Source organism: Lagopus muta, chromosome 25 (assembly GCF_023343835.1).
Source record: "Lagopus muta isolate bLagMut1 chromosome 25, bLagMut1 primary, whole genome shotgun sequence".
Classification (NCBI taxonomy): Eukaryota; Metazoa; Chordata; class Aves; order Galliformes; family Phasianidae; genus Lagopus; species Lagopus muta.
This window is the reverse complement of record NC_064457.1, coordinates 1,016,322-1,277,082: the sequence shown is the minus strand read 5'-3', so window position 1 is coordinate 1,277,082 and position 260,761 is coordinate 1,016,322. Positions and strand designations below refer to the sequence as shown.

Genomic DNA, 260,761 nt, shown 5'->3' with positions numbered 1-260,761 from the left:
CTGGGTGCAATGGGGTCTGGGTGCAAAGGGGGCTGGGTCATGGCTCCCTGTGCTCCCCCTCCTGTTCCCTGCCATCTTTCTGCTCTGCAGACCCACGCCTGCTCCTCACAATGCCCATGCACAGCCCTGGCACAATGAAGCCCTGCTCTGCTCTGGCACTGCTGGCCGTGGCACAAACAGCACAGCCCTCCTCGGGCACTGCAGCCCCTTTCACCCCGTGCTGGGAGTGAGACAGCACAGCTTTGTGTCTGCTGACACGCAGCACAACGGCGGCACTGAGCTCGCAGTCTATCCAGCAATATTCGTGCATGCGGTGCCCTAACACACCCAGCACAGTGGGCCTATTGTATGCCGTGCAGTGACCAGAGATGGGGTGCTGAGCGAGTGCTCCAGTGCTAGAGGAGAAGTGGGACTTGCCCCCATCCATCAGCAAAGAAGGGTTAACCAGCAGGGAGCCACGCTGAAAGCCTTGCAAAAAACAAAGAGAAAAGCTGCAGGCAGTTTGATGCCTGTGCCTGGCCTTTGCTCAGCACGGCCTGCGCTCTGTGCTGGGCTGCGGAGCGACATTTCTGCCCATGGGAGAGGATGTGACCCATTGCTGGGGTGAATGAGAGGCTCAAGCTTTTCCCTGGAGCGAACAGGCTGCATGGGCAGACAGACAGATGGATGGATGGGGGGGTGGAGGTGGACAGCCCTCATCTGCTCATTCCTCAGCACAACAGAATGGCTCAGCGGGGCGAGGGACGCGGTGGGCGATGAGAAGCTCCGCATCCCACTGGGAATCCCTTTCCCGTGTCTGAATTCCCTTCCTGGTGCACAGACAGAATTGAAGCTCAGCACACAGCAATGCCCCAAAACTGCCAGAAAAGCCCCTGTGAAGGCAGAGCTCTGCCCAAACCACAGAGGCAAACATTCCCAGCTGTGGGGACTGAGGACACGTCCAGAATTCACCCAGCCCATGGGGCAGGCTGGCGCCCGTGGGGCAGAAATGCCTTTTTCTTTTTTGGAGGCATGGTATCAGCAGATGTGTCATGTCTGCCGCTCCGAGAAACGGGGAGGAAGCCAGATGAAGGAGAAGAGAAAACGAATAAAGATAAAAATCCATCGGAGACCTCTTGACATCACATGGCTAAACGCGTTCTCGCAGCTGAAGGGCCGGGGAGCGTCATTTCTTATTAAACTCAGCCAGCTGATCGCTGATAAGCCCTCGAGAAATAAATACTCCTCCAACCCCACTGAGAACAGGGGGCTCTGCATCCCCAAGGGAGCGGATCCGTGGGGCTGCATTGCTGATAACATCTGTGGGGCTGGCACTGCGCTGCCACGGGCGCAGCGATGGGCGCCGCGATCTGCCAAGCGCTGCCAGGTGGGGCTCAGGGAGGATTTGGCACCAGGAGGGTGCAACCTCCCACGGGCCCCGTTGTGCACAGCTCTGCTGGCAGAGCCCAAGCTGTTCTCAGCAGTCAGAGCCACCTGGGGAAGCGGCGAGCCGGAGCTCGGCCCCGTCCTGCTGCCTCCTGCGGCGCAGCTCCCAGCCGGCGCGGTGGCTCGGCACCAAACCCTGCGGCGCGGCTCCTTTGCTCAATTCGCTGAGCGCAGATGCTGCCAAACCCTGCTCTGCGAGACGGGAGCTGAGCCCCAGCTCTGGTGGGGATGAAGATGGGGATACGGGGCACAGGAGAGGCGCCCTTTGCCGCCTCCACCTCCGTCGTTTTTCAGTCCCCATCCGAGCGCAGCCCCGGGGCTGTGGCACATCCCCGCTCCCAGGGACACTCGGACACATGTCACACACCACGTGCTCGGTGGCGCTCAGTGCCTGCAGCCCCCGGTGGCCACGCGGTGGTGGTGACACGGGATGTGACACGCTGCCAGCACGGCAGGAGCGATCTTATCGCCGCAACAGGAGAGCGTTTGTCCTTCCCTGGGAAAGAAGGGGCCCAGCAGAGGGACCGGAGTGACAGAGCTGTGGCAGAGCAGCACACGGAGGCTTGGCAGCTCTGTGTCCCGTATCCTCAGTGCCTGGGGGCCCCTCGGGGTCCTGCTCACCTCCCCCTGCCCCGTCCCTACAGAGTGCCATCGTTGGCTCTGATTTAAGCCGGAGTGCTGTTAGTTACAGTGCTGTTACCACCGCCGAAAACGAGAACTAAATGGCATCTCCCCACTGCTCCGCTTCTATTTCTGCTCTCTTTCCCCATTTGTAAACTGCAGGAGGGAACAATTTAAGGCATCTGAGTGAAAAGTTTAAATTAACAATTTACAAATAGCTTAATTGAGGTCCTGGTCTCTCTCTTCCCAAGCAGAAGCCGCTAAATGATTCTGAATCATTCCCATTTGTTGGTTCTTGGCAGCATCGTGCTCTGCCCTACGGCAAGTCTCAGCCAAGGCAATGGGGCCTGGGTTTGTGCCCCAGCCCTGGGAGTTTCCCCAGGATCCAAGCCCAGGGGATGGGATGCAGCCCCCCCTGCAGCCCCAGCCCCTGGGTGGGCTCTGCCCACAGCCTTGCGTTTCTCCATCTGCCCGCTGGCAGCCAAGGACACTCACATCTGCATCAAACTGCTCGGCTCCTGGTCTAATTCTGGCACATCAGACAGTAATTATAGGTGCATCACCGGCACTGACAAGTCTGCAGCTCGTCAGCACGGCACCCATCAGTGCTGAGCTGCAGGCAGTGCACAGGGAGCGGGGCCACGGTGCTCCCAGCTCAGCTGTAGGGGCAGCTCCAGGACCCCCATCCCACCAGCGTCCCCCATCAGCCAGGCTGTGCTCTGGGGCTGCTCCTGGGGGCTCAGCAATGGGTGGGGAAGGGGCGCTGCCCACGATTGCTCCATCCCAGGCTGGCAGCAATGGCTTGCATCCAAACAGCTGCAAGTTCCAAACTCCGCCAGCCCAAGCTAAGCAGGGCTGGAGGGGAAGCACCCAGCTCTGCACGGCCTGCTCCTGCTCCTGCTACCCCTGTGCTTTGCTCATGCAGAAGGCAGAGCATCCCCTCTGCCTGCAGTGAGCAGGGGCAGCGGAGCAGCACCAGCCCAGAAGCAGCCAACAGTTGGAAAGAGCATCCAGCGCTGGGGAAAGCTGCAGGTTGGAGAAGCAGGAGGGAAACGCATGCGAGGGAGAAGCAATAATTTTAATTAAAAGGCAAACGAGTGCACTGAAAATTGACTTAAAGCACGGAGATATTAAAAAGCCGTTGACTGTGTGAATGATTCCTCTTTGGGGGGAGCTGAGATGGGGGAGCGAGCACTCAGTGTGGGCTGCTCCAGCATCCTATGCAAGGAGCAGTGGGATGGAGGGAGCAGCACGGGGAGGGGTGACCCCACAGAGGGTGGCCCTGTGCCACACCGGACACAACGTGGGACAAAAGGACCATCTGCTTTCTGCTGTTTCTTTTGGGCATCTCCCAGTCAGAGCTCGCAGCTTTTGGGAAGGGGTGAAGCTGCCTTTCTTCCCGTGAGACGTGCTCATTAGTGGGCATCGTTACACAGCCACGGGGTGACCTCAGTGCTGCCTGTGTGCTCGCTCCTGTGAGGATGCAGCTTGTGGGAGCGGGGGGCCCTTTAATCTTATTCAGACAAAGGCAGAACAAGATCTGATAGCTGGAAGCTGGAGCGTCAGAAACGCAGACAGGAGACGGCAGATGTGCTAACGGGGCCGGAACAGCCTGCACCAAAGGGCAGCCATCGCTTCCCACCTTTACATCCAGGCAGGGAGGTGGGAAAGGCAACCCCCAGCTCAGCCACAGGTGGTGGTGCCACTGCAAGAGTCACTGCTGGGACTGCACAGCACAGGTGGGGTCAAACTGGGTGTGGGAAGGGTCGTCTGCGGTCATGGAAAGAGCCCTCAGACCCTATAGAATCCTCAAAGCCTATAGAGTCCTCAGTCCCTATAGAATCCTCAGAGCCTATAGAGTCCTCAGTCCCTATAGAGCCCTCAGTCCCTATAGAGCCCTCAGTCCCTATAGAATCCTCAGAACTTATAGAGGCCTCAGTCCCTATTGAGCTCTCAGACCCTATTGAGCCCTCAGTCACTGTAGAATCCTCAGTCCCTATAGAATCCTCAGACCCTATAGAGCCCTCAGACCCTATAGAGTCCTCAGACCTTACAGAGCCCTCAATGTCTATAGAATCCTCAGACCTTATAGAGCCCTCAGACCCTATAGAATCCTCAGACCCTATAGAGCCCTCAGTCCCTATTGAACTCTCAGTCCCTATAGAGCCCTCAGTCCCTATAGAATCCTCAGACACTATAGAGCCCTCAGTCTCTATTGAGCTCTCAGTCCCTATAGAGCCCTTAGTCCCTATAGAATCCTCAGACCCTATAGAGCCCTCAGTCCCTATTGAGCTCTCAGTCCTTATAGAGCCCTCAGACCCTACAGAGCCTACGGACTCTACTTATCCATCAGACCCCACAGACCCCACAGACCATGCTGAACCCACAGACCACAGCACTTCCCTTCACCCCTCGATGTTGAAGCACCTCCAGGCGCTGCCCAGCCCCGCTCACAGCGCGCATCCCAACACAGTGGGAGCAGCGGTGACAGGACGGTCAGACCTCTGTGTTCTTTCCCAGCCTTAAGGACCACAAGGTGCTCACTGAGCTGGGCATCCTCCAGCTTTGGGCTCCTCCCTGCTCACACAGCACGTCCCTCATTTGTGCAGCTCCCCTTCCTTTCAAACCAGCACCAGAAACCCACCAGGTCCAGGGGATGGGGTTGGCCATAGGTGTGGGAAAGCAAAGCAGGGGGAGGCGCAGGGATGGGACGGTGCACCCACATGGCAGAGGGGAAAGGGCTCTCAGCTCAGGAGCTCCCTGCAGTTCCCCCATCCCCTGGGCTGGGTCTGATGGGTGCTGCTGCTTTAGGAGCTTAGCAGCAGCTCTTTGGTGCGCCCTCAGCCCCCTCAGCTGCAGAAATCTCTCTACCAAGACACCGGAACCGATGCAAACACCACCCAGCCCATCAGAGGCCAACAGATGCCACAGAAAGAAAATCTATTATTAGGACAGACCCAGCAGGGGTTGCTGCTGAACAGATTCCACCACGTTTCACTCTCACAGTTCCTCCTAAGCCATCCACACTTGCACAGCTGGCTCCCAACGAAGGCACCTGGCTCCTCACATCACCCCCACAGAGCCGGCGCTTCTCCCTGCAGAAACCTCCCCTCCCATCCCAGCAAGGAAAGCCCAAACCCTGCAGGCTGTGGGCTGTGCTGGGGGGGGGGGGGAACCTTTGCCTAGAGTTGTGGTCCCAGCACAAAGCCCCCCAACCCTCGCTGAGAGGGTGGGAGTCGATCTCTCCATCAGATTCCATGTGGGCAGCGGGGCAGCGATGCCTTCCTGCTTGGGGAGGGTTGGGGGGAGCAGACATGGAACACGAGACAAGGAGGGTGGGCAGGAGCCCCCGTCCCCGGTACTAACCTGGTGACTTTAAACAAAGGGAACAGAGTCCTGGCTTCTTCCCTCCTGCAATGCGATCGAGCCCTGGTTAGGGACAGGAAAGGAGGAGATTCATGAATGAAGGCGATCCGGGTGGAAAAGTTTGCCAGGGATGGAGGGGGAATAAATAAATACATCAGAGCAAGCAAGCACACAATGAGTCTGAAACAAAAGAACAGCAGCAGGAAGTATCTGAGGATGGCAGCGTGGGGCGCAGCGGGGAGCTGGGCTGCACCCCATGGAAAGGGAGCCCAGCGTTGCCCCCCACATATGGGAGAGCTGAGATGGGCACAGGGAGGGGCTGTGAGCATCCAAAACCTCGTGGTCTGTGAATGGATTTCACACCCAGAGTGAGTAAATCATCTGAAAGGCGTAATGGGAGGGAAACGAGAAAGGAGAAAGTGGAAAATCCTCCCGAAACGTTGCTTCGTTCATTTGTTGTGATAACAGAGCTTTGGGTTTTAATTATTGATGCTGCCGTTTTGGAATGAGCCTGGAAATGCTCATTGGTGGTGGTGGATTTGTGGTGGTTGGAGGCCGCGGGAGGGAGCAGCCCCTGTGAGGATGGGGTGAGGGGAACCCAGAGGGGGGAAAAAGGAGGGGATCTGGCCCAGCTGTGAAGCCTCCCAAGCCGAGACGCCGCTGCAGGTCTGCCCTGTGGGTTTGGCCACTGCTTTGCCCCTCGCCTCATGCTGAGGATTCGCCCCCTGAGCCCCTCAGTGTGGAAGGGAGATGATGGATTGCTTTCTTGGGAAGCAGATGGGAAGAGCTGAGCATCACCTGTGGAGCACCTCAACCTTGCCAGGGATGCTTTGTCTGGGATGCTGCACTGTCAGGAAGTCCCCACAAGATCCCCAAATCCTGGGGACAGAGCTGAGCAGCACCCAAACCGCAGTGCCGATGTCCCAACCCGTTCTGGTTTTCTTTGCATCCCAAAGACGTGGCAACAGGAACACATTAGAGAGAGCAACCTGAGAACGTTCAAGGGGGGGAGCACAGGTCCCTGTCACCCATCTGGGGTGTCACCGTCACCCAGTGTGGGGAGAAGGCGCTGCTCTGCACCCATGGCTGGGGCAGGAGGAGGAGAAGAGCGGTGGGAGTGCCATGCAGTGCCCTTGAGTGTCCTTCAGAGGCTTTGCCTCTCACGCAGCACAGCAGATGAGGAAGGATTGAAAATCCCAAACTGCTCTCCTCTTTGATTTCTTCCCCCGCCCCCCCTCATGAAGAGAATTGAAAGGAAGCGGCGAAAAGGGAGGAGGAAGCGTGTGGGAAGGGAGGAGGCAGAAGGGAGATGGGGACACACTGCTCCCCTCCATCCCACCCCAGGATCGGGGCCTCAGGGGGGAATAGGGCTCCCCAGGAGCTCCCACCTGCCAAGGGAGCGCAGTCAGAGCCAACATGCACACCCCTGGCTGTTCCCAAAGTGCATCCACACCTCAGCACCATCACAAACACCCAAAGGGACGCACAGCCTGAGTTGGTTCCCTGCAGGAGCAGCTGGAGGGGGGGGAGAAGGGCAAAGGCTGCCTCTGTGCGCCCTGCAAGCACGGTCTGAGCACAGCCTTTGGCATCACCATCGATCTTGCTAGCCCAGTGGGTGCAGGGCGATGGCACAGACTGGCACCGGGAGGTGGCTGGCAGTGTGGGAACACTCACCCGCTCTGTTTGGTCTGGGCAATGTGTTTTTAATGAGCCATATAATGTTTTTCAAACGATGTCGGAATCATTAATCCTCCCAAAATGAGACAGATTCCACATCCTCAGGCAGCGCCGGGGTAACACCTGTTGCACGGCTCAGCTGCCAGCTCTGCCTCTGCTCTGCCACTTCCTGGTGGCATCGGGGACGTTTAGGAGTGACCCGCAGTGCCACGTCCCCACATCCAGAGGGGGACCCCCATAGGGCTGGCAGGATCCTGTGCTGCAGGCACCACGATGCAGCCATGGGTGAAAAGGAGCAATGAAAAGGAGCACGGACTGCTGGATGACCCCCATGGGGGAATGGAACATTGCTGGGGGTGGGATGGGGAAGGCAGGAGAGGGCAGGGTGGGCAAAGAGGGGTGGGGGGCTGGAAAAGAGAGTTGGGGGGCCGGCAGTGCCTCTGCAGGTTGGCTGTCCGTGCCTGCAGCGCTCTTTCCCCGAGATCCAGCTCTAATTGCAGGAGGGAGGTGCTGTATTTTTCCATGCATGAAGATCCAAAGTGACACTTTTTCCCCTTCTCTTTTCGGAGCTCGTTCATTACCATAAAACCACCGAGCCAAATAGGAGCCCTGAGTGCCGTGACAGCATCCCTCCAAATAACACGGGAGAGGAGCGCATCCGTCTCCAGCTCTTGCCCTTGCCAAGCGCTCCGGCAGCCGCAGCAGGAGCTGCTGACAGGTGGTGCTTCACACCCGCACCGCCTCGGCTCCACGGGCGCTGAGCCCCGGCTGAGCCCCTGCAGATGGCAGCGAGAGATGGCGCTGCAGGAGGAGGAGAGCAGATCTGCCCTTTGGCGAGGCTGGCTCACACCGCCCTGTGCCACAGCCCAGCTCCCGCTGCGCGGCCCTGGATGTTCCTCTCTTTCCATCCCTTCTGCCCTCCACCAGCAGAAGGGGGGACGGTGAACAGGGGGGGATCCCACACGGGGCAAAGCATTGCTCTGAATCCCCATCCCACTGCCCCCCACACCACGCTGCCGGGTCCACGTGAGCCGCCACCATGCTGCCCTCCAGCCCCATTTCAGCCCCAGCTAAAAACCAAACCACAAAACCCAACGCAGGCGCCGCAACCACTATTCAACACCGTCTCCCTGAGTCTCACTGCTGGCTTGGGGGGTTACAGCCTCCCCTCTGCACCTCGAGCATCCCTGCCTCCTTGGTAACGAGGCCAACAAATGAGAGTCACCAGCCCGAAGCTTTGCATGTCTCTGACTCCAAGGTGCTCTCGAGGAAAACGCCGCCAGCACAGCCCTGAGCCAGAGCTGCACCGCAGGGCACAGCCAGAGCCCTGAGCTACGAGATGGCAGCCGTAAATCTGGGCAGCTCCTGAGATGTGGAAGCTTTTAATGGGCTGTAATTGAAACGTGCCAACCCGAGCAGGAACAGATCCTGCACCAGCAGCCAAAGCGGCCGCTTGCAGACTCTGCTGCAGCCCAGGACGAGCGGGATGGGGACGTGAGCTCTGCTCACAGCTCCTCTGTCCATCCCAGCCCAAGGGCTGAGCAGGATGGGACCATCCCAGCAAAAGGCTGCAGGGCAGGGCTGCCACAAGAAGCACCTTCTATCCATGTCACCTCCCCTATCCGGGCTGTAACACCCGTTCCCTCTTTGGGGATGGAGAGCAGACGCTCCCTTTCCCAACGCAGCGCTGTGAGCTGTGCAAGGAGCTCAAACCCATCCTCTTCCCTCATCCCCCCCCCCCCTCCCCAATCCTCCAAACCCCCCCCCTTTGCAATCAGAACATTTCAGCACAGGGAAAAGAGACAAACAAACAAACCAGAAGTGTTTGTCCCTCCGCCTTCCTCTTCCTCCCGCCCCCACCCGCTCCCTCTCCATCAGTCCTTCTGTTGGAGATGAATTTAAAATAAATAAATAAATTGAATTCAAATCCTTCATTTGCATTTATTATTATTTTTTTTTTTTTTTTCCCCTGAAAGTGGAAAACCGTGCAGGGGGAGGGCAAGAAAAAAATAAAATAACATAACATAAAATAAAAACAGCTGACGGCAAAGTTTTATTTATCCCCATTGGGCGGCGAGGAGCAAATCAGTAACATTTTAACAAGCATTTAAGCTCCTTTGCTGAGCGCCTCTTTGAGGCTCGGTGCACCTGCAGCCCAGCACAACCAGGAGGGGGGGTTAACGAGGGCTCTGATGGGAGCAGGCACAGCTGAGGGGTGGCAGCGCGCTCTCAGAGCTGCAGCTCTCCAAGCAGTGCCAGCAGCATTGCTGGCTGCTCTGTGGGCCCAGTCGTTCTGCAAAGCTGTGCTGGGTGGCCTCTGCTGTGTGCAGTGGGGATCTCCAAGCAGGCACAGCTCAGCTCCCCCAGCAGAACTGCCCCAGGGTGTGAGTGCAGCCACTGGGAAAGAGCCCACGGGGGTACAAGGGCTTCACAGCCACAAAGCTTGCCTCCCCACAGCTCTCCCTGCCCAGCACTGGGTTTGTGCTGCCCCTTCCTGTGTGCAGACCCCAGGGCAGGAGGTGCCAGCCTGCAGCCCGTTGCTTTGCCAGAGGTCTTGGCTGGGACCAGCAGCTCATCCCCAGCTGGGATGGTCTGAGGACACGTCCCCAGCACGGGGCAGAGCAAGTGGATTGCTACAGAGCATCCATCCACATCCACGCCCAGCAGCCTCTCCAAACCTGCCTGCAGCCTCCCTCTGCTTCTCCCCAGCAAAGCTTGAAATAACACCCCGACAGCAGGAGCCTCAGCGGGCTTGTCTGTGCACAGAGCACCCTGGGGGCACCTCTATGTTCTTACCACCTCCCAGAACCCCGAGATCCCCTCCCTGGCTGCGTGGGGAGCTGTGTCCCACAGCCCCATCCCTGGCACAGTGCGTGCCAGGCAGCATCCCTGGGGCACGGGGAGCTGCTGTGCACCCTGGCTGGGATCGATGCGTGGCAAAGAGGAGAATCAATTTCTATAATTAAAGCCTGCACCGCTGGGCTGAATCTTCCCTCCCCGCTCCCTGTGGTAGAGGGCTGGTCCAGCCTCATGGCAACAACCCGTGGGGACCAGAGCTTGTGGTCGATGCCAAAGCAGCTCTCAATCAGGGCAGCCCTGCTCCCATGGCAAGGCATCAGCACGGAGAATTTCTTAGAGGAAAAAGAAAGCAAAGGCATGGGTGGGTGTTTCCTGCCAGCTGGGCCTTGGCTGTGAGGCTGATGCTTGCATGGGAGAAAGGAGGAGGAGGATTTGGGGGAGGGGGCACAGCCAAATCCCCACCTCTGATACACTATGAGGCAGAAGAGAGCTTTTATCCACGTTCCCAAAAAGGGCAAAAATAACCATCAGGGAAGCCAAGCAGCGTGCCCAAGGTCACACAGGGATCTTCGACACCAACCCAACCAGCAGCACCAGCAGCACCAGCCTGGGGTGACGGCCACCCTGGGTCTCAGCATCACCCCTGCAGCTGGAGTCCACCACACTGCCCACCCCAGCCCAGTGCACAGAGGCATTTCCTCTGCAAAGAGCAGGGCAGGTGGACTGGCTGCTAGCAAATAAAGGCCCTTTGGCACAAAGGCAGCCCTGCCATGGCCGGGGGGTCTGCAGCTCACCCGCTGTCCCCAGGTGCCCATCAGGAGCGCGTGGAGCCATTTCCACGGGCATGGAAATGCTGGCGGCTACGGGGGCAGTCTGGTGGGAAATAATTAGCACATTGGAAATGCGTTCCTCATTAAAATGAGGGAAGAGCCACCGCTGGGGTGGGAGTGATCAGGCGGCTTCGGGCAGCTCGGATCTTGCACGGCAGCCCCCACACCAGCGCGAAAGTCGCGGAGGGGCTGAGAAACATCGGTGTCCCCAGATCAGGGCAGGGAGATGGTGAGGAAGCTCGGGGTCCCTGAGTGTGAATTCCCCTTGGTGCCAGGGGAGGGGGCACGCAGATATCGCAGGTATCAGCCCAGCCCGGAGTCCCCTCCCTCCCATCCCCAGATAGGAGCCGGCTGGCTGCAGCCCCCTGCCCCCCCCCCCGGGGCTCTGCTCCCAGCGCAGGGCGCGATCCTACGGCCACGCATAACCCAACCCAACTTCCCCACGAGTTGGGCGCACGCGAAGGAAGGGGGAGGAAGGGGGGCACAGCATCGCCCTCCCCACCCGCTTCACCGCAGCCAGAGCAAAATCGCAGAGAACAAAGAGGGGAGAGGCTGCGGGGCGAGGGCTGAGCGCTGCCCGCGGCGAGGGCAGACAAAGGGACCCCCACCCACGGGCACCGCAGCCCCACGCCGCGACCCCGACCCCCTCCCCAGCCCCCTTCAGCCCCGAACGCGGGGGACGGACCCGCTGCACGGCGCGGTGGGGGGAGGGGGGAGGCAGGCAGCCTTTGGAGTTATTTTAAGTTTCCCTCCCCGCCACCTCCCCCCACGCCCGAGCCCAGCCCGGGATGCGCCAGATTTTTCCTCCTCCTGAAAGGATGCTGAAAATAGCTGCGAGGGGCGACCCGCAGCGGCTCGTCCTGCCATTGTGGCCATCGGGCAGCGGCCGAGGGGCGAGGAGCAGGTGGGGGGGGTGGGGGGGAAGGAAGGGGAGGAGGGCTGCCGGGGAACGGAACCCAAAGCCCGGTCCGGGTTCAGCACAACGCTGCGGAACCGTCGGCACGAAACGCATCGTTGCGAGCATCCCATCCAACCCCGCAACGCCCGGCCCCGAGCTTCGCCCACACTCCGAACCCCGCAGCACCGAGCCCCGCAACCGGCAACAGCCCCGCAACCCCGCGAGCATCGGCAGCGCTGCACCGGGGAAACGTCGGAGGGAGGAGGAGGAAAAAAAACCACACAAATAAAAAAAAAATACCTGCTACTTAAGAATGGATGCACATAGTGAGAGTGACATGCCTTGAGAGGGTGTATTCCCCATCCTGCTCCGCCGTTCGCTCCCTCCGATCGCTCCTTGCCGTCCGCCGCCGGCTCAGGCCCGGCCACGCATGGGAGACGGAGACGGAGCGCGAGCGAACGGGAGCGCGCCGGGTGTGTGCGCGTGGGAGCGCGCAGCCCGGCGCTGTACAAAGGAACAAATGGGAAAAACACATTAGCTCATGATAGATTAATGTGCGGGGAGACGCTCCCCCTCTCCGCTCCCTCTTAAAGGTCCCCGCCGTTGGTATTTGGAGATGGGAGATCAGAATGGCCGGTGGGCGAGAGGGTGCCGGGACCGGGGGAGGGGATCGGAGCCGCGGTGATGCGCTGGGGACGCGGCCATGGGTGAGGTGAGGGAGGAAAAGCCACGGCGGAACAGCAGCTGCTCACCGACTGGGAGAGGGGCGGGGTGGGCAGCGAGCTGCCCGGCTGCACGGTGTTGATTCTGTTGTGAAGGGAGGGCCGGGGGGGGCGAGAAAAAACGGGGCGGGTGGGGGGCTGCCTGCAGGACCAGCAGCTCCCAGATAATGCATCCAGCGTGACCTCCCCATTGCATGGCAGCTGCCAGTTCCCCACGAGCATCCAAAGACCCCCTGCAGCAAAGCGCTGCGATTGCAAGGGGGGATCCGTGCAGAGGCTCAGCCCGTGTCCGGCAGCGCTGCAGAGCAGAGGGGAGCAGCCCCTGCCCAGTCACAGCGCCCTGGGTGCACGGAGGGGCTCCCGCGGCACACGGCCGTGATCGGCACCTCGTAGTCAAAACAAAACCCCAAACCCCACCCTGCGGTCCAGAAGGCGACGGCAGGGACGGAGCGGGAACAATAAAGGCGAGCACTGCTTTGATTCGCACAGCTTCCAGGGTGGGCTCACAGATTTCCTCCCTCACCCCCAGCGTGGTTCCCATCCCTGCGGGCTGTGGGACCACCAGTCCCTCCCATCCCAAGGACATCAATGGGGAGACCCCAGTTCACCCCAGCAACCCCTTCCCCTGTAGCACTGCATTAAGGGAGAGCCACTGCCCGGTGGCACAGGGAGAGCTGATCCATTAGAGCACATCCGAGGGGCAAAAGCCTTTTTGCAGCAGCAGCAAAGTGCATCTTGATGGGGCTGACGTGGTGCTGGCAGCAGGATGGTCCGGCACGCAGAGCCCAGAGGGGGCAATGCACGGCCTGTCCCTGCTTGGTGATGCGCTCCGTGGCAATTTGCAGCCCTGAAACAGCGTCCTGTCATGAGGGGAGAAAGGAGAGAGGGAGCTCTGTGTGCTGGCTGGGGAAAGAAGGAGAAAAATCATGAATGAAAATCCGGATAGAAAGAGACCCCGAGCTGCCGTTAGACCTGCAGTGCTTCAGAGATGGAATAGGAGGTGAAGTGCTTATAATGCAGAGTGAAATGGTCCAGTTTTGTGTCACACTGGCAGTCAGACAAGAGGAGCTCGTGTTCCCCCTGGCATTAAATGTCACAGTGAGGACCTGGCCCTGATTTGCTGCGTGCAGAGATGCTGCCAGGAAGGCCTGAAGCTCCCTGCATTTTGGAGAGCAGTTATCCTGCAGGGAACAGACCCCCCCCCCCTTTACCCACTGTTCCCCACTGCAGACCCCACACTGCTGCTGGATGGGTCACCATGGGGTGGGAGATACAGAACATCAGGGCAAAAACATAGGAAGCAAAGTGGAAAATGCTCCCTTGCAACGCAGGAGCAAACCATGCAGGGCCACCAAGAGCCACTGAGATCCAGAACAGACATCACAGAGAGCAGCTGGAAACAGCGAGGACAACCTGCACAGCCTCAGCAATGCCCAAAGCTGCCCCCCAGGACCCCCACAGTGATGCCAACCCCCCCCCCAGGGCAGCTCTGACAGCTGCTGGCTCACAGGGAAGCAGCAGTTTTGATCACAGCAGATCCAAGGGAGGTGCTGAGACATCTCTAAACGTGCTGAAATGCAGCCTAATCGGCACATCTACTCTCTAACAAGTTGCTTCTTCCCTTCAGAGCTGCAGTCGTTTCAAAAACGCATTAAGGAGAAATATCTGAAAGCTAAAATGTATTAAACGTGCACTTTGTCCTCATCAGCAGGGGGGTTATGGACCTTTGCTGGCCTCCTTCCTGCCAACTTGGACTCTGGATAGCACAAAGCCACCTCCAAAGCTGTTAAGGCATCTAGGGACAGGCAGAGTGGGACACAGCAGCACCAGGAGCCAACAGCACTGTGGGAGCAGCCCATGGAAGGAAACATGATAGAGCACAAGTTTATTTCTTTCTGTTATCCCAGGCTTTGCAGAGGGAAAGTCCCACAGCCAACAGAGACGGGGATTTAATTGAGAGAGGGAAGCAGAGGTTGTGGGTAAGGCTGTGGCAGTAGGCACATTCACATGGAGCTGCAGGGCTGGGATCCCATCAGGAGCAGCTCTGCCCCCCAGCACCAAACCCTGCAGAGCTGCAGCTCTTCTGCTCCCAGATGAAAGAGAAGAGCCCTAAGCCCCCTGCCCACCCTCTGCACAGCTCCCCCAATGGAAGGGGCAGAGAAGGGGCTGCAGTGGTAGACAGAAGGCTGTTCTGTGTCTGGGGAGGGACTGGAGGATCCAAAGGACTTTTTAGGACAAATCGGACAGAAAAAGAAATGTGCCATAAATAATTGAGGGCTGAGGCTCAGCCTTCACGTTCCTCCCATCCATCCCAGCAGCAAAGAGACCCTGAGCCGCTCTGTGGGGCCAGGATCGAGGCCCCAGGCTGAAATTTGGGCACGCTTTGCCTTCAGTTAGCAGCCCTAGCCTCTCTCACAAGCACCCACCTCCTGCTGCAGTGCATCAGGAAGGTTTTGGGGGAGCAGAAGCCCCACAGGTGCCCCCCAACAGGTGGGTGTCAGTGCCACAGCCCCCACGTTGTCCCAAGGGGTTTCACGCCTCGATGCTGATAGAGTGTTCCTATCTGCCCTACAAAAGCCCTCTTGGTCACTGCAAGCTCCCCCAGCACCAAACCCCCATTTCTTATGGATATCAAATGTTTTCCTCTGCACCCACCCCACTGTCGCTTCATCTGGGGGAGCGGGACGGACGCACACCCCTATGAAACAAGAAGCCTCAGGGAAGGCAATACCAAACCCACCCTAGGAAGCAGCTCCGTGTGTCTGTGCCCCCATCTTTCAAGCTCACCATCTCCTCTGTAGGTGACGAAAGCAGCACTGATGAGCACCAGCTGGGGGAGAAAGAAGGGCAGAAAAGCCTCCAGCTGTGCCCCAGGTTGGGGGGATTTTAAAGCCAACTCTGAGCATCCCAAGCACCGGCGTCTGCCTTGCTTGTATTTTTAACATTGCTTTGCAGAGCCATCCCACACACATCTGTCCCCCCACTGCACGTGATCTCAGCCTCCTGCTTCCCGGCGCTGCCCACGCTGGCTGTGCTGCCCCACGTTTCCATTTATAATGCACCCCATCCTGCCCATCAAACGTAAAGATGCTCTGTGTGATCCCCCTCCAGCTCAAGGGCGTAGGGCTGGGCCAGGTCTCTCTGTGATGGGGCCTTGCAGTGTCCCAGCAGTGACCCTCTGGGAGCACAGGGAGAGGCTGGAGAGCTGCAGGGAGGTGGGCAGCAGAAGTGGCTTCGTGGAGGGGGAAACACTGCAGAACCTGAAGGATCTCCCCAAGCCGCTCCACGTGGGATGCAAAAAGGAGGAGCTGGCTGCCCAGCTTCGCAGTGATGGATGAGGGCTTAATAACAGCTAAATAATACATGTATTTGGCAGACGTGTGAGCAAAGCAAATAGATTGTGGTGTCTCAGAACGGGGCCCTTTGCAGCCTCCACGTCCCTTCCCATCTGGAGCATGCAGGGAAGTGGCAGTGCTGCTCAGAGCCTGTCTGCACCCGATTTCTGTTGGGAACTGTGCTGCAAAGCAGGTGTGTGCTCAGCCCCCCCCCCCAGTCCTGCAGCCCTGTGGGTGCAGCAAACAGAGGGCAAGGAGGGGACCGCCTCATCCTGCACCCCAGCATCCCACCTCAATGGGGCTGAAGCTGCACAAGTGCAAAACCCAAAGGAGAAGAGCAGCCTGGGGCAACACACCGGGATCCCTTTTGCTATTGGGGAAGCAAAGAATTCTGCTCCAGCATAGAAACCCCTCAGAAAGCAGAGCTGGGCCCAGGCCCTGCCTCCAGGTGCTGCCCACCCCATAGGACCCAGCAGCAGCCCCCATCCAGCCCCCATCACTGCGTGTGCACTGCTTTCCTCTGGGCATTGGGATGAGGAAAAGTCTCCATAGCAACTGAGGACAGCTGTGACCGTGAGTTGTAATTGTGCTCCACCAGGCTTGTTTTGGGGCTGAGCATTTTGGGGCTGAGCATGGCACCACGTAGCAGCCACGCTGCAAAGGTGGGGGATCCAGAGCTGCCCAGGTTTTATAGAAGGGAACTTAAACAAAGGAGAGCTGGGTCCAGATCTTGTGTCCTCAGCCCCGGTCCCACGTGGGGCTGCGCTCTGCTCCGTGTGCTGTGCACACTGGGTCTCTGCAGGCAGCTGTGTGGGGCAATGCCACACAGGAGGCACCACCAGCGTTGTGTGGGCTTTGTCGATGCATAACGCATGGACATGTGAGCAGGAGGGGAGGAAACAGCAGAGAAAAGGAAAGGGGAGGAATAGAGGTTGAGACGGGCAGGTGTCCCCCCTCTGTACCCTGGGTTCGGTATCTTTCTGTGCTCTCTGGGGGTCCACTGCTCCCCAGAACTCCCTGCCCTACTTGGTGCTCCTCTGTTGCCCCAGTCCCTCCCTGCAGCCCCTCCAGGTCTCTCACTCCCAATGTCAGCCTTCCTGCAGTGCGACCCCCCACCCCCCCCCAAAACCCCCAGTGCCACCAGCAGCCAGGAGGCACCCAGCTCAGCATCCTCACAGGATGACATCCTCACCCATCCCGCTGAGCCCAGCCGCCATCCAATGCTGGGGAGAAACCCCAAGGCTTCATTTCTTCGTGCAGCTTTAAGATTTTTCTTGTTAGAAGCAGCACCTCTATGGATGTTGGAGATGACCAATATTTGCACCGACCAGACAAGAAATTACGCATGGATCCTGGGGGAGGACAGCCAGAGGTCTCCCGGCACCTGGATGCTTTCCTACAGATGATGGAGGTGACCTCAACTCCCCAGTATTGCATTGCTGTGTCTGGGAGGGCTGTGAGCAGTGGAGGACCCTCTGCTGCCCTCCACACAGTGCTGGGACTCCCCAAAGCCCCACCAGCTCAGCAGAAGGCTGAGGAAGGTTCAGCCATCAGCCAACAGAGACGCATTATCAGGGGTTGATCTGAGGCAGCAGCTGACAGTTAAAAGAGGAGAAGAACCGGGGTGAGCGGGGGGAGGTCACAGAAAGCCACGAGAAGCAGCTGATCTATTTGGTGTGCGTGTGTTCTGGGAGGAGGAACAACAGCAGAGAGGCACAAAGGGAAGAGCAATGCAGCAAAATTGCTGGGCCAGAAGAGCCAGCTTGGCGCAGCATTCAGCATGGATGCAACGGGGGCAAAATGATGTGCGTTGAGGTCAGGGACGGCTTCGTGCTGCTGGGGACAAGTTGGGCAGGACCCCGAGGTGGGCTCCAGAGGGGTGGGAAAGAGAAGAACTGTGGCATATTGAGAGCAAAGGAAAAAAAGGGGTTGTTAAGATCGAGGCTCTGTGGATGGGGAAGCGCAAGGAGCAGGCTGAGTCACGGCTATCACCTTGCTGATGGGTAAATGCCACAGCTCTGCTCAGAGCAGCAGAACGGGGCTGTCTGCAGCAACAGAAGAAGAAAAGGAAAGGAGAGGGGCAGAGGACTCGGAGGGGAGGATTAAACGTTACTGAGCTTGGCTGGGTTTGAGCTGACGGCCAGGAGGCAGCACACAGGCAGCCCTCATCCATCAGTGGAGGTGTGGTGAGAGCTCAGCCCCTCTGCTCCCAGCAATGGAGGGGGGTGGCAGTGGGGCAGACAGGTTCCCCAGGCCCTCCCACCCCAGGGTGGGGGTCTGTGCTGCCCAGGGCTCCCACCAGGGCTCCCTCAGTGGGCTGGGTGGGCTGTAGCTGTGAACCACGCACTGCATGGGGCAGCTCGGGGGGTGGGGATGTCTGAAAAGAGTGAGTTTGAAGGCTATTTCTGCAGCAGAATGAACCAGGAATCTGGGTCAGAAAGGATAGGGGAAGCATCAGCAGCTTGCGGGGTAAGAACACAGCACTGCTCCAAAAGGAAGAGTGGGGCCGAGGTCCCCAACAGCAGCAGCTCTGCCATCCCCAAGCAGAGCACAGCTCCCCAGGAGGGGTCACAGGCACAGGGCCACTTCCATTGCACCCAGGAGCTGAGCATGGGGAAAACTGAAGGGCTTTATTGGGCTGTGCCTTCCGCCCAGGCTGAGGGATGTTTGCACTGGTCAGCACCTTGTGGTCCCCAAATCCTTGTCCTCAAACCCTTTGTCCCCATCCTCTTTCCCTGCACCCTTGTCCCCACACCCTTCACCTCCAGCCTTGTCCCCAGCCCCTTTCCTCCACCCTTGTCCCCAAGCCCTTGTTCCTATACCCTTGTTCCTATACCCTTGTCCCCACACCCCTTGTCCCCAAGCCCTTGTCCCCAGGAGGACGAGGCAGCAGCAGCTGGGGATGATGAGCTCTGCAGCACTCCATGAGGAGCAGGAGCAGCGCATGTGGCTTTCTGCTGCTTCCCACTGACTCCCTGATCCAGACTTGGCAATCCAAACGCTGTTGATTATCTCTCCTGCCATACAAAAGAAGGTTCTTGGCAAAGATTTCCAGAAAACTTGGGTTCATCCCAGTACAGACGAGGAAAACTTTTGAAAAGTCCAAAATGTACAGAGATGGAGGGGGGGGGGGGGGCGAACCCAAATGTCTGTTCCTGAAAAGCTGAAGTTTGATGACTGCATCGCTCCTCTCCCCAGGGAGGTGGCAGTCCTTCCTGTGCTGATGGCACATCCTCCGTTTCTTTTGCAGGGTGCCAATGGTGCCGTGCCCCTGCCTGGCCGCCCTCCTCGTGCTGCAGATGATTCCCTTTGCTTTGTAAGGGGACAGCAGGCAAAAGGTGCGAGCGCTTCTCTGGGAGGGGTTCAGATGGAGCTGGTGGGGGAAAATGTCCCCCAAAAACCCTTTCTCTCCTTTGTTCCCATGCAGCGCAGCAGCTCTGGTGGGCTGTGCCTTTCAGCCAAGCAGGCTGATTCCCAGGACAGCAGCTGGAAGGGGCAGATGCAGAGCTCTGCAGGGATGAGAGCAGGGAATTGGCAGACGTGGCCGCAGGGAGGGATGCCCAGAGCCTGCAGGTCCTTCAGCTCAGTGCAGAAGAGCTGAGCTGGAAGCCAAACTGCAAAGAACCCCAAAATGAGTGCAGGAATGCAGCAGGGCAGGAGGACGGGTGCTCACAGTGCTCCTGACCCCTCTGCTCCCTGCACACACCTGAGCCATAAAGACCTTCCCAATAAGATGCTGTTCAGGGCAGCAATGCCAGTCACACCTCCCATTTGCGTGCTCTCATCAGCCAGAGCTAATTAAACCCTGCATGCAATCAGTGCTAAACTGAAAGTTGGTTTCCTGCAATGACAGAGCCAAGGATGCAGGCAGCCCGTGGTCTCCTGTATCCAACAGGAACACCCACCATGCTGCTCCTACTGCTGCACAGCCGCATGCAGCTCCACAGCCCCTTCCCCAGCGCAGGGACTGCAGATCTAACTGGGAACCCAAAAGCATTGGCTGTGGCAGGAGATTGCAGCCTGGCTGCAGCGCAGGGCTCTTGGTTCCCATGCAGACCTTGGGCTGTGCTTGCAGCCCTGCAGGAGAAACTTCCTCCCTCCGGCTTCAGGGGGGGGGGGATGCAGCCAGGACAGCACTTCCAGCCCACAGCCCACTGCTTTTCAGTAGGAGGCGAGGCAGGGAAATGGAAGAAATGCAAAGGGGAGATGGGGGCTCCAGCTGAGCTGTGGGAGCCACCGCGGCCCCACCGCCCCACTCTCAGGACCTGCTGTGCTGTGTTGACTCTTGACCACAGAACGGGGATTTATCAAAGCTGAAACCCAGCCATGCTCTGGAGCAGAGCTGCAGTTCTCCCCTCCTGGTTTCCTCCTGCTGTTCCCACCTGCTTCTCCTGCGGAGCTGCTTTCAGACAGCAACCACAGCTTCAAACCATTGGGGAAACCTTCCCAATCCGCCTTCCACGTTGCAATGCCCTCATCATCTCACAGAACCCAACACGAACCCATCTCGGTTCAGGCTGTATGGCTGAGGCAGCAGCACGACTGCACGGCTACAGAGCCAACAGAGAACCCGATAGCCGGGCTCTGCTCCCAGCCACCATCTGCTTCCTGCGGGACTCTCTGCCTCTATTTCTGGGCAGCTCGTGCCTGCCTGCCTCGGAGGGAAGGTGGGTGGTGAGGAGGATACCTCAAGCTGTTGTGCTCCATGGGGCCTTTTTTAGCATCCTTAGAAAAGAAGGATGCTGGGGAAGTTGGTTGGGGCGACCTCGCCGTGCTGAGGCAGTGCAGTGGGGTCTGTGTGGAGACAAGGGGAATTGGGAGGGGGGGGTGAAGGTGGGAGAGGGGAAACTTCACCTGAGTCATGCACAGCTCAGGGCAGGTAGGGGGGAAGCAGGGCATTGATAAGAGGGGAAGGGGGGAGGCAAAGAGCTCCTGGGGCAGCAGGGATGGAAGGAGGAGGCAGGGGAGGAATGCCAGGATGCTGCGCTGCCGGGCTCACGCTGAGGAGAATTGCTGGCAATTTTGCTATAGAAAAAAGAGAAGAAGAACAAAAATGAACAATTTGTGTGAATCCTGAAGAAACAGAGCCTGGGTGGTGGGGGGAAAGGAGGGAGAGGCAGGGCTGGGGGCTGCCACCCATCACAGTGCATTTGTCCTGCAGCTGTAACACATGATTAGCCCAAAGCAGACACCAGTGCACCCTGCAGAGCTCAGGGTGTGCAGCAATGGGGCGAGCGGGGATGGCAGATTGAGGGCACCGTGCACACAAACCTGTTGGATGGCGGATGTTGCCCTGGAGACACCAATGGGTCTCACTGTTATTTATGCCTTTCCAATGACCAAAACAGCGCTGGGATGATACGGCTCATCGATTTCCCTAATGAAAACCTTGGTGAACTGTCACGCCGGCCCTCAGCGCTGCGGTGAATCACAGGAGCCAAGGAGGAGCTGCTGGGTGGCTCGGAGGGATGGAGAGCATCTGCCCACCTGCACACAGAGCCAGGGCACGGCTGGGGTTCATCCCTGCTGCTGGGACACACGGCATCCCTACGCTGCGGGGCTTTAAGGGGTTTTTTCCCCCCCCTTGGTGCAGACTGCAGGAGAACCAGGCATTGCCACCCCTCCACCTGATGCGCCGATCAAAACACCCGAAACCTGGCAAAGCAAAGGGATCCCCACCAGGATGTAGGGAGAAGGGGCGGGGATGGCATCCCCCTTCAATAGCAATAATTAGGCGCCTGCAAAATACACCCTGCGTACACAGGCTTAGAATAGAGGGCTGGGGGTGGAAAAACTCCAAATTCCTTCTCCTGGATTATCAGCAAACTGCCTCCTGCAGGGCTGACAGCCTGAAACAAAACAATCATTACACCACCGACTGCTGACGGGAGGAAGAGATCTGTCAGGAAGCTTTGCCATTAAATATTGAACATGCAAATGGGAGCTGCAGCCTAACGAAGGGCAGAGCCGGGACCGGGGAGGGGGGGGGGGGATGCAATGGGCAGAGAGGGGATGGAGCTCAGAAAACGGGCAGGTGGGTGGGAAATGGACAAGCCTGGGTTCACAGCTTCCAGCAGGATGCTGGTGCAGCTCTGCTCATGGGTCTGGAGAGCTGCTGTTGCCCCGTGCCTGCAGGCAGAGCACGGCTGGACCGAGGGAGCAAGAGGGAAAGGAAGGAGCAACACAAACCCCCCGACACAGACAGAGCAGCGGCGGAGGGAAGGAATCGTCTGTTCTTCGTGTCTGCTGCAGAAAAGACAAGGAATAATGGGCTCAGACTGCAGCGAGGGAGATTTTGTCTGGATGGCGAAAGGAACTTTCTAATAATAAGGACTATTAGAGCAGGGCGATAGACAGCCTGGGGACACGGTGGGATCTCCATCACTGGAGGCTTTTAAGAACAAGGCAGACAAATATCTGCCACAAGTTACATAGGAATACTTGATCCTGCCTTGGGGCGAGGGATGAATTAAATTAGCTCTCATGCAATCCCTCCCAGCTCTCCCTTCCTGCAGTTCCACGCTCGCTGTCACCCAAGGCTGTATGCCTTTAAGGGAGAGCCATCTCCCCTGGAAAACAAGCACATCTGTCATCAGAAAAGTGCCAGTCATTAGCAGGGCTAACGAGGGCAGTGCTGGAGCTGTGCAGAGGTGAAGCCCCATGAAGCCAGGTGCCGGGGGATGGGGTGGATGGGCTCAGCAGGGCTGGGCTGCAGCTCCCTGCAAAGGTGGTGGAAGGAGAAAGTGGGGTGAGAGCAAGCTGCTGGTGCAGCTCCTGTTGGGTTGGCTGAGTGTTTCAGATGGGGATAACACAAAAGCAAGATTTCTTTTCACATGACCACTCTTGAAGGGCCCACTTGGCTCTCAGTGCCTTCAGTAATGCCAGTTCCAGAGCATCCCAGTGTTATGGATGAGCTCTGAGAGGGACACAGAGGTGGGATGGAGCCACTCGGAAGTTGGCTGCCAGTTCTGAGCTCAAACCACGGGCCAACAGCATCAGGGTCTCCCCTTTCCAAGAGGAGCTCTCCTCACATCCCCCACTCAGCACAGACCAAACCGATGAGTTGTGACCCACAGGGTGAGGGGGGTGATGCCTCTGCAGGGTGATGGGAATCAGGTGCAAATGCCTGGTTGCCATGGAAACCGGATGCGGGGAGGATGGAGATGGGCTGCAGGACCCCCCCCCCCCCTACTGCCACAACTTCCACAGGTGGGGACCCAGGAACCTCAGCACTTCATGAGCCCTCAAAGGCAAAGCTGGGAGCAGGGAGATGGTGATTTCCCCTTATAAGAGAGGGAAGGGGGCAAGGGAAGCTCATGGCTCAGGTGCCCCCCCACCCCATCGCCCCCTCCCCTCAGCAGCCCCACACCAGCACTCCAATCAGCACAACCTACAGATCAGCTTCGAGACCCTGCTAAATAGTGTCGGAATACAACAGACCCTGGCAAGGCTTCAAATTAAGGCTGCCAATTAACGGTTCTCTTGGGGCTAATTAAATATTACATCCCATCGTATTTCTCCCCTCCACAGTTTGCCAACCTCTCCCAGCCCCGACGCAGTGCAGCTGCATGGGAGCAGGCAGCAGCATGGGGGGCACACAGGGACCCCCACCCCTCTGCACCTTTCCCTGTTCCCCCTCCACACCTTTCCACGTTCCAACGTGTGCTGAAATCATTTGATTTCACAGCAAATCGGCCTTGAGAGGATTTCAGTCCCCACCTCCCTGAAGGGAAAGGCGTGAGATTCCCGCTGCTCTTCACCAGGTGAGAGTTGGTGGAGCCCAGAAATGATGGGGGAAGGCTGGGTGATGGGTTACCCTCCCCTGCCTGCAGCAGCAGCAGCTGGCAAAGCTGGTGGCAATGCTGGAGTCCCTAAGCCACGCATCCCATGATGGCACTGCGCTCTGCAACCCAGCTGTGGGGCCAAGCACCAACCATGCAGCAACACAGGGGAACCCAGGGGTGTTGCTCTGTGACAGCAGCAACCAAACCCCTTCCCACCAACCTGCCAGCAAGGACCATGGGAGATGAGAGGGCACAGCAAGGTGCCAGCACTCCCCAAGAGCAGCACCTCAGGGTCCCTTTGCAAATAAAATGGAAGCCAAGGGAGGAAAGGCTGCATGGCAATGCTCTCAGCTCCCCGCACTGCTGAAAGTGGGGTTTGCAAAGATGCTTTAAAAAAAGAAAAAGGTATTTTTTTTAATGAAAAAGCACATTTTGGTCTCAAAAGCTGCAACAGGGCTGGACAGTGCAGTCCTTATGTGGTGGAGAGCCAGGAGAAATGGGCTGGGGGGCTGCTTCCTCAAGCTCCTGCCTTCTCCCCGTTCACCTCTGGGGACCAAAGCCACCCCAGCACCTCCAGATGGGCGCTGGCAGAAAGCAGTGGGTGCAGAGAGCTGCAAAGTCACAGAGACAATATCAAAACTGGGGGTGGGGAAGGGGGGGAAAGCAGGGAGACTGATAGATGAGAAAACATCTCGGCTGGTACAGCCGGCCCCAAAGCCCCAGGAGAGCATCAGCTACTGGGCTTCTCCTCCCGTTTCCATGGCAACACAATTTGGTGCTCTTTAGAAGAGCGTGCCTCCCCCCCCCCCCCCCCCCCCCCCTTTCCTTTTCCCCCAGTTAATTTTATTTCATGTTGTGAAATAAAAGTGTTTGATATGGCTTCCGTCTCGAGAGCCTCGTGGGGGAGAAAAGAGGGCGTCAGCCCACCTGGAGGGGCTGCAGAGGGGAAGGGAATCCCTGGCTCCCTGATGCCACCCCTGGGAGTGTGACGTTGGGGAGTGACCCCCATAGGGGGGGTGGTGAGACACGGCGTGGGCTCATCCTGCTGAGGTGATGGGATGGAGGTGGGTCCCCCCTCTGTGCTTTCCACTCTGGGAGCCCCCCAGGACCTGGAATGCACAAATGTGAGCCCCCAGCCATCAGGAGGGGATACACACACAGACCCTGATGCAAGGAGCCAATATGAGGCCTGCAGGCCTGTGTCTGCACCACACTCCTCCAGCAGAAGCCATACAGGGATTGGGCTGGGAGCTGCAGAGCCCAAAATGCAGCCAGCACAGCCAGGTGGACCAGAACAGAGCGTTCCTTCGCCTTCACAATGCATTCCTGGGCTTTGTCTACCTGGGTTTGTGCAGGGATTTTGGCACAGTCCTGCACCGCGTCCTTATCTCTAAATTGCAAAGATAGAGATTTGAAGGGGAGGGGGACAAAGAATTGGTTGGGTTGTGGTCAGCAGCTCCATGCCTGGGTGGGGGCTGGTGATCAGTGGTGTCCCCCAGGAATCATTCTTGGGACGGATGCTCTTTGACATCCTTATCCATGACACAGCAGTAAGAAAGAGGGCACCCTCAGCAGGTTTGATGGTGGAAGGAGCAGAAGGAAGGGGTGGCATCTGGAGGGATGTGGACAGGATCCAAAAGTGGGCCTATGTGAACCAAACGAGGTTCAACGAAGCCAAGTGCTTTGGGTGGGTGTTGGGCTGGGACAGGGTTTAAGGTTCCTTCCAACCCAAATCAGTTGGCAATCCTACGATCTTTCAGGTCCCTTCCAGCCCAAACCACTCATTGATCCTATGATCTTCCAGGTCCCTTCCAGCCCAAGTCATTCCATGGTTGTATGATCTTTCAGATCCCTTCCAACCCAAACATTCTGGCAGTTCCATGGTCTTTAAGGTCCCTTCCTCACCACAGAATCGTAGGATCTTCCTTCCAATCCATTCTGTGGATTCTATGATCTTTCAGATCCTTTCCAACTCAAACCATTCGGGGATCTTTGAGGTTCCTTCCAACAAAGTCATTCTGTGGTTCTATGATCTTTCAGGTCCCTTCCAACCCAAACCATTTAGCAATCCTCTCATCTTTGAGGTTCCTTCCACTTCAAACCATTCTACAGTTCCATGATCTTTCAGGGCCTTTCCAACCCAAGCCATTCAATGATCCCATGCTCTTTAAGACCCCTTCCAACCAAAGTCATTCCACGGCCCTGTGACCTTCAGGGTCCTTTCCAACCCAAACCATTCAGTGATCCTCTAAGATCCCTTCCATTCCATGGCCCTATGACCTTTGAGGTCCCTTCCAAGCCCAACCATCCCATAATTCCACCATTCCCCACCCCAGGAGCTGCCAAACCCACGCACAGCACAGGGCTGTGCGCTCAGCTCTGAGCATTCGGGCTAATGAACGAGCACACATCTGTTGGTTGCTAACAGTTGGGCCGTTTGGGAATGTTTTGATTAAACATTTTTATTGTGATTATTACTGTATTTTATTTTTTTTTTCCCCATAGAAAATTCCAACTGCCTGAGATCGAACCCATTTGCCTGAAATAATTGGTCTGGATACGTTTTCCAGTGGAAGGAGAAGGGCTGAAGATAAACGTGTTGGAATTCGACTTCCTGTGAACGACAGGATTTTTTATTCCATGGTTTCAAGGGGGAAAAAAAAACGATGAGGGAGATCGAGGGGAGGTCTTGAAAGCTGGGAATAGAAATGATTCGCGGCCCTGCAGGCTTTTCCCCTGCTGCAGGAGAGAAGGAAATCGAGTTTTGCCCTGACCAGGAACAGGAAAGCGCTTCAGAACCTCAGAATGGATGGGCAGCACCAAACCTACGGCCCCTACGGGCACCCAGAGGGACAGCGGGAGGGAAAAATGAAGACGATCACGATAACGATGCTAATAATGACGGAGATGATGATATGAATAATCCCCTCAGCCCCCCCCCCCAGCTCAGCGCAGCCCCCGCTGCGGGCGGACATTGCCACCGTGTGGGCACGGCCCGCAAGAACCGCAGCGAAAATCGCATCCCTTCACCCCCCCCCCCCCTCGTTCCTTCGGGGTCTTTCAGGGGCAGAAAACGGCCCCCCGGGGCTGAAAAGCACCGGGAATTCCCTCCTCTTCCCACGAAGTGCCATGGAAACACGCGTGGATGTGGGTGTGGGGCAGCATAAGGGGCTCCCCCCAGCAAGGCAATGAGGAAACCCATCCCTGCCAAGGACAAGGAACGACCCAGGGGCACCGAGGGATGCTCTAGAGGGGCGCTGGAATCACTGCCCCCAGCACAGCATTGGGGGACCGGGGGGGGAGGGGGGGTTGCTGGTGGCTCCAAGCACTGCACAGGTGGGAGCTGTGCATGAGGATGCGTGCAGGGTAAAGGTTGTGATGTGCTCTCGTAATTCAGGGCTTCGGGGCCTCGTGGAAGCGGAGCAGGGAATTGCCCTGACTCCATCTGCATCCCAACAACGCCTGGGATGGAGCAGGAAAAAAAACCCTCCCTTGGGTCAACCAGCGGGGTCAGCCCAGAGCCTGGCAGAGGGTGAGGATGGGGGGCAGCACCGGGGGCATTCAGAGCTGCTGTGTTCAGGCTGTGCCCCCCCCCTCCCCCAGGTTGGGCTGAGAGAGGAGGGAGCAACCTGCAAACCATCGCTGCGTGGCTGCAACCCATGGGTGACACCATGCAGAGTTTCTGCTGTGACCCCCCCCCCCCAATCTCGCTGCCCCACAACTGAGGCACCGTCCCAGCAAATTCAAAGGGAATCGGTAAAGGACGCGATGCAAAGTAGTGCTGTGCCAAGAGCGCAGCCCCGCGGCGATGCTGTTGCGCTAAATGCCACGGCAGCAATTCCTTGCAGCCCTTTTGCCAGCATCTGACCCCGACTCCAGTCAACCCGACGTCGTTAGGCTGCACTTAACGTCAGTTTGAAAGCGCTTTTATGGCCGAAACATCACCGCACCGAAACGTAAACACGGAGCTGTGAGTATTCCTGCGTTGATTAGCTTCAATCACTGTCATGTGGCGTCGGTTGCAAGGATGGAAAGGGCCGTTTCTGCACAGCTGGGGATGGAGGAGCACCCCTTGCATCAGCCCCTCTAGGAAGCTGCGTGGCATTGGGGTGCAATGGGACGCATGATGGTCAGGGGTTCCTTCCCCTGAGCCCCCCACCACCACAACCACCCCCTTGATGCAACCCCAGCCCCACCTTCCCCTCCTCCCAGTGGGAAAACGCTGCTGCTCCTTCCCCTTCCGCGGCGCTGGGGTTTGGAGAACCTTTATAAAGATCTCATTGTTGAAAAGCAAAATGGGATCTCCTTTCCTTTTACCTTCCAGGGCAGCCCTAACCCCGCTCCCCTCGTAGGAAAACACACAGGAAAGGGGTTTCTTTTCTGCTTGATTAGATTCAAAGGGATCTTTGTCTGGGGGTAGGTAGGGAGAGGCCCTCCCCCTCCTCCCTTTTGACCCTCAGGACTCAGTCTGGTTTTGGTTTAAACTGAGAGAGACAGCGTTGTGCCCGTGGGATGTTATCAATACAGATCCTGAGGGATGGGGGGGGCCCTCTGTGCTTCCCCCAGAGCAGAGCTGCAGTTGGCCCCCGGATGCAGAGGGGACCCCTGAAAGATCCCCCCCCCCCCCAATCTTACAGCCACCCCCGTGCCCCCATCACCACCCTGCAGAAGCTTCCCCCCCCCCTCCAAGCAGAGCCCCCAGCCCCAGGCTGCAGGCACACAAGGCACAGCAGCCCCCCATGCACGCAGCTGCGCATCCCCAGGCACCCACACCAGCTTTGCAGTGCGTGCAACAGGTTTGTGGTGCAGGAAATGCATCGCACGCTTTGCGTGTCCTTTTTCTTCTTCTTCTTCTTCTTTTTTTCCTCCTTTTCCTGCCTGCATTTTCTTTCATTCAAAAACAAATCGATGCGTTTTGTTGCTCCCCTCCTTATCTTTACCGGCAATTAATTCCAAGGAGCCGCGTTCCCTTCCCACAAAGATCCCAATATTTGAATAAAAGGAGGGGGGGGGGGGGGAGAGAGAAATAAAAGGACAGCATTCATTATTCAGGTATTAACAGAACCCGAACGATTTTCTGTCCCAAACTCCCGTGAACGGATTTGCAGCTCTGCTCCACCGAAGGATTTCCCTCCGGGTGCCGGCGCTGCTCCTGATGGAGCGGGAAGATCCGGCTACGAAACGCACGATTACAAAACACAAATGCAAACTGCTGAACCCCGCACCGCCCCCCGCAAACCCCCCCCCAACTCAGTTTGGGTCCCGAACTGCGCCATGCACGAGGATGGGGGGCGGGGGGGGGGAATGGAGGGGGTGCAGCGGGAGGACTTTGTTCGCAGCCCCATTACCAACTGAAAGGGGCTCCTCCCTCCAACCCCCCTCCCTCCCTCTTCCCCCCCCCCCCCCCCCGGGCGGCACAGCTGGACGAGCACAGCTGGACGAGCACAGCTGCTCCGTGCTGGGTTCACAGAGTTCAAACCGCGCCGAGATTGGGAGAGATAGAGGGGGGGAAAGCTGACACCCGAGGAGCTCCAAGGGCAGAGCCTGAGCACCCCAGGGGTAGCAGCAAACCCCCAACCCCCCCTTCAAGCCCCGGTTCAGTTACTCAGAACCACCCGGTTGTCCCAGGGTGGGATTTTGGGGTGCTGTGCTCTGCCAGGATTCCCACCTGGGTGAAGTTGGGGGGGTGGATCAGCAGAGAAAGACACAACCGTGCAAAGGAGGAGAGGGGTTCACACGTGGGGTGGAAGGGAGGGAGAGGAGCAGCCCCACGTCTGGGTCCCGCAGCGTTCCCATAGGGGTGTTTGTGCCCTCGGGCTTTTCTGTGCTCCTGCTGCTGGGATGCAGAGCTCAGCCCCATAACAGCCGGGAAGGGGCAGCCCTATGTGGGGGTGAAGGGGCAGATGGGTTCCACATCCTCTGTGCTCCCAAATGAGGCCTTTGTCAAACCTCTCCTCGTTGCTGATGGTTCTGCATACGAAGCCAGGATGGAAACCACCCCAAAGCTGCAGCTGAGGCAGTGGGGAAACTACAAAACCCATCAGAGCTGAGGATACAGCATAGCAAACCTTTCTTTTTTTTTCCTCCACCCAAAATCAACGCTGATGGGGAAGCAGAGGAACCGCAACCTCAGATCCTGGCATCGGGATTCACCCATTTCAGGGGCCGGGCTGGATTGAAATCCCATCGCTCGGCGCTGCCCTTTTTTGTGCCGGATCCCAAATATCCTACAGTTATGCAGGGGGGGGTGATTAACAGCTGTAACGAATGGCTAATTGCCAGCGGTCGTCCGGGCGGTCGTCGGTATTTCCAGCTGAGATGGATCCCAATGTGCCAAACTGGAGGGAAAAAAATGGCACTGGGGGGGCTGGGGGGGGGGAATGGGGACCCCAACCCTGCAGCTCCTCTGCCCGGCCCCAGCGGTTCCTTAATGACAAAGGGCAGGAGGAGCAGCCCCCCAACCCCCCCGCCCCAAATCCACCCCCCAGGGTTGGGGAGGGGGGGAGGATGAGCACGGTTTCCCATATGGCCTCACGGAGGGTCATTTTCTTTCAATCGCTCGGAGCATCGTGCCGACCTCCGGAGCTCCGTGGGTTGATCTGGAGAGAGGCTGAAGGACCCCGCGAAGTGTGGGGTGGGGAAGGGGAGGAGCTGCCACCTTCCGGACGGGTTTGCAGTTCATTATCTTCGTTCCGTTTGTAAAAATAGATCTATTTTTTTTCATTTCTTTGCGGATTTTTTTGTTGTTTTTTTTTTAAAGGGAGATATTGGTAACACGGCGGTTCGCCGGAGCCCCATAACTCACAATCAACCCTTGTCCATTCTCCCCTATTGACTGCGTGTAAACACGGTAAATGAAAGGCCTTTAGTGACACTTAATCCCTCACCTCCTCCCCCCCTCCGCCCGCCCGGAATGGGGCTTCGCTGCTTCTTTCTCACAGCCCTCGGTGTCACCGAGCCCCCCCCCCCAAATTCATCATTAACGCCCTGACACGAAGCTAAATAAAAGCAGCCCCCCCCGCACCTTGCTCTGTGCCCTTTCCTGCTTTGGGGCACCAAAGAACCCCGAAAATGGGGGCTCAGAGCTCTCTCCCACGCCGATCCCTGCAGATAATTAACGTAATTATTAAATTACCTTCTTTAAAAGATAATCGTGATAATAGCGGGGTCATTTGGCTGCAATCAGAGCTCTCTCTCCCCCCCCTTCCTTCATAGCAGCCCGTCCTGCCCTGAATCTTCCTGCTCTCTGCTGGGAGGGGGGGGTGCTGTTAGATTTAGGCTGAATTTCCTTTAGCAATGTGAAATGTTGGGAAGTGAAAAGCGCTGCAGCTCGGATTCCTTTCCTCCAAGCCAGATCAGGAGCAGGAAAGAGAAAAGAAAAAGAAAAAAAAAAAGGCATAAAACGCTGCGAATCCATTTGCAGCACAAACCTCCTCCTGCAACGCCGGGTTTACCTGGCCGCCCATCGGGGGATGCTTCCGTGGCAGCGAAATAATGCGCGGCTCTTAATTAGCACTAATGAGGCTCTGAGCGCGGGTCCCTTTTGCTACTCCCGTTTTCCTCAGTGTGGGTCAGATCTCAGCCCGCCCGGCCCCCAAATCGCTTTTTTCCCTCCCTTCCCAACGCGTTGCGGGTGGGAGCTGCCCCTCGGCTCCGGGTCGGGTTTGTTTGGCTCCGAATCTCTCGAAGCTCTCCAATAAGAACAGCAAAAACACCCCAAATTCTCCTTCCACGTGAGGCACCGAATCCCGAGGCCCTCAGAACCAAACCACGGGGTTCCGAAGCGGAATGGAAGCAGCGATTGATTTCCTATTAAACACGGAAGAAAAAAACATTTCATCGGGGGTTAGAAATCGGTCCGGAAACCTACGGTGAAGTCAAATCTACGTGTGTGCACTGGGGGCTGCGTGTTTGCACACACACCAACCCAACCCCACGGCCACAAAGCCCGTGAATATGGAGTGCGTGCAGCCAGATGTGGAGCTGAGAAAAGCAGCGTGGATCAACAGCGTTGGGATGGGTGCAAACCCCCCCCTTTTCCTCCCCCCCAGCCCCAGGACGGCAGCATCCCAGCGTCCCCACACAGCCGACACACAACAGAACAGCATTTCTTTATTTCTCAGCCTAGATTCCATATTGCACGCGGGAATGAACACTTTCATCGTCAAGACACAAACAGCTTCAAATAAATAAAGGTACAGTCAACCTCAAGAGAACAAAACGATGCGCGCCTGGCAAAGCTCCGTTTCTCCCCTCCTCTCCCAACCCCCCCACGGCTGCCCCCACCCCCCACAGCCATTCCCTGCACCAAAACGTGCCGTTTTTCAGCCCATTGATGGGGTCAGAATGATGGGGATTTTCCACCCAGCGACGCACATTGAGAGCAAAGGTCCCTGAAAACCCCGGCCCGACAAAAACCCTCCCGAACTGCAATTCCACATCGGATCCAAGCTGAGATTTTCCTGAGTCTCGCTGCGTTTTTGGATGCAGCAACGCCCTTTTCTTAAAGTTTTCTTTATTATTATTATTTTTCCTCACAAGAAGAGCTCTGCTTTTTTCTCCTCCCCGGATGAAAACGTGAAAACGGAACGACGACGACCGAAAAAATAAATCAGTTTTGCTTCTTCTGCACCCGTTTGGAACTCAAGTGACGGTGGCACCACCGGGAAGGCGCCTTCCTGTCCATGATGCCATCCTGGCCACTCGTATAAAATCTCTGCTCCCGACCACAGGGGGTTGGTTGCACCCAGAGCTTCCCCTCCTCCCCGCTCTGTGCTCCCAAAGCACCTCTCTGAGTTCTGAGCTCCGGAAAAAGCCGTTTTGGAGAACGCTTTGGGTTCCCATCTCCCATCAGGGGGGCTGAAGGTGGGGGTTATTTTGCTGCGTCGCCAATTTCTTCGCAACGTCGAAACGAGCACGAATGGAAGGGGCTGTTCCTGTCTGTCCCATTATTTTTGTGCCGTCAAACGGGGGTTATTTCCGCGGCTGGAAGAACGGAAAGTTCTGAGGTATCTTCGTACTGAATTCCCAGCCCTGCTGCCACCCACCTGCACCGCGCACCCACAAACCCCCCCAAAAACCCCGAGTTGTGACCCGAACAGCCGCTGGATGAGGTGATCACATCCCGGAGAGAAAACGTTCCTGAGTTATTTCTTGTCGAACCCCCCCCCCCCCCCCCAGGCACGCGGAGCGGCGCGCTCTGTTCGCTGCTGCCGCTGCTGCTTTTTTCCCCGTTTGCTTTTTTTTTCCCCCGGCTCCTTTGTCCTCCCGCTCCCGGCTCCCCATCCTCAACTCGGCCGCTTTTTTTAAATTCCTATTAACTGTTTTCCTTTCCGAAATAAAATTGAAGTTTTAATCCGAATCCGGGGGGAGGGAGGGAGGGGGGGTGGAGATGTGAACGGCCACAACCCGGCCGCGTCGGAGCGCGGAGCCGATCGAGGGAATCCGAAAGAAATCCCTCCCTGCTCTGCGAGAGAGAAACGATGGGGAAAGGGGGGGGAAAGGGGGTGTAAACAAACCAAAAAAACCCGCTCCAAACCCAAGTAAAACAAACACCGCTTTTAGCAACAATTCGCCGTCTCCAATATAAACAGCGCTTAACAGAGACAAAATACGTTGGACGTTAAAAACGCCTTTTTCTTTCTTTCTTTCTTTCCTTTTTCTTTTTTTTTTTTTTTCTTTTTCTTTTAACTCGCGGATAAAGTTTAACTCCCCCCTCCTCACCCCCCCCCAAAAAAAAAGAAATATAGGAAGAAAGAAAGAAAGAAAGAAGCGGGCCGTGCCGTGCCGGCTCCGGGGGGTTCCGTGCTTTTCTCCCTTCCTCTTCCCTTCCCCTTCCCCTTCCCCGGGCTCAGCTCTGCGATGGGCTCCCAGCCGGGGGTCGCAGAAAAGCTCCCACCCCGACCCGCAGCTGCGAATGGAAAAGAAGGGGAAACCAACCCCCCCCCCCCCCCCCCCCCCCCCTTCCCCCCGCTCCGTAAAGCCGCATCTCTGGGCTTCGAGTTCCCGAAACGAGACGGAGGGCTTCGCAGAGCAGCGGGTCCGAAGGGCCGGCACAAAGACGCTGCTTTGCGAGGAAAGTTAAAGCGGGGTTGATTTCCTCTGCACAGGGCGACGCATTCCCTCCGCATTCTTCCCCGCATTCCACCCCGGAGCTCGGGAAGGATCAAATTGTCCATCTGTGCGCTATTTGCTAATGCTCCTGGATCCGATTTCTCGTGCCCGTAAAGCTTTTACAGGCCTGCTACCTTCGGGCTGTCGGAGCGGGTTGTTATCCAGCAAACAACCCCCGGCTCTGCCTTTCCTTTTCCTGTTAATACACACGCAGCAGTCTCAAATAACTTCCCCTCAAAGCCTCCTGTTTTCTTTTAGCAAACAGCATTTCCTGCTCTTTTTAAAGTCGGTGTTTTCATCCCGTCCCTGAAGCAGACAGAAAACATTTGGGGATCGCGATTAAAGCAGCGATTTGGGATCGCCGGCCGTCGGTTTCGTTGGGACGGAGCGGGGCCGAAACGCGAGTTTCTGCTGCGTGACATCATTCGTTCTCTCTGCGTGTGATTATTATGGGTTTAATCCAATGCATTTATGGAGGAAAAGGGAGAAATTGGATCTATTCTTTCCTCGTGTCGGCTTTTTTTTTTTCTCTTTTTTTTTTTTCCTTTTTCTTTTTGGCATCCAGAGGTGGGGCTGGCGGTTGAGGGGGGGGGGAATTGATGGGGCGATGCTGAGGGCCCGGACCCCCCCCTCTCACCCCCCCCTCCTCCCCGTTCTGCCCCAAAGCCCCGTGGTGCAGCAGAGGAGGGGGGAGGGGGGCGGCTCCGAGCGCGTTAAACCTCCGCTAAAACCAACTCCGGATCCCGACACAACCGGGACAACGGAACCGACCCCAACCCCAGCGGGGAGCTCTTCTCCTCCTCCTCCTCTTCCTTCTCCTCCTCTTCTTCCTCCTCACCCCCCCCCCCCCTCCCCATTCAGCCCCGCTCCGCGCCCCCCCTTCCCTCGCCCCCTCCCTCCCCCCCCCCCGCATCTGCTGCGCGCAACCTTTCGTGCGGGGCCGTCCGCTGTCCTTAGAGATCCTCCAAGCTATAGCCCCGGAATTTGAGGCTGGGGGGCACCGGAATGGCGTTGCCTCCCACGTGCCATCTCCACAGCGGGTGGGTTTTGGAGAGGGGCCCAGGAGTTTTTTGCCCCCCAGGGAGGAGGCAGGGCACAGATCCCCGTCTTTCCTCCCCCACGACCAAGGAGGGAATACACGGGAAGTTGCCCATGAGGCTGAAGGAATTCCGAGGCGGGGTTGGCCCGGCGCTGCCGAGGCGTTTGCAATGAGTGTTTCCCTTTTTGGCATTCCTCCTTTGAGTCTTTGTGCCTCCCTTTGGAGGAGCTCTGTTGCCTTTCTGCCTCAGCGCCTCTGGCAAGGCGTCTGCGCTTGGCATTCTTTCCGAGCCATTGCCTCTCAAAGCTTTGTTTGACAAGGTGCCGGGGCTCTCTGCTCTTTTGGAGCCGGGGGAATTTGAGCTCTGCAGCTTTGCAGGGCTCCGTCCTCCCTCCGTGCCGCAAACTTTTCCCGTCCACGTTGAACCCTTTGGCGTAGCACCACAGCTTGGACTGCCGGATCAGGCGGTCGAAGTGCTCCCGCCGGGGCTCCGCCGCTTCCCCGGGGGGGTCCGGACCGAGGCCCCCAGCCAGCGCCGGAGATGGGGCCGGGGGGCTCCGGGGGCGGCCCTTGGGAAGCCGCCGGCCCGGCTGCGGCACCGCTCTGCCTCTCCGCTCGGTCGCCGGGGCCTAACGAGGCTCTATTGTTCGAGGCATCTTTGTGCAAATCCTTTCCTTTGGCGCAGGGCTCCGCGCCCCCAAAGCCGCCCTCCTTTTGTGGCGGGTCCCCCCCGGGGGTGCCGCTCGGGGAGGGGGGGGGAGAGGAGGAGGAGGAAGAAGAGGAGGAGGAAGAAGTGGAGGCCTCCTGCTTCGCGTACGGCTCCGTCTGTGCCCCCAGAGCCCAGGGTCGGAGCCGAGCTCAAACTTTCCGAAGTTGACGCTCGCAAAGTCCTGGCCCAGAGCTGCTGAGAGAGGAAGAGGAGGTCGGGCTCTGCCCGCAGCGCTTTGCCCGCACCCGGGGGGGGTTCCGACGGGCCGCTCGTCGCCGAGGGGCTCCCGGGGGGGCTGCGGCTGGAAGCGGGGCAGAGCCGCCTGCCTGTACCGGGTGCTTTGCACCGAGTCCCCGCTGCACAGCGAGCTGCTCTCCGACTCCGAGGAGCTGCCCTCCTCGCTGCTGCACGACGTGTCCCCTTCCTCCTCCTCCTCCTCCTCCGACGAGTCGCTGGAGGTGGCGGGGCTGGACCCCCCGAAGTCCAGGCTGGAGTCCGAGTCGCTGGAATACCCGGCAGAGGTGCCCTGCCGCTTGCAACCGGGAAAGGCGGACGAGCGGCTTTTCCTCCCCCCCGAGGGGCCCTTCTCGGCCTGGAAGAGCCCTTTGGCGCAGCGGGGGCCGAGGCCGGGGTGGGGGGCGGGGGCTGCGGGGTGAAGCAGCGCCAGGTCCCGGGGATACGCGCCCAGCGCCCCGGCCAGCAGCCCCCCGCTCTCGGGCAGAGCGCAGCCCTGCGACCCCGCGGGGCCCTGTCGAGGCCGGGGGCAGTCCCGAGGGAAGGGCTGCGGGAGGAGAGCCGCGGCGGCGGGCGCGGCTTGAGGCCGGGGGGCAGCTTGGGGCGGGCGGGGGTCGGGGACGAGCAGCAGCCGCCGGCTCTGCAGGACGGCAGCAATGGGGGCCGGGGGCAGGAGAAAAAGCTCCCCGGGGTCCGGCAGCAGCAGCTGCTCCCTCCTCTTGCTTTTCCCTCTTCCTCTTCCTCCGCCGGGGGCTGAGGCTCTTGCAGGAGGTGCAGAGAGCCTCCAGGTCCGCTTTGGAGATGAGCGAGCACTTCACGGCGCGGGTGGCACCGAGTTGATGGCTTTGAGGGTGCGGAGCTCGTGGAGATCGCAGCGGCGGCTCTTGATCTTTAAGGTTTCCATCTTCTTGCTGATGGTGGTCCTGGGGATATCCTTGAACAGGTCGCTGAGGACCTGGGCCAGAGCAAACATCTGAGTGCCATTGATCTGTAAGTATCCCAAGTTTATCCCTTCGATTTCTTGATAGCCGGCGTGGAAATGCCCCGGCCCGGCGTCCCCATTGTAATCCATGGTGGCTGGAACAATCCCGAAGGTCCCTTCGCAGGTCAGGAACATTTTGCAAAGAGCGTTTACTTTGTCTCTTTCAAAGGGGGCATTGAAAGTAAGGACATATTTGTTTCCACTCCGTGATCACACATCGCTGCCCCCTCCGGAGAGGTGGGGGAGGGAGCGGGGGAAAAAAAAAATAGGAAAAAAAAAAGGGGGGGGGAGGAAGGGGGGGAAGCCCAAAGCAGTTCGATCGCCCCTTCAAACGTTCCAGTCAACGGTGTGCAGCATCTTCCCAACACCCCGCTCCTCCCGCACTGGAGCCGCACTTCTCTTCTTCCCCCTCCCCAGCATGAAAAAAAGAAGGAAAAAAAAAAGAAGTCAAACATTTCGAGTCCTGCAGCTCCCCCAGCCAGGTCCCAGCCCACCTTCCACTCCCAAAATAATCCCTCTGGGGGGCGGGAGGGGGGCGGGAGAAGGGGTGTGTGTGTGTGTATGGGGGGGGGGGGGGAAATCAACAAGCACAGAGCCCTCCGCCGCTCACAGCCTCTGAGGTATCGGAGCGCACAAAGCTCCTCGGAGGGCCGGGGGTCGGGCAGGGGGTTGGGTTGGGTCGGGGGGGGATCCGTTCCGATCGCTGCAGCCTCTCCGGGCTCCGCGCTTCGCGTTCGGTTCGTCCCGGAGCTGTCGGACCCCCCGCGGCCCGAAGGCTGATTGGGTCCCGGCGCGCCGTGATGTCACCAACCCCAACATTTCACACGCACAGCCCCGCGCACACAATGGGCACCGCGCTTTTTCTCTATTAAAAATAAAATAAAATAATAATAATAATAAAAAAATCTAAAAAAATTTAAAATTAAATTAATTAAAAAAAAAAAATTCTCATCAGGAGTCGCGTACCCGAGCTCAGCTCTCCGGGCGTTTTGTTTCAGCCCTTTTTGGGGGGAAGGAAAGGGGGGAATTTCGGCCCTTCCGTATAACGCAGCCCTTCCCAAAACGTCCCCCTGGAACGCACCGCGGAGGCTCCGGGCTGCCGGCGAGCTGCTCGCAGCGACTGACTCCGCTCCCATTCATCCCTCAGCACGGAGAGGAGCCCTTATTAATTGCCAATTACTGCATTTATGGTCTGGAAGGAGCACGGGCTGGAGGTACGGGTGTAACTCCAGCAGCAGAGCGGAGCAAAGCCGCGCAAAGACCCTTCAAAACCCCTTTCTGCTCACGCGGCCCTTATTCACATCTCACCTTTATCTCGCAAAACCCCTTTAAAAAAAGGGGGGGAAAAAAAAAGAAAGAAAAAAAAAAGACAAAAAAAAAAACCAAAAAAAAAGGAATAATAACAATTAAAACAAAAATAAAGAAATCCTTTCGCGCGCCGTTGCGCTGCTGGAACTTCGGCGCAAAGTTGGGCGCTCGCTCCCCGCCCCACAAACCAAAGAGGGGATGGCAGAATTCTGTCTCCAAGAGGAAAACAAACCCCAAACCCACGGCCCTTCCCCGGCCCGGAGCTCCGCTCTCCCATCCCCTCTATTCCTCCCCAAATCCTGAGGAGGTCCCTGCAAGGAGCTGCAATGCGGGGCTGATTTGGGGGCTGCAGTTACCTCGGAAACCTTTTTGGGGGAAGGGAGGCTGCAGCTCTGCATTGCACGCCGCTCCCTCTCGAGCTTCGTCTGTCTCCCACATGAAAAGTCCCTGTCGGTCCTCCGCGGCTTTTTTTTTTGTGGTTCGAATGGCGAAATCGGAGTAATTTGATAATAATGATTTGTTAAACTCCGCGTACGATCGACCGCAAACGATCCCGATTTAGAAACAATCCCAGAGGAGGAGGAGGAGGAGGAGGAAGCGCATTCCTGAGGACGTGTGTAAAAAAATTTAAAATAACTCCGCCGTCGGCCGCGATTTGGGAGCGGGGATCACCTGATTGCATTCACCTTCTGGCTGCTGGGAGAGATGGGTTCCTCTGCGGCACAAACCGATGGCCGGATTTCTCCCTTCCCCAGCACACGTGTGCGCGCAGCCCGCGGCCTCACCGGGCGGAGAAAATGCCCCGTTCTGCAGCTGTGCTTGTAAGAGCGCGGTACGTTTCGCCTTCGTTTTTCCACAGGCAGAGAGTTTCCTGTGAGTAAAGGGTCCGTTTCCAACACAAACACGAAATTCTCTCTTTGTTTGGGGAGAGGGGAGGGGAAGTTTTGCATCGCGATGGTCGGAGCTGTGCGGCCGTTGAGGGTCCGGCTCGTCGCCTGGCTGCAGCCGCCCCGTGCACAGAGCAAAGGAGATCCCGGTTATTTTTGTTTCCAGCCCAAATCAAAGCCTTTTTTCTTTCTTTTTTTTTTTTTACCTATAGCTGAGCTTTGCTGCGTGCCAGACTGGAGGAGGGGAGCTGGCATTCGCAGCCCCGTCCGATGCGGCCGTGGGTTTGATGAGGGGCTCTGGTAAAGAAAACACAAATTGGGGCGGTGCAATAAACGGCTCCTTAGGGTGCTTGGGGTTGCAGAGGGGGGCACCGGGACCCGCGAGCACAAAGCAGGGGGAAACGGCCTCGGAAAGCTGCGGCGTTTCCCTGCAAATCTCTGGCAGTGGGAACCCGAACCAGCAGTGATTTGATCGTGAATGAAGTTCAGTGTGGAATCTGGTGGTGGGGGTGTAAAGGGGAGGGGGGAAGGATTCGTGCAGATGCAGCTTGGTGTGAGGTGCACGGGTGCTTTGCAAACCCCGTGGGTGCATGGAGGTGTGCTGGGCGCTCACAGAGGGGAGCTGCTTGCTGAGTGTTTCACCAGCAGCACGACTGCTCTGTGCTGCTCCTGCTGGGGGTCGTGAACTGTGTGCATAGCAGGGGCTGCACCAGGCTGCATGGGTTGCAAAAGCTTCAAGGGTTGCATGGGCTTCATGGGTTGCAAGAGCTGCACAGGTTGCATGGGTTGCATGAGCTTCAAGGGTTGCATGGGCTGCATGAGCTTCAAGGGTTGCATGGGCTGCAAGAGCTTCAAGGGTTGCATGGGTTGCAAGAGCTTCAAAGGTTTCATGGGTTGCACGGGCTGCACCAAGCCCTGGGAATTGGGCACACATTTGGAGTCACAGCCCGTTCCTGCTCCCAGGGATGGAGGATGAGAACCTGGGGTTCCTGCCGTGGTTCTTCCCTTTCAGATGGATTTCTCCTCCGTATCCACTGGGCTGCAGTTCCTGCAGGAAGCAGTGATGGGCTGCTGGGATTCTCCTTTTCCTTGGGGTCCCCAAGATGCAGAAGGACCCCCCCCCAAACACACACCTCCCACCCCTACACTGCTGGACTCTGCCACGGCTCTGGGGACAATCACAGACTGGGGGGAGGCAAAAGCAGAGCAGGAAATCCAGAATGCTGCAGATGCGTTTGGGCTGACCCTGCTGGGAAGGAGCTGCACGTGAGGGAAACAGGAAAGGGAAAGGAAGAGGGAAAGTGCAGCCCTTCCTTGCGCTCCATTCGCCATCCTGAGGTCACTCCTTGCGCTCTCTGCATTACTTCTCTCCCAACAAACCACTCTGCAGCATCCCCTGACAGCGGGACTTTTGGGTTCTTTGCTTCCCCAAAAACGACTGGACGACGAGGAGATCATCCAAGGATAAACGTGGGACATTTTCCCTCCAGCGAATTTCAGGGCAAGAAATCTGCCCCCTTTGTTTGCCCCTCTGTTTGTTTTCCCTTTCATTTCAGCCTGGAGAAGGCAGGGGAAGCCTCTGGTTGCGCACTGCACCCTGATTTCCTGTGAATTTGTCTTAAAAGCTCTTAAAAGAGTGCTGGAAAAAATATATTGTTGTGGCTGAGATGAGCTTAAACCAAAGGATTCCTCACCATCCCATAGCGCCGCTGTTGGGAGGAGCGTGGCTGGACAGCCATAGCCTTCCCCTTTTCCCCGCAGCAGGGAAGGGCCCAGGGGTCCATCCCATCACTGCATGAGCTCATCCTTTCACTCCAAGAGCATTTCTACATCTATTCCAAACACAGACAAAATCATTTTGCAGTTCTGGCATAGGCAGCACAGCACACCTGCCTGCCTGCCTTCACCTGGAGGTTTGCTCTGAATGCACACCGTTCTGATTTGCAGCTTCCCCCCTCCAACCCCAAAAGACAAACAGCGTTTTTTAAGCCTCCCAACGTTTCGTGTTGTCAAACTTGAAAAGGAAAAACCTCCTCTCTTTCTTTTTTTCCTTTTTTTTTTTACCTTTTACAAAGTATTTCTCCTGCCCGCCATTGATTGACAAGTTTATTATTATTATGAATGGATTCTCCCATTTCCCAGTCCTCTTCAAGGCCTGATGTGGATTGAGAGCCTGACCAGTTGCTTATTGACCCATGATGGCTATACAATGACCCCGCTGCCCCCAGCGTGACCCTGGGACCCCCGCAGGACCCAGCCCTGCAGAACAGCACTCTGATATGCAAAGCTGGAGCTTTATGAGCTTTGGGGAGGGGGAGGCTGGGAGTGGGCGAGGGTTTCCTTGCCAGAGACGTGTTTATTGTAAATAAAAAGGCAAAGGGGCTGCTTAGGATGTGTCCTAAAGGAGCGCAGCCATCTCTGCTACGGGAAGCCCTGCAGCCCTCCTTGCTGGTGGCGATGGCAGGGAGGGCTGATGCTCTGCCAGCTCTTCTCCCTGCTTGGGGAGCAGCTTTGGGCTGAGGATGAAGCCCCTCTGAAGGAGGAGGGCAGAGAAAAGCAGCGATTCTCCCTTCATGCTCTCACCTATGCTCACAGTACAGCACAGGGAAGGGAGGCCTCGGGAAGTGCAATGGTGGATGGATGAAACAACAAAGGTCGGGGCAGATAGCAGCGCCCACGTTGCCCTTTTGTCTTCCTCAGGGAGGGAACGAAGGGGAAATCATCCCCTCCTCCCCCCCCCCGAAACGAGGCTTTTTTCAGCAGGCACTGAGAGCTGATAGCTGGGCTCGGGGGTGGGAGCGCAGGGAGCAGATGTTTTGTGAAGCAGCACTTCTCTCCATTTCAGAAAGCCAAAGGGGTCCGCTCCCCACCCTCACTTAATGGAGATGCAGTTGTTTAAATGATTTCCCTCTTCCCAAAACAAATGCAGGAGAAGGGGAGCTCATTTTTTATCCTAATGGATGGACGGCTGAGGACAAGCCTTTGAAGAAAGCGGCTGTCAGCAGTGGGAGATACCCACAGCATCTGGCTTAGATAGGTAGAAAGCAAAGAGCAACCTGCATTCTTGGCGAGGATGGATGCCCTCAGATTATAAACCCCTGCAATCGTGTCGGGTCTCACCATAAACACAGCAGCAGCGCTGCTCTGATCCCCCCCCCTCCCAACACATCTGGGTTGTAAAGTTTGCTGCTTTCTGGCAACAGCAAACATCATTGTAAAATCTTGCTCTGGGTGAGAGGTTTTTGGCTGAGGTGTTTGTTTGGTGTGATAGAAAGCATGAGTGTGAGTGTGAGTGTGAGTGTGAGTGTGAGTGTGAGTGTGCACCCCCAGTGCCTCCAGGTGGGTGCAGGGTGAGAGCACAGAGCTCCAAAGAGCAAATCTGCAGCAGTTCCTGATCGAAGCCCCACGCGTTTCCATGCTGAGGAGAGCTGGATAAGAGGATCAGGCACCGTGTGTGTGTTCAAATACCCCAAATTAAGATGCAGCTCTCGGTCTGCAGAGCACAAACTCGGTACACAGGAGCACAGAGACACGACAAACCCTCATGGAGCCCTGGAGCAAAGCGTCTGTGTGTCCTTTCACAGCTCTGTGCACACACAGGACTCACAGAGGTAGGGGTTCAATCTGCCCTGGCGCCCCCCATCCTCTCGAGCTCCTCCATTCAGAGCTGCTCTTTCTGCTGCCAAACGGGCTCAAACCCAGCAATGTGAGGTGCAGGCTGAATTACAGAGAGGCTGAGGATCGTCCTCAGGTCCTTGTCACGAATGATTGTTGTGCTTTGGGTGTAGGGGAGGGAATCGCATCTGTTGGCCCAGCTCTCTCAGGTCCTGGAGCTCTGCAGAGCTGACAGCTCTCACCTTTACCTGCAGAGATGAGCTTTGGCCGTCCTGGAAAAATAAAAAAAATGAAAGAAAAACTCAAAAAGTGGAGGAGGGGGGTTGGAAGGGATTGCACTGAACCCTGTGCACCCTCAGCCCCGAAATGCCTACTGAGCAGGAACAGGTTTCCAGTGGGGTATTTCTCTGCTCAACCCAAAGGGGAGGCAGAAAAGAAATGCTTGGCTTTGGCTGGGAAGGGGGGGAGAGGACGGGGTGGGGGGGGGGGATGTGGGGGTCACAGGAGGGGTTGGGTGCATGGGGGGGGTCTGAGCTGAGAGAAAGGGATGGATGGGCTGTTGGATGGATGGATGGATGGATGGACGGACGGACGGACGGACGGACGGACGGATGGATGGATGGATGGATGGATGGATGGATGGTGTGAAGAAACTGCCCTACAAAAGTCCTTTAATTCGGTCTGTGACGGTCATTCCCGCGTGTGAAAGCTCTCACGTCCTCGGAAAAGCCGACATCCGCCCAAGAGCGGACCCGGCCCCCTCCAGCCCCTCTCCCCCTTTCTCTGCCCCCCAGCCCCCGGCTCTGCCCCCTCGTACCCCGGGGCGGGGGAACGCGCGTTGCGGGCGCCCTCCGGAGGCTCCATCGCGAGCGGCCCTCGGGGAGCGCATTTGGGGGGAAAAAAGGGAAATTTTCGGCTCGCCCAGCAGAGGTCCCCGCTGCTTTCCCTCTGCGGGGCCGGGGTTCCTCCTGCACGGAGCCGGAGCTGAGCTCTCAGGTGGAGCAGAAGAACATTGGATGGACGGACAGACGTCGGTAACGAGTCCTTAGCATCGCTCACGTGTGAGGCCGCGATCCCCAAACAACGGCCGGATTTCCATCCCTCCGCCCACCGAGGAGCGGCGCTCGGTGGCAGCGCTGTGATTTTAACCCCTCTGGGAGCCAACCTCGGATGTCGGATGTCAGAATTTGGCCGTCGGTTCTTTCCCGAGGAACGGCCGTGACTCACCGGTGACTGCAACGAGTCACAGCCTCGACATTTCTGATGAGTAATCGGGTGTGTGAGGAGGTCTGACCCCTCTGTAAGTGTTACTGAGCAGGCAGATGACTGAAGGGATGATCTGAACGCAGCGCGCATCGGCCGTGATAAATAACCAGAATTATCAGTAAAGGAAACAGTTGCTTCCTCTGACAAGTAATTAGGACATTTATAGTAAGCAGGCAGCTCAGAACAGCGCATGCAAATCTCTCCAGCTCAGTGACGAAGCTTTGGTTACAGCTTCCTTTCCATCCTTGCAGCTTTTACTGAAACCCAGAGCTGCTTTCTGCCTCCTAAAGGTGTGAAGTGCTGCTGGAAGATGCCCTGCCCCACATCAGGCCCCAATTGTTTTGTGTCCTACAAGGGTTGTGGGGGGCAGAAAGTGCTCAAAGGATCCACTGTCTTGTTTTGAGCAGAGAGATGATGGGTAGATGTGGAGGGAGGGATGGGGGTGGAGAAGAGGGGATGGAGAATGAAGGGATGGGAGATGGAGGAATGGGGATGGAAGGCTATAGGTGGAGAATGGAGGGATGGAGAATGGAGGGGAGAGGGATGGGGGATGGGGAGATGGGGATGGAGAACAGAGGATGGAGAATGAAGGGATGGAGGGTGGAGAAAGGAGGGACGGAGGATGGAGGGATGGGGGATAGAGGATGGAGGGATGGGGGATAGAGGATGGAGAACAGAAGGATGGAGGATGGAAGGGCGAGGGATGGGGGTTGAGGGACGAGGGATGGAGAAATGGGGGTAGGGGATGGAGAACAGAGGATGGAGAATAAAAGGATGGGGGATGGAGAGTTGGGGGACAGATGATAGAGAACAGTGTCTGGAGGACAGGGGATGGAGAACATAGGGACACCCACCCCACTTCCCATCCCCAGGCTGCTCCCCTGTTCCGTGCCCCCATTTCCTGCCCTCCCCCCCCCCCCCCCACAAGCAGCCCCACAGCCCCAGCACTGCATGGGGACAGGATGTCATCGCCTGAACCTCAGCGCTGCTGCTCACAACCAGAAAAGCCACCGATCATTTCCTGTCAATATTTGTGGGGCTCTCTCAGCCCTGGCATTTCCCAGCCTTTGCAGCCCCTCAAAACAGCCCCCAGCACCCACATGGGGGGGGGGGGGGGTCCCTGCAGCACCCAGTGCTCTCCAGAATGCCAGCAGAGAGAAGTCAGAGGGATTTGGGGCACACAGAGAGGTGTGCAGAGCAGCTTTGTGCAGCACTTTTGCTGCAGAGCTTTGCAATGTGTTCTTTTGCATGCTGGAAAACAGCTTGAGAAGTCATTATAGACACACAGATTTATATATATATATATATATATATAGGCAAAGGGGGAGGAAGGGAGGAGAAAGGCTGAGCCTGGGCAGGGTGAGCTGCCATTTGTGGTTCCAGACCCTCCCTCCCACATCAGGATGGGGTTCAATGCTGTGCTTTTGGAGCTCCAATCCTTGGCACTGCTCAGAACCAGCGGAGCTTTGGCTGCCCAGCAAATGAGAGCAGCTCCAAAGCTTGGGCAAAAAAACGATGAAGAAAGTTTGGGTTTGAAAGCCAGATGATATGGAAGCCCCTAAGAATTGATGTAAAAGCCAAACTGAGGCTGCTGAGTGGAGTCTTGGTTTCCAGACGTCGACCCCATCCCTTATTCCTCTGCTAATTGTTGTGTGCTTTCACTGCCTAATGTAAATAATAATAAGTAATATGGCATTAATCAGTCCTCAGTTCTGCCTTGCTGTAGGGAATTAAGCTAATTGGTCTCTTGAAGTTCCATCCAACGCAGTGTTTATGTGATTAGGACTCCATACTTTGTTCTGGAGGTGCTCCTCACCTCATCCTCTCTTGGGCAGGAAGAAGTGAACCAACCCCAAAAGCACCTTTATAGGAACCCCAAAGACCTTTATAGGAACCCCAAAGACCTTTATAGGAACCCCCAGCTCCCCGTTGAGGCCAGGGGCTGGAATTACACACCTGTATGGCACAGCATGGAGGGGGTTTTGGCTTTTTGGGCAGAGAGGCAGAGGGATTCTAACAAGCTCTTCACACTCATAGAAGTGTAATTTAATACCAACTGTGAATTTATCGTCTTCCTGCCCAGTGACCAATGATATTAATCAGTTTTACAGCTCTAATTGCATCACAACCATCAAGATGAATCTGATGGAGCCTCTCATGCGATTTGAGATGCTGGAGGAAAAAAAAGGTCAGCGTGGAAGTTGTTCCGATTGCTGCTTTTTTCCTTTGTCAGTCATTAATGGCACCGTTTCCTCTCAAAGCTGTTCATGACATCATGGTTTCCTTTCAAGGTCCTTAATGATGCTGTTTAATGGAGAATAACTTGCACCTCTGTGGTGCTTTTCGGCCTAAGAGGGCACTGAGGTGGGAGTGGGGTGCATGGGGTGCATGGGGGGAGCAGTGGGGCTGAGGCAGGAAGGCAGTGGGAGCGGAGCTGGGCTCTGTGCATGTAGGAAATGCAGCACCTCGCCCACAGCACAGCAAGTACAAAGTCATGAGCTGTATGATCCTAACAAAGAGCTGCTCCAGCCCTGCCTTCCCACAGCTCAGGGCTCCTTTGGCTTTCCTGAGCATCCAGCCTGAGCTGAGCTGCTCCTTTGGGGAGGGAGGACCCCAGCCATGCGTTCCTGTTAGGATGTGAGCGGGGTGAGAAGCGGAGTTTGGGGCACAGAGGGAGACTTTTGGCCCTCTGCCTTCAGCTCATGCTTAAACAGAGATTCGCCTCTACTTCCAAACCCACAGCTCGCAGCCCTGGGGGGTGGAGAAGCTCTGTTGGAATTATTTTCTGGTAATGGGAAAGGAGTTAAAGGCCTCTGTATCACCAAGGAGCACAGTGCTGGTGCAGCGAGGTTTCGTTGCGTTCAGTCAGTCATAAGTCAGCAGTTTCTTTCTGCACCGCTGATGGCGCAGAGGAACGTCAGGATTTTGACCCCTCGTCCTTTGGGCAGAGAGCATTTGTGTGCTGCGATGGGTGATGCCATCAGCTGCTGGTGGAGAGAAAGGGGAAGGGGAGAAAGAAAGCTGGGAAGGGTCACTTCTGGTTCCTTGCCATCACTGTAATCGTTATCAGGCTCGTTGGTGGCGTGACACGCAGAGATTGGATGCCACCAAGATGCTGCTGGTCCTGAAACAGAGCAGGAGGTGGAAAGGCCGCATCTCTTCCTCTGGAACAACAGCTGGAGAAGGGAAAAGCCATCTCCCTCCAGGCCTAAATGGGCCCAGGGCAGAGCTGGAGCTCTGGGGCTGCAGCTGAAGGGCTGAGTGGGGTGGCCAGGGTTATTGCCCTGCACCTCTCCCTCCTTCCTTCAACCTGCCCCAAGGAACAAGACGAAATCACATAGAACCGCATTCACTGAACAGGGGCAAGGAGCTGCCTGCCCACAAATAGGCAAGTTTTAGCCCTACATGGAACCATCCCTGCTCACCGTAACCTCAAGTGACAGTTTCCCCATAAATGGAAGCAAGGAAGAGACTTTATTCCCAAGAGAAGCTGCTGGGAAGGACCAGGATCTTGTGCAGAGAGGCAATCCATCACTGTGAGCCATTCAGTGTGTGCATCCCAGTGCAAGCCCTGCTGTGAGCTCTGCTCCATCTTCACATTTCCAAAGAGCATCCAGAGCCACCAAAGGACACAGAGCTGCCCGTGTCTCAGCACCTCTCACATGGGACCATGCTGAACCCACCAATAAACGAAGCAGAAATGGCAAATCCTCCCCGTTTCCTACAGACGTGGTATAAATCAGACCTGAAAAGTCACTCCTGGTGCCCTGTCTTTACATTTCCAAAGAGCACAAGGAGGACAGGTTTTCCTGCACGCGTTTTGTCGCTCTTTTCTTTGCAGTGCATTTTATAGATAACGCAGCCAAAGTGGGGAACGTCTGAAAGAGGCGCCTCAAATCAGGCCTCAAAGCCTGGTAAGAACGTTTTCTTCACTGCTGTCTGAAGGATTTCCAGGTCAGCCACTCAGATCACAACCAAGGGGACCTTAAAGCTGCCATCCTCTTCCAAAAGGAAAGCTGCTCTGCTCTGCTCCTCAGGCAGAAGCGAAGCTCACAGCTCCGTTTGTGCGGTGGGGCAGCCAGCTCCATCACGGACAGCACTCTGCACACAGCAATTAGCCGCTCAGCTCAGTAATGAGCTCTGCCATCGCCTTCTGTGGCCACGGCCACGAGGACAGCGCTGCCCAGGGCTCAGTGCACATCCCTTCCACGTCACCCACCCCCTGCTACGACCGCATTTGGGACGCAAGGGCTGATAAGACGACAAATGAGCAGCAATCGCTGCCTCCGCGTCTCAGCGTCCCCCAGCCCTAACTTTTCCTCACCCAGAAGAGCCCTTTCCTCACCGCAGGAATTAGTGATGGAAAGCTGAACGTAATCCCCCCGAAGGCAAATGCGCAGTTCAAGTCCAAGTGCCCACAGCACGGCCGGCGGGTTTTGTCCTGGGGGCTGAGACGGCCTTCAAGCCCACCAGCCCCTCCAGGTTACAAAGGCAACCAACCAAACCCCCCCCCCCCCTCCTTTTCCCTTCCCTTTCAACAAGTCCATAACACAATAGATAAAAGAAAAACATAAAGGGGGGGAGGGAAGGGGGGGGGGGGGGGGAAAGGAGGGGAAACCCTCCCAGAACACTGAGCTAAGGCTGAGTGCATTTCCAGCAATGTGGTGAACGGATTGTCTGCCCCTGTGACTCTCAAAGGAATGCAATAAAGGGAAGACAGCAGCCCAGCAGGCAGCGGCTCGGGGAGCCGTCTGCCTTCCAGCCCCTTGATGTGATGCTTGAACAGGTGCAGCATAAAGGAGCTCAAGTGGTGATTATTGGGGCTGCTGGAACGGGTTTCCTCTCTGCTCTCTGATGAGATTTTTTTCTGTATAAAGAAACCACACCATTGCTGACCCCTGCGAGCCTACCGAGAAGGAGAGGAGCGAGAAGAGAAAGGCTGCTGGTGCCTGGGAGATGCTGGCACTGCTCCTGGGCTCATTGAAGCTCCTGGAAACCAGGAACGGTTCCCATGGAGCTGTGCTTGCAGCAGAACCACTGATGATGTGCTCCAGGTGTTCCAGCAGAAGCACTGGTTGTTGGGGATGAGCCATGTTTGTGTGAGCAAAGGGCCTCTGGCTGCCCCAGGGACAGCATCTGAGGGCACTGCTGGGCCCCAGGAATGACTTTTCAGGTCTGATTTATACCACGTCTGTAGGAAACGGGGAGGATTTGCCATTTCTGCTTCATTTATTGGTGGGTACAGCATGGTCCCATGTGAGAGGTGCTGAGACACGGGCAGCTCTGTGTCCTTTGGTGGCTCTGGGTGCAGCTGCCCCTGCTGGAGCAGTGGGAGTCACTCGCTGCGATCCTTCAGGCTCCTGTTGGGCCTCTTCCCTAAGGGTCAGTTTGGGTTTTTCCTCATTTCCCCCCCCTTGCTCGGGTTGATGTGCCCAGGCTAAGGGCTGTTTGCCCCTCACAGCACACCCTGCGGGGACCTGCAGGTTCCATCTCACAGAGCATCCCTGGCTTTGCTTTGGGATCCTTTTTACTGGTTTCCATCTGATTTCTGACATTCTTCCTGCGGGTCATAAACCTCCAGAAAGGCTTTTTTTGTTTTTTTCTTCTCCTCCTACGGCAAAAAATCACAACCAAACAGGTGCCAACGGGTTAAACTCCTCCGGGAGGAGCCTCGGGAGCAGGACAGGCGGTGGCGCTCGCGGAGCCCCAATCTGTCAAAGAGGAATTGCGGAGATAATAGGATTTGGGGAACGGTCGCAACGGAGCGATCCATGGTGACCGGGGAACCCAACGGGCTGCACGGACTGAGCTCGGATTCCTTCTCGGTTTGCTCTAAAGGAGGAAGGGTGTAAAAACAGGAAGAAAGAAGCGTAAAGCAGCCGGAGAAGGATTAAATAAACACCCAAACAAAACAATAAAAAAGCAAAACGCACAAATCCACCCGAACCCAACAGAACGGCACCACGCGGACGCGCGCACCGGGGGTGGGGAGGGGGGAGAGGAGGGGGGGGGGGGGAAATCCACGCAGAAACCCGCCCGACCCACTCAGCCTGCGATCCGTGAACCTCAGATTTTACCGGAGCGTCCGGGCGGCGCAGCCATGATTGCTGGATGGGGGGGGGGGAGTTGGGGGGGCCCCGTGTGTGTATGTGTGTGTGTGTACGTGTGTATGTCTGTACGTGCGTGTGTATGTGTGTGTACGTGTGTACGTGTGTCCCTACGTTGTTGCATGGGCGCGGGGCGAACGTGCGGGGTGCGGGCGGGCGCGGGGCGGGGGCACGCCGCCGCCCCCGGGTTCCCCCCCCCCCCGCCCCCCCCATCACCTCCTCCCGGGCCAGCCCGGAGCACCGCCCGGCTCCGCACCGCCGCGCCGCCGCCACGGGGGGCCGGGCACCCCTCGCCCCCGGTGGGGCGGCCGTGTGAAAGGAGGCGGCGGGCGGGGAGGGGAGCGGGGAGGAGGAGTGTGTGCGTAAAGGGAGGAGAAGGGGGGGGGGGGGGGGGGAAAGGAAACCCTCATGGAAGTATGAAGGAGATGGTGGGAGGCTGCTGTGTCTGTTCTGATGAGCGGGGCTGGGCGGAGAACCCGCTGGTGTACTGCGATGGACACGGCTGCAATGTGGCGGTGCACCAAGGTAGGAGCGCGGCCCCGCATCGCGCCCGCGGGGCAGAGAGGGGCGGAGGGGTGAGGGGGGGGGGGGGGGGGAAGCGGGGGCCGCCGCCTCCCCTGCCGGGAGCCCCGAAGGCCGGGGGAGCGGGGGCGAGGGGGGGGGGGGAACGAGGGGGGGGGCTTTGTTTTCTCCCCATTGTTCCAAATAACGGTGTTGCCGACGGGCCGCCTCCGCCGCGGAGCCGTGCGGGGGGAGCGGAACCGACCGTCAGCTGCGCCCCGGGGTTGGGTGCGGGGATGGGGGGGGCCCGCAGCGTGCGGGGCTCTGCGCGGGTACCGGGAGCCGACAGCCGCCGCCGGCCGCTTCCTGCCGCGGGGTGCGGGGGGGGGGGGGAAAGGGGGATCCGCACGGCCGGGAGGGGCGGAGTGGGATGGGGGGGGGTTTGGGTCGGGCACCGCGGCGCGGAGGGGGGGGGGTTCAGACCCTCCGCCCCTCCGTGCCCCGCGGCCGCGCATGGCCCCGTGTAACCCCGCGGGGGCGGCCGCGGGCCCGGCAGCCGCCGCCTCCTCCGAGGGCAGGGAGGAAGCGGCCCTTCTCCTCCCCGAGATAAGCGCGATTTGCATTTTAAATGACTCGGAGCACGCCCCTAACACACGCGATGGGACCGGAAAGTTTGTCCTCCGCGCATCTCCCAGGAAATAGAGACGTGCGCGCGTTTGTGCGTCTTTAAATCCGACAGAGAGGAGCGGCGATCGGCCCGGCTGGTTTGTTTTGAACAGCATCGAGGTTTCTGGTCTCATCTGGCGTGTCCGTGTTGCCGTCTATTATTATCCCATCCATCTCCCCCCGTGTCCCGACCCCTGCGCCGCTCTCCCCGCTGTCCGGCCGCACGAAATGCCTCCCGCGTCAGGCGCGGCTCCGGGGGTCCGCAGGTGGAGCTTTCTCCTCCTTTTTCCCGTGCTTGTGCTGAGAGCAGGTGATGGGAGAGGGGATGAAAGAGGAAGCGAAGCCGGTCAGGGTTGCTCTGCAATCCGTCGGTGCTCGGCATCTCCTGGTTGCCTCCGTGTGGGGTCTCTCTGGAAGGACGTTTGGCTTCTGAATGTCGGTGGTGCAGCTCTTCCATTCCTCCCATCTCTCATCGAACTGCATGCGAGGGAGTGGTTTCATTCACCGCTGTTTTTGGAGGGAGGTAAAGGATGCTGACATCCACGTGCTGCTGCCGAGGTTCATCTGGACGCTTCGATTTGGTGGCAGGAATGGTTTCAAATTGTGGCACGTGAGGCTGCGTGCTTCTGGGCCCCACGGCCACGGAGATGGATGTGTTGGCTGCTAACAGCAGGCAGGTCGTGTTGATTTGGTAGAGCTGGAGCGTGTTGGAAGAGCCCCTGGGAGAGCACTGCTGGTGTGGTTGGAAAGCACAGCCGTGTAGTTAGGATGTAGCAGCTCCTGGGGAGCAGAGCAGTGCGCTGTGGCTGCTCACAACACCTCCAGTCTGCGCCCCAAGCACAGCGGCACTGCGGTGTTTTGCTGGGCTTCGGGTTCCTAAAGAGAAGCAAACCATTGTGGGAGTTCATCTCATCTCCTTCCCCATGGCCACACGCTGTGTTTGATGCCTGAATAGCTGCAGAACCAAAGCAGGGCTCAGTGAGGAACCCCCTCTCAGCACAGAGCTGAATTAAAAACCACCAGTACCGCTTGTGTGACAACGCCACCACATCCCTCCAGCCAAAAAAAAAGGAGAAATAATTCAAGACCTTAACAAAAATTGGAAACGAAATCTCCAAGAAGAACATTTGCAGATGACGTTTTCAGCTCTGCCTTATTGACAGCCTGCTTTTCTCCTTGTTTTCTTCCCCGTTTTCCTTTTGGAAGCAGCGGGCACAGAAGCTCACGCTGGCTCCAGCTGAGTGCTTGCTGTTGGCCCTGAGCCTGTTGCTAAAGATGGACCCTCGGCAGGCTCCTCTGTCATTGCTTTCATGTAGTTTCTATTTCCTTGTGTCTGTGCCTTGGCTCATCTTGCAGTCGGCTCTCAGTTTAACTCCAGCGTTGCGTTCGTTTTCCTGGCTGAAGTAGAATAAAAGACATTGGAGAGATGGAGAGAAGCTGCTGCGGGTCGTGGCTGCTCCTTTCCCCAGGGACAGCACCGGATTGCTTCCAGCAGGATATTTTCAGATGCTTTGTCCAACCTAGTTTCAAATGTCTCGAGTGGCCGGGATTCCATTCCAACTGCCAGCTCGCATCTGAAAGTGGAATACAGGAGATAGAATTTGCTCTTTCCTGGGAGAATTCCCCCACCTGGACACACACAGCTTTGTTTCTTACCCCTATCTCTACCAGCTCTGTTGCTATAAACCCACCTGTGCAGTGCTCAGGTTCCCTCAAGGCCTCAACAGAGAGCATCCATGGGCAGACAGAGGGAGAAGGTGAAGGGCTTCAAGCAGCACGGCCCTGTGGGACGAGGAGATGAATGTTAGAGGTGTGGGAGCTGCAGCTTGCAGGGGGAAACCTCTGAGACGATCCATAGTGTGCAAAGCAAGAGGGGCGCCTGATGCAGCAGGGTGAGGAAGCAGTTTTGTTGGGAGATGGAGTTAGCACAGCCTGTTCCTGGGGTGCTCCTGAATACCCGAATTTGGTGCTCTTCCCTTCACCGTGCTGAGATCGTATCTTACTGTTAATTATGGTGAGGGTGCTTAGCAGCCATCTATGGGGCAGCGTTAGAGTCAGTGTTAGATCCAGATCGCAGGCGATGCTTGCAAAGTTAAGGGGTAAGAATTGACCCCATTTGTGTTCATTGGGCAGAACTGGTCCCGGTCTCTGAAGTGCTGCATTCCCACTCAGGGCAGATTCTCACTGGAATGCTTCACTCTGGGTGTGAGCTCGTTGCATCACTGTGTCATGCTGGACCTCTCACTGTGGGCTGCCTGCTGTTGTTGGGTGTGGAAACGAGGAAGGGGAGGAGAATGCTGCTCGAGTGTAATTCTTGGTTCTGTTACCCACTTCTGACTGATGAGACCCGATTTGGTCCATTCAAAGGTGGTCAGATGAATGTTTCTGCTTCCCTTGCAGCTTGCTATGGGATTGTCCAGGTTCCTACTGGACCGTGGTTCTGTCGGAAATGTGAATCTCAAGAGAGAGCCGCCAGGGTGGTGAGTACAGAACCCACGTGTTCCTATAGGGAGCAGATTGGGGCCCTTCACGCCGCTGCCCTGCCCGAGGGATCCCAGCTCTGCCCATACCCTACAGCGTGACCTTAAGCACAGAATTCACCCCTCGCCTTCCCGAGAGCCCAATTCTCTTTCCAAATCTTTCCCTTCGTTTCTTGTTTGTGCAATAGGAGGAATCCTCTCGGAGGGTTCTCTAAACCGTTTCAGCGGGAGCGCTGCCAAAGGAGCTCGTAAGCAAACTGACAGCAGGAAAATCTGGAGACCTCGAGCTTAACAGTGTGCTTGTGAAAGGCTGTGGGTCTTGTGTGCAGAAAGTTTTGCAGTGGTGGAGAGTTGTCATCACCTGAGACACTGCTGCGAGGGCAATGGTCTCCTGCATGAAGGGTTTGTTGCATAGAGGAAGGAAATGCCAGGATGCTGGACCAGGGCTTCATTTCTGCCTAAGCAGCAATTTAGCTGCATGGAACGCTTTGCAAATGTTCTTAATTAATCCTGATGGGGCAGAGAAGTGGAACCCATCGGGCCAGGAGTGCCCCTGAGGTCTGTCTGTGGGGTGGTTATTTGTGTGGGCTGTGAGGTTATAGCACAGCAGCTCCTTGCAGTGCCTGTCTGTGTGAGCCCTCATCAGATGGGGCTGCAGCAGCTGCTGCTGGGGGCCTGGATGCAGATCTGTCAGCTGCACTGGAGCCATTGCCTCTGCTCTGCCCTAAGTGTGAGACAGTTCCCTGCTTCACTTCCTTCAGAGTGGGTTTAGATTAAAGCCTGGCCTTTCTCAGACACAGAAGAGCTCAGCTGGGATGGTCAGCACCATCAGATGGTGGATGCTCACGCTGCCTTCTGAGCTGGTTCAGCTCATTTGTGGGTGAAGCCAGCGGAGGGGATCTCTACAGATGTGTGCTCCATCCTCGCTGGGCTCTGCTCACTGCAGGACAGCAGTGTGATCTGCCCCACGGATGGGCAAAGAACTTGGCAAGGATGGCTGGATGGGGAACAAAGGCACCTGTGCCCTGCGTCCTGTATCACAGTAACTCATTCCTCATTGGAAACGGGAGTGTAAACAAGACCAGACTTTCAGACCTGAGCTCTCCTCCCTTTGTGAGACGCCGCTTTTATGTGTGGCAGTAAAGAGGATCAAATGTGTCTCTGAGCAGCTTTACATCCTGCAGATCGTTTGAGAGCACAGAAAGGAATTTGGGTTTCGTGAGCCTCCTTCCTCCTCCCTCTCCCAGGTAAAGAGAAGCCCAGTGGAGCAGCAATGCGACCCATAGTAGTGCACACTGCTCCTCCTCACCTGCGCTCATCGCAAGGGTTCCCACTTTCCACTTGTGCTTCAGGCACTTCCAACTGCCTCCAAGGTGTCAAACAAACATCACCCCCACGGGTGGCTGCTCATTTAGCTCACCCTCACTGAAATCTGTTGGACACTGGTGGGCTTCAGTCATGCCCTTCCATCCTGCAGCCTTCAGCCCTGCTGCTCCAATCACCGAGCGGTGATCATCTTCCTTCCCAAAGCAGAGCTGGGGGCAACTTCCAATCCAAATCCTTCACCTTTCTGGTCGTAGCAACAGATGTGCAGATGGGTAAATGCATGAAAAGAATCTTCTTTGATGCAGTGTGATCAGAGTGAGGGAAATGAGTCGGGTCCCGGGCGATGCTCACAGTGCTGCTGCGGTGCCATGGTGCAGCGCTGCCCTGGGTATCGCTGCATCTCTGCTGCAGTGCTGCCTGCCTGCACACACTGCTCTCAGAGGGACGCTGCTTTCTGAGAGCAAAACCCGCTCCCGGCAGCGGGACGAATTGAGATTTGTGTTTCTTTCGTTGCAAACTCCTTTGCAAAACAGCAGCGTCTTTCTTCTCTGTCTGCCTCCGTAGATACAGCTTGTAAGCAGCTTTGAGGTTCCACCACAAGCGTGTGCGTTGGCTAAATATTGACGTTTCTGCTTTGAAAGCAAGATAGGAAGGTGCAAAGGATGCTGCCCTCCTTGAGAACTTTGCGGTGTCTGCGTCTGTGCTTTAGGGGAGGTCCGTCTCTTTGGTTTTGGAAGGAGCTCCGTGCCCTGACCGCAGTGGGATGCTCCCATGGCGCCGTCCCTGAGTCCACAGCCCTGGGGGAAGGAGGGGGGGGGGGGGGGTCAGGAGCTCCAACCTTGCTTTTAATCAACCAACTCCGCTCTTTTCCCAAAGAATTGAAGTAAAAACCCCGGAGGCTGCACAGGTTGAGCGAAAGGAGGAGGTACCGTTAATCCCTGCCCGCATCCCGGCTCAGATGTGCGGGTCCCTAAAGGATGCAGCCGATGCTTTGTGCTTACCGTAAGCAGCTCAAGGCCCATCCACTTTGTAATCAAATTGTCTGGCGAGCCCGGTGAGCTGCGATGGCCAGAGGGCACTCATGTGAGGGATCATGTGAAGGCTTTAGCTGTCATTTAGAGGCAGGGCTATTAAAAGTCCTGTGTGGGGCCGATGGAGCTGTTAACCCCTCTTGTTACAATCAGAGCTTTGCTAATCGCGTGGTGGGAGAGCCGCTTTGATCCGAGGGGTGGAGGGGAGAGCGGAGGGCCCTTTTCAAGTGCAAATTTCTTATTACAGTGTCTCAGTTCACCCGGTTGTTTTTTCTGTCTTGGCTTTCCATGCTAATTGTGAGAGCCTCTCCGTCAGTCTGGACCCAAGCAGCAGCAATGCGAACCGTGTATTCCAAGCAAAGTTGCAGGGAAAGCGAGGTGGGCAGTGGTTTTCGTCCCTTCATCACTTATTTGTGCCGTTGTTGTGGGGAGTTGAGAGCTGGGATGAGCCTCCCTGCTGCCCACAGCACTGCAGGCCCACTGGTTTGTGTCTGAATGTCAGCAGGAGGAGCACTGAGCTCCATGAAGATGCCCACCTCTATGGAAGGAATCTGGGGGTGTGTGAGGATGCCCACCTCTATGGAAGGTCTTCAAGGATATATGAGGATGCCCACCCTTGTGGAGGGTCCTTGGGGGTGTGTGAGGATGCCCACATTTGTGGGACGTGCTATTATTCTTCTTTTTCCCACAAATCTGGTATTTCTGCTAGGGAAGGAGAAGGGCTGGGAGAGGGACCCCTGTGTGTGCCAGCGTGTCCCCAAACCTCCCCAGCGCACACCTGCATATGGAAACTGAGGATCCAGAGCAGACAGCAGTGAGCAGTGCTGGGCAATCCATGGCTCCCAGTGCCCAGCTGTTGGAAATGGTACAACAGCCCCAGTCATCAGACTGGCTGGAACAAAAAAAATAAAGCAAAACAAGAGAGAAAGGAAGAAAGGAAAGAGGCAAAGATAGATCATGGCTCCTGCTTATTTGCCTTCTGCTCTCTGAGTCACGGTTTTCAGTTTTACTTCACGACCGCAAGGACCAAAACTTCTTTTTAAAAAGCCCCATGAAAGTCAAGAGCTGCCTGTGGCCCCCGGGTTGGGGCTTAAACGTGTCCATATCACACAGTCTGACCCAGCTCAGTGTCTTTTTGTACCCACACCGCTCTCAACCCTTCTTCCACTTCCTCTCCTTGAAAGCAGCCCCCGTCTTTCAGAAGCACATTCTAAACCAAGCACCCTTCTCCCAGCCCCGTGCCCTGGGCGGGGGGCTCAGATTAAACTCGTTGTTTCTGCTTCATTTCAAGAGATGTGAGCTGTGTCCCCACAAAGATGGAGCCCTGAAACGGACTGACAACGGAGGTGAGTAGCTCTGTGCAGGGCACTGGGGTCCCAGCAGCTCTCCTGGCTGCAGAGCAGCTCTCCTTTGAGCCGCATCACCAGCAAGATGAAGCTGGAGGCCCAAAGGATGAGAGCATTCTGCCCTGAGAAATCAGTTTTCAGAAAGGCTTCCATACCTGCCTGCCGTGCACCTTGATAGGGCTGAGGGAGGTCTTTATTCTGATGGAGAATAATATGCAGAGAGGAAGCCCTGAGCCCTGCGTGTGTTTTGCAGTAGTGTCTGCTAGAAGAACCTTAAAGCAATGGCATCCCCACGTCGGGGGATTGCTTTGTAATAGCATAGCATCTTCCTACTGTCATTTGGGCAGCTCTGTGCAGGCAGGCACAGCAGGTGTTACACACGTGTCACTGTACGCACACAGCCTGAGTGCTTTGAGTGCTGTGTGGTTCTGTAACCATAGAGCCCAGCTCTGCCCATCCGAGTGAGTCCACCCTCATTCTAACCAATTTCTGTCAGTGCAGTCAGCATACCAGCATGGATCAGCCCCCAAAGGCTCCTGACCTTCAAGCTTTCTCAGTTCTGTCCCGACCAGATGGAATTTCAGCTTACACATCTGATTTGGGAAGTGTCTTGGTGGCTTCAGATTGTAATCTCGCTTGGCTTGGTGAAAAAGAGCCTTCTTCAGCCACTGATAGCAGCCAATAAAGGGAGCTTTGTTCCTGCTGGCGTGGGACTGCATGTCAGACTCCCCCCATCAGCATCACTTTCTGCTGGGATGCTGTCCACGGCTCTGGTTAGATCTGCAGCACTGGGTTATGAGTCCTCAGGGTGCTTTGAAGGGCACTGAGTGCTGCACAGTGCTTTTCCCTGAAGAAACCTCTGCGTTCTCCTTTGTGCCTGCCTATCTTTCTCCCACAAAGGCTCTGATTCCTAACCAAGTTACAACAAGCACCGTTTCAAATCTAACATCTAACTCAAGTTGGCTTCCTTCCTAATGCTCTCTTCCTTCTTTCCCTGCCGTGCCTGACTGCAGCCCTATGTGAGCAGAGGGCTCTTCTGGGCTGCAGCACGTTTACCACAGCTCTGCCTTTGCTTCCCCAGGCTGGGCCCACGTTGTGTGTGCTCTGTACATCCCCGAGGTGCAGTTTGCCAACGTGCTGACCATGGAGCCCATCGTCCTGCAATACGTTCCGCACGACCGCTTCAACAAGGTGAGCCCTCCTTGCTCCCTCCCTGCCCCAAGCATGCTCACCCTGCCTTGCTTCGTGGCTTCTTTTAGTCCTCCGTGTCTCCTGTTGAACCTCTGGGTACTGAGATCTCTTTAAAAAGAACTCCCAAAGCAAATCCTTCTTGCAAGCAAGGTTTGATCCCCTCTTTCCCTCTCCCCCAACGCGGCCACCTGCACAACCTCCCAGCTCCTTCAAGCTGTGTGCTTATTTTGATCAAATAACCTGTTCTGATCAAATGCATTCATTACTGGGGGCTGAAGAAGGGGATGCGTGAGTTGCGTGCGTGGCGCGGAGAAACAACCGCAGCTGCCATCACAGGAGGGAGATGATATGAGATCTGAGCTCCTGAAAGCTTTGCCTCCTGGAGAACAGCGGGAGCAAAGCAGCCTGCCTCTCTGAGAGCTTCCTTTTCCTTTTATTGCAGACCTGCTACATCTGTGAGGAGCAGGGCAGGGAGAGCAAGGCAGCTTCTGGAGCCTGCATGGCGTGCAACCGGCACGGCTGTCGGCAAGCTTTCCATGTCACCTGGTGAGCTCCATCCACTCTGCATCAATCCCTGCTGCTGGTTTTGCTGCTGTGGCTTTGGGGCTGCAGCACACAGTGGTGTAAGGCGTGGGGCAAATCCCCCCCATGTTCTGTGTTCTGTGTGAGGGATATCTCATCCGTGCTCTGTTTGCAAGGGGAACTTCCCCAGGAAGGCTGAGGTTTCAGCAAAGCCTTCCCCGGTGAGAATGAGGGCTGGGGATTTCCCTAGGACTGTGTGGAATCCAAGGAGAGAAGGGATGAGTCACGAGCCAGGAATGTTCCTTTTCCAGCACAGTATCATCTAGATGATGTGATATTAAGGGCTGATATCCTCGTGTACCCCTGCAGCCTGGAAGCAGCATTGCCCATCAGCACAACGAGGGGATTCCCAGCTCTGTGCAGATTCCTTCCTCCTCGTGTGTCTTCTGCTGGAACTGCTGCTGCTGCCTTAAGGAAAGCCAAAATTGCTCAGCAGTTTGGTAGAAAAGCAGTGGCAATTTTAACAGTCTTAATATGGATTTTAAACAGCCTGAACTCTGCTTCCCCAAAAACTATTAGCCAAACAGCATGGGAGGATTCACGACCTTCCCTGGGTATCCTGAGGTGTTGTTTGCCCATTTATGAGATACGACATCAAGCTGTGTGCAATTGTTGCTATCCTCCTCCTGATTGCATGTATTCCAGTGCCCAGATGGCCGGCCTCTTGTGTGAGGAAGAAGTCCTGGAAGTTGACAATGTCAAGTATTGTGGCTACTGCAAGTACCACTTCAATAAGATGGTGAGTTTCCTCATCCTTCCAGTGGGGATTATCTTCATCCTGCTTTTGGCTTCCCTGATCCCACCTGTGTGGCTGTAAAAACGATCCCAAGATGTCCAAGGGATGTTTTCTCTTAGGAGAGTGCTGAAGTGCTGTGCTTGGTGCAAGGGATGGCAGGAGATGGGACAGGAGAGCAGGGAGTTTGCATGCAGCCTGAGCAGGAGGTGTGACAGAACAGCCCGAGCTTCTGCCATAGGACAGGGAGAATCCAGAAGGGATGTGGAGTCATTTGAGGGGTATTTGAGGCAAAGGATTTCCCCTATTAATTACAGGAGTGAGAGGCATCGTTTGCAGACACCTGCTCTCCCCCTCCAGCAAAAAGGAAACCTGACCTCTCCATAGTGTCTCTGTGGCTCTTTGTTGCCTGCTTTGCCCACTTCCCTCCCTTCTTATCAGTGCTATCACACACTGACTGCTGTCTCGAGCTTCCTCTCCAAGCTGGAGAACCCCCTCCCCTGCCCTGCAGGTACCCTCAGTATTTGATGTGATGCAGCTCAAATCTGGGATGAACAGCAATATTCCAGAGCCTGGGCAGCCTTCCCCACAGCCCCACACAAGACCAAGGACTGCATGCTGTGTCTCAGGGGGGTTGATTTGTCCAAGCAGCGCTGCTGCTTCCATTTCTCTGATCTGCAGGATGGTGGTTTCCATGTTAGGAGCAGGGGTATCTGATGCAGATGGAATTCAGTCCCGCGTGTTGTGAACCATTCACTCATTGCTCAATGAAAGCTGGGCTCTATAAAACTGTTCCCTCTCTCTGTTCCTGACCCCCACCCCTGCTTTCCGTGACTCCCCTTCCCCGCTGACCCCAGAAGACCTCACGGCACTCTGCAGGCAGCTCCTTCATTGCTGGGAGGAGGAGCAGATCCACGTCCCCCACCCAGGAGAAGCACGTGTCCCACCACGAAAGGCCAAAGAAGGTGAGATGTGTGTGCAGAGCTCTCAGTCCTGAGGCAGAGCCATGGAGGTGAGGAGGGGAAGAGAGCGCAGGGAGCAGGGATGGATCCTCAGGGAGGCTCTGCAAAGAGATCTGAACCGTGGCTGTGTTTTATGATGGGAAGATGTGCATGCAAGTAGAGCATGGGGAATGGATGCCTACCTGTGCGACCTGCTGTAGGGAACCTGCTTTGGCAGGGGGGTTGGACACGATGATCTCTGGAGGTCCCTTCCAACCCCTACAATTCTGTGATTCTGTGATGGAGACCTATGTTGTGTGTTTGGATTATAGAGGTGTCCTGGCAGAGCACACCCATGAAATGCACAGCTTTCCCATCTCTGTGTTACAGCACACTGACGCCGTGCTGTGGGTTCCATCTGCAGAGCCGATCCCTGCGAGTACTTTGAGCTGTGATGTTAAACACAAGAGCTTGATAAACTGGGGGTCATTATCCTGATCCCAACTTTTAGGGCACTGATGAGTAAACTACGCTTTGGCCAGCAGCTTAATTGCCAGCAGCAGCACCGCTTCCTATGACATAGGCAGTGCTTTGTGCCACCTGCTTCAAGTCCACCCCTGAAAAGAACTTACATTTGCTAAACAAGTATTTAGAAGAGCACTGTGTGCCAGATCTGATGAGTGCCAGCGTTGTTTGTTTAACTGTGCTGGTTAAGGTGTACTCATCAAAACTGCTGCAAGGTTACAGGCCGTGTTAACAGCACGCCAGGGTTCATAATTAACCAACTGAGCCACGTGATGAAGGTTTGTATTTCAAGGAGAAACAGCAGTGAGCACAGAGGGCAGAATCCCAGCAGAGCTCTGGTTTTCCCCCTTTGCACCCCAAAACAGGGGTGTAGAACCTGCAGTGGAAATAACACAGGAGGGAATGCATTCCGTACTGTCAGTTTTTAATCCTGCATGGGCCAGGCTGTGGCTTTTGTTTGGAAGAACCCAGAATTATTGCAACAAATGACCTCTGCGTGTTTTTTTTGCTGTGGTCAAAAGCCAAATTACGCCGTTGTGATGTGGTGACCCGATGGAAATGGCAGCGTGGGTTTTCTGAGCCCTGCCCTCAGCGTGGGGCTGCCTGCTTGTTTTCATGTGCGTGCTCTCCCCTTGTTGCAGTAGGCATCCTCAGCATGAATAAATGATGCTGAGTGGGTAATCACAGTGACCCACATCCAGCAGCAGCCCTTGGGTTGTGTGGCCGGAGCCTGGTGGATCCCAGCCCAGTTTCCAGGCTTTCAGAAGCCATGTGGCCATGGTGAATCCCTGCTGGCACCCTGCTGGCAGGCTCAGCTGAGAGCCCATAAGCTGTGTGGGCAGGAAAGCCGTCTCCCTCTTTATTTACAGAGGTTATCCTTCAATATCCAGCTTGAAACGCTGCCCACCGTGCCCATGAGGTGCTTGGGAAGCTTGCCCAAACCTACCTGATATGTGTGCAAACAAGGCAAGCCTCGCTTCCCAGGTCTGCACGTACCCAGTGACACCGAGTCAGTAAATTTCCCACTGGTGACAAGGCTCAAACATATTGGGAGTGTTTACTCCTCGTGTGTGTGCTCAGCTGCTGGGAGGGGAGGAGGAAGGAGAAAGAGCATCTGTGCATGGGCCGGGAGGTTGGCACAGGGCGAAGCGCTGCTCTGGAACGCACTATTTTTAGGCAGGAGCAGTTGGGGGGGGGGGGGAGGAGGGGGGTGGAAGGGCAGGGCTGGGTGATGGGCTGGGATGGTAGCTGGCAGTGCAAAGCTGGGGGCTGGCAGAGCTTTGGTGTGCTTGCACAGCTCTGGCTGGGTGCAGGCTGGTGGGTCGGGCGGGCGGCGCTGCTCGCCGGCTTGGAAAGCAGGCCAGCGCCAGGGGGAAGCAAAAGCAGGAGGGCTGGGGTTTTATTTATAGCTTCCTGGCGTTGCTTGGCACTATTGTTGGCCTCCGGGCTCCTTCCGAAGCGTGCAGAGTCCTTCTTGTTGCTGTGGGTGCAGTGAGGCCCCGGTGGGGCTGGGAGTGCTTTGTGCAGCTGCAGTGCCAGGGCTGAATCGTCTGCGTCCCCATGGGGAGGGCAGGCAGCAGAGCAGGGCTGCAGGGGCAGAGCAGCAGGGCTGGGGGTTGTAAGGGTGCTTGGAAGGGAGGATGGGGGTGCCCAAATTGGGGCTGAACCCAAAAAGGAGCTGAGCTCAGATTGGGGTTGAGCCCAAATTGAGGCTTCCCACAGAGTTTTGGAGTACATGACATGCAGAGTGTGATTTAACCGCACGCGTTGCAGGGCAGCTGCTGCACTGAGCTGCTGCAGAACAGCTTTATCCCGAGTCCTTCCACCTGATGGCTGTCAGGTCGCATCCTGCACCGGTGCTGAATGCTCACTGCACAGCACAGTGTGTGAGCTCTGAGCTGCAAGTGCTCTGCATGGCATTCAGTGCCCCCACCCAGAGCAGAGCAGCGCTGCTCGCTTGGGCTTTAGATGAGCACAAAGTGAGGAGCACCACACTGAGCCCCTCGGCTTCAGCTTGACAACAGAGCTGGGCTTTGGGCTCCTGAGCCCTGCTGGGAGGCAGCCTGGTGTTTGTGAAGCATCTTATTCTCTGCAGGACAAGGGAAGATTGTGCTGTGGGACTGCAGGCCAGCACCAAGATCCCCCGCCCCTCTAATGATACCAACTCCAGCATTTCCTTCTGTCCTGAAAATGAGAGATTTCCAAGCTTTGGATATGCCAGACGTTAGAAAAAAGATCCCCATTTGTTTCCTTGGGGTTGGTGGTGCCGTGTGTGTGCTCTGCTCTGTGGGAGCCTTTGCAGGGTTTGGTTAAAAAGAGATAGAAAGAAGGGAAGAAAGGAACAAAACAATAGCTAAACACCAAGAAAATGCTGGAGTTGAATGAAGTGCAGATGTTCTGTCACCTATATTGTCTGCTGGAAATGCACAGAAAAATAAATGACTATGCTCCATGGAATGTAATTTGTCCCACCAGGAGTGAATGGGAGCACAGAAACATTGCAAGATATTAAGGCATAAACTCCTGGAGCAGAGACACTCATCCAGTGCTGCTCTTAATGAGCAGAGATGCTCCTCCAGTGCTGTTCTTACCAAACTCCTGGAACCCATGAGCAAAATTAAGGGACTGAACGTGGGAGGTGGTTATGAGTGGGGAAAATCCCTGTCCTGGAGACTTGCAGTGATGCAGGAAGCAGAGGCAGAGATGGGAGCAAAGGAACTCAACCTGCAGCTGTGCCCCAGGGCTGGGGATGGAGCAGTTCTGCACAATCCTGACACACAGAGAGCTCCCAAACTGCTTCCCTCACTGCAGGGTGGGAGCCAGGACCGCGGCTGTGTTGCCTCCTCCTCTCTGCAGCCCCCAGACCCATTGGATTTTTGTGTTTGCCTTTGGGTTCGTGATGGAGGCCCATCTGAAGCGCTTGGAGCTTTGCTTCCATGCAGGCAGTGAAATGCAAAGCCGATGCTTTTTTCCACTTGGGAAGGTGTGCTGAACCTCAGTTTGCTCTAATTTAGCAGAGGGGCCTTGTTTGATAGCATCCTTGACTGCTTCCTGGGGCTGTTTGCAGTGCAGGTGGGGGATATAGGAGGGGGTTTGGTGCCCCTCTGCCCAGTGCCTTCCTCCTCACTGCTGCTGCCATGGCTGTGGCCCAGAACCTGGTCTCCTCCTCCTCTTCCTCTGGGCAGGGAGTTCAGAGAGCCTGGGAGAGAGGAAGGGAACAGCAGAACCCACTTGGCTCTTCCCAGCTCCTGGCTCTGCCCACCCTCCTTCCCTGCCTCATCTACTTTTAATGATCCCATTGCCAGTGTCCAGCAGATTAGAAGAGGGGGCTCTGGGAAGGGGAGCCGGCAATGGGGGGAGCAGGAGGAACAGTGCACAACCCTTGTTGGCAGCAAGAGCTCCTGTTTCATTCCTTCTCCGCTGGTTGAGCTCGAAGGGAGATTGTGTGGCTGGCATTGCCTTGGCTTGGCTGTGCTCCCCCCCCCTACTATGGCCTGCCCTGCACCATGCCCACATACCAAGCTCCAGCTGCTCAGCCCTGCATGGGGAGAGCTTATATTCCACAAAGTTTGTTGCTGGGTACAGGTTTGTGCTCTCTGCATGCCCACCTACTGCAGGGAGCACCCAGCAGCTGCAAGGTAGGGCTCAGCTTTAGCTTGCAAAGATGGGCTGTGGGCAGTGAGAGGTTTCCTGCACACGGTGCATCCTCTTTTTCTCCTCCTCCTCCTCCTCCCCCTATGGGTTCTGCTTCATAGCATAGCCATGCAGGTCTGGAAAGTTTCCTGGAAAGGTTTCCAGAGGAGCTCTGGGGAGCGCAGGGCACAGCAGAGCTGGGTGCAGAGCAGGCGCTCGAGAGGCAGGGGATGGTGCTGCTGCCCTCTGCTCCTCCTGCCCTCCCTTCTTTGCACCCTGTGGTTCTGGCAGGAAGTATTTGGAGCCTTCCAGTTCCTGGAGGGAACCCACAGCTGCTGGGGGAGGCCTGGGTTGCCTTAGTGCATATGAGCATGCAGCCAGGAGGAACCGAGATTGTTCCTGTCCCGGTGCCTTTGTGGGCATCACCATCCCACCAGCACCTCGCTCTGCCCACCTGCCGAGCCATGGCACTAATTACCAGGCCCATTTAACACGAGGCACTGCATTGCTCTGCTCCTCATAGGGCTGCAGTGGCGGAGCACGAAGGCTGCTCTCTGCAGGGCAGATCTGCAGTTTGTGTGCAGTTGCTCAGCACATGGAGAGAGGACCAGATCTTCAAAAGAGCTCCGTGCCCAGCGTTTATTATTTTGGAGAACGTGATGGTTTATTCAAGCATCTGAATGGGAACTGAGGCGTTCCAGAAATCTGGTCCCTATTGTGCAGGCAGGGCTCTTGCTGAATATGTACATATGTATGCACTCCTACAGAGAAGCAGAGCGCTGCTCAGTTGGCTGTTGCAGACTTTACCAGCAGTGAGGGGAGGCTGTTCAGCCAGGAGACAGGCAGCATTTTGGAGCTGGAGGATGTGAATTTGGCTGTTACCATCACTGTGATACTGTGGGAGGTTTCATGGCTCGCAGGCAGGACGTTCCTCTCCTTCCCCACGTGGCTGTGTGTAGGTGTGTAGGCTCAGTGCTTTGGCTCTCTCTTGTCCCATCCTGACTGTGAATGTGAAGTTAAATGATTCCAGCACTGGCTGGCTGGTACTGACAGCATCATGCTGTATTCCCCCCTCTTGCACCTTCAAGGCTGAAATGCATTTGGGGGTCTGAAAGTGAGGGGATGAGTTCTGTGTTGTAAGGAGGTGTGCGGCTCCTGCCTTCATTTCCACGGCTCTTGCAGTGTGTCCTGGTTTGAGAGCACTCATCCGGGTGGGATTGGGGTCCCCAGCTCCTCTTTCTGAATGTTGCTGTGACTTCCTGTGAAGTCACTGGGAGTTCTCTCATCCCGTGCACCCTCACTTCCCAAGTTGTAGAATGAGATACAGATATTGAAAAACTTTCTTGAGCTCATCAGCACTCTGCTGTGTGCTGTCAAGTGAATGCAAATGGTTGCTGCTGCATCCCATCCCTGCCATAGTGTGCTGGCAATGGTAGCCCCAAGGCTCTGAGTGCAGGAGGAAGCAATCTCCATCTTCTGGAAAGTCCCTCCCATGTGATTGCTGTGTTCTGAACACATTCTTGAGGTGAGGATTCGGCTCCTGGGGTAAAACAGGCATGTGGGGGAGTGGGACCCTGCTTAGAGCCCATTCTCCAGATGATAGAAGCAGGGTGGGCAGGACTCGGTGTTTCTCAGCCCGTGATTTTTCCTTGGTTTGTGATTTGAAGAGTCCCATCTTTCAGGGATTTTAATGAGACAAAGAAGCGGGATGGAGGAATGAATCTGAATAGTCTGCCTGCAGTTCGATGGGCCCAGAGCAGCTGTTCTCTGCTGGGAGGGGAGGTGGGGAGGTGGGGAGGGTCTCTGGGTTGGCATCTCCGCTGTGTGAGCTCTTAACCTGTGCAACGTGTGCTGAGGTCAGGATCCTCCCAATGGCTGCACAGGGTGGATCTGAGAAACCTTCCAAGAAGGTAAGAGAGTGAGGTTAAGGGGCACAGAGCCCCAGTTGGGGAAATAGCAAAAAGGAAAGCTCAGGTTTCTTGAAATCAGGCAGAGCTTGTTAAATCCTTCCCTATCTTCTTGAGAGCATGAACTGATTCGGGGGCTTCTGTTGATATTCTGCGCTCCAGATGTTGGCTGCAGCTGGAGCAGGGATGGTGGGACACTCCCAAGCTGGGATGTGGGGGAAGGGACTTTGGGCTCTTGTGGATGGGTGGGGAAGGAAAGAGGAATATGAATGTATGGTTGTAAATCCACCCCTACACACCCTCCTTTCTTTTCCCTTACAACCGCTATTCTCAGCAGAGGAAAAATAAGCCTTCCAGTGCTCTCTGATTTCTTTTGCAGAGTCGTAAGGACAAAGAAAGACCCAAACAGAAGCACAAAAAACGTCCAGAATCTCCCACCAGCCTTCCAACACCCACGGTGCCCATCGCTGCAGAAAAGGTACTGAGCCCAGAAAGGGGTGAGAGAGGGAGGGAGGGGGAACCCGCGCTCCTATAGGAGGTGGGATGGAGGATGCAGAGGGGCAGAGAAAGAGCTTTTTGTCCGTTGTTTGTGATTCCTGATTCGTTCTCACTCTGCTCCCACCTCGGGGATTTGGCACAGCAGCTGCCTGGGTGTCTGTCAGCACTGACAGTGCAGTGATGGAGCTGCAAGCGCCCGCCTGTTCTGCAGCAGATGTTCAGATTTAAAGCTCTCGCAGAACAGATAAATATCCATGATTTGGCCTTTCCTGTAAACAGCTGAGGCAGGTAGGTAAGCGAGGCAAGGCTTAGGGGAGGAGCTGCTCTCCTTTGTTAGTCTGGGTCCTTCTGGGGTAGGATTGAAGAGGATTTGCTGTGTGGGGCCAAGCCTGGAGCAGGGAGGAGATGCAGGAGAGAGCTGAGATGGCACAGCCAGTCTGAAGGGGCCTCAGGCTGGGAGACACAGCTGGATGGAAGGAAGAAACAGCTTCTGAGCTTCAGTCACTCCTGGTTTCTCTGTACTCGTATCAAGGAGCTCAGCTCTGGCTTTGGGGGAGCAGCAGATTCACCCAGTTAACAGAGCTGTTGGGAACTGACGGCCTAAGAAGATTATTTTCAAGCTAAACTGGAATCCAAAACCTGACTTCTGGGCAGCTGAAGTGGTGGCACACGATTACCCACTGTCTCCTCAAAGCCCTGCCAGACTTTACAAACAAGGATGGGAAGGTGAACTCAGTTTGACAGGCAGCTTGCAACTCTGGAAGCTAAAATGCAGCTTGATCCTGATGACTGTAGCCGTGCTTGAGTGACAGCATTTTGGTGTTACTGTAATTCCTCATAACAGAGTGCATTTCCCTTGCTTTTTTATTTCTTTTGTGTGTGTGCAAAGTTTCTCAAAGCATTGTTCAAATTCTGCTACCCAAAGCACCCAGTCTGGATCCAATGCTGCAAAGCCTGTGTGAGGCGTTCTGGATGCTTGCACCAATGCAGCATGGCAGTCCTTATGTAAGACCTTGAGACACGCTGATGCAATACATCCAAACAGGTTTTCTCTTTGGAGCCCACGCCATCTTTGTCCTTCTTTAAGTCTTGGATAGCACTGCTCACCCCAGCAGAGTGCATTGGGGTACATGCAGCAAGCAAGAAGCTGGCACTGCTGGTGTCACAGTGCAGAAGAGCACAGTGGGGATTCCCACTTCCCCATTTCCTCAGGCAGCCTGGCCTCTGCTGCCCATCTTTCTTCAATTTTGCAGTGCAGATTTATTCCTCCGTTCCAATTCTCACCTGCTGCGTTGTCCACCCCGTGTTCCCCTCTTGAACCACTTAGCTGTGAAGATGCTTTGATGTGGTTTCAGTCTTCCTCTTGAAATCAGTCGTGTTACACCTCTGGCTTCTGCCAGAGTTCTGAACCTCTCACTGAAGTGCTTCCCTGTGTCATTTAGGAGTCTGAATACCATTCATATCTGTTGCTTGGGCCCAGCCAAGCTCCTGTGCTGTCACTGCCTCTCTCTGCTTCGGGCTGTGAGCACACTGAAGCACAGAAGTGACCTCAGCTCTCGTGTACACTGGAAACTGAGAGTGTGAACTTCCAGCGTGGAAATGATTCTTCATGACACCTCTGAGCCCTTCCCCTGCCTCCAGCATATGTCCTTGTGCAGTGTGGATGGCATTGCCCTCAGAGAGGGGCAGATCCTGGGGCGTGAGAGCATCCTTATGAGAGCATGAAACCCCCCCCCGAGGTGCTCGTGGAGGGGCTTGGGGATGCTTTTGCAGTGGGATGGGTTGTAAGGAATGGATCTATGGGGTGCAGTCACTCATGGTCATGCTGGTTGCTTGCAGCTCCTGCAGACTTTTGGGGGAGCACGAGACAGGCAGGAACCACCCCTCCCTTCTGTGTAATGCTCTGTGGCTGTGTTAGTTTCTAGCTGTTTCATGTGGCCCATCCAAACCTTCGAAAACACTGCCAGCTCGTTATGCTTTGGAAAAGCCTCTTGGAAAGATGGTATCCGCAGAGTGAGCTCAGGGCAGAGGACGGTTTCTTGCCAGCACAGTGGCTCACCAGCAAACCTTTGCTCTGCCAAGCAGCAGTCTCGGCTCTCAGGGTCGGTCTGTGTAGCTGGGGCTCCGTGCTGGCTGCATGGGTTAGCAGGCACAGCAAGCAGCACGCTGCAAGCCCTCACCTTCCCCCTGCAAACCCCCCTGGGGAGCCGTCCTGCCGCTCTCTGTTGCACTTGCAGTAAATCTGCAGGCTTGCAAGCCACCCCAGCTGCCTCCTTCTGCCAGCTGCAGCCATCACGATCACTTGTTGACACACACACACATGCTACGTGTTTGGAGCTGCAACATCTGGCTTTCTCTGGGGTTTGTAATGGAAGTGGCGGATGCTGGGGGCTCCCCGCACCCACGCGGCCATCAGGTGCTGGAGGAGGTTGAGGGGGTGGTCCTGAGGTTTTGCAGTGTGATTTAAGCTCTGGGGGTCTGCCAGCAGGCCTGGAGCTGACAGATGTTGGGAACCTCCGCACCGTGCCTTGCTCAGGCAGATCCAGTAGCTGGGATGGGGCAGGGGTTGTTCTGGTTCCCCTCTGCTCGTCAAAGTGCATCTCAGCATTAGATGTTTGCAGAGAGCCTTTCAGCATCCCTCATCCTGACACGGGTATGAATTTCCCAGAGGCATCAGGGAGCAAAAAATACAGCCTTCAGCCCATCTCCATCGTGCCTATAAGGAGCACAGCACGGTGCTGGCTGTGAGCAGCTCGGGCACTGATGCTGCAGCTCATCCAGGCGCCGCAGCCCAGAGCTCCCAATAGAGATGTGTTTGACCTCTGCTGAGCAATCTGGTTTGGAAGGGCAGCTGATGCACGCAGCCTGCTCCAACACGTCGCATCTCCTGCTCTCAGTGCATTGTTCCTTGTTTGCATCCTCCCTGCTTCTCCTCGCCAGTAGTTTAATCCAGGGCAAAGCAGCTCTGCGTTTTCCACGCTGCACAGCCTCCCCCCACCCCCTTCTGCCTTCCGTCAGTGGTTCCCTCTAGGAGCTCGTCCCTCCAATCAGAAAGCAAAGAGATGCTCTTCTGATTTCCCATCAATAAATTAATGAATGAAGAGCGCTCGGGTGCTGCACAGTGTCACAGAGAGGCCAGCAAACAGGTACAGCCCCACGGGGGGCAGCGAGCGCCGGGGGGAGGAGGTGAATGCATGCCTGTGCAGTGTGGCTGGAGCAGGGGTTCCCCTCCTGTCACCTCCAGCTGGGGCAGCAGGTTTGTCCTGCTGATGTTTTTCCCTCTCGGATGCTTAAAACAGCTCCTCAAAATGGAACTGCTGCCTCATTTTGAAAGGGTGCTCTCGCTTCCTCCGTGCTTCTCTGTTGGTTTTTGGTGTTGTTCCCCCCCCCCCCTCTGCTGCATGCTCTCCCCCGTGTGCACCTGTTTGCAAAGCACACAAACCAGTGGTGTGTCTACACGTAAATGCTGGAGGAAAGGCGATGGTGCAGAGGTTGGGGCTTCTGTTTCTATGCAATGCAAGCAGCTGGCATGCAGGCTTTTCTCCAGCCCTGCTTCCTCCAGCTGGAGGATCTCCTTCATTAGGGATGCGGTGGGATGGCAGCCCTCGTTACTGTTATTAATATTGGCACTCCCCATTGGGTCACGGCTGTGTTGCACTTGGCAATCCATGTGTGTGTCCTGGAAGGCTGCAGTGCCACACAGAGCTCCTTGGGGCAAAGCAGAGAGGAAACAGAGGCGCAGAGGGGGGGAAGGGATTGAATTTGGGGGCTCAGGCCCTTGCCCTGTGCGCAGGCTCTGTGTGGTGAGGGGTTCCTGGTGACGCCATGCAGATCCGTTTGGCAAATGCTGTGCAGGACATGTGATAAAATCCTGCTCCCCAAATGTGGGGGGGGGTCCATCAGAGCAGCCTATGGGTCCAAGCAACCCTGCAGGTGGGTTTCTGCCCTCACCGCTGCCCCCTCAGCCTCTCTCCCCTTCCTTTTTCTTTTCTTTCTTTTTTTTTTTTTGCCTTTAATTTTGCAATTAAGATTTATTTCCCAGCTCAGATTTCCCCCCTCCCACCCTGCAGTAATTCACTGCTTGCCCTGCACTCCCTTCCTGACGCTCCCCATTTAGAACATGTCCTCTCATGCGGTTTCCCTCTGCCCTTCTGTGGCCTCGTGCACCTTGTGTGAAGCTCCACAGAGGTAAATTTATGGGGCTGGGGGGGGGGGGGGGATGCGGGGCTTTGCATTTGTGCTGAGGCATGAGCCATCTCGTTGCTGTGACTTCCCATAGCCCCCAGACACCTCTCTCCTTTCCCCCCCCCTCGAGGCAGATGTGGAAAGTCAGAAAGATTTTCGTGCTCCCTCTGAGGTCGTAAATCAGGAAGGCTTAATCTCCTACATCCAGGAGTCTGTGATGAGAAAATACAGATCCCCCCCTTCTCCCCCCCACCCTAATTTCCACCACTCCCTTCCTCCTGTCTTTCATATTCCCGGCACATCTGGTGCGCGTTAGGCAGCCAGCTGTTGCATTGTGCAGAGTGATGAAACCATGTGGGAGGAATGGGGAAAGGTTTCTATCTGGGCACTGAAGGAGCATCGCCAGCCCTTTTTGCTTTAGCTCTCCCTGGGAAGAGGTCACCTGGAATCAATGCCAGGAAGGTATTGTGCTTCTCTGTGTCTTCCTTCTATCTGCTGCCATTACAAAATAAAGGGCGTTTGCACTGATGTGCAGCTGTTGCGTTTGGGGCTGTGGCCATCAGGTTGGAGCAACATCTAATATCCATTTGCTTGCAGAAATACCTTGCAAGAAGTGATCTTTGCTGCTGTTTTGGCTTTGAAGTGATGTGAAGGTGAAGCTGTCACCTCCCAGTGTGGCTGCCCAGAGGGATCTGGTTTTCCATCCATTCCACCCCCCCTTGCTCAGCTCCCACACTTCTCTCTCTCTCACTCCAAGCTCCTGGATTTCCCAGCATCTGCCCGGCCTCTTCACCCCCTGCTTCCCTGTCTCCTGCAGGCTTACAGGGGGTTTGGGCAGCATCTGTTGTTAGATGGTCAGATGTTGTGCAAACTATGTGCTGCAGTAGAGGTGGAGCTCCCTGGAACGGCAGCAAGAGGTGGTGTGAAACTCATTGCAACTCCCATTGCAGCAGCAGGACGGCCAGGTTCTTGCAGGTGAAGTGACCTCGTGCAGAGAGCAGCACACCTGAGGGATGCAGCTGAGATGTGCATTTGAATTGCAGCCAGTTTCAGGTTGTGTTTGGACTGAATAACCCTCTGAGTGTGGGTGCTTCGCTGCGGTGCCTGTGCTGTCGGTGCCCTGTTTCCTTTCCTGCAGTTAGATGGGATGAGCGTAATCCCCGAGTTACAAAGACTGGTGCCACCAAGGAGCAGCAGAGAGGGATGCTGTTGTTCTCCTGGGGGTAACGTGAGCTGGCCTTGGCTCTGCGGGCAGAGAGAGCAATTACTTCTCTTAAGGGGAAATTGGTAAAAAGAGCCCCTGCTGTGGCCACATCTGGTTCAAGTGAGTCACCTCCGTGTTTGCTGCTTGCCAGGGCTCCACCAGCCACCATGAGGGGAGCAAAGAGACCTCAGAGGTCGGGAGATCAGAGGTGAAAGGCAAGAAGTCCTCGAGTCATGGCAGCAGCCACAAGGGGAAGAAGACGGGGAGCGGGAAGAACTCGGCTGGGTTCAGCTCTGCATCTTCCAGCAGCACCTTCCAGCCTGCAGGTAAGGGGTGAAGGAGGAGTGAGGGTGAAGGGGGGACTGGCGGTGATGGTTTGCTTTGATTCTCGTTGGTATCTCTGTATCAGTTCAGCAGGGCATCAGTTCAGAGCCCGTGCTTTGTGACTGATTGCACTTGAACCCCTTGGAGCAGAAGGGGGAAGGTGTCGTTGCCCCTTGCTCTGTGCATGAGGGGAATAACTGTGTCTGATGCTGCAGCCCTGCTCCTGCGTGCGCCTTCTGCACCGCAAGGGAAAGCAGATCCAGATGTCTGAGCAGAGGGAGGAGGAAAGGGATGCTTGCTCAGGCAATGTGGGCAGCACCTGCCTCCGCCTCCATAGGTGGGACTGTCTGCAGCAGTGCTGTAAGGAGTGCTGGGGGAGAGGCCTGAGCCACGACCTGATAGCTCCATACCCCAGAGCTTTGAGTTGATACCTAACAGGGCTCCCATCTGCTCAAATTTTTTATTATTATTATTATTTTTTTGAGCTGTTGCCAGAACTGCTTGCAGGTTTCATCCCCTGGGACTCTGGTTGGGGCTGGAAGAAAGGTGATGGCACAGGGGAGCAAACACATGTGGGTTTGGGTGGGGTGAAGCCACTGCTGTGCACCTCTGGTGCTTTCTAGAGAGCATCAGAGCAGCTGGGCTGGGCTGGAAGGTGGCAGAGATGTCTGTCAGCTCGGTGAGCAGCCTGTGACCAAGGAGCTGCCCTCTGACCGTGCTCTCATTGCACCGTGGGCTGTGTTATTGCCACCACAAGCCTTCCTATGTCTGCTTCCCTTCTTCCTCCCCCAGGCACCTCCTGCAGCTCCTTGCAATGCTCCCAGGATTTCATGGCGTTCCCCAAGCTAGAGCAGGACGACGAGAAGTACCGCAAGCCCGTCTCCTCCTCTTCGTCTTCCCACTGCTCCCCGCTGTATGAAGGCCAGAAGGGGGACATCTTTGAGCAGAAGGTGATCTTCTCAGGCTTCGGGTCCATCATGCGCTTTTCCACCTCTGCTGTGAGCCAGCCGAGGGGCCGCGATGCTTCCCCTGTGGATTACAAAGCCTCAAACCCCATCGGTGGCCCTTCAGCAACGGGCAGCGCTGCCACAAGCAGCAGCCACAAGCGTATGCCATCCCTCAGCATGGAAGAGGGAGAGGTGCTGAAGGAAAAGAAGCACAAAGGCAGCAAGAAAAACAAGCACGGGCCTGGCAGGCCAAAAGGGGGCAAAAGCAAAGAGATGTTGGGTGCCCAGCTGGCTGGGTCCACGTCGACATCCTCATCGCCGTTCTCTGGAGGTTCTCTCGTCAGCTCCAGCATCAGCAACTCTTCGCGGCCCTTCAGCCACACGGGGAACCTGCCCAGCCTCAGCTTGGAGTCCCCGCTGCTGAGTTCAGGTATGTTTCCCCCCCGAGGGCTCCAGGTGTGCTCCTCCCAGCCCTGCTCCTTTCAGCATCACATCTGTCTGGTGCCTGAACCTGCCTCTGCACACTGTCCGGTCCCCATCCATCACTCCCAGGAGCTCTAAGAACCCACCTCCAGTCTTCTGTTCCCATCCTGGTCCCCATGGTTCCCATCTTCATCTGCATGCTTGTTGGAACTGGGCTCATTTCAAGCCTGTCTTGCTCAAGTGCTGGAAAACCTCAGCGAGTCAAAGCTTCCTTTCTAAAGCGATGCAGACAGGGATATTCCCAGGCCAAATTGGAGCAACCGCCATCTGACCCCAAATGAGGGATTCTCAGGAGTGGTTCAAGCTTAACCCTTCTTTAAAAAGCAAAACCTTTCATCCTGCTGTGGCCACATCCACATAGGGTTGGAGGATGGGCACACCGTTAATGCTGCAGAGAGGCTGTCAGCTGCCCCTGGCCTGGGAAGCCAAATCCTGAGCCCTGATCTGGCTTGGGAGGGGTGAGAGCAGCGGGATGTGCGGCAGGAAGGGGTTAAGGCAGCATGCAGGGGAGGAGCCTGCAGCTCCAGGCTGAGGTTTGACACTGTTCTGGCAGCAGAACTTGTCATCGGTCTATTGTGGGTTGTTTGCAGATGCTCCAATTTAGGTCAGATTGCAAAGGGGGGGGGGGGGTTTAATTCTGCTGCATGCACCCGGGAGCTGCGGCCCATTTGTTTGCATTGCCTGAGAGCCGAGAGGAACTGCAAGAATCATTGCAGCCTCCTCCACCATTACAACCTGAGGCCAATCTTTTTCTTTTTTTTTTCCCCTCTCCCCCTGGAACAACAAAGGAACGTTTCAGAGAGGAAGAGGCTGCCAGGGCCTGCCCTCTCCCTGCTCATTCTCCCATTCTTCTGCAGAGGGATGTTGGCAGAACCAGCGCTGGGCTGTGTGCCTGTGCAGCAGCTCCTTCCTCGTCCCTCCTCGTCCCCCCTAACCCATTCCTCTGTCCCTCTCCCTCCTCAGTCCCTGAGGGTGGAAGGGATCAGGTTAACTCAGCAGCAGTGCTGTCCCTTGGCTGTGGGTCTCCCTTCTGTCACCCACATGTGGCTTTGGTGAGTCACTCAGCGCTGCTGTTCCTCAGTCCGACTGTATTGGGGTGCAGCAGGCAAATGAGGAGGGAAGGCTGGAAAACTTTGACACCTTTTGACAGGGCTGTCATTGCTCTGGGCCACGAGATGCTGAGGTGTTCATCCCACGTGGTCCTCCTGCAGTGCCACCCTCCCTTGCAGCGATGCGCCCTGCAGCGCACCAGCAGCCCCCAGGCCTTGCTTCTGCTGGGAGCCTGCCTCTCCAACACGTTTCCTCCCCTCGCAGGGATCTACACCAGTAACAAGGACCCTATTTCCCACGGGGGTGGAGTGCTCAGGGCTGTTTGCAGCACACCCCTCTCCTCCAGCCTTCTGGCACACCAGGGCACCGCTTCCATCCCGCCGCTCAACCGCTCTCCTTTCGCGAGCACCATCCCCACCTCCTCCTCTTCCTCCGTCTCCACCACGCAGGTAAGAGCCCTGGGAGCAGGGTGGGCTGTTGTTCAGGTGGGCACTGCACTGAGCAGGGCTGGTTTGTGGGCACAGAGGAGCTGCTTTTTCCCTTCCTTTGCTTTGGAAGGGAGCTGCCAGCTGCACCTTCCTTTGGCATCACTTAAAAGATGCAGACGGAGAAAGTTGCAGGCAGTTTGGCATCACAGCAACAAAGTTCCCTTGTCTGATTTACTTTAGTCTGGAGACTACGCTGTTCTGTTGGGTTTTTATACCTGAAAGATTGCAGAAGCTGCATAACCCTGAATCTGTTGTTGCTACAGCTCAGGATATCACTCAATGCACACAACAAACCGTGTGTCCAGGGCCCCCTGAGGATGCTTACAGCCACCTTGGGGTGAGAGGAATTGCAGCCCGATGGCTCATTACCTCCACTGCCAGTACAAGGAGCACAGCTCAGGTGGCAGAGGTGTGTGCTGTGCCCCTGCTGCTCACCACCAGTGCCAGCCCTCCGGCACGGGGAGCTCAGTGGGAGGCATCTCAGCTGGGTGGGCTGCACGTGTGCCAGCGCACAGAGCCCCGTCCTTTGTTGGGAGCTGGTGCTGAGAGGTGTTTTACAGGGAGGAGAGAGTTAGTTTTACAGCTGCAGTGTTACTCAGCCTGTTCAGACCTCTTGGCACGGAGATGGGGCTGGGAAGATTTTCAGCTGTCTGCTGGGACTTCCAGGGAGATATTTTTAACACTCTCTCTCATGACCGAGCCGAGTTCAAGAAGTAATCTCTCCCTTTCCCTCCCTCCTTTCTCTCCCTCCCCACCCTCCCACCTCCCATTGCCATGCAGGTGTTCTCTCTGGCAGGTTCCACGTTCAGCCTCCCCTCCTCACATATTTTTGGAAGCCCCCTCACATCTGGGCTGTCCATCAACCCGCTCTTAAATCAGTCGGAAAGCAGCCGGGCAGGTACGTGAATCAGAAGGTATGTGAGCCTGGGCTCCTGGAGGGATCTCCCTGGAGGAGTCAAGAGAACAGCATCCATAGTTGTCCATCTGCCCCCCCCCCCGCTTGCTCCCACCCCACAGATGTGGCATACAGAGCCAGCAAAGAGGCACGGTGGCTTTTCCCCCTGTTTGCCCCCATCCAGCCCTGTAGGAACAACATTTGCTGCTCTGTGATGCGCGTCCCTGGAATTGCAAGAATGGAAATCTTTCCCTCCTTCCACACCCCAAAGATTTCCTTCTCCCAAAGATTTGGTGCCTTTTCACCAACTGAAGCTGGGCAAACCCGCTGAAGAACTGTTCTGAGCTTTTGCATATTCAAAATCCTCTGAAGGGCCTTTTTGTTGTTGTTTAAAACACTCTTAATTTTCATCTTCCAGTCCTGTTTTGAGTTACTTTCTGCTCTTCCCCTTTGGCTTTCTCATGAAATGCAGCAGAATCTGCTGTTTTCCACTTCCAAACACGAACGTGCCAAGCACCGAATTGCTTACAACTGCTCATTTTTTCCCACCAAGGCAAATCCATTTTTCTTGGAAAGCTGCCTGGTTCATAAGCAGGAAACTTGAAGCATCGTAAGGCTTTTTTTTCCTTCTTTTTTCCGAGCAGAACCAGCCTGCCTTTCAGTTTGCTCTGTAGTTCAGCAAAAGCAGTTAGCAGCGCTCGTGCTTAGCCCAGAAATGCTGGCAGCTCAGCATGTTGGATGCTGAACCCGTGGAGGTAAAGCTCTGCCCAGCATCACGTGGAACAACGAGAGCTCAGAATGGCACAGAGCTCAGTAGGGATCACCCTGAGCTCTCTGGTTAATCCACGGTGCCCTTATTTGCCTTAACCAGCGTGCATGCCTGCATGTAAAGCAGGAGGGAACACGTGTGTTCACGTGTGAGCCTCTGGAAGTTGCCTGTGTGTTGTCTGCGTGTCTCTGTGTGTTGCTGGCAGTGTTGTGTCTGCATGAGTGCAATGGGAAGGGAAGCGCACTGCTGACACCAGTGGGGTCAGGGCTGCAGGAGCTGCGAGCCAGGAGTGCTCACCTGGAATGGAGGAGGGAAGGGGATGATTCCAAGAGTTATTCCTCCCCCGTGGCCATCAGCGAGAGAGAGGAGAGCACCCCGCTGCCACTTCTCTGGGCCGTTATTGTGGTGAGGTGCTGACAGCAGGAGGAAGCAAATGGGCTTTCAGGAGCAGCCTTGTGGTTCAGGCGCGATGCAGAGGCTGAGCAGCCCGGCTTCAGCTCCAGCCCTGCGGCCGATGATGGATGAAGCAGGCAGGCAGAGCCGTCCCTGCTCAGTTTCCATCTCCAAAATTGCTCTTTTGGGTTGAGTGGGATCCTTCTGATTCCAGCCAGCCTTCAGAACAGCTCCTGTTGTTTGTCACCTTTAAAGGTTCTCTATCACCATCTCCTCTCTGCAGCAGCAGAGAGTCGGAGGCTCCGGGTCGGAGGCCATTAAGCCAAATTCCTTTCTTTTTTTTTTCCAGTGGGATTAATTAACATGCATTAAACCTCCGTTGCAGCCATTTTCACTTAAAACTGTGACGACTGCTTTAATCCCAAGTCGTTAACAAGGTGGCTGTGACGTTTTAAGTGTTCCTGCCTTGTCTTTCATACAGATTACCTTTCCTGGGAGTGTCTGTGTAGACAGATCCCCTGCAGACATAGCTTTCATTGCCCTGATATTCGAGTCCTTCACAACTTTAATGTGATGTAGGAAAACGGTGTTATCCTGTCTTACAGATGGAGGAACCGAAAAAACTGTTATCCCTGATGCAGGTTGATACCAGAGTGCCTTTGGCAATGCAAAAAGTCTGATTCCTATCTTCCCACTCCCTCAGCTCCTGTCTGGTTCATCCACCCACTGCTTGTCCTGGATCCTGCCTCACCACGATGACAGCCCAAATGCATTTATCTCCTGTGGCTGTTTTACAGCCTCTTTTTCATCCTTGTTGCCCTGCAAGGGGCTGCCTCTGTTTGATAACTCAGTTATCTCCCAGACTTGCAGCCAACAGAATGGTGTTGGCCAGGAGATAGCTGAGCGTGGAGCTTCAGAATCACATGTATGGACACGGCTGCAAGAAAACAAGACAGCAACAAGCAGACAGAGCTTGGCTGAGTGTTGGTCTGCTTGCATGTTAAACCTGTTGTGGCACAGCTGCATGCCATGGGATGTGGATGTGTTCTGAAGGGTTTAGGGGTGAAAATGATACTGAGATGAACTGCTGTGGTGGGACTGCTCCCAGGAGCTGAGGAAGGCTCCGTGCCTTCTGGCATCCCCCTAAATCCAGCCTTGTTGGCCTTGTTTCCACGTGTCCTTACACCAGCACATCGCTGCTGGCTGGGAGCAGTGGCTTCTCCCCATGTGGGCTGACCAGGTGTAGTTGATGGCTGAGAAAGCACCACCATATGGGCGAGGAGCTGAGGGCTGCTCTCATTCCTACAAGCCTTGCTCTTGTATTGCTGGTAACCAATGCCCTGCTCGGGGCATGGTGGTGTAAATCACAGTGCTTTGCAGTGCTCCCTGCGGGAGACTTCCTGGATTCCTGCACATGAGAAACGTCTCTTCTTGTGTGAGGAAGAGGAGGGGCAGCCAGATGTCGGGGTGGGCTGCCCTCACTACACCTGGGTTGCCCAGAGCAAGACTAGCATGTGCTGAGGGGCTGCAAACAGCAGATAAATCCTCCTCGTTCTCGGTGACTGTTTGGATAGGAGATGTCTCACACACGAGCACAGCAGCATCATAGGGGAGTGGGGCACTGGAACAGACTGCCAGAGAGCTGTGGGTGCCCCATCACTGAGGGGGGGGGCGCTAGGCAGCCTGAGCTGGGGAGGGTTGGGGGGAGCCCGATTAGGGCAGGGGTTGGAACTAAATGATCTTTAAGGCCACTTCCAACGGGAGCCGTCCTGTATGATGTGGAAAGGCTGGAGGACCGCAGCTGGCTTGGGGAAGGGATGCTGGAGGCTCAGAGAGCCGAGCGTGTCCGTGCCCGCGAATCATCCTCAGCAAAGCGAGCATCCTCAGCTCGGTGATCACAGCCTTCCTTCTACCCGGACAGCCGGGCAGCACCCAGCCGTGACCTTCCTTGGGTGACACTCGGGGACACGCAGCCCCTCCTCCGTCGCCTCCCCCCGGGGGCGGGGGCTTTGCGGGCGCTGCGTGACGCAAAGGTTCGGCCGGGCTGCTCGGTGCTCCCATCTAGCGGGGACAGCCCGGCTGCGGGCACCTGCAGCACCGAGCGCTTATGAACGGGGTGCCTCTCTGTGCTTCTCCCCATCCAGAGCCCGACCTGGAGGACTGCAGTTTCGGCTGCCGAGGGACTTCGCCCCAGGAGAGTCTCTCTTCCATGTGAGTGAGCTTCGGGTGCTCCGGGAGCCGTGGAGGAGATGGGGGCGGGGGGGGGGGGTGGGTGAGACGGGGTGGGGAAGGAAGGCTCGTGTCCTCCTCCTGGGGAAGGCGTGGGGCCGCTCCGGCAGCTGGGCAGGTAGAAACGAGGGATCTGCTCCTGAAGAAGGGATGAGAAGAGCAGAGCTGGGAGGGATGTGGAAGAGCTGCGGGGAGAAGGGAGGGGAGGAGCGCGGTGCAGATGAGGGGTTCTGACTGCATCCCCCCCCCCCCCTTCCCCGCAGGTCCCCCATCAGCAGCCTGCCGACCCTCTTTGACCAGACGGTGTCCTGCAGCAGCAGCGGGCAGCTGGAAAATGTCCCCCAGGCCACCCCCAACATCGAGCAGCTGCTGGAGAAGCAGGGCAATGGGGAAGCTGGCGTTAACAGTGAGTCACTGTGGGGGGGGGGGGGAAGGGGCTGCGGGAGGAGCGATCCTTGGGTGTGTTTTGGGGGGGTTTTGCCCTTAAAAAACGGAGCCAGGCTGGGGATGAAGCACTGACCTGTGGTGTGGGGAGGAGCTGGCAGTGGGGCTGCGTTCTGGGGGCCGACCTTCCCTTGCAGTGCTCTAATTGCAGCACCCCTGTGTGCTCCCCCTTCTCCTCTCCCCTCTGTCCCCCCATCTCCTCCCCGGATTCCATCCCTCCTCCCCCTATTCCGTTCCATTGCAGTTGTAGAGATGCTCAAAGCTCTGCACTCGCTGCAGAAGGAGAACCAGCGGCTCCAGGAGCAGATCATGACGCTGACAGCCAAGAAGGAACGTTTGCAGCTCCTCAACGTCCAGCTCTCTGTCCCTTTCCCGGTGGTGACCAGCAGCAACGGGCCTGGCAGCCAAACCCATTACATCCTGCCCAGCAACGGTGAGGGGCGGTGGGAAGCATCGCTCTGTGCCCCCTTATAGGAAATCCTGGGGTGGGTCGAGGCAGGGAGGATCTGACCCATTTATGTGGCTGCAGCCACTGGTGGCAGAGCCATTGCTGTGGCAACGTCAGGCTCCACCCCTGACTCTCTGTTCTCACTTCTTTCCTCCTTATAGTGTGCAACAATGATTCCCTGAGCATCAGCAAGAGCCCCCCCTGCAAGAACAGCTTTGGGATTGAGAACTCGCTCTCCACTTCCTCTGAGGTACATGGGGGTCACACGTCCCCCAGTCAGCTGGGAAGGGACTGGGGAGGGAGCAGAGCAGTGCAGTGCCAGTGCTCTGACTTGGTGTCCAGCTCACAAAGCCTCGTAGCCGAGGCCCAGAAACCAGGCTTCTTTCTCTGGAGTTGCTCATTCTCAGTGCTGAGGGTTGCTGAGCCTGCAGGCGAGAGGTGAGAGTGCTTCCAGGCTATTCCAACCACGCTGTTAGAGATCCTGCAAAGCACATCTGAGTTCTGGGACCTCTCTGAGCATACGCCTGCACTTGCACTCACAGCCCCCTTCCCACCTCCAGCTCCATCCCCCCCAGAGCTGAGCCAACCTTTCACAAGCTGCCCCAGTCCGATGCTCTTATGTCCGTTTCTCCCCCAGGACCCTCATTCAGGTTGCCCCAGCAGGAGCAGCTCTTCCCTGTCCTTCCACAGCACTCCTCCACCCCTGCCCATGCTGCAGCAGAGTCCTGCCTCGCTACCCCTTCCCGGGGTGCAGCAGGTGAATGGCCTGGCCAGGGTGGCAGGCAGCGGGCTGGGGGGTGGCACCACTGCCAGCCACAGCCTCTCCACGGTGCCCATGGTGGACGGCCTGATGGGGACCGTGGCAGGAGGTCAGCAGATGCCCATCAACGGGATCCTGGGGAATCTGAACGGAGCTCAGGCCGCCCAGCCTCCAAGCGCGCTGACGCAGGCGAGCGGCCCTCCGACCTTGCAGCTCTCCACCAGCCTGAGCAGGTGAGGACGGGGAGCTCGCGGGGACAGCCGGGCCCTTTCCAGCAGAGGTTTAGCACCGGGAGGGAGGGAGGGATCCTTGCACACGCAGGACCAAGGCGGGCTGTGCTGATGCTGGCCGCTCCGCTCCCTTGCAGCATGCCGAGCCTGAGTCCCCTGACAGAGCAGCAGCGGCACGTCTTGCACCAACACGAGCAGCAGCTCCAGCAGCTCCAGCAGCTCCTGACTTCTCAACCGCTTAATCCGGTAAGCGTGCCTGCTGGCACCTTCTGTCTGATGAACTTTTTAATGGGGAATGCCCTGGAGCTGGGATGGGAAGCGTTGTTCCCTCCTGCAGCCAAGCCTCCCTTGCGGCCATGTGCGTTCTCCCCATCTTGGTGCTGCTGCGGGTGGAGCGAGGAGGAAAGCTGCAGGCAGGAGGGTGTGGAGGGGGCAGATGGGGGTGTGGGCTTTGTTGTACAAAGGAGAAAAGTTTCATCTGGGTTTCCCACACCCTGAGGGTGTGAGAGCACAGCAAAGCTAAGCCAAGGTGAAAGCAGGAGCACTGTTACCTCCTCCTGCCGAGTGAATGCAAACCGTGTCTGCTCCTGCTGCAGATACACCAAGGCTCACAGGAGAGGAAGAACTCGCTGAAGGACACTGCTTGAGTGTAGAGGGAGATAAGCAGCAAACTGCTTAGTTGTGAGGCAGGCGAGCCTCAATGACATGGAGAACTGGATGTGGGGTCAGGAGGAGGGCTGGGCAGCTGCTCTGAGGGTCCGACCCCATCCTCCTGGGGGAAACAGCAGCAGGCAGCCGTGGGAAGGCTGCACAGATGGATGGTGAACAGAACCTGGAGTGTTTGAGAGCTGCATTCGCTCACCCTGCAGCCACTCCATGCTGCCCCTCGCTGCCGTGCGGTCACACAGGAGCGCTGACAGCTCCCGTCAATGAAGCTCTGCTCATTTATGTCTCCCATGAACTCGGCCCCCTGCTTTGCACAGATTTCTGGGTCAGGCTATTTATAACCAGGGAAAAAGCAAATTTCCAAAGGCTTCTCTTTGCAGCGGCTGATGTCACCGTGTCATCAGCTGCATCCCTATGGGCATGGAAACAAAGTCAGCTCTCAGCGCGCCGCATTGGTCGATGGTTGCTATAGTGACTTCTGCAGTTCAGTTGGGTGCCAGGGCATCCCTCCAGGCTCAGGTGTGCTGTGGTCCTCATCCCCAGAGCCCGGCTCACTCAGATCCACCCTGGGGTGCAGCAGAACGGGCTGGGAGGGGAAAGCAGCACCCAGCATAGATATCCAGGATAAGGAGTGCAGCAGATTTAAAATCCACGGATTGGTTATTTGGAAAGCACTTAGTGGATATGCGTGTCCACACTTCAGGAACTGATAGGGTCAGAGAGGCGATGAGCACAGGCTGCTAACGAATAAAACAAATGGTTCCTCTCTGTACCTGTAGGGATGTGATGAAGGGGATTTTGGCCTTATCCCCATCCACAGCGTGCTGATAAGGCTCCTGGCTTCTTTGCCTTAGGTGTCACTCCTTCTCGAGCCTTTTGTCCCTCCTTTGATGACTCTCCTCACCTTTCCCCGCAGGAGCAGCAGGCCCTGGTGTTCCAGATGATGCAGCAAATCCAGCAGAAGAGGGAGCTGCAGCGGCTGCAGATGACGAGCTCATCCCAGCTATCCATGAGCAGCCTCCTGGCAGCCACCTCCACCCCCCTCCTGCACTCCAGCACCAGCGCCCCGATGACCTCGGCCCCCCAGCAGCCCCCCAACAGCAGCTCCCTCATGGCCTCCCTCTCCCCCCAGCAGCTCAACCCTAGCAATGCCCTCCTGGCTCCACCACAGGCCACCCCACCGCTCAGCGCTCCTGGGAGCAGCCTCATGGCTTCGGGGACAGGCATCCCTCCCGTCCTCACAGCACAGACTAACCCGTTTCTCAACCTGCAGGCTGATGGCAACACCCCAAAAGGAACGGTGCGTATGCTGCTAGCGCTCCCCTAAACCCCACTGAGCTCCTGGTGCCGGGCGCCGGGCGCCGCACTTAACGTGGGGGAAACCAGGGCACCACGTGGGCAGCAGAGCCGGGGCGCTCCGCTGGCTTTGTGCCCTTCTGAGTAGCCACTGTCACGTCCTGACAGACCTCCAAGGACTTCTGTAGGCCCAAGGCAGGGCTGTAGGTGGGCACAGAGGCTCCCAGGGCACCCTTGCTGAGACGTGGATGGGTAGAGTGCCCTTTGCAGTGCCAGCCCTCGTGACGGAACGCAGAGGTGACTGCGTGCTGAGAGCCAGGGTTTAGAAAGGAGTCTTGCACCCGAGAGGAGAGGTCTGCAGCCTCTCTGTAAAGCATCCTTGTACTGCGACACCAGCATCGAGGGATGGGGCGATACTTTTGCGATTCCTCCATCCCTCCCCTGGCCTGTGTTTGCATCCAGAAGGTCCAGCCCTGGTTGGAGACGCTTAGGAGCAGGCAGAGGGGAAGCCTAGGGCTCCCTGGTGTGTCTGCTGCTCTCGGTGGAGCCTGAGAGGTGGCAGTGAGCAGGGCCAGCTTGGCAGCACAGCAGAGCTCTGTTTCTGCCCCTCCGGTACTGATACCTGTCTCCTCTGCGTTTCTCTTTCTGTTTTGTTTTGTTTTGTTTTAAAGAACATGAATGAAAAGGGAGCTCCTCTTACCCAAGACAAGGGCTAAGCTCCCTCTCACCCTGAACAAACCAGCAGCCAACTCCTCTCAGCCAGGGGGAATGTGGCTTTCCACAGTCAGCAGCTTTGGTACTGTTAGAGCAATGAGCACAAGGCTTCCGAGAAGCATTTCCTGCTGCTGGGCAATGCCAAGAGGTGCTTTGGAAGACAGTCCGTCTCCGACCAAGCCCTGCTATCGGGAGGAGCAAAGGTGGGGGGGCAGCTTTGCCGCGCTGCTCCGTGCCCCACGTGCTCAGAGTGAAGCCGTGTTTCCAGACAGAGTAGAGGAGAGTTAACACCGCGTGCCACCAACTGCTGTGAGCACAGGAGCGCGTTGTGTGTGTGCACTGAGAGCACGGAGCAATCCTCAGCCGAGAGCTTGGTGGAGGGGGGGCACCCCCTGCTGAGGACACTGGTGTGCAGTGCAGGGGGACGTGGAGGTGCCCTCGGAGGGAGCGCTGGATGGGACCCACCTGGGGATGCTGTGGTGGTACCTACGTGGTCTGCTCCTTCCCGCTGGGGAGGTGAAGAAGTTCCACAGCTGTGATTTCTCGCCTGCTGGGCCCTTGGGATGCTCTTGGGAGCCGTCACACGATGCGCTTTACACCTCAGCTGGATGCAGCCCCAGCCTGAAGGACGCGGGTGGTGGAGCGATGGGTGAGGAGTGGTGTTTGGAGAGCTGCAAGCTGCTGCTGCTGTAAAGGACGCGGCCACGCAGCTGCTGGTGGGTCAGTGCTGTGCTTGGGGCGTGAAAAGCACATTCCTGCTCCTCGTGCTGCCTCTCTTTCCTTCTAAGATGTCCAAAGCCCGACGTTCAGCTTGCAGAAAGGGGCTGTGGTCGGTGTTGCCCCATCTCAGCCGTCTCCTGAAGGCGCGTTGAATCTGGCTCTTACATCCCAAGCCTCAGCTGGGCAGCAGAACCGTGCGTGCATGGAAAAGACAGCCCCAGTCGTGGTGCATCCTTTCCCCACCACAAATCGTTCCAGTCTGGCAAAAAAAAAACCAACCAACCAAACCAACAGAAAACCAACCCCAAGGAACGGCGTTCTTCCACGTGTCTTAGGCACTGAGAGAGGGGATCTCCAAGCAGCAGGGCGTCGTTGAGCTCCATGTTGGGGCATTGGACCCTTTGTTCTCTTCCACCTTTTGACCTTAACTCCGTCTCACAGTCCAGAACCTCAGCGAGGAGCTTCTGCTTCTGAGCCCAGATGTCACAGATGGACGGCAGGGCAGGTGGGGCTGCTCTGAAGGTGGGGAGCATTACGTCAAACACAGACGTGCTCCTCCTTTTCCTCTTCCCAGTTCTCCTGGGGGGGGGGAGGTGGGGGACAGGGGTAAAACCTCCATCAAACAGAAGCTCCGAGGGTCTTAAAATGCAACACGTGGGCAGACCTGAATCTTTTTCAGCACATTCCCACTGCCCCTAACTGGTTTGCACTATTCGAATTTGTCAGCAGTGGGTCTGTGCTGATGGGAAGAGAAGGCTGGTGGTGGGCAGATCTCATCCGTGGTGTCTTTCTTCTTCTTTTTTTTCTTCTTTTTTGGTTTGGTTTGTTGCTTGCTGTTTGGGAAATGATCGCCCCGAGGGTTGGATAAAGCTAAAGACCAGAGGGAAAAGCTCCATTCTGATCTGCCGTTCTGTGAACTGGGCAGCACGCAGCCGTCTGCTCAGAAATACGTTGTACACCGTTTGGATTCCAATTCTTTACATGCAGAAAAGCTGACGTTTTAACAAGGTTAGGAAGCTATTGGAAGGATGGGGATGGCAGCTAACAAGGAAAAATCGAACCCGAGGACAAAAAAGCTCCCCCTCCTCGTGGTCCCTGCAGCGCAGCCCCAGCTCCGAGCACCTCCTCCCCGTTGCATCCATTGGGGCTGGGGATCCGCCAGCAGCTCTGAGCTCTGCCTGCTGCTGCTGCGCTCACCTGGGGCTCTGATTCAATTCTGACGACGCTTCTTTTTCTTTTTTGTTGTTTTTTTTTTCCACTGGGAGGCCCCTATGGCGAGGTGCCACCTGCTGACTCGCTGCCCCGGGCGCATGCAGGCTGCTGCAGAGCGGAGCCACGTCCCAGTTCTGCGGGGAAAGACCCGGGAGCAGAAGGGGAGCAGGGAAGGAAAGAGCTCGATGGGTTCCAACGGCGTGGCTCTGATCAGTAATCAAAGCCCTGCTTGGATCCGTGGCTCAGCACCCCGATGCTGAGCGCCAGCGGGAAGCCGTGGGGGTCAGGAGAGGCTCGTGGGGCAGGTGAGAGCCCCGCAGATAAAGCACTTACACATTCCTCGGGGCTCTTGCTGAGGTGCCAGCCCCTCTCAAGGCCCCTCCTGCACCCTGTGGTCCCTCTGGGCAACGAGGGGGGGGGTGAGCAGCGAGCACCCGTATGGCTGTGAAGAGAGGAGGAGGAGGAGGAAGGAAAAGAAAAGCTAAAGATGAGCTGTGTTTCAGTTGCACTGGGGTACGTTTCTTTACCCATTTTGATGCTAATGTCTCATTTAGTACGTTGCATGTGTCTTTCTTTTGTTTTGTTCTGTTTCGGTTTTGTTTTTTTTTTTTTTTAATTAAATAAAAGAGGAAAAATGTGTATATTTTTGGCAATTTAAGGTAATGTAGCTAAGATATATTTTTTTCACGCTGCTTGACTGTTCTTTATTATAATAAATAATATTAATATGAACGTGGGAGGCGTCGTTAATGCACCTGAGGGGGTGCAGCTGCTCACAGCCCAGCTCGCCAAAGCTGGAAGGGTCTCAGGCTCGGTCCGTGGGGACACAGCAACACTTTGGGGGTGGCACAAAAGCTCTCGTTGCCCCGTTTGTCTGCAGAGCTCCAACACAGCACGCAGCACCCCGTGCAGGGGGCGAGAAGGGCTTTGCAGCTGTGCAAGGACACCGAAGCTGGGTGCAGCAGTGCAGCAGTCCTTGCAGCCCAGGTGAGCGGCTTGCATTGCTCTGCTGCTTGCCGGTGCCATCGGCGTTGCAATGCAGTTGCTTGAAAGGGTGAAGCAGCAGCTTTCCAGCAGCAGGCCTGAATGCACAGCTCATGGGTGTCCTCTTGTCTCCTGTTTTCCAGGCAGGAAAGTTGGAGGGACAGCAAGGAGGTTTGGGAACAGCTGGAGAAGGGAAAGGGAAGGGAAAGATGGGATAGGAAAAGGAAAAGAAAAGGGAAGGGGGAGGAGAAAACGGAAAGAAAAGGAAAAGAAGAAGAAAGAAGAAAATGGGGGGAAAAATTGGGGGGAAAAAAAAGATGAAAGACGTGAAAAAGAAAAGAAAAAGAAGAAAGAAAAAAAGAGGGGGGGGGGGGAGAAGAAAAAAGATGAAGAAGAAAAAAAATGGGGAAAAAGAAGAGGGGAAAAAAAAAGAAGAAGAGGAAAAAAGGGTGGGGGAAGGAAAAAAAAAAGATGAAAAAATGAAATAAAAGAAAAAGAAGAAAAGGAAAAAAAAGATGAAAAAAGAAAATAAATAAATAAATGGGGAAAAAACAAAGGGGAAAAAAAAGAAATAAAGGGAAAAAGAGAAAGGAAAAAGGAAAAGAAAAGAAAGAAAAAGATAAAAAAGAAAAAAAAAGGGGGGGAAGGAAAAAGAGGAAAAGAAGGAAAAAAGAAAAAAAAGAAGGGAAAAAAGAGGGAAAAAAAAGGGAAATAAAGAGAAAATGAAGGGAAAAAAGAGGGAAAAATAAGGGGTAAAAAGAGAGAAAAAGGAGGGAAAAAACAGAGAAGAAGGAGGAAAAAAGGAGAGAAAAAGGAGAGGAGGAGGCGGGGCGCCGCTGTGACGCGGCAGATCCGAAGTTCCGGCCGTTCCGGGCGCTGCGGGATGGCGGCGGTGCGGCGCGGGGCGGCCGCGCTGGCGGCCCGGCTGAGGGCTGCGCTCTTCCCCCGCATCGCGTTTCCGTACCGCGTGGAGCTGAAGCAGGGAAAGAAATACGCGTGGTGTTCGTGCGGGCACAGCAGGGCGCAGGTGTGCGGCCGCGGGCCGGGCCGGAAGGGTTGCGGGATGGGTGCGGGGTCCCGCAGTTTTCCTCTCGCAGAACCGCGGCTTTTTTTTGCTTCTTAGCCGTTCTGCGACGGCACGCACCGCACCTCGGCTCCGGACAGCGTTCCGCTGCGTTTCACGGCGGAGGCGGACGAGAAAGTGTGGCTGTGCGGCTGCAAACGGACCCGCAGCCCCCCCCCGGTGCGACGGCAGCCACCTACGGCTGTGGGAGGCGGGGAGAGGAGCCCGGCGCTGAGCTCCGTTGCTGGGCTCCCTCCTCACCTCCGTGACCGCAACCCGGCCGGGCACCCCGTAGGGACGCAGCCCCTGTGATTGCGGTGGGTCCCGGGGTCTGCGTGGGGCTGAGCGGCATTTATTGCACTTCCTGAGCTGGGGCGTAATGCGAATGTTTGCTTGATAACTGTATGGGATGTTGCAAATATACGATGGGATGTGACGGCAGGTGGGATGCGAGCACACGGAGCTGCGTGGTTTGGAGCGCAGAGGGGAAAAAACACACGCGGGGGGAGGGCAGGGGGCGGGGGGTCCTGCAGCATCGCGGTGCAGGAGTGGGGGCTGCAGTGAAACCCCAGGAGCAGCGCTTGAAGAAAGCAATCCTAAAGCAAACCGTGAGCCCACCGATGCACCCCAGAGCCCGGAGAGTGGGGGTGAGAGGCAGCCCGGGCTGAAAGGAACTGCGGTTTGTGTTTGGTCTGTATCCAACAATCCAACACGGAGATGGGAAGTGAATCATCCTACTGGGGAACCGGGGGGAAAGGATGTGTGGGGCAGCGCCCGGCTCGCACAACTGCAGCGTGAAACAACGAAACCGAAACTATTTGAAAGCACCCAAGCTCCCCTCTGCGCCTCACCTGCACTCTAAACCCACCCGTAAAACACGCGTGTACAATCCGCACCTCCCTCTGTACACGTCTCTCTTTATAGATGCACATATATATAATATATAGAGCTATACAAAACCAACGCGGCCGTCCCCCCCCCTCCCCCCGTTAGGTCAGCGCGGACCCCGCGGGGCCGTGAGCCGCGGCTTTGCGGCAACGGGAGGGGGGCAAAGGGGGGCAGTTCGAAGCGCCGTGGGGAGCGGCGGCGGCTGTGGGGCTGGGAGAGCCGTGGGGCGGAGTGCCGGGGCTGGGAAGGGAGGGCGGAGTGCGGGGCAGCGTGGCGGGGCTGTGCGCTTTGTCGCTGAGCGATTCGCATTCGGAGGCGCCGCTGGTGTTGGTGCACTCGGAGGTGGGCGGCTGAGGCAGCTTCAGGCGCTTGCAGGTCGGCTGGACGCGGTATTTGAGAGGCAGAGGGCCGTTCTGCGGGGGGAGATGGGCAGAGCGTTGCACCCTGTGCGCCCCGCACGACCCGTGCTCCATACAACCTGCACCCCGTGCACTTTGGACACCCTGTGCTCCACGTGCCCTGCACGCCTTGCTGCACTCTGTGCTCCTTGCACTCTACACACCCTACACACCCTGCACCCCGTGCATCCCATGCACCTCATGTCCTGTGTCCCCTGTGCACCGTGCACCCCACACCCCACGCATCCCATGCACCCTGCATCTCATGCACCCCATGACCTTTGCACCCGACATCCCATGCACCCCACGTCCTGTGCACCCCGCTTCTGATGCCCTCTGTGCACCATCCAGCCTGTGCACCCCCTGCACACCCCATACTCTGTGCCCCACGCACCCTGCATCTTATGCATGCCATACACCTCACGTCCCGTGCCCCCTGTGCGCCACGCACCCCACATCCCATGCGCTGTGCACCCCGTAGCCCACGCACCCTGCATCCCCCTCCTCACCCTCCTCCAAGGGTAGATGTAGGCGATGTCCATCAGTGTGTAATACTCCCTCAGGGGCTCATCTCCATAGAGGACCTCCACCTGGTGCCGAGGACAGCATCAGGGGGGCGGCGGAACGGGCAAAGCCGGGGCTGGGGAGGAGGGGACCGCAGGGTGCTCACCTGGTACTTGCTGGGCACGTCCATCTTATTGCGCAGGAACTTGGCCAGGTGCATCACGGTCATGGCCGCGGGGCAGCGCAGGAACCGCACCGCGTTCCTCTGGGGGATGAGTGCTGCTGAGCCCCCCCTGCAGCCGGGGCAGCCCCCCACCCCCTCCCCGGTGTGTCCCCGTTGCCCCTCCTCCCGCCTCACCTTCTCCTTCTCCAGATCCCCATTCTCGATGGTCCCTTTTTTCTCTTCTCTGGGGGGGGGGCAGGAAAACAAAGAGGGGACAAAGCTGAAGGAAAAAGCAGCCCCCGTGGGAACCTTCCGGGGTGGGCACTGGGGGGGGGGGGGGGGGGGAACGACACCTCGGGCCTCTCGCCGAGCTCCATGCACGCAGCGCTGCATCTCCAACACCGAGCGCTGCTGCTGGGGCTGTGGGGCTGAGCCCTGCGATGGGCCCTGGATGCTCCCCGCCCCACATCCCCTTCCCGACCCCCACCCCGCGTCCTCGCCCAGCGCTACCTGGCTCCTTCGTAGAACTCAATGGACAGACTGACGATGCCGTCCTCCGTCGGCTGCGCCCCGTCGCGCTGCGGAACCTCCCCGCGGTCCTCGTTGGAGCCGTTGGACACTGGTGGGCATGGGGGGGAAAAGGGGAGGGGTCTGAGCCGGGGGTCGCGTAGGTGGGGGGAAGGGGACCCCATGGGCCGGCACTCACCCTCGGCCACGGGGTACGCGGCGTAGAAGTCGCGGCGACGCTTCATCTCATCTGTAAGAGAGGGGGATGAAAGGAGAGGAGGGCGGGGGGAGGGGAGGGCACGGCCTGGGGTCCCGCAACGCCGACCCGCACCTGTGAACAGTCCCGGGACCAATTTGTACACCACGTCCTGCAGCGTTCTGTCTGACCTGACGGGAAGAGAAACGAGAAACGGCGCTGGGAGCGGCACTTCTCCCCTTATCCCACCTCCCGCCATCCCATCCCACCTCACCTCATCTCCCCATACCTCTCCCACATCCCCCCTTTCCCTTCCACCCCCTTCCCGCCCCGGCCGTGGGGGTCAACCAGCGAGATATCCCAGCACACCACTCACTCACCTGATGCTGAGGAGGGGTCTGGTTTTGTGCACCTGGGCGTCGCACATGGGGCAGTACTTATTGGCCTCCAGGTAACGCACGATGCAGGTTTTACAGACTGCGGGGAGAGACGCAGCGCCCCATTGAGCCGGGCAGCACCCCGCATCCTCCCCCCTCCCCCCCCCATCATCATCATCATCATCATCATCATCATCCCCCCATCCCCCCTCTCCGCTCCACGACAACCGCACGGCGTGGGGCACCCGCCCCCACTCACACGAGTGCAGGCACTCCACGATGGTGGCGGCGTCGATGAAATACCCCCCGCACAGCGCGCACATCAGGTGCGGGTTCAGCTCGGTGATCTTTATCCGGGTGGTCCTGTGCATGTTGCAACAGCTCCGCCCTGGTTGGGGGGGAAGGGGGAGGGACGACACGATCGGTGCCAAACCGGGACCCTTCTACCTCCCCGGGGCAGCACGGTGGGCAGCGCCCGCACCCCCCACGCACTGCCCCGCACAGCCCCACGCATCCTCCCCCCTCCCCCCCCCCGTTCTCCCTCCTCCCCGGCTATATCCCCAGCGCCCCTCTGCCTGCAGCTGCCCGGGCTGCACACGCACACGTGCACACACACACACAGGAGTGCACGAGTGTGCTTTGGTTTTGTTAGATGGAAGAGGCACTTCAGCCTCCATTCGCCTCTCTCGGTTTCTATAGAAACTCTGGAGCCTGCAGCTGGGCACTGTGGGCACCTGTGTGCAACGGGTGTGCAAGGGGTGTGCAACGGGTGTGCACGGATGAGTTTGCACAGCAGGGCGTGCACAAAGTGGTGTGCATTGAGGGGTGGGTGTGCACGGACGGGTGGGCACAGAGAGGTGTGCACGGATGGGTGTGAGCAGACGGATGCCCCCCAGCACCACAAGCGTTGCCCGCTCCATCCGCGCCGCCTTCACGGTGGGACGGCGCAGCCACGGCCCGAAATCACCGCAGTTTTATGGTTTCCATGGCAACCCCCCACTCCGAGCAGCCCTGAGCTGCGCCACGCAAAGGGCGAGGATGCGGGCAGCAAAGCGCTGCGCTCGTGGAAAGCAGAGCGGGGTGCGCACGGGGGGGTGCGTGCACGACTGTGGGTGCACAAGTGGGTGTGCACGGGGCGCCTATGGGGTGTGTGATGGAGCTGTGAGCGCGCACACGACGCGGACCCCCCCCCCCCTCCCCACCCCCACCGCAGCCGCCCCCTCCCCTCGCTGTATTTCCCTACGGGCTGCTCCTGCTCGCCGCCGCCCCCCCCCCGGCAAAACCCCCAAGCAGGAGCTCGCCGAGTCGCTGGGGACTGCGGGTCTCCCGGGGGGGGGGGGGGAAATGGGGGGGGGACACAGAACCACAGGCACAAAGCGGTTCCGCAGCTCGACTCCCCCCTGGGTGTCACGCAGCGGCTGACCGCCATCCGGGGGGGTTCTGTCCCGGATCCCCCCTCACTAAAATCTGCAACGCGTTGTGTTGGCGGAGGGGGGAGTGAAGGGGGGGGAAGGGCGTCTCAAAGTCACCGCTCCGTACCGGGATGGGGCACGCGGTGTGAAACGACCCCCCCTCCCGGCCGGACCCCCCCCGCAGCCCCTCGTGTGTCCCCGCCGGTGGGTGACGCTGCGCCGGGACGCCGACACGCGCGTTGAACGGAGCGGATCGCATCCAACCCCCCCCGCCCCCCCCCCCGCCGTGTCACCCCCCGACCCAATGGGGGCTGTTGCCCCCCCCCGCTGCCCGCCACCCTTTGTACCGAGGCCGCTCCCCCCCCCCTCCCTCCCCGTGGAGCTGTCAGCGCCCAACGCCCCGCGCCCGTGGGGGGGTCACGGCACAAGGCGGCCATCGGCCATCTTTGAACGCGGAGAGAAAAGGGCGGGGGGGGGGCGCGGGGGGGCCCGGTCCGTACCTGCTGGCGCTGCCCGGCTCGGCGCGGCTCGACTCGGCGCTGCGGCCGGAGCCCTTTTTTTTTTTTTTTCTTTTTCCCTTTTCTTTTTTTTCTTTTTTTTTTTTTTTTCTTTCTTTCTCCCGTTTCTTTCTTTTTTTTCCCCTTCCCTCCCTTCCTCCTCCTTTTTTTTTTTCCCCTTTAATTTTTTTTCCTCTTTTTTTTTTTTTTTTAATTTTTTCCCTCCTCCAGCCGCCGCCAGGCCCCGCCCCCCCCTCACGTGACCTCATTCCTTTGGGGGTGTTACGGAGGAGGGGAGTGAGGGGCAGAGATTGCGGCCCCCCTTTCCCCCCATCCTCCCCCGTTGTGGCCCCATGGAGATCCGGGACCCCCCCGCGGCGGCACCACTCACCGGGACCTGCCCTCTTCACCCCCCCGGGGTACCACGGGTCGTGTGCGGTGCTCGTGGTTCGGGGGAAGGATGGGGAGCAAACAGGAGGGGGAAAAAATAAAGGGAAAAGGGGGAGAGAAAGGGGAAAAAAAAAAAGGGGGGGGGTGGGGGAAAGGAAAAAAGGGTGGAAAGAAAAGGAGTAGGGGAGAAAAAGGAAAAGGAGAGGGTTAAAAAGGCAGGGAAAGGGAAAAAGGGAAATAAACGTAAAGAAAAAAGGAATAGAGGAGAGAACAGGAGGCCCCGCACCCCCCGCACCGGCAGCGCACCACTCAGGGCAGCGGCTGCAGCGAAACCCTCAACGCGGTCTCTGTGGCGCAATCGGTTAGCGCGTTCGGCTGTTAACCGAAAGGTTGGTGGTTCGAGCCCACCCAGGGACGAGTCGCGTTTTTTACCCTCGCTGCGTGCATTTTCCTTTTTGTTTTGTCTTTTTTTTTTTTTTTTACCTCTTCCCCGACCCGAATCCAACCCAACGCGATCCCCGCGGGCCCGCAGCTCTCTGCGCCGGGTCTGCATTTTGCTGGGAAAACAAAAGCTGAAAGGGATCCAAAATCTGAATTCCTCCTCTTTTCCAAAGCCTTTGTAGAATAGATGCCACAAAGCTGCAAAATCTATTCATGTTCCTGGCTTGTCCCGGTTTTGTTTTCATACCAGCAATAATGAATTTCGTGTTTTACTGCGGAGTGTGAGGCAGTGCCAGGAGCTCCCTGCTGTTCCCAGCACAGAACCTCGGGCAATAAGAACAGGGGGTGGGATGGGGCAGGATGTGGATAGGAAAGAGGTTGAAGTTGAGATTGGAGTGGGGATGGGATGGAGATGGGGTGAGATGGGAAAAGGGATAGAGATGGGATGGGGACGGGGATGGGATGGGATAGGGATAGGGATAGGAACGAGGTTGTGTTTGGGGTTGGAGTGGGGATGGGAGAGGAATGATTTGAGATGGGAAAAGGGATAGAAATGGGATGGGGATAGGACAGGTGGGGATGGGATCAATGCTGCCCTTCAGGTCTGGCTGGAAGGTGAAGGGCAGTGGTAACCAGGGGAATCGCTGCCCTGAACCATGCGGGGGGGCTGTGGAAGCTCTGAGCTCAGCCACAATCTGCCTTTCATTTCCGCCTGGCTTCGGTGCTCCTCTCCTCAGTTCCTGCCAGACTTCATTCCCACAAGAAACCTTTTACAATGGAAAAGTCTTTAAAAATCCAACGGCCGTGGGATGGGCTGAGCCTGCAGGGCTCGGTTTTGGGACAGGCGCTGTGGGGGGCTGTGGGGGTTCATTGAAACCAGGCGGGTGATCTGCTGTGCGTCTTGAGAGCGTTTCCAAACACGTGGATCTCTGTCCCTTTGGCACAACATCACTTCCTGAACTGAAACATCGAATTCTAGTCCCCTCCAGCGCTGAGCCGCTGGGAGACTGCTGCACTGCTCCATCAGCCTGTACTGCCCCAGCAGCGCCAGGGATTGGAGGAAACCGGAACTTTTGTGACACCCCTCTCCCCCCCCCCTTGCTGGTTATGGTACTGCCCAGCTGTGCTGTGCTTCTGTATGCACACCCAGCTGTGCAATGCCCTGCATACACGTCCATCTATCTGTGCAATGCCCGGTATGCACACCCAGCTGTGCGATGCCCCCAAGCCGTGCAAGCCCTGCATGCACACCCATCGGAGCATCCGCCCCCAGTCCGCCCCGCGGTCCGCCGCCGTCCCGGCATGCCCCGCTCGCTATGACTCTTCATTTTCCTCCCTTCCTCCTCCTCTATGGTAGCAGCCAGTCAGGCTCTGCCTCCCAGCGGGACAGTCCACCAATAGCGAGCGGCGGACTGACCGGAAGAGCGCGGCGGTGGCCAATGGGAGGAGGAGAGGGGCGGGACAGCGGAGCGGCGGGGTTGAGGCCGAGGCCGAAAGCGGAGCAGCGGCGCAGGGTTTGTCTGTACAGCCGGCATCATGGTGAGTGCCGGGCCGGGGCACATCGGGGTTGGGACCGGGGCCTGCGGAGCCACGGCTAAGCGAGAAGCCGCCGGTGGGAGCTGGGGGGGGGGGGAGGCAGCGGCTTCCAAGCCAGAACTGGGGTGCGGGGCAGGGCTGGGAGATCCCTAGGGGGCTGGGAGATGGGGGGAGGGGGGGGGGGGAGGAAAGGAGAAGAAGGGGGGAAAGGGGTTGGGGGGGAAGGGGTCGGGGGGTTCCCTGTGGGACTGGGAGATGGGGGGAGGAGAGGGGGGGAGGCAGGGTTGAATGGTCCCTGTGGGACTGGGGGGGGAGCAGGACTGGGGGGAGGGAAGGGGGAAAGGTTGGGGGAGGCTGGGAGTGGAGTTGAGAGGTCCCTGTGAGGCTGGGAGATGGGATGTGTGGGGCTGTGCCCCCCTGCTGTACCTGCTGCTTTCTCTTGCAGTCGATTATGTCATATAACGGTGGGGCCGTGATGGCCATGAGGGGGAAGAACTGCGTGGCCATCGCTGCCGACCGTCGCTTTGGGATCCAGGCACAGATGGTCACCACGGACTTCCAGAAGATTTTCCCTATGGGAGAAAGGCTGTACATTGGGCTGGCAGGTCTGGCCACGGACGTGCAGACGGTGTAAGTGGTGCTGTCCCAGCTGCGTGTCCCCATGCTGAGCCTGGGAGAGGTTTTTATTTGCATGGACACCAATGGCAGCCTGTGCCACGTGCATAAATTGAGGAGCGTAACAAGTGGCACCAGCACCCCTCTGGTCTCCCTTCACAGGGTTTTTTTGGGTTGTTCTGAGACAAATTGAAAGAGTCGAGTTTGGTTCACGCTGTGCTCACTTCTGACCTCACATGTATGTGCTGGAATGTTTCCCTGATTTTTGATTACTTGTGTTTATAAAACTCCTGCTTATGTTTGCCATACAGGAGTGGATTCTTTATTTTAAAAGTAAAACAGCGTGTGATTTAAGACCTCGTTGCTGCTAGGGATGAATAACTTCAAGTATAAAAGGGAATTGCACCTGGGGTTCCTGCCTGCCTCAGGCACGCATTGGGAGCAGCTGGTATCTCTGTGAGCAGCTCAGGCCTGGTGAAGATGAAAGCAAAAGGAACCTGCTTGGGCCTTAATGCTGATGGTCCTCTCTTCTTGCAGAGCCCAGAGGCTGAAGTTCAGGCTGAACCTCTATGAGCTGAAGGAAGGGAGGCAGATCAAACCGCAGACTTTTATGAGCATGGTTTCCAATCTGCTCTACGAGAGACGGTAACTCAAACTACTGAGTGCTGTTTGTGTGTTGGCAAAGGGTGCAGCTGATGGAGTTTGTCTGATTCTAGAGAGCTGGGAGGCTGGGGAAGGCTCCTTATAAAGGCTTGTTTTGACATGGGGAGAAAGGAAACATTCATTTATTGACAATGTTATCTTCAGATTGCTTGCCAGATAATAATGAATTTTGTTAAAATACTCCACTTAGCAGTAAAATTTTATTCACTTTGCCACGTTAAAACAGCTGGGGGATGCTTCTAGATCAATCTGAAGGGTCCACCACCAGGAGTGCCTGTGGGATATTTTCCTTGTATGGACGTTCACATGTGACTGGGAGCCTCTTCCAAGTGGTCGGACTGTTTTGAACTCTGTTTTTCTTCCCAGGTTTGGACCTTATTACACAGAACCGGTCATCGCTGGCCTGGACCCCATAACACACGAACCTTTCATCTGCTCCCTGGACCTGATTGGCTGCCCCATGATAACTGAGGACTTTGTGGTCAGCGGCACCTGCTCAGAGCAGATGTATGGCATGTGTGAGTCCCTCTGGGAGCCCGATATGGTGAGTGAGGCAAGCAGGTTCTGCCTGGATCCTGGGGTTCTGCCTCCTGCTGTTAGCTGGGGAAGCAGGGAGAAGGTTGGCTGAGCAGCTCCGTCCTTGGATGAGACGGGAGCATAAAGGCTCACAGCAGCATCTCGATGGTGTTTTGGGGGTGTTGACAAAATCTGGTGGCTCGACATCCAGTTCTTAGACCAACTAAAACAGCTTCTCTTCTTCAGGAACCCGATCACCTCTTTGAAACGATCTCGCAGGCCATGTTGAATGCAGTGGACAGAGATGCCCTGTCTGGCATGGGGGTAGTAGTGCACATAATGTGAGTGCTGCTTTCTTTCCCTTCTGAACACGAGTTTCCCAGCCTGGGGGCTAAAATCAGTTGAGGGATTGGCTTCCCAGCTGTCTCCAGTCTTGTTCCTTTTCTACTCTTAGAGCAGAAAGCATTACTAAGTAGTTAGTTATTTCCCACGTATGCTTGCTGTTGCTACAACTGCAGCAGTTAACTCTAGAGTTCAACTCTCACTGCGTGTGGATTCTCTCACAGCATTCCCATCAGTGTTTGGCAGCATGATCCCTTCAGTGGAAGCAGCACTGAGCAAGAGAATGCTCTTTGCCACAGCAGGATGCAGGGTTAGCTTTCTGACTGCAGTCAGACTCTCATCAGATGCAGCTTATTTTGCTTGTGCTGCTGCTGCCCAGCACTGTTCCCAAGCATTGCTGCTGACTGAGCCTGCTCAGCTCCCCTGGGACACAGCAGCAGGAGGAGGGGGGTTGCTGAGCTCTGACAGCCACCTTTCATGATTCTGCATTGCACGCTGCACCTTGTGAGGAGAATAGTAATAGCTAATAGTTTTCTCTGTCTCTCTCTTTAGTGAAAAAGACAAGATCACCACCCGGACTCTGAAGGCACGCATGGACTAATGCAGCACAGCTGTTCCTGTGTCTCTCAGCTCAGATTATGTGCAAGTTTTTTAAAATAAAGCTCTCCATTGTAGTGAACTTTCCTTTGCTTGAGCCCTAACAGCGGGATTCAGTTCTTCTCTGTAAAGCTAGCAGAAGGAGCTCAGGTTTCACACACCAGCAGAGCTTATCTCTCTTTAAGCCACCTCTGCTCATCATCCACCTGTATGTGAGCATCAGCAGCATCTCCTCCTGCCAGCTCTGAGTGGTTCTCACGTGCAGCACATGGCAGAACCAGGCCTTAGTAGCACAGAGCTCTGCTCTAGCTGTGGTTAAAGCTCTGCTCCAGTTGTGGTTAATCCAGCACTGAAGATGACCAAACATCCCCTGCAACACCAGCTGGGCAGCAGAACGCGCTGAAGAGGCCAGCAAGGAAGAACAACACGTACACAAAGTTTTGATTTTATTTTTCTCTGCTTGGAGACTCATCTCGTAACATGCATGCATTTCAAAACAGTAACAGTGTCTCAAACTGCTCCTAGCAAACAGACAAGCACAGAGGACTTCAAATTCCTATTTAAAAAACAGCAGTGAAAAAAAAACCCAGAACACGTTATTATTATTTTTTGTTTGTTTTGTTTAGTCTCAAACTTCATTTATTCACATTTGATTTCGGTTGCACTGATTGGCCCTGCTCACCCCCTCTCAGACCTGTGTTTTGCACCCCCTTGCCACAACTCGATCTGCTGCCCTTTGCTTCGTGCAGCTGAGCGAGGAGCAGCGCAGGGTGCGAGCGATGAAAACCAAAACCACCCTCAGCAACGATGAGCAGAAGTTGGTTCCCTGTGCTTTGCCATTGCTGTCCCACAGGAAAAGAGCAAGGAGAATCAGCAGTGGCTGATGGAGATGCGGAGAGCAGCTCTGCAGGAGTAGGGCAAGGTGACAGCGAACCTGAAACGGTGCTGGGGAGGGGAGGAGGTGCTGCTGTACCAGCGATCCATCTCAGATCGGTTGCACGGTGTCACAAACCGAGGCTTTGCACACTGCTGAAGGGTTTGTGCCACCTCGGGGTGGGACTCAGAGCTCTGCAGCTCGAAGGGAGGCCTCTAAAGACTGCATGGCAGTCACGGGATGGAGGCAGCTGTTCTGAGATGAAGACAATCCCTATTGAACACAGCCTGCAGCCACTGAACCACCGTCAGAGCTCACAGCTGGGGATGCAGGCTCTTCTCCCAGCTCACAAAGTACAACTCGAGTGCTTCAGTGCTCCTGCTGCTCATGGCACAGCAGCTGGAAGCCAGGATCCTCCAGCGTGGGGGGAGCACAGGAATGCAGGGAAGCAGAAGCGAAGAACCACGCCGAGTTCCACGTGAGGAACTTCACAATCGTGGCCTTTGTAAAGAACACTGGGTCCTCTGAGACGAGAAGGGAGGAGCATTCTGCTCCCTGCAGCAAGAACTGAGCTCCCACCGACGGCTCCTGCATTGCCACCATCAAGCTGATCCCTGGGGCAGACCCACAGGTGGGTGCTCCCTGCTTCCCCCCCCCCTCCCAGCCCCCACTTTTGGGTGACCCATCCTATTCTTGAGCATCTTCTATTGCACCAACCGGGCAGCACAGCACTCAGCCATGCCCTGCTGCTGCGCTCTGCCTTCCCTCTCCCTTTTGCCCCAGGGCCTCTCTTTTAGGCAACCCAAAGCAGATTTCAGTGCTCACATTTCAACAGCATCAGAGCCACACTCTGAGAGCCCACCCTGCAGGACCACCCCCAGCCCACCCTGCACTCTGTGGGGCACATCTACAGACACAGCTACCTACATCCAGCACACTACAACTAAACTCACACCAGCAACAGACAACAAACGAGCACGAGCAGCTGTAAAACCAGAATGGAACGGGCTAGGCTTTCTTAAATACTTGAGTTAAAAAAAAAAAAGTAATAAGAATAGTGACCTAAAATAAGATTTAAAAACAAAAAGAACAAACAAAAACCCAAAGTCCCTTTTAAAAACAAAATATTTGCAGCTTCACCTTCTTGTTCTGGTAAGAAAAATACTGTCTCGAAACGAAAATTAGCATCTTGAACACAACGCTACCTCCCCCAATGTAAACAATGTACAAAACGCTCACGTTAAACGAAGTTACACACCTGGGTAACACAGCATTAAGGGAGAAAATGGCATTTCCTTACTGCAGGACACACAGCATGGCAACTCGACAAGGGGCAGAGCTGGGGAAGCGGGCTGAGCCACGGCCCTCCAGTTCAGTCCCAGCACGAGTTTTGCTGGAGAGGAGCAGCACAGCTCAGCGCCTGCAGCTCACAGACCCCCCCCCCCTTCCTTCCCCCCATCCCCCCAACCCTCTCCTCTCCTTTTATATTATTATTATTATTATTATTTTATAAATACACGATTTAAAGATGATCGGTTTAAAAGGAGGCGGCTCGCGGCCCAGCAGAGCTCCCTGGGCCAAAGCTGCGGCTCCAATGCAGATTCTTCAAACCATCCAGAATAAAAAGCAATGGGTGTCAAATTCTTAAGGGATAGTAAACGTTAAGTGCTTATTTTCTTGCTTGCAAAGAGCTCAGCAACCAACAGAACGCCCACAGCACGGCCCCCCATCCTCCCTTTTGAAAGCGTTCTCTCTCGTTCTGAGGCTGCCCCACAAATGGCCACAAAGGTCTGCGTCCCTCTGTGACCCCCCGATGGTCATTTCTGACTCTGTGAGTGCCCTATTTACAGCGTGCCTCTATGGGCTGAAGCTCGAGGCCCTTGTGTCCCCTTCCAAGCTGAGAGTGGTGGCACTCAGACTGCATCACAAGAACTGCCCGGATCCCGCATCCCATACCAGAGCCAGGAGCCCACGGGGACACAGCTGGGATGCAATGAGCACCAGAGATCCCCCAAAAGGAGTGAGCCCTGCAGGGTGTTACAGCACGGGGCAGGCAGCCCAAAGAGCTTCATCCCAAAACAAAGGCATTTGTGAAAACAGTTCAAGGCAGATAAGCAACGCGTCGCGACGGCGAGTTTTGTTCAAGACGCCGAATCCTGCTGAGAAAGAAAACGAAGGAAGGAACCCAAAGGTCCATCAGCGTCGTGCAGTGCTGAGAATGGAGCCCACAGAAGCCTCAAAGCCTGGCTGGAGTTTAGGGGGGGAAAAGGGGGGGAGTGGGGGATGTATTCCCATCCTTCCATACTGCTCAGAGAGGAGCACACAGCCACAGCTCCGGGCACAATCACATCACCATGGCAAAAAACAAACCCACAACCCTCCATCAGGAAGCAAATCCAAGCATGCCTGCTGCAGACCGAGCGAATGAGGAAGACACAACGTTAGCTGGATGAACACTGAACTGCAGACACGAAGCTACGAACCAAAGAGACACAGCAACTCCCAACTGCGGCGCGTGGGGAAAGGTTCCAGGCAGTCAGGTGTTGTCCCACACCTACAGGGACACAGCTTTGCTTTTTTGTCCTTTCACATCATCTTCACAGCTGGCCGATGGTGCAGCACTCTGGGTCTGAGCACATCGCCATCCGATGGTGTTCAGTGTCTCTTAATGCTTCTCACATTGCTTTTTTAGGCTCCGGGAGCAAAGCCCTCTCTTAGTGATCATCTTTGGTAGATGTTCATTTCCCTCATCTTTCTTGTAAATCGAGTGCAGATACAAAAGAAAAAAAAAAAACACAAAAAACAACAACCAACATATTTTTGTTACTTAAATTAACCAAAAGATATAAAGTGTCCCAGTCTGAATTCACCTAAAGTTCAGCGACTCCTCCTTATCAGTGTCATATTTTCCATCCTCCAGACGGCGAGCGATTTTCCTTCCAATTCTTAGAGCGAGGGAAGTAAAAGGGCTTGGAGGTCATTCTTGCAAAGACAATTCGATGGTAATTAATTAATTAAAAAAAAAAAAAAGGAGTTTGTGGCATCAGGCACTGCTTTACTCTGAAGTAAAGCTGAGCTCGAGTGACCCCCAGGCGCAGCGCCTCATGTCACATCCCTGGGAGTCCCTTGGTCAGAGAGGAGGAAACACCGTCAGGAAGAGCAGTGCTGGCAACAATGCACTTTTCTTGTTTTAAAAAGCCCTCAAATTGATGTCTGGGCACTTCTGTAACAAACCCCCCCCCCCCCCTTCTTCCCCCCTTTTCTCCCACCTGGCCGATGTGGGCTGTCGGAGGGGTGCACTGAAAATACGTTGTCTCTGAAGTCACGCAGTGCCACTCACTCACTCACTCACTCACACACCCCACATGCTGCTACAGAGTCTGTTTTAGTGTCACAGGCTGCGTTCTCCTCTGGGAAGCAGCCCCTCTTCTCCTCGCGTTCCTCTGAAGGCTGAAGATGACTATGTCAGGATATTGGACATGAACTCATTGAAGCGTTTGGAGTATTGCTCCGGGTTCACGGTGGAGATCTCTGCCCCAGCCTGCAAGGCAGAGATGAGAGATGAATCACAACAGCCTCCCTGCATGCAGAGCTCACAGCCGTGCACAGCAGGAGGAGGAGGGAGGACAGCAGGGAGCACCGCTGGGAGAGACCCACAACAGAACCTGCAAGTTCTAGGAAAAGCCAACAGCTGCAGAGGGCTGGAAAGATCCCTGAGGAAAATGGTTTTAGCTGCAGCTGCGTTCTCCTGCAGGCTACTGAGTCAGAGCTTTGGAGCTGCTCTCTTATGGGTCAGAGATGCGGAAAGAGAGAGGAAACTCCACGTCCCAATGAATTGGGATTTTTTGGAGCTCTTTTGGGAAGTTCAGAGAAGTTTGGGAACAGGTCTGGCAGCAGGAAGGCATCACGCCTGCCTGCACCCCGAGCATTCCTGCCCCACCGGGCTGCTGCTGCCACACAGGGAACTCGGGTGAGTGAGGGAACGGCTGCTCTTGGATGTGGGATCACTGGACAACGTCCAGACTGGCACAAAATGCACACAGACAGGCATGCAGGCAAAGCAGAAGCCCCAAAGCCCATCCTCCCTGCAGGAATCAGGCTGCTTACCCCATGTTTCACTGTTTTGGCAGCGTGTGCAGCTTTCTTCTTTGCATCATACGGTGTAAGGATGTCTATAATGGCCATGAAGTACACTTCCTTCTTGGGGGCACCTAGCAAGGCAAGAGAGTTGCTAGCACACCCTGAGCTGTCAGCAAAGCCCAGTTACATCCCTTCCTTGAGAAACAGCAGATCTGCTTTAATGCAAACAGCAGAGAAAGCAAGGCAGGGGGAGCTCAGGAAGGGCAGAGAGGAATAAACTGCACACCAGAGATCCACACACGCACTCTGAACGCTGTGCTGCTCCTAAAACATCACTTCCAACATTCAAACTCACACCACCTGCAGACAGGGACAGCACAGGAGAGACATTTGGGAGAGTTTCTTTCTCTCTATGGACAGTCCTCCGCTCCCTATAGCTCACACAGTCCACAGGATGCCTCCTCTGCCCCCCACACCTTCAAGGCAACATCCCACAATACTCACTGTCGTGGCTTTTCATGGCATAGACATCAACAGAGGGATCAAACTCTCCAGGCCCAAAGAAGCGAGGGTAATTGAGGAGATTGCCAGGGCTGTCTGGGGGGGTTCCATACGAGGAGATGGGGTTCCCTCCGAGGCCATCATTCTCACACTCCTCATCCTCTGCCCGATCCTCCACTTCCATCTCTTCCTGCTCTGCTCGGTCAACATCGTGGATCCCAACCAGCAGGCTGTAGTCCATGATCTTCAGCTGAGCTAAGAACTGGGAGGAAGAGATGAGTGAGAGTCATGGAAGCCGTGCAAGATCACAAATCCTGCCCTGCTCTCCTGGTATCCCCCTAAGGGAACACGGCATTTAAACCCATGTTAGTCCCCACAGAACCCATGTGGGAGCTGTGCCCTCAGCCAAGGGTAAAATCCTGACCACATCTGTGTGCCTTCTGCCCACTGCTGACCTCTGTGCACAGGGAGCACTCAGTTATGAGGCACAGCCAGAATAAAAGCCACCCCCCAGGGTTCTCTACCTCCACGTCCCGCTTCAGCTTCTCCAGGAAGTTCTTTTTGCTCTCTTCCCCAACATGCAGCTTCTGTCCCTCATTTAAGAAGTCGTTGTCCTTGAATGTCGGCAAATCCTTGGCCTGGAACAAAAAAATCCTCTGTCAGATTCCCAAACCTGGACCCCTCGAGGCCAGGCTGCACGCTGCTCCTTCAGCAATACAACCATTGCTCAGCGTGGGGCAGCACCGGAATCCCCTGCCTGTTCATAAGGCCTCATCCCATCCACTAATTAGGAAATGGCAGCAGGCAGAGCACAACGTTTGTCAATGAGTCTGTGTACCTCTGTGCTTCCCTTCATACCCTGAGAACAGCTCAACTTTAAGGACTGCTGGGAAGAAGTGCTGCAGGCTGAATGCTTGGCAGCTGGGCTCCGGCCCAACCAGCTCCCAGAATAGAAATGCATCCTGTTGGTTTCTGCCTGGGGTCGGGAGAATTGAAAACAAAACTCTTCTTTCCCAAAAGACTCGAGGAAAAACAAACCCAAAAAACTGCTGTTTGAAGGAATTTGTCTGCAGCGGACCCCTGAGGGATACGGGAGAATGCACAACCCTTCTGTGCAACTGGGAGTTCAATTATTTTGCTCTTAGGATGATATATGAGCGTGGTGGCTTTATATAGATCTAATATGAATGGCCTGGGACAAACTGCATACACAGAAAAAGCTGGAGACTAAACAGGCAGCGAGCCAGGGACGTTTGGGCACCACGAAGCTGTGCCTCAATGCCAGAGCTTTTGGTGCAAACGGAACTTCCTTTGCTCGTGCCAGGGATTAATTTCAGGGTGAGCTGCTGTGGAACTTCACTCTGTGGCCTCAAACCTGCAAAGCTCACGTGCAAAAAGGTGCGAATTCAACAGGACTTTTCACGACAACCTCAGAGCTGAGGTTTTGCAGGGGCAGAACTCCCAGTTTTAAGCTCCCCTCGTGGCAACAGAACCCAAATTTACAAACACGCTGAGACGTGCCAAGAATCCGAGAGGAGTTGGTCTGGTTTATAGAAGCAGCTGTTGCAAAAGCAAACTGCTGACCTGACTCAGTTTGACACGCTGGGGGTGTATTGCACAAATGTGGGCTTTGCTACGTGTGGATTTGTGTCCCAAGAGGTTTCCCCTCCTCTCCTGGCAGTGTCAATGTCTCAGAGCACCACCTCTTCCTGTACATTACTGGGAGCAGCCTGGCGGGTGGGACAGGAGCAGTGTACCATGCAGGGCCTGCTTTGTTTCCCCTGCTCTGAACCCCTTTGGAAGAGGGAGGTCAGCTGGATCCCATCTGCTCCCCAAAGGCAGGAGGAAGGGGTGGTCCATACCTTCTCCTTATCGCTTGCTTCCCTGGACACTGTTGAGCCCTAGCAAAAAGAAGGAAGAGAACATTGCTGCATTCCCAAGGAACTGATGGAAACCACATAATTCATGCCTCAGACAGTCACAGACCTCCCTGGTGCAGTGCAGACCACTTGGGATAGAGGAACAGAATCACATTTGAATCTTAAGTCCCACACAAAGCCCCCAAAACCCGACTCCCTGAACAAAGGAGCAAAGCCCAGGACCCTCTCACACAGGGGTTACAGAGACCAGCCCTCACCCTGCAGGGCACTCTGCTCCCAGCCTCACCTTCAGGTCGTATTTTCGGTGCACTGTCAGCCTGTGGCTGAACACGTTTCTGGTAACCACCATGTAGGTTTCCACTCCATCCACGGTGAGCCGGTACATGCCGAGGAACTGGGGCAGAAGGGTGTTCCCATGGCACTCCACTATGAACTGCAGGGAAGCAGGAAGGGAAGGGCAGAGAAAGACAGCACTGTCACACAACACCCATCGCTGGTGGAACACAAGCTCAGCAAGAAGCTGATAGGGAAGCTTCCAGTTCCAGCCATCTGACACTGATGAGAAAGGAAAGGAGGCTTGCAAATGGCTCTCTGCAGCTGCAGAACAGCAAGCTGGGGCACTGTAAGATGTTTACAGCCCTCAGCTGAGACAGAGCATCTCGTTGTGTGCAGGCCCAGCCTGCTGTGATAGGCCAAGCGTGCCCTCCCACCACCTGATCACAGAAGTGTGAGCCTGCTGCTGGCAGCATCTAACATCCCCTCTTTGGTTACATGGAAATAAAGTGCAGATGGACTGGAAGATACCACAGACAACAGCAGAACGCTTCCAGCTGTGTCACCTGCCTCCTCTTCCTTGCTGCAAGCAGCTCTGTCCTTCCCCTGGTCCCTTCACAAAGTCTAATCCAAAGCAATGAATTAGCATCGCGTTTGCAGGTCTCAGATAACAGCAATCCATAATTCATTGCTGTAAGGGTGAGCAGTGAAGGACTCAGCAGTGTGAAGGAGCCCTCGTAGGCTCTCAGGTGCTACAGAACACTGCTTTCTATCTGCGAGCTCTGCCACAGCTCCCCAGCACATCACAGGGTGCTCCAAAGCTCCCTGCAGGGCTGCAGACTCACCGTACCTGGTGGTACTTCTTTAAGATGTTGTGCATCTCTGCTACATCCTCACTCGACACGGCCTTAATGACAAACCTCCTGTCGTAGGTGGTGAGGAACCGGGCCCCACATCGGCCCTGGCTGTCGCTGTTCACTGGGGCACTTCGTGTCACCGAGTTCTGAGGGAAACAGAATAAAATCGTGGGGAGGAGAGGCAGGAGCTGCCAGCTCATTGAGAAGGAAGCAGAGCGGTGTCAGAAAGCAGCTGGGTGCTCAGGAGCACCTCCTGGCTCTGTCAGAAGAGCCCAAAGACCAAGGGTTAAATAAAACCAGAACAAAATGAGTGAAAACAGTCATGCACGTAAACCCGCAACATTTCCTGTGTTTAGGAATTCTTTACAGGACATCCCAAAAACAAAATCCACCTTCAGCCCAATCAGATGAGAAGTGACCACGAACTGCTCGGCAGCAACCGCCTTTACATCCCCATCTCCACCCTTAGCAACAAAACACTGCAGCTTCTCATCCCAACCACAGCACCGCTGCAAAATCCCAAGCTCCCAACTCCAGCACCTCCATCACCTGCACCCATCCAGAAGCCATTCTGTCACCCATCAGCACAGGCTCTAACCATGTCCTGCTTGCAAGCAGACGGGGGGAGCTGAGCTCTGAAACACAACAGCACCAACATCTAACAGCAGCCTTCAGCTCGGGGTGGATGCCCTTTTCAGGGTGCCAGGGCTGGGCAGTGCATCCTGTGATGTGTTTTATAGCTGGCTGTGGCTCTGTTCCTCCCACCCTTGGGTTCTCTGTGCAGTGGACACCAGAGGGAGCCTGCTCTGCTGCAGACACGCAGGCGAGCACAGCCTGCTGCAAAGAGAGATTTACCACACAGTGCTGCGAGCAAACAGAGAGCTTTCCTTTCAGAAGGAAGCATTTAAAGCCTTTAAAACTTTAATGAAGCAGGGGAACAACTCTGCTCCTGCCAACGGCTTTAGAAACCATCAGGAAAATAAAAGCAAACAAAAGAAACCTCACTGCTCGCTGACATTTGCAAACGAGCCTGAGCTGCACGGTTTAATCACCCCTCACCTCAAAACCACAGAGCATTTCTTGGAGCGGAGATGGGAAGCAGAAATTGCGACCACATATGGACGTTACCAAACTCACAGGTTTACTTAATTCCCTTCCTGTCATCCCCACCTCCTCCAGTGCTGGGTGTTATGTTCAGCATCCTGGCTCGGCTCCCGCTCCAGCCGCCACATTTTACCCACCTGAATTCAGCTTGGTGAATGTTTCCTGCTTTCTGCTCTAGCTAGGCACTTCCAACAGTCACACAGCTCTGCTCAAGGTGGGAGAAGCAATCCTGCACCCCCTTGGTCTGGGGAGAAGGGGTGGAGGAAAGGATGCAGGTGCTGCACGGCTGCTCCTCACGCTATGCAGGACCAGATCAGCGTTACCCTCCAGTTCCTGCCTGCCTGCAGCCATCTGCTGCCTCCTATCCCATGCCCAGACTGAGCTCTTACCTTTTCACCCTGCAATTGCCCACTGCTTGGCCCAGAGAGATCCATCCCACTGCTGGGAGCCCTCACAACGATGGGAAACCCATCCACACCATGATCATAAGCCCTTAAAAACCACCAAAAACTGCCAGTGTTGCAGTTTCTCCCCCACGTTGGTTATTCTATCACAGAGAAACGAGTCAGGACAGCAGGGAAAGAAAAAAAAAAGGTACCTGGTAATCCTGGTCATCAATCCCAAACCTTTCCCGGAGGTTTCGGAACACCAGAGGACAATACTCCTTAAATTTAAAGCGACTGGGCAAGTTTTCCCTAAAGCAAAGCAGGAGAAATATTCTTGTCAATGATCAGCTGATGAAATCAATGTCCTTCCCACACCTCACTGCTAACCATGCAGGATCCCCCAGCACAGCCCTCCAGGAATTCACCTTCTGCTTTGGGTGCCTACAACCCACAGAAGCACAGTTACAGGTAAGCTGTGAGGCACACACTTACTTGTTGAACAGATGATTGTCCACCTTGATCTTACTGTAGGCTTTAAAATCATCAGGCATCAACATGACAGGGACAGGAACGTTGCTGAGTTCGTTGATCTGCAAGAAAAAGGAAACTGAGACACAAAGGCCAAACAGCCCTGCATTTACCACCAGTTTACAGAGATTCTGAATGCCCCAGAATCAGTTCTGGAAGCAACACAACCCAGCAGGCCTTCAGAACACCTTGCTGTGCTGAAGGAACCTGGAGAATGCTGTGGTTTGAAGCCACAGAAGCAGCTCATTCAGCCCAGCACACAGCAGGACCCCCAGCTCTCCCATCTCATCACCCAGGACACAGCCCAGAACAGACACAAAAGCTGCTATTGCTTCATCTGTAGGTTTGTCTAAAACAAACCCACGCTGCATCAGCCAAACTTCTCAGCAATGCCCATCTCAGCTGCCCAGCATCAGCCAGCACAGACGTGGGGGCACAGCACGGCTCCCCTGCAGACACTGCTCCTCTGTTTGCTGTCTCCTGCTGCTCTTATCCCACCTTCCCCAAAGGGATGAGTCACTCCATGAGATTGTTTTTGCTCCTCAGTCACACGTGGCGGCTGCAGAAACACAGGAGAACGAATGTTGGTTCAGCTGCTGCTGTACAGATCAGCTCCCACTGCAGCAGTGGAAGCATCTGCAGTGAGGAACGCGTGCCTGGGCTGCCCTGGCCACACAGCACAGCCAGGAGGTACAGGGCAGCACGTGTCTGAAATTCCTTTCCTGAGGACAGCCTCAGCACCACTCATTCATAGGGATATCTGAGGGATCAGTGCCACCCGACCTGCATGCTGCGTTTACAAAGTGATTCTGTTACAACATTCACACCAAGCAGGTAACACTGGACGGATCACAGACTCACAGAATGGCCTGGGTTGCAAAGGACCACAATTATCATTTAGTTTCAACCCCCCCTGCTATGCACAGGGTCGCCAGCCACCAGACCGGGCCGCCCAGAGCCACATCCAGCCTGGGGATGCAGGGATGCAGCCAACCACGCCAGCAGCTTGGCTTGGCTAGGAGCAAGGCTTGCATTGTGCCCCAGCACCCAAATCCAGGCAGCTCAGGGTGCTCCCAGCACACCTGGGAAGCACAGGGCATTTTCCTGCCTCCAGGGGATGGGACCTGAGTGCTCAGTCCCAGGAAATGGGCTCTATTTCAGGGATCCTCCTCCTCTTGCACGCTTATGCACTCAAAGGTGCTGCCTCATTTCCAGCAGGGAGGTGCAAGAAGGCATGAGGAAACCACGCTGTGTGACACACTGCTCTGTGCAGGTGCTGGAGAGGTTGTGGCTCTGCAGATGCACGGTGAGCTGTGTGGTACGTGGCTGAGCCTTCCACAGGTGGGTGTTCTTCACATCCTGTCCCCATCGTTACCAATGGGAAAACAGAGCAGATTTCACAAACGTCAGACTGGGCAGAAAGGCACACACAGACACACGCTGCAAAGAGAAAAGATGACTATTTTCAGAGGCGGCCATCCCACACAACAGATAAAGCGGAAAGTAAAGCAGCCCCTGCTCTGCTGAGAGCAGAGCCCTGCCCAGCAGCAGCACCAAGGAGCATTAAGCGCTGCCACAAAGTGCTTTGGGGTGCACAGAGAATGCCACACCTCTGGATAATGCCACAGGCATTACAAAGAAATTAAACATAATGCCACAGGCCTCCCCTTGCTTGCAGTCAGCGTGGAGCAGGAAGGCTGGCATCTGGCTCTGCAACAGCCTCAGTGCTGCATGGAGCTGCAGTGGGAGCGATGGGGGCAGCCCCCAGCCCCACACTGAGCTCCTCCTGCCAGGTGAAGGGAGAAAGAGAAAACAGCTCATTCTGCACCAAGCCACCCATTACTGCTGTCAGACAGCAGGGGAAGCCCGGCAGCACAGCTCTGCACACTCTCAGCCCTCATCTCAGCACTGGGAAGACACAAACAAGCTGTTATCAGCTCCTTCCAGCGTGGAGGAAGGGTGCTGAGACAGAGAGGGAACAGCAGCTTGGAGATTTTTCTCCTCCCTGCCAGAAATTCAGACGGAGACGGCAGCAAAGTGAGATGTCACGACGTCTCCTCGTGTCCTCGTTTCTGCCAAAGCAGAAACCTCAAAGCAAATGTTGTACCTGTTGCAAGCTTCCTGACAGGCAGAAATAGCACCAGCCTGCCTCGCCTCCTTGCTCTCATGCTTCCCAACGTACAACAGCCAAAGAAATCCCCCCTGCAGAAGCCTCTCCCCCTTCCAGCTGCAGACAGAGGAGCCTTCTGGATGCTTCGGGATTCCTGTGCTGGTGGAGATGGGGGGAAGGAAGGGATTGGTGCCGCAGATGCAAAGAGTTGCTTTCCCAAATGAGAGCAGAGAACAGCAGTGCTCCATAGGGCTCCTCTCCTGGTGGAGCCTGAGCAGAGAGCAGAGCAACCAACGCCGGGCACATGTTGGTTCTCTCACCTTCTCCCCAGGCAGAGGCAGATTATAAATAGCAGAGTGTGTCTGTGTGTATTTATGCTACAGGAGGCAAGGTCGCAGCAAGGTGCCCTGCAGAGAGGTGCCCAGTATTGCCTGTGTCCCATAGAAGCTGCTCAGCTGGAGCACAATGCCCACACCTGCAGCTCTGCAGGTCCCCTCTGGAGCTGATGCAGCCCTCAGGATGGGCAGAGAGCTCAGGTCTGCTTCTTTGCTTGGAAGAGACAGCAGCAGCCGGACCCCCACCAGCATCACCTCACTGCAGGCTGCTGTGAGGAGCACAGAAACTACAAAGCAGCCTGGCGACACCAGGAGCCTTCCGTTCCCCCAGCACAGACAGCCCTGAGCTGAAAGCACCGCTAAGGAACAAACTGTGCCACCACCACCTGCATTCTGCAGCAGCGCACAGGACATCTGTGCAAGGCAGTGCAAAAGCAGAAGCTGGACAGGCTCACGTCGCACACAGCTCACACACAGAGGCTCCCAGCAGAGCTCAGAGGACTTAAAACCACGACACATTTCAGAGAAACCGATGGGCATCCTCAGCTCTGGCCTGCACAGTGCTGGGTTGATCTGTCTATGATGCCCTGTGCCACCAAAGCCAATCCCATTTCAGTACCACACGCACTCAGGGATGCTGCTGCAGTGTGATTTTGTTTCAGAACCTGACTGTAGCCTTAAAGTAGCAACTGCCACCAGTAAATTGATGGGAAAACGCAGTTTGTTTACTAACGAGATCCAAACGGTGGAGCATGAGAATCTGCTCTCCAGGATTCTTTACAGTAAAATTACTTGGCTCCTCTTGGTGCCATCCAGCTCTGCATCTCAGAGCGTTCTGAATGGTGGAAGTTCACAATGCCCCAGGGCAGCAGGTAACAGACATACAGCAAAAAAATCACTTCAGCACAGAGCAAAGCCACACCTGCAGCAAAGCTTTGCAGCACAGGACAGCTGGGGGGAAAAAAGCCACTATTTTCCATGAACTAGGGCATGATTAATCAGTATGGGAGCTAACAGAACCGCCATGCAATGCTGGGCACGGGTGAATCTTGCAGCCAACAGCTTCTTTGGGTGCTCTAGGAACACCAGCATGCAATAAGAGGAAAAAAGCAGCCCCGAGTGAGAGCAAACACCTCTTCAAAGTGTGTTGGAGCCTGCTGGGCAGCACAGTGTGGGTACAGGGGGCACAGCACATCCCCATCACCACAAGGAGCCTGGAGTTGGGCTTTAACAGAAGGTCCCAGGCTGTGGAAGCTCAGAGGCAGCAGGCTCCATCGTTAGCACCGGTGCTCATCACCATTAGTGCCATATGCTGTGCTCTCCAGAGGTCAATTAGAGCCAGGGCAGACAACGAGTGCAGGAAAGGCCAAACACAGACTGCATCCCCTGCGCCAGCACTGATTTATAGCACTTCAGCATTTGATATGTGGCAGATGCTGCTCTGGCTAGAGTTAACATGGCAACACCAAAAACAAGGCTGAGGAGAAGGGAGAAGCGTGCTGCAAATCCCAATGCTGCTCTTTCCTTTGAATACTAACGAGCTTCACGTTGTGCTGCCTGGCACCAGGCAGGTCCTGGGAGAGCAGCAGGAGCTGCGGCAGCAACCAGAGCCCCCGGGGCAGACCCACAGTGCCAGCAGAGATCTGCCCTTCTCAGCAGGACTGGCTTTCTTTAAGGCCATCCCCAGCACATCCACAGAGCACAGCAGGACCAGCAGCCCCAGAGAAGCACCGTCACACTGCAGACAGCCGCCTGCTCATCGCACAGTGCCCTCTCCACCCCAGCACATCGCACAGTCAGCGCCTTACAACCGTTTCTATGGTTTCCCGAGCATCTCACAACAGCGCTGCCTTCATCTCGGTGCTTCCGAGATGGCTGCTCCCTCCCAGCACCACCCGACCTTCCCTCTGCCACCGGAGCTCCACGCGGAGCTGCGCCGCCTCTCCCAGCACCATGACAACAGCAGACAAGGCAAAGCTTCCCCAGGCGCCGTCTCCAGCTCGCCGGGTTCCACATCCCGGGCTCGGAGCTCAAAGAAAACATCGCAAACCAAAGGTGAACCCTTGTGACTCCGCTCCATCCCATCTGCACGAGTTCTCCCAGCTCCTCTCCCCCAAGCACGGCTTTCCAGCTCCAGGTTTGGCTGTGATACCACCCACGTCCCGCCGCGTTTCAGCGGCCGCAGCCGCACCCATGTGATGCTCTGAGCTCAAGCATTGGCTCTGGAGCGCTGGGACAGCAGAGAGCCAACTCACAATTCACACAGAAACGCTCCGAATGGGTGTTCCAACAGCAGTTCCTGTGCTCTGCACTAACATCACTGCTCTGATCCTCTCCAGACCATCGCTGCCTGTACTCGCACCAGCTGCTAGCAAGCTTGTTTAAACACAAGGCAGGGCTGTGCTGCTGCCAGACTCTGTTAATGGACCCGGGGGAATTTCTTCAGTCAGCAGAGATGGTGGATTGCATAAAATGGTTGTTTGTTTCATTTATCCACGAAAAAGTTCATCTCAGCCACCAGCGTTTCTGATGGAATCGTGCTGTTAGCAGCGCGCTCCCCACGGCCTCGGCGTCTGCTTCTCTTTGGAAGGCTGAGCACCAGAAACCAAACGTGAAACAACCCCAGCAGATTCCTGACAAGGTTCAAAGGCACTCCTGAAAACACCCATCAGCTGCCCGGAGCAGTTTGCTTGAAGAACAAAAAGCAATCCCACCTTCCATAGGAGCAGGGCACCAGCAGCATCTCTTGGGAGCAGATCGGGATGAACAGCTGCTCGTGTGTTGAGCAAACACAAATAGTTTGGCTCACAGCCTGCCCTGCTCCAACCCTCGGCTGCTCACCACTGCAAACCGAGCTGCAGGAATGGGAGCTGGGGAATCCCTGCTGCCTGCACCGGGGGGGAGGAGGTCACAGCTGAGATGTTCTCCACCCTTTTCCAGCTCCTCCAGGATACGGTCCTCGTTTCTGGCAGCAGCTCCTTCACAACGTGCACCCGATACCATCTGCATGGACACAGCTACCAAGGAGAACTATCAGCTTGCAGAAATATTTCACAGCCAAACAGTCCTGAAGTTGCAGGCCCTGATCCAGAGCCTAAAAAAGACTTGAGGCTGCCCCATCAGCCACAGAAGAGGGCGAGCCGGCAGCCAGCAGCCCTAAGAGGCCACAAACGAAAGAGAAAAGCCCTACCAGCTTCAGTGCTTCTTCAGGGCTCCTAAGAGCATCGCTGATCAAAGCCTGGTTCAACTCATTGCCCTGCTTCTTGGGCGAGGAGCAGCAAGAATTGGGAAAATCCTTTGGCTGGGAGAGACAACAGTGCTGAACTACACAGGAAAGATTCACTCCGCCATCAGGAAAGCCAGGAATACAATCCTAGTTTTCCCAAAGCGTTGTTTATTCCTGCAAAAGCTGAACGCAGAGAAGGAAAGGGATCCAGGAAACACCCGCCAAGAAATGAGTGCCTTTGAGCCTGAAGGTGTGTTAATTGAGGAAGGGATGAGGTTGCTTAATTTTAACCACCTGAACATCATCCTTACCCACATCCAAGAGAGCGCAGAGGAAGGGCAGCCCTTCCAGCCTATGCTATGGAGGAAAGAAAGGTTTCCAGAGGAAGAGAGAAGGGTGATTTTAGGAAGCTCCAATGGAGGTGGGCTGCAGTGCTGAGCCGTTCCCACAGAGCAGCTCCTCGCTCCATCCTGGGGCTTTGGGGGGAAACAGACCAGCTCAGGAACACACAGATGTGGCACAGCCAGCAGAAAGATGGGAGTCAAAGCGACTCAAGGCCGGGCAAATTGGGCCCAATGATACAGGATGGAGCTGTGGGACACATCGCTCCCCCAGGGCCCATCCCCAGCCCCCTCACTAAGATCTGGCCCTAGGATTGAAGACCAGGGATTGGTGATAAGGGGTGCCCTGGGGGGCTGCTCCCAGCTATGCACGCCTGGACCACAGACAGCATCCTACGGGAAGGGCCGTTATCCCAAATGGCATCGGGGAAACGGGGGAGAGGAGTGCCGGGGGGCAGCGCTTGGGGGAAAGGCTGCAATGGGACGGGGGTAGAAAGGGGCAGCGGGGACGAGGAGGATTCACCTCCGAGCCCCTGCGGCAGGCAGGGCGCTGGGGTGAAGGCTCTGCGCCGACGGGAGGGAAAGGGGGGGTGAGGTGGGGGTTCCGCCCGCTGCTCACCGTATGGTTGGCCCCCCACATGAGGACGCTGAGCAGCGGCTCCGAAGCCCGGAACAGCTTCACCTTCTGGCACACGAAGTGTTTCTTCTTGGTCTTGGTTTTGCTGGCGCTGAGTGCCGAGCCTAGAGCCGCTCCGCCGCTCCCCGCCGCCGATCCCCCCGCGCAATTCGAGGCCATGGCTGCCTCCGAACGGCCCCGCAAAGCCCCCCTCCCCCGGCGCTCCCCTACCAGCGCCTCCGCATGGCACCGCCCGGCCCGGCGCACGCCCCTCCGCTCTCAGCGGTTCCGGCCGCCTCCGTCACCCCTGGGGCCGGCTCGGCCGCTCCGCTCCCAGCTCGCTCTCCCCGCGGCGGTTGTTCCGTCCCCGCCTCCCTCCCCCCCCTTTCCCCGCCCCTGCGGTGGTTCGCTCCACCGCCGGCCGAGCGCTCAGGCGCCGCTCTAAGGAGGCGCCAAGATGGCGGAAGGCGGAGGAGGAGGGGACGGGGAGGTACCACGGCCGCGCCCCACGGGGGAGAGCCGGGGGATGCAGGGAGGGCAGCGCGGCGCCGAGCGTCGGTTCGCTCCGCCACAGCGCGCGGAGGGGAGGGAAAAAACGGAACGCGGCCAAGGCTGCGAGCGGGACCGGCTGGAGCGGCGGGCGGAACGGGAGGGAAAGCGGAAACAAAGGCACCTCCCTCCCCCTCTGTGCGGAGATGGTTTCGCCCACCCCGTGTGACGTAGCAGCCCGGGCCACACCCCTTTCCGAGCGAGCCAATAAACGACGAGGCGCCTGGAATTATGAATGGGCCGCTGAGCACGTCACTGCCGCCTCTTAAAGGGCCCGCAGCGCGCAGCTCCGTGCACAGAGCCGGCGGCCGCACGCAGCCCTCGGTCCGTCAGCCACTGTGGCAGCGAATCCGACACCTTCGCCCCCACAAAGCCACCAAAAAACATTTGAAAATCGTAAAGTTTCTCCTTTAAAAAAAAAAAAAAAAGGCAAAACAATCTTCACTGCTGTACATATACACATTACTTACATTACAAAATCCCAGAGAGATATCTGCTGCATCAGTTCTGCTCTGCTCATTTCCTTTCCCTGCGAAGCTGCTCCCCTCGGGCCAAACATCATTGAAATAGGTGAGAGGGATCAAATAATGGCTACAGAAGATATTTTACAGCCTGGTCTGACCTCTCCTTCCAAACCCACAGCAGAACGATGGCAGTCAAGCAGAATGGCATCAGTCCATCACACAGCTTTATCACATCCACTCACCTCACGTGAATTTGTCCTGCTCTGATTTTTAAGGACTAACAAAAATAGGTCTTTTGCTCTCACAAATAAGGAGCGCAGATAACCTGCCCAGTGTAGGAAGCAATTATCACCCAGCATCATCTAATAACAACAATATACAAAACTGGTATGAATCAGGGTGGAGAACAGGAAGAGATCTGGCAACGTGCTGCAGGATACAAGGGCTCACGAGCTCTCCAGCTGAGGTCTGCCTGAGGGATCATCCTCATCACAAACACATTGACAGTGCCAGAAGTTCAGACCACACTGTGGGCTGCAGCACAGAAATTCAGCAGCTCTTTGGGAGATGGTTCCTGGAGAGAGAACTGAGCGTGTGCTGGAGGCCTCTCACCTTGGGGAACAAGGGTCCAATTTACTCCTGCACAGAAGCAGAGGAAGAACAAGCTTCATCTCTGCATAAAGTTCTTTTCCAAGGCAGCAGGAGTTCTCTGAAGGGAGTGGATGTTCCGCTTCACCCGATCTTCTAAAGTGGAAGTAGAAGCACTTTCCAGCTTAAAGTGACTGCAGGAAAAACAACAAAAGGAAAGAAATCAATCTCTTCCCAAACATCACATGGTTTCCAGCAGGGTTCGTTATCCCCAGGTCAATTAACTACGTGATTCTAAACTGGAAAGCAGCAAATGATTCCATATCAAAGTCTGCACCCAAAGAACCGACCAGCCTTTAGTTTGGCTTCTTACAGATCCAATGCTGTATTTCAGGTGGGTGCTGGGTATTCTCATCTCAAACCTCGATGCCATCACACACTCCTGAGAAGCTGCGCCCTGCACTTCCCACCAGTGAGAAAATGAACACCACCGAGGCACTCACTGCAAGAACTTTCCATCCCCAGAGTCGAGTTTCTCCAGTTCTCTCTCCAGTTCCTCCTCCTTTCGGTGCTTCTTGAGGTTGTTCACCCTCTCCTCTTCCCTCCACTTGGCGTTTTCCATCATTTCCTGCCGTTTACGCTCCAGTTCCTCTGGAGAGATCTTTCTGTAGGTACAGAAAACAGCACTGCTGTAAACCAGCAGCGTGCTTCATCCAACCCAGCTCTTCCTTTCCAGTCTTCAAGACTATTTATCCCCAAAATTGGAGCTGTTTAATTTTCCTTCAGCACCCAAAGTTTTTTAGTACAAGTCTAAACAACCAAACAACTCCAGCAAGAGCTTGACTTCCCCTTTTCAGCTTTTCTTTGTTAACTGATGATACTGTCAAGACCAAAGTTTCCTGCTGGCCGTTAAACAGCAGGCTTTTAATTAACCCAGGAGACAAAGCCTGATTTCACCCCACCATGAGGCATGCAGAGAATCACAACCATTCCATGAGGTTTGGGAGGCTGTTAGCTGACAACTGAGCTCAAGAGCTGAGATCAAACCAAGCACTTCAGAACAGTGCGCTGCCCTTGTGGATGCCTGACAGTCCATTCCAGACAACAGAGCAAGATTTGGTGCACAGATGACAGCAGCTGCTTCACAACCATCAGGGCAGCTTTCGCCCCAAAACACGCAGAGATTTTACTCACCTGGTGTAACCTGGAAGGTGCTGTCGCCGATAGCTCTTTTTGGGGGAAGGACTTCCAGCTCTCCCTTTCTCCTCTCGACTGCTATGTCTGCAACCCAAAACCACCCTTATTTTTAGGAGATATACACATATTATCACATCCCTAAGCTTTACCTGGGTTTTTTAGCAGGGATTTTGATCTGAACATCCCCCCTCCCTGCAGCTTGCAGTTCGTATTACCCAGCTGAGCCACACTCACTGTTTACTGTGCCTGGAAGGAGATCTCGACCCCCTGCATCCAGATTGCTCTGCGCTCTTCTTGTTCGTGCATCTCTGTGGGGAGTGGGATGTGCTCCTGGACCTGGAGCGCTCGCGGTGCCTGTGGGAGGCTCTGCCCTGCCCAGCAGCTGGAGAACTCCGAGATCTGTGGTTCCTGTCAGAGTCCCTGACCTGAAATCCAAAAGTGCCCCTCAGGAGAGACGTCCTGTGAGAGCATCACAACACAGCGAGGCTGCAGAAGCCTCAGGTTGGGCTGCAGGCAGTGAACATTTTGCTCTGCATTCACTTGTCTCACTTCCCAGGTTCCTATGAACACCTCTGTCTAAAAAGATCATTTTTGTGGTGCCCAGTAAAGCAACTGCTATGGCAATCACATGCAACATTGAAACAGCCGTGTGGCTCTGGGAAGGGAAACTAATTAAAACTGAACCGAACTCAGAGAGGACAGAAGTCCTACTGGGACCTGAAGAGTTTCAGGTCAGGGCTCAGAGGCACCGAGGTGAATGTGAGCACTGTTAAACCATGTTAAATCATGTTAAACCATGTTAAATCATGTATCCCTCACAGCCCTCTTCTAACAGGAGAAGCAGCCTCTTACAACAAGCTGATCTTTTGCTGTTCCCTAACCAACAAGTCTGCTACTGAAAGAGACATGCAAAAAAGCCATATTTACCTGTAAGCCATATCCTGGCACTTTAGAAGGAATGGGTTTCCAGGAGGAGCTGCTGGATTTCTTCTGAGACCTAAACAAAAAAGAGAACAGTGCTTTTGAAGCAGATGAACTTCAGTCATCCCATGCTTTGCTTATTAAAACAACAAAAATCAATCACCGATGCAAAAAACAAAAGTACCAATACAGTAATATTTAGGCAAATTAAGAGCATTAATTAGAAAGATGAGATTCAAAGAAGATCAGAAACAGATGAAAAACAAACAAGACAGTAAAGACAATAAAGCCTACCTGGCTTTGCTTCGCTCCTCATCACTGCTGGCACTTTCACTGCTGGAGCTGCGACGCCGGTGCTTCTTGTGCTTCTTCTTCTTCTCTTTCTTCTTCTTTTTCTCCTTTTTATCTAAACTGTTTTGCAGCTACAAAGAAAGACACCGATTGATTAGCAGTAATTACTGTCCCTGCGCTTGGGCATAAGGCAAAGCAATGGAGTTCTCCTGGACAAAAGAAAGCCCAGCAAGGTACGTGCACAGACCCACAGAGCGCGATGGAGTCACCCACCAACTCCTTGATTTTCTTCATTTTTACAGGATTATTCAGAACCTCTCTCTTCTTCTCCTCCTCTCTCTTTCTAAAGCAGATGGAAGAACAGTATTAGTATTTTCAAGCAACTCTAAACATCATTTTCATGAAAGATACAACACTAAAACAAGCTCTAACGGCCAACTTTTGTTCATTCAGCAACGTTAGTCCAACTCCTGCAAACTCTGTCCTTTTCCCCCCCACTGAAGAGTGCAACGAGGAAATTAAGCCAAGTTTTCATTCTGTTAACATCTATCTGGCTCCAATGCTGCCAACCAGATGCATTCTCACACATACAAAAGGGTGACCTAAGTTTGTATATATGAGCCTATATATGAGTATATATGTACATATATAACAAAGAAAAACAACCTTTGCATTTGCATGCACACTTCCCACAAATAAAACAGCTCTCATCAAGCTGCCATCACTGCTGCATTGCCTGATTTATTCTGATTTATTCCAGTATTCAGCTCCACCTTAAGTACCTGATCATGAAAAGTGGATCCTCCCGGATTTTGTTTGCCATGTCCAGGACAGAGTTGGCACCTGACTTGGCAAAAATGGAGCCTGGGAGCAGGCCTGTCTCGTTGGAGCAGCCAGCATCCTTGTCCTCTGTCTTCTCAAAGACATACTTGTCCACAGGGCGACCCATGAGATACTCCTCCCTGTTCACCATGCCCCCAGGACCCTGGTACATCCACTCCAACTTTTCTTCTCTTTTCCTATTGCAAAACAAGTCATCATATTTTCTGTCACAGAGGTATAAAACTGCAGTTTAAAGCTTATGAAGTAAGTGGAAAGCTTCTAGTGTGAAATTATCAGAAACTATAAATTCGGTGTACAAATTTCTGTTTCTCAGAGATACCAGAAGCACATGGACCCCCTTCAACACGTAGCACCACTCCTCCCCCTGCCCGGACCGGCAGCCCCACGCTCAGGCCCTGGCTCTGCTCACCGGACAGTGCCCATATCCTCAGCATATCGCTGCATCTCCTCTCGGGCCCTTTCCTCCTGCAGCTCCCGCTGCAGCTCCTCGATTTTCTTCCTCTCGGCCTCATATTTCTGCTCGGCCTTCCACACCTTCTCCACATTGCGCAGGGTCTGGGGGTGCCAGCTCTTCTTCAGGTTCTGCAAGGAACGCGGGACGCGGCACAGGGCCCCTTACCGAAGGCCCCGGGCATTCTCTCACCGAGCAGGGCCGCAGCGCCAGGCCCGGCCCCGCCGCGAACAGCTCGAACGGACGGCCGCGGCCTCGGAGCCGTCACCGGGATCCCAGCGGCCTGGAGGAAACCCCCGGTCCCTCCCGCATCCCGGGCCCCATCTCACCAAGTCGCCTCCCCCCATGGCTGCTCGGCTTCTCCTCGGCTACTGGGCCCGCTGTGCGTCATCAACATGAGCCGCCGTCTCCTCTCAACGCGTCGCGTGTGATATACGTCACTTCCGGCGCGGCGCTTAACGGTCTTACCGAAGGGATAGGAGAAGGCGGGCGGCGCCTGGTGCTACGGCGTGCTGTAGCGATGACCGGAGCTGCAGGCCGCTGTTTGCCGTTGTCACCCCGTTCCCCAGGGCTTCGCACCGAACCGCGGCGTCGCCGAGCGAAAACTCGAGGACGCGAGCGGGGTTCCGCGCCGTTCGGTGCGGGCTTAGAACCGGGGACGTTTCGGCTCCCAGCCCGGCGCTTTGCCCCTGAGCTACGTGAGCCCGCGAAACGCGGCTTTGGGGCGGCTCAGTGGTGGGGGCGTGGCTCAAGGGCAGCGTCGCTGCCTGCGGCTGCTGGGGTGACGGGTTCGATCCCCGCGGGGGCACAGACACCTGTCATACACGGAGTATGTGGCTTTCTAGAAATTACTTCAATTAGTAAACAACTGCTCAGGCAGGAAAAACTAGACCTGCATTGCCTCTACTGCACTGTGCTATTTGTCTGTACGTGTGTTGCTCAGGAGAACCACGGGAAAACTGGAAAGCTTTTCTTTTTTTTGTTAGAAGTTTGGTACAAGTGATCTTGAAGACCTCTGAAGAATAAGGATCGTGTCTATGAAGGACTTGGGAAGAAAAAAGGTTGGAAAAGAAGGTAAAGAGGGGGCACCTGGAGTTGAACCAGGGACCTCTTGATCTGCAGTCAAATGCTCTGCCACTGAGCTATACCCCCTTGCAGCAGCGCCTGCACAAGGTGATTTTTTAAACAAGTTTATTCACAGCACCCGGAGTTGATTGATGTCCACTGTTTAGATTCCCTTACTCGACAGCCCCTGGGCCTACCTGCATACATCCCATAATACAGGAGGGAGTAATTACAGGGGATCGAGAACAGACAAATGCACGCAGTGTACTCACGCAGTGCAGAAGCCCTGCCAGGCAGCTGCTCAGGATCTCGAATATCACAACTTCAACACACAGCGCAAGCTCACAAGACTGAAGAGGACGTGTTCATCTGCTTCCTGTGATGAATTTTGGCAAAAGGAAGTTGGGAAAAGAAGGTAAAGAGGGGGCACCTGGAGTTGAACCAGGGACCTCTTGATCTGCAGTCAAATGCTCTGCCACTGAGCTATACCCCCTTGGTTAAGAACTGAACAAGGAGCATTAAGAAACCAATTCACAGAGCCCAGACAACCAGAATCACAGACAGCCACACTGAACAGATATTACACAGGTTAGAACCTGTCCAGCTTCCACACTGATCCAACAACCACTGTAGCCTTTACACTGATACAGACGCTGATTTGGGCTGTATATCCTTAGATGGATGCTCAGAGTCACGAATATGGAATTGTGGAAAGCAGCACTGTGAAATGCATAAGCAGACAAAAGAAGGAATGCTCCTCGTGATTCTACTCTAGAAAAAAGTCCACCACATGAAGGGGGCACCTGGAGTTGAACCAGGGACCTCTTGATCTGCAGTCAAATGCTCTACCACTGAGCTATACCCCCTTGCTTAAGAACTATAAAAGATACAGAGGAAAAAAGGAATCTATACAGGGCTTAGTTTTGATGTCCACTGGTTAGATTCTTTTGCATGACACTGATTTGAGCATGCATGTTTAGATGAGTTCTCAGTGTTACGAAGATGGAAGTTGAGAGACCAGCTCTCAGAGCAAAGCGTAGGCAAACAGATCTAAGAAAAAGAAAAGAGGAATGCTCTTCATATTTATCTTTGAATAAAAACACAATCTGAAGGGGGCACCTGGAGTTGAACCAGGGACCTCTTGATCTGCAGTCAAATGCTCTACCACTGAGCTATACCCCCTGCTGCTGCCTGCCTGCCCGGCCTCAATTTTCCGACTCGTTCCAAACGGGAGTCAATTCAATTATGCAGTGCCAATTATTGCAGTGCAGAAAGCAGTGCTCAAGGAAATCTCAGGTCTGTGCTCACCAACACTGCGCTGCCAGTCCTCTTCCCGTGGCAATCCACCTCTTGGCACCCGGGCGCTGCTGCGCTCACCAAGGGACAGCAGCACCGACAGCTGAGGGGAGAAAGAGGCAGCTGAGAAGCTGAAAAGCAACTTGTGGGGCAGAAAAAGAGAGGCCAAGGGGAGGGGGCACCCGGATTTGAACCGGGGACCTCTTGATCTGCAGTCAAATGCTCTACCCCTGAGCTATACCCCCGCTGGGCAGCACCTGCCAGGTGAGGCCCTTTGTGGCCGCTGACAGAGGCGCTGCTGCATTCCACTGCCTGCACTCCCAGCCCCGCCTCCCACACAGCATCCCTTTCATTAACCTTAACCTGCTCTCTGCTTTGCATGCATGCAAACCCTTGCAGGAACAAACCACTGACATCCCTGCTTACTTTGTCTCAACACAGAAACAGCAACACGTGGCACCAGCCGCCTCAGGACAGCTTTGGAGGCGCTCACCTTTGCTTCTGTTTGCTCTCAGCACACACATCTCCCACAGCTGCTGCCTCACACTGTGGCTCCTTCACTGCCTGCAGCCTCCCCTGCTGTCTGCCTTCAGCCTCGGTTAAAGGGAAAGCAAACACCCAACCTCTTACAGCTCACTGCTGTGCCATGCCCTGAGTAGGGAAAAAAAGGTTTTTCATAAGACTTCTTTTTCGTCAAGCAAAGCATTCGACTCCAAGAAAGCCCTTCTGTAGAGGTGTGAGGTGGACACATACCTGCAACACCCAGATGTCTGCTGTTAAAGTGCCTCTGTTCTGCCCCTTAGTTACAGAATTAATCCACTGCCCACCTCTCTCTGGGTGTCTGAGCATTTTGCTGCAGGCAATGTGAGAAAGAACAAAAGGTGAGGTTTGAAAGCCTTCAGTGACAGAGAGCTAACTATGCATAAACCTGAGGGAAAGAGCCAGTTTTTGCAGGAAAGCAGATTTCTGCCAACCATTTCAAAGCGTTGCATCCTACAGCAATTTGGAACAGGGCGACATGGAGAAATAAGGCTGAAAAGAGGTTATCTACTGTTTGAATGTGCAGCAGTGCAGATGCTGCTTTCCTACGAGATCCTCAGCAGCACTTAAAGGAGTAACTGGAGGGGGGAGCACGCAGGAATCTCGCAAGTTAAGCCCACCTCAGAAGCTTTAGTACACACAGCTGACTTTCTTTTCCTCTATGCCAGAGTCCTAAAGTTAAAGGCACTATGGGTGAACAAGTGCAAACATTGAGCATAAGAGACAGAACTTTATGTTAATATACGCGCATATTTTATGCCAGCAGCAAATGCATCACAGCTAAGGAATACCACAGCCAGCACTTAATTAAAAACAGGAAAAATGAGTCACGAGCCTCCTCCGACACAGCGCCCGCGCTTATTAAGAGGAAGCTTCCCTGCGCCGCAGTCCGAGGCCGTTACAGCCGCCACAGGGCCGCAGGTTTCCCCCCAAACTCCCCGAGCCCACCCTGGGAGCCCGCCGCCCCTCACCTGGCAACGCCCGCACCCTCAGCGCCTTCTCCCCCCGCAAACCACTGCAGCTCCACCACTTTCCCCACCGGCTTCACGCTTCCACACCGTCCCCGCACCGCGCAGAGGCGGCAGCCGCAGCCCCGCACCGACCCCGCAGGGCCCTTAAGGACGGCCTGAAGCCCGAGGGCACGAACCGGAAGTGCCGTGACGTCATCAACACGCGCCGCCATCCCGCCCGTTCCGCGCGGCGCTCTTTGGAAACGTCACTTCGGCAGGATGACGGGGATAGAAACAACCGGAGCCCTGTTGGCCCCGGCGCCTCGCTGCGGTTCCGGTTCTCACCGGGAAAAGAAAAATAAAAATGAAGCAGTGACGTGAGATAAACCCGAGGTAAATGCACACGTTTAATGGTGCCGAGTACAACGTGCCGCGGTCGCAGCGATGACCGGAGATACAGGCCTCTGGCTGTGCCGTCCTCACTCCGTTTACCGGAGGTCTGTAACGAAGCGCGGTGTCTCCGAGCAAAACTTCCAGGTCGCGAGTGGGTTCCTCACCGCTCGGTGCGGGTTTAGAACCGGCGACCTCCTGGCTCCCAGCCCGGCGCTTTGCCCCTGGGCTACGTGAGCCCGCGAAAGTGCGCGCCCGGGGCGGCCCGGCGCTGGGGCGTGGCTCAGGGGCAGCGCGGCTGCCTGCGGCTGCGGGGATCCGGGTTCGATCCCCTCAGGGGCACGGCCAGCAGCGCTTGGCTGTGGCTCCCGGCCCGGGCTGAGCGCTGCCCCTCCCACTCCAGCTGCCTCCAAAAACCACTGCAGGTCCCCTTTCGTTGAACGGCCTTGTGCTTACTGCTTCCTGTATAGTTAATGGTAATTATTCAGACAGGAAAAACAAGATGTTCCTCCTCCCACTAGCATCGAGTTGTTTGTATATACATGAATGGTTGAGCTAAACCACAGGAAAAATGGAAAAACTGAGACTCTGCAGCTGGTAAGAGGCAGGAGATTTGTAAGATCTCAGAGGAATAAGGGCACTCCCACGTTTGGTCTGCAAAGGATTTTGGAAGAAGGTTGGAAAAGGAAGGTAAAGAGGGGGCGCCTGGAGTTGAACCAGGGACCTCTTGATCTGCAGTCAAATGCTCTGCCACTGAGCTACACCCCCTGCTGCAGCACCTGGCCAAGGAGCACTAAAAAACACGCACAGAGACCACTTATGTCTGCTGTTACAGTTCCTATAGATCAGCTTTCTTTGATTCCTAATTCACATGACAAGCAATTACAGGCAATAAGAATTGCACTGTGCATTTGCATTAACAGCAAAAAAAGCGTTACTGATGCAAATATTCATTTTGACTGTGTGTGTTCAGTTGATCAGCGTCAAAAACACAGATGTGGACAGAGCAGCTGGCTCTCCATGCAAGGCGCAGGCAGACAGGGTCTAAAAACAAGGAATGCTGCTCGTGTTTATCTCAGGAAAAGCACCCAATCCAAAGGGGGCGCCTGGAGTTGAACCAGGGACCTCTTGATCTGCAGTCAAATGCTCTGCCACTGAGCTACACCCCCTTGAAGCAGCACCTGCACAAGGTGATTTTTAAGCAATCTATGCCCAGAGCTCAGAGTTGATCCCAGCTGCTTAGAATCCTTCACTTCATGCATCCCTGGGTGTCCAAAAACTCACACTGCTTTCTACAGAGAGCTGCTACCAAGAGTCCAGTCACCAGACTCCCAGAGGACATTTGAAACAGTTTTGGCCGCCACTTCTGTGCTGTTCTGTAATGTGAAAACCAGCATCGAGCTGAGCTCACCACAAGGCTGGAGAGAAAAGCCTCGCTTTAAAAAGATGCAGCCCTTCCAAAAATGAACAGGATAACCCTTCCTGGAGACACAGAGCCATATTCATCGGCCTTACAGGGAGGTAAAAATGATCAAACTGTGCTTATCCCAGCCCCCAGTCCTTTAAGTATCCTGAGAAAAATAACAGCCCAAGGGGGCACCCGGATTTGAACCGGGGACCTCTTGATCTGCAGTCAAATGCTCTACCACTGAGCTATACCCCCTGCTGCTGCCTGCCTGCCCAGCCTCAATTTTCCGACTCATTCCAAATGGGAGTCAATTCAATTATGCAGTGCCAATTATTGCAGTGCAGAAAGCAGTGCTCAAGGAAATCTCAGGTCTGTGCTCACCAACACTGCGCTGCCAGTCCTCTTCCCGTGGCAATCCACCTCTTGGCACCCGGGCGCTGCTGCGCTCACCAAGGGACAGCAGCACCGACAGCTGAGGGGAGAAAGAGGCAGCTGAGAAGCTGAAAAGCAACTTGTGGGGCAGAAAAAGAGAGGCCAAGGGGAAGGGGCACCCGGATTTGAACCGGGGACCTCTTGATCTGCAGTCAAATGCTCTACCCCTGAGCTATACCCCCACTGGGCAGCACCTGCCAGGTGAGGCCCTTTGTGGCCGCTGACAGAGGCGCTGCTGCATTCCACTGCCTGCACTCCCAGCCCTGCCTCCCACACAGCATCCCTTTCATTAACCTTAACCTGCTCTCTGCTTTGCATGCATGCAAACCCTTGCAGGAACAAACCATTGACATCCCTGCTAACTTTGTCTCAACACAGAAACAGCAACACGTGGCACCAGCCGCCTCAGAACAGCTTTGGAGGCACTCACCTTTGCTTCTGTTTGCTCTCAGCACACACATCTCCCACAGCTGCTGCCTCACACTGCGGCTCCTTCACTGCCTGCAGCCTCCCCTGCTGTCTGCCTTCAGCCCCGGTTAAAGGGAAAGCAAACACCCAACCTCTTACAGCTCACTGCTGTGCCATGCCCTGAGTAGGGAAAAAAAGGTTTTTCACATGACTTCTTTTTCCTCAGGCAAAGCATTCGACTCCAAGAAAGCTCTACTGTAGAGGTGTGAGATGGACACATACCTGCAACACCCAGATGTCTCCTGTTAAAGTGCCTCTGTTCTGCCCCTTAGTTACAGAATTAATCCACTGCCCACCGCTCTCTGGGTGTCTGAGCATTTTGCTGCAGGCAATGTGAGAAAGAACAAAAGGTGAGGTTTGAAAGCCTTCAGTGACAGAGAGCTAACTATGCATAAACCTGAGGGAAAGAGCCAGTTTTTGCAGGAAAGCAGATTTCTGCCAACCATTTCAAAGCGTTGCATCCTACAGCAATTTGGAACAGGGCCACATGGAGAAATAAGGCTGAAAAGAGGTTATCTACTGTTTGAATGTGCAGCAGTGCGAAGGTTGCTTTCCTACGAGATCCTCAGCAGCACTTAAAGGAGTAACTGGAGGGGGGAGCACGCAGGAATCTCACAAGTTAAGCCCACCTCAGAAGCTTTAGTACACACAGCTGACTTTCTTTTCCTCTATGCCAGAGTCCTAAAGTTAAAGGCACTATGGGTGAACAAGTGCAAACATTGAGCATAAGAGACAGAACTTTATGTTAATATACGCGCATATTTTATGCCAGCAGCAAATGCATCACAGCTAAGGAATACCACAGCCAGCACTTAATTAAAAACAGGAAAAATGAGTCACGAGCCTCCTCCGACACAGCGCCCGCGCTTATTAAGAGGAAGCTTCCCTGCGCCGCAGTCCGAGGCCGTTACAGCCGCCACAGGGCCGCAGGTTTCCCCCCAAACTCCCCGAGCCCACCCTGGGAGCCCGCCGCCCCTCACCTGGCAACGCCCGCACCCTCAGCGCCTTCTCCCCCCGCAAACCACTGCAGCTCCACCACTTTCCCCACCGGCTTCACGCTTCCACACCGTCCCCGCACCGCGCAGAGGCGGCAGCCGCAGCCCCGCACCGACCCCGCAGGGCCCTTAAGGACGGCCTGAAGCCCGAGGGCACGAACCGGAAGTGCCGTGACGTCATCAACACGCGCCGCCATCCCGCCCGTTCCGCGCGGCGCTCTTTGGAAACGTCACTTCGGCAGGATGACGGGGATAGAAACAACCGGAGCCCTGTTGGCCCCGGCGCCTCGCTGCGGTTCCGGTTCTCACCGGGAAAAGAAAAATAAAAATGAAGCAGTGACGTGAGATAAACCCGAGGTAAATGCACACGTTTAATGGTGCCGAGTACAACGTGCCGCGGTCGCAGCGATGACCGGAGATACAGGCCTCTGGCTGTGCCGTCCTCACTCCGTTTACCGGAGGTCTGTAACGAAGCGCGGTGTCTCCGAGCAAAACTTCCAGGTCGCGAGTGGGTTCCTCACCGCTCGGTGCGGGTTTAGAACCGGCGACCTCCTGGCTCCCAGCCCGGCGCTTTGCCCCTGGGCTACGTGAGCCCGCGAAAGTGCGCGCCCGGGGCGGCCCGGCGCTGGGGCGTGGCTCAGGGGCAGCGCGGCTGCCTGCGGCTGCGGGGATCCGGGTTCGATCCCCTCAGGGGCACGGCCAGCAGCGCTTGGCTGTGGCTCCCGGCCCGGGCTGAGCGCTGCCCCTCCCACTCCAGCTGCCTCCAAAAACCACTGCAGGTCCCCTTTCGTTGAACGGCCTTGTGCTTACTGCTTCCTGTATAGTTAATGGTAATTATTCAGACAGGAAAAACAAGATGTTCCTCCTCCCACTAGCATCGAGTTGTTTGTATATACATGAATGGTTGAGCTAAACCACAGGAAAAATGGAAAAACTGAGACTCTGCAGCTGGTAAGAGGCAGGAGATTTGTAAGATCTCAGAGGAATAAGGGCACTCCCACGTTTGGTCTGCAAAGGATTTTGGAAGAAGGTTGGAAAAGGAAGGTAAAGAGGGGGCGCCTGGAGTTGAACCAGGGACCTCTTGATCTGCAGTCAAATGCTCTGCCACTGAGCTACACCCCCTGCTGCAGCACCTGGCCAAGGAGCACTAAAAAACACGCACAGAGACCACTTATGTCTGCTGTTACAGTTCCTATAGATCAGCTTTCTTTGATTCCTAATTCACATGACAAGCAATTACAGGCAATAAGAATTGCACTGTGCATTTGCATTAACAGCAAAAAAAGCGTTACTGATGCAAATATTCATTTTGACTGTGTGTGTTCAGTTGATCAGCGTCAAAAACACAGATGTGGACAGAGCAGCTGGCTCTCCATGCAAGGCGCAGGCAGACAGGGTCTAAAAACAAGGAATGCTGCTCGTGTTTATCTCAGGAAAAGCACCCAATCCAAAGGGGGCGCCTGGAGTTGAACCAGGGACCTCTTGATCTGCAGTCAAATGCTCTGCCACTGAGCTACACCCCCTTGAAGCAGCACCTGCACAAGGTGATTTTTAAGCAATCTATGCCCAGAGCTCAGAGTTGATCCCAGCTGCTTAGAATCCTTCACTTCATGCATCCCTGGGTGTCCAAAAACTCACACTGCCTTCTACAGAGAGCTGCTACCAAGAGTCCAGTCACCAGACTCCCAGAGGACATTTGAAACAGTTTTGGCCGCCACTTCTGTGCTGTTCTGTAATGTGAAAACCAGCATCGAGCTGAGCTCACCACAAGGCTGGAGAGAAAAGCCTCGCTTTAAAAAGATGCAGCCCTTCCAAAAAGGAACAGAATAACCCTTCCTGGAGACACAGAGCCATATTCATCGGCCTTACAAGGAGGTAAAAATGATCAAACTGTGCTTATCCCAGCCCCCAGTCCTTTAAGTATCCTGAGAAAAATAACAGCCCAAGGGGGCACCCGGATTTGAACCGGGGACCTCTTGATCTGCAGTCAAATGCTCTACCACTGAGCTATACCCCCTGCTGCTGCCTGCCTGCCCAGCCTCAATTTTCCGACTGATTCCAAACGGGAGTCAATTCAATTATGCAGTGCCAATTATTGCAGTGCAGAAAGCAGTGCTCAAGGAAATCTCAGGTCTGTGCTCACCAACACTGCGCTGCCAGTCCTCTTCCCGTGGCAATCCACCTCTTGGCACCCGGGCGCTGCTGCGCTGACCAAGGGACAGCAGCACCAACAGCTGAGGGGAGAAAGAGGCAGCTGAGAAGCTGAAAAGGAACTTGTGGGGCAGAAAAAGAGAGGCCAAGGGGAGGGGGCACCCGGATTTGAACCGGGGACCTCTTGATCTGCAGTCAAATGCTCTACCCCTGAGCTATACCCCCACTGGGCAGCACCTGCCAGGTGAGGCCCTTTGTGGACGCTGACAGAGGCGCTGCTGCATTCCACTGCCTGCACTCCCAGCCCCGCCTCCCACACAGCATCCCTTTCATTAACCTTAACCTGCTCTCTGCTTTGCATGCATGCAAACCCTTGCAGGAACAAACCACTCACATCCCTGCTTACTTTGTCTCAACACAGAAACAGCAACACGTGGCACCAGCCGCCTCAGGACAGCTTTGGAGGCGCTCACCTTTGCTTCTGTTTGCTCTCAGCACACACATCTCCCACAGCTGCTGCCTCACTCCACGCCTCCTGCACTGTCCACAGCCTCCCCGCCTCCCCTGCTGTCTGCCTACAGCCTGGGGAAAAAGGAAGCAAACATCCAATGGCTTACAGCTAACTCGTGCCATGTCCTGTCTAGGGGAAAAAAAAGAATTAAATAACGCAGCAGCTGTGAGCAGACAGAAGTGAGGACACATTTTAGGGGTTGTTCCTTACTCATAAGCAGGTGTCTGCTGACTGCAAAAGTCACTCCTCAAGGAGCAATGCAGCATTGCCTGCAGCAGCTGCTGGATGCTCACAGGGCGTCAGGTCTGCTAGGAAGAGGCAACAACTCCTCAGCTGCCCCTTGGAAACCTGGAGCAGGAGCTGGGCTCACCGTACCAAAGTCCCTTCCCCACCCACTGTGCAGCCTATGCTGATCCAGGGGCTGTAGGCCACATTTCTATCACGTTTTACCAGCAAGCAGGAGAAAAGCTGTTCAGAAACATCCACGCTGCTTTTTTTTCAGGCAAAGCTTTTATCTCCACAAATCTCCCAGCGCAAAGCCTTTCAGATGATCTGGAAAATCACATCATCCCCCAACCTGCCATTAGCCAGAGACCCGATCATTTGTTTCACTGCTGATTGAGGCTTTGAGGCACGTGCTGCAGCCCCCACCTCGGCTAACAGCAGGGGGCTTCGTGTGTCCTCGCATCGTCCTCAGCAAGGACCAAAGAAATCATTTCAGTTTGCCATACAAACTGTGTGGGGGGGTTTCATCACAAGAGAGGCACAAACAGGTTTTGTAGAAGGGCTTTCAGATCTCCCAGCTTTTATCACTGCACACAAAAGTTGGATCAATTCAGTCATCACAGGATCTGTCACAGTACAGCACCCTCCATGCTGACGGCTCTCCCTCATTAAGACTAATCACCCAATCTTAAACCCCACAGCCAATTTCCTCCCGCTGTGCCCACCCACATTTGGGGTTTCATGGAGGATTTCCCAAACCTGAAATAATTCCCTCAATGTTGTCGTGCCTGGCAGAGGAGCACACTTGACTCTTAACAAGGCAGACACCATTTTCTGGTACAAGTACTTTTATTTCATCTCCACAAAGAGGAGCGTGTTCACGCAATGCTTCCTGCATTGGAGGCTATCCTGGGCCACAGATCTGCACACTCCTTGGCCACAGGGCCTGTGATGGCTGAACCTGAAGGAGAGAAAAACAAAGCAGGACATCAGAGAGCTCAGTCAGCACAGTTGTGTTCTCCTGGGTCCTTGGTGCAGGTGAGCAGAGCCCTCTAACCAAGCACACCAACCCCAGCCATCACAGCCAACGTTTCTCTTTGGCCCAGAGCAGGATTCTGTTTTCCCATACCTTTCATTTCACCTTTATTGTTCACTATTACTCCCGCGTTGTCTTCAAAATACAAGAACACCCCATCTTTTCTTCTGTACGATTTCCGCTGCCGAATTACCACCGCTGGGTGCACTGCCAAGAGACACAGCAGGTCAGCGTTCATCAGCATCCCTCCCAGCACAGTCAGCAGCTCACCCCAACACCGAGCTCCCCTTCACAGTGCTTCTCTAGGAAGCTGAGTTACACCCTGGGTTCACAGTCCTAATGCAGGGATAGGACCAGCAAGGCTGACACCTCAGCCACTCTATTCCCAGCTTTTCAGCATTCCTCTCGCAGGATGTATTAAACTTCCTTGGTTATATCTGGGCATACAGCTCATAACTCACATCAGCCTTGCTGGCATCACACTGACAGAACAGAGCTGATGCCTGTGGGGTCCAGGGACGAATCCTGAAGGCAATAAGGCACTTCCAAACTGACAACTAAATCCGCACTTGGAGAAGACAACGCTCTTCCAGTTTCTCAACCGTGCTTCTAAGTGTGTCAGCTCAGAGACAGCACTCAGCAAGCAGGAGGGAGGGGTAAGGAACCCAATTCCCAAGGCCGTGTCACATCACTGATTGAAACAAACAGCACAGGCTGCCACTTCACCCAAAAGCGATGCTTTTCTCTGCCCTTCCACGACAACTCACTGAGCCACGGCGCACAGACCCAACAAGTGCTTTTGAGAAGGGTGGAGCAAATGCTCCTGCAAGCGGGCAGACGTCTGCCTTCTGATTCCTTCCTAGGCAGATATAACGCAAGACCTGCTCCTCTGCCCCCTGGGAGGACACTGCAGCGCTCACAGGCTCAGCAGGAGCTGCCTGTTGCTACAATCAAGTGTGGGTTGAGGAGCGCCATGCAGGCACTGCAGGCCCGGCTGCTCCTCCCCACGCTCACCCTTCTTCCTCAGCTCCGGTTTGCCCTTCTTGACAGTCGCCATCACCATGTCACCCACACCAGCTGCTGGCAGTCTGTTCAGGCGGCCCTTGATCCCCTTCACGGAGATGATGTACAGATTCTTGGCACCTGTGGAGAGAAGAGCTCAGGATCTGTGCCTAGATGCCGCGCCTGCAAGGACTCCAACCACCCCATCACCCAACGAGGCAAACAGCACAGGCTGCCACTTCATCCCAAAGCGATGGCCTGTACAGCACGGCCCTGGTGAACGATTTTCACCAGGAAAAGGGCCATCTCCAGACGCACCCCCAGCTCCCTGCCTTACAGCTCACCCCACACCCCCACAGGGTCCCCCCAGACCCACTCGCAGCAGGGCACCCACCGGTGTTATCAGCGCAGTTAATCACGGCTCCCACGGGGAGACCGAGGGAGATGCGGAACTTCGCTCCGGAGGAACCTCCGCGTCCTGCGGGCAGAGGAGAGCCGTGAGGTCACCGCCGGGCGGCGCGGAGGGGCTGCGGGGCGGGGGGGGGCCGGCAGAGCTGAGCGCCTAGATGGGTTACGGGGCACCGGGTGCGGCCGGCGCTGCTGGGCGGGCCTGACACCGCTGCCGGCCGAGCCCGGGCCCACGCAGTGCCCCGGACCCCCAGCATCCTCCACGCCCCTCGCCGCGGCGCCCGCACACGGAGAGCGGCGGATGGAACCGGATCCCGGCCAGGCCCAGCGTCCCACCTCACCTCGCTTCGACATCTTGGCGCCGGAAGAGACGGAGGCGCGCGAGGAACGCTGGGAAATGGAACCTCCCCGGCGGACGTCACGTGGCGAAGCCGGCCTGCGTCACGTGACGGTGGAAGATCACATGGTAGAGATCACGTGACGAGGGACGGCGCGGAGCCGACGCCCCCTGCAGGCGTTCCTCCGCGCTCTCCGCGGGCAGCGCCCGTAGCCCAGAGTGCGCCGCGAGCACCGGGAACGGCTGCCGAGCAATCAGAGAAAATTTGGGTGAGAAATCCTTCTTTCTTCTAAAAGGTAGAAAGCAGGAGAGTGGAAATAAAAAAAAGAAAGAGAAAAAGAGGGGGCACCCGGATTTGAACCGGGGACCTCTTGATCTGCAGTCAAATGCTCTACCACTGAGCTATACCCCCGCGGCACGCACTGTTCTGCGCTGCGTGCTACAAAAGCTGCCTTCAATTTTCTCTGCTCACAACGTTTTCTGCCCCAGCGGCCTTGCAGACCGCAGCTCCACGCCAGCCCTTCGCAAAAAAGGGCTTTGCTCCACGGCAGCACACGCCTGATTTCCTCCAGATTGTCCTGATGTGCTCAGGAGGGAAGCACGGAGCTGGGAGCCTCACAGCCTGCAAGCAAAGAGTGGGAATTCATACTGAATCATTGCAGTACGTGAGGTGCTGTGACCTGGGTGAAGGGATGCAGAGCACACACAGCACGTTTGCTGATGGCACAGAGCAGTGGGGGGGGGGGCTGACAGCAGAAGGATGTGCTGCCATTCGATGGGAGAGGTTGAGAGCTACTCAGACAGAGACCCAATGGAGTCTGACACACACGAGGGGTTCTGACACCCGGGGGAAGTAACTGCATGTATCGGTACGGAATGGGGGCTGTGCATCTGCAAAAGGAGCTCTACAGAGAAGGACCACAAGGTGACCACAAGCCAGCAGTGTGCCCTGGTGGCCAGGAAGGCCCGTGGGAACCTGTTTGGCCAACGGTTGGCTGAAGGTTGACTGTGAGACAGTGCAGATGAGGGGCATCGGTGCTGATCGATGTCCGAAGGGTGAGGGCACGGGGGTGGGACTGGGCTCTGTTCGGTGCAGAAAGCAAAGCGTTGCGATAACTCACAGCTCTGGGTGAGCTCCTGCAGTTTGGGGAGATGGAAGAGCTGCCCTGGGAGCCCGGGGATCTCTGCTGTGTGCAGGGGTGGGAGCCGTCCCTGCGGAGCTTTTGGGTGCGGAGCGGCTCTGTTCCCCGCAGCACTTCCTGAGCCAAACGAGGAGAAACCGCCCACGGAGCAGCGCGACGCGTCTGAAGCCGCGATGGGGCGGGGGGGGGGGGGGGGAAGGGGGGAGGAGAGAAAAATATAAAATCCCAACGAGGGGGCACCCGGATTTGAACCAGGGACCTCTTGATCTGCAGTCAAATGCTCTACCACTGAGCTATACCCCCGGCTGCCGCTCCGCGCCCCGCGCCGCGTTCCTGTGCGGGACCGCGCGGTGCGGGGGGGGATGCGGGGGGGATGCGACACGTGGAGCCGCTCGAGGAGCGAAGCGCGTGCGCGTGCCCGCGCGGAGTGTCGTGTCGCGCAACGGGGCCGCGCACCCGCGGGGTGGGGTTCGGGTTGTGTAGGGAGCAGCGATTTGCGCGTGCAAAGGAGTGCGGGAGCGCGCGTGAGGGCGGCGGGGCGATGCGCGTGGGTGGGCGCGCGCTGCCGCCCCGCCCCGCGCGCCCCCGCCGCCCCTCCTCCCTCCCCCCCCCCCCTTATTTAGGGGCGCGGCGCGCGGGCGGCGGCCCAGAGGCGGACGCGGCGGCGGCTGCGGGGGGAGCGGGGCGGCCATGAACCCCAACTGCGCGCGTTGCGGGAAGATCGTGTATCCTACCGAGAAGGTGAACTGCCTGGATAAGGTGAGAGCGGGGAGCAGCGTCCCGCAACCCTCCTCCTTCTCGACCCAATCCCCGCTACCGCGTTCTGCCCGCACCGTGCGGAGCGGTCGGAGCTGTCGGGGGGGGGGGGGAGAAAGGCTCCGGATCCCGCAGCGCCGTGAGGCGGAACCCATCTGGATCCCATTAGCAGTGGGGGTTTCTTTTTAAGCTCCGGTTCCATCGGGCGCGTCCCCGTTCCCGGAGCTCTGCGGTTCGCGTTGCTTTCTCTTACTGCTTTCAGTATCGCTTCGGAGCGTTTCTTTCCCCGTTAAAAATAAAGCTTTTCTGCCACCGGCGTTCCGGTCTCGAGGAAGGGTGATGGGGGGGGAGGGGTGCAGCGATCTCTTGCTGTTGCCCCCGCGGGACCCCCGGAGCCGCCCCCTCCCCTCCACCCCCCCCCCCCCCACTCCGGGGCGCTCCCGCAGGTTCTAAAATAAGTAACTCGCGGAATGCGCCGATCCGCGCAGCGACATTCCTGAGCCGCGCAGACCCCGGGGCCGCATTTTTCACGGATGAGGTTTTTTCCTGACGCTGGGAATCGGCCGACGCCGATCCATCAGCGCTGTGTCCCAGAGACCCTCCCGTCTGTTTCAAGCTGAGAAGTGGCTCTGTCTGCACAGCACCCCCCGCGGGTGTCCTGGCGGGGGTTTATTGGGGGATGGGGGGGGGGGGGGATGCGCTTCCTCCTGTGCGCGCAGCCCCGCGCTGCTCTCACTGCCCGCTGTGCGTGCGGGGCTGCGGGAATAACTCAGGGCTGCGGGGGCTTCGCTCTCTGCAGCCCCCCGTTAATCCGTCCTGCGGCTGCAGTAGCCCCCCCTCCTCCCGGAAAGCACGACCCGATCTCTGCTTTTACAACGTCCGCGTCAGCTCCGTGCAAAGTCTGAAGGGCGGATTTGCTCGCACCGGGTGGCCGCCGCGGGGGGAGCGGTGCGGAGCGCAGGGTGACGGGTTTGCCTTTTCCCGGAGCGAAGCGCTGATATCGGCAGCGACTGATCCGAGGTCCTCGGCTGAGTCGGACGGGGGCTGAGCCGTTTGGTTGGGATCTCAGCGCCGCTGCTTTGCACGGAACGACGGCTCCATTCGGCAACGGGGGGGTGGGGGGGTTGTTCCCTGCCCAAGGCTGAGGGCTGTGATGCTTCCGCTGGGGGAGCGACACGGGGCTCCTCTAGTGGTGCTGTGACTGTGAAACCAAGGTGGGATTTACTGTTAGTTCCTTAAAGTAGCCACAAACCCAGCGGGGCTCTCCCTGTGCCGTCTTCATCCTTTGAGTCCTGAATGGTGCAGCAGCAGCAAAGGATGAGCTGTGGGTGCACATAGCTGTGAGCTCCATCCCCGTTCTGCTGCACGCAGGTGGGAATGGTGCTCCGTGCACTGCATGCCCAGCAGAGCAGCTCCGGGCTGTGGGGGTGCAGCACTGTGCAGCTGTGCCTGAGCTCTGCTCCAGGAGCTCTGAGCGCCTCAACCTGGGAACTAAAAAGCAGAGCCATCAGCTCTCCTGAAAAGAAGCTATTTGGAGCCTGGCCTCCTTTCTCTGCTAGAGGGTGAGGGGGAGCAGGATAGGAAGTATGAAGAGCTGCTGTTCCTGTGCCTGTTGTGCTGCTCCTTTGTGGTGTTGGTGTGGATTCGTGCATATGGTGCCGTGTTGGGGTAAGGTGATGTTCAGAGGTGGCAGTGCTGAGGGCTGCAGGCAGCTCATCTCTGGATATTCATGTTGTTATGATGCTGTGGATGGCTGGAAGGCTGTATGTAACTTATGGGATGCTCTGAGGGTTGTTGGTCCGTCTGTGTCATCTGAAAGCATGGGGGAGAGGGGAAAAGTGCGCAGGATAGGAGCTGGGCGACGGCACAGGGCAGTGCAGTGCGATGCCCCTCTGCTCGGCCACCGTTAGCAGGAAGCCGAGGAGGAACTCGGAGGAGGAAAAGCACAAATACGTTGCTCTGAGCAACTGAGAGGCAGTGAGTTGTCCTGCTCCGCTGAGTCACAGCGCCCAGGGCTGTGTTTGTGCTCGGGGTGTGGCGCTGGGGGTGGGTGGCACAGGGCTGCTGCTGCTCCTGCAGGATGAGAGCACGGAGCAGAGCACGGCGCCAGCAGTGGAAACAGATGCTTAGAAGCTCTAAGGTGGAAAAAACATTACGGGTGGAAACTGTAGCACCAGCAGCAGCTGTTCTCCCTGTGTTCGCTCACTGCATCGCCTGACTCGCAGCTCTGGGTGCTGAGCTGCTGCCTTGGCTCTGCTTGTTCCTTCTGTGTTTTTGTGGAGCGGCTGTGGGCACCTCACGTGCAAAGTGTGTCTGCTGATGGAGGAAGAGCCACTGGGGTGGTGCTTTCCTTCTTCAGTTCTCCCACTCAGCTCTGCTCCCCAGGCATGGCTCCAAGCCCCCAGCCCTTCCTGGGACCCTGGGCACGAGGTCACAGCAGAACACGGCTGGGGCCAAGCATCCTGAGGGGTCACACAGCTGCTCTGAGCTGCTCTCACAGGGCTCCTTCCAGCCCCTGGGTCAGAAGGGCCCTAAACGCTCCAAATGTGTCTTTAGAGCTCATGCTGCGGCCAATAATGTCGGGTTGTGATCCGAATTTTGAGTCTTTAACCTTGAGTGTGAGCTGGAGGAAGAGCTGTGCTGCTGTGAGTCTGTGCCTGGCATTCAACTGGGGTGTACAGGGCTGGGGGAGGATGCCCACGCCACCTCCCCAGCATCAGGCTGCTCATCCTTATCACTCCAGCCCTGCCCTGATAAGGTGCTGCTGTGTCTTCCAGCAGTGGGGGAGAGGGCCTTGAAGTGTGCATAGGACGATCCATGAGGTTTGGGGAGTGCAGTGAGGGTGGGGGGGACCCTTTGGACACCTGTGTTGGACCGAGTGCTGCTCATGGGGGGGGGGGGGGGGGGGGCTCTTCTTTTCTATCTCTGTCTCGCTCCCTGGGCTGGGTGTCTCTGCAGCCCCACCTGACCCGCTCTCCTGCCCAGCTCTGGGCAGAAAAACCCACAGCTGTACCTTTGAAGCTGCAAACCACAGCTGCTGGCTCTGCTGAGTGCGTGCGTGAGGAGGAGCTTTCACTCACCTCCTCGGCCTAGCCCTGTGAATTCCTGATGTGGAGATAAAGCAGCATGCTGCTGTAAGGCGAAGTCATAAATGCTGCTGCTGTGTTGGGGTGAGATGCATTGGGAGAGAGTCCTGTGATGGTGGGAGGCCCTGCAGGGGCTGTGGGTGTCAGCACTGGCATCTCTGGGCTGAGTTTTGCAGAGCAGGGCCGTGTCCCATCAGAACGGAGCCTTGCGCTGACTCTCCTCTCCTCTGTTTGCAGTTCTGGCACAAAGCATGCTTCCACTGCGAGACCTGCAAGATGACCCTCAACATGAAGAACTACAAGGGCTACGAGAAGAAGCCCTACTGCAACGCGTGAGTGCTGCCACGGGGGGTTGGGGCTGTGGGTGCTGGGGGGTCTGTGGGATTCTCCTCCCTCTCAGTGGTTGATTTTCTGATGTCCCACCATAAGGGGTCCTGGAGCTCTGGTGTGGTTCCATGGGACGGTTCTCCATTGCTCTGCAGCATTTGGGGGTGGGGAAATGGGTTCTGGCTGTGTCCTGGGATGCAGCCCTGCTCAGTCTGCAGGTGGATAAGATTCTGCTGTGTGTGTTTCTTAACGTCTATAAAGCAGCTTTGCAATGAGATCTTTTGTAGCTGTTTCTTATACATCGACGGGTCTTAGGAGGAAAATGAGATGATGTGCTGCTGCTTAGCACTTGTGTAGCGAGCTCCATTCACAGAGTGCTCTAAAAACTCTAATCCTGACAGCATCCTTGTAAGATGGGTATTAACCATATTAATGCCTAAGAATAGAATGGAGAAGCAATAGGGCTGTCAGTCAGCAGCGCTGCAGCAAAACTCTCTTGTGTAGCTCTGGTTGGGAGTGATGGTGGTGGAGGTGACACAACCCTGCAGGGCTGAGATGGTGTCCTGTGTGTCCCTTTGGGGGTGGCTGCGTCCTGCAGGGTGCGAGAGCCCTCAGCAGCCCTTGTTGCAGTCAGAGCCCCCTCCCCTGTGCGCCCCACGGGCTGGGATGTGCCCATCCCTGTTCATATCGCAGACCTGGGGTCCCGTTCTGCTCCTTCCCTCTGCTGCTGTAAGGGAAGTGGGATAATAATGGGAAATTCCTGAGATTCCAAGGAGTCTGCGCAACCCCGACCCATCTCACTTTCTCAACCCCCTCTGCTCCAGAGCTGCCTTTGATGCTGGCTGTGGCCTTAACTCTTTCACAGCCGCTCAGGAAGCCTGGGCTGGTCTCACAAAGACCCACATCACGTTGTGCCCTTCCTGCTCCGTGTGGCCGTGCCTTAATGCACAGGGAACTGGGAGCTGCTGGCAAGCAGGGTGAGGTTGTGCTGCCCAATGCTGTGGGGCAGAGCACAGGGCTTCGTGCTGCCCCAGGAGGGACAGGGGGACGTGGGGCAGCCTGGTGGATCCTGATGCTGCTGGTGCCTGCAGGAGCTGGGGAACAGCAACGTTTACTCTGGCAGGGGAGCGGCTGCTGTGCTGAGCACAGGGTCTGCTCTGTTTGAGCCGTGGCCTTCTGCCAAATTCCGAAGTTTCTTTCTTCAAGAGAGCAGAAGGAAGAGGGCCGGGCTTCCTCCTGCTCTGCCATTGCCCTGCAATAAATCCGGGCGCAGCCTTTGGGTGGCTGCAGCTCTGGGCTCCCTGTGGCTTTGGTGCTGTGATGCAGCTGGGTTCATCCCATGGGAGCACCTCGAGCTCCAGGAGGTGGAAGCAGAGGCAGAGGAAGGGCTGTATGCAGATCAGGGATGGAGGAGAGCTGAGCTGCAAGAGGCAGAGGCTGCTGGAGAGGCAGAAGTGTTTCTCTGCCCTGTCCCAGTTACGTGATCGTTCTGTTCATCTCCCTCGAGAGCACCTCCAGACAAGGCCAGGCTTCATCATATTGCTGTGGGCTTGCTTGAATTCCTGCTGATCTCAAAACAATTGCTGTGCTGAACGTGTTCAGCTCAGACAGCCCTGCTCCAGCACCCCCTGTGCTGCTGGGTTTGTTCCTTGGCTGCTCGCTCAGCCCCCCCTTGTTGGGTTTGCATGAGGCACTGCTGCTGGCTCACCACTGCACCTCCTATGCTGGCGAGGGGAGGGGAAACTGCATTTTCCCCTTTGCTGAGGGGCTCTGGTCTGTGCCAGTAGTACATGGTGTAAGTGTGCCAGTCCCTGCTCCCTCCATCTGCTGTGTGACCACAGCTGCACCCAGCTATGCTGCCCTGTGTGTGCAGTGTGGGAGTGCTGTCCTCCAGCAGCCCCATCACCTTCCTTCCCATTGCTGACCCCAAGGACCCCCCTGTAGCCCCATCTCTGCTTTCCACGCTGTGCTGTCCCACACCCCCCAGGGCTCTTGGAAAGAGAGGAGCCCCAGCGATGCGTTCTTGGCTCTGTGCAGTGCCCCATCTGGTAGCAGCTGCCTCTGTTCGCACAGTGAGCCCTCAGACCAGGGAGGAGGAGGGGGGCAGGAAGGAAAAGAGGAACAACTGTGTGCCAGGGGGGTGTTTGAGTGGCACTGGGTGGAAGGAATGCCTCTGTGCTGTGGGTAGGTGGGAGCAGGCAGTGGAGTATGTGGGGAAAGGCCACCCCATCCCTCTTCTGCACGGAGAGGGGGGGGTCGTGTGGAAGCTTTCATGCCCCCCCCCCCCCAGCTGTGGGGTTTGGAGGAGGGGCAGCGCTCTCCTGGTGCAGGTATTGGGTGCCCATGCAGACACTGCCCTATTGTTGAGCTCTGCTCACAAAGCAGATGGTGAGTGAACATGTTTGCTGAGAATCCTGTCATCAGGGTGGGGGTCTTCACTGCAGCTCCACGCACAGCAGCAAAACCCCCAGCCCTGCGTGAGGGGGGGGGTTCAGTTGCAGAGCCCCTGGGGCTGGGCTGCTGGTGGCTGTTGTGTTCCCAACCTTGCTTATCCGTGCCTGGGGCCAGAGACCTTGTGGAAAAAACCAGTAGTGCTGCAATGCCGGCTCTGCTCCCATAAACAACACTGTGAGGGGGGGGGGTGTGGACAGGCAGTGCTCTGTTTGGGGGTGGGGGGGGGGACAGGGTGGCTGTGGGATGAGCATTACTGCTTCCAGGAGCTGCTGCTGCTGACTTCACAGCTTGGCAACACCCCGCTCTGCTTTTGCTTGAAATCTTTCCACTGTGGATGAAAGCAGGTTCTTGGAGCAGGCTGCTTGCACTGCAACACCCTCTGGAAGTGCTGGCACAGCCTCTGGGAAAGAGGGGGGGAAGCTGAGCAAAGCCCCAGGAAGGCAGTGCAGTGTCCCTGCTCAGCACTGGGTTCCTTGTGCTGGAGCTGTGCCTGTGGGTCCCCTTCTGCCTCCAGCATGGGGAGGGCGCTGGGGCAGCCTTGGTGAGGAGCTCATCCTGCAGAGCTGTGCTGTGCTCAGTATGGGCTGGGAACAGATGCTGGGAAAAGCAGCAGCTGCACACGCAGAGGGCTGGCCCAGCCATTTTGGCAGCCTGAAAACACTGGGAGGAACTGAGATCCCACTCTGCAGCCTGCTCCTTTAGGGTGGGATGTTTGCAAGCTCTCTGCAAAGTAGCAGGGTGCTGTTTTCACTTAAGAAAGAACAACAGTTTATTATTGTTTAAGTGCGTCCCTGCGAGCCAGCAGCTCCGTGATGGGCAGGATGTGACCGTGCAGCCTGCTGGCAGCACTCAGCCTATTGCTCCTGCTGCATGACTCTTTGTTCCCAAAGCTGCTGTGCAGTCATGGGGGTGATGCTCACCTCCTGGAGGTGTGGGGTTGTGCTGCACATCTGCCCAAAGCACTCGCTTGGAGCCTGTGTGCGAGGGCAAGCGATGCACCAAGCACTGATTGCTGCCAAAATGCAGCACACGGTGGCCATGCAAGGAAACAGAGGTGCCTTGGAGTCATGCTGAAAGTGGCTCCTCTTGTTCCTGTTGTCTTGCAGAAGCATCCCACTGCTGGCCTTACAGGAGAAGTGTAGCTCCATCTCCAAGTGCAGCCCCTTGGCTCTGTGGTGGGGCTATTATGGGGTGTATGGGAGGAGCTGCTGTGCCCCCGCCATGCAGCTCTTTGTGGCAGCTCTTCAGAAGTGCTCCCACCCCCATAGAGGCAGCAGGGAGTCAGCTGGGGGTGCAGAGCAGACAGACCCTGATCCCCGGTAATCCCCAGCTGCCTCCAGGTGCTGTGGGGCTGATGGCCCCAAACTGCCCCTAATGCAGCAGCCAGACAGGCTCTGTCCACCCTGCAAAGACTGCCCTGACCTGGTTTAGTAGCACAGCACGAGGTGTCTGGGGCTGCGTTGGGGTTTGCTCCTGTTTCTGGGGATGGGACAGCATGCATTGCTTTCTGAGGGGTGTCTTGAGCAGCTCCATGGATGGTGCCTGCAGAAAGTGAATGGGGGAGAGGCCCCAGGCAGGGATGTGCATCCTGTATCACCCTGCTCTGTGTCCCTGCATGCTGCTCTGTCTTGCCCATCAGCAGCCCCGTTGGATCCCGAGTGCCCCATTCATTAGGCACTAATTAGGTGCAGGGGGCCCATTGGGAAAGGCCTGCAACTGGCTCTTGCTTCCTCCCAAGCTCTTACTTCCCAATCCTATGCAGAGCTGCTTCCTCTGAGGCGTTTGGCTCAGCACCACAGGGCCATGGTGCAGTGCCAGGACCGCGGTGGGCACGGATCCTTTTTGTGCTGGGTACCAAAGGCTGTTGCTCACTAATTGCAAGGGTGGTTTTGCTGTGTGCTGCTCTTGCTTCTGGAGGAGGCAGGTCGGGTGCTGAGCACCTTCCTTACCTGCAGCAGTTATGGGTCTGACTGTGGGGTGGAGAGCACAAGAGCACCCTGCATGGGGAAGGACGCTCCCTGCCCATCCCTGGTGCAATTCTGCTTCCTGCACGCTCCCTCAACCCGACACAATCCGTCGGTGCTTCCTCATTAAGATTTAATTTACTGCTGTGAGCGCTGTGGCTGATTCTCATGCATATGAGATGGTTTCCCCATTGCAGGGAGGTGGACATCTGTGGTTTGTGCTGAGTGTCCCCACTCCTTCGTTCCCAGCCTTTGGAGCAGGCAGATCCCATAGCTGTGCATGGAGCTGATGCCCGTCCGCAGGGGACGTGGTTCACTTGGTGCATTTCCTCCCATTCCCTGCTGCAGGACGATCACTGCCCCCAGCAGCAGATGTGGGGCTCAGGGCTGCAGCCCTTGGGGAGGCTCCTGCAAAATCTCACTGACCAAAGAAGAAACCCAATGCTGTTCTGTGCCCCTCTCCTTCATCCCTCCCCGGCCCCTGCCCACGCTGTGAATGGCATCAGCGTCTTCCAGAAGATGATGATGATGATTTTGCCCTACAGCCACGGCTGTGTGGTTTCCCCCAGCTTGGCAGGGATGATTTGTGGCATTGCTTTGCAGTCCTGCAGCACTGGGGGCTTCCTCCTCCCCACACGCCATGCTCGGACCCTTCTCTGTGCTATTAGCATGCCCAGAGCATTGGATGCTGTTGCCATGGAAATGGGATGATTTAGACTCAGAGAGCACAGAGCTGTGACAGAGATGAGGCTGCAGCTCAGTGCGATTGCCTTTGCCCTTTGCAGGAGCTGCACAGTGTCACACTGTGCTCTGCTGCTCTGCGTGGCTGCTGCCCCCCAGCCCTGGGCTGAGCACAGCACCACAGCCAGCAAAGGGGTTTGGATTGTGTTGCTTTTGTGCTTAAAAAGTGGTTTTGTTCTCTTTGACCTCAGTGTGAGTTAAGCAGTGGCTTCCAAGAAGCTCAGGAAGAGGCTCTGTGCTGAGCTGTCCTCCAGTGCTGCTGAGCTGCAGTGATGCATGGAGTGCATGAATGCTGCTGCATCAGAGCCCCAGCGCCCGGAGCAGCCGCCTCCTGGCACGGCGTTGGGATGCAAGCACACGTTTCCTGCAGCCAGGTTTGGACACTCAGTGCATGCACTGCTGGCTCTGCAGCGCAGATACCATGGCTGTAATGCAGCATTCAGGAGCACCTTTCTGACTGCAGCCCTGCTCCTTTTGCAGCGGGCAGCAGTGGGCTGTGTGCCATGGCTGCGCTGCTGGTTGCTGCCTCTAGAACATCACTTGGGCAGAGGCTCTGCTGCGGAGCTGCTGCTATGATTCCCAGTGGTTGGAGGGGTCCGGAGATCATCCGGCCATCCCTACAGCTTTAGCTTCTGGGAGAACCAACCATTGAGAGCTCTGCTTTCACCCCAGCTCTTTGGCTGTTGGCAAAGCCACCCTGGTGCTGCTGTGTTGCGTTTGGTCAGCGTGGAGGAGGCAGTGCAGAGCCCAGCAGCCCCAGCTGGGTGGATGCTGTGCCCCAACGCCATGCCCAGCCGTGGTGGGAGCAGAGCCTGAGCACACAGTGTTGTATCCCCCCCCGTCAGATTAATCTAAACAGAGATTAAACCATATCCTAGGGGCGGTCTGTGATCTGCTCTCATCCAGCGCTGCTCCTTGTCCCTCTCAACTGCTGCTGAGCTTCCTTTCCCCTTTCTGCAAACCACATCTGCTTTGTCTGCTTTCTGGGTGTGCGTGGGGGGGTTTCTCTGTTTTCTCAGCGTGGCTCTGGAGTCTATTTTTGTTGTCTCACTTCCTGCGTTGCTGCATGAGGTATGAGCTGCTCTCAGGTCCGTGTCTCAGTGTCGTGGTGCAGATGGTTTCCTGCTGCGCTGACCGCAGCGTGGACAGCCGTGGGCAGAGCTCTGCTCACACTGTGTGCAGTCAGTTCCCTGTGGTGGCTCTCAGGGCGCAGCCTGGGGCTGTCAGACCCATAGGGCTCCCATGTGGTGTGGGTAGGGATGGGGCTGCAGCTCCATCAGGTCAGGGCTCGCCTTGTCTGCCAGCGTGGGAGCTGTGGGCTGCCTGGTGCAGGGACAGCAACGGGATGGGGATGGGGTCAGAGCTGTGTGCATGGGCAGCAGATGCATCTGCAGGGTTTGCAGGTTTGTTTTCAGCCCTGCTCACCTCCTTTCGGAGCCACCGTGGAGGAGGAGAGCTGCCTTGTCTGGGCTTTCAGGAGGGTTTGTTCAAGCAAAGGGAAGTGAGTGTGAGTTGGGGGTGCTGCTGCTCTGTGCCCCCCAGACCCAAAGTGCTGCATTTGGGGGCAGCTGCCATTGCATGTGGTGGTGCCTGGCAATGGATTTGCTCATGAAACCCCCCACGTTCCAGCAGCTTTGCCTCTGCTTTTCCACCTTCCTGAGCGGGGGAAGGGCTGCATGAAGTGTTCCCATCTCAGGGGGAGCTCACAGCGTTTGTGTCAGATGTTCACCTCCTGCCACGCGTGAGTTCACCCCACTGCACATCTGTGCTGATAGCAGAGGCTGCGTGTGGCACTGCAGGAATGCAGCCCGGCTGTGGCTCTCCTGCTTTACAGCCCCGTGTTGGGCACATGCTAAGCAATCACCCCACGTGTGGGATGGGTGTAGGTGAGAAGCGCCCCGGGTCAGACACCGTTCTGCTGACGGAGCTCCTGCTGGGTGGTGATATCCTCAATGTGAGGTCTGTGGCTGAAACTGCAGCAGAATGAGCCAGGAGAGCTCTGGGCTCCTCTGAGCCACCCTGCTGGGAGCAGTGGAGCAGAGGCAGAGCGGTGTAAAGCAAAATGTTTACTTGGATTGATGTTACCAATGACGGTAACTGAAGGTCCTGGTGAAGGTGTCCCAGGGTCCATCCAGAACTCGGGCACAAGCCTACAAAGACATTTTCCTCTGGGAAAAAATAGTGATGTAAAAAAAAAAAGCCAAACCCTCCTTATCTGCTTTTCCCCATGAAAGCAGCGGAGTGAAGAGGGGTGGCTGCTCCAGGACGACACCTCCAGCACGGTGCTATGGAGAGGGCTGGGCACCCGGTGCTGATGCTGTCCTTTCCCCCCTGCAGGCACTACCCGAAGCAGTCCTTCACCATGGTGGCAGACACTCCCGAGAACCTGCGCCTAAAGCAGCAGAGCGAGCTGCAGAGCCAGGTAAGCATACATTGTGTGCTGCAGAGCCAGGTGAGAGCTGCCCTGTGCTTTGTGCTGCGCCTCGTTGTGCTGCGTTCTCTGCTCCGGCGCGCAGCAGGAGAGCTGTGCGTGGGGCTGTTTTGCTGTTTGCTGTTCCACTCATTTGAGGTGGCTGTGAGCTGCCTCCCCCAGGCACCCCCAACCCCACAGTGGGATTTTCCCTGCTGGCACCCAGCATTGCAGCGGGGTGAAATGGAAAGGAGGGGCGTGAGCTCTGCGGGTGCTGGTTTTGGGTAAACCCAAAGGTTGGAGGGATTGGAAGCTCTGGCAGGCAAAAACGAGCAGATGGAACAGATACCAGGGGGTGTGGATAAAGTGGGAAGAGGGGGAGGCTGTGTGAGGAGGGAGCTGAGCAGACGTGCCCCATTCTGTGCCATAGGGTGTCCCCGAAGTGCCCAGCTGTGATGCAGAGCTCCAGGCACTGCTCCTCCTGGGGGTGTTGGGATTGCTTTGGGTGGGCAGCAGGCAGAGCTGCAGTGGGAGAGAAAGCATCCAGGGGCAGTTCTGGCTTGAGTCACCGTCTCTGGGGAGAGCACAGGATGTGGCCACTGTTCTGGGAATCTCTTTTACTTCTTTTTTTTTTCTTTTTTATTTCCTTCAATGGAAAGGGGCAAAGAGGAAAGGGCAGAGAGTCCACACAGAGCTGTCAGCATTGGCTCAGCGCAGTGCTGGCAGCGGATGGGCAGGACAGGGTTGGGGTTTGCCCAGGGTTGGTGTGAGGTGAGCAGTCATCCTTTGGGGTCAGCGTGTTCCCCTCCACGTGCCTGGAGGAGACGCTGCCCTCCTCCTCCTCCTCCTCCTCTTCCTCCTCCTCCTCCTCTCCCCATGAGCCTGGAGCCGCCAGGAGCTGGAAAGCAAACAGAATGGGGTCAGAACCTCACCTGGTGGCAGATAGAGCTGTGCTTTGCAAGGCCGGCCCAGCAGCACCCTGTGCACCTGGATGGAGCTCAGCCCAAGTTCACTCTGTGCTCCAAGGAGCCACAAAGGGGACACGGTTGCTCTTCCTCAGTAATAATCCGGAGAACCGTGTGCTCTGCAGCCCCCGGTGCTGCTTTTCCAATGAGCTCAGCTCTTCATTATCTCTTGCTTATTAAAGTAGACCCCGGGGAGGGGATGCTGGCACTGCCTGGGCTTTTCTGCAGCTCGCTGGGATGCTCGGCTCCTGTGCTGTGTGCTGTGCTGGATGTGGCTGGAAATGAAAGTAGGTTCCATCCTCTGCGTGAGGTCGGTGCGGGGTGTCGTCCATCCCATTTCCCTCTGCACTGAGTGTCTTTAGAGCTGTGCTCAGACCTGGAGATCTGCTGTGCCTGGAGCAGGTACAGTGCCCTGGGAGGTGCTGGGGGCTGCATCCCATTCCTGCACTGCTCCTCCACCACTGCAGTGTGCGTGGACCCTTCTGAAAGGAAGGGACTGGAACAGACACGCTGTGTTGTCTTAACATTCCCAAATGCTCAGCTACTGCTGTATCTTGTGGGAGGTGAAGCAAGGCCCTGTGCACAGCCCCTGTCACTGCAGGGGCACTGTGGGCACTGGCAATGGGAGCAGCACGTTGCAGGGCTGGCTGTGTGTGAATGTGGCATGAGAGGGGCTGGGGTGCAGCCAGGGGCTTCCAGCCTGTGGAACCCACATCTTGGTGCTGGGACGGGCTGAGGGCATGGCTCTAAGAGCAGGAGGGAGCAGAAGGGATGGGCAACAGTGGGACACGGAGCAGCTGAAGCGGGTGAGAGCTGCCCAGAGCCCCCCATGGAGGGCAGACCCTGAATGTGCTGCAGGTAGGATCTTGGTGCCTTTGTTCTGCCCACACAGGGACTCTCCTGTTTTGTATTTCTCCAAGTGCTCCAGCTAAGGCTGCCACTGCTGTGCTTTGTGGACAGCCTCGTAGGGACAGCAGGAGCTGAGCAGACCCTTCAGAGAGCCCTTCTGAAGCAGGAGCCGAGTTTGGGCCGTAAATGGAGCTGATGGTTGGGAGCTGTGTGAGGGAAGGGGCAGTCAGAAGGTCTGTGGTCCTCCGTGGGGCTGCTGCCAGCTGGAGCTCTGCAGCTCTGTGCTTCCCTTCACAGCTGTGTTTGTGGGTGACCCCAATAGGGGCGATCTGCCAAACCCACACCCCAGCAGGACCGGCAGAGCCGGTTGTGCACCGCTAACGGGGCTGCATGCAGATCCACCACCTTCCTCCTCTATTTGTGTTTGTGGAGAGGGCGTCTGCTGTTCCGGTCACTGTAGACGCTGGATAATAACAGCCTGTGTAGTTAAAAGTGTCTGCAAAGCGACAGCTTTTACGCCTGCAGCCTCTTCTTGCAGCCCACGTGCGGTGAGCAAATCGCAGGGTTCCCCTTCTGTGGTTAATCCTGAATGCTAAAAATGGGCATTTTGGGAGCAGCCGCCCTGCCTGAGTGCTGCAGGTACCCACAGCACCAGCAGGCATCGGCTGCCTCGTAAGGGCAGGGAGAAGCAGAAAATTGCCCATTCTGAGCACTTCCTCCCTCCTTCCGCTGTCTGTCCTGGCCACTGCGATGGCTGCAGCACTGCAGTGTCCCCCTGCTCCGTGTTTTCCCTCCCAGCATCACCCCAGTGCCCCTGTCCTGCTCTGATTGCCATGGGGCAGAACCTCCCCTGCAGAACGCACTGTGCCCCACATCCTGCCATCGTCCCCCCCTTCATTCAGGGCAGCCTCAAAGGGGATCCTTTTGGGCTGCATTGCTCTGACCTGGGTGTTACAGGGAGAAGAAGAGAGGGGTGAGATTCAGGAGGGGAAATGTAAGAATATCAAGGGAACTGCTTAGCCCTGTGATGAGCTTCATGCTTGAGGATGCTCTACCTTTCCTTCTCATGCTTGTTGAGCTGTGCATTTCCAGCCCGATGCGTAACACCCTGAGGTTGCTCCTTCCTAATGGCACTGTCTGTGTCCCTTACCCCAACCAGCTCCAGCTCTCTCCCTCATTGCCGTGGGCAAACAGAGGCTTCTGCCCTGAAATCGGTTTCCCCTTGATGTGCTTTGGCATCTCGGTCACGTTGTTACCCTGCAAGGGAGGATTCTGCAGCCCAGTTCATTAAACCTTTCCTTTCTGAGTCACATCAGAGTTACCAGTTGTGGACTGTGCCGTGTGTGCTGTGGCTGTGGGGAAGGGGTGGAGGCTCCGTAGCTCCCATAGCTTGCATTTCTGCTTCTGTGCAGGGCAGGAGCAATGTGTTTGCAAGGTGCAGCTCAGGGCTGTGTGCTGGAAACGTGGTCTGGACGCTGCACAGAGCTACTGAAAAGCATGCAAGGGGACGAGTGAAATAAAGCAGGGCTCTGCTGGAAGCGATGCTGGTGGCAGTTTGGCAAACAAATAGGGTTGCTCAGTTCTGCTGGCCTCCAGCCCCACAGCCTGCTCTGTGATGGCTGTCCTGGGCCTTTTCTGTCCCTCAATGTCCCCTGGTGGAGCAGTGGGTGCAGCTCATGGAGCCCTCAGAACCCACATATGGACAGAGAGCTGCAGCTGAGCTGACCTGCAGTGGCAGCCTGCAGGAAATGCAAAGTGAATCCAAGTGACCCCAGCCCTGCTGAGAGAGCAACAGGATGAGCAGAGCACAGGAAGCTGTTGTGTTTCAGCTCTTGGCAGTGCCTCGTTTTGCTGTTAGCAGATACATTATGGGGGCTCCCTGCACGAAGCCAAGACTCAGACAGAGCTGCTGTGGGGACAGCGAGGTCCGTCTGGGTGAGCAGAGCAGCTCCACACACTGCATTCCCCCGCAGCTCACTGTGTTTGTTCTTGATCCCACCCAGATTCGCTACAAGGAGGAGTTTGAGAAGAACAAGGGGAAAGGCTTCAGCGTGGTGGCTGACACCCCGGAGCTGCAGCGAATCAAAAAGACTCAGGATCAGATCAGCAACGTGAGTGCCTTCTGATCGCTGTGTCTGGTGCTGCTGCGCTGCTCTGCTGCGGAGCTGTGTGCTGGTAGGGGGGGAGGGGGGCACACAGCATCACCTGAGCTGTCACCGTACCTCATTGTCACCCAGGCTATCAGCACGGCCCACTGAGCACGCAGCACCGCGTGGAGCTCTGGGCTGTGTCTAAAAGAGACCCAGCTCTCCCTTTCTAAAAACAAGAAGCCCACGTGTGGGTTGGCTGCATCCTGATCCCCCCATCCCTGTCCGGGTGCTGTGTGCAGGATGTGGATGGCTGTTTCCATGGCGAAGGAGGAGGATGCACACACACACACACAGAGCTGCTGCATGGGGTGCAGCCGACCTGGGGCACAGTGACACGGCTGCCTGCAGCACTGCATCCCTCCAGCAGCACGCAGAGGGTTAATTAACCTTTAGCTGCTGGTAAAAGTCATGTGCGCAGCCCTTATCTAACAGCCCAAGCTGTTGCAAAACCTGGCCCAGCAGCAAGCCAGGAGGTTCCTCACCGAGCCCTGGGCCTGCCCTGAGAGCTGCAGCTTTGCGTGCAAAATGCTTTGGGTTTCAGAAAGCTGCCATGCCTGTGCAAGGAGAGGGAGCCCACATGAAGGAGCTCATAGACACACAAACACAGCACACCCCATGGGGCTGGAGGCGGCTGTTTGTTCCCTCTCTTTTTGATCCCATTTGCAGCTCTGGGCAGCATGTGGGGTCCGCAGGGAGTTACCTGCACATCCAGACCTGAAGGCTCTGCTTAAGTTGGGGGCTGCTGGGTGGATTTTCCTGCACAGGAGGCATTCAGAGCCCTGCAGGCATCTGTCTGCCAGCTTGGCATGGCCGTGACCCACTTAGCAGCCCCTGCATGCAGCCTGCTGTGCCAACAGGGCTCTGCGCAGCGGGGGGATGAGCAGCACAGGGGCTGCAGGCCGAGCTGCAGCACTGCCCCAAAACATGAGGTGCAAAAGGTGCAAATGCAGCCCTGCACAGCAGGAAAGCCTCTTAGGAACGGAGCTGTGCAGAGCCCAACGCTGTGCCTCTGAGCACAGGGAAAGTGCAGTCATTTCTGCAGCAGCATCCCCGTCCCTGCAGCTCTGCTCCGGGCTTTGCCTCCCGCCTGTAGGGAGCCCTCTGGAGTGCCCTTCAGTACAGCACTGTTTAACCAGCAGACAAATGGGCTCCAGGTGCTTCCCAATGGCAGGGTATTCATTAACAGGAGCAGCTATTAATTTTTACACCGTGCCCAGGGTTGGGTTAACCCTTTACTGCAGTGTGTGCAGGTTGGGATCACTAAAGGTGCTTCTGCTCTGTGCTCCTGCGGTGCGGGGGGGTTGGGAGGCTGCTCCTGAGCATCACCCATGCCTGGAAACCTCACACCCCAGGACCCTGAAGTTCTCCTTCCCCTTGCTATGAGGGGGAGTCACCCATTTTGGGCTGCCTGGTCCTCCCCATGTACCTTAGTGTGCATCCTGACCACAGTGATTCTCTGCCCCTTCTCCAGGCTCTGGGAGCTTCTTGTTCACTCTGCACACACCTGAATGCTGAACCCTTCCTCATTTGTGGCATTGCTGCTCTATTATATAGGATTATATAGGTTTCCCTCCTTCCCCTTCCTATGCCCGCTCCCATCTCGAAGCAGCCACTGTGCTTCCTGCCCTGCTGCCCTTGTGAAAAGCAGCAGGCTGGGACCAAAGGATGCTGCTGGGGGGCTGGGGCCTGCAGAGCTGCTCCAGGCTGCACTCTGACCTCTCATCCTCCTCCGTAGATCAAATACCATGAAGAGTTTGAGAGGAGCAGGATGGGCCCCAGCCCCAGTGAGGGCGCGGAGATGGAGCGCAGGAACTCCCAGGAAAGCGCCAATTACCGACGGCCGGAGCAGCACCAACCACAGCACCACGTCCAGCCCAGCAACCCAGGTAAGGGCCGTCCCAGCACCTGGGGGCTTCGCGTGGCAGCAGATCCTGGTGCTAATGGTGTATTCTTCCTGCCCAGTTTACCAGCAGCAGCCACCAGCCTCGCAGTCCTATGGCTACAAGGAGCCTGCAGCGCCCGCCTCCACGCAGCGCAGTGCACCGTCCGCAGCGGGGGTGAGTGAGGGGTCTTCAGGGTCCCTTCCAGCCCACACTGTTCAGTGATCCTGTGGTCTTTGAGGTCCCTTCCAACCCAAACCATTCATTGATCCTATGATCTTTGAGATCCCTTCCAACCCAAACCATTATGTGGTTCTGTGATCTTTGAGGTCCCTTCCAACCCAAACCATTCGTTGATCCTGCGGTCTTCGAGATCCCTTCCAACCCCAACCATTCTATGGTTCTGCATTCTTTGAGGTCCCTTCCAACCCCAACCACTCTATGGCTCAATGATCTTCGAGGTCCCTTCCAACCCCAACCACTCATTGATCCTATGATCTTTAAGGTCGCTTCCAACCCACCACCATCCCATTTTTCAATGATCTTTGAGATCCCTTCCAACCCAAACCATTCATTGATCCTGCGGTCTTCGAGGTCCCTTCCAACCCAACCACTCTATGGTTCTGCATTCTTTGAGGTCCCTTCCAACCCCAACCACTCTATGGCTCAATGATCTTCAAGGTCCCTTCCAACCCCAACCACTCTATGGTTCTGCATTCTTTGAGGTCCCTTCCAACCCAAACCACGTGGTGATCCCATGATTCTTTGATCCCATGGCCATTGCTGGCACAGCCCTGTGTTCCCCATGGTGGGCTCCATGCCCGCTGACCTCTCTCTCCCCACAGAAGCGTTTCCGCGCCGTCTATGATTACAATGCGGCCGATGAAGACGAGGTCTCCTTCCAGGATGGTGACACCATCATCAACGTGCAGCAGATCGACGACGGTTGGATGTACGGCACGGTGGAACGCACGGGCGACACGGGCATGCTGCCCGCCAACTACGTGGAAGCAATCTGAGGGGGTTGGAGCCAAACCTCCCCACCCCGTGGCCCCGGTGCGCGCGCGTCTCTCTCCCCCAGCATCCCTTCCCTCTGCCGGAGCCGCGTCCCGACGTCTCGGTTTCTTTGTGTTTCTGCAGCCGCCTCTGGTTTCTCTCGCCATTGTAGCTTTGTTCTCGCTCTGTCGGGACTGAGGGTCTGTCTGCGAGGGATGGCGGGGGCTCTGGGACCAAATGCTTCTCCCTCTGCCTTCCTCCTCTCTTCCGCAGGGGATGGGGCGCACACACCAGGCTGGGCCCCCCCCCCCACTGTGCTGGGAATGCATGGGGAGGGAGGAGCAGAATCATTTCCTTAGGACCAAACATCCCAACTCTTGGGGGCAGGGGGGGGGATGCAGGGGGGACCAGCTGGCAGCACCTGCCCTGCGCTGCTCCGGCTCTGCCTCGTCCCATTGCTTCCCCTGGCTCTCTGTCTGCAGTTCCTATTCTGACTGCACTCCCTCAGTCCTCAGTGTTGCAAACCAGAAAAATATTTGTGGTTAAAATCTTTTTTTTTAAAAAAAAATAATCTTTTCTTGGGATTCAGAATGGTTCCAGGCAGCCCTGGGAGCGGCTCCTGCTGCTATTTTGGGGTCCAGCTGCCTCATTCTGCATCCCAGGCTGAGTGGTGCCACTGTGCAGGAGCACCTGCTGCCCTGACCTCATGTCCCCCCGCAGCTCCGGTTCTCCCTTTTTGGGTCCCCATCCCTGTGCCTCTTTGGGCCGAGTGTCTCCCCGCTCTGTCACCGCACTGGGACTGCGCTGGGGGCTGTCCCTGCTGGCAGCAGAAGCGGGGAGGGGGGGTTGAGCACCCCGAGCCCTGTGCCGTCCCCCACCTCTCACCCCTTGGTCCCCAGCGGTGGTGGCCGCTGATGTTGGATCGCTTCATGGACCAAGATTTCAAAGCACATCTCTGACCCCTTCCCGTTCAGGCTGGGAAGGTCCCAGAGCTGAAGGTATAACTGGAAGCCTGCAGCCAGGTGCTCATGTCCCAAAGGACCAAAGTGAGTTCAGACAGCCCTCAGCTCTGCCTGGGGACAATCCCATGGGACGGGGGAGGACCCCGCTGGGAGCATCCCACCCCCCCCTGCCTCCATCCCATCAGGGTGGGCTGCATGGGCTGGAGGTCCGCTCGGTGCTACACAGGCAGCGCAGGAGGAGGGAAGGGGGCAGAGAGTCCACATCCCTCCCCGTCCCCCTGTCCTTCATCATCCTCGTCTGGGAAATAACAGGGGGGGGGAGCGTCAATGTGAATAAACCGTTTTTTAATGGACCAAATCACACAGGTGATCACGTTTTGGTATACAGACCTTTTTTTAATGCTACCTTGGAACCGTTGTCCTGAGTCTCCGCGCCCCTTTCTCCCCCACCGTGGGAAACAAACCTCTTACTGCTTCATTTCTGCCTTTTCTCTCGACTTATGCACTTTTTTGCCTTTTTTCATAGCTGAAAAGCACCTAAACCTGTATTTAAAATAAATAAGTGAATAAAAAACATTAAAAAAAAAAAAAAAAGGAAAGAAAGAAAGAAAAAAAAATGGAAAAGCTGAATCACTTCTCGTCCAATGTAAAATAAACTTCGCCCTTCTCGGCTGCCCGGTCAGCTCTCAGTGCTTAGAAGGTTTTTCCTTCGGATCCATCACTTGGTTGGGGTTTGTCCTCATGTTTTCCTTCCCGTGGGGCTGAGCACCCACTGAAATCCAGCCTTTGGCCTTTTTAAGCCAACCCTCGAATAGAACAGGCCGATCGATCCTCGGTTTCCTCCACAATAAAAGCACCGTTCCTACCTGCCCGCGGTGCTGCTGTCGTTGCGCTGTTCCCTCGTGCCCCGGGGACACACAGGGACCTGGGGACGTGGGGACCCTGCAGATCCTTGTCCCTGGGTGCAGCCCAGGGGGGTTCAGCATCTGCATCCAGCCCTGAGCAGGGCATGAGGCTCAGAGGTGCCTCTGCTGGCCCCGTTCCTCTCTCAGCTCCGTTTGCTGCTCCCTTTCCATCTCTGCTCCCTTTGGTGATGCAAACCAGAAGAACGCTTGCAGTTAAAAACTCAAGAAACCCTTATTTTTTAGGAACTCTTCCTTAGGAAATCCTTTCCTGCGATTCTGAGTGGTGCTGCGCAGCTCCAGGAGCGGCTCCTGCTGCTTTTTGGGGTTTGCTGCCCCAAAAATCCCGGGCTGAGCTGTGCTGGATGTCATCCGCACCCACAGAGAAAAAAAAACAAACCCGGCTGCGTGGCCGCCGCTGCCGCTCACGGATTGCTTTGGGACGGACTGAAACGGAGCGAGAACCCAAAGGCAAAGGGCGCTGCAAAGGATCCCGCTTGGCTGCGGGGCTCTGCTGGGAGCAGCTCCCCGTGTGGGGTGAAGCCCTTTCCAGGCGGACATGGGGTTCCCCGGAGCCACGGGAGCATCTCGGGCTGACGGAGCTCAACCGGAGCCTCCGGGAGCGCCGTGCGGGGCCGCAGCCGGGCTGCACGCGTGCGCCCACCCTTTTATCTCCCAGTCGGCTGCGGCGATCGGCGTCGCCTCTCCGAGCTGCGGGGGTCAGCATCGCCAACCCGAGCTGCGGGGCTGTAGGGCTGTAGGGTTGTAGGGCTGTAGGGTTGTAGGGCTGCGGGACGCGCGGAGGGGACGTCGGGGACGGCGCTGGGGACACGGCTGAGCCCCGGCGGCCGCTCGATCCTCGCCATGCTGGATATTTTCATCCTGATGTTTTTCGCCATCATCGGCCTGGTCATCCTGTCCTACATCATCTACATGCTGTAGGGGACGCTGCGGGGGATGAGGCTCCGAGCAGAGCCCGGCGCAGGTGAGCCGAGCGCTGATTACTGGGCAGGACCGAGCTGGGAGGGGGGGGGGGGGGGTTGTATTTATTGATGTTTTCTGCGCGGGGATGGAAGGAACGCACGCACAGACGGCCGTTGTTCCGAGCGGATCGCGCCGCGGAAGCCCCCGACCCCCCTCCCCCGGGTGTAGCTCCTCCCGGTGCTCTGCTTCGGTTCCTTGGGAGGGGAGGGGGGCAGAGGAGGGACGGCGGCTGCATCATTTAAAAGGCGGTAAAGGGGAATCCTGGTGCCTCTGCCTCCCTCGTAAGAAGCTGCGAACCCCCCCCCGCCCCCACCGCTGCTCACCAGCATCTCCCTTCTCTCCCGCAGATCCTTCTGGAACAGCTTTGCTCCCGCCCGGAGCCGAAGGACGGAGCGAGGGGCCGAGGGGATGAAGGAGCGCCGTGGGGTCCTCCTCACCCAACCCCCCCCCCCTCCCCAACTCCCCCCCCGTGCATGGGATGAGCGCGTCGGGATCGGCCCTTCGGGTTTCAGTTTAGAAAGCACTCCGAATTCTTATTATTTCAGCGTGTGCGTGTGAAAAATGCTCAATGCAATGAAATAAAACGGCCAGGAGGAGGAGGAGAGATCTGATGGCGTCGGTGCTGCTTTGGCCGCACCAAATCCGCGTCCCCGGAGCGATGCTGCTTTCCTACGGGGGGATGGGAGCGATGGGAGCCTCCCCAGGGGATCCCGGAGCAATCCGTGCAGACAAGGGACGTTTTTAATCCAATGGAAATGATTGTGGGATGGAAGAACGTTTCTGTGCCTTGTTTCCCCGCAGCGTGGAGAGGTCTGGGGAGATCTTTGGGGCGGAGGAAAGAATTTTCCTGTTCTTTTATGAAGCTCTGCAGTAATCCCTGCCTTAATGCTGCCAGTCCCACGCAGTGCCCTATGCAGAGTTCACAGCCTGGCCCTCTATAGCTGAGGGTTTGGCTGCCCGGCCTCTCGCAGGATGCTTCATCACTGTAAGCACAACACCTCCGAAATGTGCCAGAGCAGGAGAGCTGCTGTGCCCCATCAGTCACCTGCTGCCCCTTATGTGGATGGGGGGACAAAGGACCCAGGGAGGGGATGCTGAGGGGGGGGGGGGGGGGGCTGGGTGCTGGGGGGAACCTGAGGAAAGGGGAGGGAATGTGGGGATCGGGGATGCTGTGATGCAGCCAGCGGGATGCTGAGGGGTTCCTGCTGTAAAATCCTGGAGAGAAACTCGAAATCAGTGCCGGGTCTGAGGCCCCAGGCAGAGCATTCCTCTCGCTCCACACCAAATATAGTCGAAAATGTGAAATATTCCGGGAGGAATTTCTTCACACATAAGTCATGTTCTCAATAACCTCCACTTGGTGAGTCTGGATCTGATGTCAACATCTGCAGTGATTAAGAGAGAGTGAGTAAGGAGGAATGGAATGGAAACTCAGCTGAGTGTGAAACCAGGAACAATCCTTTTCTCTTCCCCTGAGCTCTCAGCCGCCAGCTCTGCCCCACAGCAGCTCAGTGGGACGTGGCACTGCTCTGCAGGGTGAGGGGCAGTGGGGGGGAAGGGCTGGGAGCAGCAGACAGACAAACAGACACGGATAGCTGTGTGCTGCTGCCCTTTGGGAGCTCAGAGCCGGGCCTGCAGCTCTGGGCTCAGTCCCGGTCTGCAAAAGGGCGGCAGTGGCACCGTAGGGTTGTGCGTCTCATCCTAGCAGGCTCCCATCGACCCCCTCAATTAAAACCTGCGGGCTTTGGGCCTTTGGGCAAGAAAGGCTCCATCTGCTGGAAGCGCCGGCGCAGCTCTGAGCAGTGCAGAAATCCCAAAGCAGCCCCAAACGCTGAGCTGTTGTGAGAGAAAGGGAAAGAAGCTGCTGGTTGTGATGCTGTAAATCATCCGCATTTGTGCGTTCCTGGAGGGTCTGCAGCGAGGCAGGGCTGGCGCTGGCAGCTCGGACATTTCAGCTTTGTCAACGGCGAGCCAAAGGGCGGCCGTGGATCGCGCTTTGTGCAGCCGGAGGGGCTTCAGACGGAGAATCCCGCACCTTCGCGTACAGCCATCAGCCGCAGCACCGCGGCGGGATGCGGCGCGCTTTGAGGTTAAGCCTTCGAACGGACGCGAGGAAGATGCTGGGATCCAGCAGGAGCTGCTGCTCGCACGGAAAGCTTTCACCTCTGCCATCTACCGGCACGCAGCGCAGATCTGCTCCTGTCCGGAGCCGCACGATGGAAAAACGCCTTGGGAATCTTTAACCTCCCAGAAAACCACCGCAGGGCTCTGGTCAGATGAGGAGCTCTGCTGAGGATCGCTGGGCTGCACCATCGGCTGAAGGTCGGCTTTGCGAAGCTCAGCCTGCAGCAGAAGCCCTGTGCTAAAGGAGCATAGGAACGTGTGAGAAGCGATCGGGGTGGAGCAGAGGGGTCTGAAATCACACAAATAACTGCGTTGTAAGCAGCTCACAGCCAAGTGCTCTTTATTTGGTGTTACACACCTTTGGTTTGAAGGAACAGAGCAGAAAAGCAAAGGTTTTTGTAAGTAGCAAACGTTTACATGCTGAAATGAAACAGGGATCTCAGCCTAGGTGCGTTCAACGCGCTGTTAGCTCCGTTATGGTTACAAACACCTTAACAGCTCTGTGACCACGCAGGCAGGGGAAGAACCTGAAGGCACCCTCAGTTTTGGGGAAGAGAACAAGGAAAAGGCCTCACATCGTCAAAGCAGTTCGGCTTCTTTTGGGAATCACCTCTTTCTGCCACAACTGCACGTGCAGCCCTTCTGTTGCACCACGAGGGATGATGGCAGACTGGAAAAACGTGGCTGTGCTTCTCTAATTCTGTCTTTTTATTTTTTCTCGCCGGATTCCCAAGAGAAAACACAACAGAAAGATCAAAACGGTTTTGGTTCTGACCTGAGATAACGCGCTTTGCTCCGTGCGCGTGCATCACATGTGAAAACGGCGCCGCTTTTTATGGCGTGTGCAAACATCCTCAGTGGGAAAGGAATGTGGTTTGTGTTCCCAACGCAAAGGGCCCTGACCCGCTTCCTCAGTGCTGCTGAGTGCGAGGGGCTGAGCTGCAGAGGAGCAGAGCGGGAGGCTGCGAGCTGCATGGCGCCCAGTGGTGCTGCTGCACAGCATCAAATGGTGCTGCTGCTGCTTCTCATGGCCAGGTAGAGTATTTCCTTGTGGAAGTTCGCTTGTGCGTTCACGAGGTGGAACAGGTTCAGAAAGCTGACGTCCTCTTGGTCACGATTCCCTGTCAATATGAAGGAAAAACCAATTCAGTGACTCTCTGAAATCTCGCTCTGCATTTATCGCAGAGGCCAAATCAGCAATTTCCACCCAGATTTATGAGGCATCAGCTGTGCTGCACCTGATGGTAGGACAGCTGTGAAATGACATGCGAGACGCCCTCCGAAATTCCTTTGCTGGCTCACCCAAAGGTGGTGAACACAGGAACAGTTGTGTGTTGGGATGAAAACCTGCCCTAAGCGAGCCGTGCTGCTCGCTGCCAGAGCCACAGCTGAGCTCCTGCTGGGGCTGAGGAGACGTGCACAGCCTGCTGTGGCACACAGAGCTGCAGGAGCTCAGCCTGCAGGCTTACCGGCCAGCACTGCCTGCAGCATGTCCATGACCATGTGAGCAAAGGCGTTCTCCACGCTCTGCAGGAAGATGTTTCTCTCTCCCGGGGTGCTGAAGACTTTGCAGACCTTCTGCATCATTTTTACCGCCCAGTCCATGCAGTACAGGTCCTTCTCACACACCTGATGTGCACACAAGGTATCAGAAACGTGGGGTTTTTTTGTGACAGGTCTGACACTAAAAAGGCAAGATGAAATCTTAGCTCTAACAACGGACTCTAACGAATGGCTGCATTGGTTGCAACCAGAGCTAACTGTGGGGCATCACTGCAGGGGAATCTCCTCTGCCTTTTGCCTGAGGTCCCTCTCCTCAGGAGCAGGCTTGCAGGCTTGCTGCCTCACAGAGGTTGTGTTGCTGGATGTGTTGCACAGGGACCAGGCAGTGACAGAGCACCAAGTCTCCTGCTGGACTACTCACAGATCATAGGAGTAGATGGGGAAGCAGATTTCAAGTCTAAGAAAGCAAATCTGGGAGCAGAGAGACAGGAGGAGCTGCTCAGCAGCACTCACCAAGGCCAGGAAGACCACGAGTCTGGCCAACTCCACAGCTCTTCCATTCACTGCTTTGCTGGCCATGAAAGTGAAGCAAATGTTGTTTCCACTCAGGATGAGGAGCCGAGCGTTGTTCTCCAGCAGCCACTCGCGGGGAACCACTTTGTAATGAAATTGGGACAGCCTTAGTGAGCCCCAAACAAAGAGGAGAGCCTTTATGGGCTGCTGAGGAAGGGGTGAATTTATAAACTGCTGGCTTTGGTGGTTAAGGAGAATCGGGGGGGGGGCTGCCCTCAGAACTGCAGTCAGACAGGACTTGGATTTTAAAGGTCTTCACAGATTCTTAAACTGCTTCACAATGGGGAAAGACAGCCTGGGTTTATAAGCTGGGTTTCTCTCTTCCTCAGCTTCCAAACCTAATGGCTTTTCCAGTCACCCCTCAGCTACTGCAAGGAATATTGCAGTCGGCACTGAGTGTCTGGAATGCAATTAATGCTGGAAGCTGTGAGCATGCAATGCTGTGGATTAATGAGGAAGCTACAAACACACCTGACAGCTCATCCACAAGGCTGATAACATCGTCCGCTGTCCACTCTCTTGCTTCTGCATCGTACAGGAGCTTAATGGCATCTGCTAAACCTTTCAGACTGGTCTCATCTGTTGGTCCTTCTATCATCTTCTGCCAAACCACGTGTCCTGAGCAACATTAATCACAAAGCAAATTTTTGAACCAATGGAACTGGGCCTTAGAGCAGAGTCAGAGGAAGGGAGTTCAGGTAATGTAATTGGTGACAGGGAGATTTTTCTTCCATCGCTTTGCAGGGGTTGCAGCAGCAGTGGATGGGTTGACTTAAAGAAAGTCTGGTTTAATAGCAGGGAAAAAGCGTTTTTCTTGAGGGAAGCAAGGAGCTTCTTTGAGGTTTGTTCAGCCTGACTCTGCTCTGCTCAGGCTGCAGCTCCCTCGCTTTAACTGTAACTCAACATCTACGTTTGTCACGTGCAGCTGCAGACTTTTCTCCAGGTGATACGATTACATTGGATTGGCATAAAGCCGGGGTGGGAATCGCTACACCCTGCAGGAAACCTCGCTCTCAAGGGAGACATTTTGAACAGTGACCCCCCCCAAAACTACTTGCCATCAAGGGGGGACACTGGCCCAAAGATGATGTACAGCAGGCGAGCTTGGTTGACCATTGGCCACGGCTTTAAAATGCGAGTCAACCAGAAGGCAGAATCCCCACGATGAGCCCAGTGGGTCAGCAGGACGCTCCTGCAGAACAGCCTGATCCTCAGCTCCAGCTTCCTGGCGCTTCCTGGGGGAACAAACACAGGCATCAACCCTCTGTCCCTCCCACAGCACAGGGATCATCTGCCAGGCAGAGGGAGAAGGGATTTCTGAAGGAGGGGGCGCTGATTCTCAGCCGTTTCTTGCTGAGTTTGGCTCCTCTGGGTAACTTGCAGTAATTCAGTGCCCCCTCTGGTAGCCCTCTGCAAGCGTGTGTTCAGCTCTGCTGGTTGATTCCTCTGATCTTTTCCCTCTGATGGAATCAGTAAGTGGAAACAGGAGGAATCGTGTGTAAAGTGTTCCACAGGAACAGCAGCCAGGGCAGTGCTGGCCAACAGCAGAGCTCCTGCAAAGTGGACTTCAGAAATAGCAGATCTAATTGGTGCTGCATCGCTTCTCCCCTGGCTGCTTTCTCATCAGTTTCCCTGGCAGTGCTCTGCAGGAGACACCAAGCCCATGTTTGGAGTTGTGTGTGTGTGTAACACCGCACTGCTTTGAGAATGCAATGGGAAAATCAGCTTTAAAAAGGGGTGGCTCTCACGAAATCTCGCCTGACCTTCGGTTTTGGTGGGGAAAAAAAAGAATCCGTATGAAGGCAAAGCTTTTGCTTTAGGATTCCTGCTGTGTGTGACAGCAGGGCTGCTAACAAACTGAGTCAGGATCAGGATCAGCGCCTCGAGGCTCGGTGGAGTTGAACTGCTCTCAGTCCTGATGAATCGCAGCCATCAGGATCCATTTTGGGGCTTCTCCATGGCGCGCTTTGATTTGGGAGGAGCTGCTCTGCTGCTTACCTGGTTTGCAGCTGACGACTGCCTGCACTTTACGGGGCAAATTGCTGAGCTCACAGAGGAAGTTGAAGACCCGGTGACACTCCAACTCATCCCAGCCTGCTATTAGGATCTGGAGACCACAAAAAAGGGGGGGAACGGATGGATTGAGCTGCAGGTTTAGGTAGAAATGTAACTTCTCATGCGAGATAAATGCAAGCTGTCCCCTCCGACCCAGCTTAAAGCACTCTTAAGCTTCTCAACACATTGCAAAAACACAGATGAATTGGTAGAACAAATTCTTTCGGGTGATACTCGCCTTCTCTCCAGGAAGATGCCATACCTGCAAAAATACCCCATAGCATTGCAATCCTACACAGTGCAGGGGACTCGGGCAGCCACTGAGTTTAAAGCAGGAAACCTGTAAGCACAGAACAGCAATAATTAACAGTAATTAACATAGGTGGGTTCCTGCGGCTGAAAATGCTCACGGTTCCTTGTGTACGGATCAGGGGGGTGCAGGACTCAAACTCATGGTGCTGTGGGAATGGCCTCCAGCACAGGGACAGTAAGAGGCCATTCCACCACAAATCACTGTAAAGGAACTCGAGGGTTCAGAGCAGGTGGGCTTACTTCAGAGAGAACCTTGTGCACGTACTTCAGCCTGTCTTTGGTAGGCAACAGAAGGGTGCATCTCTTAAGCAACAGCCCTGCAAAGGAAATAAACACAGCTGTGAGTTCCTCACTGGCACATCGTTACTGCATTGCCTGAGCTGGATGTTCAGAAGCATTTTTTGACAGCTTGCTCTTCAGGAGCTGCTATTGGAGTAATACATAGAGTGGTAGAGTTATTGAGGTTGGGAAAGACCTTTAAGTCAGAATAAGGTCAGAATTTGGTTAGAAAAGACCTTTAAGTCAGAATAAGGCAGGCACAGTTAATGAAGAAATGAAGAAATTTGCAGAGAAGCTCGTGCTTTGTGCTGGGCTGCCATCTCCCACAAACTTCTCCAATGTCAGACAGTGCTTTTTGCACTTCGTGGGCTCTTTCCTTGGAAGCATTGAGGTCCTGCTGTCAGACCCCAAAATTGAAGGGACTCGTGCAGCACAGGCAGACTGCAGCCCTCTGGACAGGGATGGTTTTTCCCTCTGAGCCAAATTGCTGTAAAGCAAACACTGATTTTGTACCTGACCCCTTAACCAAAACGTTCTCTTGAGCCTCCTGCTGATCACCTGTGGATACAGGAGATGTATTTTTGTTGCTAGGCCTGCTCTGATGTGGGGCTCACACCCCTATTCAAGCTAGTTGCCATTTCATGTGTGGTTGCTACGATGCCTGAGCCAATTTTAATTAACAGCAACAACAGAACGACTTCAGGGTATCAGCCTCATTTTAGAAACGAGTCAAGCACTGAAATTATTTTAAGATACCTTACAGTCTACGTGGCTTGCCTACAATGAGATGTCTTTGATCTGAGCTGCATTCTTTTGCCCTGTGTGCGCCTCCAAACTTACAGCTGTAATGCTACATCTAGCCATCATGTCATTTGATTTCTCTGTCAAATGAGCAACAACTTTTTTTAATCAGCTCCGTTAATACGGGTCAAATGAAGTTCCAATCTAATCTGTCTGATGGATTAATGCTTACGGTGGATGGGTGAAGAAGTTTTTGGCTGCTTTACATACATGGAAAGTGTTCCATCTCTCAGTGGTGGGCTGAGTGAGTTGGAATAAATGCTTTAAACAACCAGCAGAAAAAGTGAGAAAGCAAATTCTAACACAAGGCTGCACAGTGCTCCCCACTACCAGCAACTCCATGTCATTTGGATCTTGGTTTCTACGAGGCTGTGCTAAAAGAAGGCTAAATAAAGAACTAATGAGCCTTTCCACCCAGCTTTGGTTCACACACTGCATGCCATGACAGCCACAATGCAGGCACTGCCCATAACTGGGGCTGAGGAGGAGCTCTTGGTGCCCATTTTGGCCTTTGAACTCTGTGACAAGGCTGCCAAAGAGAAAAGCTCAGCAGTGACAGCTGTGACCACGCTTTTGTGGGGAGGACACTTCTCTTCCAGGAGGTGGGATGTGCTCTGCACTGCATCTCCTGCAGGCTGTCAGCCCCTCTGGTGGCAGTGGCTTTAGAACCAGGCTGCATTTAAGCACAGCAGCAGCATTTTCCCAGGCTGAGGAATGCAATCTACTCCAAACTGACACAGGCAGGCGGTCTGAACAGCCACATTCCTCCTGTGAGCCTGGGAGCCCTGCAGCTTTCTGCTGCAGTTTCCAGTTGCTGTGTCCAAATAAACTAAATTTGGAAAAACCTGCTATTGAGAACAGAGCCAGCCCCTCTGTTTTCCATTTAATATGAAAAAATAAAGATAAACACGGTGGAGGAGGCCGAATGCACAGCATTTATCCAGCACCGGGAGGTTCTGGCATCATTTCAAGCAAACCCCCCCCAGTTGATGGTATCAATGTGGGCCTTTTGGCACAGTGAGGAACTTCACTTCCACAGGGAGCTATGAAATGTTTTGGGCTGTGCCCTCAGTGCCCTGCTGACCAACGGGCAGAGCAGAACCCTTTCAACCAAGTTTGGGTCCCCTCTAATCGTTACCACTGGCTCTAGGATCACCTAGAGATTTGTAGTGCTCTATTATGCAGGATCCATCCCTCTTGCCAGGCAGCTTGATGTCATGGAAGTCTTGCAGTAACAGCCTTTGGTTTCCTGATGGGGTTGAGATGTAATTAACGAGGCGGTTGCTGATGGCTTTTGACACCATGCTCAGCACACTGATGTCCTTCACTGAAAGAGCAAAACCAGGCGTAAGCCTTTGCTGCAAGAAAAGTGCTGATCAGCAGCCAATAACTCCAAAAGCAGGTCAAGAAACGAAGTTTGTAATTAATTAATTAATTTCCGCTTAACCCATTTCCCAACAGACTGGGATTAATTAGCAGTGTATTGATCTAAGGAATACTTGTCACACAATAGGCAAAAAGTGTTTCCAACAGTCTGCAATTACGTTTGACTTTTAGAAACGTGGTTCCTCGCAGACCTGAAAGCAGAAAATTCAGACAACGAGTGACATGAAATGTCCTCAACTCACTGAAAGGGAAAACATTTTAAATAGTAATGGCTTTTGAAGTGGTGATGCTCAGATATTGCAAACAAAAACCTCTTTTGTCAGAGCCTCACCTGAGAGATAGCTCAGCAGCATTTGGAAGATCTCTAATGGCAGTGTTTTAAAGTATCCCAGTGTAGACAGAGATTGGGAATCTGTGTCCACAGTGCAGCAGCTCCGCCTGCAGCGTTGGTTACTGCCTCTGTGCTTCTGGTTTGGGGCGGAGGTGCAGCTGGTCCTTGCAATGGAGGCCATCGTTCTGCTGCTCTCATACATTTATCCTAGAGAGAAAACAGGAGAGTCGTATTTTCAGATGGGGAAATTCTCTCCAAAGGAAAGAAGAGGAAATGGCTGTTGGCACAGCAGCGGAGTGTGAAAATCCTGGTTGGGTGCACCGCATAAATGTTGGAAAATAGACAGGGTGCAGTCATCAACAACATTCCCTTACCTGATCACACAGATTATTCAACAGGATAAATAGTAATAAAACAGAGGTAGTGATGTTATTGATGTTACCAGAAGTATTCTTGATTGCTTTAGAGTGCTAATTCCACACATGCGTGCTGACATCCGACCAAACCAGAATACTACAGGTACAAAGCTGCAAACTATCTATCTCCAGCAGCATTTAAACTGACAGGTGGCTTATTTCAATGTAATGACTACGTGTGCTGTACAAAGAAACCACACAGTATTGCCTGGTTCAGTGACACAGGTTTTCCCCAAACGAAGGTCTAAAAAGCAGTGAGCTTTGAGAAAGAGCTGAGCTTTTGATCTGCCTTCTGCTCTGAGTCTCTGGGGCAGGTGCACCTCACACTGCCCAACAGCAAGACCCAGTGATTCACTGCATCTTAACGTTTAACTTTTGTGTGTGTGTGGTTTTTTAACACCATTTCTTGGTTCTGACAGATGAGGACTCAGGGAAACTGACAAAGAGAATGAGCGCTGCTATGTGACTGGAAGAGCTGGCAGCGCTGGTAGCAACACAACTGGAGTCTGTCCAAGCTGCACTGCAACATCCCAGCTACTGTCAGTGGGAAATGTGCTCAGAGAATGGACTCCGTTGTTTGAAAGATCAAAAATTTACCAAAATTACAGAAAACAAGTTCCAAACATCCCTCGTATTTATTGCTGAAGCATGCAGGCCGGGCCTCTGTGATACACCACGTCCACAATGGAAGCTCTGTCTGTACTGACAACAGAAAGGACGCGGGGCATTCCAGTGGAAGTGTTACAGATGGGCTCTGCTGAGGGCAGCGGGGTCGGCATCGACCATGAGAGGAAGCCGTGCATTGCTGGAAACATTTTTAGTTTAGCTATGTTACAATCTTAGCACAGACTGCTTATATTTTGTAGCTCCGCAAGCACCAGAAGCGAATGTATCTGCACCAGAATGAATGTTTCACTTGACTTTGCTTAAGCCAAAGATAGAAAATGGATGCAATTTCCAAGAAGCCTGTAAGAACCTTCAAGAAATCACCCCCAGATAAACAGAAAAGCTCCTCCTTGCTTCCTCTCTGGCTTGTTTTTTATTTCTTAGGGAATTCAGCCAGAGCAATGCAATGCTCTGTGTACCTCCATCTGCTGCTGGGACTCCGCTTGTTTAGAGAACTGCTTAATGGAGACTGGAAATTGAAAGGTAAACGTTAAATATTTAACAAGCTCAACCCATAGCACTGCCCAGGAAGGTTCATCTTATTTGTTGCTATAACCTAATTTGTTTACAAGGCCGAAAGCATCAACTTCCTATCTCCTATACAACCTTCCCCGTCCTCAAGCAGTCGCTAAATTCCTGCTAATGGACGCCCTTCAGCCCCATGGATATTTTCCCCAGCCCCCTGTTAGCCTTTGGCAAACACTTGTTACAAAAGCTTGTTTGCTTTGGGGATTGGTTTGGATCCTCTCCATTCCCCTCACTCACTGCCAGTGACATAAAACCAATCGCCTCAAATATTAGCAGGAATTTACTGCTTTTCCTCCTCAGGGAAGTGCATGAATTCAAGTGAGGGATGGCAAAAAAACTGTCGTGGATGTCAGTGCTGGTACCCAGCGGCCCAGACTGACGGCTGGTGGGAAGCGTGTTTTTATTGCTGCTCTTCGGTGGCGCAAAGCAGTGCAATAAAAACCCCAATTAGTGAACGGCTGCGATGGGGACGGTCTGAGGGCGGTGGTGGAGCGACAGCACAGGAATCTCTATGGGAGCAAGAAAACACCCGCTTCTCTCATCGTTATTATTAGTATTGTTGTTGTGATGACTTTCTGTCCAGTCGTGGTGCTGGGCGGGTTGTGCTGGGCCTCTCATTGGTGCTCCTCAGGGCCCTGAGGCCGAGGCGCAGCACCAGGCCGCAGGGCAGCACACAGGGCTCCCACAGCCCCGCAGCGCCGAGCCGCCCCACACACCTGGAGGGGAAACGAACCCGCTTCATTCGCGCATCTAAATGCGTTCTGTCGCGATTCTGCCGGGCCTCGCTGCCCTCTTTGAGCCCCTCAGTGCCTGCCGGGCTCAGTGTGGGGCAGGCTGTGTTTGTGTGCTTCAGCGTCTTTTTATTCCTTAAACCCAAACGTGTATTCGGTGTATCTGGAGGCCCAGCTCAAACACTTCCCTTTTCAGGGCGCCGGTTCTCTGTAAGGCCAGCCTTGTAACACCAGGCGTTTCAGAGGGCGCTGAAGCGTTTTATTCCAGCTCTTCGGAAGCGTTGGCCATAATCTTCCCCTCCTAATTACAGGCGGGAATTACTTTCCCGCCTTTTCCCCTCAGCAGCCCAGACCCCTCCGGAGCCCTTCCCGCCCTTTGGGCCTCGCCCTCTGTTTGATTCGAGGCCACGCCCCTTCCAGCAACGTCCTCGCGTGGTCACGCCCCCTCATGAATAATCAATAGGTGCAAGACAACGTCCTCTCGCGTGGCCACGCCTTCATCATCATTAATTAACATATTGTACAGCAACGCCTCTCTCGTGGCCGCGCCCCCTTATGAATAATTAACGCCAGAATGCCGTTGAGCCTCCATTTCAGAGCTCAGCGCCATGAGGCGGCTCGGTCCGTGCGGTTCCCGGCTCCTGCAGCGGGCTGAGGGGCCCTGCCACGGCTTTTTGGTGGCTGTAGATGCGTGCTGTCCTCGTCTCGGCCCCAGATTGCAGTGGGTGGCTGCTGCGAGGCCCCGAGTTCACCCGGTTGCATCCCCCAAACGCACGGTGTGTTCCACGTGCGTCCCTCGCAGGAGGCTGCTGGGTTTGCCTATAGCAGCAACGTGGCACCATGCGCTCCTGCTAACAACCTTCCTCGCTGCAGGGGTTACAAACTGCCCTGTTGCATGGCACTGTCACAGGGCACGGTGCTGCTGCGCGGACGGGAAACCACATGAGACGCTGTTTTGTTGAAGCAGCAAGCCGTGCTCACCAACAAACTGATTCTTAATGTTATTTCTTCTCAGGGCTGTCTGGAAACCCGCATCTCCCTGGGGAAGGGCAGCTGGAGCCCTGGGGAGAGGCCTTGGTGCTGCTCCTTCCCATACGATGGCAGCAGAGGGCTGCAGCTGCTTTTGTGCTCTTCTCCCAACGTGTTTTTCTGCTGGCACGGTGATGTGTGGGGTTTTTTGATGGGGGTGGGGGGGGAGGGTGTTGGTTTGTTGCTGTTTCTTTTCCTCTGGAACTTTATTTGAATCATAAGGGTTAGAAGAGAGCTCTGAGATCACCCACCAGCCCCTCAGCGCGGTGCCGTGAGCCTCACCTCTGAGCAGTTCTAAAATGGTGGCTGCTCTCCAGCTGAGCGGCTCCTGACTGCGAGATAAAGAGAACTGAAAGGTTCAAATAGTAACAGAGCTGCTTTTGAGGGATGCCAGGCCATCAGCTTGTCCTGTGCGTCCATTTGCACCAATGCTGCTCGGGGTGGATATGGAGTGCCCTCCTTCTGCTGTGTCCTTCTGGAGCCTGGCAATGGCTTAAGGGCTTCCTATGTCCAGCTACTTAATGACTGGCATAATTAACGATAGCAACGGTGGCACCAGGTTTGGAAATGAAGTCGTGTTGTGTGGTGACGGCGTTATCTTGTGTTTGTTTTACGCTGGTTGAGTGAGTCACGGCGTTGTTGGTTTGCCTTGTTATTTGAGGTTCTGCAATCCCAGCTGATGTTTGTAAGCTGCTTTGGGCTGACGGGATGAAAGCTAATAAGGAAAAAGTACAATTGAGCTTTAGAAAGGAGGGTAATGGTGCTGCTGCAGTCATGGGAAGCTGCGAGGTGGATGGGAATGCTGTGTTCAAGCATGCTGTTAAATTCCTTCATCCATGGTCTGAATTTTTGGCCCCAGGAGAGCAGCGCAGTTCTCCATCATTACACATTCAAGGCAAACACTGCAGAACCCAGTGATAATATCAGTATTTAAAGACATAACCAGGTGCAAATCATCTGGTTGGCTGGGGATCCCTGAGCAGAAAAATGCTGGTGCTTCAGGGTGGGATGACAGAAGCGTGCAATTAGCAGGGGGCGGTTGGTTCATCCAGCTCTTCTGTGTGGTGTGCAAGGATGAGGAGGGGATGGAGGCCCTGTTTTGTGCAATCCCTTCAATGAATTCACATTACCGTGTCCTCTTGGGTCTGCAGTTCTCTTTGAAGGCTGACGAATGGCACAGGTCTGAGAGGGGCAGTGCTGTGTGCATATCCCAGGGTCCTGGCCCAGACCTCTGGAGCTGTTGGATCTGCCGAGAAGATGAATTCTGATAATGCAGTGTCCTGTTTTCATGTTATCTTGCTTACAGAACACGGCAATATGGATGGGATTTGTGCAGGAATTTAAAGAAACAAAAGGAATCGAAAACACGACCAAATAGGTAAACAGAGAACAAATTACGAGTATTTACTTAATGCATTCCATGCACTGAGTGGTCGAGATGACACCTGGCCTGGTGCTCTGATCCTGGCTGGTGGTGCTGCATTGTCCGCATCCTCGCTGCAATATCAGAACAGAGTGGCATCCTGCTGACGCTTAGGGCTACAGAAAAGCATAGCAGAGCCTTCCCACTGCCTGGAATTTCCATCTGTCCTTGTTCATCGCTGGGTTTTAAGTGCCGTAGTCTGGAGCTTGTGAGGAAGGAGGGCAGGAATGGGTTGAATGCCAGGACTTGCCATTTTCTCCTTCTCTCTTCTACCTCACTTTGGGGCAGTGGTTGCAGCTGAGAGGAGTTAATAATGCTCTGTCCCCCTACTCTGCCTTTCTGCCAAGGGTCTCCAACTGCTCTGTGTGCCTTAAAGCTGCTCGAGGAGCCCTGTGGAGGAGGGCTGCCCTCACCCAAGTGGAGCAGGAGGGCTGAGGGTTTCCTCGGGGTCACTTGGAAACAGCATGGCAGCCCTGAGCCGAGTGTTCAGATAGAGGAAACGGGCTGAGGGAGGACAAGGTGGATGCAGAAGGGCTCAGGTTTGTCCCTTGTGCACGTTGCTCATCCTTGGTTGGATATCTGGGATTCGCCTCACACCTCAGCATTCCCTGAGCTGATCTCTAAGCCTTCCTGTCTGCTCCTTCCCTAGAAATAATCTTTATGTTGTTCCCATCTTTGGCTTTTCTGCATCTTCCCCGTTTGCAGAGAAATGGATACGGACACACACAGAAAGAGACGTGGATTACCAGGAATTAATTAGCATCTCCAATCGTGTTCCTTGGGTTTTCTGAAGAGCTGAGCAAACCTGTCAGCGTGTGACTGGTGCTCTTCCTTTCTGTTTCTTTTTAAGATGCAGCGTTCAGCCCTAAACAGATGGGAACCTGTCAGCACAACACGGAGATAATTATCCGTTGGAGCCATGGGAAGCTTCATGGCTGAGAGGAAGTTACTGCAGCCAGTGCAGCCCTGCTTTATCATCTTAGCAGTTTTTTTGGACAGAGCATATTGGTGAGTTCCATCATTCCTTTGAAGAAGCACCAAGAACATCCTTGTTTCCATAGGGGGGGTGCATTGATGATGCTGGAAATTGATCTTCCATGGGTATTTGGGTGGCATTGGGTGGAAATGCTCCATTCTGGCAGCGCAGCGCTGGGAGGTTCTTGTCCTCCCTTTGGAAATGAGAACCAGAACCCATTTCCTGTTAAAGAGAAGAGAGAGAAGGAGGTGGTGAATCTCAGGGTTCCATGGTACACCTCAGTCTGGATGATCACCTTCGATGCACCTCGATCTGTTCTTCCCTTCTGAGCCACCTCTGCTGCCACGCTGCATTGCTGCCTCGTGTCTCTGCACAATCAGTGCTGCTGTGCTCAGAGCCCAGTGCCGTTCCCCCAGCAGCAGGGAGATGTGCTACAAGCACTGCTGATGCAGGAACCTGGCATCTTTCTGGGTGAAGCGTGCAGCAGAAATGTAACAGCAGTGGTGGGAGTGATTTTTGCAGCAGAGGGGGAAGCGTGTGAGGTAGGTGTGTGAGAAGTCAGCCTCTGCAGTGATGTTCTTCATTACCAAACCCCTACCCATGCACACGTCTTCATCCCTGTTTAATCTGTTGATTCTCTTTCGTGGGGGTGTAGAAAAAGGTGAATTCCCAATGGATTTTGGGGGGTTATGGAAACAGCCACCTCCTGAGATGGGCACACGAGTGGTGCTTGCTGCCACTTAAGCAAGTAATGCTCTTCCCCTTGAAAACCACTCCTGAGCATCTGTAAGTACTTTGCTTTTGTTTTACTATTACTGCTAGCAAATTCACAATTTGTGAGAAAGGAAATGATTCCCATTCCTGCTTTCTAGACAGGGAAACCCAAGTCACAGGCATTGAACACGAAGCAAGGACCTCAGGAGCCCCAGTATTCCCAGCTGTAACCACAGCTTCATTCTGTGGCTCTCACAAAGTGCAGCTCCAGAGCCGTGCCTCCATTCAGGGTTCCATTCCCCCACCCCAGGGCCCTTTGGCAGCAGGCTGCTCCCTGCTTGCTTCACAGCCATTCATTGTGGCTCAGCCTGCTCAGTACCTGCGCTTGCATTTGCATTTCCAAGACACGAACCCTTTGTTTGTGGGATGGCTGCAGTGTTTTTTCCCTGCTCTGGGGGTGATGCTTGGTGTGAAAGCTGTTTAGGAGAGCTGATTTTTACATTTTTTTCCCCCTTATTTGCACATTATAAAGTGTTTGCTCGCTGTCTGTGTTCCAATTATAAATCTGCTACTTCTCTGCTCATAAAAATAACCAGAACGAGGCACTGGTGGAGATCTTTGCTCACATTTCCATTCCCTTATGGCTGTATGGTGTGAGCACCGTTCATCCAGAGCTGGAAAAGGCACCCGGGGAGGGGGATGAACGGGATGGGGGGCACGGGAAGGTTGGTTCATAACCCTTCTGTTAATCCATGGTGTTGATTTGTTCTCCTGCAGCGGTGAAGAGAGCCCAGAGCTGGAGGTGGGAACCAGAGCTCTCAGATCAGGGATTTTGAAGGTGATTTGCATTTATGGAATCCTTTGGTGCAAGGGCAGGGATCAAAACACTAAACCTGACTAGAGGAAGTCGGATGGAACAGGCAAATCTCATTGTTTGAGCTGAAAAGGCTTCTAAAATCCTCAACAAGTTGAGCAGATAAAATTAGAAGAAAATTACAGCCTTGGTGCAAACCTCAATTACAGCCCTTTTATCCTTGATACGTCCTGGGAACACCTCCTGATAAGATGTGCTATTACTGAAACCCAAATGCCTTTAGAAAAGGTCTCTGTGTTCTTACAGAGGCCTTTAAAAGCACACACGATGAAAATAATTCAGGCTGTGCTTCCAAGCCTGCATAAACATAACCAATAATCCTTAATTTGAAGACAAAGCAGTCCAAAAAGGAAGATTTTTTTTTTTATAATATTAAGACTATATTCCATGCAGATAACCCACAGTAAATACATTGCATTGAAAGACAGTTAAAGTGCCTTTAGTCCCCCTAAAGAGTCCGACTGTGCTGTAAATTCAAGTATGTGGAAGGTAGGCCTTCAGTTCTTGAGAGGAGTCGTGATGGAAAGGTTCTGGGTTTGCTTTTCATGTCCTGGTTGTCCTCACTGTGTTCTTCAGCACCCGAGGGCAGGATGAGCCCCTGTCCCAGGCTGGTGATGGGACACACAGGGCCAGCAGGAGAGCAGTGCTGGTAGAGACATCGCTCTCCTTCTTCTAGGCAACAGCAAGGTGACAGCTGGGTTTTAACAGACGACCTCTTCCATGACAAAGCCACATGCAAAGGAAATGCAGGTTGGTGCCTGCTGGCTCGTGGGCTTCCCAGGTGTGAGCTCCGAGCACCCAGAGCTCCTGGAAGGTTGGATGGGTGGCACAGCACGGCCTGCTGAGCTGCTGAGCTCTGTGCTCCCTGCCAGGAGCCCAGCCTCTGCCCAGGGCATGGCTGCAGGCAGAGCCTCACTGCTGTGCCCCGGGTGCAAGCTGATAGCACACACCTGACAGCAAGCAGCACAGCCTGCTTTGGTTTGGCTGCTTTGCTTTAAGGAGGGGACAAAAAAAAAAAAGAGAAAAGAAACAACAAAAAAATGAAGCCTTTCTGACTGCAGGCACTCAGAACTTGACATCAGTCCTGCAGCGCGCTCCACGTATCTCAATCACTTCCATGCTATGGCACTTGGATGTTGTTTTTCTCCACCTGAGTGTCTGATCCTCTTTGGAACCCTTTTAAGGTTCTGGCTGCAGTGATTTATACAGCTCCATCACACTCCATTTAAAGTCTCTTTTCTTTTAAACGTGCAGCATTTCAGACGTGTTGGCTGTTACCCAGCATCTTAGGGGCTGTGGGGGAAGAGGAATACCTAAAAACCTGGTTGTTGTTGTGTGTGCATGCTAAGGAAATCACTACCAATAAGGCCATTATTTGAGGAGGTGGAAATCCAGAGAAAACTCCTTACCAGCTCATAACCATCCTGGGCAAAAACGAAATGACAGCGTTCCTCTGAATTCTTTCTACTTCAGGGAAACAGGGGAGCAAACAACCTTCCCATGGAAAGCTTTATTTGGAAATAAGGTTTGTCTTCAAAATACGTCTAAAGAGAGACTGCCTGGGTCGTAACAACTCGGCACGACCCAGCCTGGTTACCCTGTGAAAGCATTTGGTGCCTTTATGCCATAATAAGATGCAGCAAAAGTCTCCCTCGTGGCTACGTATGAGGAAGTGTAATCTAGGGTCTAAATGCCACAAAGCATCCATATTTATCTTTAATGGCTATATAAATTCAGCAGATGAGAAGGAAAACATTAATTAGACAGACCCTGCCTTTGGCAGCCATCGCCACCGGTGACAGCCGAACCAGCCAGTGGATAAAATACGTTTCCAAGATGATATCAGAATAAATAACAGAGGATCAGAAGATAAGGAGAAAAAAAAAAACCAAAAAACCCATATAACCAATGCTCTTTTTTTTGGTAGGAGGAAGAAAACTGTACCTGACGTTGGACTTTGGCCTTCTCTCTCTCATTTTCGTGCCACCTCTCCCCAGTTTGGGACCCAGTCCTGCACTGATGGAAGCAGGCTGAGCATTGCTGCAGCTTGCCATGAGCCGGGTGGCACAGAGGGCAGAACTGCCCAGGAGGTGCAGAGCTGAGCCCCTCAGAGAGGGTCGGATTCTGGAATCATGGTGTCAGCATGGGTTCAGACCAAGGGCCCATCACTGACACAGCAAAAAGAAGCCATAGGAAATCCACTGACTTCAGCAGGCTGCAAATCCCAGGATGATAATGAAGCGTTGTTCAGATTTGCACTGCTATCGAGGCACGTGTGCCTTCATTGCTAATTATGGGAAGCTCCCATGAGTGAGCATGGGTTGACCTCTGGGTGTCACCATGGCCCAGCTCCGTCCCCATCCTCTGCCTGCAAAACCTCCCCTGCTCCTGCTGATGTGTGGCCACGAAGATGTTTTGAAGGAACCCAAGATGGTGATTTTTCCCTTCAGCCTCTGGTTCCTTTCGGGTAAGAGTCACAGCTTGTAACTGAGCAAACTAATTGGATGGCAGAAAGTGCCTCAGAGCCAACGGCTCACAAACGTTCTGAAGGTGAATCCTTAGAAGGGCTTTGCTCTTAAAACAAAACAGGTTTTCCTTTCTTCCAGAGCAGAGAAGAGAAGCTGGTGCTTGGTTGGGAGAGGAAAGAGCCCCGACTCCTTCTCTTCAATGCTCCATTGGGTCTTTTTCCTCGACTTGCTGTTTCTTTTCCACCAGGGGAAAGACTTTGCAATAGGGTAACAGGAGACTCCAACACTTGAGACGTGGCAGGTCAGAGGTGCAGGGAGAGAAGTGCTCAGCACTGCTCTGCTTCCACGAAGCCCTCCTTCTCATGGCTGCCTGCCTCCACCTCGGAGTACGTGGCACGGTTGGGGTGATTGCGGAATTTCATGGCAGGCCAACGATGCGGCCTTCGCTGTGGACAGGAACAAAAAGCCATCAGAAGCTGTGAGCAGCATTTCAAGCCAAGCCTGCCGGAAACTCAAAGCTCAGCCCCGAAACAATGCTATCTTTGTGAAAGTTCAGAAAAGGAAAGAACGATTTATGCTCGAAAGAGTTTGTTACAATGCATCAGTCTCACTGAGCATCTCCCCAACAGGGGGAACAGAGGGAGCAGAACAGAGGGAAACTGGAAGGGAGATCCCACATCAATGCCAGAACAAGGGCGTGCTGTTATGGGGAACGGATGGGGCGGCCACAGAGGGTCACCCCTGCACCTCTCCGCCATCTGCAGCACAGGGACAGCTGCACTGCATCCCGGTTGGGCGCTGCAAGGATAAATGCACCAAACATCATCAGGTGCTGAACTGATAAAGGCCACAGATCGATCCTCTGCAGCTGGGACAGATGGAGGAGAGATGAGTGCTTGAGGAAAAAGGCAGTGGGTGACAAGGAGAGGTGAGGGCTCTGCATCACGGCTCCCGTGCCAGGACTCAGCCTGCTGCTGCCCTGCACTCCTCGGGCTTTTAGCAGCAGATGGAGATTGTCAGACCCCCCATCTTCCTGAGAATTAAAATCTGCCATTTCGAGCGTTCGCACCACCACTGCCACAGCAGCTGATGGCATGACATCTATCAGCAAAGCCTGACAACTTTAGTTGACAAAATCCAGCTGGGCGACTGAAAAGGCAGCAATCCCAGGCAGGGGAACTGCTGGTGCGAGCAGGCAGGAGAGGCTGAGATTGAATGGGGAGAAAAGGCAAGGTGTGAATGGAAGCACCTGAGAGAGCGCAAAATAAAGCAGCATGGGTGGGAATGAGCCTAAGTTTAAAGCGTTTGGGACGTGGCTGTGACTGCAGGACGATGCTAAGAGCCTCAGGTGTGCAATCTACCCACATCCTCTCCTCTGTGCTCCGCAGGGTTGGGATGGGACCAGAGAAAGTTCCCCACTCACCTCGATGAAGAAGAGGGCGGCGTTGGAGGTGGGGTGGCTGTTGATGTAGATCCCAGCAAGGATGATGGCTGCAATGAGCAGCACAGCCAGCACGATGCCCACGATCGTCCCGGTGTGAATCGGGGCACCCACTTCATCGGAAGGAAGGTCGCTTCCCACACCTGCAAATGGGGTTCGGCTGGGCTCAGAAGTGGGCTGAGGGCTCAGGAAAAGCAAGGCAGGATGCTTGGAGACCTGCACTGGGGCTGAGCACCCAGCCTGGCTCAACAAGAGATGCATGGAGAGCTGGGGGCTGAGCTCCAGCATCCCTCCTAGATGAAACCAACAGCTGGCAAAGGAAGAGGATTAAACGATGACCGTGTAATATTTCACCTCTCCATCCAATCTCTGTTCCTCGTACACTGGCTGCTCACTCAGACAGAAAGCCATTAGCCATATGCTGGGGGCTGCTCAGCCCCTTACCCACAGCCCTGCAGCTCACCCCGGCCCTCAGCTATGGATACTCCATTGCACGGAGCTCCAGAGCCTGTATGTGGCATGGATCAGCAGTGACATTACCAGCCATTCGGGGAGCAATTTGGCTGAGCCTGGGAAGCTCATGTGTTTCAAAGGCCCTGTGCCTGCACTGGCACTGATGCTGCACCCACTTTTTAGCCAATTTAACTTCCAGGAGCTGCTTGCAATGAAGAGGGCTGGGCTCTGCTTTGCACCAGGCTGAAAAGTCAGCTGCTGCAATTGAGGGGAACAGAGATGAAAGAGGCAGAGCTGGGCTCACAGCAAGGACAGCTTACATTTGAATTTGACAGCGCCCTTTGGCACAGCTGGGGAAATTCAGAAGGAAAAGGACCTGGTGTAAAAGCAAAGAAAGGGAGTTGCATAGAAAGAGAAAGCTCACAGTCCTTCACCAAGAAAAGTGGGAAGTGCAGACAAAGGCATCAGGGTAAAACAGATCAGCCCCAGCTCTCGCATTACACAACCTGAAGCAGCATTCATCAGAGGAAGGACAGTCAGATTCTTATCTTGATTGCATCTTTGCAGTCCCCATTTCACCCTGCTGACTGATCACAGCTCTCCAGGCAGAGACACGGCGGGGCCTTACCTTCACTGCCTGCGTGCTGGTTGAGCTTCGTGTCGTCTGAAAGAAGAAACGAGGGGCAAAAATAGTTAACAGCCTGCTGAGATGCTTTCTGTGCTCCTCTCTGTACTGGGGAGCTGCCAGCACCCACTCCCAGCATTTCCAAATGAAGGGAGAGAAGGACCCCCCCCCAAGCAATAAAACGCCACCATAAGCACGCACTGCTTGGCGTCCCCTCCTTTACAGAGGTGCCACCTGCAGCACAGACACCTGGGGAGCAGCCCTGGAACTCAGCAAGGCAGAGCAACGAGGGGAACTGGGCTGACTTGGCTGCGCTGCCAGCACTCCCCACCCGACCTGGGGGGCTCTGTTGCTCCATAGATGTTCCCTGTGGGGGTCCAATGCCCGGTCCCATTTTCCCTCTCATTCAGGAGCCACCAGGCTGCACGAGGACGGGGCTCAGCCCCTTGTGGGCCACAGCTCTGGGCCAGCACTGCAGATCTGGGACTCTCCAAAGGACGCAGAGTGGGAGATGCAGAGGGGTGGGGACCCATCCTCACCGTCCCTCCGCTGCTCCCATCGAATTCGCTGCCCGGTGCAGCTGGCTGTTTGTTTGCTTCCAAGATTACAAATTAACTTCACGCTTGACTGTGTCACAGAAAGGCTCTTGTTCTTTTCTCCAAGAATCGGCGTGGAGTTGGAAAATAACCTCAGTGGTGGAGTCGCGTTCCCCCCTCCTCCCTTCGCTCCTCTCAAAGTCGGCTCCGTCAGCCCCGCGCTCCATTCCCCCCCAGCTCCTTCCCATCGCCGAAGGACAATTACTAATGTTCCTTTCTATTTATTCTAATTAGCAGTTTGCGTTAGGGACTATTAAGCAGCAAAATTGAAGCGATACCTGCCGAGGAGCGAGCCCTGCGTTAATGGGATTATCAAGCTTTGGCACAGGGGCGTCTCGGGGGAAACGGGGGCCTTTATTTGGAGCTTTCCGTGCTCCCGAGCAATCACACAGCTCTGCTGCACCACTGCCAGCCCCGACCCTCAGAGCATCGTCGCTCCCACAGCGTCCCACCTTCTGTAGTGAGGCTGTCGATGAAGAGCGAGGCCGTGGGGGTGGTGATGTCCTCATCCAGCGGCGAGGAGGAGCCGTCGGGGGGGGGCGAGTAGCGGTCGTCCTCTGCTAAGTCCTCACAGCTCTTGGCGGCTGCCTGGGGGGACACAGCGGGGCTGGAGGCATCGCTGTGGGGCTGGAGGAGGATTGGGAGGAGGGATACAGCCCAGAAGGGGCAGAAATTGGGGTGGGGGGGGGGGGTGGGAGAGGTTTGGGGGGCGGCGGGTTGGGGGAGGTGGTGGAGGTTTGGTGACAGCCTGCCCTGTTTGCATCACAGGCCCTCAGCGTCGGTCCCATGACCTCCTTTTCCCTCTCTCTTGGTAAACAGAGAACGAGGATGAGTGTTCAGTGAGGAAAAATGGAAAAAAATATATATTATTAAAAAAAAAATAAAATCACCAAAACAACAAAACACCAAAGCAGAAACAGATGTTTGGTCAGATCTTTCCAAGACAAAGAAACAACTTTGGACAACGTGGAGATGTGCTGACAAGGACATAAAAAAAAATACATCAAATCCTAAAGGCCGACTCCTTCTTTCTTACAGGGGATCGGAGTCACACGGAGGGAGGAGAGGAGCCAACAGCCCTGTGTGCTCTGGGAGGTGGAGCACAGCTGGGGCATCTCTGGGCTCTCCCCATGGAGGAAGGGGGGATGTCTGCTATGCAAGGACGTCCTGTAGCAGAGCAGGGCAACCTGAAGGGACACTCTGTGCATCCTGCGGCCGAGCAGAGCTCAGAGTGCAGTTTGGCACTGGGATGTGCCTGCTGTCACCCAGCCCCGCTCCCAGCACGGAGCCCCAGCCCTACCTGCTGGGCACAGCCATAGGACAGCCACTCCTCACGGTGCCGGTCGAAGCCACTGGAGCACCTGCAGTGAAAGGGGACATTAAACCCAGCAGGTTGGGATGCAGAGCAGCAATGGAGTGAGCAGCAGTGCACGTCTGCTGCTCCAATGCAGCCCCTGAGATGCCCAGCAATGCTGCAGAGGCAGTGAGAGGAACGGCGCGGTGGAAGGGTTACATGCAAGCTGTGGGGATTCCAGTGCAGCTGTGTTGGAAGGACCCAAACGTTCCTCTTGACGGAGGTGGAAAATGGTCAGCGCTGCTTCTCCAAGGAAAACAGAGAAGCAGAGAGATAGGAAAAAGATACAGAGACAGCATGAGTTTCCATTCCCTGTGCTCTGCGCCAAGGCTGTGAGCTCCAGAAGGGTTTGTTTGTGGATTATTTTTTTTCCTTTCCCCAGAAACATCTGGGCAGGAAAAGCACCTTAAAGAAATTATAAATGATGTCGGGGAAGCACCAGCCACACAAACAGGGACCCAGGCAGCTCTGTGGCCTTTGGGAGCCCCCGGGCGTTGAGCTGTCACCATCCCAGGGGTGATAAGAGCAGAGGCAGCAAACCGCACGAGGTGCCCCCAGCCCTCCCTCCCCTGTCCCTGCTGAGGCCTCATGGAATCGCTGCACGTGTGATGGGCGCACAGCCAGGATGCAGCCTGAGCAGGGCTGGGTGAAGCAGCCCCTGCACCGTGCACGAGGATCTGTGTTAGTGGGTCCCCTCCCCTGCTGCCAGCTCTACATTCCGGTGCTGCACAGCCTCAACCGTGGCTCTCCTGCTGTGGCTGAAGGAGGGCAGAGCAGCATCCCTGGGTCAGGGGCTGTCCCCACGGCCGGGGGCATCGCAGTCCCTCAATGTCTGGGACCTGAACTCAATCTGGTCGAAATCCCAGCCCCAGCATGGAGTGGATCCCACCCAAATACCGCTGACATCAGCATCCATCCATCCCACTGCTGTCCCAGCTCCGCACCACCGCCCTGGGACTGAGCCCCACCCTCGGGAAGCGGCTCCTCCAACTTGTGCCCTGAGGTCAGGCCACCACCAAACCACCGACCGTGAGCCACTGCCAGCATCACACAAAAAAGGGAAAGCCACTAAAAACCCCTCAGCAACAGCAGAGATCGGCCCTGCAGCGCAGAGTGCTGTCCTGGCTACAGGAACATCTCCAGCAAGAGAAAAGGCAGAAGTGACCCATCCCAGTACCTCTGCAGGACGTGGCACCAGCTGCAGTTGAAGGTCAGCGTGGAGCTCACACACACCTCACAGCTCCGGTGCTGGAGACAAGCTGCAGAGAGAGCACAGCAATAGGCTGGGAGGTGTCTGCAGCACATGGCAGGACCAGGCTGCTCCCAGCCCAGCAGTAAGCATCCTCCTCTCCGTGGTGAGCCCAGGACAGACGTATTTCCCTCTCCATATCCAAGGCCTGCTCTCCCCCATGCGTGTAGATGTGAGCACTCAGAGCATGGCTGCTCAGCAGGATGCTGGAGCCACACGGTGCCCACGAAGCGTCCCGTGGGACAGCCCCAGTGCCACCCTGTCCCCACGGCTTACTGGGCAGCGGGGTGAACTCCACAGCAGACATGTTGGTGATCTTGCTGGTGTCCAGCTCCACACGGTGGTACTCATAGATGGTCCGGCGGCGTGACTCTGCAGCGGGAGCTTTGCTTTAGATGTGAGCCCCCCTCGGCCACCCCCTGCCACTGGGGTTCTTCCCAGCAGGGGAAGCCAAGCAGCAACACTGGGGGTTCAGGGCATGGAAATCCCCTTCCTCACTTCTCTATGAGCAGCTGGGAGCTCTCTGCTCCCTCTCCCCAGAGGACTCCAAGGCGGACGCGGTCCAGCCCCGCTCAGCCCATCCCCATCCCTGCCTCCCTTCCAGCTCCGTTCCCTCCCTCATCCCTCGCTGCTCCCCAGGAGCCCATGGGGAGGGGGGCAGCAGCCCCTGAGGTTTCTGTGCAAACTGCTGTGAATGGGTAATAAACGAGGGCCAGATGGTTGGCTCCAGAAATAACGAGCAAAGTGTGGCGCGGGGCGCAGCACGAGGAGCGTGGTTGGAGTACAGGAGGGGAAGGGAGAGGCTGCAGCAGCCCTTCCATCCGCTCGCCCCGTGCCTGGAGCGTGTGTCACGTGTGGGACACGTGTGCAGACACGTGTGTGCTGCGTCCTGCTGGCACTGGAGCTCACATCACGTGCAACAAGTGTGCACACGCATGCATGTGCTGCATCCTGCTGGCATGCGCTGTGCATTGCCCAGCGTGTGCTGTGCTCTGGGTGGGGAGGGCAGCACTCCAAGCTGCTCATCTCATCCCTCTGCTCTCCCGTGGGTGCTGCTCTGCCCCAACCTCACAGCTGGATGCCCACAGGGTGACTGCAGTTAACATGCAAGCAGCGCAGGGCCTGCAGAGCACAGCACCCCTGGGCCAGGGCTGCAGGCTGGGGAGGAGCACAGCGCACTCAACCCACAGGAGCTGCCCCCCCCGGGGATGTGGGACATGGGGGCAGGGGATGGCACTCACCTGGCACCTCGGGGGATGGGTTGAGGACCATGAAGGCATCAGACAGCCCGGCCTTGACAGGGTGCTGCACAGCGCTGATCTGCAGGACGGACACCGGGATCTGCGCAGGGTGAGGGTGAGATGGAGACGGCCCCACTGAGCCCCACAGCACCTCAGTCCCCAGACCTGACCCTCTCCCTCACCTCCTTGTACCCGAAGACGATCCTGCCGCTGCTGTGCAGGGCAGCCTGGAAGGTGAAGCTGCCCACGTCCTCCTTCCCTTGGAGGTAGACCTTGTCCCACTGTACCACAAAGACCGTGCCTGGGGGGGACACCACAGTGGATCACTCCTCTCACCTCTCCTCACCCTGCGTTCATCCCCAGGCCCTTTCCCCACACCCTCACCCCTCTCTTGGCTCACCATTATCCAGGTACTGCACGGTGGAGTTGCGGGAGTAGCTGGGGTTGAAGTTGGCCATGAGCGGCGCGATGTACTGCGTGGCCGTCAGCATGCGGTGGATGACGTCCCCCATGAAGATGAAGCCTGAGCGAGCAGAGCAGAGGGCTCAGCTCAGTGCCTGTGCCCAACCCCGGGTCCCCAGCCCCACTCACCTCCAGTTGCTATGGTCACCTGCCGCAGGAGATGCCCGTAGAAGGGGAAATCGAAGGAGAGGACGATCCTCTGCAGGAGGGAGACGGAGTGAAGACAGCAGATGGAAAGTGGGAAAGCTGATGGGGATGCTGGGCACCCCCAGCTCAGAGCAACCCCCGAGGCTGGCAGATGGAGGGCTGGGAGGGAGCACCCCGCCCCCACGGCTCATCCCCTTCTGCCCCACAGCGATGGGGCTGGGGAGAACCAAATGCCTCCCCCAAGGCTACAGGGCAGCCAATGCCGCCATGGGAAGGATGGATGGCAGCTGGGACCCCCCGGGCTCACCGAGGCCTGCCGGTGGGTGTTGGAGAGGATCCCGTGGACCTTCACGTGGCTGCTATCAGCTGCTGCCATGTCCACCCACAGCCCCTGGCGGCGTGCAGCCCCTGGCCCATAGGTGCGGGACACGTAGTAGCTGTGGTTGTCCTCCTGCAGTGGGGACAGGGACAGAATCAGCACCGTTGGGGTGCATCTCCACAGGGGTGCAAAACACACAGGCACCATCTCAGTGCAGAGCAATGGAAGTGGAGCAGAAAAGCCCCGTGCGAAGCAGCGCAGGGGCTGAGCAGTTGGAGAGGAGTGGAGGAACCACGAGTCCGACGCAGCGCTGGCAGGAGGGAGATGTGACTCATGAGGGACTTCAGCACAGCAGATGCAGCCTTCCTGGGAAGGAATAACTGCTTTGGAGCCAGGGGCTGGGAGCTATGGCTGCAGTGACCGCAAGAAGCGGAGCAAATAAAGGCACCAAAGTCTCCAAAAGTCTCCAACAGCAAATCCTGGTGCCAGGCTGCTCAGGGATGGAAAACAGAGGCAAGGGGATGGCTGTGCTGGAAGCACTGTGTCCCGGTGCATGGGACATGTGGCTTTTTGGGCCCCAGGATGTGGGGTGTCCAGGGGCTGAACCCCCACACAGAGCCCCACAGCCGGTGGATTCCAGTGCATTCCCAGTAGCCCTGGGGGGTTACTGGAAGGAGCTGGGATGGAGCGGAGGAGCTGGGGCAGCACAGAGCATTTGGCTGCCGAGTTCCTGAGCTCATCACTGAGTCACCAGGATGCCCGAGCCCAGCACCTTGCTTTGGTCACAGCAGCAATTAGGAGGGAGTTCGGATGCTCAACCGCATGGAAACTCACAGAGCTGCTGCACCCGGAGCCTGCATTGCTTGGGGTGAGGTGCAGTGACCCCAAACCCATGCAGCCCCAGGAAATGCCCTCTCCAGAGCCATGCAAACAATCTCACCTCCCCGGTCAGGATTTGGTGGTTTGCTTTTTTTTTTTCCCCCTATTTTTTAAACACTTCCACTCCCTCTGTCCCAGAGCACAGAGCTGCAGCCCCAGCAGGGGTCGGTGGGACCCTGCAGAGCTCCCCCTGGGGTCCCTTTCCCCAGAGCAACTCCTTGCACGGTGAGAATTAATCCCCCCGAATCCACACACTCAGCTGCCACAAAAACACCGGAATCCCTCACAGCTCAACAGAGTAGGAACTCTCATGGCAGGGAATGCACCCCACACCCCCTGCCCCCTCAGACAGCAGTGAGTGCAGTGCAGGCAGCAATCAGGTGCAGCCAGGAGGTGAGAACTGAGTGCTACCCCCAGAGGTGACACCGCTGCCACTCGGTAACACAATGGAGTCTTCCCCATAGAGACCCCCAGAGTCCCCCAGCACAGCAACGTGGCAAAGCATCCCCAGTGCTGACCCCCAGGTGCCCCTGGGCACGGCCGCCTCTGCCCAGGCTCTAATTACCCCCTGTGCTGCCAGGATCCGGCCCCACACAGTAAACCAGAGCCAGAGGCTCCACCAGAATGGAAATAGCTCTGGTTTGTGCAGGGTTGGACCCCCACCCAGCTCACCACAATGCGAGTCTCGTTGTCCAGCAGTGTGTCGATGACCAGACTGCGTCCCACCAGGTCCTGGCTGATGTGAGTCCCCTGGGGCTGCCCGGCTCCACGCTGCCCCTCCGGGGGTCCTGGGGGGAGTGAGGCAGTGTCAGAGGGAGCCCACAGTGGGATGTGACCCCAGCAGTGACGCATTTGGTGACACGAGTGTCCCAACCCCAGTGAGCAGCGCTATGATGGGGTACAGGGAAGGGATGTGAGGTGACCAAAGGCACGGGGACAGCCCTGGGCAGGGGGACAGCTGTGTCAGAATGGAGGCAAAACGCCCCCGATCCGCGCCCAGAGCAGCCCAGAGCCCCACAGCAGTGTGCAAAGAGGAGCACGAAGCCTTGGGAATGACAGCAGCCGCAGGGCTTCAGCAGTGGGGCAGCGGCACAGCAGCGTCCCTGGACGAGCGGGGGGTGAACCGAGCTGGGAACATCCCTAACCGTGGGATCCCCCTCCACTCGGGGCACCCGCTCCAGCGGCGTCTTCCCCAGCCCTGCTCTGGGACGGAGCACCAGGGGTGAGGAAGGGGTTGGGGCCGAACCCGCAGCTCCCCGAGGTTTTGGGTTTCTGCTCCCAGCGCCTCTGGGAGGGGAAACTGAAGCACGGGGGAGCGGGGCTGCGCGCGGGGATCCCCCGGACGGACAGGGAACGGCTTCTGCGGCTCCGGGTCGGGCTCCCTTTGGGTGCGGGAGCCCCACGCCGCGGGCGGGTTCATCGGCTGCGGGCATCCCACGCACCGTGGGCCACGCGGACCCGACCTCAGCCCCGGGATAGGCACGGCCGGAGCCGCTCTCTGCCCACGGCCACGCAGCTCCCCGTTCCCGCAACCCCCGACCTCACCCCCCGCCCCCCCCCGCGCCGGCCCCTACCTGCGCCCCGCGCCCCGCGCCGCCCGCACAGCGCGATGAGGCCGAGCAGGATGAGACCCCCACCGCGCATCGCGGTCCCCCCCGCGGCCGGCACCCGCCGAGCCCCCGCCGGGCACGGGGCTCCGCCACCGGAGCTGGAGCGGAGCCGGGGGTGGAGCCGAGGGGTGGTGCCGGGGGTGGGGATGGGGCCGGAGGCAGAGCCCGAGCCGGGGGGTGCTGGGCCCGGTTCTGCCGGCGCTGTGCCCTCATCCCTCGAACGGCATCCTCTCATCTCACGTGCAGCGATCCCTCATCCCGCCTGCAGTCACCCTTCGCCCCACGGGCGGTTCCTCCTCACCGGCATCCCGTTGCTCCAAGGCTGCTCACCGCAGCCCCGGGCTCCCGCAGACCCCCCCGGGCACGGCTGTGCGGAGCAGCCCGGACCCCCGGGAAGAGCAGCGGGTCTTCACCCCAAAAACGCGCAACCCACACCCTGAGACCCTCCGGGGGCGGCTTTGGGGTCCTGGCCGAGGGGCGGGGGCAGCGGCAGAGCCCCGCATCTCATCCCCACCGCCGTGGTGAGACTCATGAAGGTGACGAACGGCACCGATGCTGCAATTAACTAATGAGTCGAACGCGTGCCGCCCGTCCCGGTGCCCGCTGCCCTCTCCCGGAGGCATTTCTGTGCAGGGACAGCGGGATGAGAGCGGGAACTGCGCGACCACCGCTCAACTACTGCTGGTGGGGGGGAAGAAGGGAGATAAAAGAGGTCCAAAAAGGAAGAAACCCTCACACGAAAAAAGAGAAGAAAAAAAAATGAGGGGGCACCCGGATTTGAACCGGGGACCTCTTGATCTGCAGTCAAATGCTCTACCACTGAGCTATACCCCCTCTGCTGGGGAACGGCGTTGGGGCGCTCAGGGATGTGCGCGGGCTGCGCTGCGCCGGCGGCAGGGAGCGATGCGGGTGCGGGTTTGCACGCATCCTTACACACCCTTGCACATTCTTACACACCCTTGCACATTTTTTGCACACCCTTGCACACCCTTGCACACCTTTGCACACGCACGCATGCCCTCTTTTCTGCACGGCTCCAGCAGTGCTGCCCTCACTGCAGATGGGGTCCCGTCCCCAACCCTCAGTGGGAGCGCAGCGGGTGCAATTTCGAGGCAGCAGCGAAGCGGAGCCGAATCCCGGAGCCGTGGTGGAGCCGTGCGCGGCCGGGGGGAGCGCCGGACCTTCCTCCCCCCCGGGACTGTTGAGGGGGGGATTAACCGGAGCCAGCGGGGGGCAGATGGGGGAGTACGGACATGAGGATGACGGGTCAATATTTGCAACCTGAGCCGCTGTGCAAACACGCTGGGGCGGGATGGGGCGGGGGGGGTCCGGCTGAGCCCCGGGGGGAGCTGCAGGTGGGATCAGCTCTGAGCGTCGCGGCTCGGGGTACCCCGATGGCGTCAGCCGTCAGCGTCTGTTGTGTGTGGGGTGGGGGGAACTGAGGCCCCGGGTAGAGAGAAGGGGACCACGAGGAGGACGGACGGCCCGACGTGTCCACGAGTCCGATGGAGCGGGTCGGGGGCAGCGCAGCCCGCGGCAGCCCGGCGATACGGCCCGGCACTGCCTGCAGCACCAGCGGAGCCCGTCTGGGGTTTGCTGGTGAGATGAGAGCCGGGCAGCGGACACCTCGTTAGCAGAGCTGTTAGGGAAGGTGCAAAGCTCGTCACCCCCGTGGGCGCTGGGGGGGCTGCAACGAACGCAGGGAGTAGCGCGGCGCCGGAGCCAGACTGCTCCGAGGGGGCGGTTTGCTTTGGGGCTGTGGCACCCGGCGAGGGGAAGGCTGCAATTACGTTAATCCCTTAAACCCTGATTGCCTCCTCCTTCCCCATTAGGCGTGCAAACACACGGAGCAGCGGGGGGCAGCGGGGTCCGCGGGCTACAAATAGGCAGCGCCCACCGGGAGCCCCTCAGTGCCACCGCCGTCAGCGCCATGCAGCCGTTCCCGGCGCTCCTCTGCCTCCTCGCCGCGCTTCTGCCCGCAGCCGCCGCGCACCTCTGGGCATGGATGTACGCTCTGCCCCAACACCCGCCCGACAGAGCAGCGCTGGGCAGAAGCGCCGGGCCGGGGGGCAGCGCGGAGGAGGTGAGCGGGGGGGGATGAAGGGGAAACGCAGAAGCAACGCAGGAAGGATGGAGGGATGCGGGAAGGATGGACGGGGGGAGAGGGACGGGGGGGGCTGGATGGGGGCTGGATGGGGGGGGATGCGGGGTCGGGGCGGGAGGGGGCGCGGGCGCGGCGGGCGGCAGCGGGCGCTCCAGTGGCGCAATCGGTCAGCGCGCGGTACTTATAGGGCAGTACGCGGAGCAATGCCGAGGTTGTGAGTTCGAGCCTCACCTGGAGCAGGAATTTTATGGGCTGCCGGAGTGACGCCGGGACCCTCGGCCCCAAAATAACCATCAGCTGTGCGGGGCCTTACGCTCGGGGTTTTCTTTTCCTGCGAGAAAACCGCGTAGAGCGGCAGTGCCCTTCTTCCAGGGATGAGTCCCTGTGAGCCAGCAGCCCCTTGAAGCCCCCTGACACTCGAGGCTCCCAAATCGTCATCCTGAACAGCCCCGGCTCCATTGCCTGGGGAATTGGGGTGGGGGACGGACAGACAGACACACAGAACCCAAACCCACCCTGTGCTGCCCTCCCATTTCTGACCCATCCCAGAGGTGGGGATGGATCCGGGCCCCCCTGACCCCTCTGCTCTTCTTCCAATGCAGGCGACGCCGTGCGGCCCCACCAGCCCCTGTGCCCACGGACACTTCTGTGATGAACACTTTGGGCTGTGCCTGCCCACACGGCCTGCTGGGCAGTACTGCCGCCGTGACACACACTGCGCCCACGGCCTCCTCTGCACCTTTGGGAAGTGCCAGCAGCCCGTGCCCGACGGGCAGGAGGGTGAGCAGCAGACGGGGGTGGGCAGCCCCATAACCGCAACCCCGGGAGCAGAGGGATGTGATGGAGGTTGGGTTGGGACCGGGATTCATCGCAACCCCTGCTGCAACACGCATGAGGCTGAGCGACTTTGGGCCCATTGCACCTGCATGGGGCTGGGGGATTTCAACATGTAACCCCTCTCTTTGTTGTTCCCTCCCACCTCAAAGGAGCACGGTGCCAGCAGGATGAGGACTGCGGGCCGGGTGGCTGCTGTGCGCGGCGGCACGGCGAGATGCTGTGCCAGCAACGGCTGGAGCTGGGGCAGAGCTGCCATGTGCCCCCCGGGGGTCTGGCCTTCAGCATCAACCAGGTGTGCCCCTGCCAGGCTGGGTTGGTGTGCCGAGCATCGCCTCCACCACGAGAGTGAGTACGGGCCCTCAGCAGCCCTGTGGGGAAGGCACTGATGGCCCCATGTCTTGGGGGGGGGCTCAGAGCAGGGACTGATGTCCTCGTGTCTCCTTGCAGGAAAGCATTTGAGTATTGGCCAGAGAAGAGCGAGTGGAGGTGCCGGCAGCCCTGAGCCAGCAGCGCTGTATTTATTCCCTGTAAATAGCATGTACAGCCCCATTGCAGGACGCGTCCCTCCCCAAAAGCCAGGCAGGTCCTGGCTGTTCCCAACCCCCTCCAGGAGATGCTGCAGTCACTGCAGAGCAGAGCCGTGCTTGGTCTCGGCCCCCCACCCTCCTTGTGCACCCCCACCAGGCGCAGCCGCGGGGAGATCTCACCGAAATGTTTATTACAAAGAACCAAGCGAGCGGGGCGAGTCCCCCCACACACCAAGGAGAATAAATAAATAAAATACACTTTGTCGGGGTCTTTAAATAAAGTTTGTGGGATGACATAAATATGGGACGTCCCTCTGCCCTTTAGGAGGGCTGGGGAGGGGGGGGGCCCAGCTGCCCGGCCCCGGTGGGGGCAAGCACCGGGGCAGGTGGGTCTCAAAGCACTTGGCAGGCAGTGACACCGAGTTCCCCCCAGCAAAAAAGGGGAAACTGAGGCACACAACGGGCGGAGGCGTTTTGGCAGCGGCAGAGCTGAGCACCCCGGAGCCCCCCCCAGCCCAGGCTGGCAAGGCTGGTGGTGTGGGTAAGGCAGCGACCCCAGGGCCACCCCAGCATCGCCCCAAGGTGGGGGGCGAGAGGTGAGCCCAGCCCCACTGCGAGGGTCGGCCATGGGGTGTTCCCACCCCAGTGCTGCGACCTTCATGGGGGCACAGGGATAAGGGACACCCCAGGGTGGGCACAGGTGAAGGCAGTGCCCTGGGGAGCTGGGGTGGGGGACAGACAGACAGGCACACAGACGGACAGACACAGCTGGATGGGGAAAGAGCAGACAGAGAGGGGGTGGCACAGAGGGGGTTTGGCAGGGGCCAGGGCCTGGTGCTGCTCAGTGTGTTCCCATGGTCCCAGGGAAAGGGGGGGGGGTTGAGGGTAGCACAGGACCCCCCGGGACCTGCTGGGCACTGTGGCAGGCCAGGACTGGGGCAGCTGTTAGCACATGTTAGACACCCTCCCCCCAGTTGGCTCAGACTTCCCCCCCCCCCCCACCAAAAACAGGCAAAATCCTCCCCCACTCCAATGCAAACACATGCAAAAACCATGCCCCCCCCCTCCCCAGGCAGGCAGCACCCAGTGGGCACCCCAAAACCCTGCACACACAGCACACGCATGCACCCCTCCCACAGCTGTGGGGCAGGCACTAGCTGGGGAGGGGACAGCTGGCAGGGAACCCCTCCACCACCAGCTCAGGGGTCCCCCTGCAGCAGGGTGGCAAAGAGCACCATGGAGAAGCGGGTGCACCCTGGGGAGGGGGCTGCAGGCAGCAGGCAAGGGCTGGGTATTGGGGAGAGCGCAAGCCCCCCTCCCTGTGCCATAGGGGATGGGGATACGCCAGCCACTGGCACGTCCCCTTTGGTCACTCGCTCTCCCTGTGGGACAGAAAAGGCCCGAGGCACCGCAGGATGCTGGGGGGGCTGCGGTGGGAGGGAGAAGCCCCCCTTAACACCAAGAGTGGGGTGGGGGACACCCCATGGCACAGCTGAACAGGCTTTGGGCACGTGGCCTGCAAAGACACGCAGCTGAGTGCAACCCCTGGCCCCAAAACCAGCACTGGGGCTGGGGAAAAGAGGGGTTGGGGGGGGAGGGGGGGGCCATCCCTGCCTACACCCCCCCTCACCCTAGCGGATGTAAACCTCCTGTCCCCAGCCCTCTGTGTCACTCTGGTCCAGACCCAAAGGCTCCGGCGGCTCTGGGCAGTAGCGGTCGTGGCCCTTGGCACGTCCCCGCGGTCCCCGGCCCCGCTCCTCATCCCACGCACCGCGGGGACCCGGGGGGGGCCGGGGGTCCTCCTCACCAGGATCGGTCTCGACGTCCATGCAAGAGTTGCCGGGTTCTGTGCAGGCTGAATCCCGGCTGCCGGGGGTCTCCGAGTCGAAGGTGTCCTGGCGGGACAGGCGGCGGGGGGGGGGCCGAACGGGCAGGCGGTGGGATGGGCCCCCCCTCCCGGACGTTCCCCTCGCCCGGTGGCTCCCCGTGCACCAGGTATGGAGCCTGGTTGGGAGAAGCAACCACACCGTGCAAGGACAGATGGACGGGTTAGTTGTGGGGGGGGGTGTTAGCTACACACCGCGGGGCCTGGTGAGTAGGGGGGGGTGCATGCGCTCCCGCCCCAGCCCAGCCTGCACACTCCGTGCCATGCAGTCCAGATGTGGGTCTCATCCAGCACCGGGGCGGGGAGGGGGGGTGGGGGGCACAAGGGCAGGTCCAGAGCAGTGGGAGGGCATGGAGGGGAACGGAGCAGGGAGGCGGTGGGGTCAGGGTTGGTGCAGAGCAGCGCCCTGATTGCTGAAGGAATTAGCGACAGACAACACAGGACACGCGTCCTTCCTCTGCCTGATGCCCTGGGGAGGCTGTGGGCCCCCCTCGGCTTGGACACAGCCTCTACTGCTGGACCCAGTGGGGTCAGGGGTGTCTGGGGGGCTCAGCCCCCTCCCAGGAACTCCCATAAGTCCTCGTTGTAACCCAGGAGATCTCTGCAGGGCTGAGAGACCCCAACCCCAGGGGGCAGATCCCAAAGGGGGGCCCTGATCCAGGGAGAACAGAACCTCACCGCAGCGGGATGGCTCCAAAGCCGGGGTGGGGAGCAGATCCTGGGGTATGGGGGGGGGGGATCGACTTCAGGGGCACGGGGATGGCATCAACCACGGAGCAGGGAGCGCATCCCCAGAGGAGGGGGCAACCCCAGGGAGGCGGCTGTTCCCCGGGGCGTCCCCAGAACCCAAGGCTGTCCCTGATCCTTGGGGGTGTCCCCGATCCCCGGGGGGAGGTCCCACGGGCGCCCCGCCGCCATCTCACAGCGCGTGCTCCTCCTGGGGGCTGGGGGTGGCGTCGGCGCCCCCGCGGCCCCAGAAGCCCAGGTTCCTGCGCAGGGAGGTGAGCACCTGTACCTGCAGGTTGGAGACGGGCGCGGGGCTGGCGGCCAGAGCGGCCGTGGCCATGGTGCGGTTGAGCAGCGGGTTGGGAGGGTTGCTGCTGGGGGGGTGCGTCGCCTTCCAGTAGGCCTCCAGGTACTCGGCCAGGTGCTCGCAGGCCTCCTCCAGCTGGTTCTCGTCCAGCACGATGTCAAACATCTCCTGGGGGGAGGAAACTGCGGTGGGGTGGAGCTTATGGACATGGAGCCCAGGGGCCAAGATGGCGGGAGGAGCATCGGCCACGAGGGCGGACTGCTGGCGTTAATGGGGTGGGGGGTGGAGCCTATGGCATGCGGGGGTGGAGCCTATGGATGCAAATAAGGAGAAGGGCGGAGCTTGCACACATGGGGGTGGGACCTATGTGCCCATATAAGGTAGTGCACAGAGCCTATGGCACGTGGGGAGGAGCCCTCATACCCATATAAGGTTGTGGGTGGGGCACGTGTACAAAATAAGGTGGTGGGCGGAGTCTGCAGCATGCAGAGGCGCGACCTATGTATCCATATAAGGTAATGGGTGGGGCCAGCGTACCCAAATAAGGTGCTGGGCAGAGGCTATGAAACGCGGGGGTGGAGCCGATATAACCAAATATGGTGGTGGGTGGAGCCTCCATCATTCGGTGGGAGGAGCCTACATAACCTAATATGGTGGTGGGTGGAGCCCGGGGCCAGGACAGGTGGAATCTATGCACAGATGCGGTGGTGGGAGGGGCTTCTGCCGGAAGGGGCGGAGCCAAAGGCCGCAGGGTGGTGGCAGGGGTTGGGTTGGGGACACTCACAGGCGGGCACTGCGCCAGCTTGTCGGAGGCCACCATCTGCACGTTGAGGTGCTTGGCCTGGGACTTGCCCCGAGACTTCACCAACCGCTGCAGCACCTGGAGCAGGAGAGACGGCGGTGTGGGGCGGGGGGCACAAGAACCTCGGCCCCATCGCTGCCACCTGCCCGCCCCACGGCCCCCACTCACCTTTGGGGAGGCGATTTTGATGTAGACGATGATGGGCGCCAGGGAGGTCTTGGCCAGCTGGGCCGGGTGGTTGATGGTGTCAGCATCCAAAGCCACCAGCTGCAGGGTCCGGGCCAGCTCAAAGATGCGCTCCGTCTCACTCTGCACCTCAGCTGCCAGAGTGGGGGGACAGAGGGAGTCACAAGGGCATGGAGACAGCAAAGGGGGGCTGCGGGGACGGCTGCTGGAAATGGGACATGGGGAGCGGGACAGGGCCAGAAAAGGCTCAGCCACACCAGCAGCACCCCAGTCCCACAGATGGGAGGCAGTTGGGCTCCCAGTGCTGGGGGAGGAAGGACTGAGACCCCCCAGACACATGCATTGGGTGGGTGCCTGCAGAGGCTGCACTGAGACCCCGCAGTAGAGCACAACTGGGGGCACAGGGAACCTTAGGGCTGCATCCCCTGCTGTCTCCCACCCCGCGCTACCCGAGAACAGGCTACATACCCAAGATATCTGTATCAGGAGCAGGGGAGGAAGGAAGCGGTGCAGAGGGAAGGAACCCCAAATGGGAAAGGAGGAAAAAAAAGAAGAAAAAAAAAAAAGAGAGAGAGAAGGTAAAAGGGAGGAGGGGAAGAGAGACTGAGTCAAACCGACAGTGGGAGCACGGGTCCCAGGTGCCCTTCGTCCCATGCACTCATCGCCCCACAGAGCGGAGGGGGCTGTGCAGGAAGGAGGGACACGCTGAGCATCCCAGGAGGGAGGGGACAGGAGCAGGAGGCTGCTGGGCTGATACAGATGGGAGCTTGGGGTGGCCGAGGCGCTGCACCCGCCTTACCCAGGCTGGAGCGTGTGCTGGAGCGCTCGATGATGGTGTGTTTGCTGGGGTTGTTCAGCACAGAGCGCTTGGCGAGGGAGATGTCGGCCGTCACCCGCGTGATGGAGATCCTGCGAGAAGGACACAGGCTGGCGGGGGTCCAAACGCCCCCCCCCATCAAACACCTGCTCCCCTCCTCCCACCCCAAAAGCATCAGGCTGAAGTGGAGCCTCCTTCTCCTTGAGGGCAGATCCCACTCAAACCAGGGTGTCTCCATAGAGCTAAGAGTCCTTCGTGGGACTTAGAGGTCCCCTGTGGGGTAAGGGGCCCTCTTGTGAGATTTAGGGCCTCCCACGTGCTTGAGGGTTCCTCCGTGGCTTAAGGGCCCCCCACAGGGTTGAGTGCCCCTCACCAAGGGGCGCAAGGCCCCGCCGCCCCCTGCCTCACCTGCCATCAAAGCGATGCTTCAAGAAATCGAACAGTGCTTTCTGCATCATATCTGTCACCTGCGGGAGGGGAGGAGGAGGGCATGGGGTCTTCTGTGTGTCCCCCCCACCTTGGGGTCCCCTCCCAGCCCCGCTCCTCACCTCGTAGCCCTTCAACGATGGCCCCACCAGGATGATGGGCCGCATGGAGGGAACCACATCGTAGGGCGGCACGTGCTCAGCCTGCAGGGCAGCATCGGGGGTCAGGGGGCTCACGCTGGGCCGGGGGGCACAGCAGGAGCCCAGGGTGATGCCAAGGGACGGGGAGGCCCCAGAAATGGCAGCAAAACCTATTCCCCCCTCCTCCCCTGCCCCAAACCCAGGGGTCCTGACGCTACTCACCGATTTCTGCTTCTGCTTCGCTACGTCCCGAGGCGCCGGGGCGGGCAGGGGGAGACAAACAAGGCATGCGTGTTACTGTGGGAGGGGGATTCAGGCCCCAAACTGGGCTGGGGGGGTTAACAGGAAGCCCAGGGGGGGCACAGCTCCAATAGCAAAGGGAGATTGTGCCGGTGGAGCTCATTCTGTATGAATGCTGCCCTACTCTTGATTAGCGTTGGGGTGTGAGCAGGGGCTCTGCGAGGCTTTGGGTGGGGAGCAGCACCTCAGCACCCCCCTACCCACGCCGTGGTTGCACCCGAGCCCCCCAGCACTGTGCCCAGTTTGGGGGGGGGTAGGAATGTTCCACTCTCATTTGCGGGGGAGACAAACACAGCTGTGCCACACACCATGCGCACACAGGGGGCCCTGGGGGGGGGAAAGGGGGCACAGGCCGATCCATCCCATGGATCAGGGGGCACACAGCCATGGACTGAGCCACCCCATGGACCGTGGGGGGATGCAGCCACGGAACGATCCATCCACAGACCATGGGGGGGATACAGCCAACGGAACGATCCATCCCATGGATGACAGAGGGATACATCCATGGAATGATCCATCCTCTGGATCACAGGGGGGAGCAGCTATGGACCGATCCACCCCACGGTGCCCCCGCAGCCCCCGGCAGTGTTAGGGCAGGCAGGGTGCAGCAGGCAGGCGTGGGCCAGATTGGGCTCTGTTACCTTCCTAAAGAAGGGGATGCGCTTGGAGTGGGCGGGGGGGGTGGTGACACTGCTCACACTACTCTTAGGGGAGCAGTGGGTCTCCGCAGCCTCCTCCTCCTCTAACTCATCGGGCTCAAAGGCAAAGCTATGTGTGTCCAGGGCACCTGGGGACGCGCCGGGGCCGGAGGGGAGAGAAGAACAGTGATAACGGTGGTGAAAGGGGGGAATGGATGGGAGCAGGGGGGGCGAAGAGTGCAGGGACCCAGGGCTGGGAGGGCACCCCGTGCACTCTGATTTGGATGTAAGCATGAGTGTGCAATGTGGGGCTGCACTTTGGTCCCACACGGGGACCAAGGGGGCTGCATATCCCTCCCGGTGCTGGGAAGGTAGCGGGCAGGATCCAGCTGCAGGAGGGGCATTGGGAGGGGCGTCCAGTCCCCAGCAGGACAAGGCCCCCCTCCATGGCCTGGGCCAGCCCTGCTCCCCATGGGGAACCCAGACATCCTTACCACTGGCCGGAGGGGTGGGCCTGCGTGTCCCTGTCACCACGTCACCAAGGCTGGAGCTGGAGTTGTCACCTGATTTGCTGGGAGAGGAGAAGCAGAGAGGGGTAAGGATGGGGCTGTGTGAAGGTTCCAGGGGCTGGAGAGGGTGGGAAGAACCTGGAGCTCAGTCGGTTCTGCCTCATCTTCTGCTCCTGCAGCAGCCGCATGTTCTCCAGTTTGACAGGGCTGGGGATGAAGCCGACCTCGCAGCCTTCCTTCACCAGCCGCCCAATCCACCAGTCGTTGTTGTACTTCTGCACCAGGGGACGAACACAGAAAACACCTCAAAGCCTGCAAATGGACGGCGCACAGCAGCCCCACACGCTGCCACCCTCAGCCCCATGCCCTGCCGTCCCCCACCCCCAAGCCCCTGCCACTTGCGCCCTCCCCTCCTGCTCTGTTCCCCTCCACAACTCCAGACCCTCACCTCCTTGATGTGTAAGAAGTCTTTGGGCTCGAAGCAGATGGCCATGCCCTGCACAGGCACATCATCATTGGCCGATGGGTTGTAGCCAACATTTGTCCGGACAGCAAACGCTACCGGCTTCGTCTGCAGGTGGGAAGGGATGAGTGGGGGGCAGCATCCCCCCTCAAACCCCACAGCGAGAGCCAATGCCCCCTGATGAGGCTCCCAGTGCCGAGGGTCCCAATTCCCCCTAATCCCACCTTGGCTTTCTCCAGCTGTGCCAGCGCCTGGCGCTCAGCCTCTTTGCGCAGCGCCTCGCGGTCCTCCTCCAGGGACACATCCGAGTCCGAGGGGCGGCTGGTGTAGGACTCAGCTGAGCCCTGCGATGGTGGGGAGGATGCTCAGCCCCAGCCCCACGCTGAGCAGCCCCAGCCCCGGCAGGCAGCCATCCCCACAGCATCGAGGCATCCCCAAAATCCCGCACAGTGGTGCCCACCCAAGGGACAGCCCTATGGCTGAGTTCCCAGAGGACCCCATGCGTTGCCCCCAGCCTGTGCCTCAGTTTCCCCTGAGCCAGGGGGGCCGCGCCGGGGTTACGGCAGGCCGAGTGCCGGCACAGCTGTTCCCATTGCTCCGGCACGGAACGTGACACCCCGCTCCCGTCCTGCTGTCAGCCGGCTCCAGGCCTCTCGTTAAACTGAGGGAGATGAGGACCCCCCCAGAGCCGGCAGCGCCCCGGCCGTCCCCCACCTCAGCACCAAGCTGGGGGAAGTGCAATAGTGCCAGCTCTGCTCCAGCCACCCAGGGGTCCTGCAGCAATGGGGCTGCACGGCAACGGGGGGCTGGGGGTCACCCCAGGACAAGGCTGCAGCTGGGGCCTCTGCTCACCCCCCACGGCCCCTCACTTCACCCCGTGCTGCAGTTAGAGCCACAGAGGGGGTGGTGGGGAGACCCCCAGGGCTGTGACCCCCATAGGAACAGCAGAGGCACCAACCCTGCAGGGTGCTGTTCCCCACCCGGCTCCTCTGTAACCCCCACATTGAGGCAGCCCCCACCCTGCCCACAGAGCAGGGCAGCCCCTTCCCAAACACCTTTGCACAGACATTACCACCGTCCATGGGGCAGCAGCACTGCGGGAAACCCTCCCCCCCCCAAAAAAATCCACAGGGGCAGAAATCAGTCAGCCCCTCTCTGAGCCATTTCTCAAGGGAACGTCGCAGCCTGGGGTCGAGGGGGGGGGGACAGAGGAGCGGAGACTGTGGGGCAGCAGTGGGCACACTGGGGTGGAGGGGCTGCTTTGGGGTGCTCACCCTGCAGCCCCTCTAGGTCAAAGGGGACCCCAAACCTTGGGGCAGGGAGGAGGGGCAGAAAGGGGAGGCAGCAGTGGCGGGGGGTGGGGGGGTGGGATGCTCACCGGGGCGGCGAGGTGGTCTTTGCCGGTCATCTCCATGGTGGCAGGGCTGGGGGCAAGTGGGCCGGGGGGGGGGGGAGGGGGGGGCCGGGCGTTGCGTGCTGGGGCGCCCGCGGGTCGGGTTTCAGACACCCACAGCCTGCCGGGGTATATTTAGCCTGGGGCGGGGGGGGTGGGGGGGACAGTGCCAAGCCAGCGGTGGGTGGATGGGGCTGGAGAGGGCGGGGGTGATGCCAGGTGGGCTGCGTGCCCCCCTTCCCCTCCCCCCCCCAGCATCCAAAGGGGCAGGAGATGCCCCAGCACCCCAAAGGCTCCTGAGATGAGGGGGTGGATGCCCCCCCCAGCCCCACTCTTGTGCAGGAGAGAGGAGGGACAGCAGGCGCAGCCTTGGCTGGTGACCCCTGGTCTCTGCTTCGATTTGGGGGGGCACAGATGGATGTGGCTCAGATATTGCAACAGCTGGGTCCACTACTCCCCTAACACTCAGCTGCAAACCAGGACCCCCCCACATGGCTCCCTGGGGGTCAAATGCCACCAAAGAGGCTGTCCCCATTCAGCCTCAGTGGATAGCTGCTCTGGGGGGTGGGGAGGATCCAGATGGGGGGTCTGTGCCCCCCCCCTCGTCGAGCCCCATGCTCACCTGCCGGACGAAGCTGTTGGAGGTGGTGTCAGATGAGGTGCTGCCATCAGAGCGCTTGAAGCGGCTCTTGCGCTTGCTGTACTTGCCCTGCGGAGAGGGGTGACAGGTTGGGGGGGGAGGGAGGGAATTATGGGCATCACCCCCCCCCCCCCCCCGCCATCCCCAGCAGCATCAGAACTGAGCACCGGGAGCTGCTGAGATCCGCCCCTCCTGCAGCCACCACCCAGCACCCCCAGACCCCCACGCACCTGGATGGGGGAGCAGGATGCTCTGGGGGGGGGGGCCGGGCCCACAGCAGCAGCAGCAGCAGCAGCAGCAACCACCCCCCCCCCCCCATCATCCCCATGCCACCCCCTCGCTGTCACATGCTCCAGCCCCACGCACATACAAGCTCCCTCAGCAAGAACGAGCCCCCCCCCCCCCCCCCCCCCACTGCACCCAAGGGGGCTGACAGTGCCCCCATAAGGGCTGTGGGATACAGTGGGGGAGGAAACACCGGAGCAAACCGGGGGGGGTGCTGGGTGTGAGTGGCTGGGCTGTGACCCCCCCAGAAAGGACAGCTGGGCCCAGCTGCCACCGGTGGTACCCGGTATTTTTAGGTCCTTGCCCCCCCCCCCCCCACCTCCATCCCTCTGTGCTGGAGGAGGTGAAGGCCCCCGGGTGGAGCAGCACCACGGAGCCCCCCCCCCAGTGATGGGCAAAGCCTTCGCTGCCCCCCGCCACCCCCAGGGCCTGGCTGTGCCCCCACCCATGCTGTCACCACCAACCACACGGGGGGGACACGAGATGCCCCCACCCCAGAGGATGCATCCCCCCACCCCACACCCAGCAGATGGAGATTTTTTTGGGGGGGGGGGGGTTTCCCACTGCACACTGACTCTGCACAGTTTGCCCCATCCCCAAAAGTTTCCCTGTGCCCCCCCAGCGCTGTGCGCCCACCCCTGGACTCAGGGTGCTGCGGGGTGGGGGGGGGACACAGCCGTGGGGAGGTGATGCAGTAAAGGGGCGCGCTGCCCCCCCCCCAAACTTGGGGGCTGCGCCCCCACTTCTCGCTGTCTGCTTTGATTTGGGGGAGCAGCGTGGCTACGGGGTGGGGGGGGGGGGAACCGAGCTACAGGAGGTGGAACCTTTACTGGTAGGACGTGGGGAGGGGATGGAGGGGGGGTTCCATGCAGCCCCCTCCCCCCAGGGCTTTCACTGACCCCCTCTCCACCCCCCCACCCCCCCGGTGGTGTCACCTGGAGCGCTGCGTTGTCGAAGACGTCCATCTGGATGTCCTGAGCTGAGCTGTAGGGCGGGCGCGCCATGCCCCCCTCCCGCACCATGGAGCTTTCGGGGCAGCGCGGGGCCCGAGATCGGCCTCCGCCGCACCGACCCCCGCGGCGACGGGCGGGCGGCCCCGGCGTGCGGAGAGGGGAGGAGGGGGAGGAGGAGGAGGAGGAGGAAGGAGGGGGGGGGGCGGCCGCTGCCTCCGCCCCGGCCGCTCCCACCGCGCCGCCGGGAGGGATGCGGGATGCTTTGCTTCCCTCCCCTTCACTCCCCTCCTTCTTTCCTTCCTTCCCTCCCTCCTTTAGGAGAGGGCACCCCCAAAGCGGTCCCCAAAAGAGGGGAAGAGATGAAGGATTTCTGCCTCCACCCCCAAAATAAATAACTTATATATATATATATATATAAATACAGTGGGAGGGGGGGCAGCAATGATCGGCACACAGCCCGCACCTCGCTGCGGGGAGCTCCCCTAAAATAAAAACAATACGGGGGGGGGGGGGGCACAGCTCCTTCCCCGAAGTCTGGGGCCAAACCTGGCTTCCAAACCATCCTGGAGAGGAGGGGGGGCTGCTGAACCATCCGTGCCCCCCCCCCTCCCCCCAGAGCCCACCCGCTGTGGGGTCCCCCCTGTGGCTCCCACACCTCCCCTTCTGATCACACAGCAGCCACCAGCTGTTGGAAAGTTCCGAATTCCTGGGGGTGCCCCCCACCCTCTGCGCTCCCAGACAATGCGCCCAGAACAGCTGACGCCACGTTTTCCATTCTTAGACCCCCATCCATCACCGTAAGGTGCCGACGACGGCACCTGTGCAGCCGGATGGGTGGCACAGCCCTGAATGCAAACAGGGGCCCATCTGCAGCCCCTCGAGCCGGGGGTGCAGCGCCTGGGTGGGGGGGAAATGGATCAGCTGGGAGCTGGAGGTGGCTGTGCTGGGGACGGCGTGGAGGTGGTGGGGGCAGAGGATGAGCGCTGCGTTCATCCCAGAGCTGCGTGGGAGCAGAATGCAAACGCGGTGTCACTGCTGGAGCTGCAGAGAGGGAAGATGGGAACGGGGGCTGCCTGGCCCCAGCACTGTGCTGCAACGGTCCAAGCATGGGGTGAGAGCCGAGCCCTCAGAGCCACGATGCTGTGTGGGGCTCAGGGATGCACCCCCAGGTGGGAGGTGGGAGTGACAGAGGCATAGGCGCCGTTGGTATGGGATCCATAGAGGTGTAGTCTCTACAGAGATACAATCCGTGGGGGTTGGAGCCTCCTCACCATCTCCACCCCAAACGAGGGCCCCAAAGCCTTTTACAGGGCACCGATTTGCAGCTGCAGCATTCACAGAAGCACAGACGGACAAAATCCCAGCGCCGCTCCAGGGCAGGTAATGAAACAGCAGCCGCTCTCCTGCCTCAGGAGCCTCCAGATTTTGACAGTTTTGTTGTCGGAAAATGATGAGTCAGTTTTTAAACAGCAAAAGCCTGTGTTTATCCGTGTTTGTCTCTCAAAACGAACCCAAAATCTGCCGCCACCAGCTCCCTGTCACACACCATATGCCGCCTGCATTCGGCCGCCAGAGCCACGCGTGGCAGCAGCGCAGACTGAGCGCGGAGCGGCAGCCGCGAGAGAAGGGGCTGCAGCAGGAGGGCGGGTTTGGCGTAAGGCAGGATTGCGCCGGGCGGAATTGCAGCCAAGCAGGGAGGCGCAGCGCGCTGCCGGGGGAGCCCTTAAACAGGAGGCCTCTCCTCGGGTGTTTGAGGCCGCAGGGGGACGCGCCGCCCGGCGCTGGGCGGCTCCTTACAGCACGCAGCCGGTGCCCGGCCGTCCGCGGGCCTCGCGGCCACGCCAGGCCTCACGGTGACCCCAGGCCTCGCATTGGCCGCAGGCTCGCGGTGACCCCAGGCCTCCCACGGGCCTCGCATCAGAGCAGGCCTCATATCGCCCAGGCCTCACGGGACCCCTAGGCCTTCTAACGCCGCCATCACCCCGCAACCGCAGCCCCACACCAGACCCCCTCCCCCCCATGCAGACACCGCCCCCCCGCAGCCGCCATGCCCGCTCCGCCTTCGTGCTGCCCACGCCGTGCCACTGCGCATGCGCCCGGGCCATTCCCACTGCGCATGCGCTCAGCCTTCCCGGCCTGGCTCACTGCACATGCGCAGCTCGGACTGTACCACTCCGCGCAGAGGAGGGGGTGCGGAGTGGCGCGCGTCCGCCTCCCCAACGCCTCGAGTGCGGCCTCGGCGCCCCCTCCCGCATCCCCACCCGTGACCGGAGCTCGGCGTTTCTCTCGGCGCCTTTCGATCCGCCGTGAGGCTGCGGAACCGCGTTGGTTCGGGGCGGTAGGGCAGTGGTACGTTCCTCCCCCCGCGGCGCTGGCGGTGGGCGCGGCCACGTGCGCAGTCCTTTCCGCCCGGCTCGGCCGCAGCCGCCGCCATGAGGTGAGCGATGTGCGCCGCCGGGAACGGCGAGCGGGGGCGGGAATGGGAACGGGCCGGGGCTCGGCGGCCTCAAGGTGCGGGGTGCGCCCGGTGCTGCCCCATCTTTCGCACGTCGCGGGGATAAGGGGGAAAATGGCGGTGAGGAGGAGGAGGAAGGGGGGCGAAATGGCGGCGGGGGACGGGAAATGGGGCGGCTGCGTCGCAACGGGAGGCAACGCGGGGCCGAGCCGGAGCTGCGCTGAGCCTCCCGCCCGCTGCCCGCAGTATGCTACGGCTGCAGAAGCGCCTGGCCTCCAGCGTGCTGTGCTGCGGGAAGAAGAAGGTGTGGCTGGATCCCAACGAGACCAACGAGATCGCCAACGCCAACTCGCGTGAGTGTGCGCGGACGGGGCCGCGAGGACGGGATTCTGTGCTTGTTTTGTGTCGTTGACGTTGGCTGAGGTGCAGCTGCTGTTTGACGGCTGCCCAGGGACGCTGTGGGTTCTGCTCCTCTGGAGGTATTGCAGACCCACCGGTGCTGTTATGGGGCTGCTTTGCCGGGGTTGGACTCGATGATCTCTGGAGGTCCTCTCCAACCCCTTGAATTCTGTGGTTCGTTGTGTTTTGGAGCTGATTGGAGTTCGTCTCCAGCGCTTCTGGGGTCCTCCATGCCATCGCCATGTGGGTCAATGTGGGTCAGTGTGTGGTGCTTTCCTGGGTGACTAGTAAGGAAAACATGGGATGATGGGGAAAGAGCAACAGCAGCAGGAGGGGGGCTGGGGGTTTTCCTTCTTACACAAACCAGGTTACAGCCCGCACTTGGCTTAACGCGGTCTCTCTTTGCTCGTTCACATGAAATACTGAGTGTGGTTTGTTTTTTTTCTTCCAGGTCAGCAGATCAGGAAGTTAATTAAGGATGGTCTGATCATCCGCAAACCTGTGACCGTTCACTCTCGGGCACGATGCAGGAAGAACACCTTGGCCCGTCGGAAGGGCAGGCACATGGGCATCGGTGAGCACTGAAGGCACTGCCTGTGCACCCACAACCTTGTGCTGGACGGAGATGTCTGCCAGAGTTTCAATAGTTCTGTTCCTGAAGTAGGAACAATCCGAGAAGGATTGAATGCGAGCAGAAGCCAGGCTGCCTTCTTACCATGTTTTCTCTCATCCTAGGTAAGAGAAAGGGTACAGCCAACGCTCGTATGCCAGAGAAGGTGACCTGGATGAGGAGGATGCGAATTCTCAGGCGCCTGCTCCGCAGATACAGGGAGTCCAAGAAGATCGACCGCCATATGTGAGTCTGCCAGGCCAGCGTGCAGCTTCAGACAGTGGGGAATGTGTGCATGTGCTCATCTGTCTCTTGCTGCGTGCAGCTTCCCAGGCAGCTCCTTGGTGTAGAGCTTGGGGATGGGAACAAATCCTCTCCAGAAAGCACAGAGCAGCCCCTGTACTTCTACAAAGAGTCCCATTGCTCTGTGCCACTGCAGCAGCTTCAGAGCTTGGGGGTGAGCTGCTGTCACAGCACTCACGATGCATTGTGTTCCTTCAGGTACCACAGCCTGTACCTGAAGGTCAAGGGTAACGTGTTCAAGAACAAGCGGATCCTGATGGAGCACATCCACAAGCTCAAGGCAGACAAAGCTCGCAAGAAGCTCTTGGCGTAAGTGTTGCCTCACTGTCACACTTCCATCTTGCAGGCTGGGGAAGCAGTTGTTTTTAAGGAAGCACACACAGATATTTGGGGTGCCTCTACCCAGAGCCCTGGGATCAAAACAAAGCTGGGTAGGGCTGGCTGGAAGCAGAGACGTACGTAATCCTGGCAGAGCAGAATTGCTCATCCTGCTATAAACTGACCCAGTGGTGCAGCCATAGTAAATGATTGATAAGGAGAGGCCTGAGTCATTGGTTCTCAAGGCTCCCAGTGCTGCGGGGCAGGAGCAGCTTTGTGCTGCATCCAGCAGTGCAGGGAGCTGCACGTGGAGCATGGCCTGCTCGGCTCAGCAGCTGGCAGGGCAGACCAGTGGGGCCAGGAGAGCAGGGCCAGCAGGGAAGGCTTTCTCTTGGCTGTCTGGAATGATCCCCAGGCATTCACAAACTCTTCTTGCAGTGACCAGGCTGAGGCTCGCAGGTCCAAAACCAAGGAGGCTCGGAAGCGCCGCGAGGAACGCCTGCAAGCCAAGAAGGAGGAAATCATCAAGACCCTCTCCAAGGAAGAAGAGACCAAGAAGTGAACAGTGGGCGCCTTGTGTACAGAGTGCTTTCCATCCACAAGGACTCAATAAAGCACATCCAGAAATAACTCCCACCTGTTTGTTCTCTTCTCTGGGGTTGCTGAAGCTGGGGATGAACTGCGGATCCCCAGCTCTGTGCTGGGTCTGCCCTGTGTGAGATGGGGCTGGGAAGCAGGGAGGAGATGGCAGAGAACAGCTGAGAACAAAATGCAGACCTTTCAGGACAGTGAGAGCTGTTCCCTTAAAGCTGGGCTCCAGTTCCACCCCTCAGCTCGCTGCAGCTCTGAGGGCAATCTGCCACTGCACGCAGGGTTTTCTGCTTTGTAAGGATGTTCCTCTAGTAAGACAAGGCTTGGAAAATGGTCTTTATTGGTATTTATTTATAAATACAAACATAAGGAAGAGTCCATTTAGAGACGGATAATTGACTTAAAAGGACACTGTCAAGTAGTTTGAGCTACCTTACGCTGTTACCCTGTTTGAAAACAAACAAAGCTTTGGGTTCTATGCTCTGAGTTCTCTCTTAAACCTGTTAAAAGAAATCAGTCCGTCAGCTACACCCTGGCTCACAGATCAGTTTTGGCTCTTATGCCTCAGCATGAGCCGAGTGCTGTGCCAGAGCTGTGCAAACCAGCACCCATCGCTGGTGGGACCCCTCAGCTGTCATCTGCCACCCTGAAAACTGGAGAAAGGAGTTCTGCAGGTGAAGTACAGGAGCATGCTCACCGAGGAGAGAGAATCCACGGATTTGAATAAATAGAATGCATTAAAAGCCATCTAGAGGAAAGGAATTGACAGTATCCTTTTAAACACAGCGTACGTGTGATTTCCTCCCACCAGTCAGCGCATCTGAGAGACGTTAAACAACACCGACGGGTCGGGGAATCTGAGTTGGAGGGGAAGGGGAGACGGCCGCTGTGCAGCCCTGGGGGTGGCTCCGTCCTCAGGCAAACCGCGGCCCAAAGCTGCACTCCCTGGGGCCGCACAGGCAGCAGGAAGGTGAAGCACCGCTCGCAGGGCTGCGGGCAGCTCAGCTGCTTACCAGACCCGCTCCTCTCAGCTGGGATCCATCCCATAAACGTGCCCTCTCCCTTCCAACCCGGGGTGCAGGCAGCAGGAACAGTGCCGTGCCGGACCCCTCAGCTCATCCCCACCACCCTGCTCTGCTCTGGCCATGCTCTGCCCCACGGCACCCCTGCGTTCTGCCCCACCAACAGGGAGCTCGCTCTGGGTCAACCTCACCCCAAGCACCGGCGCCACCGCTGCTCCCAGCACGACCCCGACTGCTGTTGGAGCGCAGCGCAGCCTCTCTGCCTCCAGCTGGTTCTTCCAGGGCAGCACTTACCTGTGGGCAACGCAGCACAACTGCCCAGCGCTGCTGCACAACGGGACGGCGATGGGCGACAAGCTGTGGCCGGCCCTGCTGCTGCTCCTGCTCCACAGACACAGGGAGGCAGGAGCTCTGGACCAGGACAATCAGCAAAAAGGTTCCGTGTTTATTTTCCTCGTGGGAAGGGGATGAGGGATTGGAGGGAAAGGACAGCAGAAGCAGCGCTGGAGCAGAGGCTATAGCTTGTCCCCTATAGCAAAGAGTTACGTCCTCATCACCGGGAGAAAACCTGGGATTCCAATCACTTTTTCCATCAGCTCATTGCAGGCTCAGGCTGCCAGCGGTTTAAAAAAAAAATGAGGATTTGTTTTTAAATTTAAATGGCTTTCCCTAAACTTCTTTTGATTTGGTAAATCTCAAAGTTACCAAATGACGAACAGGAAGAAACAACAACAAAAACCAACCAAAAACCAAAAAGGGAAGGGCAAAACCAGAGCCTGACGGTGCAGATCCCGACTACAGCACAACACCTCCGGAGCCTCTGAGCCACAGGACGCAGGAGCAGCAGACGAACCTGCGATGGGGGCCCAGGGGGTCAGCAGGGATGGCAGCAGCAGGGCTCCCATCTCTCACTGCTGCTCCTCCACCCCTCGCTCAGAAGCAGACACACAACGTGGGGCTGTCAGTTGGTTCAGTTTGTTCCTTTGCTTTTTTTTTTTCCACCTGGACAACGGATGCAGGGATAAAGCACCTCCCTTTCTCTCCCTGTTTCCAAGGGTCGCCATTACTTTCTAACCTCTACAGCAGCAACAGTCGTTTTGGGTTTGCAAACATCTCCCCTCCTCACCGCAATGACTTTGTCTGAGCATGCCCAGCAGGAATGGTTCAGAATTATACCAATCCACCTACAGAAAAGCCAAGAGCTCCAGCCCCAGACCGCAGAGTTCATCCGTCTGCTGGAACAGGTGGGGTGTGAATATGGATGTGTATGGGTGGCTCCAGGGGCCGGCGCCGCTGCCCGCTGGCTGCCCCTTGCAAACGACACCGCATCGCCCTCCTCCAAGGTACAGCTGTCCACCGTCGCTCCAGAGGTGTCATTAAATACTCAGTTTGCAGGGATGGCTGCTTCCAGTGTCATAGGATGATGCAACATCTGCAGAAGCGCTGTCGGCTGCCCCCGACCGATGGAGGCGGTGTCACCGGCGCGAAGTAAGCGTGGACTTTGATGTTGGGTAAATGGGTCTGGAAGAGAAGCACAGCACGTGGAGGGGCAGCAGCAGGGCGGCAGCAGCAGCAGGTGACCTCCTGCACAGCACAGCTGGGTGGCTTCGATTCATCGCTGCTGTCTGAGGGTCACAGCACAGAGCATGGAGGGGTGCTGTGCTGCGCTGCTGGCTGCTGACACACAGCCCTGGTCTACAGAAGCAGTGCCAGGGTGAGCGCTCATGGAATGACACTGCGCACTGAGTCCCCTCTGCCTCCTGCTACCACTGAGTGGGCAGAGCAAGAGGTGTAGAATGAGAGCAGATGGCCTCACATTGCACCAGGGAGGGTCAGGTTGGACTTTAGGAATGATTTCTTCCCCGAAGAGCAGTCAGACACCAGCACAGACTGCCTGGGGGGTATTAGGGGGGTCACTGTCCCAGGGGGAGCTCCAGCACCGTGGGGATGTGGCACGGAGGGGCTGGGTTGGATGTGGGGGTCTCAGGGATCTTTTCCAACCTTAACCCCCCAGTGATTTCTTTCTCCAATCACGCTCCTTCCTGAAGAGTTAGGGCTTATCCCACGTTCTGAACACAGGACTGCCATGCATTTTACAGGCGATGGCTCTCAGGATACTTTACAGAACAAGCACCACCCCTGCATTCTGCCCCAGGAACGGGGAGCTCTGAACGCGAATCCGCTGCCACAGCCCTTCTCTTCCCCCCAGAAGCCTCCCAGCTCCAACCTCACGCTCTTACCCTGAGTCTCTTGATCCCCGCCCGTGTGATCTGCTGGCAGTCGTACAGCTCTATCCTCTCCAGGCTGTGGCAGCTCTTCAGGTGCTCCAGGGAAGCGTCGGTGATCAGGGGGCAGTTGTCCAACTCGATCACCTCCAGGCGGTCGTGGGCGCAGGCGCCGTTCCCCAGGTGGCGAATGCCGTCGTCCGTGATCAGCTCGCAGTGGGACAAACTCTGCACCCAAACAGAGGCTGTGAGCCCCCGGCAAGGGGCGGCCAACGCTCTGCTGGGGGCACTGGGGATGAGAGAGAAGCTGGCCGGTGCTCTGTAGGCACACGTGGCTGTTTGGCACAGATCTGGGCTCGCTCTGTGCGCCGGAGCCGCAGCAAAGCTCCAGGTGACGCAGCAGCGCCTGCGAGGGGGAATTCGTGTGGCTGGAGGGAGCGGAGAGGCGGTGAGAGGAGAGACCCAGGAGAGAGGGCGGCAGGCACTTACTGCAAGGAATGGGATAAATACCTCTGCTATCAAAGAAACCAGCTTTGTAAAACCTCTGTGGCCTTGCACATCATAGCCAGGGCTCTAAACACCTGCAGAAATAGAACGTCACCTGCTTTGTGCACTTCTGGGGGCTGCATCCTAAAGGTGCTGGGAAAGGAAGCAGGGCTTGAGCTGGAAATGGCATCAGCCCGGAGCTCTGCGGGGGCACAGCTGAGGGGAGAGCCCACAGACTGCACCCTGTGCCCTCCACCACGATGGCAAGGAGGCAAAGCTCATGGAGGGGGGGGGGAAAGGAGATGGAGACAGACTCAACTCCCAGAAACACAGCCCAAGAGAAGCAGCACTGCTCTCCGGAGCCTGTGAGCTCTGCAGCCCTCAGGTGCCCAGCTGTGTTAGAGGTGAGAAGGGCTCTGTTCCTCCAGACGGACTGACAGCCATCTTAGGGACAGCTCCTATTGAACAGGTGGGGAAAACCCTACCAGGAGCACCCAGCATCCCAGGACTCGCTGCCTGGCAGCTGTGGTTGCCTGGAGGCCAACTACTGCCAGCAGCAGCAGAGGGACAACGGGTTCCTAAGGGTCAGATGCTCAGCTGAGTTCTTCATGATGTGTCCACGAAGTCAAAGAGACAAATTCCCACAGGCAGTGCATGAAATCCCTCATTTGGAGGAAGAAAACACTGCGAGTGTCACTCTACTCACCAGAACCTGGAGCCGTGGACAATGTATGGAGAGCTGGATTAGCGTGCTGTCTGTTATCTGCAAAAAGAACAGGGCCTCTTCGTGCTGTGTGCTTTGCACGAGGACCTTTTGCCCATCCCTACCAAGGAACAATGGCAAACAGGTGCCCAGTTTGCAGCCCCCAAACCCCTCCATAGTGTCTGTGTCTGAAATGTCTGGGTGCAGGAGGTGTTCAGATCCCTTCCACCAGGAGGGGCACAGCAGCATTAAGTCATAAGAAATACAAAGAACTCAACTACAAAGGCAGCGTTTCCTCATCCAGATCCTGGACCATCTTTTTGCCCAGGATTCAAAGGGAAGCTCCATCTGGACACAACCTGCTGCTTTTTCACCACCTTTCTGCACTGCTGCCATTGTGCAATAAGTGAGGAAGCAGCAGTGTGACCGCAGAGCAGCAGCTCCTACCTGGACACACTCCTCCAGGTCCATTTTTTCAAGCTCGTGGCAGTTCTGGGAACAAACAGAGGAGCAAACACACCGAGTGAGTGCAAAGTTCAGGCAGCAAAACCAAACACCTGCAGCACACAAAGCCCTCGGCAGGAACAGAGGTTCTTCCCCACGGAATAGCAGGAGAGAAAAGAAAGTTTGCTGCTTCTCAATGAACGCCATGAGAAGAAATCCAACAGACGTCACTCATTTCAATGAGTTTTTGTTAATTCATAGAAAGAAAAGGAGGTTAAACGCAGGGTTGGTCACGTGGAGCACAGCTCAACCCTGAACAACAAACATTTGGTAATGGTGATGCATCCAACGTTGCCCTTCGGTGGCTGTGAGGTGTGTGGGACATCCCACAGGAATCTGCCTCCCACCCACACCACACAAAGCTGGGTTCAGAGAGGGGGTCACATAGGAAGCAAAGCTTTCCCTCCCATGAAGGAGCACTCACCCTGGCCAGAGTCGTGAAGCCCACGTCTGTCAGCTGGGAGCACCTGGCGACTTCTAATATTCTGCACAGAATGAATGGAGAGTGAGTGTGGAGGAGATCTGCCTTCAGAGCACCCACCCACAGCACCTGAATGCACAGAAATACCCCCACATACAGAAACAGGGGCGTGGAGGAACAGAACCGAATTACAGCAAAGTCCTCCAGGAGGAACCTGCCCTGATAGAAAGGTTTTAGCAGAAAGCAAGAGGCTGTGGAGCTGGGAGCCTGCTCCTTCAGCACCAACTCCATCTGCCATAAAGTCCCAGTGAGAAGCCTGCCATCATCACAGGGGGAGGAAACAGTGGTGTTTCAATGTGTTCTCAGCACAGAACTGACCTGACCTCAACTGTTTTCCATTAAAAAAAACATATTACAGAGCAGACACAGACATGCAAAGGTTTAAAGAGAGACTGCTGCAGCGCACCACCACGGCACGGAGCTCTCCTCCCACTGCTCTGATTGAGAAAGCACAGCTTGGTGCAACCAGGAGCAGCTCCAGCAGCAGCCCCAGCTCTGAGCAGCCCCACGCAGCCCTCAGCTCTGCACCAAGGCCTTACCTGAGCCTCGGGCAGTTCTGTCCCAGGGCGTTCAGGATGGCATCTGTAATGTTGCAGCAGCCCGAGGCGCACAGCGATTGCAGCTTGTGGCATCCTCTGCATATTGTAATGAGACCATCATCTGTTATTTGCTACAAGAAAAACAACAACACCATCACAAGGAATAACAGAGGAGTGGAGCTGCGCCGCGCTGCGTGTTTTCCTCTTGGGTTTCCAACCAGGGACGTAACTGACGCCACGCTGTGCTTCTCAAACTGCAGTCAGCCCTGCAGCCCGGGGCTGCTGCCCTGCTCTGCCTGCAGCAGGCACACAGCGTGCACACAGCCCACCCCAAACACCTTTTGGGTGCAAACAGACATTTGCTCTGGAATCCTGCAGGGGAACTGCTGCTCTTGGAGCAGTGCAGGACTGGCTGAGCACCGCCAGCATTCCAACCCCATGGAAAGAATGCTTGCAGCACAGGAGCTCAGCAGCCCTGCAGGCAGGGCAAGGAGAACAACGCTTCCACCAAACCCAGCGCTGCACCTGGGGCTGATGAGCACTCCCCAAAAAGCTGTTTCAAATCAGCTCTTATTCAAAGGCTTGGCAGTGCACAGCTGTGTGCACCACTGGGAGCACGGTGTGGCACTTACTAAGCACGTCTGGAGGTTTAACGTCACCAATTCAGGACAGTTTGCACCGATGTATTTGAGAGCTTCGTCCTCGAGCTGGGAAGAAAAATCAGAGAGTGAAGCAGTGCTGCAATGCTCGAAGCAGTGCTCCAAAGAAAGATTTGGGGACAAGGAAACGCGGGGATGGGGTGGCTGTGTGGGAGGAGGGCAGTGCACTGCATGGGAGGAGCACAGCGCCGCTTCCACTGCTGCAGGAATGGAGTGCAAAGACCCACAGCCCAGTGCTGCCTGAGGGGGAGGCACACCCAGGCACACACATGGCAGGAACAAAGCCAGCAGTGGGGTCACAAACCAGCCCCAGGAATGAGGGCTGCGCTCTGCCAACCGAGGCCCACAAGTGACACCACCTCTATATGGCAACAGGGGAGCTCTCAGAAAAATAGAGAGCATTATTTCAGTTTGAGGAGCACAAACACACCCAGGGTTCCTTAGGATGATTAAAAAAAAAAGCTAGCTATTCTTAAATCCATAAGAACAGATGGCAAAGCAATTGATTGCGAGGATGTATTGCCATCAATATTACTCGTGGCTCTGTAAATGATGAGAAACTCAAGCTGTTCCTCCGACCTCAGCCCTCCAAACAGGCTGAGATGCCACCAGCTCCAGCCCTCACGGCCATTTGTGTGACACACGAGTGTCTCCCTGCACACACCACGTGTCAGTGCTGCCCTTATCATGGCCACCCTTCAGGACTCGGCGCCCTTGCATGGAGAAATGCGCTTTTTGTACCTGCAGCAGTTTATCTATAGGCAGCAGATGGAAATGGTGGTGACTCACGCTTGAGGAATGCAAACCCCAAGAGAAAAATAAATGCAAAACACAGAGCCTGGGCACCAGGAGCAGTTTGGCTGCCAGGTCTACCCAGCAGGTAACCCCAGCCCCAACCAGAGCTGCCTGCAGCTCTGGGACAGCTTTCAGCTGTGGTCACTGCTGCTCTCCCTTCCCAAGGCTGAGATTTGAGATGTGACACAGAGCAAACCAAGAGGCAGCTGCGGGCGCTGGCAGGGCGCTCACGCATCCCAAGGGAGCAGCAGCCACCCCTGGCACCCACAGCCAGCCCAGCAGGGACCAGCCAGCCGTCGTCCCTGGGTCCCATTGCCCCATACCTGTGTGCAGCCCTTCAGGGACAGCGCTTTGAGGCCCCCGCAGCCCCTCACCAGTGCCTGGACGCCATCCTTGGTCACTTGGTCACACCAGGAGATGTTGAGCTGCTCCAGCAACGGGCAGCCCTCACTGGAGAGGTGAGAGGAGAAGGCTGGAAGCTTTTGGCTTTGTGTTAGAAGGAAATCCTTCAAGTCAGGAATCCAGGAAAACCCCATTTCTGAGTGGCACCTGCACCCCACAGCAATGGGGACCCTCTATTAACAGTCAGAGCCCACAGGGGCAGCAGCAGGAGCTCTGAGCAGGGAGCAGCAGGGCCAGCCCTGAATGCTGCCCCCCATTCAGACACCTCCTGGTTCCTGCACAAGGACAGCACAGCCCGTGTGCATCCTGCACCTCAACACACCCTCAGCCATAACCCAACGCTGGGCTGATTTCCACCAGCAGCTCCCATCCAGGTGGACTTCTGCAGCACAAACCTGCCCACGTGAAATTAGGGATGCAAATGAAGACCCCCAAGGGGGGCTCCAAGTATTTTCATGCAGCTACAAAGATAATTTAACTGTTCAGTTATCCTTTCAAATCTGCCTTTCCTTTTGGTGTCCAGACTAATCCTCAGATTATGTCCCCTGTAATGCTGTTTTCTTGTGTTTGATTGCTGAGATATCAGTTGAAACTCTTCTGGTGACACCTCACCCCCGTTGTTCCCTTTGGGAGTTTTGTGCCTCCCAACACCTCCCACCAATGTCTGCCTTTCCCTTCCTTTCCCAGACCACTCGGCCACGGCACGCAGCAGATTGGGCAGTGCTGTGTCTCCTAAGCAGTTCAGAAAGACAAACAGTCACACGTTCACCTCCCAGCTATGTAAACACTCAGCAGCACCCTGACAGAGCAGGAGCCGGCTGGAAACACAGGAGGAGCTTTTAAGAAAGGCAGGGTGACTTTTTGGGTTCACGTCCTGAACGCAACGTAACGCTTCTGCTGACCACCACCAGGACCAACAGGGCCAGCTGGAATCCCCAGAGCCCTGCAGGGATCTGAACTCTGCACAGCCACAGCTCAGCTCCCAGCTCCTCTGCAGGACCACGCAGTGCCACCATCAGTCCCCTCTGCCCTCCCATCCCAGCACTTTCGGGTCAGGTCGGCCGTGTCCTCCTACCTGAGTGCCTTCAGGGACAGGTTGGTGATGGAGGTGCAGGACGCCAGGTCCAGGTGCCGGAGTTTGGAGCAGAACTTACTGAGGCTGGTGCATGTGCTGGAGGAGAACAGAGAACAGCAGCGTGCTGGGTTTACCCCGAGCCCTGCACACTCCTTGTGATGCACAGCACGGAAAGGGAGAAGGGAGGAATAGAGAGGAGCTTGCACTCACGCATCTGTGATTTTGGTGCAGCCGTTCAGGTTCAGCACTTCGATATTCCTGCAGTTCTGTGCAAAGGTCCTTTAGGAAAGGAAAGGCAAAACACAGCTCTTGTCAGCCAATGGGTTTCCCAGTGTTCTGCTGCGTTCCGTGAGCACAGCAGCTACAACTCGACCGGATGGGCTCAAGTAAAAGAAATAAAGACAGAATGAAATAGATGATTTGTGTTGGCCATCACTCGCCCTGGGATCTCCCACTCTTTGTCATTTGGCCCTGAGGGCAACATCACAGTACAAAGGTGAGATGATCGCTGAGAAATGCAGACATCGCTGCTCTGAGTGCTTTATGTCGGACACAGCGCTGTGGATCCTTGCTCTGCTGCCCCCCAAACCCACCCCCGTGGGCTGCAGGGCCCCTCTGTGCCATGGCTCTACCTCAGTGCGTTGTCCCCGACTCCCTGGCAGCCACGCAGGCTCAGCTTCCTCAGGAACCCCCCGCACCTCTTCGAGATGTTCTCCACCACTCGGCCCTGGTGAGGACAGAAGGGGCCACGTTAACGTCCCAAAGACCCACAGCACCAATGGAGAGCTGTGTGCGCTCAGCAGTTTGTTATTCTACCTAAAATGGCCCTTGGAGGACAAAGCTCCATCGGGACAACCTGCAGGCAGGCTGCAGGTGGGCTGAGCAGAGAAAGCCTGAGAGAACATTGGCACAGCGTGCAGCAATCCCAGCTGCTGTCCCCTGCTTTATCCTGTGGCTGCTCCCCATGCATAGGACCCCCTCTCCATTCCCCAAGCGCTGGGAGGCACCGAGGAGCCCTGCAGCACTGAAGATGTTTTCCTAAAATCTTTTTCCAACCAGGCAATCAATCAATAATCCACCACCAGGCCCAACGTCATGCACAGCTGGAAGTGGGACAGCAGCTCCGCTGCAGCTGTGTGCGTCAGAACAGCTGGTGCCCACCTCTACAGGGTGTGCAACAGCTGGGGGCACAGCTGGGGAACATCTGGGGCTCTGGGAACAGCTGGGGCACAGCTGGGGCGGTGTGGGGCTGAGTCTGCCCTATGGCTCCGGGAAGGACTGAAACAGGATGAGCAGCTCCCCTAGCAAGCTATGAGTTCCTACCCTTCAACAGGAGGATCTGAGTAAGTCTGACTACAGGTGGAGTTTGTGCCAGAGGTCGGAGTGACACAGCTTCAGAGCAAACATAATTTAGGCCACCATTAAGCCCAGCAGGTGCCTCGAGGTTCCGCGCCACGCATGGCAGTGCTTTGTCTTAAAAGGGGAATTTGGTGCTCATGGAGGAACACATCTGACACAGGGTGGTGGTGGAGACGTTCACAGCTCCCAGAAGGTGAGCAATCCCCCTCTGCCCCCCTGGAGAGGGCAGCTCTGGCTGTGGGATGCAGCGCTTCCATGGGGCAGAAGGCGCAGGGCACTTGGGAGAGGAGGATCAGTTATCAGGAGCAGCAATCACAGCTGCTGTGCTTCCTGCAGCACTGAGGGGCTGAGCCCAGCCCTGCACAGACTGCTTTAACTCCTTCCTCCACAAACACCATCTGCACCTCCCTGCTCCCCCACACTGCTGTTCCCATCCACCTGACACCACGCTGCACAGTCAGAATGAGACACTCCTTACCTCCCTTCTCTAAAAGGTTTTCAAGGGAACAGAAACGTTCCAGGAAGAATAGAGGGGTTTTGGTGCTGTGTTGGGGTCTTTTATCCCTATAAATGCAACTTCACCGTTTAAACAACGTGACAACAGCACCCACTGCTCCTCAGCACCTCATCCTGTCGGTGCCAACGAGACCACATCCAACAGATCAGAACAGCAAGGGAGGATTCCTAATGCTGCATTGATAGGGAAGGGCTCTGAGCCCAGGCAGCCCCCCCAGGACTGCAGGTTTGGGTACTGGAGACAGGGAAGATGTGCAGGCCATGCTCCAGGAGCAGCACAGCTCTCCCAGCTGCTCCACCTCTGCCTTCACAACGTCCCTCCTATTGCCATCCTTCATGCTTTGATACAGATATGGAATCCCATGCATTTTCTAAAGCTGAATGGGTTGTGAGCCCATAACGACTCCCCGGGGCCACGAACTGAAATTAATGATTTCTGTCTCTGGGGAAGGCAGGAAGGGCTGTGCTGGGAGCATTAATCCGTGCTAGGCTGTAATTACATTTCAGCAAGAAAAATGGGTTTGTATGTCACTTAATTATACCTCAATATCCCTCTGGAAATCAAACAGGTCAATTCGCTGCCAGTTACTGCCATCCAGGGCCAGAACATTCCATGCCTTTATTGGAGGAAAAAATGTAAATGTCTGGTTAATATGAAAAATACCAACAACCCGACAGGGGGGACCCAGTTACAGCTTGTTCCTTTCAGAAACAACCGTTCTGCCTCAGATGGCAACACAACAATTAGAGCCAACGAGAACAGCTCGGTCTGTGCTCACTGTGAGCACGGTGTGTGGGACCTCACAGCCCAGGGAACCACCAGCAGGTTTGCCTTGGATGGGACCTCAGAGCTCACAGAACCACCAGCTGGGTTGGGTTGAAGCCCCCCTGACTGCCTCCACCAGGCCAGGTGCCCAGGGCCAACCGTGGCCTCAGGCACCCACAGCTCCAGGGCCGCCCCCCCCCCCCCCCCCATCCTGCCCACTACCAGCAATCAGTTATTTTACTCTTTATCAACCAAGGTTTTCAGCACAGTGCCGTGTTCAAAGTTGTAATTACATCAGCAAAGCAAACAGCTGAATCTCATCACGGCCAGCATTAAGAAAGAGTGCGGCAATGTTTGTGCATAGGCGTATTTTTGTAGCACACCCACTGTGAGCGCCGGGCTGCACCTCCAGCACAACAGCAGCTCTTGTGCAAGCCAGAGAGAACTGTGAGAGCCCATGGACTCCCTGCATTATAAACCTGTGTTTGTTTTAAGGTCTGGTTATTGCCAAAAGGACGCCCAGCAGCTCCAGAGGAAAGGGCACTTATCAGTGGGTGCAAATCGCAACGCATCTCACTGTGTGATGGTGCTGCAGCTCTGCATTGACTTTACAAGGCAGCAGTTGGAGCAGTCAGTGTGCAAAGCTCCCCACAAAGCCCTGTGCGGTGCTGGGGGGGCCCTGCAGCAGGAGGAGGTTCTCACCCGGGAGACCTGAGCACAGCGACACAGAGTGACCACATCCAGGAAAGAGAAAATCCTGCAATGGAAATGGAAAAGAGATCTTTGTGTTACCTGCATTTACGAGGCAGAACGTGTGAGAAAAAACAACATAAAAGGGGTTGGAGCGAGCAGGAATTGCCTGGTAACACAGCATCCAAGGGGAGCTCTGAGAACGAGCAATGCCCCGCCGCCCCAAAAACTTGGACTGCTCACCCAGCCCTCCCTTGGATCAAATGCTATTTGTGTGCCCACTGGGGGTGCATTCAGCACAACGTCTGTGCACAACAATACAAGGAAAGCTGAGGGAAATGAGAGAAGCAAGGGAAAATTCCTACTTTTACCCCAGATTCCCACCAGAGGAACACAGAGACCCACCCCAAGACCATGGGAACAGCAGCTAAGCCAACAACGGGGCTCCATTTCTGCACTTTCATAAAAATCACTTTCTCCACGGAAATCCCAGGCTATTAATAACCTCCTCATCCTCCTGTCAGTGCTTTGGGTCCTGGCCCAACTCCTTCCTGCTTCCTGCTCCTCCCTTCCCAGCCTACGCCCAGCACAGGGGATGCCAGCACAGCACCGCAGTGCAACACCTGGGAGCTCCACCAGGGCCCGGGGCTCCTCCTTTTGGGGAGCCAAACCTTTCTGCCTGCTCCTCATCTCGGGGATTCGCACCCCTCTGCCCTCCTGCTCGCCCCCCTTCCCCTCGGAGCCTTGTGCTCACAGACAGAGCCTGGGGAATTCTCCCTCCCAAAGCGCTCACGGAGCATTCCTCTGTGTTTTCTGCACTGCTCTGACGTTGGCTCACGAGCGGAGCAGTGACTCAGCACACCCAGCCTCACACGCTGCTCTCAGCAGCGGCCGTGGCTCCGCTCTGCACTTTGGTCAGTTCAGCCTCAGCCATTGGCACAGCCCCAGGAGAGCAGCAGCACGGCTCCATCCCACAGCACAGCGCTGAGCTCCTGGGAGCGCAGCAGGGACGCAGGTGGGCAGCTGCAAAACCCCAAAGCCCACCAAGGAGCTGCCCGTGGGGCTCGGCAGCCACTGAACTGCAGCCCTCCTTCACATGGCTACAGCGTGGGATGAGCAACCTGCATGGGGTGCAACAGAGCAAAGGGAACCTTTGTGTTCACCTGAGCTCAGCTCAAGAAAAGCCAAGCTGGCGAGCGGCTCTGGGGGTGGAAGGGAGGGAAGGGAGCCTGCACGGCACCCTGCTGAGCAGCTCTGGGTGCTCTCAGTGAGAGCAGGACACCAGAATTCCTCCTGGATCATCCCAAGGCAGCTCCACCATCGGATGGGGAGGGGAGGGGAGCGCTGAGTGCTCCCAGCTGGGGCTCAGACAGCTCTGGTGCCGATCAGGTGAAGGATTTCATGGTGAGGCAGCTCAGCACAGTGAGGATGGGGCTACGCCTCCCAGCCTGGCTCTGGCAGCACATCCACAATGCGACGCAGTCAGAACACTTCTCAGCCCCTTCATCCATCGGGGATTGCCTGGCACTCCTCACTTTCCCACTGCAGCCAGCTGAGGGTCAGCAACTCTCTAGCAGCAGGGAGCTGGGAGAGACCCCAGCCGGGATCAGGAGCTCCAACCCCAACCTCAACCCAGGCAGGACCTGAGGGGTCCAGAGAGGGGCTGGTGAGGTCCTGCAGCCCCCCACAGCCCTCCCAGCTCCCAGGCAGGGAGCCACTGCTGGAGCCACACATTTCTGGAGCTCAGGGTGGGACAAAGGCCACTGTTCCCCTCTTTCACATCCACCCCCTCTTTATTTTGCTCAAGCACAGCTTTCTTCCTTTGCAACCACACACACGAGGCGTCGATGCCATCTGCAGAATGAACAAATTGGGGAACAAGGCACCACGCTGTAGTGCTGCTCAGACACACACGTCTTTGTCTCACAGACAGTGACACATTTACAGGAGATTCCTGCAGATAAACGCATCCAAGTTTCTCTTTCAAAGGCCGCACTGTCAATCCACGCTGATTAATTTGCACAGTATGCTCACAGTGGATTCCAGCTCTCAAAACCATCACGTATGAACCTTAACGTTTATAAACTCCACCTCCTCCTATTGCCCAGGTGCCACCTGTGGCACAGCAGTGACACAGGGACACCAAACCACCCCCAGACCCCCACCTCCTCACCCCACTGACCCCCAGTGCTCCCCGTGACGCTGCTCCTCTGTCCCCATCCCAACCACATCTGCTCCCCATCCCACTCCCCTCCCTGCCTGCTGGGTCCGAGTGCCACGCTGCTCTCTCCATCCACTTTCATTAAGGAACCTGTTCAGCCCTACACCTCTCCCATCCACAGAACAGGCACCCAGCAAATCAGCACTCAGCATGAAGTGCTGGAGCACACTGTGCTCTCTTTGCTTCTCTTTGCTTGCAGCTCTGCCAGGACCTGAGCCTGGCTGGTGCCTCCCACTGACAGCACAGAGCACTGATCCAGGGAGGCTCTTACCGCAGCAGCAGCTCTTTGGGAAGCTTCTTGTTGATCACAGCTTCATCATTGTTTGAGAACATCTGTAACAAGAAGAACAACAGCAGGTTGGCCACACATTTTCCTTATGGAAACAAAACCCGCTGCGGGGAGGGAGCTGCTGGGGCAGCCCAACCAGTGAGCTCAAGGCAAACCCTGTGCATGTCATCAGGCTCCCAGGAGGGACCAGCACTGCACGGAACACTGCACCCAACGCAGACCCTCTGTGGGGGAAGTTGAAGGGGGAGATGTGTAGTAGGCAGCTGAGATGCTCGGCACCCCCTGTCCCAACCCTGCACAACTGCTTCCAGCCACGGGAAACTGAGTAATCAAAAAGCGGGCTGCAATCATTGGAGGGTAAATAACACATTCTGGAATTTGTTTTTAAGCGAGGAAAGGTGGAGGGCCGACAGTTGCCATTATAAATTAGGGATTACAAGCACAGCTGCATGCTTTGCCTCTTACATCCCCACCCAGCCCGCATGGAGATGTGTCACAGATCCACCTCCCCAGCTCAGAAGGAACCTTTTGCTGCCCTGAAATGGAAGAATCAGAAACATCAGCGTGGATTCAGCCCTGGCTGTGCTGCAGCCCAGTGTGCTTTGGGCATGGGCTCAGCTCTGCTCCCAGCAGAGATGCACAGAGCCACGGTGGGAGCAGGGAACGTCCCTGCAGAGCAGCAGCTGTCTGTGCACACAGGGGCTCCCTGCAGCCATAAGTGAGGGCTGTGCAGGGATTCCACTGAGCCCCACTGCTGCTGCGTGCACCTCTGTGGCACCACTGACCCCGGTGTGACTAAGCAGGGAGAGGAGAAGGGAATCAGCTCCTGACCAGCCAGGCTGATTATGGGCTTAATATCCCTAAAAATAGCTGTGTGTGTGATCTGCCCAACGTACACCATCAGATCGCTGCTTCATCTGCCTTGGAGCAGCTCTGTATGGAGGGATGGGGTGAGGAGCTCCGTTCCTGCAGCCCAACCATGGGCTGCATCCATGGCAAAGTCAGAAGGAGCCAGGCCAGCAGTGGGATCACGGGGCACTGAGATGGAGCAGCCCAGAATGGCACAGCTCTCCCCCATCCCCTGCAGAGGCACGCAATGCCTCACACAAACCACACAGGGAACCCCATGGGAACCACAGGGGCTGTCCGTGCTGCCACCAAATGTGATTCCGAGCACCTGTTATGTTGTGCTTTTTATTTAACCCAGTGTTTTGGTGCTGTTTCTGAGCTCCATTAAAAGCCCCCAACGTTTGGGCCACAGGGCTGCCTATCACACAGATCTGATTGAAGCACTGCTGCCTCTTCCCACGGCCTCCAGTTGTGTGTGAGCACTGCTGTGCCAGCTTCACATCCAGCTCTGAGTGCCACCATGATGATGGTGACAGTGCTATGGGCACAGACCCCACAGATACGTCCTGACCCACTGCAATGGGTGTGGGGTGGCCCAGCTGGGACCGGCCCTGCTGCGCGTCGCATCGGCTTTCCCAATGCAGTGACTCAGGTGCAATGCTGGGCAAGGCGATCCAGCAGTGAAAACAGTAATTAGGCATTATAGCCCGGGCCCCAATTAAGACTGGTATCTAAAGCAGCACAAGGCATGGCGACACGCAGGCCGGCCCTGTGCCTGTCAGGCAGGCTGCAAGGCACAACCAAACCCAACTGTGGCACAAGGCTGCGCTGGGAGGTCAGGCTGAGCATCCTAAGAGCAGCCAGGAGCAGCGTGGTGGGGAGCCACCGTGCCCAGAGGTGTCCCAGCACGCGGGGATGCGGCGCTTGGGCACAGTGGGACGGACCAGGGTTGGCCGGGGGGTCTGAGGGGTTTTTTCTGACCTTAATGACTCTGTGATTCTCCCCCCTCTCTTGCCCAACGATCCCAGCTGGGAACAAACAGCCCGCACTTGCGACACAGGCAGCTCCTGCAGGTGACACGGCGAGGTCGAGCAGGCGCTCATTTAATCCACGGCTCGTAAAGCTCTCCCTAATTACGGCGGGACACAAAGCACCGGGAGGCCGAAACCCGCCCCAACCCCACTGAACAAAAGGATGCAAATGAAAAGCAGCCCAGGTTGGTTTCCCTGCTGATAAAGAGAAGGCAGCTCGTTTCCCAACGCGCTGCTCCCCAAACATCACCAGCCCCATAGCGCAGAGGGAAGCACCGAGCAGCTGAGCTGCACCCGACCCTCCTGCAGCCCCCAAACCCCCCCAGCCCTCCCCGGGTGTTTGCAGCTCAGCTGCCCAACCAGCGCCACAGGCAAATGTAACACAAGTTATGTTCAACCGCTCCTCATCTCCACTGTTCAACCACCGCTCTGCAGATGGATCTGCAGGAACTCTGCTTACTTCTCTGCCGCCTTCAGGAGCGGGGGCACGAGGCAACACCAAACACAATGGGGACAACAAACAGGAGAGCAGGGAAACGCTCAGCTTCCACACCTCCACCCCAACGTTGGGCACCGACCACCCCCTCCCTGCTGTAGGAAAGCTGCTCTGACCCCCGAGCCCCACACTGCCTTCACTCAGCAGGGCTTTCTCTTCTCTTTTGCCACATATCACACACGATGGGTTCTGATCCATTCCCTCCCTCCCAGCAAGCAGAGGCTGTGCGATGCCCAGTTACAAACCCTGCTCCTGCTGCGCCCCTCTGCTCACACAGCCCCAGCGCTGCCACAAAGCCCAGCCTGGAGCACAGCAAACAAAGAGCCCCAAAACGGAAACACGGGAAGCACGTGGAGACGGGAGCCCTGCGCTCCAGAACGGGATTAGGAAAACTGACATCACCCTGAATGCAGACAGGACTCATTACCAAGAGGCAATTCGATTCTGGAGCATTCTGAGCTTCCCATCCTGCTCACAGCTTACCTCGTCCCAGGGCAGCCCTGAAGTCAAGCGAGCCCCAGGAGCTGCGCCAGCCTGGTCAGAGTGCTCCCAAAGTCAGCATCCTAAATCCCAGCTGAGGATGCATCTGTCCCAAGGATGGAATCTGCACGGCTCTCACTCCCTCCCACAGCTTTTCTTTTTTCCACGGCACAAACTGCCCCATAAATGCTCCGCAGCCCAATTCGGCTGCAGTTAATTGGAGGTTTCGAAGGCTCCCGCAGGAAGCCGGGACGGCTGCTGCTGGTTTTTTTTTGTGTGTGTGTTTTGTTTTGCTTTTGTTTGAGGATGTAGTGGAGACTTACACGTATTGCTCACAGCCTGGAAATAAAACAGCTGTAATTACTCCGGGCTGACGACGTGGCTCAGCGCATCGCAGGGCAGCGCTGCTCACACTGCCAGCCCCAGGCCTGGTACCCAGCACTGCTCCTGGGTCTGGGCCATGACAGCAGTGGGAAACAGCTGCTCTGCTCTGAAAACAGCACTGGGGGGGGGGTCTGAGCACTGGAGGGGAGGGGAAGGTCTGAGTGCCTGAGTTATGTGCATCCCAGGCAGGTGTGTGTGGTCAGAACAGGTGCAAGAAGCGATGGGAACCAGGGGCTGGAGCAGCTCAAAGCAGCTCCCCTTCTGTCCTCTCCCCTCTCATCTGTTGTGCTTTGGGAAGCACAGGAAACCCCACATGAAATCCAGATCACGATCTGCTCCAGATTAAACCAACGCCACTGAAAATTCAGAGTCAACCCGGGCGAAGCTCGCCTTTTTGTTTGCTTTGTTGGATTATTTTCTCTTTGTTGCCCGTGCCTTCAGGACAGGCTGTGCTGGGCACTTCACAGCTCCTGCTCTCCTTTAATACCAGCCCCCCACTCGAGTTGCACACACAGAATCCATGCACACCTCGCAGCAAAAGGCGCTCAGCCCATCGCCCACCACCCCCTCTGTGACTCCAATAAGAACCGATGAGGGCCCCCCCCCCCCAGCAGCGCCTCGCTCAGCAGATTTCTGCTCCATTGTCCCTCACTGTCCCCACGTCACATGAAACAGCGGCTCTTTGTCAACAAACAGAGCTCTGGAAGCAGCACGGTGTTGTTGTCTGGAAGGTGCCACCAACTCCAGCTGTGCACCTTTCTGACCAAAGGGGGGGAACGTTTCAACCCTTCGGCCCCAAACATCCGCAGCACAAAGGATTCGTTTAAAGGTGAGGAGCTCTCAGCTCTCCTCAGGGCAGATTTGGACAAATGGGGCTGGGGGGCTCAGGGCTGTCAGTGCACACAAACCTCGCTGCTCTCAACACAGCTGAGATGGGCAAGGCCCGCGGGCAGCTTTTGGGTGACGGTTGTCAGCACAGCCCCCCCACCCCCCATCACCATCCGAGCATCTCGCTTAGCGAGCCGTGCGGGAGGGGCGCTGGGTAAACAACGCCTCTTATTTTATGAGCGTTTGTGACCAAAGGAAGGGGACAACGCAGCTCCGGCCCACAGCCACCCCCAACCAAAATTAAAACCAGAATAACAACAGAAATCAAATAAACCCACAGCGCTCCCACCGCAGCGGACGGGATCCGTCCCCGCAGCGCAGCCCCGCACCGCCCCCCCCGCAGCCGTCACACCGCACCGCGGAAGGCCGCACCGGGCTGCAGCCAGTCGGGTCCCCCCGGGCCTGCGGGGGAGGAAACGGAACCCCCTGCCCCCCTCACCACCGGACCCCCCCCTCCCCAGGCAGCCCCGCTCCCCCCGGCCCGCGCCGTCTCCCGCCCCCCCCAGGCCCCGCAGCCCCCCGGGCCGAGGCCGCGGCCTCACCTCGAAGCGGCTCTTGGTGACGCCGTTCATCTCCCTACGCATGGCGAGGGGTGTGAGGGGGAAGGGAGGGGGCTGGAGAGGGGGCCCGGCCGGGGCCCGGTGTGAGCCGAGCTCCTACGGCCTCAACTTCAACCCCAAACAAAAACACGGGGCACCTGCCAACAACGCGCGCGCTCATTGGTCGGCGCCGGGGCACGGTTGGTGCTGCGGCGCGGGGGGGGAGGGGGGTGCGAACGGAGGAGAGTGCGCGGTTCTCATCGCCCCCCTCCCCCCCCACAACCCCTCGCCTCCCCCGGTGCCCACCTACCCCGCAGAGCGCCGCCGCGCCCATCGCGCCCAGGTGCCGCAGGGGGGCTTTGGGGGGTCCCCACCCCTTCCCGGTACCGGGGGCCGCGGGGTGCCCCCCCCCCGCACAGACAGACACCCCCGGGGGAGCGCTGCACCGCCGCACCGGGGGGCTGCGATGAGGGGGGGGGCGATGAGGGGGGGGGGCGATGAGGGGGGTTCCCGGGGGTTGAGCCCCCCGCCCCGCGGTTCCCTTCCGGGAGGAGCAGACGGGGAGCGGGAAGCGACCAATGGGGCGCCGAGTTGACGCGACGTCACGGTGACGTCATTCGCGCGGGAAAATCGAGCATGGCGGAAAGCGCCCCCTGCCGGCAGCGCCGCCGCCCGGGGACGCGCGCGAAGCGCGAGCGCGATTCCACCCCCAGGCGCGGATTTACGGAACGAACACGTAGAAAAGAACCGTTTTTCTTTTAATCTCAGCCTACGCTCCTCCCCTCGAGGTTAAAAGGTTTGGCTTTTATTCTGTGTACACGCTGATCTTTCCAATACTGAAAGACGGATCATCGAGAATAAGCAAAAATAGTTAAAAAATAAAGCATTTGTAAGAGAGCGTTCACACAGCGCTCTGCTGGCTGCGGAGCTGCGACGGCGCCCTCGCCTCTCCCCGGCTCCCCTCCCCGGCTCTGTGCACGGCGCCGCGGGTCCCGCCGCTCCCCCCCTCCCTCGCCCACAGCCGGGGGTCACTGAGTGCAGCAGGGGCCGAGGGCAGAGCTTTGCCCCCCGCGTCTGTGCGGGTGTCGCAGCACCCACCTGACGCAGGAGATGAATTCTGAACGTTGAACTTTGGTCTTGGGCAAACGGAGAAGGAAAGGCGTTCAGCTCGTTGTTTTCACACGCATCGCTGCAGGGATGATGCAGCTGAAGGCTGTTTGCTTACAACTTTTTCGGGTTGGCAAACAATGACTCCAAACAAGTCCAGCAAACCGTCCTGCGGAACCCCCAGCCCTGATTGGACTTTTCAGAGCGTTTCTTGTACCTCCACGCAGCCCAGGAGGGACCAAAGGGCTTTAAAAACAGAACGATTTAAAGATGGAGGGGCAGAACTCAAACAGCTGTCGGCCTGCTGAGCTGGGCAGGCATCGCTTCCAGAGGCGGCGGCTGCAGCAGGGGCTCGAGAGAAAGTCACCTGGTGCTGCATTCCTTACAGCCTCTTCAGGGCAGCCCTCAGCCACACGAATCTGACGCTGTGTAAGACAACGTCATTGGCTCCACGTTTAATTACTGCTTTTTTTCTTTATCTCAGCACAGGAAGGTGGGAGGGGGGAGCTGTGGTTGGAAAATACTAGGGACAGCTCTCCAGTTTGGGAGCGGAGAAATTCTTGGTTCCTGCATCCTACAGGAGCCTGGGAATGAAGCTGAAGGCAGAAGGAACAGGTGGGAAACCCCTGCAATCAACTGAGCAATTGCCACCCTACTGAAAGGCATCTGCTTCACTATGGCTTTGGATGAGCCAGAAAAAGAAACTGCTTGCCTGGAACATCGCTGGGGTCAGGGTGCCAGCAGAGCTGCAAAGCTCCGTGGTTTGTGAGAAATGCAGATCCTTGACATGCCATCCCCAAAGGTGAAGCGTGATCTCATTCCCACGGGTGGAATCCTGGCCTCCAGGAATCACAGGCAAAATGCAATGGGAGCACGATTCTGTCCAGCACAGAATTCAAAAGATGCGTTCACGTAACACTTGGTTTCTTCTTCAGCATATTCGATTTCACTGCTTTTAAAAATAAAACCCTCTCCTGTGTCTCTTTTCCTTTAGGGACCAGAAAACCACAGAGGATGCCTGAGTCACGCTCTTAATTCCAGCCAAAAGGGGAAAATCCATCATTTAGGGAACCCACTGCTCCTGCTGCAGTCATTACCCAGATGAAGCAGCTAGGGTCTGTTTTTCCAGCAATGTAAATGCAACCACGAGACGTGAGTGACTCACAGCGCTGGGCAAACGCCTCCCAGACAGAGGAGGGAGCGCATGTGTGCACTGCCAGAGAACCTTGAGTGCTTCAGCATCCGAGATTGAGACCCCCTGTTAGCCATGAACGCACAGCCGCCGTTCCACCACCACGAAGGGAAGCACTGCGTGCGGATGAAGCACAGCTCGGAAGCGGCTGCAGGGCTGAGATGTGCGTGGCTCACAGCCTCCCTCGTTACCAACACGGCTCAGTGGCTTCTGGGGAAATTCTGTTTGCTTGGTTTACAAGGAGACAAAACTCCAGTTAAGACAGCGGAGCTCCTCATAAACTAAGATTTGTTCCAACGCACGCCAGAATTTCACCATCACCAAAGCTGCACTGTGCAGAGCTTTCCAAATCCATGGGCTCTACCCAAATCCAAGCTACTCTGGACTCTGTGTCATGCCATTAAAACAAAGATTGCATGAAGATGAGCAGCACAGTGCGCTCAGCTATGGACATAAACGACTAAAATCGAAAGGGAGGTGACAAATCATACAGCAACCTTTCACTGCTTTGACCTGGAATAAAAACGCTGATGTCCATCTGAACACAGCCTGATCCTGCGGCGCACACCGGAGGAAGATGAAGTTCAGGCACTGCGTGAAGAAATGCCAGAGAAATAATTAAAAAGCACTTCTTCTTTTTCTGCCAACCACCCTTCTAAAAGGAATAAAACCCAGCCCTAAAACGTACCCTAAAATAATTTGCTTAAAACTTCCTAAAAGCAAAAGCAACTTTGTGTGGGAAGAGGGGCAGAGGAACTCAGATCCCCCCAGAACAGCCTGCCTCTGTTGCACCACTTTGAGGTCTGCTCCCGTGCTTACACACACACTTAGCTTCACGCCCATTAAGTCTAATGGGCCTATTAATACTTATAAATTAAGGATGAGTGTAAGTGTCCATAGGATGAAGGCCACATCCAGGAACCTGGCTCGCAGGATGAGCGGCTGGCACTCACACATTTTCTGTGTAGTCTTTGGAGATCCTTGCAAACACCTTTTCTCCTCTTAGCACACCTCATAAAGGTCAGCGTGCCAGGTCTGCAGCCAGCAGTTCCTTCCCTTCCATCCCTAGCACCTGCAGGTCCTGCGTGCAGCTCATCTTCCAAAGATACTGAGAAGATTAATTGCCAATTAGAGCCACATCCATCAGATCGTCATCTTCTTCCCCAATCAGAAACTCAGGGCTGGGCCGGGACGGCCGCTCTGCCGACAGGATGGCGCTGCTGGCCATGGAGAGGGGCTGGTCGGCTGAGATGGGGGATTTCGACCAGCTCTCCGGCTTCATGCCGTGAGATTTCTTCTTGTCTCTGTCTTTATCCCGATCCCGATCTCTGTCCCGGTCCTTGTCTTTCACTTTTTTCTTCTCTTTTTTGTGCTTCTTATGTTTTTCTGAGCTGTATTCAGGCAACGGCCTGATGCCATCGTCAGAGCTGGGGCTGTTCTGATAGGACTTCTCTGCTATGGAAGAGCCCGACTCGCTCTCGCTGTCTATGTTTTGGGGAGTGTATGCTGGTGACTTACTGTGGCTGGGAGAGCAGCGTTCGTGTTTTGGAGTAGATCCACTGATTAAAGGGGATCCGTAGCTTTTGGAAGAAGCCATCTGAGGCCGCAAGCCATCCCCGCCTCCTTCCCCAGGTTTCTGCAAAGTTACTTTGGCTTTAATGCTAGGAGAACCACCATCGTGTTTGCTGATGATGATTTTGGCCACTCCGGTGCTTCCAACATTTTTGGAATCTGAAGCCTTCTTGGAAGAGTCAACGGATCCTCCGGAAACAGAGACTTTAGATTTTTCTTTGTCGCTCTTCTCTCGCTTGCCCTGGAACTCGCCCCCAGCCATGTTGTGTTTGGAGGACATAGCATGGCTCGAGGAATTGGAACTCGGCCCCATCTGTCCATCCATTGGGTCATCTCCACCAGGCCCGCTAGTGACGACCCCATGTTTCAGTTTGTCTATGACTGCAGTCAGAGATGGCTTCTTATTTCTGCTAGGAGACTTGCCTTTGGAACTTCCATGCTGGTTTTGAGATGACGACATAGAAGACCCACTGGATGAGAAGGAAGATGAAGATGCCGTGGAAGAATTTGATGATGGAGGCGGCTTCTGTGACATAGACCCAGAGGATCCCATTCCTGAAGACGATTTCATACTCGAGCTCGACCCGGTCCCAGACATATGAGAGCCTCCAGAACCTGAACTGATAGGTGACTTTGCTTTAGATGACGGGGGAGTGCCTGGAACAGGCTTCATGGGAGAAGCGAGCTTGTCAGAACCTCCTGAGGGTCTAGAATGAGATGGAGAGATGTTTGGTTTACTCATGGAAGGGTTCATAAGTGACGATGGCTTTCCTTGAGGCTTCATCTTGGTACTTCCAGAACCGCTGCTGAGGCCGTGTTTGGTGATGGGGGAGGATCCGGGTTTTCCCACGGACTGAACTGAGCTCTTGGACGGACCTGAACTGGAGCCACCCTGGCTTGAGTAGAGGCTGCTGCTCATCTTTGAGCCAGAAGACCCTTCTGATTTGCTGCTTTTAATTTTGCCTGAGGTTGAAGAAGAGGAAGAAGAGGAGGAGGAGGAGGAATGGCTATGATGGCTTTTGCTGCTGGAGGAGGTGACAGAGCCGCTACTCGTATACTGGCCATGAGAAGACGGTTTGCCAACAGTCACAGTTCCTTTTGGGATCTGGATTGTGATTTTTGGAATAGGAGGAGTAGCTACACCGGGAGGAGTCTGAGATCTGCCTGAACTCCCAGGAGATTTGGACCCACCAGTGCTTGCTGGCGGTGTGAAAGGCCTGTTGGACGAACTGTGGGACGGAGACTTCCCATCTGTCTCCTGCTTCTTCCGCTTTGGAAGCTTCTCTTTACTTTTGCCGTCACTGGAGGGCGTCCGGCTGCGCTTCCCCGGCTTCCCATCTATTCCAGAACCTGCCATGTTACCTCCTGAACCATTGCCTTCTTTTACCCGTTTCTGAGACTTTTCTTTCCCTAAATCCCCTGCGTTCAGTAAGGGGCTCTGACCTCCGCTGTGATGCTCCATGATGTCAGAGGACCCCAGCGCTTTGCTTGCAGCTGCTATGATGCTAAAATCTACTGTATCAGACGGGTTGCTCCCCTTAAATTTATTCTCCCCCCCATCGCCCCCCAACACTTGTACTCCCAAAGTACTCAGAGCCTGAGATGCATAGCCCTTGAAATCATCCGTGTCCCCACTCTGACTACTCTCGTCAAAGTACTCCTCCGCAAAGCCACTTTGGCTCTGACTGTTTAGCAAGTCGGGATTGAAATCTACCCCATCTGGGAAAAAATGGTTTGAAGAATCACTGTTGGGGCTCACAGCAGCATCTGCTATCAGGTCTGCTGGATCCGTGTACGGGTTCTCGCTATTGTTTGTCTGAAAAACATCTGGGTCAAAGAGGGCACTTTGTGAATGCCCTGAACTAGAGGAGTCCCTCACGGGAGTGCCGATGGGGGGACAGTCCTCGTTAGTGGCAGGTAGCTTGGAAGCCTCCTCTGCTATGTCCGAAAGGATATCAGTAACGTCGGCTCCAATGCTGTCTGAACTAGAAAGTCGAACCATTCTCTGAATACTGGGCTGCGAGTGAGGTATGGGCTGGGGGTACGTAGTAGGAGGAGTGCTGCATTGACTGGGTGCTGGAGTAATATGAGGGGTGTCCAGGGTGTCTGCAGTCATGTTGACATCAAAAATGGGATTCTGGGAGTCAACGTCCATTGAAAAAAGCTCCCTCTGGAAATCATCCTCAGTCTGATGCTTGGGCTTGTCGGCAGGCATGCGGGATTTTTTTTTCTTTTGCTTACTCCCCCCAGGGCCCACTTCCATTCTGGGAGAGCCAGAGGAAGAGTTCTGCCTTTCAAGAGGGCTGCTCCCATACAGAGTGGAGAAATCCTGGGGAGGATTCTCTTTAAGGAGGTTCATGAGCATGGGGTGGTTCTTGGTGTTGCCTGCTGGTGAGGATAACGGTGGTGGTGTGTGATGGGGAGGGGTAGGACTCGAGCCAATGGCAGACCCCACATTCCCTGTGATCTGTAACAAACTAGTGAGAATTGGGTTCTGAGACACCTTGCTGAAGTCCTCGCCGTGGCCCACCGAGTCATGCCTCTCTTTCATGCTTATGCTCATGTTAAACAAAGTGGTGATGGGCCCCCCAGGAAAAGTGTTGGTTGGGGTGGTGGTACCACTCATTGGGTTGCTGCCCGTGGTCATGCCATACCCTGGGCTGCTGGCTGGGGGAAGGTTTTTCTTCACCATATCTTCTACTGTCTCTGCAATGAGGGACAAGGCCGGCGTATCTGCTTGAATCGTTTCTGCTTTCCTACGAATTGCTCTCATGGTGACAGGAATGGACATACATCTGCAGGACACAAACAAAGGGCTCAGCATCTACCCTGCTGCCTCACAGCAATGCTTACTGAGCTCGTTTTAACCACTTCATCACACGTAAGGCAAGCAATAAGGCTTTTGGGCACAAGAGAGCAGCAGGTCCAGCCTCTGATCCCACATCTCACTGCTCTGAGGTGGGGATATAACAACACTCTTTTGGAAAATGCTCCAGATAGAGACCAATTGTCCTGATCACTACATAGGAACACTGGGAAACTATTCATTTTTAGCTGACCAGCCACTGATTCTAGCTGCTGCTAGGTTTCTTTTGGAGACTGTTCTTGCATTGCCAGTTCTGCCCCTCAAAGTTGAGCTTTCTGTAGTATGAAAAACTGGGTGTGATGCCATCAAAGACACTTACATATAACTGCACTTGCTCGTTACTGTATGTTGGCTTACAGACAGCACCCAAAGCAACACCAAATGACGGAACAAAAACATCCAGCTTACCTTTGAACAACTTTGGCAATGAAATCATCTGTACAGATCAGAGCATCAGACAGCCCTTTGTATAGCTTACAGTTCACATGAGTAGAGTCTTGCACATCCATTACCACTGAAAGAGAGAAGGCATTTAGAAGAAATGACAACTCTGGTTACAGTGGAAGAAAAGGCTGACATCCTCCCCTGAAATACATTATGCTCTTACCACACACCAGAGAGTCATTCACAGGATGCTGAAAAGATACACTAAAACAGGAGTCTGAGAGAGGACAAACTTCAAACTGCAGGATCCCAGGAGAATCTGAAAGACATAGGAACTATGAAATCAGAGAACACAGGAGATTAACCAGAAGTACTGGCTCAATACACTTCAACAAAAAAAGGGGAAAAAGAAATGGAAAAACCCAGGGTTCTTTATTTTTTGCACAATATATCCCACTTGTTGCTGTACCCACCTTCCTTTAAAACTGTTCGCTTGACACAGCTGCCAATCAGTGTGTTGTATGCCACTTGGTGTCTGATCAAATTGAGGATAAGAGGAACCCGGCCCGGGTGCTGGAAGGCGATTTTGCTGATCAATGTTCCTTGAAGGCTTCTTCCATCTGGGAGAGGAGCATCCTTGTTCAGAAAGTAACAGTGCTGCTGTCCTGGAAGAGCCTGATAAACAATTTGTGCTTTATTCCAGCTAGTACTGAGTGCAAGGTAATAAAACAGCTAGGAAGGGAAGTGCAGCCTCCAGAATCAAGTGATGCCAAACCATCTTTCTGGCAGAAAATGTACCAGAATTCTAATGACTGAACAGCACAGCCTTTAACTAAGAATAAATGCTGTACCAGCTTCCTCTATCCTGCTTGAAGGACACCTGAAATAAACAAAACCCCCACACTGCTCACCTACAAGCACAGCACCCTGACTGTAACAACGTACTTACTGCGTAGAAGCGCATATTGTGGTTCAAAGGGATGGGATCGGCCTCCTTGGATAATTCAAACTGTGTGATCAGCTCATACAGGGGTACAAACGCTGGTGCTGTGTCAAACAACGGAATGCCTGGAAAAAAATGGCAAAGAACAATAGCACCTGGGAGCTGGAAAGAGGTGAAGGGGAGTTGCTGTCTAGGAAAGGAGGCCCAGTGGGTTCTTACCACTAACAGAGCTCAAAACCTTAAGTAACTTTTATGGCACACTTTAAAGAACAGCAGCAATTTATGAATAAAAACCCAGGCAGGATTTGTCTCCCAGATCTGCAGCTCACCTGTGCAGCTCTGAAGTTTCTGAATGAAAGCTCGGGACACCGGAATGGGACGTGGGAATTTCAAGAAGAAGCAAGCTGGTAAATCCACGCTGTTGGCACTGGTGATTGATGAGAAAGATGGAGTTCTGGAATATTGAGTTAACACAAGGTCTTGTTAGATGCAGGGATGGCTCTGGCTCCTCTACGTGTGCCAGACTCGCAATTTCTTCTTTTCTCAAACACAAGCAGACTGTTACACTGCCTTAAAAAGTAAAAGGCGCTCCTTAGAAGTACAGCAGGTGCCCAACACACACAGCTCTCAGCTTCAGAAAACGTGCACTCATCTCCCCATCCTAACTTCAAAAGAAGGCTGAAGGTTGGATTTGCATCTGAACAAGACTACTGAGACAGGCCTGGGGCCAGGCCCTTTGCTCACCCTTTGCTGTCCACTGGATGAGAACCCATGATCAGCGGCGCAATGGGAAGTTTGTACATCGCCATGGTTCCCTCAACTGTCACCGACACGTTCATCCCCAAAGATCGAGGAACTGCGAGACGAGGCAAGAGACAAAGAACAAAGGAAGCTGATGAAAAAAACGAAGCAAGCTTTATGAATTATCCCAAGTGGAAATGCATCACTTTCTCCACGTGGCAGAGCAGTCTGCAGCGGCTTTGACGAGCGACCTACCATTGCTCTCATGCAAAATAACAGGGGCTCCAGTGCCATCTTCAAATAAATCATAGGGCGAGACGTAATACTTGAGATTCATAAGGAGACCTGAAGGAGAGAGGCTTATGAACAAGCATCTGGATGATGTAACTGAACCCAAGCATTGTTAACCCCTGCAAGCACATAACACAGCACTGTGACTCAGCACGCGCTGCACAGAGCTCCTAAAGCACCTTGAAAGAGCTGCCAAAGACCAAACACGGCCAAGTGCCACAGTGCTGCGACGCATGGCTTGGTAAAGGAGAAACAGCACTCTGGATCACGTGGGACTTACAGATATTTCACCACCTCATCCTTCTCTGAGTTGCATTTTTCATCATTAACATGAATTGATGATAATAAAGGGAACCCTGGACAAAATCATCCTTTCCTTTCTTTTTTAAGGTTAATCAAAGATACCTCCGCTCCTCGGGGTGAGATAGCCAACACTGCCATGGAGAATCTTGTCCAGTGGGTTTGCGTTGGTGGCTTGCCTGCAAGAGAGGCCATCACCAGTTTGCAGTGAGCCAAAACCACACCTGAAGCCACAACTCATGTGCTGATGGAAGCCTGAAGATCTTAACTCAATATACACACTGCTCAGCTGCTTATCTCAAACTTCACACTGCTACAGGCAAAGCAGAAGCCACTTCTTATTGCTACAGCACAGATGCTTTATCTCCTGATTCCACAGCAGTAAAAGATGAGGAAATGCAGCTCCATTTTTGACTGTGAAACATCGTTATCACTAATCCATCTAGCTACAACTATTTTTTTGGCCTTCTAGGCTTTTTTCAGTTGAATTCTGTAGTCAAAAGGATACTGGTAAATTCCAGAAAGCTCTGAGCAATGGTTTCAGTCTCTCTTTACCACTCTCCTCTGCTAGCACAGCCTTTTTAAACTTTAGTGCTGTGCTTGTTAGCAGTAGTGTCACAATACATAGGCACTGGTAGTGGATACATGGATACACAGTGCCTAGCATGATTAACAACCAGTCCCCCTGATGCAGCAATACCACCACCAAACAAGCAGCAAGTCGTAGCAATGTGCTTACCAATACATCCCTGCCATTTTGGAGAGATCCAGCTCCAAGGACTGAAGAGCCAAGTACATTTTAGTTTTGAGTTTGCTGGGAATAAAATAAGGGAAAAGAAGAAACAGTCAGAAAAAGTAAAAGGAACTGTACAAAAAAATGGAACTGCCAGGAGCTCTGGCTGAGGAGCTGCAGCACTTTGCACAGGTGAAGCACTCTGAAATGTTAACTTTTCAGTTTGCATTCCCACTGTGAGTTCAGTACTGTGCACCATGCAAGGCACAGGGATGAAGTCAGCACGATGAAGGAACAGCAGGAGCAGCAGGAGCAGTGAGAAGTTACACACAGAACTGCAAGCTTGAAGGCTTGCTCACTGTTACACACGTGGATGTAAACAAATGCACTGCATGTTCCACTTACTTGTCTCCTGGCAACTTATACAGGTTCACAAGCCCCCTCAGATGCTTAGAAAATTCATCAAAATTTTTCTCCCTGAAAATAAAAGGGAGGAAAAGTAACATTTATTCAGATGTGTTGCAGGTAAGGCTGTGTTTGTACAAGTTACATTAGCACAGACAGCAGGTCACTTCAGAAGAGATTTTTGCCACGTCAAAACTAAGCGTGGCGTCCTTTAAATGATCCAGCTTTAATGACTGATGAATGCTGTGCTGTGACCTGCAAGATATCATGCACAGCAGCCAGGATGAGAAACATCTGAACCAAAGCCAGGAGTCCTCCTGGAGAAGGGGAGAGACTTTGGGGGGAAGAACAGTTAGGAAATGTTTTGTGTTTCCAAGCATGAAACAGCATCAGATCAAAATCAGAATATGCAACAGCTCTTGTTGCTCACCTCAGATGTTGCACCAATTCTGGACAGCTCTGAAAAGGAAAGAACACACAGCAATATCAACGTCAAATGCATCAGTTTAAGTCTTTGTGCAGCACAGTAGCTGTAAAATATCAGGACAGGGAAATCTGTGAGCACCAGCTTGTGATGAGAAGCAACCAAACGTTCACAACTACACTGCTGTGTTTCTAGTTCTGCAGGATGACAGCAATGCTATTTCTTCTTAAACTACTAATTTGGAATAAACTTTTGAGAGCTGTGATGCCTAAGGCTGAAAGCCCATGATTTTATAACAGAGACCTTACAAGCAGTCCGATTTCAGAGCAGCTACATCAATGAAAACTGCAAACTCAAACTCCCTACAGAGGAGGGAAGTAAAGCCATTTTCTTACAGACATTTTCTTAAACACAACATTCACACCTCAGTACTTTCCATTCATAGATCTAAGCTCTGTAAGATTAATTTCCCTATTCTTCCCCCAGAAATGACACTTTCAGAATCACGCCTGTAACTTCCTCAAGGAATTTTTTCAGTTGTAAAGCTATTCAAAGAAAAAGAGAAGACCATCAGTAAAACTGTCCTTGCACAAACAAGCATTAAACCAGAGGAACAGATCGCTCCATGGGAGCTCTGATCTTCCAGCAGAACAAGCAGCAAAGGTACAACATTAGGTTTGGTGGAATGTTCAGTATAATGCATTTTCTCTGCTCAAGCTAAAGGGGAGCAAAAAGGAAGCAGTTCCAAAAACAGAGGCGTTTTTCTTGCCTCTCTCAGTAATACGTACCACAGGGTTTTCTCCATGGTGAGCCACCTTGACATCACACAGCAGCCCTGTAGGATCTAACTGGACTTCCACATAGAACATGTCTGAAGTGATGTAACATTCAGTGCCATTTGCACTGAGGTGAGATCCGAGGCTTACATACAAAACAAAACAAAAATTGCCATGAGATGCACACGAGAAACAGCCAAACCAGCAGTGAGGTTATGATGTACAGATAGGAGAGGCCTCTGCTGTACAACAAAGGAGAAGCCTTACCCGTTTTGTCTGGCTATGGACTCCAAGCGATCCGTCATGGCAGGCAGAGAAGACACTGGACAAAGAAAGCAAAAATGAGCCTTACTGAGACTGAACAGCTCTCCAGCAGTGATGTATCAGCACCAAAAGCAACCTCCACTCCTTACTCATGCCCACTCCACACTCAGAAAACAAGCAGAATCATTTCGCATAGAGAAAAACAAACATTCTCAGAAGAAGTGAGAGACAGCGGGTTTTCATCTACAAGTGGAATTCAGGCATGGGCAATAAGAATGAAAACAACACAGGCAAACCTCACTGGTAACGACACACAAGAGACAAGCAGGCTCTGTAACCGTGAGCACCACGAGCACAGTGAGCTGTGCCAGCAGCAGCCTTGCAGGTTGCTCTAATGCAGAGCAATTCACTGTGTATCACTGTGAAGCATTTCCTAAGTGCAGGCACAGGACGTACCAACCTTTTAATGCTTTTTGCAAGGTCTCCAAACAGCTCACCAGATGCTGGTGCCCCCCAGAGTTCATCACAACTCGCTTTTCCTACGTCAGAAAGAAGAAGAAAAATGGTCTTTCGAAGTTTCACTCCACGAGAGAAAATTACTGCAATTTTCCTTCAGCCGAGTGAGATTTATTCAGGTAATTAAAGGTGGATTACATCCCCAAATTACATCCTCATTTTGATTCCTCTACCAGAATCATCTCCACATTGACAGCGGGTAAAAAAAGCAGGTCTGGAATTGATTTTTTTTTTTTAAAGCAACTTGCTCACATGAAAGACCAGACCGTAACAACTTCATCAGTACAAGCTAGGAGTTGTATGAGAGCAGCCAGAGAAATAAAGAGAGGTTAACTTTTAACACCACAGTGTTTGATGATGCTCTTCCCTGCCTCCCGCTCCTTTCTACCCTCACCACGGCCAGTATTTCAAAGCCACACCTGACTGAGCTAACATTGAGTTTTGAACATCACTGAAAAGGAAACTGCAGAGCCCTCCTGCTCAGAGCCCAGCGCTTCTCACCATGACTTGACGGACCAGCTTCATGGTTTCTGTCCAAGGCCTGTTCTGGTTGTACTTTGCGTGAAGTCTTTCTAAGAGAGTGCTCATCTTATTCAGCTTCTCTGCCTCTGTCAGACAAACCGCAAGGAAAACACAGAGAAAAGAGAATGTGAGCTGACAGCACAGCCCTACCAACCCAGGACCCACACAGCCTTTACAAATGCTTGCCATGCCCCACAGGTTCCCATCTACACAGCGTGGGGCTCTACAAACTCATTCTGGTATGCTTTAGAAAGTTCCACTGTTATGGAAGGTGATGAAAGGGGACACAGGGCAAAACTCTGGTGTTGGACGGATCAAATACAAAAGTCCCGTGGGGAAAGAGTTCATTTTTCTGGCAATGCGTACACAAGGGAACATGAATTTCAGTAGCATTATAATTCAATGCTTTTCCCCCCTTTTTGACAAGGATTTTTTCTATAGCTGCATTTGACCAAACTGCAAACAGCAGACAGCACCACCAGCACAAACTGTCACAGGTATTTCTGGCTCCAAGACAAACATGAGCCTGCAGCATCAGAACTGCCACAGCAAAAGGCCCTGCAAGCCCTCACCTGCAGAACCTGAAGGGTTTGCTTACTGACACACAGATATCACGGACTTAATGCCGACCCCATCAAATCCAAGCAAGAAACAACCAAAGGTTTATTAAACGCTTTTGGACACTTCTCTCAGCTCCGGCACAAAACGAGGCCGTGGGAGGTCGCTTCGGGCCCAGCCGGCAGGACGGGGCGCTCGGCACAACCGACGGCGGCGGCGGTTTGGTGCGGTGAGCTCCGGCTGTCCCGGCACGGCGACATCGCACAGCTCAGCGCTCCCTGCAGAGCCTCGCACACCGTGACGGGAGGAAACCCCCCTGCCGGGCCGGGCCCGCCCTGCGCCTCCACACAGCGGCCGCGCCCCGCTAGGCGGCACTCACCCTCAGCGCCTCCCGGCACCGCCTTCATGCCGCGGGGAGGGGAGGGGCGGCCGGCGGCCGAGCCGCAGCGCCGGGATCGCCTGGAGAAACGGAAAGGGAACGGGAAAGCCGCGGCCGGGCCGCTCCGCTCCGGCCTCAGGCGGCGGCGTCCGCCGCCATCTCTCTCCGGCCGCGGCTGCTCCGAGCGCGCGACGATCCCACTTCTCGCGAGAACTTCTGAGTCTCGCGAGAGGAAGGGAGTCGCGGTGGAGAGGCGGAACGTTCCGTTCAGGCCCCGCCCCCCCGCTCCGAACCGCCTTCCAAATGCCGATTGGCGGGGAGGGGCGGAGCGCGCGTGCCTCGATAAAGAGCCGCCTGGACGGAAAAGGCGGGGCTTCGTCCACTCCCCGTGCCAGAGCAAAGTTCGCTCGCAGCTCTCGCGAGACGACAGTGCGCGCGCGCACTACCCTCCGCCTTTCCTCTTCTCACCGCTTGAAATCTCGCGGGGGAGGGCTCAGGTTGATTCTCGCGAGAAGCGGCCGTCATCTCGCGAGACTTGGCGGGTGCCCCCCTTGGCCGCGGAGCCGTTTCGCTTTGGGAAGTGAGCGGGGGGCGCTGGGGCCGGGCCGGGCCGGGGCGGCGGGGCCGAAGGGCCGCGCGGTGAGGCCCGGTGCTGAGGGTGGGGACAGGGCGGGTGGGGACAGGACAGGACGGGAGGGGAGGGATCGTGGGCCCAGGTCCCGCCTTCCCGGGGCTCCCCCCGCGGCGGCGCTGCCCTCCGGGCCTGGGCCCCTCGGATGAGGCGCTGAGGCCCGGTGCCCTTCCCCGCCCCTCCCGGTTCCGCTCCCCCCCCCTTCCCCGTTCTTCCCTTCCGCCCCGCGCTCTCCGCCCCGCTCCCCATGCGGCAGGGGGTGCCGGCGGCAGGGGGGCGGTGAATGGTGCGAACGGAGGGCGCTGAGGGAGTTTGAAGTTCGGGGGTTTCGGAGGAGCGCCCCCCCCTCCCCCTGTCCGAGCACAGTGGAGGAGGAATGCCAAACCCGGAGAGACATGGGGGCAAGAAGGATGGGGGCGGCGGGGGGGCCTCGCAGCACGCGCCGGGCAGCTCCAACAGCAAGGAGAGGCACCGGGTGGCTTCCAGGCACAAGAGGCACAAATCGCGGCACTCCAAGGAGTCACCGTTGGCCGCCCAGGAGACGGCGGCACCTCTGGGAGCTGTGATCAAACCGCTGGTGGAGTACGATGACATCAGTTCGGATTCAGACACCTTCTCGGATGATGTGGCCCTCAAATTGGACAGGAGGGAGAATGAGGAGAGGAAAGCGGATAGGAGCGAAAGGACGCAGAAGCACCGGCACCACCAGCACAAACGCATCCGTGAGCTGATGAAGAGCAAACAGGCAGAGAAAGACAGGAAGTTGGAAAAGAGCCTGGAGGCCTCCAGCAGGTCCGGGTCTACCAAGGACAGGGTATCGGGGTCCTCCAAGAGACTGCTTGAAAGCGGGGAGCACCCGAAGGCGCTGTCCTCAAAGAGTAGCAACAAGGAGTCCCGCTCAGCCAAAGCGCACAAGGAGAAGTCCAGGAAGGATCGGGAGCTCAAGTCCAGCCACAAAGAGCGCAGTAAAAGCCATCGCAAAAGGGAAGCTCCCAAAAGTTATAAGACCGTTGACAGTCCGAAACGGAAATCCAGGAGTCCCCACAGAAAATGGTTGGACAGCCCGAAATTGGACGACAGCCCTTCTGGAGCCTCCTACATCCAGGAGTACGACCTCAGCCCGCCCCGCTCGCATACGTCCAGTAACTACGATCCCTACAGGAAGAGCCCCGGCGGCTCGTCGCGCCGGCAGTCCATCAGCCCGCCCTACAAGGAACCCGTGGCCTACCAGTCCAACACACGGTCTCCCAGTCCCTACAGCCGGAGGCAGAGGTCCATAAGCCCCTATAACAGGAGGCGCTCCTCGAGCTACGAGAGGGGGAGCGGATCGTACAGCGGGCGCTCGCCGAGCCCCTACGGCCGAAGGCGCTCCAGCAGCCCCTTTGCTGCCAAGCGCTCCATGAGCCGAAGCCCCATAGCCAGGTGTGTGCTCTCCACGGTGACTTCTTCCTCCTGGGGAATGGGGGAGGGAGCGGGGGGAGAGGATGCCTTGGGGTGGCTGGGTGTTAACCCCCCTCTGTGTCCGGACTTGGCCTGCTCTGGAGCAGCGCTGCGATTTGGCGGCACGGCGCTCGGTGTGCGGTTGCTGTGGGGCAGGTTCCTTGCTGTTTCCTGCAGAGTGGTGTTCACACTTGAGGAAACACCTCCTGGCTGGCACTGAGCAGCATCCATGTTGGCTCACAGCAGTGGCTGGGGAAGGAGCGAGCCCCGGGGATTGAGTTACGCTCACCTCTGGAGGTGGCCCCCTGGCAGGGGGGAGCTGAGCTGTGTGCAGCACGGGGCCCGGATGCTCCTCGCTGCTGTGCAGCTCAGTGGGAGGAATGTGTTCACCTCTGCTGGAACCCCTTATCTGTTTGCTGCGTGTGGAAATCTGATCATGCTCTTCAGGAGGGTTGTCTGTGTTTTGTGTGTTTTGCTCTTTCTGAACTGACTTTTTCTCTCTTCTTGAATTAGATGACCACACGTAAGCTCCATCTTTTCAGCCTAAACTTTCTTTTCTCAGTACTAGAGTTACCACTTTCCCTTCTGAAATTGGGGCATTCTGGAAAGGCAGGTAGAAATCATCTGCGTTTTGTCTTTCTTTAGACTTTAGAGGGAAACTTTTATTTGAAGGCGGTGTTGACTCTGTTTTATTTCAGGTGTTCATTAATCTTCCTGTTCTGTACACAAATACGTGGTCTAATGTTGTTTTTTCTTTCTAGCTTCAGATTCTGTTAAGTGAGTTTCCTGTTGTCACCGTGGCTGCTGTGGAGCTTTGGTTGTGGCTCCATGGCAATTAAGATGTGACCTGGAATGTAATATCTATAGAACTGCTCTGCACTGTGCTGCATCCTCTGCTCCAAATATGAGCTGTGCCTGAGCAGGCTGCTCCAAGATGTGCTTGTGAGCAGTGGGTTTCAACTGCTTGGGGTTTCTTGAGTTGAGCCTTTACTCTTAAAGCTCTTTGTGAGGAATTTTGTTGTCCATGGGGCAGTGGAATTATAGCCTTTGTCCTCACTGTGAGAGACGTACTGGTTCTCGTGGCCTGGAAGCTGTTAAGTAAAATCCACCTCTTATCCTATGGTTATTTTTTTTTGAAGCAGAGGTGCTCCTGGCCCTCTCTTAAATCCCAGAGGTAATGAGGGATAGTCCTCGACGTCTCTTTTCCCTCCCCTCAGTCCTTGCTGCTGTGGTGGCACAGCTCTCGGAGGCTCTTTGTTAATGCTTTAGGAGGGGTAAAACCAGCAGGTATCCTTCATGGTGCGGCCGTGTGTTAAATGTCCCCCCTCAGCCCCGTGCAGCAGGAAACCACCTGGAAATTGAAGCGTATGAGAGGTTCTGCCCTCTCGTATTGTTCTGTAGCATTTCCCAACCCAGAGCTTGCTCCTTCTGTAAATGGCTGGTTGCATCTGTGTTGAGAAATCAAGCTGTTATCTTTTCCTGATCTTAATTATGGGAACAACTTTGAGGCGCTCTGTGCTGCTCCTCTGTAGCGTGGTACAAGAGACTTTTCCAGGGTATCTTTGATTCTCTGACGAAATGCTTGAACCCCCAAGCACCACAGATTCCAAAGGTTGCTTACTGTTTACGCTTGGTTTGTATCGAGTTCTTTGGGTCTCTGGCTTCAGTTCGTAGCCTCCTGCTCTTCTCCCTTTCCTGAGCTGCTGCCTCTCTGCGTGATGCATCTTTGTGCAGCAGAATAAAAACTGATGTGTCACACCTTCAGAAAATACTCCTCTGAAGTGAATCCCTGGTAAAGGACAGAGGGAATTTAAGGTGTTTTCCATATGTTAGGCAAATTGTAAGTTGTAATTCACGCGTTGGTTTTGCTTCGTTGAGCTCACAGCCTGCGTGCTGAAGCAGTTGGTGGAAGTTTATGGTCAGACGTCTGTGCCAGAAGTCACAGATGCTCCCAGCTGCCTGCTGCCACCCCTCAGGGCTGCTCAGGAGCTCACCTGCAGGCAGAGATCAGCCGAGCTTCCTTTCCAGCACTTCTGAGGCTGGCTTTGGTTGGCTGCTGCAGAGGAGTGGACAGAGGCAGCCGAGTGCCCTGAGCGGCCGCTGCTGACTGCTGATCCTGCGGAGGAACAGGAGTGGTTTGGGAGGGGAAGCATCTCAAATGGGCAGGCCTGTGCAGTGAACACCTGACTGTGGCTGAAGTCCTTCAAAGGAGGTAACACAGGCTTTTCTGGGCCGCTGCATTATTTCTGCTGCCTGAAAATACGAGTTGTTTGAGTTTGTCTTAGCGCATTCAGTGTTTTCTTTAATCTCCGTGTCCAATCTACAGTGTTAGGGAACTGAATCAAAGTGCTGTGCTGGTTGGAAAGAATACAGAATGTTTGCATTTCAAATGGCTATGCAAAACAACTTGCTTTCAATTGAGGAGAAAATAGGGATGATTTGGTCAGCAGGGAAAATAACAGATGTTTTTTGCCATTCCTCCTTGTTGTTGCAGCAGAGGATAGAAGAAAAAATTCCAAAGTGGTTCAGCTTGCTGAAGGTGGGCTGTGTGCACACGAGCTGCAGGCAGGGGTCTGTGGGGCAGCAGCCTCTGCGTGGCTCAGGGTTGTTGGGCGTGCAGGAATAACAGCCTTTAGTTGGGCTTCTTTCTCGAGCAATTCACACTGTGGGCTGTGCACACAGACTTCCTGGCTACTGCTGCCCTCTGCTCTTCTGCCTCCCAGCACTGCTGTCTCCAGGTGCTCCTGGCAGTTTGCACAGAAGGGTTTGGGAGCACGTGGATTTGGGGACTGCTGCCCAGTGCTTCAGCTCTGACAGCTGCTAACTGTAGGGCCGCAAAGATGGTGAAGGGCCTGGAGCATCTCTCCTATGAAGAAAGGCTGAGTGAACTGGGTCTGTTCAGCCTTGAGAAAAGAAGACTGAGAGGGGACCTGATCCAGGTCTATAAATATCTAAGGTGTGGGGGGCAGAATGGCGAGGCTGGACTGTTTTCAGTGGTGAGTGGAGACAGGACGAGGGGAAACGGCTGGAAACTGGAGCATAGGAAGTTCTGCACAAATGCATGAAGGAACTGCTGTACAGTGAGGTGAGGAGCACTGGAACAGGCTGCAGGGAGGTGGTGGAGTCTCCTTCTCTGCAGATGTTCCAGACCTGCCTGGATGCCGACCTGTGCGACCTGCTGTAGGGAACTGCTTTAGCAGGGGGTTGGACTCCATGAGCTCTGCAGCTCCCTTCCAACCCCTACAATTCTGTGATTCTGTGGTCTTTCTTGCGGTGTGGATCTGGGGTTTCCAGTGTGCCCCCCTCCAAAGCCTGTTCTAACTTTTGGTTATATTGCATTTCTAAAGGGTTCTTTATCATTACCAGCTTTGTGCTTGTTCACAGTCATCGTGGTTGGTTTCTTGTGTCTCTGATTTCCAGCTCTCACGAGACAGCGAGGTGCTCTCTTTAATTCCAGAGCACCTTTATCCCGATGGAGATCTGTGTGTTTGGTGGAGGAGAAGCAGGGCGAGTGGTGGCTGCAAGTGGAGGCTGTTAGGGTGAGAGGGGGGCAGGCTGCAGGCGGAGCAGGGGGGCTGTGCACAGCGCTGCTGGCTTCACCCTTCCTCCTGGTGGCCCTGCAGTGGCTGTGCTCCTACCTAACAGTGTGACAGATAAGGTTAAAAAATAAAAATAATAGTAGAGTGCTGATGCAGAAACTTCCTCTGTGTGCTGAAACAGAATGTGGCTCTGCAGGCAGGGAAATTGGTGTAACTGGTGGGGGGGAGGCATGGGAAAGTGAGTGTTGGAGAGCCTTAAATAGCGAATCCAAGAGAACTGCAGTAGGGAATGCTAATCCCCAACCTGTTTGTGGTTGTAGTAAACTACATCCTTACAGGATCCATTAGGGATGTCTCCCTTAGCCTGCAAATGTCTCTGGGCGTAGTAGAAACGCATTTTCAGCTCCTGGCAACTTTGCTGGTGAGCTGCAGTCTGGGCAGCAAGCTGTGCCCGAGATGTTAATTCATCAAGCAGAACCCTTGGAAAAAGCCACGATCCTGAGGCAGCACCACAGAGCAAGGACTGCCCACAGGGGCCGTTCTCTGAGCACAGCGACTTGAGTCTTGGGCTGGTACTTCATGGTAGGGACAAAATGCCTGCTGTTAGGGCAGCGAGGGCTTTGTAACTCCTGCATTTTCAAAGCTGGATGTGCTCCCAATAATTCACCGTGGAATAAAAGTCACCTCAGAGCTCTTCTCTCGCTTTCTTGTCAGCTGACACGACTCCTCCGGTTCCTCCCTAAGCAGAGCAGGCAGCCCTGTCTCATGGTAACTGAGGGCATGCACTGGAACTACCAGTTTCCAGTTCTGTTGTGGTTTTAATGCTGTTCCTCCATCAGCCCCCACTGCACTGCACGTCCCCCAGCGCTGTGTTCCCTGCTTGCTGCTGAAAACCTGCTCACAGCACAGCAGAGTTCTCTCTGCGTGCAGATATGTGGAGCCCTTCTGTTGGAGGTGAAGACTGAGACCCTCTGAACACACCTCAAACAGAACTAAAAGTCTTTTTTTAGTGTTCTTTTTTCCTTCCTGAATCACAACATGCAAATGTAAGTTCTGATGATGGTAAGTAAAAGAAGCAGGGGAAGGATGAGCTTGAAGTGAGACGTTTCCTGAGGCGGCGTTCCCGTGGGGGCAACCATATTTTATCTGTTGTTTCCTCTAAAGCTGTACATAATGACTATGAAGGATTTGTAAACTGCCAGCTCGTAATCTCGACTGAAGTCTTCTGTTTGGTGCAGCTGTGATCTCATCTCTACCTGGAGACTTGTCTTCCCTGGTTTGCCTTAGCAGCGGGGCTGTAGGGGGCTGGGTGCTGACCTGGGGCTCACGCTGCTCTGCCCAGCAATGTGGTTCTGCTGTCTTTATTCCCTCTGGTAGGTGTGAGGGCCTGGCTGAACGCAGCTGAGTGGGGCTGCGGTGTTTCATAGAGAGCTGCTGAGGCTGGGGAGCAGCTCAGAGTTGGTGAGATGTTCTGTTTCATTTCCCTTCTTCTGCTCGCAGGAAGTCTGTGAAGTCCCGAAGCAGAAGCCCGGGATATTCGAGACACTCATCATCTCACAGCAAAAAGCAGAGGTCTGGGTCCCGCAGTCGCCATTCCAGTATATCACCCACGAGGCTGCCCCTGAACTCCAGCCTGGGGGCAGAGCTCAGCAGGAAGAAAAAGGAGCGAGCGGCGGCAGCGGCGGCGGCTGCGAAGGTGGATGGGAAGGAGGTGAAGGGCTCCCCTGTTTTCCTGTCGAAAAAGGAGAACAGCTTAGCTGAACTGAAGGAGTCTGGGGCAGAATCTAAAAAGGTCGTCAAAAGCGTTCGATCTGAAAAGTCGTCGTCAGATACAGAATTAGTTAATTTGCTGTGTTCAAATGCAGAGACTAAAGCACCTGCAGAGACAACAAAAGCCAAGGCAGAGGAGAACTCGGAAAGGAAGCATCCCGTTCCAGTGAGAGATTCGAAACAGCCGGGAACAAAAGACTCGAAGCCTGCAGCAGCGACAGAGGACCTTCGATCTCCGAAGGAGACAGAGCCAGCAGACAAGGAGATTCCCCCCCCGCTGCCCTCCATCAAATCACCTCCTCCGCCTCTGCCGACCACCACACCGCCGCCCCCCACTCCTCCGCTGCCGCCTCTGCCTCCATCGCCTGCTGTTCCACCTTTGCCTCCATCCCAGCAGACTCCCGTTCAGGCTCCTCCTTCGGTCCCAACGTCTTTGTCATCATCTTCCCACCCAAGGACGTCTACTTTATCCTCTCAGGTGAACTCCCAGTCCTCTGTGCAAGTCGCTACAAAAACACAAGCGTCTGTGACGGCTGCTATCCCACACCTGAAAACTTCAACGTTGCCTCCGCTTCCGCTCCCCCCTATTTTAGTTGGGGAAGATGACTTGGATAGGTAAGGTCACACACAGGGTCCTGTCTGTGTTTCCAGGCACGGAGTCGCAAGCAGGCAGGTTCTGGTGGTTGGTTTGGAGGTTGCTGGCTTGTCTTGCACGGTGCTTTGAAGACCGTCCCATTGCATGGCCGCTCCTGTGTGTGGCTTGTCGGCTCCTTGTGGAGACTTCTGTCATCCCGTGTGGGTAGTTACTGCTTTCTCACTGAGGAAGGGAGGGTTGGCTGCTCTTAGTGCTAGCTGGTAAAAATTTCACATTGCTTTGGTTTTATTTACCATAGCAGTGAAGGATCCCGAATGAAGGACCCCCTTGGTGTTGCAGCCATTTGCACAAAATGCTTTTTTATTTAATTTGCCCCAAACCTGTACTTAAGTAACAGAAAAGACCTTCACAATTCCAACATGGGAATGCAGTGTAGAGCTATTTCTGGTCCAAATTCATGGAGTGTGCAGGCCGTGCCCGCATGTTAAAGAATAAAAGGCATTAGTTCAGCTTAAGTTTTGATTACTTAAGGAATGAGTGTTTAATTCATGATTAAGAAGCAGGTATTTTTTTGTTTGCAAATGGAGTAAAACTGCACCAGCTTCAACTTTTTTGTCTATCAGTGTCCAAGAGCTGATCTCAGGAGGTGAGCAGACATGGCTGTGATGCTTCCAGCTGTAACTGATGCCCGTCCCTCCCTGCCATGCAGTGTGCCCTCCGTCTCTGTTGTGTCCTGCATGCGTAGTGGCATTGCAGTGTAAGCTTGAAGTGGAAGGAAACCCTTTCTCCTATCACTTCTAATCAGAACATGCAGACTTGATCCTGTCCTGCAATTGTATATCTTGCTGCTCTGGATTTTGGCTGGCTGTAGCTCCTAATACGAACTTGTCTGGAGAAACTTGCTCTGCTTTTTGAATTGATGATGCACCACTGGCTGTTAAATGCAGGGAGTGGACGCAGTGAGCTTTTCCCCCTGGCAGGATGGGAATCCCCACATTGCCTGCTGAGTGGTAGCTGTGTGGCAGTGAAAGAACTCACTCTTCATCCCTGACTTCGTACTTATGAACAGATCTTACAAATAGACTGTTTTACATGCTCAGCCTGGGCAAACACTATATCCATGTAAGATTTGGGAACGGGCTCTGAAGCACCAGCAAACCTTCTTCACTTAGAGACTCTTCAACCCTTTCCTGATGCTTGCCAGGCTCCCAGGAATGATCTGCCTGTGCAGATCAGCTGAGCTGTGCCATGGGCTGCTCCCACTTGCAGGAAGGCAGCAGGAGGAAGCAGAAGCAGCTGGTGTCAGTGTCACACGTGCTTGTTTAATGTTGCACTGAAAAATCCATTTGCTTGCATAAGTTTTTTAGGAACACCTGGCTGCCTTCACAGTGCTCTGTGAAGTTGAAAATACAGCCTGATTGTGTTCTTAGTGTTCTGGAGCATGGAGGACAGGGGGCAGGGTCTGTGTGTCTGTGTCAGGCTGCTGGCGTTCAGGTTTATCATCCTTAAGCCTGGGCAGCTCAGAAGTGTCTGTTTGGCTTCTTCACTGTGAAGAAATCCTGGTGAGAAGCCCAAATGTTCTGGCAGTAATTAAAGCTATAGCAACCAGCTAACAGTGCTAATAGAAGATAATGAAGTGGCTGTGAAGTGCTGAAAGGGAGCAGTGTGTCCACAAGGTGTGCTGGGTGTTGGTCAGAGGGGGAGAAGGGAACCCAGGCAGTGTGGGTGTCAGTGCCACAGCCCCTCCAGCACATCTGTGCCCTTCCCAGGGGAGTCCTCTGAATGAATTCATATTTGATGTGCATTGGGAAAAGACTGCAGCTTTTTTTTTTTAAGTTGGGGTCAAAGGGCTCAAGTGTAGCACATGTTATAGGATATTTGTGTGGTATCAGAAGCAAACGCTGTCCCAAGTAAAAGGGGATCAAACATGAAGCCAGGTAGCTGCTTGTTAGTTACTGTGAGCCTACGGTCTGTTAAGAGCCAGGCATCACATTGGTGTTTTAAATACATGTATGAAATCAGTGAGGAAAGCTCTGTTTGAACACAGTTCAAATTCCCAGGGCTCCTCTGAAGGGATTTCTCAGGCCCTGCAGTGCCGTCCTGCACACCGAGGCTCCCAGGCAGTGGGGGCTGAGGTCAGGGCACACAGCTCTCCTGCTGCTTCCAGTGCTCTGCCCAGAGCAGCGTTCACAGTGAGGGTTTTCCTCCAGAGGGCTGAGTGAGCGTTGCCTTGTTGGGCTCCACAGCTGAGCGCTGAGTTCTGCAGCAGCAGGATAAGATGACTCGCCGTTCCTTCTCAGATATCAGAGCTCAGTGCCCAGGCTGTATCTTGCTTTGTCTTGCTTGCATCTTAACTGTATTTCACAAGAGATTTTTGGGTAAATTTGGCAGTGCCTGCTAGGAGAATCAGAAGAACGACCTGCTTCCAGATCTTATTTATGTGGAGATCTCAGTGCTGATGAGCATTAGATGCTGCTGCTGACACACAGCAAACCTCCTGCTGGCTGTCCAGAAAACAAGCCCTGCAATTGTTTGTATTGCTTCATTTTTCTGTGCTGGGATTTACATATAGGAGAATTCCTGGCTGCTCAGACCTAGGAATTCTTCCTGCTGCAAACAAACATGAGGGAGAAATTAGGCTCTGCTGTTGAGCCTCGTGCCAGTCTAAACCAAGCTTCTCTGCCATCCATAATTTAATTAAAAAACATATCTGCTCTCTCAATGATAAGCACAAGTTAGAGCTCTGTTTCAGTCCTTGCTAAGAAGTTAAGTGACTTTCAGAGAGGTTCAGCTGTGGTTGTGCAGCTTGAGCAAGTGCTGTTTGCAGAGGGCAGCGTGCTCTGTTTGAAGATGGTGCATCCAAATGCAACGCTTTCCTGACTGATTATTGTACAATGTAAGGCTGCTCTCATTTTACACTTTGCTATGCTAATTTTCCTAAGTTTATGCTCTCAGATAGAGAGCTTTTGTCCTACCGTAGGATTTTTGTTTGCTTGTTACCTCTGAAGTCTGATTTCTGTATTGTATCGACTTTTCGGAGTTTAGTCCAAAAGAGATTCTTCCTCCAAAACCTGTGAAGAAAGATAGAGAGCAGAGACCACGGCATTTACTCACGGACCTCCCGCTCCCTCCAGAGCTCCCTGGAGGGGATCCATCTCCTCCTGACTCCCCGGAACCAAAGGCAGCCACACCACCTCAGCAACCCTTCAAAAAGAGACCAAAGTAAGGCTGATTTCTTTCTTCAGCTTTTCCAAGTTGTTGGGTTTTCTGTTTCTTCACACAGCTGTCAGTGAGGGCTCTAAAGCTTCAAGGTAGAGCTGTGGTCCAGGCTGTGACTCCAGAAGAGCTGACTGCTGTCCTGTGCAGCCCGTGCTCTGTGTGGAGATGGTGCTCTCGAAAGCGCGGTCGCTTCTGAAATTGAATCTGGCAGCTGCTTTGCCAGCTTTCCCCACTGTTTGTTGGATGGAAAGAGCACTTAATGTGTGCTTATGAATCTTCAGCCAGGCTTAGTTCCCTTTTATTGCAGTTCTTCTGTCCTCAGCCTGGGGGGTGCTGTCTCCATGGGGAGAAATGCAGTGTGGAAAAATGCAGTTCATATTCCTGTTTTTGTACCTGTTCTTATTTGCTGTGGGTGGTTTTGTGTTCGGCCCAATCGCAGCTGAAGGCTACTTGCCATCTGTTTTAGAATGAACAGCAACCTGTCAGGTAAGAAGGGGTGCTGTCTGTCATTCACCAAATGGAGGTGGCAGTTCAGGCTGTGTATTGAAGCTGTGGCAGCCTGTTGTCCTTCCCCCAGTGCTGGAGACAGCTGGAGCGTGCCGTGTTCTGATACTCAGCCACATCTACCCTGGAAGCTGTCCCAATCTTCTGACCTAACTGTAGCCTTTACACCAGAGAAACTTCCTGCTGAGCATCCCTGCATAAAGCTCTTGGTGCTTCTAGGAGGTTATTCACAATAGAAGAATAGAGAATATTCTTACTCAGAATAATAGACCTAAGGTGCATAATGAGGTCTCTGTAGAAATGTGTGCAATTACCCGCATGGGTACGAGGGCAAATTCTGCATTTGTTTTTGGGGATGCTTCCTGGAACCATCAGATGGAGGATTATGAGGGGCTGTGGGAGAGGTGGAGCACGTGGCTGTGCAGCAGCCTTCAGGTGGGTGTCTAACAGTCCCCTCTGGCTTCTTTCAGAATCTGTTGTCCTCGGTATGGGGAAAGGAGGCAGACAGAAAGCGACTGGGGGAAGCGCTGTGTGGACAAGTTTGATATCATCGGGATTATTGGAGAAGGGACGTATGGGCAGGTGTACAAAGCCAAGGACAAGGACACAGGTAAAGGTGCCACGTGGCTTCAGGTTGGCCCCACTTCTCCAAGGCCTCCTTACCATGGGTGTGCATAGAGCACTCCGTGTTGGTGATGGTGCCAGGGAATGGTGAATGGCTGTAGGGCTTGAACGGTTATAGTGTGTTTTGAAAGGGGGTGAAAGAATAGAGGCTCTGACATGCTGCTAACTGAGCATCCAGCTGCCCTCTGTGTTTGTGAAGCTGTGTACCCAACCTGCACGGCTTGGCTGCAGCCACAGGTGCCAACTGAGGCCCTGCTGTTTAAATGTGTTCTTGTTGAGTTTTATTGTAGCAGAGCCTGTAAAAAGGGCCGGAGCTGTGTGGGGTAATTTCAGTTCACCCGTCTGATTTTCCACTGAAGCAAACTAGGAGGAGCTCCTGTGTCACCTGCCTCGAGTTGCTGGCGTGGTGACTGCAGTCAGAGCGCTGTTAACACAAAGTAGCTGAGTGGCAGCTGAAGCAGCTCTTTTGTTTCTCAGTGGATGTTGACTGTGTCCATAGTTACTTCCTGCTGGGAGCCCTCAGAGCTGCTGGCAGTGATGCATGCAGAGGCTCTGAGGCTGGTTTGTCCTGCAGGTGAGCTGGTAGCTCTCAAGAAGGTGCGGCTGGACAATGAGAAGGAGGGCTTCCCCATCACGGCCATCCGCGAGATCAAAATCCTTCGGCAGCTGATCCATCGTAGTGTTGTGAACATGAAGGAAATCGTCACGGACAAACAAGATGCACTGGATTTCAAAAAGGACAAAGGTATTTGCTGCAGGGTGTGGTTTCAATTAGGCAAAAAGGTGATGCAACTTCATTTGTTTGCAAATGTAGAACTAGAAATCTTTCTGTGCGTGTAGATTTGTTGTTGTGTTCCTCCTTGATGTGTGGCTCCAGCACGTTTGGCCTCTGGATTTGACCTCCCAGCAAAGGTTGGGGTTGGTTAGGGCTGAGTTTAGTGTGAGTTTTCACTGTGCAGAGGTGGAAGCAAGTTTAAAGGGGTGCATTGCATTTCTTCCTGTAGAGTCAGAAAAGCAGTTGCAGTGAGATATATAGATATATATATATACATACAGATATATAGATATATATATATATATATACAGGATGCATTGTAACCCCTGTGTATGTGCATAAGAAAATAAATACGTGAGCAGAGCACATTGAACAGCACACACAAAAATGTTTCAACAAACTGCATGTCCTTTCATTCCTCTTTTCCTTGATCTCTCCTTTCTCATCTTAATTATTTCTTTCTGTATTATTCCAGGTGCCTTTTACCTTGTATTTGAGTACATGGACCACGACCTAATGGGGCTGCTAGAATCTGGCTTGGTACATTTCTCAGAGGACCACATCAAGTCTTTCATGAAACAGTTAATGGAAGGTCTGGATTACTGTCACAAAAAGAATTTCCTTCATCGGGATATTAAGTGCTCCAACATCTTACTGAACAACAGGTAACCTGGCAGGGATGGAGTCCCCTCCTGCCTCTTTCCCCTGTGCTGCCTCGTGTTCAGCTGAAAGAACCCAGTTGTTGTCTTCACCTGGAGTTATGCTCAGTAACAGGAGCTGCCTGCACACCACAGAAACACAGCCTTGTGTGTTTCCACCAGTGATGTGACAGATCATCAAGTGCTTGGTTTCCTGGGTGCTGTCGTTGGCTGGGAGCGCGGCTCTTGACACCCTGACTGCCTTCTGTGGCGCTTGCTGGTGGTAGCAGTCTGTCCACAGGAGGCTGACAGCTTTTGTGTCAGCTGAAACCAAACGGGTCTCTCTGTGTCCTTCGTCTCCATGGCATTCTGGCAGAAATTCTGGTCATTGGAAACCATTGGGGGTTAGGGTCGAGAGCAGCACATCTCCACGAGTTCTCTCTTGTTTAGATAGCAGTGCTTGGCAGTGATATGGTTCATCAGAGTGCTTTACAATTATTAATTTCTGTTAATTATCAGGATGCTATCTCGATAACCCTAAGCAAAGCTTGTGAGAATAATACTGCATGTAATTGCACCCAGGTGTCTGGTTGTCCTTCTGAAAACATTTCTCTGGGACATTGGTCTGTTGGGAGGACTGTGATAGAGATGACACTGAAGCATCACACTTCATTTCTTTGAAGCACTGCATGGGATCTGATGTAGCCAAAAGTCACTGCTGCTCATTTAGGCCTTTCTGTTGCACCAGGGGATTTCCTTACCTTTCACTGCCTGCAGAATGCGAGCCAGCTGCAGTTCAAACCAGTGATTGTTTTTGTCTTTCAGTGGGCAAATCAAACTTGCAGATTTTGGACTTGCCCGACTCTACAGCTCGGAGGAGAGGTGAGGCACGGGGAGCAGAGGGGTTAACGGTGGCTTTTTGTGGGGGTTTCGTGGCTCTTGATGCCAGCTGACATTTGGATGTTCCCTTGCAGCCGTCCGTACACAAATAAAGTCATTACTTTATGGTATCGACCTCCAGAATTGCTGCTAGGCGAGGAGCGTTACACGCCAGCCATAGATGTGTGGAGCTGTGGGTGAGTGCCTGGCTTCCATCTTCTGTCACGGCAGGGCTGGGAGCCTCGTGCACACAGTGGTTGAAGGGGAGGTAGCTTTGGACTTGTGCTGAGCTCTGTCTGTTCCAGCTGGACGCTTTCAGGGTGTTCCCATGCTGTAAGCCAGCAGTGACTGGCACCTAGCTGAAGCTACGAGTGAAAGGTCCTGGAATAAGGGTATTTTTTGTGTTGTCATAGAGGTCAATATAAAAGGGAAGATAAAAGTGTCTGTTCTCCCTCTTTAAAAACAGCCAGCTGACCTTTGCTGCTCGTGTGCCACTGAGATCAGGAGGGGTGACAAACCTCTCCTGGGGTTTGGTACACAAACAACAAAGAAGTGAAAGTCAGGCCCTCCCAATTACTGCGGGAAATTGTGGCTGTGAAGTCCAGCTGCTATTTGGTGTCCTGTGCCAAAGGAGTGGGGTTAGGCCAGCTCCAGCAGACAGGTGTCTGTATCAGACTGCAGCTATCTTTGGCACCGCTTGTCATTCCTGCCAGGAGGCCTGAGGGTGGATGTTAAGGACTGGCTGAGTCAGAGCTGTCCCCTGTCTCTTCTCTTTCCCTTACAGCTGCACAAATGTGCGTGTGCAGGGCTGTGTGCTGGGCTTGGCAGTGACCAGCAGCACACTGCTGACAGCTGAGGATATTTGGGCCAGCAAATATCCCCCAAAATTTGACAGTAAAGTTGGAAAGATAAGTGGGAAGAAAAGGAGACGCCTGCCTGTTATTTAATCGTGGTGTTAACATGTCCTGCTTCCCCTGCAAAGAGTTAAAGTGTGAAGCCTGTGACACATTAACCAGACTGGTGTTATTTCCCAGCTGTGTGGAACTGGTGCCTGTACACATAGGTTAGTTTGTCAGTTCTCAACTACAAGCCCTGATGCAAATAACTCTCCTTGGGCAGATCCGCTTCCGAACAGAAATGCTGCAGTGTTCAAACGATCATCCCAAGGGTTTTCTGTCGTGACCTCTTGCTTTTCCTCTTTCCAGCTGTATCCTCGGGGAACTGTTTACAAAGAAGCCTATTTTTCAAGCCAATCTGGAACTGGCTCAGCTTGAATTAATCAGGTAAAGCGTTGCACATGCATGCCTATGAGAAAGAGGTACTGCAGTAACTGCTCGTGCACGTAGTTGCTGTATTATAAAAGCCCTCTTTCTCTAATCTGCCTGCAAAATAGGACCAGTAAATATTGTAAATATTGCACATGTAAACAGCTGGGCATCTTAGGTGTCTGCGCCACCCACGTGTGGCTGCTAAGTGTGCACCTGCAGTAAGATCTGCAGCTAGCTGAACGCAGAAATCGTGACCCTAAATTATATCTCACACTGAAAATTCAGTTTGATGGGTAGCTTATAAGCTTAAGTGAGCATTTTTCCTCTTCCTTTTTAACTTGGGGTTTGATACTTCTTATAAGCATGCCCACACCTAGGCTGTTGTAGGTTGCTCAGAAAGGCAGCAACTTTAAAGGCTGGATGTTGTGTTGAGGGGCATGGTTTAGTGGGAGCTACTGGGAATAGGTGAACGGTTGGACTGGATGATCTTGAAGGTCTTTTCCAACCTTGGTGATTCTATGATTCTATGACTTCACTTCAGCCCATGGCCCTTCTCACTGTTTCACCTGCTGATCAAACTCTGCTTTTCTGCTTCTCAGCCGGCTCTGTGGGAGCCCCTGTCCAGCGGTGTGGCCCGATGTCATCAAGTTGCCCTACTTCAACACCATGAAACCCAAGAAGCAATACCGAAGGCGCCTGCGTGAGGAGTTCTCCTTGTGAGTTTCCATAGTAGAGAGGACGAGCAGCTGTGTGGGGTTGTGGCCTCCTGCTGCAGTGTGTGACAGATCCGTCCTTTGGCTCCGGGCTGCCTGGCAGAATGAAGCAATGCTTCCCATCCTTACCTTCTGCCCTCGGGCAGCCCTCGCCATGGGGGGTTTGTTCCATTTGTGGAAGGCTGGGCCGTGCATTGACTGCCTCATCTGCCTGAGGTGCCTCTGCAGGGATTCCCTGCCTCTGCACACGTGGGAATGCTCCTTGTGAGGGTCTGGCCTTGGCAGTCTGCACCTGGAGAGCACACTTGGCAGCGTGGCGCTCTCACAGTGCTGAGGCTGTCTCACTTCAGAGATGTGCTCTCTGGGGGGAGCGTAGTTGTGTGTCTGTCTTGTGGGATTCGTAGCAAAGTTGGTCTTTGTAAACGAGGAAAAATTAGACGAGAAATACTGCGTATCTGTGGCTTGTTCTGATGATGTCTGTGGGCTGTGCATCACTTAGATATCTGTGCAGCCCAAGTTTATTGCTCTTGAGCATCTCTGAAAGCCTGTTGCTGCTCTCTTCAGAACAAACCCTTAGCTCAGCCGTGTTTTCTGCTCCCCACACAGCATTCCTTCATCTGCTCTCGACCTGCTGGACCACATGCTGACGTTGGACCCTGGCAAGCGCTGCACAGCAGAGCAGGCCCTGCAGAGCGACTTCCTTAAGGACGTTGACCTCAGCAAAATGGCACCTCCAGAGTAAGTTCCTGCTGCCGTCATTCGCTGTGCTGGGCACTGCTGATGAACTTCAGGAAGGAGCCACTGGCCTTGTCTTGCCTTCTTGGTTGGAATTAAGTTACAACTTCTGGATTTCTTTCATTTTGCCCTGGTTTTATAAAGCTCGGCTTCATGCTTGTAAGGTGCTCCAAGGCTGTTGGAAGATGTGGGAATAGCAGGCAGCAGATCCCTGTCCTCTGTGCCATGGAGGATGGGCAGCCTTGTTGACGACGTTGCTTGTTAATTGGCTAGAAGAGTGCAACGCTGCTCAAGAGCCACTACTGGCAGCTCTTTTCTCCCACCTCAGTCAGGCTATAAAACTCTGCTCTAGCTTATTTGCATGCAAGGATAGCAGCTTTTGAGATTCCCATTTCCTTCAGGGTTATTAAAGGCAGCTGCTTTCCTCAAGCCACCATACTCTTGAAGATGAATGTACGTTTGCTTGGGGATGGGAGGAGGTGGATGGCAGCAAATCCAGTCATTCAGGGGCGAGACTCCAGTGCAGATTGTGTGATTCACGTGCAGTTGGGCCGCCTTCCCTTCGCCCCTCCTGGGTTTTGTAGTGTGGCTGCATTTAGAGCAGCAGCTGCACTCCTCATACAGCACTAAGAATTTTCACTTGTCTTCCAAGCTGTTTTTGGTGCTGTGTTTTGTTGTTTTTTACCTGTGAAGTCTTGCTGTCTTTCAGCCTTCCCCACTGGCAGGATTGCCACGAGCTGTGGAGCAAGAAACGACGACGGCAGCGGCAGAGTGGGATTGCAGTGGAGGAGCCACCGTTATCAAAAGTTTCTCGGAAAGAAACTACCTCTGTTACAAGCACAGATACTGTCAAAAACAACAGCAGTCCTGTGCACCCACAGCCTGCCCAGCTCAAAACAGAGGCTGGTGCTGGAGATGCAGTAGGTCAGTGCCTTGTCTGGCCTGCAAAAGGCTCCTCTTGATGTTACCTTCGTGCTGTCTCCAGTTTGTGGTGGGTGCGGGGTGCTCACGTCTCCTTCAAGGCAGTCTGATGATCTGAGTTGTACAGGAAGGGCAGAATCTTTCTGTTCTGACTTTTTTGCTGGCTGCAGAGCGCTCTGTCTGCTCTTCAGGAGTTGTTATTGGTTCACATGCTTGCTTTCTTAGAGAATAATTCAAGGAATCCCTGAGTCTCTGACCAGTGAGGTAATAGATAACAGGCTGGTGGGAACCATCTCACCAATGTGCAGCTGAGCTGAAATTTGATCCTGTTGATCAAATATGTAAAGATGAGGAAAAAAGACTAGTGACTGATGGCAGAAATGGATGTTACTGCACACTGTTCCTTACTGAAGAGATCAGTTGATCGCAGGGACTTGCTTGTGCACTGCTGCCAAAACCACATTCAACATTCTGATGTCCCAAAAATAGTTGGAGGGGAGGTATTTTGATTCTTGGGAATGTGGAGATATCCAGAGCTCCCCCAGACTGTGCTGATTGGTCTCTAGAAGCCTTGCACAATACCAGATAGGGCTGAAGATTCCTTTGTGTCAAATGTTCTACAGACGAGTAGCAGAGAAGACAGTTCTTGCTCCGGGGAATGTGCAGTCCATGTGTTCAGTGAAACATGGCAGATGGACAAAGGGCTGTGGCTGGATTAACAGGCAGTCAGAGGAGCAGCATTAGTTCTCTACCAGTAAGAGGGGGCTTAATTGGAAGCTTCTAAAACCAAACTTGTGCACCTTGCTTGCTAAGGAATCTGACTTGCAGGGTCAGTATAAAGGGTCGTCCTTGTCAGCTGGTCCAGCATGATGCAGAGGGGAGGTGTCACCATGTAAAGATTGTGTTTTAGGCTGACCTGGCTGCATGAAGGAGAGGACAGAGCCTTCTGCTCCCAGGCCAGCTTTCAGAGAGGAGCTGCCTTCTGCATGACCTATTTTTTTTTTTTTTTTGCTGCACTGGTGGAAAACCCCCTTCTTCCATCCCAAACCGCCTCCATCCTGGGAACACGGTTTCTAGTGCAGGAAGGGGTGCTGCTTTAATTGCTGTGAGGTGAGCTGAAGGCTTCCAGTCTCGTCCCTGAGCCTGCTGCCCTGACTGGTGTGGCTGCCCAGCAGTGTGATCCTTGGGCTGCCTTCAGTTAGGGGAAGGTTTGGTTCAGCTGTGCTGGTCTGATCAAGCAGCTGTGTGTGGTTCTGTTGGGGGCAGTGGCAAAGCTTCCCTCTGCTGCTCGCAGAGCAGTGCTGAACTGTAGCCTTGGGTGAGTGCAGTGTGTGAGCAGTACCACGGGGTGCTGCTGCAGCGCTGCTCACATCTGATGGCAGGCTGGAGGGGGCAAGCTGATGGTGGGAAGCTGAGCAAACTGCCTTGGAATCCTGCAGCCTGCATGCCTTCCCCAAGCCTGCGGAGAAGAGGGGTTTGCTGGTGTCATGATTACAAACCAGTCAGATGCAGCATTCTCTGACCTTTCCGTGATGTTTCTTGTGTTTCCAGCAGGCCTTGGAGAAATCACCCAGCAGCTGAATCAGAGTGAACTAGCTGTTTTACTGAACTTGCTGCAGAGCCAGACTGATCTGAGCGTCCCACAGATGGCCCAGCTGTTAAATGTGCACTCTAACCCAGAGATGCAGCAGCAGCTGGAGGCTCTCAACCAGTCCATCAACGCTCTGACAGAAGCCACAACTCAGCAGCAGGAGTCTCAGGCAGCAGCAGCAGCAGCAGAGGAAGCCATAGAAGAGCCACCCACGGAGGCCCAGCCACCGGAGGAGCAGGTGACTCCAGAAGCAGCCGGTGCTCAGGGAGACATGCAGAACGTGCTGGCCGTTCTGCTCAGTCAGCTGATGAAGAGCCAGGAGCCTGTCCTAACCCTGGAGGAAAGCAATGGGGAGAAGAGCAGCGAGCAGCGGGGGCTGAGAAAAACCCCTACAGTGCATCAGGAGGAAAGCACAGGTAAATATCCGTGAGCGCTGCTCGTGCATCTCGAATGCCGTGCGCCTGGTTGGCAAAGTCCAGCTGCCATACGAGTGCCTGTGGTTCAGCTGTGACCAGGAGGAGCTGAGACACCTGAGGGCTGTCGGGGGAGGTGAAGTGGGGCCTGGGCTGAGGATGGGAGGAGGAAAGTGCTGGGTGTTAGAACGTGGCCGGGGCTCACGCACCCAGGTCGGCTTCTTGCACGGTGCAGTTATGCAGGTTTCCCTCTCTTACTCGCCCCAAGTATTTTTTTTTTTCCACCTTCCTGCTCAACCAAGGCCAAAAAAAAAAAAAGCAAAGCAGTAAAGAACATGAGAAGCAAAATACTGGAGAGCCCTGTGAGGGAGGGACGGGTGCACAGTGCCCAGTTCAGTGTGCGTAGGGCTGATGTGCTGGAGCTGTGCAGCTCTGCAAGCTGAGGCAGCAGGTTGTTGTCCAGCAAGGTAGAGGCGAGTGAAAGACCTGAGCGGCGAGCTGCTGGACTCCATTCCCAGAGGTGAGTGCAAATGTCTCCATGTCTTTTTTTTTTCTTGTTGATTTTTTGAATTATTAGCAACATCCTGTGACGACCTCACCAAATTGTAGAAGCGCCTCCTGAGTTGTCTCAGACTCTCCAGGGAGCCTCTTTTGGCCCGATACACAACTCCTCTGCAATGTAGCTGAACGTGCTGTGTTCTCGTGCCTTCAACACACCCGCCCACCACAAGCCAGTTGTGATTGTGCTTTTTTTTTTTCCTTTTTTTTCTTTTTTTTTTGTTTTTTTGCCCTAGTACTGGAATATAATTAGGTTATTGTAGAGCAGATTCGATGAAATAACGTTGTTCTCTGTTTATTTTCGATGCTGCGCTGTCCCCAGATCAGCTTAGCTTTAAAATTACCTGAAGATTGTTTTCTGGATTTCAATACAATCTAGTTTTAAAGTGGACTGATGGATACGGGTGGAGGGGTGGTCCTGGAAGACTACTGGTTTTCACAATAAAGTTTGACCTTTTTAATAACCACTTTTGCACATGATTTGAGGATCTGATTCGATCGAGGTGTTGGTGGCCTCTCGCATCATCGCCAGTAATTGCCTTCCTGCCCCGTGGCCGATGCTGTTGGTGGTGGGTGAGACCAAAGCAGTGCAGTGGTGTTGCTCTGGGGCTCAGGGCCGCTGTTGTGAGCGTGGTTGGTGCGCAGGGTGGCAGCCCTGGCCGTGGCGCTGGAGCAGAGGAATCCCCCAGCTCTGCTCCCAGCTTTTTGCACCGTAACCCAAGTGCTTTGGGAGCCGGTGGGGACGCCCTGGTTCTGCTAGGAGGGATCCTTAGAAATAGGAGTTCTTGTTGCTTCGGGGAGGGCCGAGCAGGGGGGCCGATCCTCGTGTGGCAGGGCAGGCGGTGCGAGAGCCGTGGGTTGAGGTTTTGGGACCGTACTGAACGAGGTGAAAGCAGCGAAAACCCGCGAGCGCAGAGGGGCCGCGGCGGGGCTGGGAGCTCGGCGGGGCTGCGGCCGGGGCTCGGCGCCGCTCCTCGCCCTGCAGGGCGCACGGCGGCTCGCAGCCGCTGCCTCAGCGCGGCCCCGGGGTCCCCCTGCTTTCCAGGAACGCTGCTCCGCGCAGCTCTGCATCTGCCTGCCTCCCCGTTAGCCTTTGATCCGGGAGCAGGAATTCCCTCTGCGGATGCCCATGTGTTAGGACAGCTGTTGCTGAGCGCTTGGGAGCGTGGGGGACCGGGGTGAGTGCGGGGAGAACGTTAAGGAACGTGAGCGGTGATCTCACACCGAATGGCAGCTTTCAGAATTCTCCGCCTCTTTTTCCGGCGCTTCCTGGAGAGCGGATGGTCTCGGCAGGGCTGTTTGCTTTTCGTTTTTACTTGGTAGAAATGTATTGATATCTGCTCGCGTGCTTGTTAAGATGTTGTTTAAAAGGAGTAACCCTTCCACAGCATGTCCTCCTCGCGCTCTCCCACCAGACAAGAGGCCCCCTGAGCCCCCCGGACCGCCGCCGCCGCCTCTCTCCGAAGCAGACCTCTCCAGCGCAGCCCCGGAGCTGAACCCGGCCGTCACAGCTGCTCTGCTGCAGCTCTTTTCCCAGCAAGAGGAGCCTCTGAGCCACGCCGAGCACCAACCCG

General features: G+C 55.8%; 16 protein-coding genes, 1 long non-coding RNA gene and 19 other non-coding genes across 55 annotated transcripts in view; 9 read left to right on the top strand and 27 right to left on the bottom strand.

Moving 5' to 3' along the window:
* Positions 1–33,431: 33,431 nt before the first annotated feature.
* Positions 33,432–36,779, bottom strand: LOC125684474 (elongin BC and polycomb repressive complex 2 associated protein). The gene is given in 14 exon segments (XM_048926664.1): positions 33,432–33,876; positions 34,498–34,640; positions 34,643–34,681; positions 34,683–34,821; positions 34,823–34,892; positions 34,895–34,964; positions 34,966–35,163; positions 35,165–35,443; positions 35,445–35,582; positions 35,584–36,116; positions 36,119–36,230; positions 36,232–36,279; positions 36,281–36,378; positions 36,381–36,779. Coding segments are annotated over 13 exon segments (2,130 nt in total). The 5' UTR covers positions 36,670–36,779; the 3' UTR covers positions 33,432–33,876; positions 34,498–34,523.
* Positions 36,780–50,108: 13,329 nt separating this feature from the next.
* MLLT6 (MLLT6, PHD finger containing) lies at positions 50,109–87,228 on the top strand. 2 transcript variants are annotated; one of them, XM_048926541.1, is made up of 20 exons: positions 50,109–50,242; positions 53,285–53,364; positions 57,013–57,067; positions 58,149–58,258; positions 58,701–58,804; positions 59,486–59,579; positions 60,434–60,538; positions 66,959–67,057; positions 72,618–72,792; positions 73,583–74,167; positions 75,535–75,719; positions 76,539–76,656; positions 79,960–80,026; positions 80,308–80,450; positions 80,733–80,921; positions 81,098–81,186; positions 81,574–81,929; positions 82,064–82,172; positions 83,509–83,892; positions 84,560–87,228. In XM_048926541.1, exons 1-20 carry the CDS (start codon positions 50,134–50,136, stop codon positions 84,602–84,604), a joined length of 3,201 nt encoding a protein of 1,066 aa, XP_048782498.1. In that variant the 5' UTR covers positions 50,109–50,133; the 3' UTR covers positions 84,605–87,228. The 2 variants fall into 2 exon arrangements, with proteins under 2 accessions (XP_048782498.1, XP_048782497.1); XM_048926540.1 differs by having other exon boundaries at positions 60,431–60,538.
* A 1,156-nt stretch (positions 87,229–88,384) lies between these two features.
* On the top strand, positions 88,385–89,034 carry CISD3 (CDGSH iron sulfur domain 3). Its single transcript, XM_048926550.1, is given in 3 exon segments — positions 88,385–88,545; positions 88,642–88,752; positions 88,754–89,034. Coding segments are annotated over 3 exon segments (318 nt in total). The 5' UTR covers positions 88,385–88,401; the 3' UTR covers positions 88,817–89,034.
* Positions 89,035–89,150: 116 nt separating this feature from the next.
* Positions 89,151–94,190, bottom strand: PCGF2 (polycomb group ring finger 2). 5 transcript variants are annotated; one of them, XM_048926546.1, is made up of 10 exons: positions 93,915–94,190; positions 91,874–92,002; positions 91,618–91,714; positions 91,373–91,428; positions 91,241–91,291; positions 91,045–91,153; positions 90,730–90,814; positions 90,538–90,636; positions 90,377–90,457; positions 89,151–89,882 (listed from the first exon to the last, which is right to left on the bottom strand). In XM_048926546.1, the coding sequence occupies exons 2-10, from the start codon at positions 91,983–91,985 to the stop codon at positions 89,571–89,573; spliced, it is 1,002 nt and encodes a 333-aa protein (XP_048782503.1). In that variant the 5' UTR covers positions 91,986–92,002; positions 93,915–94,190; the 3' UTR covers positions 89,151–89,570. The 5 variants fall into 5 exon arrangements, with proteins under 5 accessions (XP_048782503.1, XP_048782504.1, XP_048782500.1 ...); XM_048926547.1 differs by having other exon boundaries at positions 90,730–90,778; XM_048926543.1 differs by lacking the exon at positions 93,915–94,190 and adding an exon at positions 93,527–93,569.
* A 66-nt stretch (positions 94,191–94,256) lies between these two features.
* Positions 94,257–94,330, top strand: TRNAN-GUU (transfer RNA asparagine (anticodon GUU)). Its single transcript has one exon. It is a non-coding gene; the product is annotated as a tRNA-Asn (tRNA).
* Positions 94,331–95,776: 1,446 nt separating this feature from the next.
* On the top strand, positions 95,777–98,705 carry PSMB3 (proteasome 20S subunit beta 3). The gene is made up of 6 exons (XM_048926548.1): positions 95,777–95,893; positions 96,336–96,520; positions 97,043–97,150; positions 97,535–97,712; positions 97,931–98,025; positions 98,579–98,705. The coding sequence occupies exons 1-6, from the start codon at positions 95,891–95,893 to the stop codon at positions 98,625–98,627; spliced, it is 618 nt and encodes a 205-aa protein (XP_048782505.1). The 5' UTR covers positions 95,777–95,890; the 3' UTR covers positions 98,628–98,705.
* A 2,242-nt stretch (positions 98,706–100,947) lies between these two features.
* On the bottom strand, positions 100,948–116,090 carry PIP4K2B (phosphatidylinositol-5-phosphate 4-kinase type 2 beta). Its single transcript, XM_048926542.1, has 10 exons — positions 115,738–116,090; positions 109,071–109,168; positions 108,791–108,887; positions 107,082–107,234; positions 106,245–106,391; positions 105,941–105,979; positions 104,603–104,716; positions 104,082–104,340; positions 103,605–103,708; positions 100,948–103,038 (listed from the first exon to the last, which is right to left on the bottom strand). Exons 1-10 carry the CDS (start codon positions 115,912–115,914, stop codon positions 102,958–102,960), a joined length of 1,269 nt encoding a protein of 422 aa, XP_048782499.1. The 5' UTR covers positions 115,915–116,090; the 3' UTR covers positions 100,948–102,957.
* Positions 116,091–116,699: 609 nt separating this feature from the next.
* Positions 116,700–121,482, bottom strand: CWC25 (CWC25 spliceosome associated protein homolog). Its single transcript, XM_048926837.1, has 10 exons — positions 121,368–121,482; positions 120,997–121,169; positions 120,527–120,763; positions 120,018–120,087; positions 119,748–119,875; positions 119,460–119,529; positions 118,767–118,957; positions 118,530–118,616; positions 117,839–118,000; positions 116,700–117,529 (listed from the first exon to the last, which is right to left on the bottom strand). Exons 1-10 carry the CDS (start codon positions 121,383–121,385, stop codon positions 117,415–117,417), a joined length of 1,251 nt encoding a protein of 416 aa, XP_048782794.1. The 5' UTR covers positions 121,386–121,482; the 3' UTR covers positions 116,700–117,414.
* Positions 121,483–122,118: 636 nt separating this feature from the next.
* Positions 122,119–122,190, bottom strand: TRNAC-GCA (transfer RNA cysteine (anticodon GCA)). The gene has a single exon. It is a non-coding gene; the product is annotated as a tRNA-Cys (tRNA).
* A 334-nt stretch (positions 122,191–122,524) lies between these two features.
* TRNAC-GCA (transfer RNA cysteine (anticodon GCA)) lies at positions 122,525–122,596 on the bottom strand. The gene has a single exon. It is a non-coding gene; the product is annotated as a tRNA-Cys (tRNA).
* Positions 122,597–122,897: 301 nt separating this feature from the next.
* On the bottom strand, positions 122,898–122,969 carry TRNAC-GCA (transfer RNA cysteine (anticodon GCA)). The gene has a single exon. It is a non-coding gene; the product is annotated as a tRNA-Cys (tRNA).
* A 244-nt stretch (positions 122,970–123,213) lies between these two features.
* Positions 123,214–123,285, bottom strand: TRNAC-GCA (transfer RNA cysteine (anticodon GCA)). Its single transcript has one exon. It is a non-coding gene; the product is annotated as a tRNA-Cys (tRNA).
* Positions 123,286–123,572: 287 nt separating this feature from the next.
* Positions 123,573–123,644, bottom strand: TRNAC-GCA (transfer RNA cysteine (anticodon GCA)). Its single transcript has one exon. It is a non-coding gene; the product is annotated as a tRNA-Cys (tRNA).
* Positions 123,645–125,975: 2,331 nt separating this feature from the next.
* On the bottom strand, positions 125,976–126,047 carry TRNAC-GCA (transfer RNA cysteine (anticodon GCA)). The gene has a single exon. It is a non-coding gene; the product is annotated as a tRNA-Cys (tRNA).
* A 329-nt stretch (positions 126,048–126,376) lies between these two features.
* On the bottom strand, positions 126,377–126,448 carry TRNAC-GCA (transfer RNA cysteine (anticodon GCA)). Its single transcript has one exon. It is a non-coding gene; the product is annotated as a tRNA-Cys (tRNA).
* A 422-nt stretch (positions 126,449–126,870) lies between these two features.
* TRNAC-GCA (transfer RNA cysteine (anticodon GCA)) lies at positions 126,871–126,942 on the bottom strand. Its single transcript has one exon. It is a non-coding gene; the product is annotated as a tRNA-Cys (tRNA).
* A 287-nt stretch (positions 126,943–127,229) lies between these two features.
* On the bottom strand, positions 127,230–127,301 carry TRNAC-GCA (transfer RNA cysteine (anticodon GCA)). The gene has a single exon. It is a non-coding gene; the product is annotated as a tRNA-Cys (tRNA).
* Positions 127,302–129,632: 2,331 nt separating this feature from the next.
* TRNAC-GCA (transfer RNA cysteine (anticodon GCA)) lies at positions 129,633–129,704 on the bottom strand. Its single transcript has one exon. It is a non-coding gene; the product is annotated as a tRNA-Cys (tRNA).
* Positions 129,705–130,033: 329 nt separating this feature from the next.
* Positions 130,034–130,105, bottom strand: TRNAC-GCA (transfer RNA cysteine (anticodon GCA)). Its single transcript has one exon. It is a non-coding gene; the product is annotated as a tRNA-Cys (tRNA).
* A 422-nt stretch (positions 130,106–130,527) lies between these two features.
* On the bottom strand, positions 130,528–130,599 carry TRNAC-GCA (transfer RNA cysteine (anticodon GCA)). The gene has a single exon. It is a non-coding gene; the product is annotated as a tRNA-Cys (tRNA).
* Positions 130,600–130,886: 287 nt separating this feature from the next.
* Positions 130,887–130,958, bottom strand: TRNAC-GCA (transfer RNA cysteine (anticodon GCA)). The gene has a single exon. It is a non-coding gene; the product is annotated as a tRNA-Cys (tRNA).
* Positions 130,959–132,299: 1,341 nt separating this feature from the next.
* Positions 132,300–134,360, bottom strand: RPL23 (ribosomal protein L23). Its single transcript, XM_048926838.1, has 5 exons — positions 134,257–134,360; positions 133,902–133,985; positions 133,520–133,648; positions 132,599–132,712; positions 132,300–132,430 (listed from the first exon to the last, which is right to left on the bottom strand). The coding sequence occupies exons 1-5, from the start codon at positions 134,267–134,269 to the stop codon at positions 132,348–132,350; spliced, it is 423 nt and encodes a 140-aa protein (XP_048782795.1). The 5' UTR covers positions 134,270–134,360; the 3' UTR covers positions 132,300–132,347.
* Positions 133,184–133,315, bottom strand: LOC125684762 (small nucleolar RNA SNORA21). The gene has a single exon (XR_007373328.1). It is a non-coding gene; the product is annotated as a small nucleolar RNA SNORA21 (small nucleolar RNA).
* Positions 134,361–134,592: 232 nt separating the features above from the next.
* TRNAC-GCA (transfer RNA cysteine (anticodon GCA)) lies at positions 134,593–134,664 on the bottom strand. The gene has a single exon. It is a non-coding gene; the product is annotated as a tRNA-Cys (tRNA).
* A 961-nt stretch (positions 134,665–135,625) lies between these two features.
* On the bottom strand, positions 135,626–135,697 carry TRNAC-GCA (transfer RNA cysteine (anticodon GCA)). Its single transcript has one exon. It is a non-coding gene; the product is annotated as a tRNA-Cys (tRNA).
* A 324-nt stretch (positions 135,698–136,021) lies between these two features.
* On the top strand, positions 136,022–154,528 carry LASP1 (LIM and SH3 protein 1). Of its 2 annotated transcripts, XM_048926855.1 has the most exons (7): positions 136,022–136,153; positions 139,474–139,568; positions 147,060–147,144; positions 150,950–151,057; positions 152,832–152,982; positions 153,059–153,153; positions 153,822–154,528. In XM_048926855.1, the coding sequence occupies exons 1-7, from the start codon at positions 136,085–136,087 to the stop codon at positions 153,993–153,995; spliced, it is 777 nt and encodes a 258-aa protein (XP_048782812.1). In that variant the 5' UTR covers positions 136,022–136,084; the 3' UTR covers positions 153,996–154,528. The 2 variants fall into 2 exon arrangements, with proteins under 2 accessions (XP_048782812.1, XP_048782813.1); XM_048926856.1 differs by lacking the exons at positions 136,022–136,153; positions 147,060–147,144 and having other exon boundaries at positions 139,488–139,568.
* Positions 154,529–159,292: 4,764 nt separating this feature from the next.
* Positions 159,293–166,365, bottom strand: FBXO47 (F-box protein 47). The gene is made up of 10 exons (XM_048926730.1): positions 166,185–166,365; positions 165,624–165,794; positions 163,628–163,704; positions 163,338–163,415; positions 163,019–163,127; positions 162,079–162,255; positions 161,492–161,638; positions 160,961–161,103; positions 160,414–160,573; positions 159,293–160,065 (listed from the first exon to the last, which is right to left on the bottom strand). The coding sequence occupies exons 1-10, from the start codon at positions 166,363–166,365 to the stop codon at positions 159,947–159,949; spliced, it is 1,362 nt and encodes a 453-aa protein (XP_048782687.1). The 3' UTR covers positions 159,293–159,946.
* Positions 166,366–169,136: 2,771 nt separating this feature from the next.
* LOC125684625 (uncharacterized) lies at positions 169,137–175,577 on the top strand. 4 transcript variants are annotated; one of them, XR_007373306.1, is made up of 5 exons: positions 169,137–169,301; positions 169,541–169,685; positions 170,861–170,932; positions 171,828–173,505; positions 174,218–174,292. It is a non-coding gene; the product is annotated as an uncharacterized LOC125684625 (long non-coding RNA). The 4 variants fall into 4 exon arrangements; XR_007373305.1 differs by having other exon boundaries at positions 169,137–169,685; XR_007373307.1 differs by lacking the exons at positions 169,137–169,301; positions 169,541–169,685; positions 174,218–174,292 and adding an exon at positions 175,469–175,577 and having other exon boundaries at positions 169,706–170,932.
* Positions 173,595–186,475, bottom strand: PLXDC1 (plexin domain containing 1). The gene is made up of 14 exons (XM_048926898.1): positions 186,350–186,475; positions 185,448–185,563; positions 183,885–184,028; positions 183,560–183,629; positions 183,369–183,491; positions 183,151–183,269; positions 182,969–183,068; positions 182,004–182,099; positions 181,656–181,737; positions 180,425–180,485; positions 179,577–179,712; positions 178,532–178,567; positions 177,433–177,593; positions 173,595–176,455 (listed from the first exon to the last, which is right to left on the bottom strand). Exons 1-14 carry the CDS (start codon positions 186,417–186,419, stop codon positions 176,336–176,338), a joined length of 1,434 nt encoding a protein of 477 aa, XP_048782855.1. The 5' UTR covers positions 186,420–186,475; the 3' UTR covers positions 173,595–176,335.
* Positions 186,476–187,147: 672 nt separating this feature from the next.
* TRNAC-GCA (transfer RNA cysteine (anticodon GCA)) lies at positions 187,148–187,219 on the bottom strand. The gene has a single exon. It is a non-coding gene; the product is annotated as a tRNA-Cys (tRNA).
* A 1,418-nt stretch (positions 187,220–188,637) lies between these two features.
* Positions 188,638–188,728, top strand: TRNAI-UAU (transfer RNA isoleucine (anticodon UAU)). Its single transcript is given in 2 exon segments — positions 188,638–188,675; positions 188,693–188,728. It is a non-coding gene; the product is annotated as a tRNA-Ile (tRNA).
* Positions 188,729–191,739: 3,011 nt separating this feature from the next.
* On the bottom strand, positions 191,740–200,487 carry CACNB1 (calcium voltage-gated channel auxiliary subunit beta 1). Of its 2 annotated transcripts, none has more exons than XM_048927167.1 (13): positions 200,309–200,487; positions 199,071–199,157; positions 197,280–197,399; positions 197,041–197,163; positions 196,731–196,867; positions 196,578–196,654; positions 196,087–196,232; positions 195,125–195,205; positions 194,985–195,043; positions 194,559–194,668; positions 193,742–193,893; positions 193,556–193,651; positions 191,740–192,939 (listed from the first exon to the last, which is right to left on the bottom strand). In XM_048927167.1, exons 1-13 carry the CDS (start codon positions 200,393–200,395, stop codon positions 192,658–192,660), a joined length of 1,557 nt encoding a protein of 518 aa, XP_048783124.1. In that variant the 5' UTR covers positions 200,396–200,487; the 3' UTR covers positions 191,740–192,657. The 2 variants fall into 2 exon arrangements, with proteins under 2 accessions (XP_048783124.1, XP_048783125.1); XM_048927168.1 differs by lacking the exon at positions 196,087–196,232 and adding an exon at positions 195,365–195,384.
* A 2,141-nt stretch (positions 200,488–202,628) lies between these two features.
* Positions 202,629–205,041, top strand: RPL19 (ribosomal protein L19). Its single transcript, XM_048927181.1, has 6 exons — positions 202,629–202,763; positions 203,028–203,134; positions 203,632–203,754; positions 203,916–204,036; positions 204,292–204,402; positions 204,850–205,041. Exons 1-6 carry the CDS (start codon positions 202,759–202,761, stop codon positions 204,971–204,973), a joined length of 591 nt encoding a protein of 196 aa, XP_048783138.1. The 5' UTR covers positions 202,629–202,758; the 3' UTR covers positions 204,974–205,041.
* Positions 205,042–205,157: 116 nt separating this feature from the next.
* On the bottom strand, positions 205,158–225,592 carry FBXL20 (F-box and leucine rich repeat protein 20). 6 transcript variants are annotated; one of them, XM_048927174.1, is made up of 15 exons: positions 225,500–225,592; positions 219,717–219,778; positions 217,237–217,291; positions 216,311–216,385; positions 214,526–214,620; positions 214,104–214,172; positions 213,894–213,989; positions 212,740–212,866; positions 211,595–211,669; positions 210,963–211,093; positions 210,367–210,427; positions 209,886–209,930; positions 209,442–209,498; positions 208,265–208,477; positions 205,158–207,545 (listed from the first exon to the last, which is right to left on the bottom strand). In XM_048927174.1, exons 2-15 carry the CDS (start codon positions 219,776–219,778, stop codon positions 207,438–207,440), a joined length of 1,269 nt encoding a protein of 422 aa, XP_048783131.1. In that variant the 5' UTR covers positions 225,500–225,592; the 3' UTR covers positions 205,158–207,437. The 6 variants fall into 6 exon arrangements, with proteins under 6 accessions (XP_048783131.1, XP_048783127.1, XP_048783126.1 ...); XM_048927170.1 differs by lacking the exon at positions 225,500–225,592 and adding an exon at positions 224,712–224,803; XM_048927169.1 differs by lacking the exon at positions 225,500–225,592 and adding an exon at positions 224,405–224,573.
* Positions 225,139–238,598, bottom strand: MED1 (mediator complex subunit 1). The gene is made up of 17 exons (XM_048927156.1): positions 238,375–238,598; positions 237,417–237,523; positions 236,860–236,938; positions 236,403–236,457; positions 236,148–236,280; positions 235,366–235,394; positions 234,936–235,007; positions 234,537–234,611; positions 233,903–233,976; positions 233,462–233,551; positions 233,210–233,321; positions 232,795–232,919; positions 232,472–232,590; positions 231,996–232,197; positions 231,746–231,841; positions 231,547–231,652; positions 225,139–231,067 (listed from the first exon to the last, which is right to left on the bottom strand). The coding sequence occupies exons 1-17, from the start codon at positions 238,400–238,402 to the stop codon at positions 227,818–227,820; spliced, it is 4,752 nt and encodes a 1,583-aa protein (XP_048783113.1). The 5' UTR covers positions 238,403–238,598; the 3' UTR covers positions 225,139–227,817.
* Positions 238,599–238,792: 194 nt separating this feature from the next.
* Positions 238,793–260,761, top strand: part of CDK12 (cyclin dependent kinase 12) — a 23,956-nt gene continuing 1,987 nt past the window's right edge. Inside the window, exons 1-14 of one of the 5 annotated variants that reach the window (XM_048927161.1) lie at positions 238,793–240,427; positions 245,485–246,369; positions 249,395–249,571; positions 250,543–250,682; positions 251,271–251,441; positions 251,947–252,136; positions 252,935–252,991; positions 253,084–253,185; positions 254,194–254,271; positions 254,856–254,972; positions 255,576–255,707; positions 256,414–256,628; positions 258,180–258,632; positions 260,603–260,761. The exon at positions 260,603–260,761 is cut by the window's right edge and continues 1,987 nt beyond it. In XM_048927161.1, the coding sequence (XP_048783118.1) occupies positions 239,382–240,427; positions 245,485–246,369; positions 249,395–249,571; positions 250,543–250,682; positions 251,271–251,441; positions 251,947–252,136; positions 252,935–252,991; positions 253,084–253,185; positions 254,194–254,271; positions 254,856–254,972; positions 255,576–255,707; positions 256,414–256,628; positions 258,180–258,632; positions 260,603–260,761 (3,922 nt within the window). In that variant the 5' untranslated portion in view covers positions 238,793–239,381. Of the gene's footprint in view, positions 240,428–245,484; positions 246,370–249,394; positions 249,572–250,542; positions 250,683–251,270; positions 251,442–251,946; positions 252,137–252,934; positions 252,992–253,083; positions 253,186–254,193; positions 254,272–254,855; positions 254,973–255,575; positions 255,708–256,413; positions 256,629–258,176; positions 258,633–259,206; positions 260,552–260,575 lie in introns of those variants that run through there. The other 4 variants (XM_048927158.1, XM_048927160.1, XM_048927157.1 and 1 more) reach the window with 4 other exon arrangements.

Bases quoted from the DNA above. Each gene is read 5' to 3' on its own strand.
- PIP4K2B (XM_048926542.1), bottom strand. From the start codon at position 115,914: ATGGCCTCGAATTGCGCGGGGGGATCGGCGGCGGGGAGCGGCGGAGCG. The intron at 106,392-107,081 runs GTACGGTGAGTC...GCTTCCCTGCAG, and splicing joins TCTTAAAGAAGTACCACCAG to TTCATAGTGGAGTGCCATGG. The intron at 104,341-104,602 runs GTAGAGAACCCT...TCTTCCTCCCAG, and splicing joins AGCTGAAGCGGGACGTGGAG to TTCTTAGCTCAGCTGAAGAT.
- LASP1 (XM_048926855.1), top strand. From the start codon at position 136,085: ATGAACCCCAACTGCGCGCGTTGCGGGAAGATCGTGTATCCTACCGAG. The intron at 136,154-139,473 runs GTGAGAGCGGGG...CTCTGTTTGCAG, and splicing joins AGGTGAACTGCCTGGATAAG to TTCTGGCACAAAGCATGCTT. The intron at 139,569-147,059 runs GTGAGTGCTGCC...TCCCCCCTGCAG, and splicing joins AAGAAGCCCTACTGCAACGC to GCACTACCCGAAGCAGTCCT.
- CWC25 (XM_048926837.1), bottom strand. The intron at 120,088-120,526 runs GTACTTAAGGTG...CATCTGCTTTAG, and splicing joins GATCCACTTTTCATGATCAG to AAAGAGAGAGGAGGAGAAGA. The intron at 119,876-120,017 runs GTGGGTGACTCC...CTTTCTTTGTAG, and splicing joins TGAAGAAAATCAAGGAGTTG to CTGCAAAACAGTTTAGATAA.
- MED1 (XM_048927156.1), bottom strand. From the start codon at position 238,402: ATGAAGGCGGTGCCGGGAGGCGCTGAGG. The intron at 234,612-234,935 runs GTAAGTGGAACA...TTTTATTCCCAG, and splicing joins TATAAGTTGCCAGGAGACAA to CAAACTCAAAACTAAAATGT. The intron at 231,068-231,546 runs GTAAGCTGGATG...TGTGTCCTGCAG, and splicing joins ATTGCCAAAGTTGTTCAAAG to ATGTATGTCCATTCCTGTCA.
- RPL19 (XM_048927181.1), top strand. The intron at 204,037-204,291 runs GTGAGTCTGCCA...GTGTTCCTTCAG, and splicing joins AAGAAGATCGACCGCCATAT to GTACCACAGCCTGTACCTGA. The intron at 204,403-204,849 runs GTAAGTGTTGCC...CTCTTCTTGCAG, and splicing joins GCTCGCAAGAAGCTCTTGGC to TGACCAGGCTGAGGCTCGCA.
- PCGF2 (XM_048926546.1), bottom strand. From the start codon at position 91,985: ATGCACAGGACCACCCGGATAAAGATCACCGAGCTGAACCCGCACCTG. The intron at 91,292-91,372 runs GTGCGGGTCGGC...CCTCTCTTACAG, and splicing joins GGTCCCGGGACTGTTCACAG to ATGAGATGAAGCGTCGCCGC. The intron at 90,458-90,537 runs GTGAGCACCCTG...CCTCGGCACCAG, and splicing joins ACGTGCCCAGCAAGTACCAG to GTGGAGGTCCTCTATGGAGA.
- PSMB3 (XM_048926548.1), top strand. The intron at 97,151-97,534 runs GTAACTCAAACT...TTTTCTTCCCAG, and splicing joins AATCTGCTCTACGAGAGACG to GTTTGGACCTTATTACACAG. The intron at 98,026-98,578 runs GTGAGTGCTGCT...CTCTCTCTTTAG, and splicing joins GGGGTAGTAGTGCACATAAT to TGAAAAAGACAAGATCACCA.
- PLXDC1 (XM_048926898.1), bottom strand. From the start codon at position 186,419: ATGCGCGGTGGGGGTCTCATCCTGCTCGGCCTCATCGCGCTGTGCGGG. The intron at 183,270-183,368 runs GTGAGCCAAGAG...TGTCCCCCCCAG, and splicing joins CGTGCAGTACCTGGATAATG to GCACGGTCTTTGTGGTACAG. The intron at 176,456-177,432 runs GTGAGTGGGGAA...TCCTGTCCACAG, and splicing joins CCGCCCTCTTCTTCATCGAG to CGAAGGCCGCATCGTTGGCC.
- CACNB1 (XM_048927167.1), bottom strand. From the start codon at position 200,395: ATGGTGCGGGAGGGGGGCATGGCGCGCCCGCCCTACAGCTCAGCTCAG. The intron at 196,233-196,577 runs GTAAGGATGTCT...GCGCGTCCCCAG, and splicing joins GCCCACCCCTCCGGCCAGTG to GTGCCCTGGACACACATAGC. The intron at 193,652-193,741 runs GTGAGTGGGGGC...CTCCTGCTCCAG, and splicing joins TCAAAATCGCCTCCCCAAAG to GTGCTGCAGCGGTTGGTGAA.
- RPL23 (XM_048926838.1), bottom strand. The intron at 133,649-133,901 runs GTGGGTGCCCTG...TTCTCTCCACAG, and splicing joins TAACTGCGCTGATAACACCG to GTGCCAAGAATCTGTACATC. The intron at 132,431-132,598 runs GTATGGGAAAAC...TCTCTCCTTCAG, and splicing joins CAATAAAGGTGAAATGAAAG to GTTCAGCCATCACAGGCCCT.
- FBXL20 (XM_048927175.1), bottom strand. From the start codon at position 221,210: ATGCGACGCGCAGCAGGGCCGGTCCCAGCTGGGCCACCCCACACCCAT. The intron at 213,990-214,103 runs GTGAGTGCAAGC...GTTCTCCTCCAG, and splicing joins TGCACCAAAATCACAGATGC to CACATGCACCAGCCTCAGTA. The intron at 211,670-212,739 runs GTATGGGGCAAT...TTTTCTTCCCAG, and splicing joins CCCTGAAGGGCTGCACACAG to CTCGAGGACGAAGCTCTCAA.
- FBXO47 (XM_048926730.1), bottom strand. From the start codon at position 166,365: ATGGCCTCCATTGCAAGGACCAGCTGCACCTCCGCCCCAAACCAGAAG. The intron at 163,416-163,627 runs GTAAGCCCACCT...CTGTGCTTACAG, and splicing joins TGCACAAGGTTCTCTCTGAA to GTTTCCTGCTTTAAACTCAG. The intron at 160,574-160,960 runs GTGAGTGCTGCT...TGTGCACATCAG, and splicing joins TCGTGGTCTTCCTGGCCTTG to GTGTGTGAGAAGGACCTGTA.
- MLLT6 (XM_048926540.1), top strand. From the start codon at position 50,134: ATGAAGGAGATGGTGGGAGGCTGCTGTGTCTGTTCTGATGAGCGGGGC. The intron at 53,365-57,012 runs GTGAGTACAGAA...CTTCATTTCAAG, and splicing joins AAGAGAGAGCCGCCAGGGTG to AGATGTGAGCTGTGTCCCCA. The intron at 74,168-75,534 runs GTATGTTTCCCC...CTCCCCTCGCAG, and splicing joins GTCCCCGCTGCTGAGTTCAG to GGATCTACACCAGTAACAAG.